Source organism: Leucoraja erinacea, chromosome 30 (genome assembly GCF_028641065.1).
Source record: "Leucoraja erinacea ecotype New England chromosome 30, Leri_hhj_1, whole genome shotgun sequence".
NCBI classification, from domain to species: Eukaryota; Metazoa; Chordata; class Chondrichthyes; order Rajiformes; family Rajidae; genus Leucoraja; species Leucoraja erinaceus.
The window spans coordinates 20,468,811-20,748,810 of NC_073406.1; the positions used below are offsets into that span (position 1 = coordinate 20,468,811).

The window sequence follows — 280,000 nt, forward strand, 5'->3', positions numbered from 1 at the left end:
AGGTAGTTATCATTAATGTGAGTTTGTTACTATTTTTGTAGTTATATAATGCCTGTGTAAATACTTTTAAGGGCCATGTGGTATTACTTTGGCTGCATTGGGCAGCGCAGCGGTAGAGCTGTTGCCTCACGGCAGGAGAGACCAGGTTTCGATTGTGACCTCGGGTGCTGCTGTACTGTCTATGACTGCGTGGGTTTTCTCCTGGTGCTCCGATTTCCTCCCATCGTGCAGGTTTGTAGGTTAATTGGCTGCTGTAAATTGTCCCTAGTGTGTAGGATAGTGCTAGCGTACAGGGGCGATTGCTGGTCGGCGTGGACTCGGTGGGCCGAAGGGCCTGTTACTGCGCCTCCAGTATCTCTAAACTAACCTAAACTAAATAGAGGATGTTTGCGTAAGAAGCTCCAGCTGTCTGGCTTGCCTTAGTGAAGAGCAGTGTAGAGGAACTTGGGAATGCTCCGAACTTTGATGACCCAGCATGTGAGGAGAACGTTGTCACATGATATTGACCCTCTGCAAAGCTTGAACGAAAGCAGAGTTATTTTTATAAGGCTACGTGCTCACAGCAACGTTTCTTCTCCTGACAGATCACCATAAAGATCACCAGCAGCTTGTTACGTAGATGTCAAATATGCTTGTCAACATGTAGCGCATTGCTCACATGCCAAAAGTTAACTGAATTGGAAATTGATGACGAGAAGCTGATACATCCAAACTGGCTGAAAATTCTGAAACATCGAAGAAGGTTTTCACACAAAGGGTGGTGGGTGCATGGAACAAGATACCAGAGGAGGAAGTTGAGGCTGGGATTATCTCAACATTTAATAAACAGTTAGACAGGTACATGGATAGGACAGGTTTGGAGGGTTATGAACCAAGCGCGGGCATAGCTGGGACATGTTGCCGGTGTGGGCAAGTTGGGCCTGTTTCCAAGCTGTAGCATTGTGACTCTATGACTAAGGTTGAGAAAGCAAGTTATGCAAAACAGACATCAATAATTACTTTGTCTCCCTGCATTTACCTAATCCATAGTGCGGCAAAGTGGTTCAGCTGGTAGAACCACTGCTTCATAGCACCGTGTTCACTCCTGACCTCGGGTGCTGTCTGTGTAGAGTTTGCACGTTCTCCCTGTGACCATGTGGCATTTCTCCGGGTGCTCTGGTTTCCTCTCATATCCCATAGATGTGCGAGTTTGTAGGTTAATTGGCCTCTGTAAATTGCTCCCAATGTGTGGCACGTGGATGGGAGAAAGTGGGATAACATGGAACTAGTGCGAACGGGAGATTGACAGTTGGCGTGGAATTGGCTGTATTCCATGCCGTATCTCCAAACTCAAAACATAGGAGCATTAATTAGGTACACTTATTCCAATGCAAATTAGACTCTTACTCGTGCTGTTCTGGTATTCAAAATACAGGTAAATACAGGTATGAAAATACAGTTTGATTATGAAGTAATTGCCCAGCGGCTGTTGATGCTAATCTCCACCTGAAGCCAAGATGAGTTTATTGCTGTACGTACAAGTACAGTGAAGGACAGGTACAATAAAGCTATGTTTGCAGCAGCACATCTTCAACATGGGGCGGCACGGTGACGCAGCGGTAGAGTTGCTGCCTTACAGCGCTTGAAGCGCTGGAGATTCAGGTACGATCCCGACTACGGGTGCTGTCTGCACTTGTATGTTCTCCCCGTGACCGCGTGGCTTTTCTCCGAGATCTTCGCTTTCCTCCCACACTCCAAAGATGTACAGATTTCTAAGTAGATTTGCTTGGTATAAGTGTAAATTGTCCCTAGTGTGCGTAGGATAGTGTTGATGTGCGGGCATCGCTGGTCGGTGTGTACGCGGTGGACTGAAGGGCCTGTTTCCACGCTGTATCTCTAAACAAAATAAACAAACATTTTCTTGGCTTCTTTTGGAAAAACTGTTTTTTTTTTTCACTAACAAAATAGGTTAATTGAGGACAATAATCAAACATTAATGAAAGGTCAATAACTTGAAATATTAGTTTAGTTTAGATTAGATGCACGAACCATACCACTCAGGTCCCCTCACAACCTCCAAAGCGCCAGAGAAAACATTCCAAGTTAATCCCTCTCCTTATAGCTAGTACCCTCTGATCCAAACAAGATTCTTCAAGCCTCTTCATACCCTCTCCAAAGCCTCCACATCCTTCCTTTAATGGGCGACCAGAAATGCACACTATGTTTCAAATTTGGTCTCACCAAAGTTATATAAAGCTGCATGATTTCCTGACTCGTACTCAAATCCCTGACTGATAAAGCATTTAAAATGGTGCCAAATTGGCGACTATGTATACTGTCTCAGTGGACTACTGCTATACACTTGTACTGTATCTGAGATGCTTATCTAATATGTATTGTGTATACTGATACTTGTACTGAACTGGATACAAAATGAATTTCACTGCACCTCGGTACATGTGACAAATAATATTTATACCATGCATGTCATATGCCTCTACCACTTTACCTCCTCAAAAAGGCTGAAACTATCGTCTAGTTTGTCCACCACCCTGGCCATTCCTTTTTTCCCTCTTCTACTTTCTGGGACAAAATGCAAGAGCTTAAAAACCCAAACGTCCAGACTTAAGAACAGTTTCTTGAACTAATCACCTATTTACCACTGTGTGTTTGTAGGAGGAATTACAGGAGCTGGTTTATACAGAAGATAGACACAAAATGATGGAGTATCTCTAGAGAAAAGGAATAGGTGACGTTTCGGATCAGAAGGCTGAAGAAGGGTTCCGACCCGAAACGTCATCTATTCCTTTTCTCCAGAGATGCTGCAGACCCACTGAGTTTAATTTAGTTTAGTTTAGTTTAGAGATGCAGCGCGGAAACCGGCCCATCGGCACGCTGACCAGCGATCCCTGCAGACTAACACTATCCTGCACACACTAGGGACAATTTACCAAGCCAATTAACCTACAAACCAGTACGTCTTTAAAGTGTGGGAGCTCCTGGAGAAAACCCACGTGGTTCACCATAGTCAAGATCGAACTCGGCTCTCTGGCGCTGTAAGCAGCATCTCTACTGCTGGAGTAACTCAGCAGGTCAGGCAGCATATGTGGAGGGAATGGATAGACGACCTTTCATATCGGAACCCATCCTCAATTCCTTGTGTCTCCAGCCTGAATCTACAGATGCTGTCTGACCTGTTAAATATATCCAGCTTTCTTATTGAGAACTTTGCTGATTGTGTTTACAAAACTGAATAAACACCAACCGCTGGAAATGGAAATGATGTATTATTTATTCTTCAACTTCACTCTTGGTTATCCAAATTCAAATTTAGCTTAGAACTTCTTTTCGTATTTATTACCCACCCGATGACTGTGTTACTCAGGAATGACAGAGCCTGTTCTATTTATAACATAAAAAGGTGTGTGTTTTCTCAATTTCTCTTATTCAAGTTCAGAGTCTAACTTCATAACACATGGTTTTATTTTTAAGGAAGCCGTTCTGACAATTTAAAATGTAGAAAAGCCAATCTTCCCTGTCCCGCCAACAATTGGTTCAAAACGCCGCAGCGAGACTTCTGATGGGTACCCGTAAAAGGGACCACATCATCCCGATTCTGGCCTCTCTCCACTGGCCCCCGGTACGTTACAGAATCAACTTCAAGCTCCTCTTATTTGTATACAAAGCCCTTAACGAGCTTGCCCCCCGCCACATCAAAAATCTTCTAACCCACCATTCTACCTCCAAGTCCCTCAGGTCGGCTGACTTGGGGCTACTGACTATCCCGCTGTCTAGGTTTAAGCTCAGGGGTGACCGCGCTTTTTGTGGTTGCAGCACCTAGACTGTGGAACAGCATCCCTCTCCTCATCAGAACTGCCCCCTCCATCGACTCCTTTAAATCGACGTTCAAAGCCTATTTCTAATCCCTAGCATTTTTTGAGGCCCTCAGAAGGGGCGCTGTAAACAGTTTATGTATGTATTGTTAGGTCTGCGTACCATTGTATGTAGCACATTAGTATCTGCTCTGATGTACAGCACTTTGCTCAACGTGAGTTGTTTTTAAATGTGCTATACAAATAAAATTGATTGATTGATTGATTGATTGATTGATTGATTGATTGATTGAACAAGGAACAGCAGATGCCGGTTCACTAAGGAAAGACACCAAATGCTGGAGTAACACGCGAGGCATCCCCGGAGAACATGAGTAGGTGATATTTTTGGGTCGAGCCCATTCTTCAGAATGATCTTCAGAAGGGTCACCATTCTGAAAAAAGCCATCTATCCATCTTCTCCAGGGATGTCTCCTGGCCTGCTGGGTTACTCCAGCACTTTGTGTCCTTCCATGATACTTTAAATGTTACTGGTATGTATTATTATCTTCCAAACAATAACTAGGCTTTTGGAAGGACATGAATTGAATTGAATTGAATTGAATTTCCTTTATTGTCATTCAGACCTTACGGTCTGAACGAAATTTCGTGCCTGCAGTCATACATACAATGATACAATAATAACAACAATAAACACAAATTAACTTCCACCACAGTGAGTCCTCCAAACACCTCCTCACTGTGGTGGAGGCAAAAATCTTAGGGTTGCAGTCTCTCCCTCTGCGCTGAGGCAATTCCCCACCGGGCGATGGTATAAACAGTCCCGCAGCTCAACGAACCCCGAGAACGGGCCGGTTCAAACACTGCGGCCCGGGGTGGTCGAAGCCGCCGCACCTCCAGTCCAGCACACGCAGCCGCCGGCCCGCGGCTGAACCCAGGACTCTGGACACCGCCGTCAGAACGTCATCCCAGCCACCGGAGAACCGTCCCAGCCCCTGGACCGGATCGCCCTCACGTGAGTACCGTTCCACCCTCGGGCTGGGCCACTCCAGCGGGAGTGCCGTTCCTCCCTCGGGCTGGGCCACTCCGACGGGAGTGCCGTTCCTCCCTCGGGCTGGGCCATTCCAGCGGGAGTGCTGTTCCTCCCTCGGGCTGGGCCACTCCAGCCCCTCACCAGGCCGCTCTCACGGGAGCACTGTTCCATCCCGGGCTGGGCCGGGAGCGAGCCCAGGACGAGTCCTGTCAGCTTCCTCCAGAGTCCCGAGGTCGCCGGCTCCGCTAGGCCTCAGCGTAGACGGAGGCAAAGAAGGGGGATACGACAAAAAGGTCGTATTCCCCCGAAGGGAGTGACAGCAGCCCCCGTTTCACCCCCCACCCCCTCCCCACATAAACACAGCCTAAAAACCCAAAACATAACATTGTGATGTATATGTAAATGGGGGGGGGGGGGGGTTGTAAGGTAATTTAAGGGAAGGGGGAGAATTGTAATTAAAGTAAAGGGGGAGATGTGATGTATATGTAAATGCCTGTGCCCCTTTAATATAAAGGGCTTTGCCTCGTGATCGAGAGCAGGTGACCTTGGAGAAGTGTCCCTGGGTGGGGCAGAATAAATCATACTTACAAGATGTCGGACGTGTTCTCCTTTTGCTTGTGCTAGTCACAACAGGGCCTTACGTGGTCTCAAACATTACAGACATGTTTCCATATCACAAATCCTGGCACTGAAGCAACTTGGATATAATGGGATGTAGGCATATGGATTATGTGTAAATAGATAAGAGTTGGTCTTGGCATCATGTTCAGCACAGACATTGCTGCCAAAGGATCTGTTCCTGTTCTGAACGCGATGAAATTGTAAATCAGTGCTAGGTTTTTAAAGCCACACTTTTAGTCCCTTTTTAAATCCAAATAAACTGCATTGATTTAATAACTATGTTAGCTCTGTACTTGTTTTTTTTTTCTGAATCAGTGTTTCCATCACCTTGAATGGGTTGCTTCACTTGCTGTTGCCTACGTCATTGGTGCTGCCTTTCACCAAATCCACATTGAAATTCTGCCAAAGATCACAAGAGTTCTGGATTCCAATCAACTGAGCCAACAGAATATATTGATACCTAGGAAAAAAGCAGACGATACAAACACCAAAGTTTATCCAGTGGCTTCTGACTTCCTGACGGCACAATAATAATCATTATTTAATTTAACCAACCTTGGAGAACTTCTCCTTTGCTCTCTGGTGATATTTCCACCTGTCGTTTTTAAGTTTATTCCTTTTATCCATCTGTCACATTTTATTTAGACTGGTAGAGGGATTTCGGCCAAACACAGGCAAATGGGTTTAGTTTAGGTAGGAAAATTGGTCGGCATGAAAGAGTTCAGCCTAAGGTTCCGTTTCCATGCTGTATAATGCATTATTCACCATCTTTGGAGCCTAAAACTAATTTCTTTTTCTTCCTTTCCCAGTTCAAAGGAAAGGTCTTTGACCTGAAATGCCAACTCGTTTTTTCTTTCCACAGTTGCTTCTGACCTGCGGAGTGTTTCCAGCATTTTCTGTTTTTGTTTCAGATTTCCTGCATCTGCTGAGTTTTTGGTTGTTGGTCATTCTTCCTCGCGGAGGCCAGTCAATGGAGGATTATCCATCGTTTGCAAATCATATTCATCCTCCCATATCATCACTCAAATGACTCATGTTCTGAAATAAGCATATTTCACGTCAATAATTTGGAATATTTCTTACCGATCAAGTTGCCGACCTAAACTAATCCCATTGGCCTGGTTGGCCCAAATCCACCTAAACCTTTTATCAGAAATAAAATATGAGAGATGGATGGAATAAAAGGAATAAATCTCTGAGGTGAATAAACCAGCTGCTCAGTATTATTTTCATTTCACCACCTCTGAATAATTTCCAGCCTCTTTGGATTAGTTTCCAACAAGCATGAGTGAGTTTTCATCGTCTCACCATGAATTTGCATGCTACGTGAGTGATCACTGTTTCTCTTTGCATTTACAACCGGTTTGAATGTGTGCACCCTCTCTGGGTGACGGCAAACTAACTGCGGGCAACTCCTTCAGTGTGTGCAGCTCCTCTGCTTGAGTGCAATCTCTCTGAGTGTGTGTTCTGCCTCTCGCTGATAGCAGCCTGAGTGTGTGCAACTCCCCTGAATGTGTTCGGCCTCCTCGGGTGATTGCGGCCAGAATGCACGCAACCCCTCTGCATGTTTGCTGCCTTTCTGAATCATTGCACCTGAACGCAAGCAGCCACTGTGCAATTGCAGCCTGAGTGGATGCAACTTCCCCCGTGCATGCAACTTCTCTGGGTGTTTGCAACCCCTCAGTGTGGATGCAGCTTTCCTGCGTGATTGCAGCAGGCGTTTGCAAACTCTGTGAGTGCATGCATCTTCTGCGGATGTTCACACCCCTCGTCTTACCTGGGCGATTGCCCACCTAATGCATGTATCTTCTCTGGGTGTCTGCAACTGCTCTCAGTGCAGTTTAGTTTAGTTCATCGTCACGTGTACCGAGGTACAGTGAAAAGCTTTTTGTTGCATGCCAACCAGTCAGCAGAAAGACAATACATGATTACAATCGATCCATTTACAGTGTATCGAAATCAAATCATAACGGATTAACGTTTAGTGCAAGATGAAGCGAGCAAGTCCGATCAAGGATAGTCCAAGGGTCTTCAATGAGGTAGATAGTAGCTCAGTGTAGCTCAGGACTGATTGTGGTAGGGTGATTTAGTTGCCTGATTACAGCTGGGAAGAAACTGACCCTGAATCTGGAAGTGTGCGTTTTCACACTTCTATACCTTTTGCCTGAAGGGAGTGGGGGGGAAGTGTGGTCAGGGTCATGCATCTTCTCTGCAAGTGTTGCAAACTCTGTGAGTGCGTGCATCTCCTCCGGGTGTTTACAATGTCTGTGAGTGCATGCATTCTCTATGAGACGCTACCGCCCCAGAACCTGGCCGCCTGCCCCTCCTGTGTGTGAGTGAGTGAGTCAGTCCCTGCAGCCGCAGCTCACGCCAGCTCGAGGCCCCGCCCCCGGCGGACGCCGCGCCAATGGGAGGCGCGCGAGGCGTGACGTCAGGCCACCGCCCCCGCGGCGCCCCTGCCCCGCCCACTGACGTCACAGGCCGGGCCAGCGCGCGTGCGCGACCTTGCTACCGGCGTGGAGAAGCGGGCCCGGGGTTGGTGCTGGCGCTGACGGTGGAGGTGGCGGTGGCGGCGGGGCTGGGGGAGAGAGGCAGCGGGCGGGAGCCCGGGCGGGCCATGTCAGAGTGACGATGTCGCAGCGGGAAACCATGTTGCACCTCTTCGCTGGAGGGTGAGTGAAGGAGGGAGCCGGCGTCTCGCCGAGCCGCCATCCTGCTGCCGGTTGCCGGGGTGATGAGGCCGGGGAAGGGAAATGGTTGGAGTGGATTATAAATGCCCCTAAAACCCGCTCCTGCTCCCTTTCTCTATCCCCCCCCCCCCCCCCCCCCCCGCGCTGGTTTCTCCCTCTGCTGCCCCCCCCTAAAACCCGCTGCTGGTTGTTCCCCCTCTCCCTCCCTTTCTCCCCCCCCTCCCCCCCCGCTGGCCCCCCCCCCCCCCCCCCCCCCTCCGCTGGTCCCCCCTCTCCCTCCGCTGGTTTCCCCCTCCCCTCTACCGCTGCTGGTCCCCTTTCCCCCCCCCCCCCTGGTTCCTCTCTCTGGTGGTTCCCCCTCTCCCTCCGCTGGTTCCCCCTCTCCCCCCCCGCTCCCCCCTCCCTCCGCTGGTTCCCCCTCTCCCCCCGCTGGTTTCCCCCTCTCCCTCCGCTGGGTTCCCCCCCTCTCCCTCCGCTGGTTCCCCCCCTCGCCCTCTGCTGTCCCCCCCCCCCCCCTTCCCTCCGCTGGTTGTCCCCCTATCCCTCCGCTGGTTTCCCCCTCTCCCTCCGCTGGTTTCCCCTCTCGCTCCACTGGTTTCCCCCTCTCCCTCTGCTGGACCCTTCTCTTCTTCCTACTGGTCCCCCTCTCTACCCCTTGCTGTTTTTTCCACCTACTGGTCCCCCTCCTCCCTTCTGCACCCTTCCCCTTGGTGGTCCCCTCCTCCTCTTTCCCCCACCTGATCCCACCCCTCTCCAATGATCAGGAATACTTGGAAGGTAGAGCCGTGTGAGGGATCTGGGATCAGGGGGGTATTGGCACAGAAGAGGGGTTGTGGGCAGTGTAGACCAGCGTCGATCAGAGTGAATGGCGGGGCAAGCACGAGGGGCCTGGTGCTGCTGACACATTCTTGTACTTCTCTCCCACATCACTCCTCACTCCACCCCTTTCTTTGTGGGTCGCAAGGCTCCAGCCTCCGTTGCCCCAGACTACCATTACAAGAGGATTTGACTGTAAGGATTTCTTGTTACAGTGATGTAAGGCCTTGGTGAGGCTGCACCTGGGCTGCTGTATGCACTCAGTCACCCCACTTAACTAAAAGATAAAGTTACTACAGAAAAAATGCAGTGAAAAATCAGCTGGCTGGTTCCTGTGGCGACAGACATGTCACGTGAGGAGAGACACAGTATTCTTTCGAGTTTAGTAGAATCAGTGACATGGTTTGAGATTAAGGGTGTTTTCCCCAGGCAGGAGAGTCTTGAACCAGGGGACATAATCTCTTTACAACTGAGGGAGGGGGGGGAGATCTTTGTTTCATGCTAAAGGGAAGCAAATCTTTGTGATTCTGATATTGATGTAGTGCAGGAACATAGATCTGGTGTAGAGCTGCTGCCTTACAGCATCAGAGACCCGGCCGGGTTCGATCCTGACCTCGGGTACAATCACTGAGTTATTCAATGGAGAAATTTGATATATTTCTGGATATTAAGGGAATCAAGTGATTTGAGGTAGCGCAGGAAAATTGATCTGATGTAGAAGATCAACCATGATCTTGAGGGATGGCAGAGCAAGCCAAATAGTCTACACTTGCTCCTATATCTTAGGTTCTTTAACCTCGCCCCTACTTTTACTGCACCACAATACGACTCCTTAGCATTGGATGCCCACAGAACCATTTGAGAAAGTAGAATACAATGTACCCCCATACAGTCAGATATTCCAGTATTAATCGCATTTTAATCTGGTCGGCAATAAAGGATGTTGAAGGTTTAATGTTTCTTTTGTTGTGCATATTTGCTGGCCTGACTGGATCAGCAAAGAGGCTGATGGTTAGATTACAGAGTCTCATCTGTTTGGTAATGTGGGCAGGATCCCCAGAATAGCAATCAGTCTTTGAACCTGTGCCAGCTATCTTGTCCAGTAATGTAAATGGGCTGTGATTGCAAGGCCAATACTTCATCCTGTATCAGTCAGCTGATTGCCATACACTTAATTTTACTTTTAAACTGTGTGACTCGATTCCATTGGTCTTAACCAGTGATTTGTAATGATCTGCTTTGATATTAATTAAATAGGTTATGTTTTTGTGTAAGCAGAATGTATTGTGTGTGTTCTGCGCTGCATGACTGGATATGCTGCAAATGGAATATACGATACGATACGAAATAACTTTATTTATCCCAGGAGGGAAATTGTTCTGGATTCCCCTGATAACTGGATTATCCTGATATTTATGTGACAGATAATTATTTTTCTTCGATGTTGTTTTTCTCTCTTAAGCTTCTCAAGCATGTTACTATTTTCAGTCTACCCTTTAGCTATGATTACGATGATGTCTTTATTGCGGTGTAATGAGATGACAAGAGAAATGATTCACTTGGAAGGCTCTTCACCTGGAAGCTGAGCTAAAGCAGCTGAAAGGTTCTGTGGTGAGTCTGTATTTGGACTGCGGCACATGCCTTGTGTCAGAAATAAAATTCTGAAAAACCTGGGAAGAAGGGGGTAAGGAAGGGCAGTTAGGTAAAGCTTTACTAGACAATAGGTGCAGGAGTAGGCCATTCGGCCCTTCGAGCCAATGTGATCATGGCTGATCATCCCTAATCAGTACCCCATTCCTGCCTTCTTCCCATATCCCCTGACTCCGCTATCTTTAAGTGCCCTATCTAGCTCTCTCTTGAAAGTGTGAAGAAGTGTTTCCTCGTCAACATTCTAAATGGCTTACCCCTTTTACTTAAACTGTGGCCCCTGGTTCTGGACTCCCCCAACATCGGGAACACGTTTCCTGCCTCTAGCGTGTCCAAACCCTTCATAATCTTATATGTTTCAATAAGATTCCCTCATCCTTCTAAACTCCAGAGTATACAAGCCCAGCCGCTCCATTCTCTCAGCATATGACAATCCCGCCATCCTGGGAATTAACCTTGTAAACCTTCGCTGCACTCCCTCAATAGCAAGAATGTCCTTCCTAAAATTAGGGGACCAAAACTGCACACAATACTCCAGGTGTGGTCTCACTAGGGCCCTATACAACTGCAGAAGGATCTCTTTGCTCCTATACTCAATTCCTCTTGTTATGAAGGCCAACCAACATGCCATTTGCTTTCTTCATGGCCTGCTGTATCTGCAAGCTTATTTTCATTGACTGATGAACAAGGACCCCCCATATATCGTTGTGCTCCACCTTTTCCCAACTTGACACCATTTAGATAATAATCTCCCTTCCTGTTTTTGCTACCAAAGTGGATAACCTCACATTTATTCACATTAAACTGCATCTGCCATGCATCTGCCCACTCACCCAACCTGATTCCTGAAATGACCCAACTAGACTAATTCCTGAAATGAAAAAGCTGTCTGTTGGTGGAAGATTCGGTAGAATGAGTTTGCAATGAAGATTTAAAAAAGAGGGGATGTCATTGAAACATATACTACTCCCAAGAGGCTTTGAGATGCTGGATCCTGAAATGGTGCATAAAGGTGGCACAGTGGAGTGGCGGTAAGGTTGCTGCCTTACAGTGCTAGGGACCCTGGTTCGATCCTGAACCTCGGGCACTGTGTGCATGGTGTTTTGACCGTGTGGGTTTTCTCCTAGTGCTCCGGTTTCCTCTCATATTCCAAAGAGGTACTGGTATGTAAGTTAATTGGCGTCTGTAAATTGGCCCTAGTGTGTGTACGGGTGTACAACTAGTGTACGAGTGATCGCTGGTCAGTGTGGACTCGGTGAGCTAAAGGGCCTGTTTCCATGTTGCATCTCTAAACTAAATGATCCTGATGCATCCTTTTTGATGGAGAGGCTGGGATAAGTGGGAATTGTTTTGGGATAACAAGTTGGCCATTATGTACTGTCTGGGAAGAATTTCCTGATTCGATGGCTGTGAATCGCTGCAAGTGTCCATTTCAGAGAGTTAGAAAAACTTAAGGGCCTGTCCCACTTAGGCGATTTTTCAGCGGACTGCCGGCGAGTGTCAAGGTCGCGGCACTCGCTGAAAAACAGGGAAGGGAACGGCGAGTGTCAAGAGTGGCACACACACACACACACACCAAAGGCGGGGGCCAGGGAAAGCGGGGGGAGCGCTGTCTGAAATTCACACGGAGCAAAGCCAAGGTGATACAGACACACACCACGATGAACAGACCTTTAAAACACAGAATGAGGTGGAGACACTTTTAAGAAGCCAGACAACTTTTAATATGCCAAAGATACACAGCTGTGAAGTTTGGTGGGCATTTAACATTGCCTTGGTTTTCCTTGGTTCTGAAAACTCGTGCTTATGTTTTTTTTTTCCCAATGACCCAATGAACATGCCCGGTCAGTAAAGGAGATTAACTAAAAATACCTACGACTACCTCAACTAACTACAATTACATGGCGACCCCACTACCACTGCATCTACGACTACAAAAGTATCGATTTTCTCCATGGCAACCAATTTTTGGCCACAGAAAAATTTTCAACATGTTGAAAAATTTGCTGTGACCATACTAAGGCCGCGACGAGTTCCCACAATGCGGGAACTCCTCGCGACCATGAAGGAGACTCACCAGAGACCACCAGCGAACATGTGGCGATCATGAGGCGAGCACAGAATCTCCTAAGTGGGGCAGGCCCTTTATTTGTCCAGTGCATGCAAGTGTGAGATTGATACATTTTTTCGCATCCAGCATAATTGATGGATAAAGGAATTGGGTGATAAAGTGGGGATTTAGTTGTGAACTTGAGAAGTGGTGAAACAAGCTGGAAGGGATGTATGCCCTTTATTTTTAATTAATCTTAACAATGCCTTTCACTTATGCAGTGCCATAAATGTACAAAAACTTCCCACGGTAAAGCGGCAACTTCAAATAATAGGTGGCAACTAACATTATATGAGCAGGAGCATCAATAACAAGACTGATTTCAAGATGTAGAGGCTAGTTGAGAAGTATAAGAGTGTAAGGAAACAGATGAATGGCCTGCCCAAGTAAATGCCCAGCCTAAGTGAATGGCAGTGCTCTTGGGACTGTCGTAGAACAGAGTGATCTAGGAGTGCAGGTATGTGTTCCCTTGAAAGTGGCGTCACAGGTAGATACGGTGATCAAGAGTCTTTCGGCACATTTGTCTTCGTCAGTCAGGATATTATAGAAGTCTGAAGAAGGGTTTCGGTCCGAAACGTTGCCTATTTCCTTCGCTCCATAGATGCTGCTGCACCCGCTGAGTTTCTCCAGCATTTTTGTGTACCTCCTATTAAGTATAGAAATTGGGATGTTATGTTACAGTTGTACGAGAGGTTAGTGGGGCCACATTTGGAGTATTATGTTCAGGTTTGGTAACCCTGCTATTGGAAAAATGTTGTTAAGCTTGAAAGATTACAAAGAAGATTTATATTGCCAGGATTTGAGGGCCTGAGCTATCGGGGGGAGGTTGGGCATAGTAGGACTTTATTCCTTGGAGAGCAGTAGATGAGGGGTGGTCTTATAGAGGTGTGTGTATAAGATCACAAGGGTAATAGATAAGGTACATGCACAGTCTATTACCCAGAGAAAGGAAATCAAGAACCAAAGGACATAGGATTAAGGTGAGAGGGGAAAGGTTTAATAGGAGCCTGAGGGGCAACGTTTTCCCTCGTAGATGGTGGGTATATGGAATGAGCTGCGAGAGGAAGTGGTTAAGGCAGGTACATTAACAGCATTTAAAAGACATTTTGGCAGGCACGTGGATAAGGAAAGTTCAGAGGGATATGGGCCAAATGTAAGCAGGTGGGACTAATGTAGATGGGGCATCTTAGTCAGCATGAGGAAGTTGGGTCAGGGGGTCTGTTTCCATGCTTTTTGACCATGACTGAGTGATTTCCAGAACATGGAGTTTTCACAGTTGAAGACACATCTACTAATGGTGTTTGTGATTACACCTAGAGATGAGCAATAGGCCAGAATGAATAGTTCACAGATATCTTCAAAGATCATAAGACTGAAGATTACAACTGCACATGAATAGTTTTGAAAACAGGGAAGAAAATATTAAAATTTGAATCACTAAGTATAAGTGTAAGTCTAAGTGATGGTGTATGTAAAGATATGGACTGTTTTGGTTGATGTGTTAGAGGAAATTGGCCGGGGCACAGTTGAAACTAATATGTAGAGGAAATGAAGTTATGGTTAGCATGCAACAAAAGGTTTTCACGGCATCTCGGTACACATGACAATAAACTAAATCAAGGCTGGCACAGGGTAGTGTTTTGGAGGTAGAAATAGATTCAGATTCAGATTCTGTTGCCATTGGGATTGATGTGTGACCTGCAGCTCATCCCGGCTTTCAAATTACCAGCAATCTTAAAGTTTGCAAACAATTTGCTGTGGTGTTCGGGCGAGGGGGGGGAGGGGGGGGGGGGGGGGGGGGGGGGGGGGAGATTGGGGTGGGAGGGCATTTGTTAAAGACAGTCAAAGGAAAAGTTTATTATGGGGATTCCAAGAAGATGGTTTTCATTTTCTGAAAATTTAGTTGGAGGAATTCTCTGCCAATCCACTACTGTATATTGCAAAGATTGACAGTTTCTAGACATTGTCAGAGTCAATAGAAGTGGCGATTATGTAGAGGAGGGTGTTGTCAGTGTACACGTGGGAAACAAGGCTATAATTCTGGGATAGACACAAAAAGCTGGAGTAACTCACTGGAGTAACCACTGGAGTAACCACTGGAGATTGGGGTGGGAGGGCATTTGTTAAAGACAGTCAAAGGAAAAGTTTATTATGGGGATTCCAAGAAGATGGTTTTCATTTTCTGAAAATTTAGTTGGAGGAATTCTCTGCCAATCCACTACTGTATATTGCAAAGATTGACAGTTTCTAGACATTGTCAGAGTCAATAGAAGTGGCGATTATGTAGAGGAGGGTGTTGTCAGTGTACACGTGGGAAACAAGGCTATAATTCTGGGATAGACACAAAAAGCTGGAGTAACTCAGTAGGACAGGCAGCATCTCTGGACAGAAGGAATGGGTGACGTTTCGGGTCGAGATCCTTCTTCTGACCAACATCTGCAGTTCCTTCTTACAACATAGATGGAAGATGTGCCAAGGAACAGGATATAAATAAGATCCTTCGGATGTAGATCCTTCGGATACATCAGAGGTAACAATGTGGGATACTGGATGAAAAGACGTGAATTTCCGACTAATTGGATTGATCAAAGCATGATAGCTGGTGTGTTCAGCTTCATACAGCTGACAAAGGTAGAGGGGTGTTGGAAGAAGATCAAGTTGTCAACTATATTATAAATCTGCAGGGATCAAGGCCATCTACTGCATTTAATTTTTCCAATTCCACATTTTAGATGTTGTGCAAAGTGCTGGAGGAACTCAGCAATAGACAATAGGTGCAGGAGTAGGCCATTCGGCCCTTCGAGCCAGCACCACCATTCAATGTGATCATGGCTGATCATCCTCAATCAGTAAACCATCCTCAACCAATTCCTGCCTTCTCCCCATATCACCTGACTGCTATTTTTAAGAGCCCTATCTAGCTTGCTCTTGAAAGCATCCAGAGAACCTGTCTCCACCACCCTCTGAGGCAGGGAATTCCACAGACTCACCACTCTTTGTGAGAAAAAGTGTTTCCTCGTCTCTGTTCTAAATTGCTTACTCCTTATTCTAAAACTGTGGCCCCTGGTTCTGGTCTTTCCCAACATCTGGACTATGTTTCCTGCCTTAACAATCTTATATGTTGCAGGTCGTGTAACACCTGTAGACAAAATGGACAGGTGACATTTTGGGTTGCGACTTCTTCAGACGACCCGAAACGTCGCCTGTCCATTTCCTCACATGTTACCTGACCCGTTGACTTCCTCTAGCACTTTGTGCTTTGCTCAAGATCCTAGTATCTGCAGTTCCTTGTGAATCTGTCGAAATGTCCTAAATGTTGTTTGCCAATTGTTACTTTGTGCTATTGGAGATTATTCTGCTGTGAGTATGATGAGTGAATGTGGATGTATTATCCGACCATTATCACTGCTGCACAGTTAGCTTGGAGTTAAAAGTTGCAGGGTATTGACCTATTGATCCTATTTCTGTCTTGAGCACAAAATCTAAGCTTCGGTGTGGAGGGTGAGCTGCACTAGTGGAGGTAGTCTTCTCCATGAGACATTTATCCTCATCCAATGCGTGTAAAATAGCCCATAGTTTTATTTTGAAAAAGTGCAGATTAATAATCCTAGTTTCAGCAAGTATCTCTGAGGATTTACTGTGCACAAATTGACGGACATGTTTCTTATAACAACTACATTTAGAGTGTACTTAATTTTAAAGTGCTTTGGGATGAAATAAATAGAACTATTTATAGTTGAGCTCAATCCATTATGTTATTTGCAATGTTCAAGAGCAGAGACTCATTAACTTCCTTCCCATTGCTGGGGACCATGGCTGCAATATCTAAAATCAGATTACCACAAGAGCAAAGATGAAACCTTGCACAATCACATTAATTGATTGAAATATAAAACCACCAATATTTGGTTTTTTGTCGTACTTGTTACTTTGCTGTTGCAAATGACAAATTTACTATGTAAATAGCCAAAAAGCTTTACCCCCAAAAAGCTGTGCAAAGTTAGAATTAATTTTAGCAATGTACCAAGGAATAATCTTTGAATCTTTCATATTTTTGACGTCTAACTAATTTCCAGCAATGTTTAGTTATTCATGGCAACATTGAGGCTCGACTCTACTGGCAGTGAGATTGTAACTATCACTTGGGCAATGTTTTATTGGTTTTGCATGATCCATTTGGATAATTCTGATGGTGCATGTCGCAGAACATCTAAAAAGAAGTACAGAACGCAGTGTTCTGTAGATTGTTCGGAATCTGATGTAGAACATGACAACTAAATCTGTTTTGCTCATGAACCATTGACATGACTTTCAATGCAGCAAATGTTGAATAGCTTCAATTGTATAAAAGTGCATTGTTTAGTTTAGAGATAGAGCGTGGAAACAGGCCCTTCGGCCCACCAAGTCCCCACCGACCTGCAATCCCCACACATTAACACTATCCCACACATAGAAACATAGAAAATAGGTGCAGGAGGAGGCCATTCGGCCCTTCCGAGCCAGCACCGCCATTCATTGTGATCATGGCTGATCATCCCCTATCAATAACCGGTGCCTGCCTTTTCCCCATATCCCTTGACTCCACTAGCCCCTAGAGCTCTATCTAACTCTCTCTAAAATCCATCCAGTGACTTGGCCTCCATTGCCCTTTGTGGCAGGGAATTCCATAAAATTCACAACTCTCTGGGCGAAAAAGTTTTTTCTCACCTCAGTCTTAAATGACCTCCCCTTTATTCTAAGACTGTGGCTCCTGGTTCTGGAACTCACCCAACATTGGGAACATTTTTCCTGCATCTAGCTTGTCCAGTCCTTTTATAATTTTATATGTTTCTATAAGCCTTCTAAACTCCAGTGAATACAAGCATAGTCTTTTCAATCTTTCCTCATATTGACAGTCCCGCCATCCCAGGGATCAATCTTATGAACCTACGCTCAATCTCGTGAACCTACATAGTGACAATTTGCATTTAAACCAAGCCAATTAACCTACAAACCTGTACATCTTTGTAGTGTGGGAGGAAACCGAAGTTCTTTGAGAAAACCTATGTAGGTCATGGGGAACGTACAAACTCCGTACAGACAGCACGTGGTCAGTATCGAACGTGGGTCTCTGTAAGGCAGCAACTCTACCGCAGCACCACCGTGCCACCCACAAGCGGTTTATACAGCTTGTCTAATAAGACAAATGGTGCTGGCAGTAAAAATTAATTACTCGGTGTTGGTTGGTCTAAAACTTGTTATTAAGGAGTGTATTTTTAACATTTCATCATGAAATAATGTGGTTTGGTATATTTCAGAGTTGCCATACAATATTGCAAAGCAACAAGTAAATGAATCATAGGACCTGTTTTCTGTGGTTAATATCTCATTGAGGATATTTGGCAGTAACCTAAATCATTTGCAGCCTTTACCACATGACAAGTTGTTTTTGCTTATATGCCTTCTTAACAGTAAAAAAAAAACTCAAGACCAGGTTTTAAAGGCCAATAGTCAAACAGAAAATTGATTAGAAAAGATAATCAAATACTTATTGGCAGGGATTACGGAGCATCAAATGAAGAATGGAGAGGCTTAAGAAGGGAATTCCAGATCTATGATTTTTGGTAGTTGAAGGCATTGTGGAGGAGCAACTTAAATGTCTCTCAATACAGGAGCTCATTCAGTCTATTAGGTCTATGGGCTTGTTCTCAGAGCATTCCCATGAGTCATATTTCTCCCAATTATTTTCTTGCAGTTTATTTTCCCTTTTGTGTCCATCAATTCCCCTGATTCTCCTGCTGCACAGCAGCACAGGGGTAATTTACAATAGCCAATTAACTGACCAGTATTCTTTGAGATGTAGAAAGAAAGTGGAGCACCCAGAGGGAAGTAATACAGTCACAGTAAAAACATGTGACAACATCTGCAGTTCCTTCTTGAACGCAAGAACCTGTTTGAGATCAGAATCAAAATGAGGCAAAAGATTTAACTATCAAATTGATGCTCATATGGGCAAGACATTGAAAAGGTCAGAAACTCTGGTTTGATGCAGACCGTAGTGCAATCAAGGCAGTTTGTAATCTCCACAACATTGTATGATCATCGGAAACAAGCCAGCAATGGCATTGGTGCTTGCACAGAAGGCTGCGTGCTGCAGTAAGTGTCCCAACGACGAGACAGAACTCAAGCCAGCAATGGCGGCGGTACTTACCTAGAAGCCCACGCATGGCAGAAAGTGCCACTGAGGCAGTTAATGTTCTCTGTGAGTTATTTTGGGCTGGGGGTGAAGATGGTGATTCCGACTGGTGTAAAATGTGACTTGCGTAAGTGTTCACGAAATATAACCCTTACAGAAGTCTGGGAGTGCCTGAACTCTAAGTACACTAGAAGAAAAGGGGAACTAATGTTGGCATCATCTCCAGAACCAACATCCCCAGTCTCTGGTCACACGTAACCAGCTTCAGCTGATGGACACCCCATCTGCATGCCTGACACAAGACTCTTGAAACACATTCTCTATTCTGAGTTCTGCATGTGATAGAGGATGGAAATCACATTTCAAAAACAACCAGGCCTTGGAAAAATGTTACCCGCAATCAACTAATTATAATCTCAGACTCCATGCGGCCCAGAATGAGACTTTACAGCATTCAGGTAGGCACTGCATATTCTGAGTCTCGCTCTATCCAAGAGTGCATGAATGCTGGGTGCAAGCTACAAAAGGAGTGAACAAGTAGTCATTTAATGTATTCACCTGCTCCATAAAGCTCCACCTGTCCATCCTGAGGCAGAGTCTGCAGCACCCGCCTGTAAAGCCCCTGTCCCACTTTCCCCAGTTACTCACGAACTCTCCCGAGTTTTCCCCTTGATTCGAACTCGGAGAATTACGGTATTTGTAGGCACTCGGGGCTATTTTTTTAACTCGTGGACATTTTTCAACATGTTGAAAAAATGTCCCGACTTACCTGATGCCCCGAGTTCCTACGGCTGGCATTACGAGCCGCTACGAAACATCTACGGACTACGAGCCCCAACATTCCCTGAATCAAGGGGAAAACTCGGGAGAGTTTGTGAGTAACTCGGGAAAGTGGGACAGGGCCTTTAATAATCAGTCACCTTTGACCTGACAGAACTGTCATGGAAGTCACCCTAACTCGGAGAGAATGTTGAAGAAACGAGTAGAAACCCGAGCACATAGTGGGCATGAATGTGTGAATTCTAGCTATTCCAACCGGGACTGGGGATAGGGACCCGGTGCTGTGGCGATTGCACTGGAAGTGATTGGAAACAAGGAGGTGAAACCTTGCAGGGATTACTGAATCACAAGAATTAGAAATATAAAAATGGGACTTTGAGCAGGTGCTATTATCTATCAGTAAACACAGGATTTGGTGCTCAAGGGGATATGTCATAGATGGAGCATATAGAGAGGAGGGCAGGTAGGGATATATTTAAATAGTTAAGAATGGAAGTAACAAGGCACATGTGAGAGCTGACGCAGCAGAAGCAAGCTTTGAGATGTTGAGCAAACACTATTGACCTTTATTTGTGAATAGTTGTAAATTTGTTAAAGGGGGTGATGGAAGTGGTACAAGTAGATTGAAGGTTAAAGAATGGCCTAACTGTGGTATCAACCATAGCTATGCTATTTATTGTTTTTGTGAACTATGCTAGGAATGTTAGGATATGTAATTGGCAGACGAGATGTTGCAAAACCTGTGTGTTATTTAATAAGATTGAGATCAAAGGTGAGTCGAATCGTTAAAGGGCACGAAGAATTGCTCAGAGCTTTGGAGATCTGCAAAAAGTTAGGTGGGATCTGTGTGTGAATGTGGCAGATGGAACAGAAATAACTGAATAGAAACAGGATTGCAGGGGGTGCTGTCAAGCGAACTGCAGACTATAGTTTGGTGATAGTGAAGAATCTTTAACAGGATGTATTTAGTAAGAAAGCAGAGCGTACAAAAGTACTATGTCCAAGTAATTCGGGAGCACGGGAACCAATGCCTTGCTCTGTTAATCAATGCCATAGTGAAATATTTTGTTTGCATGCTTTAAACTTAAAGTGAAACTCAAGTCTGTTGGATAAAGTTAAAGTTGAAAAGGCTTCACAGGCTTACAACTATAGCTTAGTTTAGTTTAGAGATACAGCGCAGAAACAGGCTCTTCAGCCCACTGAGTCCGCACCGACCAGCGATCCACGCACATTAACACCATCCTATACAGACTAGGGATAATTTACATTTATACCAAGCTAATTAACCTATAAACCTGTACGTCTTTGGAGTCTGGGAGGAAACCAAAGGTCTCGAAGAAAACCCACGCGGTCACAGGGAGAATGTACAAACTCCAGACAGCACTCGTAGTCGGGATCAAACCCGGGTCTCCAGCGCTGCAAGTGCTGGAAAGGCAACAACTCTACTGCTCTGTGTCAGGCTTCATGGAGGCTTTTAAAGCTTGGAGAGAGATGGGCTTTCTGAAGCCAGTGGCTGAAGTTGGGAGTGGAAAACAGAGGGATAAAGACAGTTGACAGTGAAGCCCAAGTAAATGCAATAATTTCTAGGGCAGATTGAGAGCAGGGTGAAAGAAGATTTGAAGATAAAGTATTTTGGTATTAATAGGGACAGACAGCCAATAGAGGGCAGCAAGAACAAGTTGAGAGGTGAGTGACACACAGACTAGATTTTAGGAAGTAGAATACTGGAAGAGTTGAAGCTTGTTATTTTGGATATGATGTTCTATCTAGTTGGCATAGGATCGAGGTGTAAAATCACTATTAGCATGAACATGTTGAGTATCAAGTGTACATTATTCCTGATTAATAATAATTGAACACTGTCGGAGTGCGTACGTGCAAATGTATGAGAAGTACAATGTCAGAATTGACAGTGATGCATCCCCTAGGAGTTCGCTGTGTAGAATGGGGACTGCTGAAGATTTGAGTTTGGCTGCCAGCATTAGAGGCGTTTTCACTGCAGAGTTAGAATAAGGACAGAAAAATAGTTGTATGCATTATGATTTAAAGGCGCAGCTATTGATGTATTATTTCAGATGCAAGACAGTGGACGTGCTACACCGTCCATTTCAGCCTTTTTGTTTCCTTTGATAATATCCAAGACAGCTCACTGCCATGAAAATCTCAAGTTCTTTACTTCAAGGTGGTCATATGTTAGGAAATCATTTGCGTGAGCTTATATTATTTTGCAAAATTCTTTCTCATTGTTTCCACTATCATTATAACAATTATGTATGGATTCAGATTAAATATTAAAACTAATGTAAGTGTGAATGTCGATATTTCCGCATAAAGTGGACATAATCTGAAGATGCCTTGAAGGCCATGCATCAGGCATCAGTACTCGGCAAAGTAAACATGTCCATATACAGAGTATAAATTTGCATGATAGTCTGGAGATGGGATCCATCTGGAAACGTCGCCTATTCCTTTTCAGCAGGGGTGCTGCCTGATTTACTGAGTTATTCTAGCATTGTGTCTCTATTTTCGGTACAAACCAGATCAGTCTGAAGAAGGGTCTTAACCAGAAACGTCACTCATTCCTTCTCTCCCGAGATGCTGCCAGTCCCGCTGAGTTACGCCAGCATTTAGTGTCTATCTTCGATTTAAACCAGCATCTGCAGTTCTTTCCTACACAATCTGCAGTTTCTTCCTACAGATACTAACTTTTCATGATTCTGCCTGGAAGTGTAACTTATTTATGTCTAATTTCAGGTTTTGACAGAGGTGTACACTTTTAAAATGCAAATTGACTCAGCAGTTTTTCACTTTTTGTTTTAAAACATTTACAGGCTTCCATGCTTTTAAGTAATTTTTAACTGGGCAATAATATCGCACTTTCCCCACAAGCTTCTATTCACCTGCTCCCAAAATAAAGCTTGCTCAAACATGGGTAGCATGGTGGCGCTACGGTCGAGTCACTGCCTTCTAGTGCCAGAGACGCAGGTTTGATCCTGACTACGGTGTTGTCTGTACGGAGTTTGTACATTTTACCTGTGACCTCGTGGGTTTCCTCCGGGTGCTCCGGTTTCCTCCCACACTCCAAAGACGTACAGGTTTGCAGGTTGATTGACTTCTGTAAATTGTTCCTAGTATGTAGGATAGTGCTAGTGTGATCCCTGGTTGGCACGGACTCAGTGGGCAGAATGGCCTGTTTCCTCGTTGTATGTCTAAAGTCTAAATAATCCTAATTTGAAACCATGGATTCATGCACAAGAGCAGTAAATTAAATTATTTTTTGATTCTTTGCACTATTCACAGGTGTGGAGGAACAGTGGGGGCAATTGTCACTTGCCCATTGGAAGTGATCAAGACTAGGCTCCAGTCCTCGGGCTTAACACTTCGATCAGTCTACATTCCACAAGTCAACCTTAATACAATCAACGGACCAGGAGTGGTTCGGCCAGCACGCGTAGTACCAGGACTTTTCCAAGTTCTAAAGTAAGTGGATTGTTTTTATGCTGGTTTTTTCTAATTTTTGTTTTATGCCTTTCTTTCTAAAAGTAGTAAATTAGCTTCCAGATTTTTAGTTGAGTACTACAAGGTTGTTGCATGTTGTTCCAAGCAGTATCCTAGATGGTTCAATGATTCCCTTGCCAGGCATCTCGTCAGAATCTTAGATATTGAAATAGTAGGCTGTGGAGTTCATCGAGGTTACTCTGCCATTCAGTAAGATCATTGCTGATGCTGTATCTCCCTCACTTTCTATCTGATCCCCATCACTTGTTTTCTTTTACTGTCTAATATTCTCTTTCACTTTCTCCAGACTTCAAATAATTTCATTTACTTCCTTTCATTTCCATCTCAACATTAAGTGTTCTTAGGAGAACAGCCCCATTTTCTCCAGCCTACCGCTTTCACTTAGAGGCAATTATATTAAATCTTGTCTGCACCGTCTCAGCCTTCATCATTCCAATAGTTTGTTAATCTTAAATCGATGTACTTCACAGACATTTTTAACATCTCACTCAGCCAGGCAGTAGTGCCCAACTGTCTTAAGAGTGCCACCATCGTCCCTGTCCCGAAGAAACCAAACCCAGCCTGCCATAATGACTTTCGACCAGTGGCTCTAACACCCATTGTAATGAAGTGTTTTGAGCGACTGGTTATGCAGCACATCAAAAATAGTCTACCTGCCGACCTAGACCCACTGCAGTTCGCCTACAGAGCCAACCGACCACAGAGGACGCAGTCTCAACAACACTGAACCTCGTACTGTCAAACCTCGATCGGAAAAATACCTATGCCAGGATCCTCTTCATAGACTTCAGCTCTGCTTTTAATACAATCATTCCGCAGCAGCTGGTGGAGAAGTTGGAGCTATTGGGGGTTGATGCTGGCACATGCAACTGGGTCCTGAACTTTCTGTCGCAACGGCAGCAGACAGTCAGGGTGGGCAGTAGGACATCAAAAACCATAGCCGTGAGCACTGGCTCACCCCAAGGCTGTGTCCTGAGCCCCCTGCTGTTTAGTCTGCTGACACACGACTGTACTGCTAGACTCAACAACAACTTCATCAACAAGTTCGCTGATGACACAACAGTGGTGGGTCTCATCAGTGACAATGATGAATCGGCGTACAGGATGGAGGTGGAGCTGCTCACAGGTTGGTGCAAATCCCACAACCTCATTCTTAACGTGGGAAAAACTAAGGAGATGGTGGTTGACTTCAGGAGGGCGGGGAAACAACACCATACACCTCTGCACATCGACGGAGCTGATGTGGAAAGGGTCAGCAGCGTGAAGTTCCTAGGACTACATCTGTCTGATGACCTGACGTCCACGGCCAACACCACAGCACTGGTCAAGAGAGCCCAGCAGCGACTACACCCTCTCCGAAGACTACGTAAAGCAGGTCTCCCCACTACACACCTACGGACTTTTTATAAGGGGACAATCGAGAGCACATTGACCTACGGCATCACTTCCTGGTTCGGGAGCTGCAAGGCGTACGAACGGCACCAACTAGACAGGATTGTGAAGACCGCCAGCAGGATTATTGGTGCTCCACACCCTTTCCTGCTGGACATATACAGGAAGAGATGTATCAGCAGAGCCATCTCCATCATCAAAGACCCCTACCACCCATCGCATGACATTTTCTCCATCCTGCCATCTGGGAAGAGGTACAGGAGCATTAGCTGCAAAACCAGCAGAATGCTCATCAGCTTCTTCCCACAGGCTATAAGACTGCTAAATGGACTTTGCCCCCTGCCAAGTATCGCGCACCAACCACCAACCTGGACACACTGCAGTAGAGCCACTGTTGTGCCACTGCCGATCGGAACGCCTGTTGAATGTTTAGTAGAGTGTTAAATTTGTTCATGATACATGTATTTTTATTTCTATTTATTTTTAATGCACACTGAATGGACACTGGTTGAGCAACGTTTTTTTGTTTCCTCTGGGTATGTGAATACTCAGGAAATGACAATAAAGATATACAATACAATACTCTTGTTCCAGCTAAGCCCAGTATATCATGTGCATGGCTGCCCAGCCAGCAGCTGTCCGTCTCTTCATCTTTTTTTTTCTTTAGTTAGTTTAAAGTGTTTTGTTCTGGAGGTCTAAACTTTTTTATGTGGGGGGGGAGGGGGAAGGGAGGGGAAAGGGAAGAGAAGGGAGGGGAAAACTATCTTTCAGGGTCCCTACCTGGTCGGAGAGGCAGCTTTTCTCCGGGCTGCAGTTTCGACCCGTCCCCGCGGCCTACCTGCGGGCCTGGAGCGGGGTTTCCTGTCGGGGACCGCCCAGTACCACGGCTTCGGCGGCGGCACAGCGCTGGAGCGCTGTCGCGGAGCGGGCGATGCCTTGCCCGGGTCGCCGCGCTGGAACTCCGGTATGCTGGGACCGGCGATAAAGAACATCGCGGAGCTGCGGGTCTGAGGAGCGGCCAGCTGCGGGCGACAGCGCTGACTTTACATCGGGAGCCTGGGATCTCTCATTGAGATCGCCAGTGGTGGCGCTCCACCCGGCGCGGCCTTCTCGGCTTCGGAAGCCGCGGTCTCCAGTACGGAAGCGGCCGTTCCAGGGTTCCCAGGCCGCTGTGAGGATTCTCCCGACGCCGGAGCACCGTCACCCGGTGAGAACGGCCTGGAACATCGGGCCTCCGTGGAGGCAACTGTGGAGGCCTCAATAGGCCCGTCTATGGGTGAACTAGGGATGGGGACTGGACTTTGTGCCTTCCCTCATAATGGGAACCATTGTGGTGGGATGTTTTTATGTTTAAATGTCTTTATTACTGTTATGTCTGTATTCTTTCTTTATGTGCTGCACGGAGAGGACACTGGCGCTGTTTGTTCGCCGCTTCTCCGTCTGCTATTGTCTGTTACTATTGCAAAGCGACTTTGAGTCTTAGAAAAGCGCTATAAAAATTAAATCTATTATTATCATAGTCGTTTGACTTGACTTTTGTTCGCTGTCACTGTTTATGAAGTCTAGGATGCTGAATACTTTTTAAAAAATATATTGCTTTCTCAACCTGTCCTATCTTCATGCAAATGTATAACCAGATTTCTCACTTCCTACACCATTTTTCAAAAGTATACCCTCAAATTACTCGTACGATGCAAAACACACTTGGCTAAAAAAGTAAAGTATGAGTATTTTATGCTACTTCCTTTTCAGTTATCTATCACAATAAAACAATTCACACTTCCCTGCCGTAAATTTGGTCTTGTTTGTCTTACACCAGTTTGTCAATACCTTATTGTAGCTATCCTTCACCTTTATCTCATTTAAAATCTTTACACCGTTGGTAGATTTAGAAATAATAATCCGTGTACCCAAGGCCAAATCAATTTATATATTGTGAAGGTTATGGTCCTAGTGCCAACCCAGAAATAGTCCCACTATACATCTGCTTCCAGCACAAAGCTGTCTTCGTGTTGCCACTGGGTTTGATTGGACCTTTTTCTGGTTGGCAAAATGTAAAGTAAATGGTGTCCCATGAGAGTCAGTGCTAAGGCCTTGCATTATTTTAATAATTCGCATGGGTGATGTGAATGAAGAGTCTGAAGACATTTTTGTAGAATTTGCCAATGACAAGTAAGAAAGTGAATGGGGAAGAACACACAAAAACGTTACAAAGGTATAAAAGGTAGACTAAATGAGGCGGGAAAAGATCTGGCAAATATGAATTTGTCAATTTCTGGCAAGTGAAAAGGAGAAGCATATCCCTTTTGGTGAGACATTGTAGAAGTGGGATGCAGAGGTGTCTGGGTGTCCACACATGATTCACTTCTAAGTTGTGTGGTGTCAGGGAAGATGCCAGATTGACAGTGACTACAAATATGCATAATTGCGGGTAAAGTACTTTGGGATGCTCTGATAATATGAATTGCTTTGGTATTCAGATATAAATACCGTTGTATTTAGGAAACTATTCAGATTGTTTAATCTTAAAAAAAACATGCATAGTCCCAGTATTTAAGAGTGCAAACTTAAAGGAGCAGCAACGATCCCTTGAAAAACATTGAATGGTTTTAGACAATGTTAAAGTGAACTTCCAGCCAGCTTTGCAGTTCTGCTTTTCAAGTGTGATAAAATTTTGCATTTTCTTGACAAATATAAAATTTATGTAAAACGGGGCAGTATAAATTAAAGGTAGACACAAAATGGAAGGAATGGGTGATATTTCGGGTCGGGACCCTTCAGACTGATATCAGGGGAGTGGGCAGGACAGATATAGAATGTGGTTGGAAACAGTAAGACTGGTGGGAGAACTAGGAAGGGGGAGGGGATGGAGAAAGAGGGAAAGCAAGGGCTATTTGAAGTTAGAGAAGTTAAAACTGGAAACTAAATCAATGTTGTCCTTGAGAAAACAAAAGTCCATATTGCTTTTTAGGTCAATTCTTTGAGGAACTATGAAGGGATGTTTATTGGAAAAACGAATGGCACAAAAATGCAGATGAGACAACTGAAAAAACCCCAGAAAATGCTGTAAATATTCAGCAGGCCAGGCAGCATCTGTGGAGAGAGAAACAATGTTAACATTGCAGATTGTTAACCTTTCTTCAGATCGTTGGCCACTAAAGTACATATAAATGTGAGATTATCCACTTTGGTAGCAAAAATAGGAGGGAAGATTATTATCTAAATGGCATCAAGTTGGGAAAATGGGAAGTACAACGGGATCTGGGGGTTACACAAAAAAGCTGGAGAAACTCAGCGGGTGCAGCAGCATCTATGGAGCGAAGGAAATAGGCAACGTTTTGGGCCGAAACCCTTCTTCAGACTCTTCAGGGGATCTGGGGGTCCTTGTTCATCAGTCAATTAAAATAAGCGTGCAGGTACAGCAGGCAGTGAAGAAAGCGAATGGCATGTTGGCCTTCATAACAAAAGGAGTTGAGTATAGGAGCAAAGAAGTCCTTCTGCAGTTGTACAGAGCCCTAGTGAGACCACGCTGGAGTATTGTGTGCAGTTTTGTTCTCCAAATTTGAGGAAGGACATTCTTGCTATTGAGGGAGTGCAGCGTAGGTCCGCAAGGTTAATTGCTGGGATGGCGGGACTTTCATATGCTGAGAGAATGGAGCGGCTGGGCTTGTATACTCTGGAATTTAGAAGGATGAGAGGGAATCTTATTGAAACATATAAGATTATTAACGGTTTGGACACGCTAGAGGCAGGAAACATGTTCCGGATGTTGGGTTAGTCCAGGACCAGGGGCCACAGTTTAAGAATAAGGGGTAAGCCATTTAGAACGGAGATGAGGAAACACTTTTACACACACAGAGTTGTGAGTCTGTGGAATTCTCTGCCTCAGAGGGCAGTGGAGGCTGGTTCTCTGGAAACGTTCAAGAGATAGCTAGATAGGGCTCTTGATGATAGTGGAGTCGGGGAGTCGGGATATGGGGAGAAGACAGGAACGGGGTACTGATTGTGGATGATTAGCCATGATCACATTGAATGATGGTGCTGGCTTGAAGGGCCGTATGGCCTACTCCTGCACCTATTGTCTATTGTCTAAAGGACTAGAAGTTTAGAGAAGGTGAAAGGAAGGGAGTTTACCTAGCTGGCCAAAGATCAGACAAGGAGAGAGAATTCAGTAGTTTTATTCAATCCTCTGAAATCAACAAGTGCACAAAGCCTTATCACTCGTTACCATTATAAAGTTGTATAAGTTCAGCTACATTGTTCTTTATTTCAAAAGTCTCAAAGTTCATGGTATCTTTTGCAGATCTATTCTAGAAAAAGAGGGACCGAGGTCACTTTTCAGAGGACTGGGACCTAACCTGATTGGCGTAATTCCATCCAGGTAAATTAAACTGGATTTGTATTGAAAGGAAAATATTTTTTGATCTCTATTTTGGTTAGTTGTCTCCTATCGCTATTGAATGGACATTCGTGGTACCATGTGGTCATCTGTTGGCTTGCGATAAATGATTTATGCTGTTCCTTAATGGTAATCAAATGCCCATATGTTCAAAAAATACAGATATGACCTTTGGGTTTTACACCAGCCACAAAAGAGAGAATTTTTATTCAGTTTGCAGAATTGTTTTTCTTTTGAGCAAGGTGTGCCTCCAAGCATTGGAATATTTTCCCCTTATTCGTATTATTGGAGTCAAGTTGCTCAACTACACGCTTGGGGACACTGTTGATGATACCTTGCTGATGATTCATTTAACTGATTGGCCTGTGATTGCCAAATTGGAGTTGTGCTGCTTTTGGTTTGCGTACACAATCTGAATTTCAAATTCTGTATTTTGAAGTATATTTAAAAAAATTGTTTAAGACTCATATACTGTGAGAAGAAATAACTGTACCCAATATATTATTGAATTGTTGAATTAATTTAAGATTCAATTATATGAAATTAACGTTTAATAAATCTTGTGTATATACAGAGCAATCTACTTTGCTGCCTACTCCAAAGCCAAGGAGAAATGTAATGCAGTCTTTGTACCACACTCTAATGTTGTCAACATGTGTTCTGCTGGCTTCGCAAGTAAGTTTTTTAATGTATACAAATTTTCTTCCAATAATGAATATACAAAGAAAAATAGGTTTATACCTCTTCCCAGGGCTTATCACTGTACTGTTTTTTTTTAAATTATAACATTATCAATGTTTTATCCATGCTCTCTATCAACATATATGGATAGAGTCAGTGACGCAGCATGGACACAGATCCCTCGGCATTACTTGCCCATGCCCACCACGATGCCCTATCTACACTACTGTCACCTGCCCATGTTTGGCCCATATCCCTCTAAACCTTTCCTATCCATGCATCTATCCAAATGTTTTTTAAGTGTTGTTATAGTACCTGAAGGTATTATAAGTACATTTTTAATTTAAAAATTGTTTTAAATAGCTCCACCACCCTGAGCAGTGGTCAGACCAAAATATGCTGCGTGATCTACGTCGTGCTGCTTTTGCAGATCTTTGGTAGATCACCCCATTCAAATACATTGGTTGGTGTTTGATCTGTCAGCTGTGCATGCAGGTGAAAAAGCATTCTAAATCATTCATGACCTTCCAAAAGGTTCCCCCCTAACCCCTGCCTCCCTGCCTTCACTGTGGCTACTAGAAGTTGACTGCAGTGTCAAGTTGGTTTACTTGACTGGACTATTTTTTTCAGGACTGGCAGTCGGGAAGGCTGCAAAGTAAGTGTTTTTCCTTTGACCCCCATTAATGTACTGTATTAAAATATTAATACTTGAAGCTGGTGGTGTATTTGCAGTTATGAATTATGATTCATGATTTTAGAAATTGTGAAAGTGAAATAATGTTACTTTTTAATACACTAGGCTTTATTACAAATACAATGATGAACCCTATTTGGTTGGTCAAAACAAGAATGCAACTGGAAAGCAGGTAAGTTGTACTCATGCTTTTGTTTTAAGATATGTTCGTCATAATTGTAACGACCATTAAAAATGTTTCCGTGCTTTATTTGTTCCCTGTTGTCTGTTTGAAGGAAACGAGGTGAGAAAGCAACAAATGCTTTCCAATGTGCAAGGCATGTCTATCAGACGGAAGGATTCAAAGGATTTTACAGAGGTTTGACTGCTTCATATGCTGGGATCTCGGAGACTGTGATTCATTTTGTTATTTATGAAGCTTTGAAGAAACATTTGGAGGAATGGAGGTTCACCGTGCGGGAGAACGACAAGAATGTTTCAGACTTCCTAGGATTGATGATTGCTGCTGGAATTTCAAAGACATGTGCATCTTGTACTGCTTACCCTCATGGTAAGTGTTCTTTCTTCTCCTTTAAAACTTTAGAGATACAGAACGGAAACAGGCCCTTCGGCCCACTGGGTCTGCGTCGACCAGAGATCATCTTACACTAGCTATATCCTACACAATAGGTCCAATTTACAATTATGCCAAAGCTAATTAACCTACAAGCCTGTACGTTTTTGGAGTGTGGGATGAAACTGGAGCAACCGGAGAAAACCCACAGGGTCACAGGGAGAACCTATAAACTGCGTACAGACAACACCCATAGTCGGGATCGAACCCGGGTCTTTGACACTGTAAGGCAGCAACTCTATCTCTGTGCCGCCCCGACCACTCCTGTGATTACTCCTTGGTCAGCATGAGGTGTGGACAGAAGGAATCTTTGACTGTGGTCATGGGGGAGCAGGAGGGTAAAAGTCAGGCAGTGATGAGTGGGTTGAAGAGGAGTAATAATATGGGATTGTCCAGGTTGTGGAAGGAAATGGGATGGGCGGTGATAATCTGAGTCAGGGAAGATGGTTCAAATTGAGATAACCAATCAAATTAAGCCCAAGATAGACACAAATTGCTGGAGTAACTCAGCAGGACAGGCAGCATCTCTGAAAAGAAGGAATGGGTGACGTTTCAGGTCGAGACCTTTCTTCAGACCAACAGCATTTGGTAGCTCCCGATCCCTATGAGCCAGGCCCAGCATTGGGTTGACCAGCCAGACAATGGGTGGAGTTGAGGCTTGCCTCAATTATTGAGCCACAGTGCTGCTTTTAGTCACTAACAACATTTGGTTTCAAGGAAAGGTGGATGATCACCTCAGCCTTTGATTCTTTGAGGATTCCATCTGCCTGGAAATTCCCTGCATCGATCCGTGACCTCTGATTTATGGGGAAGATGGACTCTCATATTAATGCCACCCAGGAAAGACCATCTTCCTGTGAAATCATGGAAAGTTCTGTAACATGTGGCATATTGGCAACTCTAACTTCTCCTTGAAAGACACAAAGTGCTGGAGTAACAGCAGATCAGGCAAAATTCCTGGAGAAAATGGCTAGATGACATTTTGTGTCGGGACCCTTCTTTAGACTTTGCCCACCTTAACTTTGATCTGGGTGGGCAGGGTTAAAAACAAGTTGATATATACCATTCAATTATTTTAATTAATAAATGTATGTGCAAGTATGTATTATTTTTTTGTGTGTGGTTAAAGACTCACTTTATGAGCTGATATCAGAGCGATTGGTACTTGTTTAAGGAACAGCATTACTCGTTCCTTGTGACCAATTTAATTACGATGCAAGGAGTAGTGAAGTAGAAAATGGAAAAGCAAAAAAAAAAACACAATTTTTTATTTACTTGCATTTATATTTCAGAAGTAATAAGGACAAGGTTACGGGAGGAAGGCACGAAGTACAAGGCTTTTTTGCAAACTGCACGTTTGGTGGCTATAGAGGAAGGCTATAGTGCCTTCTACAGAGGACTGCAAGCCCAGCTAATTCGCCAGATTCCAAACACTGCCATAATGATGACCACATACGAACTGATTGTACACGTCTTGGGATCGCGTCAGAAATAAACAGACACTCAACAATTGATGGATTCTGTTTAGTTGCAGTGCAATGTCATTATAATGACCCACAAAACTAGGGGGGGGGATGTAGGACGTCACTGACCAGATTAGATACTGTTCATGCAAAGCACAAGGCTGAGATTCTCCTCCTGGATCCGAGCTGGGTGTGGTTCAGGTGCCATTCCTGACGTTGACTTCCTTGGTTAACCACAGATAATGTAACCAGGGCACCTGCTGTGCAAAGTGTACATGTAATTTATAGGTGCCAGGACATCTCCAGACTGCATCTTCTGTCATCTGTTATTATTCACTTCATGTTTGAATGTTAAAATTAGCCACTTGGGCAATTTACCGGATGATTGTATTTGACTGAAGTTAAAACAGCAAGGTTCATTTCTGACAGAAAATGTACAGAAGCATTGTCAGACCGATTTTTGTTTTTCTCTCTGAAAATAATCTGTGCAGTGATAGCTTATGCATTGGCCTCTAGACATCACTATTTATTTTAAAGATGAACAAGTAAACTTGCAAATTTAATTTGTGTTTCCTTTCCCCTCTTAAAGCATAGGATATTTTTTGACCTTCAGGAAACTATTAGAAAGGAGTGTATGTATATATGTATGTGGATTCTGTAGTTCAGGCAGTAGAATGTGTTTATACTGAGTGCAGTATGAAATGCATGCTACACGCTGCAGACAAGAAAATTACAGCAAAATGTTAATTTATTTAGTTGTTTAATGTGTCTCAACAAAATGTGGAACTCACAAATGTGTTTGTTATTTTGAAGGGAAATCTACACCTTATTTGCTGCCAGGCAAACAGATAACATTGCTTTGCTATTTGATCCCTTTTAATTATCTTTGCTTACAACTGAGTCTCCCAAAATATTTAGATTGCCCAGATTTCAGTCTTAATCGAAAATCAAAATTTTTGGCATTTGTATGTATTTAAAATCACTAGCATCTGCAATATTGTTAATTCATTGAAACTTCAATTTCACAATTATATCAACAGAAAGTTAGAACCTGCAATAGCGATAGTTTGAAAAATATTCTACTATTAACTTCAATAAGTGTGCCTTATTACAGTTCACCAATGATCAAACTAACAACGGAGTGGAATAAAAATATCTTTGGTTGCAGGTTTTTATTTATAGTTATTACAGACTCATTCCTACCTCTCTCTTCCCCTCATGCTTAAAACATTTCATTTGGTGTCTGTAATAAGGGAGGGAAGGGAAGAAGAGAAGCGATGCTACTGTAATACATTAAAAAATAATTTAAAGGGATATCAGTGTACTAGATAAAGCCAGGATGAGACTTTAGTAGATGATAACCTTTTGAGGGACATAAATAATCAGTATAGCGTGTGTTCAGCATGTATTACTGTTAACTTTCTTTTCAAAATGTTCTGAATTATTTGAAAATTCCCATCTGAATAAAATATTTTCACCGTAAATTTCCTACCACGTACTCCATTTATTTTGATCTTTAACCTTAATTTGGGAGCAACCAAACTTAATATGCATTACAAAAAAAAAAACCCTTGGTTCTTTAACCATTTTGTCAATAAGCACTTTCTGTGTTTCACCGTATATGTATTGACTTAAGTTGTTTCACACTGTAATGAATGCTAGTAGCTGTAGTAGAAACATAAATCCAGATCGACAAAAACGAGTAACAATCTGACGTGAACCAGTGCACTGGAATCTAATACCTCAAAGATGCATTTTCTGATGCATCTTTGCATGTGCAAATGCAAAGATGCAGATGACTACAGGTGACATCTGTGCAAGTGACTTTTCAAAAGGTTGCTACTTTTGGCCATGTTATAAATGAGTAGATTTGTCCCAAATATTAGGAAACAGCAGCCTGACCTAGTCACTCAGACTCTTCTTTTACCAGCTGTGGATGTGTTGTTATCACACTGGCAGCATTGACTCACCAGAGATGTTGGTCCTGGAAGTGTTTGTGCCTGAATGTGGGAACAGGCCTAAAGTTCCTTAGTATTGATGCTGCATCTCATGAAGCCTCCTGGCAATTGGTCAAAGTCTGTTTGAAAAATCTGTATTCTCTCAGCTGGTGAATCTACTCCGCTAAATAGAACGTCTTTTAGAACAAACACTGAGGGTAGCAACCAGTCTGCTCCTGCTGACAAGTGTTCGTTGCCAATCAACAGGAATGGTTCAGAAACACGTGGCTGTTGAGACTTGGAGACACAATTTCTGTCACAATTCCAATCAAAACCTGGTTTGCTGATTAGAAAACCAACATGAGGGAGAATTGACCTCTCATACAATAAATCTGTTGCAGCTACGTCTGTCTTTAACTATAGTGCTAGAAGTAACCTTTTTGCTGGTAAAATCCCTAAGTGCATTCTCTGTTGTGTTTGATAGCACGACTGCTGTGCTTAATAACAGATGCAGACCACATCAGAAGATACAACAATAGCACAGACCTGTTATTTTCCTTAATTTGTGATATTGTGGCCTGGCATATGTCCCCATCTTTATCATCAAACTAGTGGACCAACTCTCATCTATACGAGAAGATGCCAGGAACAGGTATGAGCATGGCTATAAATGTAATGCTGACATTATGCATATTGTCCATTTCCTTCCACAGGTGCTGCCTGACCTGTTGAGTTTTTCCTGTAGTTTGGGGTTTTTTTTGTTCAAGACTCCAGTGGCTGCAGTCTCTTGCCTTCACTATGCATACATAATGGCAGAACAATCCACAGCCAAGACAAATGTAGTCCTAGTTATTTTGACAAACTGGTTTGGGAAGCCTTACCAGTGTGCAAGGCACACCACTGTATGATTCACCCTTCCCAGTTATCAGAGCAGTTTTTGTAAAGAAATCTAGTAGCTTCAAAGTTGGTGATGTTGATATTGTATTTTTAATTCCAGCCTTTTAAAAATAAAGGCATTTAAATGAACCAGGTGGGATTTGATCTTGTCCTGTCAATCCAAGTCTCTGAATGACTAACATTGTAACATAACCGTCGTACCACAGGACTACTGAAGCTGATGCACTTCCAAGAAATAAGGTTACAAGGAATCCAACTGATTTCTTTGTTTCCAGGCCTGTGAATTTGCTTTTGTCTTTGTTTTGTGTCTGAAAGTAAGGACCATTCCCCCATACACACAAAGCACCTCTCCCAACCTGCTGTGTACCATGCTGATAATAAACATTTACAGCATGGCACTGTAATATGTGGACCATTTCTCCCAGCTTAACAGCGGCCACTTTGCAAAGGTGAGCATTGATGAAATTCAACAGCACCTTCACGCACCAACGTAGTTTTAGTCAATTCAGGAAGATCACTTTTGAAGATTTAGATCAATCTCAAGGCGTCCTGCTCCACTAGATGTTTCTGGGACCTGAACCCTCTATGCAGAAGCCTCATGACACTGAAAAAATGCCACCAATGCTGCCTCTGCAAAATCCTTCTGATTAATTTGAGGTTAAACAAGTGAATGTCCTCACCCGTCAAAACATCCCTGATAGTGAGGCTCTAGTTACATTCAGTTGACTCATTAGTTAGTCTAAGTTTAGGTTTGTTATTGTGAGGTGTACCAAGGTATAGTGAAAAGCTTTTGTTTTTGCATTCCTTCCAAACAGATCAGATACAGTATCCCATACATAAAGTCAATCCAGTCAAATTCAAGTACAATAGGTGGAGCAAAGGGGAATAAACAGAGTGCAGAATAGAGCTCACAGCATTGCAGTGCATCAGTTCCGTAGACAAAGTCCAATGCCCGCAGTGGGGAATTGGACTGTACCCTGGCTTATGGAAGGACTGTTCAGAAGGCTGATAGCAGAGGGGATCAAGGGTGATGGTGCGCGCTTTCAAGCCTCTCTTCTGCCAGACGGAAGCGGGGAGGAGGAATTACCAAAATGGGATGTGTCCTTGATTATGGCAGCTTTTCTGAGGCATGGTGAAGTGTAGATGGAGTCAACGATGCGAAGTCTGGCCTGTGATGGACTGAGTAACAGACAGAGCTGTTCCGAAACCGAGCTTTGATGCAACCCGACGGTATGCTTTCTTCGCTGCATCTATTTACATGCCCAACACCAGACTCCCAAAAGTGAGACTCGAAGATGCTGGAGGTCTTTTTGCTCCAAATTTCAGCATCTGAAGAGCTTTGTGCCTCTGCTGAGGTATTGCAAGAATATTATCAGGCAGGTAAGAAAAGATTCAAGGATCTGTTCAGACCTTCCTTGATATACAACATTCCCACTCTCCTAGGAATCTTTGGACGCAAAATAGAGCAAGAGTATTTGGGATCATTGTTAGAACCTTGAGGCTGTGCGTTCTTCTTGCCTAGGGCGTGCACAAGCTAAAGTTGTAGGACACCTTGTTTTATATGATCTTATTGTGCACGCCGGGTTGATTGCATTCGTTGAAACAGGGCGGACCACGTGAAGGTTGCAATCTTCCACCCCTAGGCTGTGCATTGAGGGAATGCCTAGGACATACCGCAACAGATACAGAAACTAATTATAACACCTCTGCCGCTGAGGCAGAATTCCATTTAGTTTAGAAGGAATTGCAGATGCTGGTTTGTACTGAAGATAGACACAAAAAGCTGGAGTAACTCAGTGGGTCAGGCAGCATCTCTGAAGGAAAAGAAAAAGGTGATGTTTCGGGTTGGACTGCTTGTCTGAAGAAGGGTTCCGACCCGAAACGTCACCTATTCAGTTTAGTTCCGTTTATTATTGTCACGAGTACCAAGGTATATTGAGAAACCTTTGTTTGTATTTATTTATATTATGGTATATGGACACACTGATCTGTTTTGTAGTAAATGCCTACTATGTTCTGTGTGCTGAAGCGAAGCAAGAATTTCATTGTCCTATCAGGGACACATGACAATAAACTCACTTGAACTTGAACTTTGGCCTGCTATCCAGTCAAAAAATATTATACATGAATACAATCAAGCTGTCCACAGTGCACAGATATTTAAAAGAGCGGAGAGATTGTAATGAATGGTAGCAGATCCCCATCTGGTACCAGCACACAGTCTCCTGGTTTTGGCGTCATCTTGATAGAACAGCCCCATCTGTGGAACTGCCCGTGTTGGCTTCATGACTCACCTCAAAACAAAAGAAACCGGATTGTAAATCACCTACGATCTGTGTGCAACAATTAATGATGTTTTTTTCAATGCGTTCTGATTATACACAACCTCTACCAATTTATCCCCTGTGGCTCAGGCAAGGGCTAAAGTACAGCTCTTAGCAGACAAATGATAGGGGCTCAAATTTCAATCACTGCAAAGAATGAAGCAATAATTTTTTTGCAAATTAAACCGTCAGTTATTTGAATGGAACAGTTCCATGTTTGGAACATGGAAAAGTACAATACAGAAACAGTCTCTTCAACCCACATTGTCTACCAAACATGATGCCAAGATAAACAAACCTCTGCCTGGATGTGATCCATATCCCATTCCCTGCATATCCATGTGTCTAATTAAAAGTTTCCTAAACTGCACTATCGTCTGCCTTTACCACCACCACTGGCAGCGCGTTCCAGGTACTCACCAACCTTGCCCCGGACATTTTAAAACTTTACTCCTCTCACCTTAAAGCTATGCTCTATAGTCTTTGACATTTTCAACCTGGGAGAAAGATTCTAAATCTCTATCCTACCTACAGTGCCCTCCATAATGTTTGGGCCAAAGACTCATCATTTATTTATTTGCCTCTGTACTCCACAATTTGAGATTTGTAATAGAAAAAAAAATCACATGTGGTTAAAGTGCACGTTGTCAGATTTTAATTAAGGCCATTTTTATACATTTTGGTTTCACCATGTAGAAATTACAGCTGTGTTTATACATAGTCCCCCAATTTCAGGGCACTATAATGTTTGGGACGCAGCAATGTCATGTAAATGAAAGTAGTCATGTTTAGTATTTTGTTGCATATCCTTTGCATGCAATGACTGCTTTAAATCTGCGATTCATGGACATCACCAGTTGTTCGGTGTCTTCTCTGGTGATGCTCTGTCAGGCCTGTATTGCAGCCATCTTTAGCTTATGGTTGTTTTGGGGACTTGTTCCCTTCAGTTTTCCCTTTGATTTGCATCTTGCAGTGTATCCTCTGTATTTCTGTTCATGAAGTCTTCTGGAGACAGTGGTCATTGACAAATCCACACCTGACTCCTGAAGAATGTTTCCGACCTATCGGACAGGTGTTTGGGGATTTTTCTTTATTATAGAGAAAATTCTTCTGTCATCAGCTGTGGAGGTCTTCCTTGGCCTACCAATTCCTTTGCGATTAGTAATGATGTTCCTGTTTGGAAGGTTTGGCTGATGTCTCTAAAAATTGTATTTGTGTTTCTCAGTCTCATATTGGCTTCTTTGACTTTCATTGGCACAACTTTGGTCCTCGTGTTGATAAACAGAAATAATAATTTCTAACGGTGATGGAAGGCTGGAGGAAAGACTAGCTGCTGAGAGCTCTCTTATACCTGCTTTAAGGAGGCAATTAAACGCACCTGAGCAATTACAAACAACAGTGAAGCCATGTGTCCCAAACATTATAATGCCCTGAAATAGGTGGACTATGTATAAACACAGCTGTCATTTCTACATGGTGAAACCAAAATGTATGAAAAAAACCTGACAATGTGTACTTTAACCATGTGTGATTTTTTTCTATTACAAATCTCAAATTGTGGAATACAGAGGCAAATAAATGAATGATGGGTCTTTGTCCCAAACATTATAGAGGGCACTGTATGTCTCTCATAACCTTGTATATTTCTATCAGGTTTCCCCACAGCCTCTGATGATCCAGAGAAAACAAATTAAGTTTGTAGTTAATACCCTCTAAGTTTCCATGCTTTTGTTGCCGCCTTCTTTCATATAACTAGTAATGCATCGAGGAGAAGCTCATCGGAGTAGCCTGAGATGAAATTTTTGAGGGATCATCCAGTGAGGCTTTATGGGTGGGGCTGAGCAATAAGAAGGGGATGACCACTGGGTTGTGATTGTACTATAGACTCCAAACAATCAATGAGAATTAAAGCAACAAAGTGCAGAGAGATAGTGGAGAGTTGCAAGAATAGTAGGGTTGTCATTATAGGAGATTTTGACTTCCCCAATAAAGTCTGGGACTGCCATAATACTATGGTCTTAAATTGGATAGAATGTGTTAAGTACTGTATATTCAGGAAAGTTTCCTCAGTTAAAATATAGAGGGTCCTACGAGGGAGAGGGCAAAGCTTGCCCGACCTTTGGGAAATGGGGAAGAGCAAATGACTGAAATGTTGGTGGGGGAGCACTTTGAGACCAGTAACTATAGCGCTATTAGTTTTAAAATAGTTATGGAAAAGGATATAACTGTTCCATGTTAATTTTAAATTGGGGCAAAATGTATGTTGAAACATTGGACAGGAGCTTGCAAAAATTGATTGGCAGTTTTTATGCTGGCAAAGGTATGCGACGTGGGAGGCTTTTAAAAGTGACTAATGAAAGCAGAACATTTACATGTTTCTGTTAGAGTGAAGAGGGGGGCTGGCAGGAATAGCAGTAGGGGTAACAAGAGATGTTGAGACTCTAGTAAGAAAATGAGGTGTGGGTATGGTGCAAGCAGCTGGGATCAAGTATATCTCTGGGGGAGCATAGGGGATGCAGGAGTACACATAAGACACGACCCTGATTGGACTGATCCAGGATGGGAAGGAATCTGCCTACAGACAGGAAGTGACACAGCTGGCATCCTGGTGCCATCGCAACAACCTGGAGCACAATGTTCTTAAGACAGTGGAATTGATTGTAGATTGAATGAAGGAGAGTTCCCCCTTCCCTTCTCCCCACTCACCATCAATAACACTACAGTCATAACTGTGAAGTCATTTAAGTTCCTTGGAACCATCATCTCCAGGGACCTTAAATGAGGGGGCCACCATCGACTCCGCAGTCAAAAAGGCCCAACAGAGGATATACTTCCTGCGGCAGCTGAGAAAACACAATCTGCCACAGGCAATGATGGTCCAGTTTTATACTGCCATCATAGACTCTGTCCTCACCTTCTCCATCATGATCTGGTTTGGCTCAGCCACCAAGCATCGGGAGGCTGCAGTGCATCGATCAGTGCCAGGAAGGTTGTTGGCCGCAACCTTACTCCCATTGACAAACTGTACACTGCAAGGGCTAGGAAGCAAGCGGGCAAGATCATCTCTGACCCCTCTCACCCTGGCCACAAACTCTTTGAATCACTTCCCTCTGGGAGGCAAATCCGGACTATCAAAGTCACCACAGCCAGACATAAAAACAGCTTTTTTTCCACGAGCTGTAGCTCCACTCAACAGCCAAAAGTCTGTAGCCTCTTTTTGCTCAGGTATTTTATTTCCATATGTTTAAATTATCAAGATTCAAGATTCAAGATTCAATTTATAATGCTTTATTTTTAATTGTCTACTGTATATCATGTTTTTTATCCTTGCGAGTAAAGCACCAAGGCAAATTCCATGTATGTATACATACTTGGTAAATAAAATGTATTCAATTCAATTCAATTCAAGAAGAAAATCAGAAGGGCTAAAAGGCGGCAGGAGATAGCGAAGAACATTGAGGAGAATACATAGAGATTTTATAAGCATAAACATATAGTCCTAGTTTATTTTCCAACCCACAATTTGGGGAATCCTTACCAGTAAGCAAGGGAGACAAATGGCAGGGGGCTCAAATTTCAAATAATTGCAAAGATTAGAGCAGTGAATTGTAAATTAAACCATCTGTTATTTGAATGGGACAATCCCATGTTTAGAACATAGAAAAGTACAGTAACATGCTGTGTAACATGCTGCCAAGATGAATTAATCTCCTCTGCCTGGACGTGATCCATATTCCTCCATTCCCTGCATATCTATGTGTCTATCTAAAAGCCTCTTAAATGCCACTGTCGGATCGGCCTCCACCACCACCCCTGGCAGCGTGTTCCAGACATGCACCTCTCACTGTTAAAATCTCGGCCCGCGCATCTCCTTTGAACTTTGTCCATCTCACCTTCAAGCTCTGCTCTCTATAGTCTTTGGCATTTCTACCCTTGGAAAATGGTTCTGTCTATCCACCCTATCTATGCCTCTCATAAATATATACATTCCAATTAGGTCTCCCCGCAACCACTGGGATAGCAGAGAGAACAATCCAAATTTGCCTATCCTCTCATTATAGTTAATTCCACCTAATCCAGGTAATGAAAGTTCAGTTATTTTGTCTCACCTTCTGTCATTTCATCTATCTCCTTTGTCCAACCATCTGCCTCTCAAAAAACTCTGCTCACCTGTTTCCACCTATTACCTGCCAGGCTTTATCCTACCCCACCTCTTCCAGCTTTCACCCCATCCCTCCACACAATTTGTCTGCAGAAGGGTCGCAACCCAAAATGTAACTATCATATTCTCCAGAAGTGCTATCTGACCCTCTGAGTTACTTCAGCACTTTGTGTCTTTTTCTGTAAACCAGCATCTGCAGTTCCTTGTTTAGTTTAGATTAGTTTGTTGTCACATGTACTGAGATACAGTGAAAATCTTTTGTGATGTGCTTACAAGTCAGTGGTAAGACAAGACATGATTACAATTGAGCCATCCACAGTATACGTATACAGTATGATAAAGGGAATAACATGAATAATGTTTAGTGCCAGATAAAATCCAGTAAAGTCTGATCCAAGATAGTCCGAGGGTCTCTAATGAGGTAGGTAGTAGCTCTGGACTGCTCTCTATTTGTTGGTAGGATGGTTCAATTGCCTGCTAACAGCTGGAAAGAAACTGTCCCTGAAACTGGAGGTGTGCATTCTCACACTTCTATACCTCTTGCCTGATGGGAAAGAGGAGAAGAGGGAGTGGCTGAGGCGCAACTCGTCCTTGATTATACTGGTGGCCTTACTGAGGCAGCATGTCGTGTGGAGTCAATGGAAGGGAGGTTGGTTTGTGTGATGGTCTGGGCTGCATCCACAATTCTCTGCCATTTCTGGCGGTCTTAGATGGAGTTGTTTCAACAAATGTTCCTTTGCTTTGTTATTGCATTCTCCTATTGACAAGAAATGCAATGCATTTATCTGAGCTTTCTCACACCGTTTTTATGACACATTCATTCTGATTTTATCCTGTTTATTTGATCTGCTCTGATTGTTGGTAAATGTCTCATACTCATTGTGTCAGCTGTTGATCAGCAGGGAGCACATTTGCCCGGGAGTCAGAAGGTTTTTGGATCAAATTTCACTCCAGGGAAATCTAGCAGATGTGTCAGGACACTTGTGTAAGGAGGGATGAATGACACCTTTGATTGATTGAAAGATACAGCATGGAAACAGGCCTTTTGGCCCATTGATCACTTCCTGCACACAGGGTGATTTACAGAGGCCACTAACCTACCAACCCGCACGTCTTTGGGATGTGGAAGGAAACCAGAGCACATGGAGGAAACCCACACAGTCACAGGAAGTATCCGAGGTCAGGATCGACCCCAGGTCTCTGGCACTGTGATGCAGTGGCTCTACCAGCTGTGCCACTGTACCACCCTTGTCCCCAGCAATCTAATAAAATATGAGGTTATAAATCAATGTGCACATATTCAATGCACAATATTAAAGATTGCACATCTCATTCTAAAAGCCAGCAAATGTAAATTCCTTTGCAAGTCTTTATGTCAGTTTTGTGCTGCATCATGACATCCAATTATATAATGTGATGAATTGCACTTTCAAACGGAAGTGCCACAGTATTCACCTGAGGAAATAGATGGTACCTCAAGTTTAACATCTCATCAAAAGCACCAATGCCCTCGATTCTGCACTGGAGTATCTCAAGTCTTTGAAGTGGAAGTCACCATGGAAGATTTCTTTGTCTTAGAACTGGCCAGTTCTTCTGTATGTTATCCATCTGTAATATTGATTCAGTTTCTACCTCTCTAACATTGAGGCACAATGAACTGAAGATGCTGGAATCTTTATCAAAACACTAAGTGCTGGAGAAACTCAAGCATCTTCTGTGGAGGGAATGGTAGGCAATATTTTGGGTTGGGATTCTTTTTCAAACTCGAATAATATTGCCTGATCTGCTGGGCATTTCGAAAGCTCTGCATTTCATGACTTTTTCATGTTCTTTTGGTTATGTCCTCTCACTCTAACTTCCCCAATAAACGTATCCATCAAATAAAGTTGGGCATCTTGAGGAATTCAGCAAGTCAGGAAGTATGTGAAGGGAATATAACCATGCTGTTGGGTTTTAGATGATCCAGGTAGAATATGAGATGTTAGTCACTGAATTGTCCAATTTCAGGTATGTTTCATAAGCTTGTCCGCTTATCACCTCAACTGTGGGTTTGCATGCTCTCCCTGCGATTGTGTGGGATTCCTCCAGGTACTCTTGTTTCCTCCCACATTGCAAAGATGTGCATGTTTGTAGACTAACTGGCCTCTGTAAATTGCCCCCAGTGTGCAGGGAGTGGATGTGAAAGTGGGAATAACATAGAACGGGTGACCGATGGTGGGAGATAGACACAAGGAGCTGGAGAAACTCAGAGGTTCACGCGCCATCTCTGGAGAAAAGGAAATATGTGATGTTTCGGGTCGAGACTCTTCTTCAGACTCTAAAAGCCTCTTAAATGCCACTGATCTGCCTCCAACAAGTATTCCTGGCAGTGTGTAGGAAGGTTTACACTGAAGATAGACACAAAATGCTGGAGTAACTCGGTGAGTGTGGCAGCGTCTCTGGAGAGAAGGAATGGATGATGTTTCGGGTTGAGACCCTTCCTTAGACTAATGGTGGGCATAGGCCCGATGGGCCGAAGGGCCGGTTGCCATGGCGATGAGCCCCAGTCGCAGCCCCGGCAGCGACGCTGCGTGACGTGATGACGCAGGAGGGAAGCGGTGACGCGGGCCGCGGGTGCGCGGGGCCATTCTTGGCGGGCGATGGAGGCGCTGGTCGGAGTGTTGTCTGCCATCCCGCCCGGCTCCGCCGCCCTCACCGCCACCGCGGCCGGCGGCATCGGCCTCTGCGCCACCGGAGCGCTGCTCTACAGAGCCGTCACCAGGTGAGCCGGCCGGCCGGCCGGCGGGCAAGGCGGGGTAGTTGCTGCCGCCCCATTCAACCTCTGTCCTCGCCTCCCCCTCCTCTCCTTCCCTCAGTCTCCATATCCCCTTCCCCACTAAAGACCTTCCCTACTCACTCTTCCTTCCTCACTCACCCCCTTTCTCACAACCCCCCCCCCCCATCCTCACTCCCCCCCTTCCCCATTCAGCCCCCCTCTCACTCCCCCCCCCTTCTCACTCTTCCCCCCCCCCCCTCCTTCCCCCCCCCCCTCCCTCCCCACTCATCACCCCCCCCCCCCTTCCCCACTACCACTTGCCCACCTCTTCCTCGCCCTCTGTGCTCCAGCTCTCCCCATCCACCAATCCAGCCAACCCACCCCCACCCCCTGGTCTCCCTTGCTCTGCTTCCACCTCGTCCTGTAACCCACTTTCCTGGCCTTTTCAAGCATGATGGTTTTGCTCCGTATTTTACGTTTGATGAGCAATGCACACAACTATCTGAGTGATGTTCCAGATCATGGTAGCGGTCGTATTGATGAGATGTGAAGTTAGGTTCTTATTTGAGGTTCTGGAAAAAAAACCTTAAATGTATTCATTTTGAGAGGAGCAACTTCAATTGTTGTTTGTGGCATGTAGGAATTTATGCTATCGATTTAGGATGTCAGGAATTGGGTTCCATAATGGTCATGTTAAGGTCCATGTGTTGAGGGAGATGTATTTCCCAAGTTCAGAAATGTTAATTTCTGTTTTATGCATCAATTATTTGAGAATGAGAAATTCAACAAGGATCACATCTAGAACTGCCAATTCTGGAATCTTGAATAAAACACATCATACTGGAGGAACGCTGGGTCAGACAGCACGTATGGAGGGGCTAGGCAAGCACTTTGTGTTGTGACCCGTCTTCAGACTGACTAGTAGGGGGAGAGAAACTGGAAAAAAGATGGGGGTGAAACAAAGGCTAGAAATGAACAGGAGGCAAATGGGTTTCAGGTAAGGAGAGAAGAGGATTTAAGTCTAAAGACATAGGTCATATCTATCTAGTTATCCGACTGAGGTCAGATGTGGAGAGCTGGGAATTGAGTCTCAAGAGGGATCCTGACATGAAATGTCATCTGTCTATTCTCTCCTCATATGCTGCCTGACCCGCTGAGTTCCTCAATTGACTTGATTTTTTTTTGCTCAAGGTTCCAGTATCTGCAGTTTCTTGTCTTGTGAATTGAGACTGATGTTTGAATGTATAATGGTATAACATCAGCTGCAGTTACCATCTTTATCCGTTTAATATTACCTCTTGCCATGGGACAAAAGTGATAGATAAAGACAGGGTGACAGACTGTGACAGATGGAGACTGTGTCCAAAAATAACTACACTCAACTCGGAAAGTTGCCAAAATAATAAGCAGCATAAGAACCAGACAGCCAAAAGGATAACAGTCAACTGTTACTTCAATTTTGCAGAGCACTTCATTTTTTTTTTTAGTTTAGTTTGGAGATACAGCATGGAAACAAGCCCTTTGGCCCACTGAGTCCACACTGACCAGCAATCCCTGTACACCAGCACTATCCTTCACACTATGGACAATTTATAATTTACAGAAGACAGTTAACCTACAAGCCTGCTGTCTTTGGCGTGTAGGAAGAAACTGCAGCATCCGTGGAAAACGCACAAAATCATGGGGAGAATGTACATACTCCCTACAGACAGCACCCGTAGTCAGGGTAGAACCCGGGTCTCTTGCGCTGTAAGGCAGCAACTGCAGCTGAACCACCCAAATATATAATCATATATTCAATTGTACTTCCTGAGCATTTGACTTGTATGCGGGTTCCTTTCGGCATGCGTCACTTGTTCGCCAGTACTTAGCATAAGCTAGAGTAAATCTTTGTGTTTGCTGGTAGATGGTGTATTAACAGGCCACCTGGCTAAGGAATGTCATGTTGCTGGAATAATATAATTTAATGGGCACGGAGTCAGTGTTAAAAGGAATGATTAGGAAGAGGATTAAGCAGAAAGTGAAGTGATAGGTATATACAGATGAGGGGGTTTTGATTAGCAGATGGGTGGAGGTAGTGACAAAGCCACAAGGTGAAGAAGTGTGAAATGTAAAGCCAGAGTCAGTGATGTGAGTGGTGGAGGGGAGATGGGCAAGAAGAGCCAGGAGCATGGGAGAGATGGGTGCCCCTTGAGGTAAGGGGGCAGAGGATAGAGGTAAGGGATTGGGAAGTAAAATAAAATAGAATTTAGAGAATTCAGTGGTTATATCGTTTAGCCTGTAATTGAGCCATTGTAATTTCTGTTAGCAATCCAGTCAAAATTGTGAACACCTGAGCAATGGGAATGGAGAGTTAAGTGCAATATTTGTTGTTCCCAATTGAGTTTGCAGCCAACATTGAGAAAACTAATTTAAATTTATCACCTTTAATGAAATATTTGTTTGCTTTCCCCACCTCTCCAACCACCACCTCAACCAAAATTCAAGAATGCCGTGTTCTGTGTTTTGCAATAGGTAAAGTTTAGACCAAATAGATTTTGCCTTGCGATGGGCGTCTTTGGTGGATGCAAAGATTCATTCATGCACTTGGCAAAACTGTGAAATCTTTTGTCAGTTTCAGGTTGTAACTTCAGGTCATAACTTCCTGTGCCATTCACCTGGTTATGTGTAGTGCTGTGGTTTAAATGGACAGTTAAACCGAGGAAAGACACAATTCTAGAGTAACTCAATGGGTCAGGCAGCATCTCTGGAGATCATGGATAGGTGACGTAAGGTCCTTTGCATCTTTTTAGGTGGATGTCGAAGATTTCAAGATCCACTTTTATTTAGATAATTGCGAAGTTCTGAACAATATTCAGTCAGTGCTTTAACATGCTGTGGAAACATCTGAGTAGATTTACAGCAAAGTTTTCACTTGTATCAACAATGAGACTTCTTCAAAGTTTTCAGTCCCTGTCAGATGATTTCCATGCGTCAAATGGTAATAACTATTGTAAAAATATTGAGGCAGATTGTCTGTCGTTCAGTCCTGATACAGTGCTCTCCATAATGTTTGGGACAAAGACCCATCATTTATTTATTGGCCTCTGTACTCCACAATTTGAGATTTGTAAGAGAAACATCACATATGGTTAAAGTGCACATTGTCAGATTTTATTAAAGGCCATTTTTATACATTTTGGTTTCACTATGTAGAAATTACAGCTGTGTTTAAATATAGTCCTCCCCGGTGAAGAAGACGAAGTACGAAGGTAAGCTAGCCAAGAATATAAAGGAGGATAGCAAAAGCTTCTTTAGGTATGTGAAGAGGAAAAGTTTACTGGTTAAGACAAATATGGGTCCCTCGAAGACAGAAACAGGTGAATTTATTGTGGGGAACAAGGAAATGGCAGACAAGTTGAACAGGTATTTTATTTGAGTCTCTATTAGGGAAGACAGAAACATTCTCCCAGAAGTACCAGGGGACAGATCTAGGACATTCACATTAGTCAGGAAATGGTGTTGGAACTGAAGGAAATTCACATTAGTCAGGAAATGGTGTTGGGTAGACTGATGGGACTGAAGGCCGATAAAACCCTAGTCTGCATCCCAGAGTACTCAATGAGGTGGCTCTAGAAATCATGGACGCATTGGTGATCATTTTCCAATGTTCTATAGATTCTGGATCAGTTCCTGTGATTTGGAGGGTAGCTAATGTTATCCCACTTTTTAAGAAGGGAGGGAGAGAAAAAATAGGGAATTATAGACCAGTTAGCCTGACATCAGTGGTGGGGAAGATGCTGGAGTCAATTATTAAAGATGTTATAGCAGCATATTTGGAAAGCAGTAACAGGATTGGTCCAAGTCAGCATGGATTTATGAAGGGGAAATCTTGCTTGACTCATCTTCTGGATTTTTTTGAAGATGTAACAAGTAAAATATATAAGGGAGAGCCAGTGGATATAGTGTACCTGGACTTTCAGAAAGCCTTTGATAAGGTCCCACACAGGAGATTAGTGGGCAAAATTAGAACACACGGTATTGGGGGTAGAATATTAACATGGATAGAAAATTGGTTGGCAGACACGAAACAAAGAGAAAGAATTAACTGGTCCCTTTCAGAATGGCAGGCAGTGACTAGTGGGGTGCGCAAGGCTCGGTGCTAGGACCACAGCTATTTACAATTTATATTAATGATTTAGATGAAGGAATTAAAAGTAACATTAGCAAATTTGCAGATGACACAAAGCTGGATGGCAGTGTGAACTGTGAAGCGGATGCTATGAGGATGCAGGGTGACTTGGATAGTTTGGGTGAGTGGGCAGATGCATGGCAGATGTAGTATAATGTGGATAAATGTGAGGTTATCAACTTTGGTGGCAAGAGCAAGAAGGCAGATTATTATCTGAATGATGTCAGATTAGGAAAAGTGGAAGTACAACTTGTACATCAGTCACTGAGGATAAGCATGCAGGTACAGCAGGCAGTGAAGGAAGCTAATGGCATGCTGGCCTTCATAATGAAAGGATTTGAGTATAGGAGCAAAGTGGTCCTTTTGCAATTGTACAGGGCCCTGGTGAGACCACACCTGGAGTATTGTGTGCAGTTTTGGTCTCCTAATTTGAGGAAAGACATTCTTACTATTGAGGGAGTGCCGCGTAGGTTCACAGGGTTAATTCCCGGGATGGCACTACTCATATGATGAAAGAATGGAATGACTGGGCTTGTATTCATTGGAATTTAGAAGGATTGGAGGGGATCTTATAAAACATATAAAATTATTAAGGGATTGGACAAGCTAGATGCAGGAAACATGTTCCCGATGTTGGGGGAGTCCAGAACCAGGGGTCACAGTTTAAGAGTAAGAGGTAGGATTTTAGAATTGGAGATGAGGAAAAACTTTTTCACCCAGAGAGTGGGCAGTGGAGGCCGATTCACTGGATGCATTCAAAAGAGTTAGATAGAGCTGTTGGGGATAGCAGAATCAAGTGATATGGGAAGAAAGCAGGAATGGGGTACTGATTGTGGAAGATCAGCCATGATCACATTGAATGGCGGTGCTGGCTTGAAGAGCTGAATGGCCTACTCCTGCACCTATTTTCTACGTTTCTACCTCTCACTGCTGCTTCTGAACACAGGGAATCCAGTGTTTGGTGACAGCCTATAATCCCAGTGGATCAATGAGAAAGATGGAGGAATTAAACTCATTGCTGGTTGCCTGCTTCAATAGATGGGAAATTGTGTAATAAAGGCAGGAAAAATTACCGCGTCCTCTGCATTTGCTACAAATAATTTAATTCTATTTGTATTAACTTAAGATATCTACATTAAAAGAGGTTAATTATCACCTACATTTACATGTAGCAGCATCTCGTGTTTCGTTATTGAGGTGAAGAATGGTGATGTGTTGGTGTTTTCGGAGGAGCCATGTCAAGGGTGACCTGTAATGAAAAAGCCTTGGAATTGAATTGAATTGAATAGAATAGAATAGTTTCTTTATTGTCATTGTAACATGAGCCATGTACAACGAAATTTAAAAATGTCAGCCAGTCAGTGCACCATTCAAACATTTCTAAAAGCTAACGATACATACAAGGTAAAATATTAAATGATAAACAACTAAATAAATATCATGAAAATAGCACGCATAAACACCCAACCCTCCATCCTTCTGTCGATTTCACAGTGTACCACAGTCCCTTAGTTTGTCTCGCCCCTGCGTTCCTTGGCGGCTACATTTAGTGCTTTTATAGCAGTGGGGTAAAAACTGTTTTTTAGTCTGTTCGTCCTTGTCCTTGTAGATCTGTACCGTCTGCCTGATGGCAACAGTTCAAACAGGGAGTGTCCGGGGTGGGAAATGTCCTTTATGATGCTCTGGGATTTCCTTTATTGTCATTAAGACTTTACAGTCTGAACGAAATTTCGTGCCTGCAGTCATACATACAATAATACAATAATAGACAACAGAACAGACAGTAAACACAAATTAACATCCACCACAGTGAGTCCACCAAGCACCTCCTCACTGTGATGGAGGCAAAAATCTTAGGGCTGCAGTCTCTTCCCTCCTCTTCTCCCTCTGTGCTGAGGCGATACCCCACCGGGCGATGGTAAATCAGTCCCGCGGCTCACCGAGCTCCGCGAACGGGCCGGTTCAAACACCGCAGCCTGGGGCGGTCGAAGCTGCCGCCCTCCTGTCCAGTGGAAGCAGCTGTTGACGGAAGTGCACTGGCCTGCAGCCGAACCCCGGACTTAGGCCGCCGCCGCCAGAACGCCGTCTCAGCCACCGGAGCACCGTTCCAGCCCCGAGCCGGGTCGCCCTCACGTGAGCGTCTCAGCCCCGTGCCAGGCCGCCCTCACGGGAGCGCCTTTACCCTCGAGCTGGGCCCCCCCAACGGGAGCGCAGTTCCACCCTCGAGCTGGGCCGCCCCGACGGGAGCGCCGTTACCCTCGGGCTGGGCCGCCCTCACAGGAGCGCCGTTCCACCCTCGAGCTGGGCCGCCCCCACGGGAGCGCCGTTACCCTCGGGCTGGGCCGCCCACACGGGAGCGTCTCAGCCCCTCGCCAGGCCGCCCTCACGGGAGCGTCACAGCCCCTCACGGGAGCGCCGTTCCAGCCCCGAGCTGGGCCGCCCTCACGGGAGCAGGCCCAGGGCGAGTCCTGACAGGCTGCCTCCGGAGCCTCGAGGTCGCCAGCTCCGCCATTAGGCCTCAGCGCAGACGGAGGCAGAGAAGGGGGATACGACAAAAAAGTCGCATTCCCCCGAAGGGAGAGACAGCAAGCCCTGTTTCAACCCCCCCCCCCCCCCCCCCCCCCCCCCACACATAAACACAACCTAAAAAAACAAAAACTTAGCTAGACAAAACGAAAAAAACAACACAAAAAAGTAAAAACAAACGGACTGCAGGCGAGCCGCAGCCCGTTCACCAGCGCCGCCACTTCCGGAGAGCGGTATTTTTCGGATAATGTCAGTGTATAACCCATATTTCTATCTGGATTGATACTGCAGTGTCGGAGTTCAATAGTTCATGTTTGTGCGCCGGAGGCGGGTACAAATTAAAGTAATTGACGATGTTGAGTAAAATTGCATGGTATGTTGTTTTAAGAAGGATGGAGCTTCTGCATCAAAATTAATATTGTTGTCCAAATTTTCAGCAAACTTTAGATCAATGCTACTTAATAGAAAGGATCATTTAAAGCATATTATAGTATTTGAGAAAAATGCCAAGGTTACTGGAAAAGGGTATAAAATATTGCAATCAAGTTGAACAGCATCTGTGGTGAGAGATAAGCTTGGTATTTTAGATATGTCCTATCATCACTACACCACATTTCTTTTGCTTCATATCTTATGTTCCCACTGAATAACTCTGGTCATGGTGTTAACATTCTGAAAAAATGAGCAGGAGTGGTTTTCGTGGGTCTGAAGAAGGGTCTTCACCCGAAACGACACCCATTCCTTCTCTCCAGCGATGCTGCCTGTCCCGTTGAATAAGCGAGTTTGGTATTGCGACTGCGCATGCCCAGGTCATAGGTAACTAGCTATAAAACAGTCTTGGCAACGGTGGTGCTGCATTGTGTGCAGGCTTGCGTTTCATCCAGGCCTGGGTCGGCTCTCTGTCACTGCGGGTGCTGTTGAGTTGCTGTTGGGCTGTCCCCATCCCCTCCCCGGTGTCCCGTCCCTGTCCGAAGGGTCCGGGGTGGCCCTGGGCTGGCGGGATGGTGCCGGACTTGCAGCCGCTGGCTCCAGCTCGGCTCTGCCTGTCCCGCCGGGTTGGCCCCGGCAGCCCTCCGCCTCCACCCCCCTCCCCTCAGTCCGGCACTGAGATCCTGCTGAAGATGGGCAGCCGCCGGGGGACTCGCAGCCGTCCTGGTCGGAGAGAGTGTCTGCGGATGGACTCCTGCCGGCCAAAGAGCTGTGGGTACTGTTGGTGTGGTGGTGCTGGCGGCAGCAGCAAATTCCACCCTTTCCCTTGCCCAGCCCCAAGCCCAGAGTCCGGGCCAGCTCTAACTCCAGGTCGGGGCTGAAGGCCGCCCGCTGCGCAGCCCAGTCTAGCGCTGAGCCCAGTCTGGCGCAGGCGAGGCCAGGGCCCTCACTCCTCCTTGGGTTTGTGGATGAAGTGGCAGCGGGTACCATAGGGGCAGAAGCCGGTGGTGTGCAAGGTACCGCTTGTACTTGGGGTAGTGGCTGAGGCCGTGGGCGAACTGGCACTTGTCGCTGTAGCGGTCCATTGGTGAATGGGTTCCTCTGGAGTTAGAGCGTGGTTGGGCTGGAGTTGGTGCTGGCTGGGGGTTCTGTGGGTCTGGGGCCGTGGTGTTGGGGTTGGCGCTTCTTCTCCGTGCTGGGCCACGGGGCCGGTGTCTCGTTGGTCCGGACGTCGTGGGGAGGAGGGGCGGTGGTGGTTCAGCAGCGCTTTCGGGTCTTCTACTCTCTCCCCCCCCCCCATGCCCAGTATCTTCTACAGTAAACCCTCATTTGAATGGAGCTCTTTATACCTGATTTTGGTTATAGCGGATGGATCTATCAACGGCTGCCAATGCCACCCCCGGCTCGCGCTGCCTCCCTGGCTGCTTGCTGCTTTCTAACTCTAACCCAGATGCTTGCACCCCCGGCTCACATTGCTTCAAGGCCAGAGCTTCTGCTGCCACTGTCGGCTCACGCAGCTTCCTCAGCTGCTTATCTGCACTCTCACGGGCCGCGACCATTGACTCTGCGGATCATCGCTTCTCACCTGGCCACCAGCAGGCTGGAACCATCAACTCACTTGGATTCTAGGCCCAGTTCCAGAACGAGAATCTGAAGAAGGGTCTCGACACGAAAGGGTCTATTTCAATTCTAGCCTGCTTGTTTTTTAAAAGATGAGGAAAAATAAGTTTTAATGAGCCAATTCTGGGATTGCAGTTTGGGAGCACAGCTGCAGCAGTTTATAACCTTCAGTTAAACGAGTAGACAGCCTTCGTTTGTTATACCCTTCTAGCATATTATAAAAAGGCTTCACTGCTTGATTTCCACATTTGCTCCCAACTATTTGGGAACTTCAGTGTGAATTTGACGTTTGTGTTTGCATGTGTTGCCCCTTGAAATGGTTTGTACGGATGTCTCTGGCTCAATAGATTATTTTCTTAAGCAAATCGAGAGATTACATTTTAAAGTAGTGTGAAGTTAAGACTGATGGGAGACCCGAATTTTAAATTGATATAAGCTAGCAGCATTAATCTGAAGTGTAAAACTGGAGAATTATTAATGTATTGATAGAATTACACTAATTGCAGGTTGATTTTTTTTTTATCAAGCTAGTTTGGTGATGTAGTGTGCAAACAGGCCCATGTCCCCACCAGCTCCCTGCTATTGCCCTCCCACACCCTGTATGGCCACATAGCCCATGTTACTGTCCAAGTTACGATCGGCAACTCCCGACCTCGCTCGCACTTTAATAGATGGATTTGTTGCTTTGGTTCATTTTTCTAAGCCAGTTAGCAACTTGCATTCACAAATTCAGTCAATTCCATTCCTGAGGTAATTGACTATCTGTGTCAGCATTGACTATCTGAATGTATAGTTTGCTGCTTTCTTTCCTGCTTGTGGGTCTCAGCCAGAATGACAATGAAGACTGTAGGGAAGGGGACTGGTGACTTTGAGCCATTGAAGTAGATGCTGGTGTCCTGGCACGAAGAGTGAAATTAGCTCCCACCATTCTTTTCTCTAATGAATACAGTGTGGCGGCACCTGATGGCAACCCAAGGGCACAACAACCTGTCATCGTCCTCTGCGGAGTTGGTCTATGGTGCTCCGCTCACCGTTCCCGGGTAGTTTGTCTCTGGTGCTGAAGGGTCCCAGGAACCCCCATCATCAGTGCTAATCTGCTTGCGGGAGGAGTCGGTGCCCTGTCTCCCATCCCAATGTCGCGCCATGGGGTGGCCGATGGGCTGCCTGTACGTTTTTCTTCGCCGTGACTCCCACAGGTCACCCTTGCAGCGCCCATATGAAGGTCCCTTTCGCGTGCTGCGGCACGGGCCTACTACATTTGATTTGGACATGGGAGGCCGGCGTGAAACTGTTTCTGTGGCTCGTTTGAAACCAGCCCACTTGGACCTGAGCGAGCTAGTCCATGTGGCTCAACCACTCCGCCGTCCCAGGCTCCCGGAGATTCTGCCGAACCGAGCAAGCCCCCGGGGCGTGGGATTGTATCTACGCGTTCGGGTCGCCTTGTTCGACGTTCGGTTCGGTGCCTCTGGTTTGGGGGGGGGGGGGGTCATGTGGCGGCACCTGGTGGCAACCCAAGGGTACAATGAACCATCAGCTCTAGAGAGCGGCGTCTTGGTGTGGGAGGTGCTAGTCACGGGGCGAGTTGGTATTTAAGGCCGTGCAACGCCCGTGTCCTCCGAGGAGTAGGGCGCTGTATTGGAGAGAATAAACACGACTAGTGCACACAACTCGTGTCCGACTAGTTTCTGGTTGGAATCCTGCGAGTCCCCGCTACATGACATGTAACACTCTAATGGGGTCTGCCTACCAATGTACTACAAGCAGTGGAGTTTGTGGTAATTAAATTGTCAATTAACTTGGCCATTATGGTCAGGGTATATCAATGATAGCAACTGGCAATCTGCTGGAGGAATTCAGTGGGTCAAGCAGCATCTGTAGGGGAGGGAGTGGTTGACATTTTGGGCCAGAACTCGTTTTAACGATACTTTGGACCATTTTGTATCAAACCATGTCTGAATTAAATCTTTCCTCTTTTCCACTCTTGCTGGCTGCACATCTGCCAAACCGCAAAGCCTGTAGTCTCTAAATTAAACATTTGTGTAACAGTTGTGGTCCTGTCTTTTTACAATCCACTCCTGAAGCAGTGATGTATTTCTGATTGCAGCTGTCAATGCAAAGTGGCCTGGTGTCACCTCCTGCACCAGAAGTTCTGGACAGTTGCGTGCACCACTCTGTTGTGGGGATTAATGGATGACCAACTGTTTGCAATCTCCTCTATGCAGTGTTAGCACTTGACAACTGTCCTGGGAGAAATGGTTTGTGAAAGTGCATTTGTGTGTGTGTAGCAGTCAAGCGAATGCAAAAGACATTTCATTGCATGGTTACAATATGCCGTTTTTGTTTGGTTTGTGTAGTACCACATAAAGGAACCAGAACCCCATAGTTGCAGAATGTCTGTGGATATCCAGGCAGGTAGAATTGGGGAAACGAGTTTATAAGTCTGTGTAATATCGAGGTTAGACCTCATTTATAGGATGTGCAATTTTGTGAATCTAAAAATGGAAATCAGAAATGAATGACAGTGATGAATCCAATGGAACCTTCAGGGAAATGTTGTTCAGAGAGCAGAAGATGTGATATTTGCTACCAAATGTTGCAGTCTCCAGACAAAAGCAGGGCCATAATGCAGCAAAGTGCAGTAATAGTGAATAAATAAGCACGCGTAAAATCCATCCTAGTCATTTGCAGCAGTGTAGTCTTCTGGTGTTCTTTGCCTTCTCAATTTGGGTTGGGACTTGGATCACCATAACTAGTAATAAATATTTATCACCTTTGGTCTATAGATGCAGTAGTTACTGCTTCAGTTGTTCCCTTTAGCAGGCTATTCCATGCTCTGGAAATTCTCAATAATATGCCGGTCATGCTGGAGAACACTCAGTTCCCTGGAAGTATTAAAACAAAAATGTATTGCACGCAAAACAACTAAGATCTGAAAAGAATCCATGAAAAAGAATTCAAATCACAACCGTGGAACTACGGCTGTAGCACGGTGGAACCGTTGTAGTTCAAGAGGCCACTCTACCACCATCACAACCTCGGGGTGATTACGGATTGGTGTTGGTATGAATGGACTCTAGTCCTATGATCAATTTTGGCTGTTCAAACATCAACTCCCTTAGTTCAGGTTTCTTTGGAAAAGCAGTCAACATAATTAAGGACCACTCACATTTCACCATTTCCTTTACTCCCTTCTCCCGTCAGGCAGGAGGTATGAAAGCTTGGAAAGCATACACCGCCAGTTCCGAGAGGGGCTTCTTCTCCGCTGTTATCAGACTGCTGATGGAACTTTCATAAGCTAAGGGTGTAGTCCCAATCAATCTTCCATCTGACCTCATTGTGGCCCTTACACCTTTTCTCTGTACATGTGAAACTGTAATGCTGTAACTATATTCTGTACTCTGGTTATTTTCTTTTCTTTGCACTATCTGATGTACTTGTTTATGGCTTGATTGTACTTATATGGTTTGACTGGATGACATGCAAACAAAGCTGGTCACTGTATCTCGGTACAATATGTGACAATAAACCAATACCAACTATCTTGAAATTAATTGGGAAATGTGCTGTTTGGGTGAATTGAAGGATGAATTCAGATGTTCTTTCTCCTCTCTACTTGTTTGAATAAATCAATTTTATTCTATTCTTAAAGCTAGTGTTCAGATTTATTGTGTTAATTAGTGACAAAGCAAGTATGACCTTGGTATCCAATAATGAAAATGGAGCATAAAGAATAAAAGGTCAGAGGGAAATACTGGCCAATGTCTATTGGGATTGGTGATACTTCTATTTTTATCACAGTCTCAGCACTCCAGGGCAATTTCATCTTTCTTGGTTGTAGGATTTTAATCATTTGCCACACGTATCAATTTGTATGTTTTTTTTGCAGGAAGAAGCCAACCCACGTGAAGGTGAACTGCTGGTTCTGTAGCCAGGATACAACTGTACCATATGGGAACAGGAACTGCTGGGATTGTCCCAACTGTGAGCAGTACAATGGCTTCCAAGAGGTTAGGTTCCTGGCAAATTTTCATTATCACTATTGTGCATCATACAACTTGGAAATAATTGTTCTATTGTCCAAGCATTCTCATTGACAGCATAAGTTGCACACTCTGTATTGTTTTTTTTTATTGAGGGTGACATTGACCATCTTATTGCTTCATGCATTGGGTAGAGGATCAGAAACCTTTCCATGTAATCTGGCATGGAGATGGCTTCTTTTACCATGAATTTCTGATTATTTGTTTTACTGCCTGAGTTGTAGTTTGTCTAAATTGAGAATAAGCAAGTGGCCTAACCAGAAAATCAAGTGCAAAATCCAGCCATGTTTTAGCTTGGGAATCTTTTTCAGACGTGTGTTCGACCATGTTCTGACCCAGACTCTGTACTACAGCCATGTGTCCTTCCTCAGTACTTTAAACACCATCTTGTCCCACGTGGATTCCAATGAATCTCGAGAGAGGTCCTATCGCCTGTCCATTCACTCAAATGCTGCCTGATCCATGGAATTCCTCCAGTACATTGTGTTTTTGCTCAAGATTCAAGCATTGGCAGTTTCTTGTGTCTTATTCTGTTCTTTTTGCATAGATTTAAGGAAATTGGATATGTGTGGTGTGGATTTGAAATACCCTGTCCGATAAGGTGGCAGATGCATATTCAATGGAAGCTTTTAAAGCTCTGTTTGATCCGTCACCCAGTGAAAACTTTCTCCTTATTTACAGTATCTAAACCTTCGATTGATTTTAAACAATTTAACAAATCCCTTTAGTTCTAAGGAAAACTGTACAGTCATTATTTTATGGAAAAACTGTAATTTGGAGGTGGAGATATCACTGTACTCGAAGGAACAGAGGCTTGGATATGCCGGAGTAACTCAGCAGGTCAGGCAGCATCTCTGGAGGAAAGGAATAGGTGACCTTTCGGGTTGAGACCTTTCTTCTTACTGGCATAGACATATGCTCTCGGGTTTTAGGAGTCACTGCAGCATAGTTAAATGCCATAGAATTATCAATTGATTCATGTGGGATCTAAATCTACCTACTTGTGTTGTGTATGGAACAATCCCCTCAGCCAAATAGTTAGCAAATAATCAGTATATTTTTATGTAACTGTTGCATTGTGCGGCATCTGATAAATGATCCATCCAAACTCATGGACATTTAATGCTAATTTGCTAGAATCCGTTTAGCATTTTAATATAAAACAATGCTGTTTTTATTTCAGAATGGTGATTACAATAAGCCGATCCCTGCTCAGTATATGGAGCATTTGAATCACATGGTGACCAGCTGGGCAACTCCTTCTGAAGCCTCCAAACTCCAGCAATGGCCAAATGGACAAATCCTCTTCTGTAAGAAATGCAACAACAACCAGCCTCTCAAAATCAAGCAGTTGGCTTCCTTTGTGCCCAGAGATGAGGTAAGAATATAGAGTCCGCTATCTAAATATGACATTGTTTAAGCTAATAATTATAAATCTATTACAACTCGCTGATTCTCCCATTTGTACCAGTATGATTTTAAACAATGCTCGTAAAGTTAAATAATAATCTTTTCAGGTCACTAACATACTGTGCCTTTCAAAATTACACCATCAGGTAATAGGGTAGATAATCAAAAGCTTTGTCAAACTGGATTTTAAAAAAAATAAAGGAGGAGAAAGTTGAGAGGTTTATTTAGGCAATTCTAGAACTTGGCATGGCTGACAGCCAAGATCAATAAGCCTCAGCAAAATGCCTTGAGGGGGTTGGAAGGCTGGAAGAGATTAGAGATTGAGGCTAAGGTGTTTTAAAATAAACTATGAACATGTTACACTATAGGACACAGTGCTGGAGTAACTCAGTGGGTCTTCTCTGGAGAATGTGGACAGGTGGCATTGCAGGTTGGTCCCTTCTTCCAACCCGAAATGTCACCTCCCCATGTTCTCCAGAGATACTGCCTGACCTGCTGAGTTACACCAACACTGCCTTTTTTTGTGAACCAGCATCGGCCGTTTCTTGTGGCCACATGAACAATGAGACATTGCTTATTGAGTGTAAATGTATCTCATTGAGCACCAAAGATGGGACTTGCCATCATTTGGGCATGGGACAGCACAGGAACACCATGTCTGCGCCAACCATGATGCCAGCCTGCACATTGTCTGTATCCCACTATTCACTGCCTATTCATGTGCCTGCCCAAGTGCCTCTTTAAGGTTGCGATCATAAATGCTTCCACAGTGTTTCCTGGCAAAGTGTTCGAGGAACTTCGCACTTATTTTTTTTAAAGGCTTGCCTCGGATATCTCCTTTAAAAATGTTTGCCTGGTACCTTAAACATGTGCCCTCTATTATTTCGTACTTCCACCCTGGCTTCTAACCAATGTATTCCTCTTATGATATACTTCTTATCGGGTCACCCCTCGGCTTTTGAAGCTCCAGAGAAAACATGAAACTTTTACAACCTCACCTTACAGCAAATAAACTCTAATCCAGGCCATATCTTCTGTATCTTCTCCAAAGCCTGCATTTCTTCCTTCTCCTGTGACAACCAGATCTGGACACAAGACTCCAGATATTTTCTAACCAAAGTTTTGTATGCTGCAACACGACTTTGCAATGCCCTAACCTATGAATGGCCTATGGCACCTTTACCACTCTATCCACTTATGTTGATGCTTTCCGCACATCAATGCTTCTGACATTCCTGGCATTTACTGTATACTCTCTGCTTGCATTTAACTTCTCAAAATTGTATGTTTAATTCCATCTGCTATTTGTCTGCCAAATTTTCAACTGTTTTCGACAACTTTCCTTGCGATCCACAACATTTATCATCTGCAAACCTAAACAGTCTATCCACATTGCCATTCAAGTCATTAATTATATTAAACATTGATTCTTGCAGAACACTGTTACCAATTTGAAACAAATACCCCTCTTCCACTATCTCTTCTATGGCCGTCAGTTTTGGCTATAATGTACCAGTATTGACTGGTTCAGAACATTCATTTCTAATGCTTTACTGAGGTCTATATAGACAACATCCATTGCACCACCTTCTTATCTTTTGGGTGATAACGTATTTCAGGAGGGCTGTATAACAATCGTTTTTCAGGGCTGTACAGCAAAAGTCAAGGCAAGTTGTGGGAAACTTAGATGAGGGTTTTATTCGCAAAGCAGCTGCAGCAAGTTTGAGTTTAGTTTATTGTCACATGTGCCAAGGTACAGTGAAAAGCTTTTATTGCATGCTAACCAGTCAGCAGAAAGACAATCCAATCGAGCCATCCACAGTGTACAAATGCATGATAAGGGAATAACATTTAGTGCAAGATAAAGTCCAATCAAATATAGTCCCAGAGTTTACAATGAGGTAGATAGTAGCTCAGGACTGCTCTCTAGTTGTTGGTAGGATGGTTCAATTGCCTGAGGACATGTGATGGAGGTGGGAATTGGCTTTCTTAGTGGTGTAAATATGTGTCCTGAAGCTCAACCAGAGGCAAATAATAATGTCCAGCTGCAAATAATCGGCTTCATTTTTATGTCAGGAACTAAACACAGTAGATTTAGTTTTCCAGTATTAGAAATAAATTTCTGTCCATACATTGCTGGATGTTGAGCAAGTAATATCATAATTTAGATGTAGTGAAGAAGCATTACAAAGACAATCTTGTTTAAAAGTATTAAGGATTTCACCAGATTGCAGCCATCATTTGGATGAATCCAGAAATACACAAGGGCTTTGTCCTTGTGTAAAATAGTTATTTTTGATGAATTTCTTAAATTATGATGCAAACGTGAATTGCTGACTTAGAATCAAGTGCGATTTGGTAGCATTGTCCTCTTGCTAGGATGAAGGGTGAATTTTGTATCACGCAAAAATCCATTGCATAATATATAGACAAAGGAATATGTTATGCCTTTTCAATGACATTTCAAAGGTATATCATGTCTGTACATTGATGCATATTATGTTAAGGAGCTGACAGGTGCTGAATTTAAGGAGGGTGTTGGTATAAATGTTGTTGCTGTGAGCATTACATGAGTTGCTTACATGTTCTGTATTTTGTTTTGAACGTTGCTTGTATTTCTGACCTTTAAAAACTGGGAAATAAAGTCCATTAATCTTTTTGACCATTAGCAATGACATTTGCATTCCAGCAGAGGGTGCTGGAATGCAAATGTGTGGGCAAGTGCTCAGTTTTCACTGAAGGTTGTTAACAATGTTGCAGTGAATTTCTTTGCAGATTTGGTGACAATCTGCCTTCTGCTTTGTAATTTGTAATTGTTTGAAGCCTATTCTGTTTTACTGATCATCATGGAAGCAGATTGAATTGCAGATTAATCACCAGACTTGATGGAGCTGAAGATGGGCCTACCGCTTGCTACAGAATTTGCTTTTTGATTATTTCCAAAATGTTGTTGAAAATGTCCTTAAACACTTAAGTTTTGTTCGAAAATATCTCATTGTTTTGTTGTTATTTTCACAAAATAATACTCCAAGTACCCTTTTGTAGAAACATACAAACACGTCCCTTGGAAAATGCACAGTTTCAGTTAAATGTAAATGTTAATGGAACATGTAACATGATTAAAAAAAAAAAGACCTAAGTGTTGGATAGTATCTTTATCCACAGATTTGAGATCATTCTAGGTAAGAGGGACTAGGGCGATTACCCAAACACTGGTTGAAAGCGGTTGTTATTAAGGAGCATGTAAGAGGATAGAAAGATGTGAGAGTTCCAGAGTTTATTGCCTAGAGAACGTGTAAAGATGCCATAATTAGGGGAGCATGGATACTTGGATGTGTTATGATTTTGAAAAGGTTTTTTGTAAAGGTGGTAGTGGGGGGGGGGGGGTTAATATGTTGCTTGCTGTAGTAGGTCTGCAAGTACAGGACACGTGGGAGTGGGGAGAGAGATTAGAAGGACTAGGTGAATGTGAAGATACAGTTTGCAGAGTGTAGATGGCCGAAGAAGTTGAGCTATTTTTCGTGGTAGTAGTTGCCTTTGTTTGGGTTTATTTTCTTTTCAGTAATATAACACTCCAAGTGTTTTTAATAAGGATATGTTCACCCAAATGTTGGTAATGTTCAGAATTAAAGTATAAAAAGCTGACTGCTGTTTTCTTGCACCATAAATGTCCTGAGCCATTGTAAAATGTTTTTCAATCATTTAAGTAGTTTTAAAATAAAACCACAGATGTAATGTAGGAACGTGGTAGGCAAAGAGCACGCAAACAGCCCCGTCATAAATGTTGGAACTAGGAACTAATAAATGCTGGGTTTCTGACTAATCCTGACTAAGATGGATGAATCATTGTTAGATGTAAGTGACCTGCCAGTAGATTGGAGGATGGCTAATGTGCCTCTATTTAAGAAGGGGTGCAAAGAAAAACTTGGGAACTACTGACAGTAATCCTAGCTGTGGTAGGAAAGATACTTGAGAGGATTCTGAGGGATAAGATTGGAAAAACTTTGGAATGCATTTGGAAAAACTGGTTGATTCGTGATAGCATGATGTGTGTGGGATATTATTACTCACTAATTTATTTTAAAGAATTAACGAAGATTGATGAGAACTGAGCCATAGATGTATTCTATATGGACTTCCACAGAGCGTTGTTAAAATTCCGCATTGTATGCTGCTGTGGAAGGTTCGATTCACGTCGCAGCGGCCTCTGCAGTCCGTCTGTCTTTTTGTTATTTTTTGTCCCGTTTTAATGCAATTTTTATTTATTTTTTGATGGGGGATGGTGTGTGTGTGTGTGTGTGTGTGTGTGTGTGTGTGGGGGGGGGGGGGGGGAAACTTTTAAAATCTTTCCCCTGCACGGAGAACCCGACCTTTTCCCTGTCGGGTCTCCGTTGTCATTGGGGCTGCAACGTGGAGCGGCCTCCAGCAGGAATGACCTGGGGCTCCAGTCGCGGAGCTGCGGACCTACTTACCATCACGGAGCTGGCGGAGTTCGGAGCGGGTGGAGCGGTGGTGGCGCGCTGCTGCGACCCGACCCTGGGGATTCGGAGGCTCCAACCGCAGGTCTGGTGGGCAGTGACACCGGGAGCCCGCGGGTCCCTGCTGGGAGACCGCTTTTCGGGGCTTCCGCAACGGCGACTTCACCCACCCGAGTCGCGGGGTCGAGGAGTGCCTGGAGCGGGGAGCGGCTTCAACGGCTGTGGGACTTTGCTAGCGCCCGCCGGGGGCTCCAACAACAAGACCCGGAGCAGGGCCTTGCATCACCCGGCGCGGCGTTAATGGCCGCGGGACAATTGCCATCGCCCGCCGGGGGCTTTGAATCTGACATCGGGAGGGGAATGGGGAGTGCAGGGGAGAGATAAGTTTTTTTGCCTTCCATCACAGCGAGGAGGAGATGCGCTGTGATGGATGTCAGTGTAAATTGTGTTGTGTCTTGGCTTTTTTTTCTTGTGTGTATGACTGCAGAAACAACATTTCATTTGAACCTCTATGAGGTTCATGTGACAAATAAATTGTATTGTGTATTGTGATTACATGGGTTCCAGTGTGAGCTGGACAACTGGTTGAGAACTGGCTTCATGGGAGGAAGCAATTGATGGTGGGGGAAGGTTGTTTTTTGGACTGGACGCCTGTGACTAGTGGTGTGTCTCGGGGATCGGTGATGATGTCTGCAGATGATACTAAAACAGTAAACTTTTTTGCAGTGTTGTGGGTATATGAAGTAAAATGCCAGAAGTAAATGATGCCAGTACTGTAGTATTTAAAAGACTGGTACATGGATAGGAACAATGTAGGGGTATGAGCCAAATGCAGGCAAATGGGACTAGCTTAGATGGAGCATCTTGGTCGGCGCGGACGAGTTGGGCTGATGGGTTTGTTTCTGTGCTGCATTGCTCTGACTAAAAGAGACATTGCTTCAGGTATCTCTGAAATATCACCCATGTGAGATTAAATGCTTCTCTTTTTCATTTTTGCACCATTCATTCTAGTATTTTGCTTTTGGTTTACTATTTAAGGTGTTTTTTATTCTACTGTAACACACAATATATAAGTTCAGTGATAAACTAACAGCAAGGTGAATAATTTTGAACTTGACAAGCTGGAATGCATTTTATCCTTTATAGTTGAGATTTGTTGAGTATCTGAGTACCCACATGCATAACTGCTAGCGTCCGACTATGCTGGATTAATTGAACAAGTCACAGTCATGCTTCTGGAAGAGATTAACATTAAGATTCATGTCACAAAAAGTCCTCCATTGGAGAACTGATTCCGATGAGGTCTGGTCGTTGCAGGCCAGATAATTTGAGGGTGTTCTCTGGAATATTTCATTTGCAAGATACCATCAAATTGGAGTTTGCTATCTTATTGGAATTTGGCACTTGGCTGTAATGTTCGTTTTCCTGGAATAGACTGGTTGGCAATTGGCCAGGCAGTTGGCTATGTGCTATTATACAAAAAAATGTTATATAATATCAAACAACTCTATATTCTATTAATAATGGCACGTTGGACCAGTGTTAATTTTACTATCTTTAACTGTGCATTGTCCCATTCAGAATTTAAATTCCATAAACTCGTTTTTAAAACGGGATAAATTGTAAAGGTAGGATGAAGTATAATGTTTTCATGATATCTTTGTCATTTTCCCCCCTCTAAGTTATGATCTATGCATAGCCTGAAAGGAAATTAAAATAAAAAATAAAAAGTATAAATACTTGAAGACATGTGTGCTGTACCTCAGGGGAAATAAATGTATGTGTGTGAGGTGACACTGGCACGATGGACAGAATGGCCATCTGAACTGTATCATGATTTGATTCTTCTGGGGAATCACCCTACTTGATTCACGCTCTGTCCATTTCTAGCAGTAAATCAACTTGCCTTATTATTTTGGTGGTATTATGGACACACCTATGACATTTCAATAAAACGTGATTAGGAAAGATTTAGAAGGATATGGGTGAACCATAGTCAAACGGGACCAGCTCGGTAGACATCTTGGTTGGCATGGATGTGCTTGACCGAAGGGATTATTTCTGTGCTGTATAACTTTTGACAGATATGGATCTGCCATTCTCTCAGACATGGTGGTGATTATGAAGTAATTTAATTGAGCGTTTAGGGAAGCAGCTTTGATCTGGGGATGGAATAATCCAACATCTGCATTCTGTTGTCTCTATAGCAGCAATATACAGCAGCTATGGGTAGTCATGACTCATGGCTTTTTAATTTCAATTATGTCCCCACCAGTCCAACAGATTGATTGAAATATGTGGCAGTTGAGTTTTTAAAAGCTTCAATATCAAAATTTGATGGTACTAGCCTGATATTACAAATTTGTTTTGTACTACAGGTGCACAACCTTTTATCCGAAAGCCTTGGGACCAGACACTTTTCGTAATTCAGAATTTGTCGGTCTTCGGAATGGAAATTTTTTAGCGTAGATTTTAATGGCTGGCTCAGTGGTAGAGTGCTCGGCTCATATCCGCAAGGTCGCGAGTTTGCGCCTTGATCCCGGCAGTTACTCGGTCGTGAGTTTGAGTCTTCAATGTCGTTTTTTCTTGCAGAATAAATGTTTGTATGAAATGCAGTGTAGGAGAGGTGTACTGACTGTGTGGGCAGAACTTTGGAAGTGATTGCCCACCAGTCTAAAAAGCCGCTGTGTCTCCCTGTCCCTGGGATAGCAGGGGGCGATCAAACAGCACAATACCCAACTCCCCCTCCAACTCCAGAGGAATCCTCTCCCCGATGGGCCGCTATGGCGACAAGTGGCAGTTTGCCCACAGCCCGAGCTGCGCCACCCCAAGAACACCTTGCACACCATCAGCTTCTGCCCCTACGTGTTTCTCTGGAGTTGGAGCGGGGCTGGGCTGGAGTTGCTGCTGGCTGTGGGTCTCTGGGATCTCCGTGCTTGCAGTGGGCCTGGGGGTCACTGTCCCGTTGGTCCTGACGTCTCCGGCCACCCCCCTGGACTGGAGCTGAGACTGGGAACTGTACCGCCCTTGCCCCCTCCCTCTGCAACTGCAAACAACCCCACTCTCCTGCAAGGGCAGTACAGTTCCCGGAGGATAGCAGGTGGCCGGAGACGTCAGGACCAACAGGAACCCGCTCCCCGATGGGCCCCTACGACGCCCCGAGCTGTGCCCCGTCATCCGCAACCCAGGTTCCTCTGTAGTTGGAGCGGGGCTGGGCTGCTGCTGGCTGTGGGTCTCTGGGTTCTCCGTGCTTGCGGTGGTCGACGTCCAATTGGTCCTGACGTCTCCGGTGACTGCACTGACCTGCTGCCATCGCGACGTGAAGACAGTACAAAGCCCCCGCGCCGGTGCAATGAGCGGGGAGCTGGAGAGGGGAGGGATGGGGTCACACACATGGCCGGGAAGCAGAGGGGTGTAGGTGGGGTGAAACTGAAGGGAGCGACAATCTGCTGCTGCCTGCACGCTGAGTTAAAAAGTTCCCACGCAAGACTCACGATACACTGTGTATCGTGTCTACCGTGGGAACTTTTTAACTCAGCGGGCAGGTAGCAGCATATTGTCAATTATTAACCCTCCCGCGCAATATACCCTCACCTTCTCTTTTATGGATGGGGATTTAGTTCCCCTTTCTTCGAGGACCGACCGGAGGTTCCGCTGTCACCTCTGCGGGCCGCCCTCGGTGAACGTCCTGTCTCCCTGTCCCTGGGATAGCAGGGGGTGATCAAACAGCACAATACCCCTCTCCCCCTCCAACTCCAGAGGAATCCGCTCCCCGATGGGCCGCTACAGCGACAAGTGGCAGTTCGCCCACAGCCTGAGCTGCGCGACCCCAAGACCAAGACGTACCCCTTGCACACCATCAGCTTCTGCCCATACGGGGAGCGTGTTCCTCTGGAGTTGGAACGGGGCTGGGCTGGAGTTGCTGATCTGGGATCTCCGTGCTTGCAGTGGGCCTGGGGGTCGGTGTTCCGTTGGTCCTGACGTCTCCGGTGACTGGCACTGTGCTGCTAGCATCGCGACGTGAAGACAGTACAAAGCCCCCGCGCCGGTGCAATGAGCGGGGAGCTGGAGAGGGGAGGGAAGGGGTCACACACATGGCCGGGAAGCAGAGGGGTGTAGGTGGGGTGAAACTGAAGGGAGCGACAATCTACTGCTGCCTGCACGCTGAGTTAAAAAGTTCCCACGCAAGACTCACGATACACTGTGTATCGTGAGTCTACCGTGGGAACTTTTTAACTCAGCTGGCAGGTAGCAGCATATTGTCAATTATTAACCCTCCCGCGCAATATACCCTCACCTTCTCTTTTATGAATGGGAATTTAGTTCCCCTTTCTTCGAGGACCGACTGGAGGTTCCGCTGTCACCTCTGCGGGCCGCCCTCGGTGAACGTTTTCAAGGACCTTTCTTCAAGGACCGAAAAAATGTCGCTATTCGGAGGTTTTCGTTATTTGGATCTTCGGATAAAAGGTTGTGCACCTCTATATAGATCCCCTGGTCTCCATATGCAATAAGATTCTCTTGTCACAATTATAATATAAGCATGATATCCATTTTGCACACAGCAGGCTCCAATAATATGTTTTTGTGATGTTGGTGAGGGCTAAATATTGGCCTGGAATAACTTGGTCTTTGAAATAGTCCCATGGGACATTCAGTACACCTGCAATTGAGCAAGTGGGGCCATGGATTAAACATCTTGCTGTAGCAATGGCAGTTAGAGTAATGGAGAACTACTTCAGCAGTGTATACTGAGGTGGAGGTTTGATTTGTTATGACACGTTTGCTAAGATACACTGAATAGCTTACTATCCATAGTAAGTATAATAAAGCCATTAACAAGTACAGCAGGTAGTGCAAAAAGAAAAATACCAGCGTATATAGTGTTACAGTATAGTGAAAGTCCAAGGTCCACAATGAGGTAAGTTACAAGAGCACGACTACACCATAGCTTGTAGGAGATCGTTCACTGGTCTGATAAGTGGAGAAGCTGTTCCTGAATCTGTTTTTTTGTGCTTTCAAGTTTGTGTGTCTTCTGCCCAACCGGAAGGAGGAGAAGAGGGAATGACCGTGTAAAAATGGTCCTTAATTATGTTGGTTACTTTCCCAAGGCAATGTAAAGAGTTGATGGTGGGGAGCGTGGTCTGAGTGATCCACAGGGCTATATCCACAAGTCTGCAATTGCTGGCAGTTTTGGGCAGAATTGTTGCCAAATCAAGCTGGTGTTAATGTGGTGGATGTGATGAGCTATGTTTTCCTGATCTCTGAAGTAATGTTTGCACCCATGGCATTCTAACTCCATTATCTTTACTCGTGCACACCACCCGATACTGCATCATTTTACAGAAGAATGCAGAGAGAGTAATTATGTACATCAGTGAGTGGCTCTTTCCACAGCTAATACAATACCACAGCCTGCCTGCTGCTGAGTGATACCATGAGAGAATAGATGATGGGTGGGATTGGTCAGGCTTTGTCCTTGCTTAGTTGTGAGGCAATTGTTGTTCCTTGATGAGGCAACACAAGGTTATGCGCTGAGAGACCCAACACTCAGTACCCTCAGCAAAATATTAATATTAGAAATGGAAATTCCCGTGCACAAACCATCTTTTTTACTCCTGAAAGTGTTTATGAAAAGTTTAAACTATGTTTACATTGAAACAACTTCAGACATGGATGATATGTTTATTAACATTGCAGTTTAAATTCATGGCGCAATTTTCACAAAAGTAGGCAATCAATCACAATTTCAGATTGTTGAAAAGAAATGGTCCAAATGCCTTGGGGAGCTAAGCATTGTCAACCTGCTGAAAGATTTGTTGGTGGCATTGCTTCAGAAAGTTCCAAAACCCATGTTTTTTGACAGTAGTAATTAAGCTGAGGCCACTTCAGAGGCCACAAATAAAATGTTTACATTTTGAAACTGAGATGATTGAGTTTTCAAAATTGAGACAAACGCTGGTTATGCCAAGGCTTGCAGATGCTGTGCTGTGTGGCTGAAAGCCAACAGTTTTTTGACCTTCGTCACTGAATGGTGTGTTTTTGAAGAGACCGACTGTCTCCACAGGTATGGTGTAATAAGATCTTACCCAAGGATACAATGCAAGATTTAAAAGCTCATAACTTTATGTCAAATAACAATGTGGTTTTAAACATTGCTGGTTCTTTATATTTCCAAAATGGCTCATTGTGTTTCACAACACTGATGTGGGGAGAGATATCAGAGGTGGGTGGGAAAATGTGTTGTGCGGCCATTTACCTATGTACAATTGTGTCCAAACTTGCTCTCCTTCATAGTGTAGAGCTCTTTGGAATCTATGTGAAAAATCCAGGACCTGGGTATGACATATGTTGTGGATTCCTCTACGATGGATCCCTTCTTGATCAGCCTGTTCCCAAAGAAATAGAATGTGCATTACTGGACAGCATCTTACTTTGCATTGCCCATTAACTTGTCTAAAATTCTGTTGCTTGCATCTGAACATGTGACAGCTTTTGTTCACTATGTTCATTGAAACATAGAAACATAGGAACATAGGAACATAGAAAATAGGTGCAGGAGGACGCCATTCGGCCCTTAGAGCCAGCACCGCCATTCATTGTGATCATGGCTGATCGTCCCCTATCAATAACCCGTGCCTGCCTTCTCCCCATATCCCTTGACATCACTAGCCCCTAGAGCTCTATATAACTTTTTTAATTAAAAATTTTTTTTTTTTTAATAATAGTCCACGATCTTGCAGTTTAATTAAAATTGTTTGAGTTCTCCAAGTCTTTTAAAAATTGCCATCTTGAAGTACATCTCCACAACTAACCAAGAGGTTTGTTTCATGCATTATAAACTGCATTGGGAACCACATTGTCAACCGATACAAACTATAAAATAATTCTTCCAGCAAACCAGGGAGAACACTAATTGGTCCATTCTCTGTCAGGACAGTGCCCGAGTTCCAATTCCCCGTTATTGATAAATTAGGCTCACATTCAGAATTGCCCGAGTTCCAATTCCCCGTTATTGATAAATTAGGCTCACATTCAGAATTCAGTAATCGTCCTCTTCATCAGAATCCATTACTTTTCTTCTGTTAAACGTGACTATTGTTCGCTTTCCCAGCTGTTGGTTGACTTTCTCAAGGATTTCAATCAATCCCGATTCAGTAATCTTTCCACCAAGCTGCCCAAACTTTGCCATCTGTATCAAGTAATTTTCCACCGACTTGGCTTTTTCAGGCTTTACGAGTCTCAAATTGTTGATGAGCTGCTGCCTTGAATCACTGCAGTCCTTCTAGTGAAGAACCCACAGTGTTGTTGGGTAGGAAGTTCCAGGATTTAGATCAGCAATGAAGAGTGGATGGTGAAATATTTTCAAATCAGGATGGTCTGTTCCCTGGAGGGATGGATGCATGTGGTTGATACTCATGAACATACGAAGCTTTGTCCATGTTAGAAGTCTTAGGTTTAAGAAGTTCTCTTGGAGTAGCTAGGTCAGTAATTTAATTACACATTGTAAATAGTATGCAGTGGTAGCATGAATGAGCACATTAGGTAGCGGACAACCTGTTTCGCGTGCCAAAGCTTTGCTCATTCATGCAGGTGGAGAGCATTCCATGCCTTGTGGGTGGTAGAAATGCTTTTGGTACAAGGGACTGAGCTACTTGCCACCCAAGCCTGGGCTCTAATTTGGTCAGCAGCTCCTGTGTTCATATGTCCAGTTGCATTTCTGGTCATTCATGATCCTTGGGATGTTGAACGATGGGGCATCATGGTAATGGTAATATTATTGAATGCCAAGGGTAGATTCTGACTTGAAGATGCTCATTGCCTTGGGCTCCTATATTGCAAATGCTGCTTCCGACTTACCTGACCATACCTGAACGTTGTCTAGGGTTTGCTGTAGCACGCATGGACTGCTTAATTTGCTAAGAAGTTTCAATTGGAGTTGACTATTGTGCAATCATTAGTGAACATCCTCACTACTGATCACGTGATGAAAGTGAGGTCATAGATGAAGGAGCTGAAGGAGGTTGAGGTTAGGACACTACCTTGAGGCACAGTAGTGATATCCTGCAAAGTATTAAGTCAACCAGTGGTGTTTTCCACAACTCACATTGAGGAACTTCACGTTGGCTCCTGGCATCTGTGACATTCAGCTGTTTCCATCCAACAGTGATCCTAAAAGTACCGACATGAGCTTAGTGATAGTAATGCTGTTTAAAAATTAAGGGTAGCAGGTTATTATTGGAAATGGTGCTTGTAAATGATTAAAATGGTTACATTTTTAACCTGTAGCATTGTTAAAGTAGCCATGATGACATGAAAGGTCCGATAGAAACAAATTGATTTCATTTACATGAGAGGTATGTAGTTACTGGTTGAGTTACTCCAGCACTTTGTGTTCCAACTCCACTTCAAACTTTTTTAATTTTATCAAAATGAGTTTCTTGCCTGCCTTCTCTCCACAAGACATACTTGTTCAGTTGGCAATTTACCATTTTGGAATAAATTGTGTGAGTTTGGCTTCTGCCTACTAAATAAAGCAAAGCCAGCATCAGACTCTTCTCTTCATCTACCTCAAAGTATATATTTCCTGCAAAAAGTAGCAGGGACTGGCATGCATGACCCGTATCCTCGCAATGCTTTTCCAAGTTATTACTGTTTCACGGTAGTTTTGGCAATAAAGTTTCAGGTCTTTCTGTTGTCCTGCTTGGATATAAAGTTCTTATTTGCAACTGGATAAAAGTAATCTTGCATTCTAAATGAGTGATAATTTTGTAACATAATAGTTACAACATGTAAAAGTTAGAGGGCAGTGTAACTGAATTTCTACAGATTACTTGAAAATAAAATTAATGTAGAAACAAGGAACTGCAGATGCCAGTTAATACACAAAGATGCACAGTGCTGGAGTAACTCAGCGGGTCAGGCAGCATCTCTGGAGAACATGGATAGATGATGTCTGATGGAAACGCTGGTCGAGACCCTTCAGATTAATTAATGTTGCTGTAAGTACAGAGATCAATAAATTTTACAAACATGACATTGTATTGATCTTCCAGCTTCGCGGAAATAAGTTCATTATACGCTATATTCTAATAGTAAAAATGTTTTTTATTCAGATATTTTTGAACAATGAAAATGGGTGAACAATGAGGGTGAAATGCTTGTAAATATGGAGGTAAACTGATGTGTCTGATGGAAATGTAATCTTTTTTTGTGCCCTTAGGATAAGTATGAAGAGGAAATAGAGGTATATAAACACCATCTTGAACAGACTTACAAGCTGTGCCGTCCTTGCCAAGCAGCGGTGGAATATTATATCAAACACCAAGACCGGCAGATTCGTGCAATTCTCTTTGACCATCAGCTTCGTCGAAGAGAAGCTGACAAAACCTTTGTGCAGGTAAGGGCTAGATGTGAAGTTGGGAATTATCTTTTTCATTTTAAAAGCTAGCCTGACTTTTAGATTTTCTAGAAATGGAGCCTATTTGTTTCAAAGGGATAGTTTCTTCCCAGCCTTCATCAGGCAACTGAACTACCCTATCAATAACTAGAGAGCAGTCCTGAACTACCAACTACCTAATTGGAGATCCTCAGATTATCTTTAATCGGACTTTAATGGACTTTATCTTGCACTATACATTATTTCCTAATCGGGTATAGTCGTTCTCCCTGTGACCTGTGTGGATTTTCTCCAGGAGCTCCGGTTTCCTCCCACACTCCAAAAACGTGCAGGTGTGTAGATTATAGACTGGATAGCATGCAACAAAAAGCTTTTCACAGTACCTGTGATACATGATAAGCGCTTTTTTAAACTAAGCCCTTTTTTAAAACAAAACCTGGGTTTGTCACAGTAGGGGAATCTGACAAAAATAAATAAGAGTAATATATTATTTCTTAGTCCTATAGAAATAAGATAAAGGACTTCCCTTTATTGTGCGCTCATGTTTCTTTCAGCTATGGCAGGGCATTTATAAGTACTGTCCCTGTTTTGTATAAGGGAGTGTGGAAGCCATTTCAAGCACAATAAGCCCCCACTAAGTGATGCAAAATTGCCAATGTAATCTGTTCTTCAGGAATTCTGAGTGAGGGATAAATATTGTTCAGGACGCGAGTAACTTATCGGCTCTTTCGTCTGAAGTTTCGTCCACCTGAGATAAGAAACAGGGAATTGTGGCGGCTCTCAAGGGTTGTGCCATCATATCTGTCGAACCCCTCGGCACGGGAGTGGCTCAGTCCGGAGGCGGCCCTTAGCCAGAGGGTTTAAAGGCAGGGGATTGGGTGCCATCTTTCTCTTGTTTGGTCTTCCCTACAACCGGGAAGAACATAATTAAAGGTGCCTCTCAAAACACTGGACTTCGTGTTTCCTTTTGAGACCCACGCACTACATTGGTGACCCCGATGCTCCATTGGCGTCATGATGGAGAGAAGCCCTACCTGCTCACAGGCCGGCCCGGCCCTGTCTCTGGACGCAGTCTCGGTGAAACTGCCTACCTTCTGGACCACCCGGCCGCTCATCTGGTTCCAGCAGGCAGAGGCCCAGTTCAACCTGTGGGGCATCACGGTCGATGCCACCCGCTTCTATTACCTGGTGGGGGCCCTCGACCAGGACACGGTTGAGGAGGTCACGGACTTCCTCGCAGCCCCCCCGGACACTGATAAATATCTCGGCCTTAAGGAGCTCCTGCTCCAGATTTATGGACTAAGCAGGATGGAGCGTGCTGCTAGGATCCTGCATATGGAGGGCCTAGGCGACCGACGGCCATCAAGCCTCCTAAAGGAGATGGTGGCTCTACTGGATGGGCACACGCCGTGCCTGCTATTCAAATATACTTACCTGCATCTGCTGTCGGCCTACATTCGTCTGCAGCTCACAGACGTCTCCTTTGCAGACATCAGGGCCCTCGGGAGGCACGCCGACGCGCTGTGGATGGCGCGACCTGATGACGTCAGCGCGCTGGCCATCAGCAGAGACGGGGACGCGCTGAGGCCGACGAGCCCTGATGACTCAACGCGCTGGCCGTTGGCAGGCGCGCCGATGGGGTCACCCCGGCAGCTCCCGATTTTCTCCGGTGGGGCGGGGGAGCTGTGGAAGGCGTGACAGCTCCAGCCCGACGGCCCGTCAGATCGCCCCCTGCGGCCGTGAGGGGTACTGCACCTGCAGTCCAGCGCCAGCAAGCTGCAGGCACCACCAGCAGGAGCAGGCAAACTCCAAGTAACACCAACATGAGGCGCTGGTGCTACTACCACCAGCGCTGGGGTGCTGCATCACGACAATGCTGCCAGCCGTCCACGTTCCCAGGAAACGCCTGGGCTGGTTGCCAATAGTCCTCGCGGCGGCCGGCCGAATTCACCGCCTCTTCGCCTGGGGTCGGCACTCCGGGACCCGCTTCCTCGTTGATACCGGAGCGGAGCTCAGCGTCCTGCCCCCTTCGCTGGCCGACATTCGTTCCGGTAAGCGGGGGCCTGTCCTCACTGCGGCGAATGGCAGCCCCATCTGCACATATGGAGTGCGCATGGTTCCGATCGTGTTCGGATCCTGCCATTTCTCGTGGCGGTTCACCATTGCCGACGTCTCCCAGCCATTGCTCGGGGCCGATTTCCTCCGGGCGCATTCCCTCATGGTGGACGTCAGGCGTCAGCGCTTGGTCAACGCAGCTACGATGGAGCTGATCAAGTTGCGTTTGTATCAACCGGTGGGACGGCCCCTATCGTCCGTGGACTCCCGCTTCGCACGGATCTTGGCTGCGTTCCCAGACATTCTGACCCCGCAGTTTCGATCAACGACCCCCAGCCACGGAGTGGTACATTTTATCCAGACTACCGGCCCACCTCTCCACGCACAAGCACGCCGACTGCCGCCGGATAAACTGCGTCTGGCACAGCGGGAATTCCGCACAATGGAGACCTTGGGCATCGTCCGCCCTCCGAGCAGCCCTTGGGTGTCCCCACTCCACATGGTCCTTCAGTCAAGCGGGGGCTGGCGACCTTGCGGGGATTAACGACGGCTGAACGCCGCTACAACAGCGGATCGATACCCCGTGCCCAACATCCAGGACTTCACCGCCCATTTGGCTGGGGCCACAATATTTTCAAAAGTGGATCTGGTACGGGGTTATAACCAGATCCCGGTTCATCCGGATGACATACCCAAGACGGCGATCATCACGCCATTCGGACTTTATGAGTTCACGCGGATGCCGTTCGACCTCACGAACGCTGCGCAGGCCTTTCAACGCCTAATGGACGGGGTTTGTCGCGGATTGGCTCACTCATCAATCCGGGCGACAACGGCACTAGTGGCCGCTCGTTTCATGTGGCACGGTCTGCGCAAGCAGGTTGGCCATTGGGCTCGCACCTGCATTCCGTGCCAGTCGGCGAAAATCCAGCGCCATGTCCGTGCGCCTCTCCAGGAATTTGGTCTACCTCACCGGCGATTCGACCATCTCCACGTAGACTTTGTAGGGCCTCTCCCGCCGTCCCGGGGCATCACCCACCTCACAATGGTGGACCGCTTCACGCGGAGGCCGGATGTCATTCCGCTGGCCGATACTTCAACGGCTACGTGTGCTCGTGCGTTGTCCGCGCACTGGATTGCTCGCTTCGGGGTGCCGGCGCACATCTCCTCAGACCGGGCACCACCGAGCTGTGGTCAGCCATGGCTCGCTTGCTGGGGGTGTGGCTACACCACACCACGGCTTACCACCCGCAAGCTAACGGTCTGGTCGAGAGGTTCCACCGGCAGCTAAAGGCAGCACTGAAGGCGCGACTCTCCGGCCCGGACTGGATGGACGAGTTGCCGTGGGTCATGCTGGGCATCCGGACTGCTCCCAAAGAGGACTTGGCCTCATCATTGGCGGAGTTTGTGTACGGCTCGCCACTCAGTGCCCGGGGAGTTTGTGGCGTCGGGGCAGCAGGGAACGCCCTCATCCACCCTAAAGCGCCTTCGCGAGCGAGTTGGCAGGCTCGCACCTGTCCCGACGTCCCGCCATGGGACATTTCGCCCACACGTGCCATCAGCCCTCAGGGACTGCCCATACGTCTTCCTGCGCCGTGACCGGACGCCACTCCAGAGGCCGTACGAGGGCCCGTTCCGGGTGTTGGAACACGGGCAGTCGACCTTTGTCCTGGACATGGCGGGCCGGCCGGAGACAGTGTCGATTGACCGGTTGAAGCCGGCACACCTGGACATTGACCAGCCGGTGCTGGTTGCCCAATCTCGGCCTCGAGGGCGCGCCTCCTTCACGGCTCCCTCCGCCTGTCACTCCACCTGTCCTCCCGCCGGTCCCTCAACCTATCCCTCGACCTGCCCCTCCATCTATGCCTCCGCCAGCCCCACGATCTGCTGACTTCTGCTCGCGGGCCGGCCGGGTTGTGCGCCTGCCGGTGCGTTTCGTGCCTCGGGTTCTGGGGGGGGGGGGGGGGGGGGGGGTCCTGTGGCGGTTCCCAAGGGTCGTGCCATCATACCTGTCAAACCCCTCGGCACGGGAGTGGTTCAGTCCGGAGGCGGCCCTTAGCCAGAGGGTTTAAAGGCAGGGGTTTGGGTGCCATCTTTCTCTTGTTTGGTCTTCCTTACAACCGGGAGGAACATAATTAAAGATGCCTCTCAAAACACTGGACTTCGTGCTTCCTTTTGAGACCCACGTACTACAGAATCACATTTAATGTAATTTCAGTACAGGTGCACAACCTTTTATCCAAAAGCCATGGACAAGACACTTTTCGTAATTCGCAATTTTTCGGCTTTCGGAATAGAAGATTTTTAGCGTAGATTTTAACGGCTGGCTCAGTGGTGGAGTGCTCAGCTCATATCTGCAAGGTCGCGAGTTTGTGCCTCGATCCCAGGCAGTTACTCGATCGCGAGTTTGAGTCTTCAATGTAGTTTTTTCTTGCAGAATAGGAGAGAATAGGGAGAGTTAGGCTGGGATCATTCTCTGCGAGATGATCTTAGTGCGGGAGAAGTGTAGGAGAGGTGTACTGACTGTGTGGGCAGAACTTTGGAAGTGATTGCCCACCATTCTCAAAAGCCGCTGTCTCCCTGTCCCTGGGATAGCAGGGGGCGATCAAACAGCACAATACCCCCCTCCCCCTCCAACTCCAGAGGAATCCGCTCCCCGATGGGCCGCTACGGCGACAAGTGGCAGTTCGCCCACAGACCGAGCTGCGCCACCCCAAGAACAAGACATACCTTGCACACCATCAGCTTCTGCGTGTTCCTCTGGAGTTGGAGCGGGGCTGGGCTGGAGTTGCTGATCTGGGATCTCCGTGCTTGCAGTAGGCCTGGGGGTCGGTGTCCCGATGAGGGGGCGCAGCTCGGGCTGTGGGTGAACTGCCACTTGTCGCCGTAGCGGCCCATCGGGGAGCGGCATCTGGTGGTCCTGACGTCCCCGGCCAGTTTGCAGTTTTCCTCTGGAGTTGGGACGGGGCTGGGCTGCTGCTGGCTGTGGGTCTCTGGGATCTCCGTGCTTGCAGTGGGCCTGGGGGTCAGTGTCTCGTTGATCCTGACGTCTCCGGTGACTGGCACTGACCTGCTGGTATCGCCGACGTGAAGACAGTGCAAAGCCCCCGCGCCGGTGCAATGGGCGGGGAGCTGGAGAGGGGAGGGAAGGGGTCACACACATGGCCGGGAAGCAGAGGGGTGTAGGTGGGGTGAAACTGAAGGGAGCGACAATCTGCTGCTGCCTGCCCGCTGAGTTAAAAAGTTCCCACGCAAGACTCACGATACACTGTGTATCGTGTCTACCATGGGAACTTTTTAACTCGGCGGGCAGGCAGCAGCAGATTGTCAATTATTAACCCTCCTGCGCAATATACCCTCACCTTCTCTTTTATGAATGGGGATTTAGTTCCCCTTTCTTCGAGGACCGACCGGAGGTTCCGCTGTCACCTCTGCGGGCCGGCCTTGGTGAACGTCTTCAAGGACCTTTCTTCAAGGGCCGAAAAAATGTCTGCTATTCGGAGCTTTTCGTTATTTGGAATTTCAGATAAAAGGTTGTGCACCTGTATTATACTTGAGGATCGGTCTATATTTTTGTGCCAGAGTTTATGAATTGGGACTTGAATGTACAATGGCTAGCTCAGGTGATAGTGTTGTCAGACATGAATCATCTAAGTTTGATTAACTTGAATTGTATCTTTGCTATTGTGACCAAAGTGGAATGTGGAAATGTAACAATTCTTCACCAACCTCGGCACTGCTTTTTAATGTGGTTTTTGATTTATTAAATATTAATGATGACTGATTTGACTTCTGATCGACTTGTTATGTGTTTGCTTGAGGCACAATTTTGGTAGTACCTTTGAGAGGACCAATTTAGATAGAACCCTATTACATCATTTGGATGTGCATAAATCCAGAAACATTTTTCTTTTGATCTAGGACAGGGTGTGATGCAAACTATTTTTCTAAAGAATTCTAGCTGATGTGGCTAACTCGCACGATAGGGACGTTCCAAGTTTGAGACAGTAGATTTCTTCACTGCAGTGTTTTTGCAGCATATGTGGCTGAAATTAATTGTGAACACTATTCTTGCAAGGCTATTTATTAAACTCCCTATGCAGAAATTGTGCAGTGTATTCTTGGTGCTGGCAGTGCATTTGCAAATGCAAGAATACATTGCAAATGCAGCATATGTGGCTGAAATAAATTCTGAATATTATTCTTGCAAGGCTATTTATTGAATCGTCTGCAGAAATTGTGTAGTGAATTCTTGGTGTTGGCAGTTACAAATGCAATTGATCCATCAGGATGATGTGAAGCATTTGTGTGCAGCAAGTCCCACAATGGTGGGCAAGTCCGACAATGGAACGGAGGAACAGCAGTAGAGTTGCTGCCTAACAGCACCAGTGACTCTGGTTTGGTCCTGACCAAGGGTGCTGTCTGTATGGAGTTTGTACGTTCTCCAGGATCTTCGGTTTCCTCCCACACTCCAATGACTCATTGTAGATTCATTGGCTTGGTGAAATTGTAAATTATTCCTAATGTGTGTAGGAAAGTGTTAGTGTGCGGGGATCACTGGTTGGCATGGACTCGTTGGGCTAAAGGGCCTGTTTTCCGCGCTGTAACTCTAAACTAAACATTAATGACAAAATGAACTACCTATTGATTGAGAAATATTAGCTAGATTTGGGTTAGTTTATTGTCATATACACAAAGGTGCAATAAAATTCCGTGTTTTGCAAGAAATTCAGAGCAAATAGTATACATGGTAATGTTAAATACAATAATGAATACAACAGTGAATGCAAAACAGAATAGTGCAAACATTGTGGTGCAATCTGAAGTAGTGCAAAAACACCTGAAGTACAATAAAGAAATAATTGAATGAGGTACAACTAGGGATAAAGAGAACATGGCCTGACCTCTAAGAAGGGCATGTGTAAGAGCTTGCATGTTTGGTAGTCTGATAGCAGTGGAGAATTAGTTGGTAAGTCTAGACATCTGGGCTTTCAAGCTCCTGTACCTACTCCCAGTAGGTGGAAGAGAGAAAAGATGGCCTGGATAGCAGGTATCACTGACAATGTTTACAGATTTTCTGTTGCAACGCATCCTGAAGCTGGCTGGATGGAAATGGCTAGGCTGTGATGGACAGGCATGTGTTGACTACTCTCTCTAGGTTTAGGTCAAGAGCAGAGCACATCAGGCTGAGATGCATCCTGTTAGAATACTCTCTATAGCTCATCTGGAATAATGCCCATTTATTCTTAATAATATCATGGAAACTCGTGTATTCTTTCTCAACTAACCATAAACAGTAAGTTGGGGTCTCAATTTAATGTGTCATCAAAATGATGGTAGCTCTGATAGAGCACCTAATCAGTAGTGCACAATATGTCAGTATCTCATGCCTGTCTTTGGACTTGCACCCACAACCTGTAAACTTAGACAAGGGTGGCAGCAACACATCTGTAGCAGATGAGCTAGGAAACAATTATTCTACTCGTATAGAAACATTTAAAAGGACATGAAATGTTGATGAAAGAATTAGAGAGAGATAGACACACAAAGCTGGATTAACTCAGCAGGTCAGGCAGCATCTCTGGAGAAAAGGATAGGTGACGTTTTGGTTTGAACCCTTTTCTCCAGAGATGCTGCCTGACCCACTGAGTTACCTCAGTATTTTGTGTCTATCTTTGGTGGAAACCAACATCCGCAGTTCTTTTCTACATAAGGTTGATGAAGGTATGGGAACTTAACTGGGCACCCTGGGCTAGCACGGAGGAGTTTGGACAAAGCGCCTGTTTCTGTCCTACATACTCTGACTCCAAGTTGTGGTATGAGAACTATGCATTAAACGTGTACACTAGATTTTGTGAGCACAGTAAAAATTCACATTATAATGTAGAAATGAGGAACTGCAGATGCTGGTTTACAATAAAGGAGCAAAGTGAGTTGGGCAGCATCTCTGGAAAACATGGATAGGTGACATTCCGGGTTGGGACCCTTTTCAGACTAAAAGAGTGTAGATTCCTTTTGTACACTTTTTCTCATTGGTCCTGTTCTAAAATGCAACTCGATCTCATTATGTTTAATTCTGTAACAATGTTGCATCCAAATGTCATTTTCAGCACATTTCCATGGAACGATTTTAACCCTGAGAAAACTGGATGTTTTCTTCACACTATTTTTGGTTTTTATTCATCAGGTGATTGCCAAATGCATTCCTTCATCAGTTGATACCTAATGGACATTTCCAAGTTTGATGTAACTTTGTCTGCATAGTAAATGGGTGCACTCATTATTTTGCTTGTTTTTTTATTAATTTGGGGAACCCAGAATTGCATCCGCTATGTAGGCACAAACAACTGCAGATGTTAGTTTATATTTTATTTTAAAAGGCAGTGCTGGGGTAACTCAGCAGGTCAGGCAGCCTCTCTGGATAGATGACGTTTCGTACATTTGTCACCTAAATGTTTGTGTAAGAACTAAGGAATACAAATTCAATTTGTGTGTGTGCGCACATGTGTGTATATATATTCCAAATTTAATTTGTTCTGTGAAGTGGTTCCAAGCATTATTATTATTTCTAGTGCCGATATTCCATTTAATGTTCCCGTTACTAATTCACCAACCAGCAGAAAAAGTATTTTAATTAACCCTACAATGTAATTAATTTTGAGAACATCTGATTGGATGTCATTTTGGCCCCCTTTACTCTGTTAATTGTGGAGCTGGTGATCTAATTGTCTCATCCTATCTCGTCATAAACATATTCTCTAATGCTTTCTGTTATTCTGGTCAACTTATGTTGCACCTTGATTCTAATTCTGCTAATAACATGTTGCTTGTAAATTGGCCCAGGCATCGAAAATTGCATCCCAAGCGTCCAAAAATTTGATTGTATCAATGCTTTCATAAAAATTGCTTTTCATAAAAGCAGAATGTTGCAAAGCACTTTATAGTTAATGCAGTTCAAGTGTATTTTAAATTACCATATAGACGAATGCACAGCATCCAGTTTGAGAAGCCCCATGAATCAAAACGAGGGGTAAATGCAATGGATTTTTTTTTAGTTCATGGGATTTGGACATTGTAATAGGCAATGCTGATACTACTTGACCATCCCAAAGTACACTCAACAGAGGAGGCTGTTAAAAGTCAACCGTACTGATAAGTGAAAAGTTGCGTTTAAGCAAGATTTCACTTTTTTGAAGAGTCATCTTAAGTTTGGGGAGTGGTGTATGAGCCATAGGTTTTCTATGTAGATTTAAAATAAACAAGTGGAGGTTCTAATTGTGTTGGAAGGAACTGCAGATGCTGGTTTATACTGAAGATGTCACAAAATGCTGGAGTAACTCAGCGGGTCAGGCAGTATTTGGAGAAAAGGAATAGATGTTTCTTGTTGGAACCCTTCTTCAGACTGGAACCCTTCTGCAGTCTGAAGAAGGGTTTGGACCCAAAACGTCACCTATTAGTTTTCTCCACCGATGCTGCCTGACCCGCTGAGTTACTCCAGCATTTTGTCTATCAGATGTTCTAAATTGTTATTATAATTTAAACCATTCCTGATGGTGAAATTTCAAATATGGGATACATATCTGTTAATCTTCTGAAGAGCCAAATGTGAAATGATTCTGTTTCAGAAATGGATTCTATAAATGCCTGAGCTCTGGGAAAGGACGGGGAGTAGATAGACTTTTTCCAAGGAGCTGGCATTACATAATGGGGCTGCTGTTTGATTTTAAATGCGAATGTAGCAAATTTTGTTTAATTACGCTAATTCCATGCATTCACTTTATCTTGCAGAGTTCCCATTATTCCAGCCATTCTACCCCATTCAGAGTGTTGTTCCTTCGTTTTGTGGCCTTTGTCTGTTGTGCTGTCTTGGTTGCCATGGCGATTTATGGATCAGATGCTTCACGTGAAGTCTCAAACACCGCTACTGAAATGCCTGCACCTGATCAGCTACCACGTCCGTCCAATAGCAGCAACCGAACCAATTCTCCAGAGCACGATGCCGTCCTGAATGTCCCCGCCTGGCAAGAGCTGCTGGAGATGGTGCCAGAGGAAATGGTGATCAACCTGCAAGCTGCATGGGACTACGGGAAGAAGAACCAAATGGTCGTTGTTACCACTGGATTCGTTGCTTGCCTATTGGCTGTACTTCTGGCTGGACGTATAAGGCGAGTCAAATTCCTTTTTCGTCGTTCTTTTCTCTATCTCAGACACGTACATCAGCTATGATTATGATCAACTATAATGGCAGAATAGACTAATTGGGCTGAATAGCCTAATTCTGCTCCTATCACTTATGAACATTGAAAACCGCCCACATTTGTTGTCTTAAACAGAGTGGCTAGCTAAGCTATTTGGTTTTCATACAACATGAAAACGGGCCTTCAGCCTATCGTGTCAGCGCCGACCAGCAATCCCCTTACACCAACACTTTTCTACACATGGGACAATTTACGGTAGCCAATTAACCTACAAACCTGTACATCTTTGGAGTGTGGGAGGAAACCGGAGCACCCGAGGAAAACCCATGGGGTCACAGGGAGAACATACAAACTGTACAGACAGCACCCATTATCAGGATCTAACCTGGGTCTCTGGTGCTGTTAGGCAGCAACTTTACCACTGGACCACCATGTGCCCATTTTCCTATTCATCCACCCATTCACCTGTGAAGGTGTGGGCATGTGTGAAAAATCTATGCATTGATTTGTCAAAACCTGTTGAGGATAAGTTGAGGATAAGTTGAGGATAAAGTTGAGGATACTAGGTAACAAGGTAGCTATATCCTAAATTCCCTTGGGCTACAGCAAACATCCCATTTGATCAATCAGCAGATGTTTTGTCCCATTTGACGAGGGAAATCCGGTTTAGACGAAGGATGGATGAGGAAAAAGTGGTTATCTGAGGAGCACATTTTCCTGGAAAAACTATAAATAGGTCAGGGAGAGGTGATGAGTGTGGGGGGGAAGAGGTGACATGAGAAATAGTACATTGTGTTGGGGGAATTGAACACCTGATCAATAATTTTGTACAATTAATTTTATTCTGTTCCCTTACCATGAACAGCAGGATTTGTACAGGTGTTTTACTTGTACTTCAAATCTAGGCATTGTTGAAAAGCCCAGTATTAACTAATCCCTATTTTTCTTCAAGATGGTGGTATCACCGCCTTGTATCACTACACTCAACGTGGTGTAGAAGAGAATTTTGAAACTGCTTAGACAAAAATAATTTGCTGGCAAATGGAGAATATTTACATGCAGAACAATATATTGAAATTCGATGGATGATTATTCGGGGATGTCACCTTTAGTTGCTGTTTCACATTCTGCCAATTGGTCAAAATATGTGCTGCGACAGCAAGATGGCTCCTATTTGAGAAACAATTCAAGGACCAAGCCAGAGCCTTGCAAATCTTGATTCCTAATAATGGACACCAGAAAGGTCTCGACCCGAAACATCACACATTCCTTCTATCCTGAGATGCTGCCTGTCCCGCTGAGTTGCTCCAGCATTTTGAGTCTATAATGGGCACTCGTTGGCAGGAATTGAAGTGTGGAGGATAGAGCACTTAGTTGCCCAGCACACTTGATTTGACTATTGATAATTCCAGTGTCTTGGCGACCGTGGCTCATAATTCTGCTATAGCTCACTTGCAGCACTAAATTGCAAAGCACCATTATCTGTTATAACTTTTTGAAAGAGCCATTCTATTAATCTCATTCCTTTTGCTGCACAGATCTGGAAATTGCCCTATTATGCAACTAATTCTCTTTGGGAAAAATTGCAATTAAATTTGTTTTCATCATTACCTTTTCAATGATGCACCTCCAATCTTTTCCCCTTTAGATTTTATAGCAAATAGCAAATTTCCAGATATCGCTGGAGAGTGTACGGTGGTTGCTAAGACTGTTCTTTTTTTTGGCAAAAAAATGATGGGAGATTTAGCTGACATGCGAACATCTATGCTAATGAAGAGAGACTACTGAATAAAGTGGATTTCTATCCACAAGCCATAGATTTAAGGTAATAAGCAAATGGACCGTATGAAAGATGAGGCTTGGTTTTACACAAAAAACGATGACCTGGAATTACACCTAGAAAAACTGGTGAGAGCAGATACTGAGCTTAAAGTTGTTTTTTTAATGAAACTGGAAGGTCTCTCCCTGCCAGTTCTCATAAGTTCTTAAGCCATAGTACCAGAATCAGGCCATTCGGCCCATCGAGTCTACTCTGGTATTTAATAATGGCTGGTTTATCTTTCCCTTTCAACCCCTTTCTCCTGACGACTATTTGTCTGTTTTTTCTATCTGTTATGCTGCTGAAAGTAAGAGTTTCATTGTTCCGTTTTGGAACATGTGACAATAAAATACACTTGACTCCATTAACCTTTGACACCCTTATTAATCAAGTACCTGTCAATCTCCACTTTAAAAATAACCCAAGACTTGGCCTCCACAACCTTCTGTGGCAACAAATTCCACAGATTCACCACCCTTTGGCTTAAGAAATTCCTCCATCTCCATTCTAAAGGTACATCCTTTTATTCTGAGACTATGGCGTCTGGTCCTAGACTCTCCCACTAGTGGAAACATCCTCTCCACGTCCACTCTATCCAGATGTTTGATTATACGGCAAGTTTCTGTGAGATCCTCCGCCTCATCCTTCTAAACTCTAGCGAGTACAGGCTCCGAGCCATCATACGTTAACCCAATCATCCCTGGGATTATTTTCATGAACGTCCTCTGGACCCCTCCAATGCTGGTACATCCCTCCTCAGATAAGGGGCCCAACACTGTTTCACAATACTCCAAATACGGTCTGACCAATGCCTTATAGCCTAAGCATTACATCCCTGTGATTGCATCTGCCACTTCTGTGTCCATTCTCACAACCTGTCCAAGTCCTTCTACAGACTCCTTGGTTCCACTACCTGCATCTCCGGTTCCTCGCTCCCCTCCATTGAGTCTGTCCAAAGCAAGCGCTGTCTGCGGAGGGCGCTCAGCATCGCCAAGGACTGCTCTCACCCCAACCATGGACTGTTTACCCTCCTACCATCCGGGAGGCGCTACAGGTCTCTCCGTTGCCGAACCAGCAGGTCGAGGAACAGCTTCTTTCTGGAGGGCTGTCACTCTACTCAACAACGTACCTCGGTGACTGCCAATCACCATCCCCCCCCCCCCCCCCCCCCCCCCCCCCCCCCCCCGGACACTTATTATTATTTATTCAAATCGTTTGCTATGTCGCTCTTCAAGGGAGATGCTAAATGCATTTCGTTGTCTCTGTACTGTACACTGACAATGACAATTAAATTGAATCTGAATCTGAATCTGCATGATTATCATAATGCTATATGGTTTTGATTTGCTGGTACCAAAGTGGAGGGTGCAGAGTGATAGTCAACCTCCCAGCTAGCTTCATCTTTTGTGTTATGTTTAATTGTTATATGCACTGAGACTGAAACAACAAAACTCCTGCTGCAGCTTTGCCAGCACATTAAATGCGACAACAGAACAAATAAATATGCAATACGTTATCAGTTATATTAGATAAACCAAACTGTAATAGTGCAAAACAAAATATGCAGTGTAACCTCAGCTAACAAAGCCTAGAGCAGTTTGATACTGAAGCAAGGCTGTGGTTAGGGTTGTACAGGGTTGTTCAAGAAGCTGTTCTTGAAGCTGAAGGTAAGGCTCTTAGGCTTTCTCGGTTTCTTCCCGATGATAGCAGCTCGTTGAAAGTGTGACCAGGGAGGTGTGTGCTTTGATATTAGCTGCCTCTTTGAGGCCGAGCTTACTGTAGATCCCTTTGGTGGGGAGGTCAATGCACCATGATGGAACGGGCAATGCCACCACTTTCTGCAACTGCTTTTGTTACCAAACCATGCCATGATGTAAACAGTCAATGTGCTCTCCACCTAGATGTTTGCCTGTTACAGTATTTAGTGTCATGCTGAACCACTGACAGAGGTGCCAGTGAGCTTTCTTTGTGATTGTTGCATCGTACTGGGCCCAGGGCGGGTGAGGATGTGCAGGCCTGGGAACTTAAAGCTGTTGATTCTCTCCACTGTTGTCCTGCCAGTGAAGGCAAGTTCATGGCCCCTGAGCTTTCCCTTCATGAAGTCATCAATCAGCACCTTGGTTTTGCTAACAATGGGAGCAAGATTTTTCTCCCAATAATGTAGACAGGTACCTCACTGTGCTCATTTGGACACTTCAATTGCAACTTTCAGTTGATGCAAACTAGTTTGTGAAATGTTGTATCTCTTAACCCTTGTTTGGAATATTGTTTTAATGTATTTCATTTTCTTTCCCCCTCCCTCCCCACCCCCATCAAATTCCCTTAGGCTGCGGAGAATTGATGCAGTGGCTTCCATTCTCTGGCTGGTGGTGATCAGTGTGTATTTGGTGGAGAATTACCTGCAGACCGATGTTCCTGGCTGGCTTGACACTTTGAAATTCAGTACCACCTCCCTGTGTTGCGTAGTGGGATTCACTGCAACCGTCGCTACCCGGAAGTCAACTGCTCATCGGCAATACAGGGCACGAAGGTCAGAATCTGAACAGTGAACGGTGGCGGCATATGAACTCTTGTGTGAATGATTCTGTCCTTACACAGTGGAATGCTGTTTCTTATCTCGCTTTCCCAGCATTTGGTTGTCTCCTAAGGAATTTAAAGTTACAGCATCATTTTGTGACCTGTGTGAGCTGGACTTGCGCCAATGTGCTCTTTTCAGGCTAACTGTAATGAACACAAATTCGTAAAGCAGTAATTCAAATTTCATAATTTTTTAATTGGAATATTTAGCCTGGTTAATGGTCATCAATTTATTTGAGGGCCTTCAATTAATCTTTTAGCATGCATAATCAACACTCTAATTGGCATAATTGTTTAAATCGTTAATTGTGCACGTTGATAGCAAAAAGGAGGCATGGTTTTAAGAAAAAGTATAATGCTCTATTTGTTAGGTCAGGTAGACCTTCCAATGGTAGTTAGTGAGCCCTGATCCATCTTAGGATTCCTGCAGCCCTAAAGACCAACTGTTTAAGCACAAGCTTCCTTGTTAATGATCTAATCTCCTTAATCAAAATGAATTCAGTTGATGCTTTTTCATTATATGCTCCCATCAGAATTTGTTGAGTATTTTGTTTACTCTGGTTTGGATTCCCAACCCCCCCGCTTTAGAGTGGGACAGTTAATTGGCCCTTTACCATAATTTGGGAACTGCTCTATATATGTTTCAGCATGACCATTGGGACAAGCAGTTAAACTAACTGGTATTATCAATTTTGAGAACGCGGAAATTCCTTGCTAGTTGTCGGGAGGTGTCACTGAATTAAGGAATTAAGGAAAATTATGCCCAAGCTGTTGGTGAATGTAACTGAGCTATTTAATAATGTACCACACAATCACCATTGTAGGAGATGTAGGAAATGTGGTTTGTGGAAGTGGCCAGAATTAGAAGACTGCAGAGATGAGCTGTAGAGTCATAGAGTGATACAGTGTGAAAACAGGCCCTTCGGCTCAACTTGCCCACACAGCATGTCCCAACTACATTAGTCCCACCTGCTTGCGCTTAGTCCATATCCCTCCAAACCTGACCTATCCATGTACCTGTCTAACTTTATTTAAACGTTGGGTTAGTCCCAGCCTCAACTACCTCCTCTGAATTCTAGTGCAGGAGGAGGATTCAGATGGGGAACGGCATGTCCATTATGGGCACCTTGATCATATTAGTTAAAAACTTACCTTTGGAGTTCCTGAAGCTAAATGTTTTCTGTTAAATTATTCAAAGATGTTAGTTTAAACAGAGCAATTAAAACTGCATAGTTGGATAAACTGCATAAAACTGGATAGTTTTTAATTGATAAGTTGAGAAATTGTTATCACTTTCCAGCCTTAAGTAAGAATAAATCACTGCTCAAAAGGCACGGGTCAACACATTGGAATTATGACATCTTGTGGCCGTTATCTGCAAATGCATATTCTTTAAAGTTCTTTATTTAATTTCTATCAAATTGTCATAAGCATAAGAAAACAAGAGTGTGCTTAATGGTTCTGTATTTTACAAGTGTCTGCAACTGTTCCAGCTCTTCAAAGTTGTAACTCAGTCACGAATATTGCTGATTTATTATCTGCATTCATTTTTTGAAATGAAAATTAAAAGAGAGTTCTTTTGTTCTCTCCCATATAGAAACTCGCAATAATGATGGACCTCCTTTTTGAAAGGCTAGGAATACTAAAGTTCTCACTGAACATGTTCAACAGAGGCGCTAATCCCAATTTTAACCTCTTGTGCTACTTTGTGCTTGACTCTTCAGTTTCATGATATTGCCTCAGATCCAATCTACCCTTTTCCTGCCACACCTGTAGCACTAAAACCTTCCTGGCGAATGTGATTTGGCTTTGGTTCATTCTCCAGAATCATGTCATCTCCCCGACCCAGCCTCAGGATAAAAAGAAAGTATGTTGAAAGATAACATATTGAAGTTTGATTTTCTTAGAAGTACAATCAGCCTAATTTAGGTCTGGAAAAAATGATTGCTGTTTCTTTAAAAGAAAAACTTTGCATTCTTGGCTTTATACTAGTGAGTGGGTGATTTGATGGCTTTGTTTTACATACATTGTATTGTAAAATAAAATTACTATTTGTAAGCTGGTTGTATTGCAAATGACTGGGAAGACAATAGAATTAATCGTAAAAGTCACCTTTCGTGCATGAATTTGGAAGATGGTGTAATATTAAAGTGTTGCTATCGCTCAGGTGTCATCATATCACCTGTCACTAGTTCAAAATTCTTTATCTCTTGCAGATGCTACTTTCATAGAGTGGTTTCTTCCCTTTTTTGAATGCTGAATGGCTGGTATTTAAATAGCCAGTAATTATATCTTCTTGTGTAATATTGCACCCCACTAGCTACAATTTGGGTTGCATTTAAATTATGTAATGTCACTGGCTTTTTTCGTAACTTTGTCACATAATGTGTATTTCAATATTTAGACCAAGATGTATTTAAAAAATAATGTGTGCAATTTTTGTTACTCACTAATGGTGTCAATTTTAAATTTTCACATAATTTCTTTTAATGCACTAAAATCGTCTGATTCATTGTAAAGGTTTTCTAATTTTGAATTGTATTCATAGTCATAGAGTGATACAGTGTGGAAACGGGCCCTTCAGCAAACCGGCCGACAATGTCCCAGCTACACTCGTCCCATTTTGCCAGCGCCTGGTCCATATCCGTCCAAACCTGTCCTATCCATGTACCTGTCCGACTGTTTCTTAAACGATGGGATAGTCTCAGCCTCAACTACCTCCTCTGGCAGCTTGTTCCATATACCAACCACCGTTTGTGTAAAAAAGTTAAGCCTCGGATTCCTATTAAATCTTTTCCCCTTCACCTTGAACCAATGTCCTCTGGGAATATCTTTTATTCCAAGAAGGAGATTAAAATAATTCATCTTTTGAAATATTCTGAAATATTATCTTTATTTTATTTGAAACGTCTCAGCATTCAAAAGGGTATACACCTGTTTGACTTCATCTGTCTTTATTGCCATTTTTACATTTAATCATTTATAAATGATTTGCTTAAATTTGAAGGCCTTGTAGCCTTTTTCTTCAAATCTTATTCTCTTTCTTTGAACCATTACAACATTTAAAGTGAATATTTTGTTCCAGTTTAATCAGTACAAGTTTGGCTTGTTGGCAAGTAGTATTATGTAATATGTAGTAGAAGTGAAGCTTCTAGGTTTATATGTAGTGTGCTTTCAATAAATTGTCTTTTCAATCAATGAATATATTCCATTCTTATGTGCTGTTACCATTCATCTCCAAATTGCAACCATTCACACCATTACAGTAACTGCTCATTTAGAGAGATGCCATCGGCTTGTTGGCTAAGACATATTTCTCTATAGTTTTTCTAATTTATAAATGCTTTCAGGGTGGCTCTTTAGATCTTTGAGAATTGAAAGGCTTGAAGTGGATGTAGAATTGTAGAGGCTGGGAAGATCCAACTCCCTACAACATAATTTATCAAAATTAATTGCTGACCGGGTCCGACAATGTAAAACCAACTCTTCAGAACGCAGGTAGTAGTGTCGGATCAAAAGCTGTAACTTGGAATCTTAATTACAGAACAAGTTCCATATACCTTTAAGAGAAGAGTTGAAGTGCTTGATTCAAATATATTTACATATATCTTCAAATCTCCAATTTAGTTGCTGACAATTTTCCCGTTGCATTTTATTGGAGATTTAAAAGCTATTTAATATACCATTTATCATTTAACTACATTTAAATATAGTTGGAAAATGTATTGGCGCTGTTTGAAATTTAAAAAAATGTGTAAACATTGCAGTATAAAGCAGGAGTCAAGTCTAATGTAGTCTAAAGCAGGAGTCAAATGTATTTACAGTTTCTCTGGCAATTTGGCTGCAGTCAACTGCAGTATATAAAATACTAATACAGAATATAGCTACGAACTAACATATCAGATGGCAATGTTACTGCAGTACTATGTAATTTCAACCTGATAAGATGTTAAATGATAAGCTTACAGTCTATGCAATGTAAAAATATCACATTGCAATATTTAGCTTTGTGTTAATGTAAAATGGAACTGTTGCAGTGATTTGCTATTAATCTAATGTGATGAGCATTTTACTCGTGCTCTGAATTTAAAGTGTTCATCCAGGTTAATATCCTATTGCACCTCCAGAATCAAGTACATTTATTACACTGCTGTCATACAGACTTTGTTCATTACCAGCAGCACTCCTTGCCTATTGCAGTCCACTGCGATCACAGTCCACTGCGATCACAGTTGCACATTATTGAAAGATATAGGTACAGCAATCTGAGTTGCAGTTGAGCTGATGAATGCTGTAGATGACAGATTCAACCAGAATTCACTTGTATGTGGACGCATCTTTATCATATTGTCCAAGTTGTCGATTTAGAGTAAACTACAGTAACCCAGATGAATTTGTGGGTCAGTGCGAGATCTTAACATCCCTTGATAGCAATGAACTAATCTTGTTGATCAGGAGACCGTCGATAAGCTCCCAGAGAACATAGATGGTTTTTCGAAAGATGTTTGACAGATTAGATCCATTGTCATGTTTGATCTTTGAAAATTAAAAAAAATAATTGCACCACATATTGCTAGTTGGAATATAATTGTGGAGCAGCTTTCTGACTTCTGTTCTTGCGCTCGAGATTACTGAAGCTGTTAGCGAGTGCAAGGGTTTTAAAATCTATTACTTGGAACACAAAGTTTAGTGTCGATTGGCCTAGTTCCTGTGATATTCTTGAGGGAAGCTCAGTATGTGACTGATATTCTTTTAAAACCTCTTTAAATCCTTTGGATCTTGATCTGTCTTTTTAACCATTGATCTTTCTGTTTGTCGGCTCATTCAGTGCTTATGTGGTATTTTATTTCTTTGTACACACTGGTTCAGTAATTGCTTGCATCTGCTAACCTGATTTCTCCATAGGCAGTTAGCCCCCGGGACCATTCAGAAATTAGCAGGGAGCTGTCAAGATTTTAGCATGTGGAAGATGAATGGGCACCCAGTAAAGCACATGAACAGTCGAGTCCAGAGACATACAAGAAAAAGAATGGATGAGTAACTCGGCAGAGCTCTGGCATTCAGACGAGGTGGTAGATGGCAGCTTTTGCCAAGTGAAGGTGATGGGTTAGCAGCTCTGTTCAGGATCATATAGGGTATGACAACTGTATAGTTCAGAGATAGACACAAAGTGCTGGAATAACTCAGCAGGTCAGGCAGTATCTTTGGTGAAAATGGATGGGTGATGTTTCCCAGTCAGGACCCTTCAGGAATTTCGGTAGGAGATAGAACCAGGTTGTGTGGAGCTGGGGTACGATGAGATTGGAGGATGTGGAGGGCAGGTTGCCAGAAGTGATGAAATCAGGGATAATCCTGGAGATGATGAAGTTTGAAGATAATGGCGTTTGAAAAGGCTCTGGAACCAAGGGTGTTTTAGTTAATTGGTGGTGGACCTGTATTATCATTCCTTTAACATTAACCTTGCTCATCCATGTCAGCCATGCCAAGAAAAAAACATTGGATATAACTTAGAAATGGGAGTGTGGATTTTTCAAGAACATATGGTACCTGTGACCATATTCGGTGTCTGTTGGTCATCTAATAAAGCCATTTTCTAGTGGGCGTCAGACTATAAGTTGTACACTGCCATCAGGTATCAATAAAATTTCAATTTACGGCAAATTCAAGGGTAATTAATATTTGAAAATTCACCTTGCAACCCAACAGAATTACATTTCTATATTACTAAAACCCTCATCTTGTTTGTTCGTTTGTTTGCCCGGTTTGTATTTACGTTAAAACGGTACACGATAACACTACAATTTTTGGCCCACCTTATTCACCATTGTCCTGTGATGTACATTAAATGTTTTGTTCAGATTGATGGTATATTTTACAAGTTATTGACGTTTAAAACTTAAAAACATTAATAAAACAGCGCCCCAACTTGCCCTGCCCCCACTTGCCATCTTTACTTGACAGGCGTCACAAAGGACACCCCACGGGTCCTCAGCACGCGCGGCCTTTGCACAATTTCAGACCTCCATATTTTTTTTCCCATCACGAAATGCGACGCGACTGCTTCATGGGCAAGTTTCCTTCTATTTTAATTTCTGACCCCCTGGGCTGGGGTTTGAGCCAATGCGGGAACCGGGGGCGGGGAGAGGCCGCGCCAGGTACCCTTGGCCTCTCCATCCCCCTCCTCTGGCTCCAGGATGCTCGCTTCCCCCCCCCCCCCCCCCGATTAAGCTTACAATGAGGGAGGGGAGGGTGAATAAGGGGGAATGAGCAGTCCCTGTGCATTTGGGTGCTATGGAATATTGCGTCCGGGAACGGGTTGTATTTTGGTCATAATTTAAAACACTTGACTTTTATGACAGAAATTAAAATTTATGGTGATCTGTCGTGGAACAACCCCATTGAAGCAGATAACAGTGGTTACCCAGACTTTGTTGCTGGTTGTGAAGGGGCCCCCATAACAGTTCAAGTTTCAGTGCCCCAAAAATCTAGGTCTGCCACTGGCTGCTGGGGGTGGTGGTTGAGGCAGATACAATAGTGGTGCTAAAGAGAGTTTTGGGAAAAGCTTATGGATATGCAGGGAATGGAAGGATATGTGTTATATGCAGGTAGATAGGAGTTGGTATCATACTTGGATATTGTGAGCCAAAGGGCCTGTTCTGTGCTGCATAATTCTGTTTTACAACTTGCTGGCAGAGTCCTGGCAGCAAGTTCAAGACTTCAGCATTCATGCACGAGTCTCAAATTTGCAGATGATTGCTTACATGATTAAGTACCAGCTATTCACCTTGGGATTGCTGGCATTTCCCCGTAAACTCTGGTTCACTTCCAGTAGCTTGCTTAAAAGTTTGCATTAAGCCATGGTCTTGAGGTGGAGGGATAGTGGTGCCTCATTTATTTACATTCTGTGTTGTCATAAAAGCACCCTCTGTGACAGATATGAATACATGGAGCTCTGATCGTGGCTGCCTTCAGCAGAACATTACAGAACCAGAGATAATGTACAGTGCCTTTAAGTTCATAATTTAAGCATTGTATTTTGCCATTACTCTGACAATGGAGGAGGCCCAGGACAGAAAGGTCAGTGTGGGAGGGTGAAGTTAAAGTGTTTAGTAGCAGGGTCATCAGATAGGTTTAGGCATACTGAGCGGAGGTGTTCTGCGAAAAGATCTGCGCTTGGAAACGTCACACATTCCTTCTCTCCAGAGATGTTGCCTGTGCAACTTTTTGTGTCTATCTTCGGTTTAAACCAGCACCTGCAGTTTCTTCCCTCGCGTTGTATGTTACAGCTGTGCTGCGCAAGCATTCGGTAACCAACAAATACCAGCACTGTTGCACTGAAGAGAATTGTCTGCCTAAATCAACTTTTTAAAAAACAAAATGCATCAATACTTTGCCACCAATTCCATTTTCTTTAATCGATGAACAGATTCAGGCCAACCTTACATCTGATTTGAGACTCCAATTTATGCTGGAAGGATTATATCTTGAGGAACAGTACTTTGCCAAGATTTTAGTCGGTTTGTTGCGCTAATCTATTCAGGAATGAATCCTAGCTACAGATATACAATAGCAAAACACAAAGTGCTGGAGGAACTCAGCAAGTCAGGCAGCATCCGTGCGGGGAGCAGACAGATGAAGTTTCGGGATAGTGTAAGAAGGATCCTCGCCCAAAATGTCTGTCCACTCCCTCCACAGTTGCTGCCTGACCTGCTGAGTTTCACCAGCACTGTTTTGCTCAAGATTCCAGCATCTGCAGGTCCTTGTGTCTCCATATACAATCCTCACTTTAGGTAAATCAGAATAGATTGGAAGGAGCATAACATAATCTTGTTCTAATATATAAAAAAATAAAGTGTTGACTGGTTCAGAAAACGTATGTTAATCTCGAGCTCTTTTCAAAAACTGCATTGAGTAGCTTGACATGTTAAACCATCCCCTTGAGGGATTTGTGAAAGATTCAGGCAAGTCTGCATTATAAACCTGTAAATTGACGGACATAGAATTGACAGACATACTAGAATCTAGCAGTAGCTTCTATTTGAACGAGTGACAAATAAGGTTTTTCGCAACGAGTATCATCAGGCTGAAATCTACAACCCAAGGGAATAACGCAAATCTGACAATAATGATAAAGACATCAAATGCACATATGGATGAAAATTGTTCCATTCTTCCCACCGCTGCCCCCATCTTCCTTGTTCTTCTGGGAGGTAAACAGGCAGAGACATAGCTCTGGGTGCCAGAAGTGACAGCTTTAATCTTTCTAGGCTGGGCTTCAGGGCCTTGTTCTGGTTAAATCATTAACTGTGATTCTACACATGGACATCTATAAAACTATGTTCATACGTCCTTAAACATGGTTATGCCCATATATCGCACCTGATATTGGTGGCATGGTTGAAAAATGGTATTGCGTGTTGATTCAGTGGTCAGAAGTCTTGGGTTCGTTATCCCAATCCCGCTGCTTCATATCCAAATAGAAAATGTGTATACACACTTATGTAGTAAAACTTATGCAGTCGTCAGGCAAGATGTACAGAAGTGTGCAAATGCACACCTCCCGATTCGGGGACAGTTTCTTCCCAGCTGTGATCAGGCAACTGAAACATCCTATCAATATTTAGAGAGCAGTTCTGAGCTACCATCTACCTCAATGGAGACCCTCGGGCTATCTTTAATTGGACTTTACTCAAATTTATCTTGCACTAAACGTTTATTTAGCTTAGAGATACAATGCGGAAACAGGCCCTTTGGCCCACCAATTCCGTGCTGACCAGTGATGTCCGTACACCAGCACTATCCTACACACTCACGACAATTTACAATTCTTAACGAAGAAGCCAATTAACCGCAAACCCGTAACTTCTTGGTTTCTTGGTCCTCCAAAATATTCCAAATGGAATTTAAACTGGAGGTGGTGAAGGGAGGGCTTAAGCCAGAAAGGGTTATTGGGAAGAAAGAGCTACTTTAAATTTAGTTGCATCTGGTTGGGTAACTATAGTTGGGTGGAGATTATTCCATGCTTTAATTGTGCGGGGGAAGAACGAATTGCTGTACACATCTGTCTTTGTAGCTGGGATCACAAATTGGATCGAATGCCCTCATCTGCTCCTAATTGGTTTGGGTTTGGTGTAGGTCTTGTAGTCTATGTTGAGCTGACCATTTAACATTTTGTAAAAACAGGTCAAACGGTGAGCTTCACGTCTGTCTTGGAGAGGGTTCCACCCCAGAGAATTCAGAAGTTTGGTGACACTCGATTCTCTCTCATAGGTGTTAGTAACAAATCGAGCCGCCTGTCTTTGGACACGTTCGATGGAAGAAATGTTTTTATTTGTGTATGGGTCCCATGCTGCAACTGCGTAGTCCAAATGAGGTCTAACGAGGGTGAAGCATAGCTTCTCCTTGACAGAAGTTGAACAATGATGAAAGTTGCACACCTGTTGCTTTCATCGTACATCTGTACATTGGATGGCTCAATTGTAACCATGCATAGTCTTTCCACTGACTGGCTAGTACGCAACAAAAAGCTTTTCACTGTACCTCGGTACACATGACAAAAACGAAACTAATCGGACAATAGAACACTTGATTCCATTTTTGACCTTCTTGTGTATGGCGTGCACAGCCTAAAGTTGTAGGACAACTTGTTCTATTTGATCTTATTTGATTGTGCACGCCGGGTTGTTCGCATTCGTTGAAACAGGGCGGACCACGTGAAGGTTGCAATCTTCCACCCCATTCTATTTCTGACGAGTAATAAATCTGATGGATGCTTCAGAACATTACACTTTGTTATATTGTCTGAAGATCTTTGATGTGTTGATAATCCTCAACCTTGCTGATTGGTGTGCCAAGCTCAACACATACTTTGCATCCTTGCTTTGAAGCTAAAAAGCATTGTTGTTTATATTTGACTTTGTTTGCCAATTGTCCCTGCAGCTAGTTGCATTGGTTTTTGCATCTTCAAGATGTGTCTCGTGGGGGGAAATCTTCTGCAAACCACAAACCTCATTCTGCAGTGGTGGCACAGTTTCCACTGCTACTTAATGACTGTCCACGAACAAGTTGGTGTCCACTTGGCTGCCATTAAACAACCTGTCGCAAATGCTCTAATTCAATGGTACCATGGTACTTTATTGTCACATGTATCTAAGTACAGTGAAGGGAAAGAACTGCAGACGCTGGTTTAACTTGAAAGGTAGACACAAAAAGCTGGAGTAACTCAGCGGGATAGGCAGCATCTCTGGAGAGAAGGTATGGGTGACGTTTCGGGTTGAGACCCTTCTTCAGACTGATTGTTAAGATGTGGTCGTAGTCGGAGGGAAGGAGGAAACACCGAGGGGGAGCAGTGAGAGAGGATGTTGCTGAACTCTCGTCGGAGAAAGGTGGGGAACTACTTCAAAGTAGACATACCTTGAGATTTTGCAGTGGAGCGGACAAAATGTGTAGGCGTGAACTGCAGATACTAGTTTTAATCGAAGGTAGACACAAAATGTTGGCGTAACTCAACGGGACAGGCAGCATCTCCGGAGAGAAAGAATGTGTGGCGTTTCGGGTCGAGACCCTTCTTCAGACTAATGTTTGAAGAAGATCAGTCTGAAGAAGGGTCTCGACCCAAAACGTCACCCGTTCCCTCTCTCTAGAGATGCTGCCTGTCCCACTGAATTACTCCGGCATTTTGTGACTACCCAAGTACAGTGAAATTATTTTACTCACTTCATTGCCAATCCTACTATATACATTAGGGACAATAATACTAAGTACAAGAGTGTAAGACAGTAGACCACACTGAGTCTACACAAGAGTCGCCACATTTCATCCGCCATCTTGTACCCTCAATCCAAAGTTTATTAAAATACGTTAGTCTTAACTTGGCCGTAAAGGCCCGTTGTCCTGTCAGCGACACTGGGTCGGAGTTGCAGGGGTCGTCCTGGCCAGGTGATGTGTTGATGTCCTCCACAGCTCCGTGCCGCTGCAGATGCATGTAAAAATACTTCTTGATCCGAGCGCTAGAACAGTCTTCTTCCAAGTAGCTGGAGTAACTCAGCGGGGCAGGCAGCATGTTTGAGCTGTAGCAATTTGATTCTAATTTCAATTTGGTGGAATAAGTGGTAATTTAGTACTTGGAAACATTAAATTGGATAATTAGATTGAGAAGTTCTTTACCAGTTCACGGCGTGGTGATTTTGACACTTTTCATACGAGTGTTGTCTTTTTATTAATGTGCATGTTAGCGATCAGAGACGTAATCAATTAAATAATGTAACCTAAGCCATCGAGCACCTTAGGATGGCATTAACATAAAATTCCACACATCCTATTTCTTTTAAGTGGATACAATAGGTAAGTGTTTAGAAAAAATTGTGGTAAGCTTTAAGGCCTGTTCATACAGAAGCCATTTGGATGGGGCGGCAGATCTGTGACTCCCACTCTGTCATTTGAGTAACCTTGATAAGCTGTCAGGTTATGTATTATATATAATTAAACTTAAGTATTCTGGCAAATGTTCATAATACTTCGACTGAAATCCACCCCTCCAGCATTTGTGCTTTTTTTACATCCTTTAACTTTTGGATTTGATGTAGACAGCCTTTTGATTTTAATATTTTACTTCCTGTTTATTTACTTTTTGTATTTAAATTTCTACAGTGAGCGAGTGCATGTATTTTCAGCAATGTGATAGCTCCTGTTGGAAAGGTACCATCATTGAAGAACGATGTGGGTGGGCACTAGCAGAACTTAATTGTGTGCCCTGTAAGGGGGGGGGGGGGGGGGAGAGAGAGGGAGGAGGAGGAGAGGAGGGGGGGAGGGGGGGTGAGGGGGGAGGGAGGGGTTGGTTGATGGAACTTTGACAATATATCGCCACCCACCACATTAACAATTCCTTCCAGCGCTTGTTATTTTCCTTGCCATACTCACTGGGTGGCCCCTTATTGCCAGGCTTATTTTTTTAAGTCTTAAACTGACCACCAGAAGATCACCTTCACCCAGACTGCCACCGAGTCAGATAGTGATTGGATGGGAAGGGAACAAATGCTCACCTCGCTGCCGCAAAGCAATTTTACTTTAATGCACTAGACCATTTATAGCACCTTCTGATTCTAAATTAATTAGTCTCTCTATCCCTGGACCATATCATGATTTATTTTTTTATCAATTTGTACTTTTAAAATGGTCACGTTTAGTCCTCCTGCAAATGCACAAAGGCACTTGCTGCATTTGTGGTTAATTAAAATGAATATTATCAGAAGTGTAAACAGAAGAGTTTTTTGGTGCATTGATACTTGAAGCAATGGCTAATAATCTTTGTAGAAGGGTCCCAACCTGAAAGGCCCCCCATCCACGGTCTCCAGAAATGTTGCCTGACTCGTTGAGTTACTCCAGCACTTTGTCTTATTTTTACTAACAATCTAACACTTGGTATTGATAGAAAAGGCAAGAGATGTTTTTAAATTAATGCTAACAGTTTCTTTGTCATTCTATATTTGTGTGTTTTTCTCCCCCCCCCCCCCCCCCCCCCCCCCCCCCCGTCTCTCCCCCCCCCCCCCCCCCCCCCCCCTACTATTGGTTCTTTGTAGCAGGGACTACACTTAAACAAAACCCTATTCACCATCCTTGGCATCCTGTTTGGCAGAGCCACATTATGGGTTGAACTATTCTTGTACTGTTCAATGTTCTACCCTCCATTAAAAGGCATCAACGTTGCTTGTCACCTGAATCCATTTGATCCCCATCTTATCACAGCCATTCCTTTTGTCCTCTCCACCTCCTGTCTGCAACTTAACAGACTTGTTTGCTCACTTTTATTTCAGATGAAAGGTCATCCGCTCAGTGTTAACTGTTTATCTCAACAGAGATTTTGCCTGACTGCTGAGTATCTGCAGTATTTTCTGTCATTGTCATAGGGGCGGTCACAGTGGCGCAGCGGTAGAGTTGTCGCCTTACTGCAAATGCAACGCAGGAGACCTGGGTTCAATCCCGACTACGGGTGCTGACTGTACGGATTTATACGTACTCCCCGTGACCTGCGTGGGTTTCGTGGGTTTTCTCCGACATTCCAAAGACGTACAGGTTTGTAGGTGAATTGGCTTGGTAAATGTAAAAATTGTCCCTAGTGGGTGTAGGAAAGTGTTAATGTGCGAGGATCACTGGTCAGCGCGGACCCGGTGGGCTGAGGGGCCTGTTTCCGCGCTGTATCTCTAAATTAAATATTCAGAATTCCAGTATCTGCATTTGTTTGTGTTTCATTTTATTTCTATCCTTGGGTCCTTACTCTCGACTAAGGGTAATAGGCCTCGTTTACCCCACAACCCATCATCATTTTGAACAACTTTATTAAATCTCCTCTCAGCCCAATTATTTAAAAAAAAGGCTTTTTCTAATCTATCCTTGCATCCTAAAAGCCCTGTCCCACAGTAGGAGTTCATTCCAAGAGTTCTCCCAAGTTTGCCCTGATTCGAACTCGGAGATTTACAGTAATGGCCACTCGACGGTACTCGGGGCTCTCGTGGACATTTTTCATCATGTTGAACATTTTTTACGAATCTTACCTGCCATTAGCGAGTCTTCCCGAGTACCTGCCGTTAGCGCTAAGAGACGTCCCCGAGCTCCGACGTACCCGCTACGTTCATTCTCCATGCTTACCACGAGTTTGATTTTTTTTTTTAACTCGGGAGAGCTCCTGGAATGAACCCGTACCGTATGACAGGGCTTTAAGACGTTTATATCATAAATAAAGTACAGTGACCAGAGTTGATGCAGTACTCCAGTTGTGTCCTAGCTGGTGTTTTATAAAATTCAACATCGCCATCGTGCTGTTGTAATCTCGATCTTCATTTATGAAGCTCAGGGTTCCACATGCGTTGCCAAGATACCCTGAGATTTATGCTGATATAGACCATGGTTTCTGTTCCATGTAGACTAGCAAGTGGTAGCATTTAGTGTGTATTGTTTCATATTGTTTCACCAATCCAAACATTTCACTTTGTACTCCATTGTGTGAAATTGTATTTGCCAATCTGCCAGTGCAGCCGTACATGACGTTGACTGCTATCCTCCATGTTCAACTCGTTTAGAGCCTTATGCCTCTAACTCTAAAGATTTTGCTCTGCAGCCCCAGGTTTTTCGTATCTGAGCATTAAATGCCATTGCCTTCCTCTTTCCAACTCAAAATTAACATTTTAATCATAACTCCCTCTGTCCCCAAGCTAATTTATTATGCATGTTGCTCATGACCTTTTTATATTTCATTTGCTTCCTTTGTGTCAAACAACCATGTATGTGGGACTGCAAGTGCATTTTAAGAACCTATATGTTCAGCATTACTGTGTTATGCTCCTTCATTTTATTATCTAAAGCTTTTTACATTCAACTACATTATACCTTCAACTTAATGAATTTACTTTTATAATCTTCTTTTCCAAAACCATTCCATCATTGAACTTTAATGAATTGGTCTTTAGTTGCCAGTTTTGTCCTTGTACTTATTTATGAGCTGGGGTGTAATTTCTAACATACTGCAGGACTCTGTTTCACTTTACCAGCATCTGTGGAGGTTTGGAAGATTATGGCCAGTCCGTCTACAACTATCACCCCTACCTCTTGGCAGTTTAGGATGCATTCCTTCAAGATCAGATGATGCGCTTACTTGTAGCATTGTCTAACCTTTGTTAACATTATCTAACATCATTGCACCTCATCAATATTCACCTCATTTGTTATCTGTCTCTGCCTCACTTAAAGAGACTTTGGAAGCATACGCTCCTTTGATAAGGACAAAGTATTTACACTATAAGGAAGTGACAATAGACACAAAATGTTGGAATAACTCAGCGGGACAGGCAGCGGCTCTAGAGAGAATGAATGGGTGACGGGTTTCGGGTCAAGACCCTTCATCAGCCCAGCATCCACAGTTCTTTCCTACACATTTTATTGGATAGTGATCCAGTTTTGTTTACTGGGGCACTCCAAAGATTTAGCAGCACACCGTATTGATCGTGGGATTTTCAAAAGATATATTCCTTAACATGTGGTCAGTTCCAATGTACTCATTGTAAAACATTATGCCAAGTACTAGTCCACCCAAATGAATGGAGCTAAGAGCTGGCTTGATAGCCTGGACATTTAGGCTTAAGAACAGCTTCTTTGCCGTTACTTTCAGCTTCCTGAACCAGTAACCTCCCGCACGCCCTTCCCGAAGATGTTGTCGCACGCTCTTACTCTTAATCTCTTCCAGAATGGGGCAAAGATCGCCGTACCCTACCTGTCTAACCCTACTGCAACATTTGCACCAACTGCTCCTCTACATTTGTTGTGTTTCTAGTTGCATGTATCTTTCCCAATGATGATCAGAGACAAAGGTTTACGGGGCGCGGGGAGGAGAATTGAGTTGAGAGGGAAATGTAGATCTGCCATGATCGAATGGCAGACCAGGCTCCATGGGCTGAATGGCCTAATTTTGCTGCTATGTTTTATGATCATGTATACTGTTTGCTCTATAAGCTTCTTGCAAGCGATGAATTTTATTGCACCCTAGTGTGCATGGCAGTAAACTAATCTGAATATGGCAGACTTCAAGTCAAGTCGAGTTTAATGTCATGTGTACAAGTGCAATGATAATCTTGCAGCAGCATCAAAGGGACATGGAATTGGACAACATACAATACCATCAATTACAAATAAATTATTCAAGACAAAGGGGTAGTAGTAATTAGTAAAACAAGTCCATTGCTGAGGTAGTATTAACAAAGCTTTTCACTGTACATGTGACAATAATAAATTCAGTGGTACACAAAAATGCTGGGGAAACTCAGCGGGTGCAGCATCATCTATGGAGCGAAGGAAATAGGCAACGTTTCGGCCCGAAACGTTGCCTATTTCCTTCGCTCCATAGATGCTGCTGCACCCGCTGAGTTTCTCCAGCAGTTTTGTGTACCTTCGATTTTCCAGCATCTGCAGCTCCTTCTTAAACATAATAAACTAAGTGTTCTTGGTTCTTGGTTTCTTGGTCTTTCAAAATATTCCGAATGGAATTTAAACTGGGGGTGGTGAAGGGAGGGCTTAAGCCAGAAAGGGTTATTGGGAAGAAAGAGCTACTTTAAATTTAGTTGCATCTGGTTGGGTTACTATAGTAGGGTGGAGAGCATGTAAGGTTCAGAAAGCTGAGGCTTGTTGGAGAGTAGCTGTCCTCCGACCTGGTGGTGTAGCGTTTCGGCATTCCGTAACTCCCGCCTGATCAATCCTTAATTCTTTTTGGGGGGGATAATCTGTGGGAAGTGAGGCTTCCAGGGAGTGCTGTGCAGCCGTGCTGGTGCGGACTCACCTGGCGGTCTCCGCGCACAAGGACGAGCCCGGTGGCCAAAGTGACGGCTGAGGACGGGCTGGACACGGACCACCAAGCACATGGGACAAGGACGGGCCCGGCAAGAACGAAGACCCAACGGCCATGTGCGGGGGAAGCTCAGGCTTCCGAAGACCAGAGAGTCAAGGAGGGCGCCGCTGCGGCGACGAACACCCAGATTCAGATTCAGATTCAATTTTAATTGTCATTGTCAGTGTACAGTACAGAGACAACGAAATGCATTTAGCATCTCCCTTGAAGAGCGACATAGCAAACGATTTGAATTAAAAAAAATAATAAGTGTCCGGGGGGGGGTGGTGATTGGCAGTCACCGAGGTACGTTGTTTAGTAGAGTGACAGCCGCCGGAAAGAAGCTGTTCCTCGACCTGCTGGTTCGGCAACGGAGAGACCTGTAGCGCCTCCCGGATGGTAGGAGGGTAAACAGTCCATGGTTGGGGTGAGAGCAGTCCTTGGCGATGCTGAGCGCCCTCCGCAGACAGCGCTTGCTTTGGACAGACTCAATGGAGGGGAGCGTGGAACCGGTGATGCGTTGGGCAATTTTCACCACCCTCTGCAATGCCTTCTGGTCGGAGACAGAGCAGTTGCCATACCATACTGTGATGCAGTTGGTAAGGATGCTCTCGATGGTGCAGCGGTAGAAGTTCACCAGGATCTGAGGAGACAGATGGACCTTCTTCAGTCACCTCAGGAAGAAGAGACGCTGATGAGCCTTCTTGATCAGAGTAGAGGTATTGTGGGTCCAAGAGAGGTCATTGGAGATGTTGACTCCCAGGAACCTGAAGCTAGAAACACGTTCCACCTCCGTCCCGTTAATGTGGATGGGGGTGTGCGTGCCGCCTCTGGACTTCCTGAAGTCTACAATGAGCTCCTTGGAACACGAGGAACGGGCCAGTCGGAGAGGGACGGGGCATTGCATCCAGCGCCTTCAAGATCATCTACACGAGGCACCCCTCCCTCCCAGGGACGCACAGAGGACGACGGGTCGTGCTTGTCTGGATCGGGGCCGCTCTCGGGCTCCCAACACATGGACTGGACTTTGCACATTGGAGTTTTTTCCCCCCCCGTTTTTTTGTTTAAACAGCGGAAAAGTTGTAGTGACTGGATTTGTGCACAAGAAATTCACCGTGGTGTGCATACACAAGACCAAAGATCATTGAACTACTGTGTTAAACTGAAGTTGCATTCAAACTCTTCCGGCAAACCCTTCCCTTTGTACTTGGGCTAGTTTTTCGATGTGAAAGACATTTTTAACTAGACTTGCTGCTTGATTCTACATTCTGAGCATGGGCATGGATCAGTTGCCGGAAAACGAGGCTGCTGTTTTGATGTTTTATCATTTAATTTTCTGTTACAAGCTGGCATCTGTACTTCTTGTTATTATCAGTTCTTGCCTCTTTTTTTGGTAATTAATTTTTTTAAAGCTGATTGAAATGGTTCTTTGGCAGCTGTTCCATGCACTTGTGAAATGTGTCGTTTTGCTGCCAAGATAAACACCTTTGGAGACGGAACATTTTCTGATTGTTCAGGGAACTACCTTTGATTATCTATTAGAGGTTGGATTTAATCCTAGTTTTATGCTGTACCAATATTTTAACATTTCAATCTGAATGCAGTAATTAACTTTACTCATTCATTTGTTCATAAATGAAATGCATTAACTTTTTAACTTCTAACCTCTCCTATACTTTTCACACCTTGCATTGATACATTAACTCTTTCTGTAACTTTCATGACAAACCTTCATGTTGAGCACAGTAATTGGCAAACCATTAGAAACATAGAAAATAGGTGCAGGAGGAGGCCATTCGGCCCTTCAAGCCAGCACCACCATTCATTGTGATCATGGCTGATCGTCCCCAATCAATAGCCCGTGCCTGCCTTCTCCCCATATCCCTTGATTCCACTAGCCCCTAGAGCTCTATCTAACTCTCTCTTAAATCCATCCAGTGATTCAGCCTCCACTGCCTTCTGTGGTAGGGAATTCCACAAATTCACAACTCTGGGCGAAAAGGTTTTTTTCTCACCTCAGTCTTAAATGGCCCCGTTGTTCTAAGACTGTGGCCCCTGGTTCTGGACTCGCCCAACATTAAGTTGAAGCATTGGGTAGATGCACTAATAGCTCGGATGAGGTTTTAAGCAGCTCCTTAAAGGTTTGGGGAAACTTGAGTGAATTCTAGAAATTGGTGCTGAGACAGTGGAGGAGATGGAACTATTATTTTTGTTGGCAAAATGAACAAGGGACCAGGAATGAGTAAGTCTCAACAGTTTGCAAAGCTGCAGGGTGTCACAGATGAGGGGAGGTCAAAAGAATATATATTTGAATACAAAGTTGAGAGTTGGTAATGCTAGACAGGGAGTTAGCATGTGTTGCAAGACCAAGTATCGTAAATAAATTGAGTGTATGGAATAGGAGGCTGGAAGCGGAGTTTCTGAATGTGAGGCAGCAACACTGGGAGTGCGCCAGAGACCCATTATTGATCCTGACCTCGGTTGCTGTCTGTGTGGAGTTTGCCCGTTTTCCATGTGACTGCGTGAGTTTCCCGGGTCTTTGAGGCAGCAGTTCCACCTGCTGCGCCACTGCTTTTGCAGTGCCTTTTTTATACATAGAACTAAAGGGCATCGTTTTAGAATGATGGATTGTTTAGCTAAGTTGGAAGTGAAGATGATGGTAAGTCTTTGTAACTCTCCATCTCACTATTTTGGAAGTAAACCCGTCGGGTAAAGTCAAGGGTGAAATAAGCTTGCCGCTCTTGGTCTTTGAGGCTAATGAGAAGCAGGGAAAAGGCGCTGAGGCCAAGATCAGATCTGGCAAAGGCTACAAATTGCCATGGAGTTTACTCCTGCACCTGTTTCATTCCATTATAAACTTTAACCATTCAACGATTTCCACGGATTTTGAAATTCGGTTAAAAAAAAATCTTTCTAAATCTCCGCTATAAATGGCTTTCCGTGAGGCAGTGAGCCGCTGCACCGATGGTTGAGTGCGTGGAAATCCGCAGGGTCGATTTTAGCGGAAAGCGTGCATGCGGGTGCAGGCCGACCGTCTTTGCGGGCGCATCTCTACAGCTAGCGCTGATCTCCGCACATGTAGAGTAGCGGTTTTCCTTTGTCCCCTAGGCCTACCATACCGGGGTTGGGGTGGGGCGCACAGTCACATACACGTACACAACGCTCACTCTGTAACTGTACGGCCTTGGTACGTACATGCGCTCTCCAGCCATCCAGACTCTGCGGAGGATTATCACAAATTTTCTGTGTAAATTAAGAAGTGACAAGCAAGTAAAATGTATTATTTTAAGGTACAATTTAAAAAAATGACAGTATAAATTAAGGGTAAACTGGCAAGAAAACGGTGTCATTTCAAGGTAGAATTATCAAAAATGTTCTGCTTTGACGCTTGCACCCCCATCCTCTTTTTTTTTCAAGCATCGGCTGCTCTAGATGTCAGCTGATCTACATTGGTGAGACCAAGCATAGGCTTGGCGATCGTTTCGCCGAACACCTCTGCTCGGTTCGCAATAACCTATATGATCTCCCGGCGGCTCAGCACTTCCGTCCCCCTCCCATTCCAAATCTGACCTTTCTGTCCTGGGCCTCCTCCATGGCCAGAGTGAGGACCACCATAAATTGGAGGAGCAGCACCTCATATTTCGCGTGGGCAGTTTGCATCCCAGCGACAGAATGGGTTTGAGAGGGAATATAGATCAGTCAATGATTGAATGGTGGAGTAGACTTGATGGGTCGAATGGTCTAATAGTCGGGACGAAACGTTGCCTATTTCCTTCACTCCATAGATGCTGCTGCACCCACTGAGTTTCTCCAACACTTTTGTCTACCTTAGATACGTCAGCTCTAGTTTATGTGATCTCTCCCTTTTTTAACCCTGGAGGCCAGTTTCCATGCTGTATGACAAGGACTCTACAGATTCACTGCTGCTTTTTCCCCACACTAAACCAGCGAGTACACTTCAAATGTACTTCGCTATCAGTAAACTTCTCTGATACCTTCGAGGTAGAAGAAATAAGGAAGCCTGGCATTTATAATTACTAAAAAAACAATTAACTTTGAACATACATATCTTGCATGTCTAATTCACTTTCTCAGCGCAATCAATGTATACAAACTACCAGTCTCTAACTTGTGTTGCTTTACCCACAGCTCCCGTTATTCAATGGTGTTCTGTACATTATTAAGTTAATTGTAGGAAGTGTGTGGTCTGCCAACTAATAGTTAAAATTCCGCAGAATTTAATGTTCTACCTTGTTAGTTATCAGTTTTTGAAAAGTGTTGATTAATGAACGTACCTAACTGGAGTCTAAAAATTCTCTTCAAAGAGCTATTTGGGTCTTGCCTTATCGATGTTTTTCAGAGACGCTGCCTGATCTGCTGAGTAACTCCAGCATTTTGTTCTTTCATGTCTTTCAGGTACAGGTCTGGTGAATCGATCAACTCCTTCTGTGGTGATGGTGCACTCTCACCGCGCGCTTCCACGCCAGTCTCCATGTTCATCCCTGTACCTCCCAGTATTCCTCAACTAGCAAGGCAGCAACTCTACAAAACCGCCAGACGTAACTCCCCTGGCTCGCTCCCTGGTCGTCTGAACCGAGCACTGTCCCTGGGCACCATCCCACCTCTCACCCGGACAGGTACGGGTTGCCTCTGGGGACTGAAATTGGGAGAAGTTAGCGCTCGAGCCTGGTTAACGTGACGGGGTTAATCTCTTGGTCAATTCTACTTGTGTTGAGGTTCCTGCAGGCTGCTGTGGTGGTGCACGGAGGTGTACAGATGTACACATAGTCAGATGCAGCACAGAAGCATGTTTTTAGTTTAGTTTATTGCGACGAGTACAGAGATACAGTGAAAAGTTGGTTTTGGTTGCGTGTTATCTGGACACTACATGGTTGTTGGTGCATCTGCACGTGCATGATTCGCAGTCCCATTGGTTATTTTATAACATGAGCAGAGAAAGTGCATGATTTTGTTATAAACGGTGTAGAACTGAATGTTATACGTCCACATTTGACGTTTTACAAACGGAGAAACCAGAAACTGCAGATGCTGGAATCTTGAGAAAATTGCAAAGTGCTGAAGGAACTCAGCGGGTCAAGCAGCATTTGTGGACGAAATGGACAGGCGCCGTTTTGGTCAGTACACTTTTTCAATCAGAAACTCTGCTCCTCCATTCTCTCCAGAGATGCTGCCTGACCCGCTGAGTTCCTCCAGCACTTTGTGTTTTGCTGAAGTTTGGCATGTGCCTTCCTCAAGCCCGCAACTTAGCACATGTTCCGAGCAGCTAGCTGGTTATCTTTTTTTGAATGTTGTTTCCCCAAATGCTACCGTGAAATAGTTCTAGGAAATGTGACCCTGCAAATCGGGACCCAGTGTCCCGGGTTAGATTCTGACTACGGGTGCTGTCTGTACGAAGTTTGCAGGCAGAAAGATGGAGGTGGCAGCTTGGGGATTGAATCTGTGGGAGCTGACTGAAGGCAGTAGTGACTTCAATCTTCCTCTCTTTGTGACCTCTCTTTGGGCTTTAGAGATACAGTGCGGAAATGGGCCCTTCGGCCCACGGAGTCCGAGCGAACCATCGATCACCCTGTACACTAGTTCTCTCCTACACACCAGGTATAATTTACAATTTTACTGAAGTCAATTAGCCAACAAACTTGTACGTCTTTGGAGTGTGGGAGGAAACCGGAGCATCCCCGGAGAAAACCCACATGGTCACAGGGAGAACGTACATACTCTGTACAGACAGCACCCACTGTCAGGATCGAACCCGGGTGTCTGGCGCTGTAATGCCTCTGTCACACTTAGGAAACCTGAACGGAAACCTCTGGAGACTTTGCGCCCAACCCAAGGTTTCCGTGCGGTTCCCGGAGGTTGCAGGTGGTTGCTGGAGGTTGCAGGTAGTGGAAGCAGGTAGGGAGACTGACAAAACCTCCGGGAACCGCATGGAAACCTTGGGTGGGGCGCAAAGTCTCCAGAGGTTTCCGTTCAGGTTTCCTAAGTGGGACAGCGGCATTAGGCAGCAACTCGACCGCAGCCCCTCTCATAGAAATATAATTGCTGGATCAGAAGCCCAGTGTGCAAATTTTGCCCTACTTCTGAAATATTTTCATATTTGCTTTTCTGTTTTGCATGCAATTTAAAAGGGAATTATATTGAAAATTATTTTCAGTAATGCTTTATGCGTCCCTAGCCTATACTTCCTCATATAAGCTACTATTCCTGAGGTAGCTTTACACATTTTTTAAATGAGTACTCTGCTCATTCTATTTAGGAGAACACTATGAAATATGATCATTGTAAATTCTAATTGCCCTAAATTAAAGAGCTGCCTCTGAATGGATGCTAAAATAACGGCATGCAAGCATGTGTATCACTTAAGGACTATGAGCGAGATGAATTGGGTGTATTTATGGGCTGATTATATATTAATTATGCTATATTTCAACAAGCATATTGTTTTAATGTTTGAAACTCTAACATTTTAACAGTAAATTTCTCCATGGGTGTAGATGAGTGGTAGAATCCAGGGGGTGGGGTTGATGAGAATGTGGGGCAATTCAAAATATAAGAATAATCTAGCATTAGCTGTACTTATACCATGCTGCGGCATAATTACTTGCTCCTATCCTCATCTGCTCCCAAGTTTTTTTACTCCCTTTTCAAAGGTGGCACAGTGGCACAGCAGTCGAGTTGCTGCCTTTTAGAGCTAGAGACCAGAGTTATATTCTGACTGCGGGTGCTGTCTGTACGGAGTTTGCATGTTGCTTGACCGTGTGCGTTCACTCTGGGTGCTTCGATTTCCTCCCACATCCCAAAGACGTGCAGGTTTGTCGGTTAAATGGCTTCTGTAAATTGCCTCAAGCGTGGAGGATAGAACTAGTGTACGGGGTGATTGCTGGTCGTCACGGACTCTGTGGGCTGAAGGGACTGTTTCCACGTTGTATCTCTAAACTAAATTAAAATTCCCTGCAAGTGATCATGTTCCTCCATCCCTTATATATCCATATGCCTACCTATGTCCCCACGTCCCACTATCGTATCTGCCTCCACCTCCTCCCCTGGCAACCTGCACCCACTCTCTGTGGCCCCTCATCCCCTTCAGTGCCAAAGTTCAAAATGGTACTGAAAATCACGAGACCATGCACTGGGAGCGCACACAAGTCATGCAAGGCTAGAAGTGAACCTACTCAGTCATGGACCACCCATCGCCTCTTTCCACGCGATTCCCTACTTTGGCCTCAAAACTCAGCAACCCCGAGAACTGAAGTGAAAATTAATCTGCATCAATTCTAAACTTGTTTCTCCATCCCTCTCCAAAGTAGCGTTTGGTTTTTAGAGGAGGCTCTTTTGGGCCTGCACCCAGTGGAGCAGTCGTGCTCTCCTTCTGAATTTAGTTAAAGAAGCTCCTGTCGACACATGGCCATAAAATTAGTCGGCCTTTGTGCCTTGCACCCAGCTGCGCCTGTCAGTATGCAACGTACTATAAATCTTTCAAAGCAGACGTGCTTTAACAAGCAGCAGCGCCTGCCGCAGTGTTCGAGCTGTACTCCAGCACCTGTACAACATGAAATGGTTTAGGTGCAGTGTTTGTTTTTAAAAAAGCAATTGTATACTGAATGGGACCAGAACCATTGTGATGAACTTTATAATCACCAATTTTGAAGTACATTTTTTAAACTTTGAAGCTGCTGCTTATAAATTAATGGTTTGACTCCAAATGGGGCCATGGATTGCCGCAATTGTATTTTCATTTTAACGTTTAGGCTGGGAAACCACATTCTTGGTGAGTCTGTAGAAGGATCCCGACCTGAAACATCACCAACCCTCCCAGAGATGCTGCCTGACAGCTGAGCTACTCCAGTACTCTGTGTCCTCCTTTTTAAAGCATCATCGTCAGTTCCTTGTTTTCACAAACCACATTCTCTAGTTAGAATATGTTGATTGATGTTCATTTAACAATCCTTCTGATGTTTACTGGGATCTGGTTGCTTTGTGCAAATGTTATCATGTTTAAAGTTATTGACTTGCAACAATTTGGATGAGAATGTAACAGTGGATCTTGGCGTTTAGACACTTATGTAGAGCACATTTGACCAAAGAGCATTTCTTGATTTAAAGCCTGCATCAATATCGAGTCGATTCGAGTTTGACAGATGCACAAGTATGGTGAGGTGCAGGTAAAACGAAAATCTTGCTTGCGGCAACATCACTGGCACATCGCCACACGCACACACACCTCAACAACCATGTTTGATCTTTAATCTAACTATTTATTTTAATATATGTTGATATCGTTAGTTAACAAGAAACAATCAATCTTAGATTTAAGATTAATGATTAACATGGCAATAGTGTTCCAGGTTTTAGTTGCTCTCTGATTGTACAAGTGGTCCCAAGTTGAAAGTCTTGACGCAATGTTGTAACCAGTAGAAATCAGTTGCCTCTATCCACTCTATCAATTCCCCTCAGTGTTTTAGGGTGGTACATCGGCTGAGTTGCTGCCTTACAGCGCCAGAGACCTCTGGTGCTGCCTGTGCGGAGTTTGCACGGTCGCCCTGTGACCGCGTGGGTTTCCTCCGGCTGCTCCGGTTTCCTCGCACATCCCAAAGACGTGCGGGTTTGTAGGTTAATTGGCCCACGGTAAATTTACCTCGGTGTGTGGGGAGTGGATATAACATAGAATTAATGTGAACGGATGATCGATGGTTGGCATGTACTCGGTGGGCTGAAGGGTCTGTTTATGAAGCCTGCAGACTCATTAGTTCTTTATCATATTTGTGCAAAAAAAAAATGATAGCATGAAGGGAGGTTATTCAGCCCAGAATGTCTGCTGACAAAAGAATATTAATTATCACTTTTAAAAATTGTTAATGATCACAATACTCAGCATGTTTTCAAATTATCCATAATTGGTCAGGAAAGAGGCAGAGTTTGTTTCAGTGTTATAGTTATGACCACACTTTCCAATTATACTTGTTTAAGAAGGAACTGCAGATACTGGAAAATCGAAGGTAGACAAAAATGCTGGAGAAACTCAGCGGGTGAGGCAGCACCTATGGAGCGAAGGAAATAGGCAACGTAGGTTGAAACCCTACTTAACTGTTTGAAAGTTCTGGGCCCTCTGAAGTGGTGAAGACACTTGTTCTGAAAGAATCTTTCTTAAAGCATCTAAACCATCCCATTACTGTTGTAAGTTTTGATCCTTGGTAAATTGTGTTCAGTGTATTGTTTGTTGTTACAACCTTCTGCCACTGAGGGGCAGTGTTGAGATGCAGCCAGGATGGTTCTGAGCAGCCACATTATAGCATCTATTAAATTCTAACTGTGATATTTGTTAAATACCTGCTATTGTCTGTATCAAATATCACAACTCTCGCAAACAGTATCTGATATGTAGGCATAATGCAGAAAATAATTCAGAGACTTTGTGCTTTAATTTTAAAGTAGTTTGGACACTTTGTGCATTTATTTTTAACCCAAAGCTTAAAGGGCCTGTCCCACTGTACGAGGTAATTCAAGAGCTCTCCCGAGTTTAAAAAAAATCAAACTCGTGGTAAGCACGTAGAATGTGCGTAGCGGGTACGTCGGAGCTCGGGACGTATCTTAGCGGCTCGTAACGCTAACGGCAGGTACTCTGGAAACGCGGTAAGCTCGTGAAGACTCGTGAAAATGTTTCAGCATGTTGAAAAATGTCCACGCAAGCCTCGAGTACCTACGAGTGGCTATTACCATAATTCTCCGAGTTTGAATCACGGGAAACTCGGGAGAACTCTTGAATTACCTCGTACAGTGGGGCAGGCCCTTAAAACATCAGATAATTTGGGTATTAATTCGAGCAAGTTGGCATCCTGGGCCTGCCCTATTTGCCTGCATTTGGCCCACATCCCTTTAAACCCTCCCATGTATCTGTTCAAATGTACTTTGAAAGTTGTAATTGTATCCATTTCTCTGGCAACTCATTCCAGGTAAGAATTACATCACACAGAGTGGAAGAAGTTGCCCCTGAAATCCCCCTTGAACCTCTCACCTCAAGTGTATGCCCTCTGGTTATAGAATCATTTACCTGAGAAAAACGACAGTGAGTGTTCACTTTATTCATGCCTTTCATGATCTTGTTTCTCCCAGCAAGGTCACCCATTAACCTCATATGCTCCAATCAAAGAAAATCCCAACCTGTCCAGCCTGTCACTATAACTGAAGCGTGCAAGTCTAGGTAGCAGCCTAGTGAACCTTTTCATCAGGTAACATCTTCCTCTGAAGCAGGCAAGTTGTTCTTTAAGTGTAGATGTACTGGCTCACAGGCGTTCAGAGTATGGTCAATAACCTGAAGTTTCCATAGCTGGGAAACGCTGTTGGTTGAGATCACAGAAGTTATATTGGTAAGTTAATTAGCTACAACAGAGCTTTGTTAATTTTACATCATGTTTAGACCCGGTTAGGTCATTACTATAGATCTGTACTGCAGATTCAAAACATCCCTGTCCTCAGGAGTTTGGACCGCAGACGAAAGAGTTTCAACCTTTGAGCAGCAACACAGTGGCGCAGCAGGTAGAGCTGCTGCCTCAAAGCGCCAGTGACCTGCGTTTAATCCTGACCTCGGGTGCTGTCTGTGCGGAGTTTGCACGTTCTCCCTGTGATGATGTGAGTTTACTCCAGTGCTCTGGTTTCCTCCAACATCTCAAAGATGTGCGGGTTTGTTGGTTAATTGGCCTCTGTAAATTGCCCCTAGTATCGAGGGAGTTCATAAGGTTCATTTATTGTCACATACACCAATTGGTGTAGTGAAACTTCACTGGCCAGGTCATTCATACAATTTACAAGTGGATGAGAAAGTGGGATATCATAGAACAGGTGTGATTTTCAGTGTGGTCTTGGTGGGCCAAAGGGTCTGTTTCCATGCTGTATCTAAACCCGAAGCTAAACCTGAAGTTCCCGTTGATTTGAAGCACTGTAAACTGAGATTGCAGAAGTTGCACTGATATCTTAATCAGGTACAGATCAAGACAGAGCTTTGTTAATTTTCCATCTTAGGCTCATTTAATGAATTACTATAGATCTACACTGCAGATTCATAACATGCTGGACCACAGAATGGTTGACTAAAGATGTTCATCCTGTATAGGAAGGAACTGCAGATGCTGGTATATGCTGAAGATAGACACAATGTGCTGGAGTAACTCAGTGGGTCAGGTAACATCTCCAGAGAAAAAGGATGGGTGATGTTTCTGGTTGGGAACCTTCAGACCCGAAACGTCACCCACCCTTTTTCTCCAGAGATGCTGCCTGACCTGCTGAGTTACCCCAGCAGTTTGTGTCTATGTTCAACCTGTATGTAGATTCAGTCGGTCAGGTGCCAAGATGCTGTATTTAAGGGTGGAGGCGAGGGAGTGCGTGTTTGTGTGGACGTATGTGGTGAAGTAAAAGCAAACTTCCATTGTAGTGAAAAGCTGAGAAAATTGTCATTTAAGTTGAGCTGCTGCTCATGACATTAACACTCTGGCAGATTTTTTTTTCCCTGCCGCTTTATTTTCACCTTGCCTGGGATCCAAGCCAAGCTGACAGATGAGGATTGATAGATGCTGGAATGGGTGCATGCTGAGGCAGAGGCTTGATGTGGGTCAGGCTTTCAGCGAGTGTCACAACTCACTGCCGATGAATAATGCAGTGCAAGCTCAGCACTTGCTCAGAGAAGAATTTGCCCGTGTTACTGGCTGCACCCAGGCAGATCGGAAAAAATATTATGTCACTTTTTTTGCCCCCCCCCCTCCCTTCTTTGCTGAGGTTAAATGAACCAAAACATTTATTTTGAAGGCAGGTTTCTCATGACACTGATCCACATTCCCAGGCTGAATTGAAAGCTGAATTCTTGCAGAAGGTGACTAAAGATTCATGGTAAATTGATAGCTCGCCTCAGTTAATGACTCATCTGCTGAAGCATTGCATCAGCTGTATCTTCCAGGTCTGGCAAGTGGCTAGGTTTGATCTTGAGATTGTACAAGGTTGGCAGTACTTAGAATATAGAGCAGTACAGCCCCGGAGCAGGCCCTTCAGCCCACAATGGCTGTGCTGAACAGGATGGCAAGTTAAGCTACCAGTACATGATCCATTCCCTCACCCCATTGAGTTCCTCCAGCAATTTTGCTCAACTTTCCAGCAGTCTATAACAATTTATAAACACTGCATGGTATCAGGCCCTTCGGCCTATCAAATCCACACTGAATATCGATCGCCCGTTCACACTAGATCTATGTCATCCCAGCTTCTCATCCACTTCGTACACACTAGGGGCAATTTACAGAGGCCAATTAACCCCCAAACCAGCATCTTTGTGATGTGGAAGGAAACCGGAGCTCCCAGAGAAAACCGAACGTGGTCACAGGGAGAACGTGGAAACTCCACACAGACAGCACCCGAGGTCAGGATCGAACCCTGGTCTCTGGCGCTGTGAGGCAGCAGCTCTACCAACTATACCGGCCATGCTATCTGAGGTCGGTGCTTTAGGTTTGAATGGTGAGGAGATTTTGTTTTACTTTTAAATTAATCTATTTACTACTAAAGAACTCAACCAGGTATAAGGTAATTCCACTTGTATAGGAAAGAGTCCAAGCCTATTAAACTATGTCAAACCCCTCAATTCTGATTTCTAGCATCTGGTGGCGGTTACCTTCTCTCTAGGAGACAATTGGACTGTTGGTTCCAACAGGTAAACTGAGCTTGTGGAAAACAGACTGATAAGAGCTCGACTGAGTGGAAAGGTTTGTGCATCGATGCTATAAAATGCTGATAGAACGTGATGCACAAGAGTCATATGTATTAAAGGGGAGCACAGTGATGCAGTTGGTAGAGCCGCTGCCTCGCACCCAGGTCCGGATGCTGTCTGTGTGGAGTTTGCGCGTTCTCCCTGTGGGTTTCCTCTGGGTGCTCTGGTTTCCTCCCACATCCCCAAGACGTGGTGGTTTGTCGGTTAATTGGTCCTCTGTAAATTGTGAAAGTGGGATAACTAGTGTGAACGGGTGATTGATGGTCGGCGTGGGTTCGGCGGGCCCAGGATCCTGTTTCCATGCTGCATCTCCAAAACTAAATGACTCTAAGCCAGTAACCAAGGAGTGTTTCATGCAGAAATGTCCTGGGGTGATGGAATTGGACGACTTAAAAGAGAGTAGCTAATCAATCATGATACAGTGTGTCTGTTGTCACATGCCAATGACATTAGGGAAAGGGCTAAAAGAAGCACTAAATAGTCTGGTCAGACAAGATATTCCGGTTACAACACCGACTGCTTGGACCAGTTGAATGGCAGCAATATCAAAGCAAGATAGATGACTGCAAATATATTTAGATCCTAAAGATTTGAACAAGGCTTTTAAAATAAAGCATTGTCCATTGATAAAAGATATAGCCATATGCTTATATAGTGTTGAAATGTTTACAGTTTTAGGCCCTGTGTGGACATCTCCCTTCAGATGCTATCATACTTCACTACATCCATTTAGCATTTGGGAAGTACTGCTGTAAATATAAGACTTTTGGGATCACTTCTGATCCAGAAGGATCCAAAGGAAAGTGCATGAGTCGATGGAAGATTTTGAGGGAATAGAAGGCATGCTGATGAATTTGTGGGTGTAGGTTTGGGAGAAAAGGTGGAAGAAACTATTCCAGTTTATCATCAACAAGCAGATGCTTATCTTCCAAGGTGGTTCATAAGTTACAGGAGCAGAATTAGGCCATTTGGCCAGTCGAGTCTATTCCACCATTCTATCATGGCTGATCTATCTTCACCTCTCAACCCCATTCTCCTGCCTCTCCATAACCCCTGACAACCTTACTAAACAAGAATCTACCAATCTCCGCCTTTAAAATATCCATTGACTTGATCTCAACAGCAATCTGTGGCAATGAATTCCACAAATTCACCACCCTGTGACTAAAGAAATTCCTCCTCATTTTCTTTCTAAAGGTAAGGTGAAATGATGCCATAAAAGGTTAAAGAGAAAACTTTAGACAAGAGATTCTTTCCCTGGACACTGCTGTTAGACAAGGACTTTGTTGATCTAATTAAGAGTTAAATTGCTTTTTGATCCGCCAACATTGACATGTGCAGAGATCCAGCATTTGTTGGGACTAGTTCAGTTTCCAGCTAAGTTTCTTCCTCATCCATCAGCCACCTTGAAGCTGCCCACAGATTTAAAGAAAAGTTCAGAACAGTTCTGGGAACAATTCCACAAAGTGCACTGCAGAAGCACAAAGTAGCTGTCAGGGTAGATCGGGCCCATGCGGCGGGAGTGTCCCGGGGATCCGTGCGGGCCCCATCCACCTGGCGAACAACCGCGGCGTCGACGACCACAATGACGACCGGAACGCACCACGGTAGGCCCAACTCGCCCCACTGAGACGAAGCCGGGCGGCGAGGCCTGTCTGGGAGGCTCGAAGGAGCCTCAAACGTAGTGGCGATGGGAGCCTCGGCGGCAATGGGAGCCTCGGTGGCGGTGGGGCCTCGCGGTCGATGAGCGTGGGGGGGGGGGGGGGGGGGGAAGACAATGGGGACTCGGTTTGGGGGGACCGCTGTGGGGGACAGTGGGAGAGCAAGGGGGGACCTGGTGTGAGGGAGGGGGGGCCACTCTAGTTTAGAATCCACTGTCCAGGGGATGTCTGTGTTTGTTTGTTCATTCGTTCCGGTAAAGGTTCTGTGCACACGGACACGGCAGCCAGATAATAGCGGCTTGTCTTTCTTTTTGGTTTCACTTTTAATTTCAAGGTTTTGTGTACCTTCTGTGTTGTGACTGTCCGCAGACCAATTTCCCTCCGGGGATGAATAAGGTTTTATCGTATCGTAACACACCAGTTGGTGGTTTAAGGTGCTAGTGATTTTGCAAGGTGAATCTGGAGGCGAGAGATGGATAATGCAGAAAAAGATACAAAGTGCTGAAGTAACTCGGCAGATTCAGGCAGCATCTCTGGAGAACATAGATGGGTGACGTTTTGGGTCGGGACCAATGGCGGACTGGCCAGGGTGTTGGCTTACCCGAAGGCAAGTGGGCCCCTGATGAAGTGATAGCAAATGGGCCCCTGTTAAATGAGAGCATTGTAGTTGTGGGTGGGCCCCCTTTGTCTCCTGGCAACTAATATTTTTAGACCCAGTCCGCCACTGGTCGGAACCCTTCTTCAGACGCCATATATTGATAATTCAAAATGGTTAACAAATCATCTGTATATTAATTAAACCAGAGGTTAAATATACACTAATTAAAAAGGATTACTTGGAAATTGTTTGCTTTTGACAAGTTTGAACACTGTATCGTTGGATGGAATAGATCTGTTGGAGCAACTGCTCTCAAACTCTGACTGATGCATCTGAAAGACTTCAAAGAATGCTGCTGAGAACACAGAAGTTTTCTTTGAAAGTCACGCAGAGAAAATTTGTAAAGATGGTATTGGCAGATGCATTGAGCAGAGCATACCTGCCAGAGGTTAGTATCTGCGATTTTATCCATGAATTGTGTGTGTGTGTGTGTCTGTAACTTTCTTTGTTTCTCTTCACTATTTAATAATCTACTTTATCTACTTCCAGTTCTTCACTTTTGATCTTTCAGTTCTCTATTAATTAGTTTATACCTTATTTCTTGCCTTATACCCGTATCCCTATCTGGAAGTGGAATGAGAGCAGAACTACAGGAGACAGAGGAGACACAGGTAAGGGATCCATCTACGACAGCAGAGGGCCCCATCCTGTCTCTTGCAAATACGCTGTCCCCTAATCTCAATTTCGCTGTCTCTGCCACATCTGCTTCCAAGATGAGGCTTTCAATTCCAGGACATCTGAGATATCCTCTATTTAGTAAATGTGGATTTTTCCCCCCGCTGTCATTGATGGATACCTCACTATCGTTGTCTCTGTGTCCCGTGGTTCTGCCCACGACCCCCCGCCCCACATGGAATGAGGATAGAGTTCCCCTAATCCACCCCAGCAGCCCCCACACCCAATGCATCATCCTCCGACATCTCCAAAGTGATCCCACCACCAGTCAGGAGACCAAAACTGTACACAATACTCCAGGTGTGGTTTCACCAAGGCCCTGTTCAACTGCAGTAGAGTCTCCCTGCTCCTATACTCAAATCCTTTTGCTATGAATGCTAACATACCATTCGCTTTCTTCACTGCCTGCTGCACCTGCATGCCTACTTTCACTGACTGGTGTACCATGACACCCAGGTCTCGTTGCATCTCCCCTTTTCCTAATCGGCCACCATTCAGATAATAGTCTACTTTCCTGTTCTTGCCACCAAAGCGGATAACCTCACATTTTTCCACATTATACTGCATCTGCCATACATATACTGCATCTGCCATGCCACTAATTGGTGGAGATTTGAGGGTGAGGCCGAAGAAATTTGCAGTAAGGGGTAATTAAAAAAAAAAAAAAAAAGACTTTGACGTGAGTGGCAGGGAGACACAATGAACAGTCAGAAATGAGATATAGGTCACTTCTGGAGATTACTGCACGCGTATCAACTGTGTTTATGCAGCCTAACAGAGGGAGCTTGAAGCCAATAACCAAATAAACCCCTGTAACTGGAAAACAAAACATGAACACTCCAGCCAAACTAAACTGAAACTCTCCCGTCAGCAGTATTTGAGTCAATGTATTATAATGAAATGGAAGTGCAGTGCGGGGATGAGAATGCTTTTTGCTCCCCCATACCATGCGTTCCTTGAGGGTTTTAATTCAAGGTCACTGAAAAAGCCAAATACAATATTTGTTGCATGGTTTTATACTAGAGTTTGGGCGGATCACATTTCACCCATTTACAATTAGGCCCACTGGTTCATGGCGACCGAATGTCACATTCTGCTTTTATTAATATTTTCCAGAATGTTCTCCCGATGTTTTAGGGCATTGAACCCCATGATTCTGGACTTCTTCCAGTTATCAGCTGGTAGCACAAAGCTTACATTGTGTGACCCAGGTACAGAGTGGATTGATTCAGACGTATTCTCATGTTGTAAGCGCTCATGCCAGCCAAAGCTAGCACTGCTGATACTGGAGGGCATGGGGATTTAAGGTGAAGGGGGGGGGGCAATGTTTAAAGGAGGGCAAGTTTTCTACACAGAGGGTGGTGGGTGCCTGGAACGTGCTGCCTGTGGCAATTGTGGAGGTAGATACAATAGTGGCATGTAAGAGGCATTTAGATACGTACATGGATGTATATACAGGGAATGGAGGGATATTGATCATGTGCAGGCAGATGAGGTTTATTTATTGATCATGTTTGGCATAGACATTGTGGACCAAAGGGCCTGTTTCTGTGCTGTACTGTTCAATGTTGTCCAGTTCTTTGTTATCACACATACCGGGGTACAGTGATATAGTTTTTCTCATACTGCTCAGAAAATTATTACAATACATAAGTACCATCCTAGTTTAAGTTCTTCGAATAAAGGGGAAGCCATTTAAGACTGAGGTGAGTAAAAACTTTTTCACCCAGAGAGTTGTGAATTTGTGGAATTCCCTGCCACAGAGGGCAGCGAAGGCCAAATCACTGGATGGATTTAAGAGAGAGTTAGATAGAGCTCTAGGGGCTAATGGTGTCAAGGGATATGGGAAGAAGGCAGGCACAGGGTTATTGATTGGGGACTATCAGCCATGATCACAATGAATGGCGGTGCTGGCTCAAAGGGCCAAATGGCCCCCTCCTGCACCTATTTTCTATGTTTCTATGTAAGTGCAAAGTGTATAGAAATAGCTCACTGAGACCATGTACAAGAGCCGCAAGGTTTAGCGCCATGTTCAAAGCTGGCCATAAAGGCCCGTTGCAGCTGTTGCCTTGATCCGATCGTGCAGCGAACCATCGTCCCTCTCCTCGCCCAGCCACCATTCAGCTTTCCTGCCCCGGGGGCACCTCAGTCTAGCAACTTGCAGAAAGGATTGTAACAACGGCCAGATTGTTAGCAGTGGTTGAAGGACAATATTTTGCCATTGCCCCCTTTGCTTCCTTGGATTGTTACGATATGGTTTATTACGGCTACCTGTTGCCTTGGTTTATTAATAATAATAATAATAATAATAATAAATACTTTATTGATCGCCTCAAGGAAATTCAGATGTCCAGAAGCCCCCAACCAATGAATCCACACATTCAAAACGAACGCAGACAAAAAATACATAGAATACAAAAAGACCAATAATTAACAATTAAAAATTAAAAAATGCAAAAATGCATCCCCCTGCAGCCTAGCGGTCCGAATTACAAAATCTAATGGCTGCAGGGGTGAAGGATCTCCTGAACTGCTCCGTTCTACAGGGCAGGGAGAGGAGATGGTTGTTCCGAGTGCTCTTTTGACCCTCCAGAATTACATCACATACAGGAGGGTGTGAGTGTTCAGGTAAGAGGAAAGAGGAGTACGTTTTTATACAGAGGGTGGTTGATATCTGGAATGCACTGCCAGGGGAGGTAGTGGCATCAGATACATTTACATGACAAACACTTAAATAGTCACGGTATAAAAGGCTGTAGCCCATACACAGCCAAATTTAGATGTTCAAAAAGGTAAGCATAGATCTGATGGGCTGAAGGGCGTGCTTCTATGCTGTACCACTCTGTGACAAAGGATTGCATGTTAGACCGGCATTCCCTCCACTGAGCTGTTGGCTCAGAAGAAATTATACAAAAGTCTGAAATCTTTTCAAATCCAGATATTGTCGAGATTTTGTGAAGAGGGTTCTAAACCCACATGAGGCCAGAGAGCTGCCACCATTTCACAGATGACACCTGCAACAGACCACCGTTTGCCTCTGTAGCCTGAGTGTAGACCTCAGAAGAAGGTCGGTCGGTGGCTGGTGATGGACTGTCAACACTGCTCTGCTTCCTTCTAATAAGCCACAAGAAATCTAACACAACCATAATTAGCAAGTGGCAGCTGAAGTTTTTTATCATCAAGGCACTAATGGTCTATTATTTAGAAATATCTTGGGATTAGGCATGAGGCAGATGAAGGCTTTGTTTTTTCTTCCGCTCCACCAGTTTCTTTTCTCTCGCTGTTACAGCTGAGCTTTATCATCAGGCGTTAGCTGTTAATGTAATACCCTGGAATCCGTGGAAACATCTGCTTTGAGATCTGAAACCCAGGCACTGGCTGGTTCAGATTCTGAGAACTTTAGTATTCTCGTCGTTCACTTTGAGGGAAAGAATCTGTGCCCGTTTGTAGTATCTGCCAAAGTGGTCATATTTTGCTGCTGTTGAAATAATGTAATGAAACGAGCAGAGTGTAGGACATAAGTCAATTCTGAAAGCTCAAAGTTCACGAGGGATCCAGTTCATGAAAACACTTTCATCCTTTATTGATAAACTACTTTGATCTGTTAGTATGTTTAAGGAAGAACTGCAGATGCTGGAAAAATCGAAGGTGGACAAAAATGCTGGAGAAACGTCACCTATTCCTTCGCTCCATGCTGAGTTTCTCCAGCATTTTGTCTACCTTCGATCTGTTAGCATTATAATTTATAAATTATGATTCTCATTATTTAAGTAGTCACGTTATCGGTGAGCGTGAAACTATTAGCATGGAGGGAAACTACTGGATTGTCATTACCCATGCAATAAGACATAGGAGCAGAATTAGACCATTCGGCCCATCAAGTCTACTCCACCATTCAATCATGTCTGATCTATTTTCCCCTCTCAACCACATTCTCCAGCCTTCTCCCCATAACCGTTGACGCCATAACTGATCAAGAGTAACGAATTACTAATCCCCTTTAGTGAACAAAAACTCCCAGCCCATGCGTGAACCTATCATGCCATGTGTGAACCCAACCAACCAATGTAGTTAACTGTAAATGGAGTTAAACAATGAATGCTGGCATAGCCAGTAACATTCACTAATGAGACAAATTAAGTATCCCTTTGTTACAAGATAAAATCATATAACAGCTCCAGTTTTATTAATGAGACTTTAAATTATTTTCTACTCCAAGATGACTAATAGATTAAGAGGAATAGGAAACACTGACGAAATGCTGAAGTAACTCAGCGTGCCAGGCAGAATCTCTGGAGAAATATAAATAGGTGACGTGTCGGGATGAACCCCTTCACATCACCTATTATTTTTCTCCAGAGATGCTGCCTGGCCCGCTGAGTTACTATAGCAGTTTGTGTCTATCTTCGATGTAAAACAGCATCTGCAGTTCCTTGCTACACAAAGGGTAGTTGGAAGTTGGATGAATCATTGTGCAGTATCGATCTCCCCTGGATCTATAATAAGGATCTCTTCCTCTCTCTTCTTTAATCTGTACATTATGAGGAGCTGAGCATATTCTCGTGGCCAGACTATACAACCTCTTCCGACTTCACAACAATAGTCATACGTTACACATTACAAGGAACTTAACAATCCATGCAATGGCTGTCCCCATTTCACCCTATTACTGCCGTTCCTATTGCTCCATCCATTATCTTCCCCGACCCTCTCCGTTACTTAAACCAACTTGCTGCCTCCCTCAGTTCTGACTCGCAGGTTAAACATGGTTTCTCTTTCACTGCATGCTGCTGAACTGATTGAATTCATCCAGCATTCCTGTTTTTGGTTCTATGTTAAGGGTGTACTTTGAGTGCACAGAAAGTAAAGGGAAAAAAACACACAAAATGTTGGACAAACACAGCAGGTCAGGCAGCACCTCTGAAGGACATGAATAGGTGATGTTTCGGGTCAGGCCTTTTCTTCACACTGGACTCGGGTTCCTATTAAATCCCTTCCCGCTCACCTTAAAGCTATGTCCTCTTGGTTCTTGATTCCCCTACTCTGGGCAAGAGACTGTGGGTTCACCCCATCTATTCCTCTCATGGTTGCATTCCTCCGTAGGTAGCGTAGCTAAAACAGGTTGCTCATAGCTGGTCGCAGGAGCTTGCTGTATGGAAATTGGCTGCCATGTTTCCTACATTACAACAGTGACTGCACTTCAAAAGTACTACATTGGCTATTAAATTATTTGGGATATCCCGTGGCTGCAAAAGGTGCCTTATATGCCTGTCCCACTTAAGCTGTTTTTAGGCGACTGCTGGCGACTGTCATAGTCGGAGCAGGTCGCCGAAAAACCGGCGACTGTACCCCCCTCCAAAATAACATTTGAAATAGAATCATACCTTAACAACAAACAAAAAACAAAGTCAACACCGGTGACAACCTTCGTTAACCTGGCGACAACCTACAACAGCACCTACGTCAGGAGAATTCAAGCTACGCTTATTGGCGTCAAGCTGACTGTCGCCGAAAAGTTTGGAACATTTCAAAATCTAGCAGCGACCAGAAAAACGCTACGATTCTTTGGGCGACTGAGGAGACTACTCACCACCATACAGACGACACCCCGGCGACCATTTGACAACAGCCTAGTTGCCTGTAGTCGCCTAAAAAATCACCCAAGTGGGACAGGGACATTAATCCTACAAGTCTCATTATTCACATCAAAAAACATGAACCTTAAGGCGAAGATAGACACACAATGTTGGACGATCTCGGCAGGTCAGGCAGCATCTCTGGAGAAAAGAAGTAGGGGATGTTTCAGGTTGGAACCCTTCTTCAGTCTGAAAGATCGAGAAGGCCAGAACATAACGGGGCTGGCAACAGTTAATGTAAGGAAGGGTGGAGTCAACGTTCTTACTGGTGGGTTGTAAGTTGCCATTGGTTTGTAAGTTCCTTCCAACACAAGCTTTGAAGCATCAAGGGCCTGTCCCACTTTCATGACCTAATTCACGACCTTTTTTACTCGTGGACATTTTTCATCATGCTAGAAAAACGCCCCGACCTACTTGATGCCACAAGTACCTACGACTAGCATCACGACCTACCTACGACCTCATGACAACCATGCTGCGAGTCAAGGACAAACTCGGCAAAGGTCATGAATTGGGTTGTGAAAGTGGGACAGGCCCTTTAGCATTCAAAGAAAATAGACGTAGCACTATCACTGCAGGTTTAGGAGTAGCATATGAACTAGAGATTACATTTCAGTTACAATCTTCCAAATATTTAGCTTAAATCAGTTTAAATGTGAATGATTTATCCATTCTGATAGATTGAATTGGATTTTCCTTTGTGCACACTGCTATAATCAGAGCAGCACAGCTAGTAGAGCTGCTGTCCTCACAGCGACAGAGACCCGGGTTTGAACCTGACCTCGGATGTTGCCCATGTGTGTGGAGTTCAGATTCAGATTCAATTTTAATTGTCATTGTCAGTGTACAGTACAGAGACAACGAAATGCATTTAGCATCTCCCTTGAAGAGCGACATAGCAAACGATTTGAATTAAAAAAAAAAAATAAGTGTCCGGGGGGGGTGATTGGCAGTCACCGAGGTACGTTGTTTAGTAGAGTGACAGTTCTACATGTTTGCTGTTCTCTCTGTGACTGTGTGGGTTTCATCCGGGTGCTCCGATTTCCTCCCATATCCCAAAGACATGCAGGTTTGTAGGTTAAGTGGTCCCTGTAAATTACCCCATCGTGTGTGGCGATGAGAAAGCGGGATAACGTAGAACTACTGTGAATGGGTGATCAATGGTCGGCATGAACTCAGTGGGCCGAAGGGCCTGTTTCCATGCTGTATTTTTAAATCAATAATTTGTGATGTGGTTGTATTTGTGAAGAGGGAATCTGACTTTTCCTTCTGCTCCTCCTGTGCTGGACAATTGTAGTCACATCTGTTCCGCCCTTCATTCTCCAGGCACCAGCTATTGAATACTGGGGCTACCAACAACTATTTTGATTCGCACATAATGGCACTTCTAAACTAGAAAATCATGCTCGGGAAAGGGACGGATATTGGAACTCTGTGCCACAAAGTGGGGGGGGGGGGGGGGGGGGGGGGGGGGTTAGCAAAGATTAGGGAGTTTTTTAATTGGAAGAAGGTAGAGAATTGAACGAGGGGTTGGGTCAAGGTATGTGACGAAGGGCGCAGAGAATGGGAGAAGAGCAAGCTTAATCAATGGTAAGAATTGGGGTTTAAAGTGGGGCAATAGTGCTGGAGGATGATACAAGGAGATGGGGGAGATATCTCACCAGAGTAAGCACAGCTGAGTTGTTACATTGGGTAATTAGGTTAATATGCCAGTCCACATGGACATGGAAGGGGGGGGGTAGATGGTGGAGGTAGTTTCTCAGGAATATCTAATCAAGAACCTTTTACCCAGAGTAGGGGAATTAAGGACCTCTTATCCAGACTAGGGGAATCAAGAGGTTTAAGGTGAAAGTGGTAAAGGTGAGAGGGGAAATATGTAATAGGAACCAGAGGGGCAATTTTTTTTTTACACAAAGGGTGGTGGTGTATATGGAACGAGCTGCCAGAGGATGTAGTTGAGGCAGGTACTGTCACAATGTTTATTAAAAAAAAACGTTTGTGACAGGTACATGGATAGGAGAGGTTTAGAGGGATTTGGGCCAAATGCGGGCAGGCCAACAAGTGTAGATGGGCCATGTTGGCCGGTGTGGGCAAGTTGGGCCAAAGGGCCTGTTTCCACACTGCGTGACTCTACTATAGCCAAGTTGCTCGATTTTACAGTGGATCGTTAAATAATGGAGCAAAGTCAAACTTTCCATGTCTTTTGTCGGCTCGCAGCATTCAGAAAAAATGATAAATTCATTGGCACCAAATTTCTGCGCTGTGACTAATATTCCTTACAATGGTGGTGTTTCTCACTGTTTTAAACAATCCCATGAGGGGGCTGCTGTTTGGAGCCTTAATCCTAGAGGTAAATGAGAGAAACCACTTCAGAGTAAAGCATCCTGGTTTAATCTGTCATCACTGCACATTGACTGTAAGTGGGTGGAGAGGGGCCCAAGACAGAGCCAGGCTTGCTGGGGATTACATTTCTGCCATTCCAGACTTGTCCCACAGGCGTAGACAGTCGACACCTACTGTTTCTCGTGTTTTTGGTATCTGTGAATTACCCAGAGCAGCTCGCAGGCTGTTCTAACGAAACTAAGACCTAACACTGTCAAAACCAAAGAATAAAACTCCAATGTTGACTCTGTGCGACCGTACAATTTAATAATTGCGTTTTGAAGCGGTCCCTTTTAATTAATGGCCCATTTAGAGGTAAACCGTTTAGTTGATCTAGCAAATTACAAGACAATTTGAGACTTTGTTGTGCTATGATGGGGCATTACGTTGCACTGGCTGGTTCCCTGGATGATTCTCGGCAGGAGGATCGTATGTCTTTCACTTCTATTCACTCTGTCGCTGCACAGCGGATGCCTGCCCTGTATTGTGGAGGCAGGCGTGGAGTCCAGCTCCCTCTGATTGTCCTTGCCTTTTACAGGGTCTCTGATTCTTCCAGCCTTGCACCCGAACCCCTTCGCCTCCCCCTTGTATCCCGCTAACCCTGAGCCCCAGGATGGGAGTATTTAATCGAGCAATTTGACCATGAACTTGGAAAATACACTGCAGATCGTAACTTGAGTTCAAATGTCAACTGCAGCATGGATTCAAAGCTGGATCGCAGCATGAAAACTCAGCACACTGCAGGCTGCCAGCCAGCTCCTAAAATCAACGCAGTCCCCTTTCCACAGTAGAAATTTTATGCTCAGTCCCAGAAGCTATTAGTAGTTTTTCAGGTTATGCAGAGCTAACATAAGTAGACTATCATGCTGGTAGCTAATGTTGAATAAAGGATTCTCAGAGCATGGAGCTGTGCATTTGAATAAGTAGTTTTTGTTTTTATGGCATGATATTAAAATCTAGTCGGGTTATGGCAGTGTACGTTCGCTATGCATCAGCCGAGAATCACTCATGGCTCGCTCCAATTGATGCAATTTCTACATTTACCATCCTGTCAATTCCTCCACAGTAACTTTGTGTCAAGTGTAGATATTGCAAAGCTTCTTCACTCTATCCTCCAGTCCAGGGCATCATGTCGCAGTGGGAGATGCATCTCCAGGCATATTCCCAGTGAAGGACACAAAGCACTGGAGTAACTCAGCGGGTCAGGCAGCGTCTCTGGAGAACATGGATAGGTGACGTTTCCGGTCGGGTCACTTCTTCAGTGATTAGCATCTGTAAATTGGCCTCTGTAAATTGCCCCCAGTGTGTAGGGAGTGGATGTGTAAATGGGATAACATAGCACTAGTGTGAATGGGATGACCGATGGTCAGATGGTGGGCCAAAGGATCTGTTTCCATACTGAATCTCTAAACTAAACTAAACCAATGGAGGCCATTCAGCCCTCTGGACTGTTTTGCCAATTTATGAGCTTGTGACTGACCACTGAAATGCCCACCATTTCTTTGCCTGTGTTAATTTCTTTGGTTAATTATCATACAAATCCCTTGCTAAAAAGGTCTGTGTACTGGAGCCAACTTGTGCTTGGTGGCGCAGAGAATGAATGCTTGGTGGGATGGAGGGAATGGATGTTCAATGTGATGGAGGAATGAGTGTTTGGGATGGTGGATGGTGTATTGACCGAGCAGTCTCTCTTGCCTGGGATGCTGACAAGCCTGGGGTTGGGTGCCATGGTAGCTGCAGCCATCCAGACAAGCGAAGAGCATTCCCTTGCACTCCTGCACATGGTGGAGACGGTAGTTGCGTGCCGTTTGCAACCACATCTCCAGCCTCTGAACTGCGCAGCTGCAGTACTTGTGTGAAGGTGGAGTTGTGTTTCTGGTCAGTGGTGACCAAAGATCCTATAAATGAGCAAGATAGTCCACTCGACGAAAAAGACATAGTACGGTCATGAGCAGATTCATGGGTAATTTTCGGCCCCATTTCCGTAACCGGCTTCCGCCTCTGCACCAAAGATCCCGTAGGATACTAGTGCGGAGACGGAAACCGGTTACGGAAACATCCTCGTAAAAATAAAAGTTATTTGGTAAAAATCTTCTCCTCATTTTCAGAATTTAAATTTATTAACACAAACTGTTCCCCCACAACGTTGATTACACTGCGAGTCGGGTCGGGTCGGGTCGGGTCGGGTCCGGTTACGGAAATGGATGGAAAAAAAAGGCCTACGGTCCGCTCTGTTACGTACTACACGTCAGTCCATTGCATTAAGCAGGAGTGGTCTATCTTGCTCCGCTATAGGATCTTTGGTGGTGACCTCAGGGCAATGATGGTGGACAGAGGTGTTTCCCGATCTCACTCCTTGAAATAAAGATGGGGAGCGCTAGAAATACTGGGCAAGGTAATCAGCACCAGTGGTGAAAGAAGCAGAGTTAACAGTTGTACTCATTGATATTTTATCATCAATCTTACAACCCAGCGGTATGACTATTGATGTTTAAGAAGGAACTGCAGATGCTGGAAAATCGAAGGTAGACAAAAATGCTGGAGAAACTCAGCGGATGAGGCAGCATCTATGGAGCAAAGGAAATAGGCGACGTTTGAAGAAGGGTTTCGACCCGAAACGTTGCCTAATTCCTTCGCTCCATAGATGCTGCCTCACCCGCTGAGTTTCTCCAGCATTTTTGTCTACCTTCGGTATGTCTATTGACTTCTCTTATTCAAGTCACACTTGCTTTCCCTCTCTTTCCATCCCTCGCCCATCCTAGTTTTCCGACGAGTTTGACTGTCTTCCTGATTAAATTTTACTTTGTGTGCCTCGTTGTCACCTTACCCTGGATAACAATGATCTGTACATTTTCCTTGACTGTCAACCCCTTTGATGTCTTGTTTTCACACCAACCGTTCCATATCTCTCTCCCCTGACTCTCAGTCTCAAGGAGGGTCTTGACCCAAATCATCAGTCAGAGGTTCGATGCATATCCTGGCCCTACCCCAAGGCAATGTTTCCATGTTCCGCAGGGACTCCTTTACACTGATAGATGTCATTGCAGGACAGTGGAATATTTTGCTACATTTTGCGGCTAATTTGTTTCAACTGGTATTGACACAAGATCAAGACCACACAGCGTTTCGGCCAAAATCCCATTTTTGGTTATACAGGTATATGGTAATTCTCACAATCCCTGGACATCCCAAAATATTTATGGGATGTGTTCACACACAGCGGCTAGTTTGTGCACAGCACACAGTGCCACAGCGGTAGAGTTGGTGCCTTACAGCGCCAGAGACCTGGGGTTCGATCATGACTACTGTCTGTTTGGCGTTTGCACCTTCTCCTTGTGATCATGTGGGTTTGCTCTGGTTTCTTCCCGTATTAGAACAGAGACGAGGAAACACTTTTTCTCACAGAGAGTGGTGAGTCTGTGGAATTCTCTGCCTCAGAGGGCGGTGGAGGCAGGTTCACTGGATGCTTTCAAGAGGGAGCTGGATAAAAATAGCGGAGTAAGGGGATATGGGGAGAAGGCAGGAACGGGGTACTGATTGGGGATGACCAGCCATGGTCACATTGAATGGCGGTGCTGGCTCGAAGGGCCAAATGGCCTACTCCTACACCTATTTTCTATTGTCTATTCCAAAGACATGCAGGCTTGTAGGTTAATTGGCATTTGTAAATTGCTCCTAGTGTGTGGCATAGAACTATGACGGTTATCAATGGTCAGTGTGGACGCGGTGGGCTGAAGGGCCTGTTTCCACACGATCTCAAAACTAAAACTAAACTAAAGCCCCCACGGAGAGCAATGAGCCGATAACAATGAGCCGATAATTTTGTGCTGTGGGTTGGGAGATCAGTGGGGAAAACTCCTTAGCTCTTCTTTGAAATCATACCCAGTGCCTAGGATAAAATGGGGCTGTGGGTTTAATGTCTCATCAAAGGACAGCTTGTATAGAAGAAGCATATCATTGGAAAGGTAGAACAAGCTTGTATTTTGTATCACCTTTACCTCAGAGTGGAGTCCAGTACTCTGCAATCGGTAGAAAGCTTGAGCACTGTTATGTAGACAAATGTTACAGGATCTGCACACAAATGACCAGATCACCTCTAGTTATTGATCCGTGAGTTTGACAGCCAATTCCCCTGCTTTATTTTTTGTGTGTATTGTAGAAAATGAAATTAAACGCTCCAAAATAGGCAGTCTTCTCATATGCCACTATATTTATATCTAAATATTCCTTTTATTGTCAGCTTAACTCTTAAAAAGATTAACATCTCTTGGTGATGTTTGTTGATTGTTCGTCTGTTCTCTAAATTTCTAATGATACTTGAACTGAAACAAGACCGCACAGGTTGAAGCCACTTCTGAAAGCTCCTGCCTCCTATAGCTTCTGCCAGTGGGCAAACGCCACTGGGAAAACTGACTGCAAGGAATCTCATACTGTTTCTGGTCAGGGCTTTTATCCAGTCGGACATTGTCCACGTTCCCACAGCACTGATCTAATAAGCCAACGAATTCTCTTGCTGAAGGCTGGGGTCTGATCGTGCTGGATCTGGTGCAGAGACAGGTTGGACTAAAGATGCCGTCTCTCTCCGAGAGCTTAAGGGCCTGTCCCACTTGGGCGCCATTTGCGCGTCACGCAGGTGGCGTGCGAGGATTTTGTGAATTTGGGATTCACAAAATCTTCGCGCGTGCGTCGTGACGCGTAAACAATGTCACTTAAATCACGCGCAAATGACGCCCAAGTGGGACAGGCCCTTTAAGCTGCAAGGTCTTCTCTCATACTTCTGTGTGGTCCTGAGAGCATGCCTCACTGTATGAGATGTGATCTCCCGGATGGGCACTTGGTCATAGATTCTTGCAGCACGGAAACAGGCCCTTCGGCCCAACTCGTTCACGCTGACCAAGATGCCCCATGAAAGCTGATCGCATTTGCCCACGTTCGGCCCGTGAAACATTGAAGCATAGATGAGGGAGGTGATAAACGGAGACACAGATTCCTGCACTGGACCCTAGTTATCAATTTTACAGCGATCATTAAATACAGGTTATTCGTATTTGTTGCATTGCTGTGCCTCAGTGTGCTACATATGCACTGCATTACAGTAGAGACCACCCGAGAAAAGGAACTTCAATGTATGCTTGATGCACCCCCATATCTCAAAGGTGTGATGGACAGACACCATTTTTCCTCGGGACCCTTCAGTCTGAAAGAAGGAATGCTGGAATCTTGAACAAAACACAAACTGCTGGAGGAACTCTTCAGAATGAAATGCCGACCCAAACTGTTGCCTGTCCATTTCCCTCCACAGATGCCACCTGATCCATTGAGTTCCTCCAGCACTTTGTATTTTGCACCAGATTCCAGTATCTGCAGTCACTTGAGCCTCTATATACATGCAAGTTCACTGTTCCCTCCCCCCCTTTGTCTCTAGTGGGGGTTGTCTCCAGAAAAGCCACATACGTGGCCCCAATGGTGCACACTGTCTGCACTTGCACAAGGTGGATCAACAATTGGAGTGAGTTTCCCAGCACTTCACAGCAGAGTCTCAGCAAAACACAAAGTGCTGGAGTAACTCAGTGGGTCAGGCAGCATCTGTAGAAGGGGAATGGACAGGCGATGTCTTCGGACTGAAACGTCCTGACCTGAAACATCTCCCATCCATTTCCCTCCATAGATGCCGCCTGACCTGTTGAGTTCCTTTGTGTTTTGCTCAAGGTTCCAACATCTGAAGTCTCTCGAAAGTTGTATGTTGAAGGGGGGGAATGTTCGTGAGTTGTGGGTGTGGGGTGGGGGGGGGGTGTTGAATGGTGGCAGAGAGATGAAGACATGGAAAAAAATAGTGCTTGTATTGTGGAGCAAAAAGTGATTGAAGTGCATTGTGTTTCAGTAGCACTTGCTCCTCTGCGATCGGCCCTGGCACTGGGCATGTATATAATTTAATCGTTAGATATTCTAACACCCTACTGATTATACACTTGTGTTATGTCTTGTAATATTGTTACATCTGGTGTTGTTTGTCTTTATACTTAAAACTGTTGTTAGCATTCTAATTAATATTTGTTGTTCTATAGTTCAGTCATTACTGTGAGTTGTGATCATTTGAGGTGTGGATTATAATTACAGAATTAATCTTCAAATATGCTACGTTGAACATTCAGAAGATGTGAATTAAATACCAATAAGTGAATATGATAGATTGGCTGCAGGGGTCCTTGATGTCTGAATTCTGAGTCTTGTGAAGAAACAAATTTTAGTTCCAAACCACTTTTTCCTCAGATTTTATTTTCATGAGATCATCCATCAGCTGAGTGGGGCAGAAATTTCTCTTTCAGTTTTGGTGATTATTAATCAATATTGTGATATTGTTCTTACATTAACGGGCTGTGATGCTTATTGAAAAATCATGATGGAAAAGCTATTTGTATTCTTGGTAGTTTATCTGGACTCACATATCTGTTGCATTGTGCACATGCATTTTCGTGAAGCATTTGATCTGTTTCCGTAAAGCATTAGATCACTCAGAATGCCACAACTGGACCTTCCATTTCCACAGAAAAACAAGGAACTGCAGATGCTGGTATACAAAAGAAGACACAATGTACTGGAGTGACTCAGGGGGGTCAGGCAGAATCTCTGGAGGGGATGGATAGGCGACGTATCATGTTGGGGCCCCTCTTCAGTTTGGTTCACGAGAGTCTGAAGAGAGTTCCGACCCGAAACATCATCTTTGGAATTTTGAGAGAGCGCACGGAAACAGGCCCTTCGGCCCATTGAGTCCGTGCCGTACACTATCACTATCCTACAAAATAGAGACAATTAGGTATTGAGCTTATGCGACAAAGATGTGTCGTTGCAAGAGATGGTCACCTCAGCTTTGGATTGTTGTCCATGACAGTATTCTGGCCCTGCCACTGTCATTTGACATTTGCCTGTTTGTATTGAGCCTCTAGCTTGTTTTGGAATTCTGTTTTGATATTCACGATAGCCGTGCAGTGACCACACTTGGCTTTCTTGCAAAGTGCAGGGTTCTTCTTGTGGGTCCTCGAATCTGGAATTTAGCAGAGAGTGAATCTTCCAGTTTGTCCAAGCCTTCTGGCTAGGGTAGACCCTTGCTGCCTGTGAATGCAGTCATCAACACATTTCATGATGAAACCGAGGACGTCTGAGGTTTATTCATTCAGGCTGGACCACGTTCTACTCTCCCAACTCAAGGCAGTCCCAAAGTCCACCTCCCGCTCCCTCAATCCACTGCTGCATTTCTCTTTTAGTTGGTGCCTCGCTCTCTGGGAACTGGCAGATGATCATTGAAGCTCATTGCAACACCGCACAATGAAAGGCCTGGATAGAGTCGATGTGGAGACCATGTTTCCACTAGTGGGTGAGTCCTGGACCAGAGGCCATAACCTCAGAATTAAAGGACGTACCTTTGGAAAGGAGATGAGGTGGGCGTGGAGGCCTGGTCATTATCTTTAAGGCGGAGATTGACAGATTCTTGATTATAAGGTTGTCAGAGATTATGGGGAGAAGGTAGGAGAATGGGGTTGAGAGGGAAAGATAGATCACAAAAATTGAATGGTGGAGTAGACATTAGACAATAGGCGCAGGAGTAGGCCATTCAACCCTTCGAGCCAGCACCGCCATTCAATGTGATCATGGCTGATCATCCACAATCAGTACCCCCGTTCCTGTATGGCCTAATTCTGCCCCTATAACTTATGCACTTATGATGATCAGACTGGCTGAAATGAGGGCGACGGATGGAACAAAAGGCATACTTGATGGTGGTGTGATGTGGTCCCATGTGTTAATACCCCTGCTTGGGGCAGGAGACATTCTGAAGCTGCTTGGGCAGTATGTTCCTGACATTAGTCTCATTGATGTCACTAGTGATGATGAGCAGGGTGTCGGGGCTTGCTATTTGAAGAGAGTTCATGAATGAGTATAATGTGTCCAGAGCTTCCTCCGCATGATAGTACTAACAATATAATCCACCGACAAGTTAGTGCCGGTGAACCCCCTCGGTAGCTAACGGGATGGAGAGTTATTCCAGGCCAAAGGAACAGTATTGAACTAAGACAGGCTCCTTACTAGGAGAGCAGAGAGAAGGGGAAGCAGGAACGTTATCCATTTGAAACAGTGGAAGGTGTGTCTCTCTCAAACGGAGATCTAAACTAACACTGAACTAACAGGGTGACACAATGGGTCAACATAGTGTCGCAGCAGTAGAGTTGCTGCCTTACAGCGCTAGAGACCTGGGTTCATTCCTGACTGCTGGGTACTATCTGTTTAGAGTTTGCACATTCTGCCGGGACTGTGTGGGTTTTCTCCGGGTGCTCCGTTTTCCTCCCACACTCCGAAGGCATACAGTTTTGTAGGTTAATTGGTTTCTGTAAATTGTCCTTTGTGTTTACGGGTGAGCGCTGGTCGGCGCGGACTTGGTCAGTCAAAGGGCCTGTTTCTATGCTGCATCTCTAGAGTCTAAATTCTAAAGACATCTGCAAAGCACGCTGGTGCTTTATGTACAATGCAGGAATACTTTCTTTTTAGAAAAAAAAGCTTTGAAAGACTGGAAAAACATGGCAATAATGACCTTTTGTTAAAATTGTTTTAATTTCAAGTTTCCCGTCTTTGTCTGTTGGTATTAACTTGTGAAACACACAGGTGCAGTTATTGAAGGTATTCTTGTTTCCACACCTTAGTTCCGCAAAAGCCCCTAGAACCGGGCGTTCAGTTAGCAACGAAGGCACTTCTGCTTGATAAATGTTGTCATGGGGGTGAGCATTGAAAATGTGCAGGTGACCCGAGAGAGACTTATACGTTGGGACCGCCATCCGGCCTTGCATGAGTTAAAGCTCGGTTGGCAGACTGCCATCAGTCGTGGCCCTTATTTTCTTCAAGTCCCGTCAGGACAGAGTGATAGATGGAGCAGCGCGCTGGGGAACAAAAGCTGTTGATGTGGCTCTCATCATTACAGGACGCGGGCAGGTGAATCGTGGCCTGGGTTTCTCAGAGAGGGGTCAGCAGAACGAGCTCATCTTCTCCCATCGCTGTTGAAAGGAGGCGATGGTCTTGTAAAAAGGAATTGCCAAATAGCGCGTTCCTTTTGTATCCTGTTCCCCACACAGCTGGCGTTGTATGCTGGCGTTGAGCTGGGTGCAAGGGCTGGATTTTCAGTTGATTTTGACAAGGAAGGTGTTTAATCATGCTGTAGGTCTCATCCTATGTGGTCTGGCATTATTATGCTGTCATCAGGAGTCTGAGGTCGCTCAAATCAGTTAGCTCCAGTGCAAATGACTCTCATCATCCTCAATAGCATGTACACCTGGAGCTACCTCAGGAGGTTAATGTTGTTTAGTTTAGCATAGTGTAGTTTAGAGGTACAGCATGGAAGCAGGTCCTTCAGCCCACTGGGTCCTTGCCAACCAGCAATCGCCTGTTCACACTAGTTCACAACACTCTAGGGACAATTTACAAAGGCCAATTCGCCTACAAACCCGCACGTCTTTGGGATGTACAAGGAAACCGAGGAAGGAAAAAGAGTGTGAGCAGTCCATGATAAAACATGTCCATTTGTGAATGGAAGCCTATTTTGATCACAGTTCTGTGGTAAAGGTTGGTTAATGTGAAATGCAATTGTGTGGAAGTTTAATTCTTCAGGGTGACAATGAATGCCAGGCTTGCCTCCGGCACATAATTACCTAGGATGAAAATCCTTTTTTTTAGGGAATTTGCGAGACCCAAATTGCTTAATTTATTTTTAAAGGGTGGTGTTATTTTACAAAATATTTGATACATTTCCTTTCCAGCTAAGGTAAAATAAAGCATTGGGTCCATTATTGTGATGGCGTTTTGTCCCAGTGTATATTGTAACTAATTTTAAAATAGAGGACTAATGTTAAGTTTAAGTTAATGAATCGTTTAAAGGTCTTTTCACCTTTACTGCTTCAGAAAGTTACAATTTTCCTTCATTAGCAATGTATTTGCTGCCTCGAGCTATTTCCTATATGTTTGGAACAGCAGGGTCCGTTGACTGTGTGAGAGAAGGGATCAGTCTGTTTGAAGAGTTTTGGGAAAGGAGAGGCCAAAGGTCCCAGTGATACATTCAACAGAGAGCTTTGGCTCCCACCTGCACACGGGGGAACAGCGAGCGGATTGCAGGCAGTTTGACACATCCAGCCCTCTTGTTAGTTCCGACATACAACGCTGCATGCTTTAGGGATTGACTCCTTGGCCTCTGACCTTACAGGTGTTGGAGACGATTGTTTTCCCCCTGTTTGGTGACAGCATTGAGATTCCTGCAGATTACCAGCCGTATTCAGCTTTCCACCAACGCCTCCCGACATCTGAAAGGAAGCTGAGCAAAGTGATGGGCCGGGGTGTGTCTGAAATACTTGCCTTTAATTCCAGGGGAAATGTGGTGTTGCTGACAACAATGTGAAAGGTTCTATTGTTTCAAAAAAAAAGTTTGATGTGGACATCTTTGGAAATTCTCCTGTGCTTATCCTACAGTTACTTGCCACGTTGTAACAGCGCAATACATCAACACTAGCTTTTATCACCGCTGGATTGATTCACCTCCTTGGAAAGGAGGTGGCGAGGCAAAGCGCAGATCAAAGGGACATTGATTGCAGCTTATTACAATATGAAGTCTATTAGTATATAATATAATGCCTACAGAATATGAAATATTGTCCTACAACATGTGTGTATAGGGTGGTTTAGATGCTATGCTTTGGTTTACTTGGTTGAGCACTTATCCCGGTGTTATAGCATGTATTTTGCATTTTAATGGTAGTTCAGTCATTATTATGGCAGTTGGTAGGCAATGTTCTGAGTCTAGTTTTAAAAAAAAGACACAGTGCTGGAGTAATTCAGTGGGCCTGGATAGGGTGGATGTGGGAAGGATGTTTCCTGTTGTGGGAGAGTCTAGTACCAGAAGGCACAGCCTCAGAATAAAAGGATGTACCTTTAGAATGGAGATGAGGAGGAATTTTGCAGTAGAGGGCAAGTCATTGGGAATTTTTAAAACGGAGATTGATAAGTAAGGGCGTCAAAGGTTACGTGGAGAAGGCGGGAGAATGGGGTTGAGAGGGAAATAAATCAGTGCCGAGTGGCCTAGTTCTGTGTTATGGTCAGGCAGCATCTTTCGGAGAACATAAATAGGTGACTTTTCGGGTTGGGGCACCTATCCATGTTCTTCAGAGATTCTGCATGTCCTGCTGAGTTACTCCACCACTTTGTGTCTTTTCTTTTGTAAAACAACATCTGCACTTCCTTGTTTCTACATCCTCTTTTTCTAGTCATTTATGTTAGAGATACATGATGGAAACAGGCCCTTCGGCCCACCCGAGTCCAGGGCAACAATTGATATCCCGTTCACACTCGTTCTGCATTATCGCACTATCACATCCGCTTCCTACTCACAGGGGACAATTTACAGAAGGCCATTTAACGTACAGACCAGCACGTTTTTAGGAAAGGGGAGCACCCGGCGGAAACTCGCACGTCACAGGGAGAATGTACAAACTCCACACAGACAGCACCCAAGGTATCAAACCAGGGTCTCCGGCGCTGCAAGACAGCAGGTCTACCAGCTGCACCATTGTTGCCACTCTAGACAATGAGACGGATGTGCAATCTCTACACTGGACAGCACCCAACGTCAGGATGTAACCCGTGTCTCTGACGCTGTGAGGCAACGGCTCTGCCAACTGCGCCTCTGAGCCGCCCTTAACAACGTTCAGGGGCCATCTATTGGAGGGTGCTACTATTTATGTTTAACCTGTTCTCGTCAAAGATTCACTGAGCGTTTGTCAGCACTGGGCCTGTGCTCACTGGAGTTTAGAAGAACGAGGGGGGACCTCATTAAAACATACAGAATAGTTAAAAGGCTTGGATAGAGTGGATGTGGAGAGGATGTTTCCACTAGTGGGAGAGTCTTGGACTAGAGGTCATAGCCTCAGAATTAAAGGACGTTCCTTTAGGAAGGAGATGAGGAATTTCTTTAGTCGGAGGGTGGTGAATCTGTGGAATTCTTTGCCACACAAGGCTGTGTGGGCCTAGTCAATTAATATATTTACGGGTGTCAAGGGTTATGGGGAGAAGTCAGAAGAATAGGAGGGAGAGATAGATCAGCCATGATTGAATGGCGGAGTAGACTTGATGGGCCAAATGGCCTAATTCTTCTCCTATCACTTATGATCTTATGAGAATCCAGTTAATTGTTTTGACATTTCAAAAATAACATTTATCTCTTCAAAAATTTGAATTACTCATTTGACAGGGAAAGAACCAACTTTGAATTAAAACGTAGTTTTGTATTTTTGTAGCCCTGTTTCACAATTCTGGGATGGCCTGAAAAATGTAAGGCAGCCACTGTGCCAAACCTAAACATTCATCAACCATCCATCACCTAGCCTGCTAACTTTGCAGAATTTGATGATCAGCTTACCAACTGACCAACCTGTAATTATACTGTATCTTTCTATAAATTATATTGTATAAACAAATATATAATTGGTAGAAGCAAGGAACTGCAAGTACTAGATACAGAAAAAAGACACAAAGTGCCGAAACCCCCCCCCCCCATAAAATCTATTTTTCCCTCTCAACCCCATTATCCTGCCATCTCCCCGTAACCTTTGAAGCCCTTACTAATCAAGAATCTATCAATCTCCGCTTTAAAAACACCCAAAGACTTTGCCCGTCTGCCATCTGTGACAATATATTCTGCAGATTCACCACACTCTGACGAAAGAAATTCCTCCTCAAATCCATTCTAGAAATACGTCCTTGTATTCGGAGGCTGTGCCATCTTGTGTTAGATTCTCCTGCTGCTGGAAACGGTACATAAATACAACCAAGCCAATCTCAAGTACCAATAGTTAGAGCAAATGTGAAGTTAGAGCAGAAGATAGCTCTCAGCATTGTAACGCGTCAGTTCCATAGACAAAGACCAATGTCCACAATAGGGTAGAGGTGAATCAGACAGTAACCGAGTTTATGGAAGACTGATTGCAAGCTTGGAGATCACACATTTATTCCACATGTTGATTTTCTGTTCTGTCCTCAAAAATGTACCCATTGAGGGCTTGGGCACAAGTCCCAGGGGAGAATGAAGTGGGGAGAATTGGGTCACTCTTAATGGCTACTGCTGTGCTTTAACCATTCTGTTATTGGAGATAAGCTTCATTTTCATGTCCTTTCGACAGATTCGGGCTACTTGTTCAGCGGAAGTCGACCCCCATCACAAGCAGCGGCCTTCAAGGATTCGCCTCCTTCAGGTAGGCTTATCTGGAGCATAAAGTTAGTCTTGACATTGATGTATGCGTAGCTCCGGTTGGGTGAGTGTGCAGTTGAGAGACAGAGCTGCAGATGCTGGAATCTTGAGCAAAAGTCAAAGTGCTGGAGGAACTCAGTGTGTCAGGCAGCATCTGTGTAGGGAGTGGACAGCTGACGTTTTCGGTCTGCAAATGGATCCCTACCCGAAATGTTGTCAGTGCAGCATCTGAAGGGGAGGGGGGGTCCGCAACTTGAACCATTGTATGTCCGTTCTCTCCACAGATGCTGCCTGACCTGCTGAGTTCCTCTAGCACTTTGTGTTTTGAATGCAAAGACTGTGCTTGAATTGGAACATCATGGAAAGGGTTATATATCAGGGGCCGATTACAAACCTGATTAGGTGAGATGGGATCCGTGGTGAGTTGATAAATTGAATCCAAAATTGGCCTGATCACAGAAGATGGCATCCATGTTGCTCTATGTAGAAGGTTGCTGAGCTTAACGTGGCTGTTTGTTTCCCACACTACCAAACTGTAACCGCACTTCAAAAGTATTTCATTCATTTCAAAACAACAATGAGATACTCTGAATTCATGACTGGGGATTTGCAAATGTTCCTTTTGGTCCACCAGTAGCTTTGCGGTAGAGCAATGTTGGTGAGAATGTACAACTTTATGTCAACATTGGCTGTGGAACTGATAAATACATTTGAAAAACACTACAAGATTGTGATTGTCTTCTATAGAAAAATATTCATAAGGCCCCTGTAATTATTTTAGTTGTTTTTAGTTGTTATTTCAAACTTAAATTATAATTGAAAAATTAATCGTAGTAATTAGCTTCACTGTTTGCAACTCAAGCCCAAGAAAGTGCAGGTGTAGAGAAGCTTAGGCTTCAATATAATCTTTAATTAGCCCACACCTGGAGAGAGGCCGTCAATAAAGGAGTTGCATTCACTCCTGCAAGGATCCAGGCCCGAGCCACATGGCGGAAAATATTCGGTTATCCTGAAAGTGCCGGCTTTTAAAACAAAAGACTTTCTTATCTTATAATTATTGCATCACAAAAACAGTTATCATGTGAGATGTGCAAAAAAAAAAAAAAAAAAAAAGAGATTTATCAAAGTAGTTCATGCGCTTTCCCCTAAGACTGGGCACAAAGGCAGCCAGTGTCTCAGTTCACGGCACCACTTGAGCCACGGGCAAGGGATAGATACCGCCCAACAATGTTCCCACTTGTCTTTGAGGAGTTTGGTGTAATATACCAGGAAATTTAGTCGCGAGAAACTGCCTGACCTGAAACATCGCCTGTCCATTACCCTTCACGGATGCAGAAAACATGGCCTAGGTTCTCCAATATCAACAATAAAAAATTACTTCAGAAATTAAATCAGGAAACATAGGAGTTAAGAAATGTTTTATCAGACTTTTCTTACGCATGGTCATGGGCCATTGAGGTAAGAGGCTGATACAGCGTGGAAACAGTCTCTTTGGCCCACCGAGTACACGCCAACCAATGATCCCCATACACAAACACTATCCTACACGCACACGAGGGACAATTTACAATTTTTAACAAAGCAAATTAGCTTACAAACCTGTACGTCTTTTGAATATGGGAGGAAACCAGAGCACCCGGAGAAAACCCATGCAGTCAAACGGAGACTGGTTAACACGCAAAAAAAGCTTTTCACTGTACCTTGGTACATGTGACAATAAACTAAACTGAGAACGTACAAACTCCGTACAGATAGCACCCATGGTCAGGATCAAACCCGGGTCTCTGGTGCTGTAAGGCAGCAACTCTACCGCTGCGCCACCGTGCCACCACTAAATTCTTTTGCATTCTTTTGTTCTGTGCTTTCTGTAGATTATTTCTCCCTGAAGTCTGGAAGCCGACCTTCATCTCCCTCGATGTCTCCAGCTCCGTCACTAGCAGGGTCAGTGACATCCAGTTCTGGCTCCTGGTATCTCAGACGCCCCCTCATCAGCCCAGCCCGGCTCAACCTCACAGGACAACGACTCAAGTTGTTCGCAGAGCATCACGCAGTCCATCAAAGCCCGATAAAGTCGACTCATAAAGCCCGTCCCACTCCAAACCCATCACAGGATGCCAACGTGGGCAGTAGCAATCTGGTGCAGGATTCTTCTCACAGTCATGGTATGTACTTGCAGAAACAGGTTTGCAATGATTCAAATCACCAAACTGAACATGAGTGTGGTAAGGTTTCTTAGTGCTAAATTTGCTTGTCAACGGGTATCTAATTTGGTTGCAGAAGTATCTTTCGGCTATCAGTTGTAATTCTCAATTTTTCACTTTACTAGCTCCCCGCAAAACCTCCACATGCACGTCAAGAATAGTTTGCTGTTGTATGTCCTGACATGGAACAATGACATTCCTACATATAGCAGCACAACACATATAGTCTTTAAACACCATAGTAAACCTGAAATGGTCAGTATATATTCAAATTCACATTTATTGTCACATGCACCAATTATGGTACAGTGATATTTGAGTTACCATGCAGCCATACAATTAAACAAACACAACACAATTAAAGGAACGATAGAACTTAACATAAACATCCACCACGGTGATCACTGTGATGGAAGGCAATAAAGTTCAGTCAGTCTTCCTCCTTTTCTTCACCCGTGTTTGGGGCCTTGACCCTCCGCAGTCGCCGCTACGGACAGCCCGATGTACAGACCCTCTCGTCATAGTTCCCTTGCTCCGGGATGGTGAAGTCTGCTCCATGCCTGCTGCTAGAAGCTCCGCAGACCATGGCTTCACGATGTTAAAGTCAGCAGGCCGTCGGTCGGAGCCTTTCTTCTGGCTCCGCGATGGAAGTCCGCGCCGTGCCTGCCGCTGAAGCGCTGGGCCGTCTCCGGGAGAGGCCGCACCATTCCAAGTTGTTATGCCGCGGACTAGGAGAAAGTCGCATCTCCGCCGAGGTAAATGACTGGATAGATATGGAGGTGGAGGTTAAACAAACAAACAATAATAGTGCAAAGACAAGAAGACCAAGCCCCCATGTCTATGGAGTTTGGAGCTTATTAGGAAGTTGTAATGTTTAATAGTTTGATAGTTGTAGGGAAGAAGTTGTTCCTGAACCTGAATTTTACAGTTTTCAGGCTCCCGTACCTTCTTCCCGATGGCAGGAGTGAAATGAGTGAGTGGCCAGGGAGGTGGGCCTCTGCTGGCTGGCTTTTTGACGCAGTAACTCCTGTCCATCCCTTCGATGGGGGGGGGGGGGGGGGGGGGGGGGGGGGGGGGGGTCAGTACCCGTGATGGGACTGAGCAGTGTTCATTACCTTTCTGCAATCTTCTTTATTGGTGGCCGTTCGTGCGCTGAATCAGGCTGTGATGCAACCAGTCAATATGCTCTCTACTGTAAACCTGTAGATGCTCAGGACAGGGTAGACACAAAATGCTGGAGTAACTCAGCGGGACAGGCAGCATCTCTGGAGAGAAGCTCAAGAGAGTATTACTCCAGTGGATTACTCAGTTAGGTGGATACAAAGAACTGCAGGTGCTGGAATCTTAAACAACAAACGGTGCTGGAGTAACTCAGTGGGTCAGACAGCATATCCAGAGGAAATGGATAGGTGACGTTTTGGGATGGGACCCTTTTTCAGACCGATTGTAGTAGTGGGGAGAGAGGTGGTGCAAGACAAAGCCAGGTGAGTGATAGGTGGATACAGGTGAAGGGGATTGACTGGCAGATGTGTGGACAATGGCCAGAGATGACAAGGAGACAAAAGGCTATGAGATAAGGAAAGAAAAAGTATCTTCCGTCTCCTCTTCCTTTGAGGCATCCATTGGAGAAATCTTCAGACTATTCTCCACTACAAATAAGACATTTACAATCCAAAACAATAGTTGGAAATGATAGAATTTTGCTGAAAGGAATATTTATAAATGGAATAACTAGGTTAATAATTGTGTTTAATTTGTAATAGCTTAAAATATAATTAGTTGTTAATTAGTTTTAGTTTTAAACTAGTTTTTAGTTTTAGACATACAGTGCGGAAACAGGCCGCTCGGCCCACCGGGTCCGTGCCAACCAGCGATCCCCGGATATTAACACTATCCTACACACACTTGGGACAATTTTTACATTTACCAAGTCAATTAACCTACATATCTGTACGTCTTTGGAGTGTGGGAGGAAACCGAAGATCTCGGAGAAGACCCATGCTGGTCACGGGGAGAACGTACAAACTCCGTACAGACAGCACCCGTAGTCGGGATCGAACCCGGGTCTCCGACGCTCCATTCGCTGTAAGGCAGCAACTCTACTGCTGCACCACCATGCCGCACTTGTTATAACTTTTGAAAATTATGCAGGAATTAAGTATAGGGACAGGGAATTGCCTTCAGTGAAATCTGGAATCTTTCAGCTTTTTGGATGGTGTTTTAATGCTTTACCCCACATATTTGTGGTACCACACTGTAGGGTTAATGTGTGCTGTAGACTTGAGACTTCCAACCCACATCCATAACCATTCTAGAGAGAGAGAAATAATCTTATACTTGCTCCTTAAAAGTGGAATACCTCCAATAGACAGAAGTTGAGCCTGCCCATTCTCAAAAGCAACAACTGTAACTGGTCGAGTCAATGGCAACATTGAAACCCCATTCCAGAGGTAAATACTCTAGGCTAACTCCAGATTGTCAATATTCTGCTGCACTGATTGACAAAGAGGACACTCTTTTGCATGAAGTGTTGAAACCAGGCTTTAGGTTTCAGTTGTTTAAGGAGCTGCAAATGCTGGAAAATCGAAGGTAGACAAAAATGCTGGAGAAACTCAGCGGGTGAGGCAGCATCTATGGAACTGAAGAAGGGTTTCGACCCGAAACGTTGCCTATTTCCTTCGCTCCATAGATGCTGCCTCCCCTGCTGAGTTTCTCCAGCATTTTTGTCTACCTTTAGGTTTCAGTTTACTGTTGTCACGTGTAATTAGGTATAGTGTAAAGCTTTGATTTGCATGCTAATTAATAAAATCAGATAATACTGCACATAAATACAATCAAGTCAAGGTCAAGTACACTAGGTAGAGCAAAGGGGAAGATACAGAGTGCAGAATATAGTTCTCCAGCATTGTAGCTCATCAGTTCCAGAGACAAAGTCCAACATCCGCAATGGGGTAGAGGTGAATCGGACAGTGCCCTAGCTTTTGGAAGGGCCGTTCAGAATCCTGATAAACAGGAAGAAGATTTGAGGTATGAAATTTTGCTAAAGAAAATCATACAAAACACACAGAAATGTACAAAGTTCTAGATGTAAGGATGGCACTTGGACAGGCCTGGGTGCCTAGAACCATGGGCCACTGTCCCAAGGTATAGGATCAGCCATGTAGGACTGAGAGGCTGATTGTGGTGAATGTTTGCAACAGTCTGGAAGCTCGGCCTCAGAGTAGTTCATGATAGAAACCAGGAACTGCAGATGCTGGTTTACAAAAGAAGACAGGGTGCTGGAGTAGCTCAGCAGATCAGGCAGCATCTTAGGGGAACAGAATGCATGAGACAACTCTTCAATCCTTTTGTTTCACATATTTTTGTCTTTCCCCCCCTGGCCTTTGTCCAACCATCCACCAATCAAATAGCCCATTATGTCCATCTATTAGATGCCAGGCTTTTTCCTGAAGCCCCCTCTCTTTCATCTTTCTTTCCCCCATCCCCCTTACAACCAATCTGAAAAAGGGTCCCCACAGAAATGTTGCCTATCCATGTTCTTCTGAGATGATGCCTGACCTGCTGAGATACTCCAGCACTCTGTCTTCTGTTGAGGATAGAGATGGATAGATCATGTCGATGAGGGGTATAGGATTAGTACAGGAAGCGGCACTCGGGTATAAGATCATGATCCCATTCAATGGTGGAGTAGGCACAAGGGACAACGGGACTCCCCATGCTGCTGTACTTTGTGTTCCTGGAAATTTCTGCTGGGGGTGTTGGTGGAGGCATATATAATCGTGGTTTAAGTGGGTTCTATTTATATGGGCACAGGGAATGGAAGGCTATGTTGGGCGTGTTCCTTGTTGTACCTTTCAACGTTGTATGTTTTCGTGTTCTTGTCTGTCTAGGTTGTAATAACCGTGAATATGAGAAGCACTGTACACGAGTGTACAGCCAGGGGTAGGTTTACTGTTGTGGGGAGACAGACGGGGAATGATGAGTTTAGCCAGTCTTACAAGTGAGTCTTTGCTGCAGTCAACATAACACAAAAAACAATTCTCTGTGACTGACGATACCCTGATAATATTTGTTTTTTTGGGTTCGTCAAATATATATTCCAAAATCAACAGGATTAGACCAAAGAACTGACAGTTTTAACCTTGATTGCCAGATTTGTGTTTTATTTTGTCTTTTTCCTCACTAATTCCTTCCCTTTTAATACATACCTTCTCCTCAGTTCTGCAAGCAGCCCTTTAATTTCACTGGCTTCAGGAGGGAAGGCATAGTGCCCTCTCTATGTTTCAGCGACAGCACAGGAACAAGAGAAATCTTTTTGTTGCTAATTATGTGTTTCATTTTATATATTTTGTTGCTAATTCAATGGCGAGGCGGCGGATCAGTCCGCCAACGACAGACTTTGGATTTGCAAGGTCTACTCGAGGAGTCCTTGCACTGCCGAGACTTGCTTGCTGCACAACTTGTGGATGAACAAACAGTCTTTGGATAAACAAATCAAGAGTGTGGTGGATATAAAATGCTGGAGTAACTCAGCGGGGGCAGGCAGCATCTCTGGAGAGAAGGGTTGGTTGACGTTTCGGGTCAAGACCCTTCTTACTGAGAGTCGGGGGAGAGTGAAACTAGAGGTTTGGAAGGGTACAAAGAAAATGTACGGTGTGAAAACGATGGATCGAAGCAGACAACGGACCACCTTCGGCCCAACGAGTTGATGCCAATCACTGATCACACATACACATCAGGTCTACGTTATCCCACTTTCTCATCCACTATCTACACACTAGGAGGCCAATTAACCCACAGCTTTGCACATCATATGTTCATAGGTTAGGAAATGTAGAATGGTTCATTGTTGGCTGAGGGGAAGGTGACAACGAGGCGTACAAACAGTAAAATTAATCAGGAGGACAGTGGAGCTAGTCGGAGCAAAATGGTGGGGGAGGGACGGAGAGAGAGAGGGTAAGCAAGGGTTACGAGATTGTGGGTAGTTTTGTGGCATCTGTTGATCAAGGTACATTGTGAGAGAATCTCTCATTCCCCTTTCCCCAGTGATGTGGTTACAGGTTTCACGCCGTTGCTTGCAACACATTTTGATTGTTTAGTTTAGAGATAAAGCATTGAAACCAGGCCTTGAGCCCACCGAGTCCACGCCGACCAATCGATCGATCACCCACCAGTTCTATGTTAACCCACTTTCTCATCCACTCCCTACACACTGGGGTTATTTACAGAGACCAATTAACCTACAAACCCGCACGTCTTTGGGATGTGGGAGGAAACTGGGACACCCAGAGGAAATCCATGTCATCATGGTGAATACGCAAACTCCACACAGACTGCACGTGAGGTCAGGATTGAACCCAGGTCTCTGGTGCTGTGAGGCAGCAGCCTTGTCTCTGTGCTGCCCTAGTTTATGATTTTGGAAGCCCTGCAGATGTTTAGTATGTGTTTAGTATCTGCTGATCCCTTTTCTCAAGTTAACACAGGGTTTTATTTTAAAAACTGATTGACATTAATTTTATGGAAGGAAGTTAAGTGGAGTTGAGAGAAGACGTGTCTCCGAGATATTCCATGGTACCTTTGCAGAAACAGGTTGAAGAGATCAGATTTCCTCGTCCTTATCCTCAGATAACAAGGGATCTTGAATGCTATGCAACACCTGGAGCTGTCAGCAATACTCGAACAGGAAAGGAAGAGATTTACTTGATAGGAAGTGAAGTAAAGATTTCAGAGCATCTCCAGGGATTAATTGAACAATAGGTTTTCCCCCGCTTGCTGATCAGTTCAATCACACAGGTGACGGTGCAGATTAATCTACGGTTTGAAATAATGTGCTATTAACCCGGAGGCCTGGGATCTTTCGTCGAGGTCGACAGTGTGAATCTCTGCCCAGCTCGGCCTGTAGACTTTGGGAGCCGCAGTCTCCGGTAGGAAGCGGCCGATCGGAACTCCAAGCCACTGAGGGTGTTCTTTCCGAAGCGGGAGCTCCATCATCCGGCGAGAGGGCCTGAAACATCGGGACTCCGCTGCGGCCACTGCGGAGGCCTCAAATAGACCCCGACCATGGGTGAACATTGGGGAAGAGGACTGGACTTTTTATTGCCTTCACTCGCAGTAGAAAACGTTGATTCCACTGTGGGGGGACGTTCATGTTAAATTCTATAGTGGTTTTGCTTTTCTTTTTATTTGTATGGATGTATGGCAACCCAAATTCTTCTATATACAGCACTTTGGTTCAACATGAGTTGATTTTAAATGTGCTATATAAATAAAAATTGATTGATAAAATTGATTGATTCTTTCATCATTTGACAGTCCCGCCATCCCGGGAATTAACCTGGTGAACCTATGCTGCACTCCCTCAATAGCAAGAATGTCCTTCTTCAAATTAGGAGATCAAAACTGCACACAATACTCCAGGTGTGATCTCACCGGGGCCCTGTACAACTGCAGTAGGATTTCCTTGCTTCTATACTCAAATTATCTCGCTATGAAGGTCAACATGCCATTTGCTTTCTTCACTGCCTGCTGTACCTGCATGCTTACTTTCAGTGACTGCTGTACGAGGACACTCAGATCTTGTTGCGCCTCCCCTTTTCCTAGTCTGACACTTGTTCTTGCCACCAAAGTGGATAGCCTCACATTTTTCCACATTATACTGCATCTGCCCACTTACCCAACCTATCCAAGTCACTTCTACTGTTCTTGCCTCCACCACCATCTCTGGCAGATCATTTCAGATACTAGTTACATTTTGTGTGTAAAATAATCCCCTTTAATCCTCCTCCCTCTCATCTGAAACATTTTCTTTGGTTTTCTGCACCCCTACCATGGAAACAGACACTGGCAACCTATCCTATCTGTGCCTGGGCAGCACAGTGGTGCAGTGGCAGAGTTGCTGTCTGTATGGAGTTTGCATGTTGTCCCTGTGACCACGTGGGTTTTCTCCACGTGCGCTGGTTTCCTCCAAAAACGTGCAGGTTTGTGGGTTACTTGGCTTCTGTAAATTGTAAATTGTCCCTAGTGTGTACGATGATGCTAATGTATAGGGAGATCGCTGGTCAGCGGCAACTGTTTCCACGCTGCATAACTAAAATCCAAAGTTTATGCCTTTATCCTGTCATCTCTTGCCTCCTTGCTACAAAGACAGCTACAAATACAGCCCATTAAAGCCACAATGAGGCAATGGGGATTGAAATATCTTAATACATTTTAATTTGTTGCCTATATGATATGCCACAAAGATTAAAACTTGGGTGTCTGCCCAATGCGGTGACCGTCTATGGGCAGTGGTGGAGTTTGCTCGTTGGAGGTCCACAAGCTATCTTGACTGTTTCGGACTGTTTCGGACTGCAGTTATTCCAGTCTGAAGAAACGTCTCGACCCAGAATTTCACCTATCCATGTTCTCCAGAGATGCTGCCTGACCCACTGAATTACTCCAATGTTTTGTGTCTTTCCTTAGTTATTCCAGTTAGTTCTGCTTGGGGTGCAGTCTGATACAGAACATTGACTGCCGCTGAATAACATTTCCAAGCAAATGAGTTGTATCTGAGCGAATAGACTTAAACTAGACCTGATGGCTGTGTTAGTGCATATTTCTTAGTGAATGTTGTTGTCGGTTCTTCTTCTGTTAAACAGGGAATAGATCCAAATATGTTTCACAAAATGTCTTAAAGTTAGAATTAGTAGTCTTACTTCTGCACTTAGTATCAAGAAAAATTGAAGATTTCCCACAGTTGACTGAAAAATACACTGTCTGCCTAACTGGGTTTTAATAATTTAAACCAATTATTGCTTAATGTGGACAGGCATATATTTATTAACACTCAGCATTAATCATTTCCATTGATAACGAATAAGATATCTAATATTCCAGTATCGGTTATATCGGATTAGTTTTTCAGTTTTTTTTCCATCCCTTCAAGCCAAAATGATCTCCTCTCATCATTTTAGTTTAGAGATACAGTGTGGAAACTGGCCCTTCGGTCCACCAAGTCCACGCCGACCAGCAATCCCCATACTCATCCTACACACGTAACACCATCCTACACACAAGGAACAATTTTACAAGCTTTATCAAAGCCAAGTAACCTACAAACCTGTACATATTTGTAGTGTGGGAGGAAACCGGAGCACCTGGAAAAAAACCACACATTCACAGGGAAAACGTACAAGCTCCATTCAGACAGCACCCGTGGTCAGGATCGAACCCGGGTCTCTGGTGCTGTAAGGCAGCAACTCTACCGCTGCACCACCGTGCCACCCCTACTGCACCACAGTGCCGACCCTTAACATGTCTGGCAGAGTGTCCCCTGTGCCTGTCCAAATTCAGCCAACTGTTTGCTGAGTCGGCAAAGAAGGATCCCAATGACATGATTAGAAATGTTTTACACTTGATGTCTCCTTATTGAAAATACCTGAACAACACAATCGTGTTCTCTTGTTCACTTTAGAAGCCAAGTCTGTGGAAGGCGGCAGCATGTACAGTGAGGCAACTGACCAGAGGAAGGACAGCTCTTCGAGATCTTCCGCGTGCGTGGTGGATACCACAACCAATGTGGTCAGCCATCAGGAGATGGACGGTGGCGGAGGATGGAAAGGTATGAAGTTTCAAGCAAAATTACTTGACTTCCATCGGTCAATTGAACAACCTTCCGTCTAAAGACTACGTATTTTGTGTGATGTACCACTGGTTATGTGCAGTTAATGACTCTATGCACTTTGTGCTGACGTAAAGTTATTAACATTAGAACTTCTCTGATCATTTGTGTCGGAAGGAACTGCAGATGCTGGTTTATACCGAACATAAGCACAAAATGCTGTAGTAACTCAGCAGGTCAGTCAGCATCTCTGGAGAAAATGAATAGGTGACATTTTGTGTCGGTAGAATGGCTCCAACCCAAAATATCACATTCTTTTTCTCCAGAGATGTTGCCTGACCCACTGAGTTACTCCAGCCTTTTGGGTCTATACTATGATCATATGTTGTGTTGGGTTGAAATTTTGCGGTGGTGATCTTTTTTTTTAATTGAATCTGTAGTTACACAATCATCTTGTTTCATAAAGGTGGTTTTTACATTATTTACATTATTTTATAAGGAGGGGAGTTTTGGATCAACGTGTGCGCAATATAGACACAAGATGCTAGTTTACAACAGAACAAAGTGCTGGAGGAACTCGGTGGGCCAGACAGCATCTCTGGTGAACATAGCTCAATGGTACCATCAGTGATGTGCAGAAGGACAGCTTAATGTCACGGTGCTGCTTTCGAAAAGGAGAGCAAGGCAGGTTGTGCCAGCCATTTTCTTGACCAAAAGCAGTTGTAATATGGTTCAATGGTTCTTGACTTGCGTATGCACTGCATGTTGAAAGTTGCCATACTGTGGCGCCATTTACTAAAGAAAAAGTCCATCATGCTGGATGTACTGGAGCACCCCTGATCCAGGTAAGCCCCATGCTGCTGCAGGGCCTCCTCCGTCACCCTTGACCGGCTCGGCCCACCAACCAACGTCCCTCTCCTCTCCTCACCCAAACGACTCTGTGTCCCGAGGAGCACCTCCTGCTGCCGACCTGGCAGGCTGTGGATGCGGTACCCCAGTCCCTCTCCTTACCGGCCCACTCGTCACATTCATTGCTGCCAGTGGCTCCCCCCTCCTCAACACTCCAGCCTGGGGCCAAGCTCGGCGGCGTCTGAGCTTTCCCTGCAGGAAAGCGGCCCACTGGGTCTTCGTTCACAGCGGCCCGCCGGGTCCATCTTTGTTTGCGACTGCCGCTAGGTCTATTCTAATATGCACTGATATGTAACAGAGAACAATTTGTGGCTACGAGAGACTGCCGATGCTGTAATCTGAAGCAAAAATCAAACTGTTGAAGGAACTGAATAGGGTCGAGCAACATCATTGGCGGGATTGGAATTGAGTCAAGGTTAAATCAATTATTACAGAAAGGGATGGGCAAAATGTACAATTTCAAAATTGGATGAGGATGTGGGGTTACAAGGCTGGTCCCTGTAGGCTCCATCACAAGACTATTTAGCTTCCCTCTCGGTTTGCCCCATACGGCTAGGTGGCTCCCTCATCTATTTTAATAATCAGCAGAAGCTTAGTTTAGATTAGACTTTAGAGGAACAGCATGGAAACAGGCCCTTTGGCCCATCAAGTCCGTGCCGACCATCAATCACCAATTCTCCATAATTCCATGTTATCACACTTTCGCATCCATTCCCTATCCACAGGGGGCAGTTTACAGAGGGCCAATTAATCTACAGACCCACACACTCTTAGGATGCAGGAAACCGGAGCACCCAGAGGAACCCCACTCAGTCACGGAGAATGTGCAAACAGATAGCAGGATGGAACCCGGGTCTCTGACGCTGTGAGACAGCAGCTCCATTTGCAGTGCCGGCCCTTATTTAAAGGACCTAGATGTTAAAGATGGAGCATTTACCTTTGTCCGAATGACTCAATGATTTTTCAAGGAGCTACTTTATTCCAGAGAAGTGTCATTTTATTTATCCCGGTTTTATGTTGGTGATCCAGCACTAACCTCCATGATCATTTACTGAGGGTGTCCAAGACTGAACTGCCGGTCACTAGAAGTTTGGACTGTAATGGAATGAAGGGATGTAGGGAATAGGCCAGAAAATGGGCAGTGGATCACCTGTGATCTTATTAAGTGGCAGAGCATGCAAGCGACTTGCTTTTGCTTTGTATGAAAGTGCTGGCTTCTGATGAGTTAATGGATGCCACGATATGAGGCAATGACCTCGATCATTGCCGGGCCAGAGAGCGCAGACAGAATTGGCCAGTTTGTGTAATGGCTGGGCTTTGACTCAAGATGGAAGAACCGTGAGGGGTAACAAACTAAAGAAGACACAATGTGCTGGAGTAACTCAGCGGGTCACGCAGCAGTTCTGGAGAACATGGACAGGTGACATTTTGGGTTGGGTCCCTTCGATTCCATCCTGTCCCTTCTCACCTACATCCGAGACACCTCACACACCCGTCAATATTTCTGTTTATGGAGTATAAAACGAGACTCGGTGGCTCACTGGGGACTGGGTTGGGAGACTTTTGTGGACACACAGCCCATCCCATACACCCGCAGTCGCCACTAGGCCAGGTCTAGCTCGCACTCAAACCTGCAACACAAAAAATGCATTGCAGTACAAAAAATGGTTAAGAGTAAATATGCTCTGTTTCCTGTGCAGTTAGACTGTTCAACTCAATAATACAGATTGTAAGTAGAAGAAGCATTTAAGCAAGAAACCCGAGTCCTGTTTGACCCAATCAGCGAGAATGCTCAGGGTGGGTTGTGATCTGTGCAGTTTGAAACTTTCCCATTTAAAAAAAAAGCACTTTAATAGTCAAATATGTACGGAAAACCGAACAATGAAATTCAAACTCGCAGCTGTATAACAGGTCTATAAACTCATAGATAACTCAATAAACAAAGGAGAGTTTAATAACATTTAAAAAAATCAATATTCGTGCAAATCTAAAGCCCGAAGTCCCTAGTGCAACAAACAAGCTTGTCACTGTACCTCGATACACATGACAAAAAACAAAATGAAGTCAGTTCACAGTTTAATTGAGACAATGAGATAAAATGGTGGTAATTTAGTGCTGTGGCCACGTATCCGTCTGAAGAAAGGTCCCGACCCGAAACATCACCTATCCATGTTCTCTACAGGTGCTGCCTGACCACTCACTGAGTTACTGCAGCAGTTTGGGCCTTTTTTTGTAAACCAGCTCCTGCATTTCCTTGTGCCTACACTCTGCTTGTAGGAATGCAAACTACAGCAGGACCGTAGTGTCTTCCAGAGCGGTTTCCGTCCTGCACTAACAGTTTGTGGCTTTCACCAGACGCTTCGTGTTTAACAAACTGCAGAAAAGTCGGGACCTTCCCCGAGGCCAAACAGGCTCAGCTAGTGTGACATTTTGACCTTAACCCTGCCCTTTGTTGGATTAGGCTGCACCTGTTTGAAGAGAAATACTTTGTTTTGTAGCAGCTTGGGGGTCAAGACTTAAGGGACCTTTTCAACTGCAAGAGCGACAGGACATGTTAGTGCGCTGCTCAAGTGCTGGAGTATGTAAATAGCAAAACATTTGTTAAAGAAGCAATAATCCTTCCAACACAAGATTTTACTAAAATATCCAATAAAGTAATCCCTATAATTAGTTTTAAGATATTGTGCAAATTAGTGGAATACCAGTTAATAGCGATAAATATAAATTAGATGTGTTTCTTGCTTTTATAGATTTACACATTTATTTACTGAGTGAGCAATTTAAATTATGTTTTCTCTTCTGAATTTTAATTTTAATTCTGGAGGTCCTGATCCAAAACGACTCCTATAAATGTTCTCCAGAGATGCTGCATGACCTGCTGAGTTACTCCAGCATTTTATGTCTGTCTGTAATTTTAATTAAGCCTCTGTTTTAATGGGTAGAGATGGGATTCAGGATTAGAGAACCAGAGGACATGGTTTGAGGTAGGAGAGGAAAGATTTAATAGGAACCCGAGGGCTAAATTTTTCGCAGAGGGTGGTGGGTATATGGAACGAGCTGCCAGAGGAGGTAGTTGAAGCAGGTACTATTACAACCTTTTTAAAGACACTGGGACAGGCACATGGATAGGAAAGGTTTAGAGGGATTTGGGCCAAACGCGGGCAGGTGGGCCTAGTGTAGATGGGGCTTCTTGGTCAGCGTGGAAAAGTTGCTCATAAGACCTAGAGCACAGACTGGATATTGAAAATGGCGCCAAAACATGACGTCTCTTGCTGCGTGCTCAGTGAACTATTTCTGCACACTGCTAATCGGGGATTGTGCTTCGGTATGCCAATACTTTGCTCGTCTATTTGTAAGAAGATCATTTCACTGTGCCCCTGCACATGTGACCATAAAAGCACCATTGAATTTAGGCCGAAAGGCCTGTTTTCCTGCTGTATGAATCTATAACCATGTGCACTGCAGAATTCTTCCCGCTGAACCATTGGTGCTAAATAATGAAGCGGTCAATGCTTTCCCTGGACCAAGCTCTGCTTCAGACCATTTGGCAGTGCTGTCACATACATGTTGGACAAGCTGGCTGTTGTGCTGCATCATTGCAAAGGGTGAATAACCTGTAGCATTCAAAGATCCACGGCTGTGTGATCAGTGACGATTTCCAGCTTTCCCCTGTAAAGGCGAGATGGCGATGTGAAGGGTTCTTCAAATTAGATGATTAAAGGTAATGAACGTTGTGTTTTTCCCTCCACGTTCTGCTTCAGTTTTCCAGCAAAGCTTTGTGCAATCTCCCCTGCAAATGAGACAGTACTGATTTATGAATGGATTAAACTGAGGGGTGACAGAGTGGCGCAGCAGTCGAGCTGCTGCCTCACAACACCAGAGACCTGGGTTCAATCCTGACCACGGGTGCTGTCTCGTCAGGACGGAGTTTGCACGTTCTTCCTGTGACCACGTGGGTTTTCTCTGGGTCCTCCGGCTTCATCCCACACTCCAAAGAAGTGTAGGTTTGTAGATTTATTGGCTTCAGTAAAGATTGTAAAATTATCCTTAGTGTATAGATAGTGTTAGTGTACGAGGTGATCACTGGTCAACGAGGACTTGGTGGGCCAAAGGGCCTGTTTCCATGCTGTATCTCTAAAGTCTAAAGATTGACATTAAATTTAAAATCAGTTGGAAGTGAATTAGATTGAGTTAGACTCTGAAGAATCTGTGATTCTTAAATTGCCGCCTTGATTGTTTTAAACTGTGAGCCTTTTCTACCACATGTTGTACGATTTCACATAGAAAATACGGCCCTGAAGCTTCACAGCGCAGGAAATCATAAACCCTATGACGAGAATTGGGAGAGAAAAACAAAAGATGGACCAAAGTAAATCACAAACTGCTGGCAGGACTTGGTGGTTCAGACAACATCAGTCCTGTTCATTCCCTCCACAGATGCTGCCTGACCCTCTGAATTCCTTCAGCTAAGTGTGGGATCGCAAGCCCGAGAGGACTCGATGGTATCTGAGGAGCTGTCACACTAGAGCAGTTGCAGGGCTGGGTTAGAACCAAACAACAAAATGCACTGCAAAATGGATGCCAAATTCATGACTAAAGCAGCGATACAGGAAACTCAGCCCTTCAGCAAAAATACAGAGTGCTCGAGTAGCACAGCGGGTCAGGCAGCATCCTCGGAGAACAAGGATAGTTGGCGTTTCGGGTTGATGCCCTTCGTAAGTCTCAAATAAGCCCCCGATCCGTAACGTCACCTGTCCTTGTTCTCCAGAGATGCTGCCTGACCCGCTGAGTTACTCCAGCACTTTGTGTCTTAATTTGAAATCCGGCATCTGCAGTTCCTTGTTTCTACAGCAAAAATACCAAACTCGAAACTGAGGCTCAAATTGTCGATGCCTAGCCCATCTTTCCAAAGCATTCAAACTAATTGGAGAAACCACCAACCAACTGGCTTTCAAATTGTTCACCACCATGCAGCTACAGAATTATTTAAACAATATTGTTGTGTTTCTCACAGAGCAATATTCATGTATACCCTCATTAGTCTGAAGAAGGGTCTCAACCCAGAACATCACCCATTCCTTCTCTCCAGAGATGCTGCCTGTCCCGCTGAGTTAATCCAGGATTTTGTGTCTGTCTCATGCACAGTATGATCTGCGTAGAAAACGACACATTTGTCACTGTACCTCGGTATACATAACAATAAACTAATACAAATATTTTTTATTTTATGTACTTTGATCTTTAATACTTAGAAGCTTTAATCACAGTAGTATTGAAAGAGCAGTCAGATATTGGAAAATAGTGCAAGCTTGTTAGTGTAATGTTTTAATAATTGGTTGTTTTCCAATTTAAAAACACGAGAAAAATAACTTTTAAAAAAAATGTTTAAAAAAATGCCTCTTTATATATAGTGAAAGCAATCTTAAGTTTACCAATACGAAGAGTTTCTTTAACTCAGCAGGTCAGACAGCATCTATGGAGAAAAGTAATAGGTGACGTTTCAGGTGGGGACCCTTCTTCAGACCTCAATCCAAAACGTCACCTATTCCTTCTCCCCAGAGATGCTGTCTGATCTGCTGAGTTACTCTAGCTTTTTGTGTCTATCTTTGGTTTAAACCAGCATCTGCAGTTCATTCCTACACAAAGAGTTTCTTTATTGCATTATACTCCTGAAATAAGTATTATTGTTGATTGTGAGGTTTTCTTTAAAATATTGGCATGGTTAAACTTGCACCTCTGCTCAAGATGCTAATCTAAAAAATAGTTTGGCAGAGTGATCCTTTAAAATAAGGACTGATTCAAGGAAGGGAAGTAAAGAGTTAACTGCGCAGTTAAACATCTTAAATGATTGACCTTTTCAGGGAAGGTGCCACATTAGAAAACATTGTATCTATGTCATCTCCCAGAATATCTCAAACAAAGGCAGGTGAGACATCCAGGTGTTCAGCTTCCAACAGCGTGCTGGGAGTACAAACAATCTGGGTCACACACAGTATCTACCCCGTGGGATAGCACGGGACACTTTCAATTGAAAGCAGTTGTATTCAAGTGTAAGTGAAGGTTAATTCGTTGGAACTTCACTTACGTTAGACTGCAGAGCTGAACACTTGCAAATATCTGAAGAAGGGTTTCTACCCGAAACGTTGCCTATTTCCTTCGCTCCATAGATGCTGCCTCACCCGCTGAGTTTCTCCAGCATTTTTGCCCACTTGCAAATATAACATGTTTTGAAAATAGAAGGAACTGCAGATGCCGGTTTACGAAAAAAGACAAAGTGCCGGAGTTGTTCAGTGGGTCCGGCAGCATCTCTGGAGAACATGATCAGAGTCTGAGGGACAGTCCTGTCATCTGTCCATGTTCTCCAGAGATGCTGCCTGGCCCGCTGAGTTACTTCGGCACTTTGTGCCTTTTGTTCATTGTTTGGCGAGGAGCTTCTCTTGGTCACTGTTCCTACTGCTGAAATATTCTGTCGACATCGTCCTGCCAGGGACAGGGATGCATTATTTGTACCTACGAGCAAAGGAGAACAGAGGTTCAGATGTAAAAGAAATTGAAGTCACAGAGTATCTCTCCCTATCTGAACTGAAACATGAAATGCAGTTTTCCAGTGCACGGAATTGAGTGTTATTCCCGCAGGATGATAGATCTTAAAAATATATTGAACATAGAATAGTACTGCACAGGAACAGGCCCTTCAGCCCACAGTGTCTGTGCCAGACATGATGCCAACTTAAATTGATCACACCTGCCTGAAGGTGATCCATATCCCTCTATTCCCTGCACTTCCACACACTGCTCCTCCAGAGAAAACAATCAACCTCTGTCCAAACTTTCCCAATGCCTGAAAGCCTCCAATCCAAGAAGAATTCTGCTAACAACTCTGGAGAAAAGTAATAGGTGACGTTTCGGGACCTGTTCCTTGAAGAAGGGGCTCAACCCAAAACGTCGCCTATTCCTTTTCTCCAGAGATGCTAGTTGACCCGCTGAGTTACTCCACTTTTTTGTCTATCTTCAGGGTAAACCAGCATCTGTCTAAGCATTCTGATAAACATTCTTCCACACCCTCCACCAAAGCTGCCACATCCTTCCTGCAATAGGGCTAACAGAATTGCATGCAAGTCTCTAGATGTGGCCTAACCAAAGTCTGATGGAGCTGCATCATAGAGGCTGAGGTCAGGAGGTTCAGTGATATTATTGAGTGCTCTGGTCCTCCCCAGCTTGGTTTCTGTGCAGCCCGCACATACTGACAAGTGTTTGGGGGGCTGGCGGGACTGATTTGTCGGCTGCTGCGGGTGTGCTGGCATCTTCTGCCGGGCGGGAACTCGGTTCACGGTTGCATATGCGACCTGCAAACTGTTGGCGTTACGGACAGCTCTCGTGAACGTGACCGTACTGTATCCCGGGGGCGACATGAGCAATAGTGAGGACCAGATGAGACCTTTACCATTGCGAGGAGGTCAGTAACTCCTCGTGGAGAATACTGTTGCAAGGTTCAGTCGGTGGAGAATAACTGTTGCAAGGTTTAGAGGGCAGAAGGCAGTGCTGAACTACTATCTACCTCTTTGATGACCCTTGGACTATCCTGGATCGGACTTTGTTGGCTTTACCTTGCACTAAACGTTATTCCCTTATCATGAATCTATACACTGTAAATGGATCAATTGTAATCCTGTAATGTCTTACTGCTGACTAGTTAACATGCAACAAAAAGCTTTTCACTGTACCTCGGTACACAAGACAATAAACTGAACTGAATTGGGAAATATTTTTCCTGGGACTTATCAGGGATCTGCCTGAAGTGATAATAGAGGTAGAGTGGCTGATGACATTTAAATTGGCCGCTGATGAGTTTTGGAAGAGTTGGCTTGTGTACTGGGAACTGAGGAGACAAATTATTCGAAATAGATCTTCGGTAGACAAAAAAGCTGGAGAAACCAAGCGGGTGAGGCAGCATCTATGGAGCGAAGGAATAGGTGACGTTTCGGGTTGAGACCCTTCTTCAGACTAATGTCGGGGGGTTGGGGGAGGGGGGGTGCGGCGGGAAAAAGAAAGGAAGAGGCAGAGACAGGCTGTGGGAGAGCTTGAAAGGGGAGGGGAAGGAAGGAGAAAGCAAGGACTACCTGAAATTGGAGAGGTCAATGTTCAAATAGATCTTCGATTGCTGCCAGAAGATGGACACAAAATGCTGGAGTAACTCAGTGGGTCAGGCAGCATGGACATGGACAGGTGCCTGCACCAATGACCAAGGAAAGGTTGAGTCCACATACACAAAAGTGTGAATGTCGTTGTTTTGATAGAATCGAGAGGTACAGCACAAAACTGGCCCAAGTCTGCATCAAACATCAACCCCTCATTGACACTAATCCTTCTTTAATCCATCATTTATTATCCACAAATTCTCATCATTGGTTCAATGGTTCTTTATTATCACCTGATAATAAAAGGTAGAGGGAAAATGCATACAGTTCAATAAATGATTGCTATACATGTTATTGCTATGCCAAGCTAAGAACAATGTCTGTAGTAGTAGCCCACTGAGACGGTATACGAGAATCGCCAGGTTTTGGTGCCATTTTCAGAGTCCAAGCGGCAGCTGGCCACAATGGCCCGTTGTCCTGGCTGCAGGGCCTCCGACCCTTGCCTCGACCTGGATTGTCCATCGAACCATCGTCCCTTGCCTCGCATGGCCACCTTCAGCCATTGTGCCCCAGGGGTGCCTGCTGCAGGGGTGTCAACCCCCCCCCCCCCACATTCTACACACTGTGGGCAATTTACAGTGGTCAATTAACCTACCAACCCGCATGTCTTTAGAAATTTCTGTGATTCATTAAATTAAATACCCTAGAAGCTGTAGGATTCTTAAATCATATGATATTTATTTCAGGTGAAACCATTCATTTTAAACAGCAAGAAGAAAGAAACTTGTAAATGAATGCATGTTACATCCTGATTATTAATCGGGTCTAGCTCTACTCTTCCACCGACTCAGTAGTAGATGTAAATAATCAATCTCAGACCAGTGTTTGGTGCATCCTGTGGTGATTAAAGTGTACGACTGGACGAAACAAACGCACTACCAAAGAAGAGACAACGTGTTGGAGTAACTCAGTGGGACAGGCAGTATCTCTGGAGACCCTGGAAAGTCCGCGCACCTTGTTTCTTCATGTTGTCTACCCATTCCCTCCTCAGATGCTGCTGAGTTACTCCAGCACTTTCTGTCTTCTTCTGTAAACCAGCATCTGCAGTTCCTTGTTTTCACATTAAACAGACCACCAATGTTAATTTACTTAGGAAAAAATACCACACATTTTAAAACAACCTCTCCAACAAAAATCTGAAGGGTCCCAACCCGAATCATCACCTATCCATTCCCCCCACAGATGCTGCCTGACCCCTAATAAAGAGTTACTTCAGCGCTTGCATTTTATTTTGTAAACCAGCATCTGCAGTTCCTTGTTTCTACTCACTGTTTTTTGATGATGTGTTCTTGTTAAGTACCCGAGACCACAACCTCTGGCCGTTGAAGTAGAGATATTTTTAAGCAAACAATGTAATTTAAACATCTCCTGTATTTTTGCTGATGCTATGTGTTTCTCTCCAACAAAAGCAGTTGATTTCTCCAGAACATACAGTCAATGGAGGATAGTTCCAATCCAAACTATGCATCTAAAATTTAGTCTCAGTCACCTTGCTGCAGCAGTGTACACACCAGCCTGGTTGACAGGAATGCGTTCAATCATCTCTACTGTATACTGGGAATAGAATCTTAACTGTATAAATGCAATCAACCCAATGGGTAGAGAAGAGCATTTTTTTATGATGCTCGATCACATTTTGTTCTATTGCTAAATTTCCTGAACCACGAGCCTATGACCAAAGGCCATAGCCTCAGAATAAAAGACGCACCTTTAGAAAGGAGAAGAGGAGGAATTTCTTTAATCAGGGGTGGTGAATATGTGGATTTCATTGCCATAGACGGCTGTTGAGGCCATGTCATTGGGTATTTTTAGGGTGGTGGTTGATAGATACTTGATTAGTAAAAGTGTCAGGAGTTATGGGGAGAAGGAGAATGGGTTGAGAGGAAAAGATAGATGAGCCATGATTGAATGACGGAGTAAATTTGTTGGGCCGAGTGTCCTAATTCTGCTCCTATAACCTATGAACGTTAATTAGATCTATTTGTGAATCGTGTTGTTCTTTTAGTCTATTCATTTATCCATTCTGTCTTTTTGTTTCCTTATCTCCAACCAAGGGTTTTGCGGAAACATCCTGTGGAAGACTCTTCTGGGATTAAGCCTGACAGCAAACGTGGTCTTTGTATCGGTCTACATCTATCAAAGCCTGTACTGATCAGTGGAAAAAAAAAACTCAAGCACAAATTCGGAAGAAATTGTCAAGAGGTTTCACAATGCAATGGACCGCTCCCAGACGCCGCTCCATACTGCAGGCGAACACTGCATTTGCGAGTCCGCCATCTCATCGCCAACGTTAGTAGGTGCAGACAGGTTAGAGAAAAGATGAGAGAGGGAGACTCAGGCTCTTGGGTCCTCCACGGTGACTGGGGTCATTGTAGAGACTAAAAGTATTAACGCGGCTTACTACTGCAACAAGTCGACAAAAAGAAATGCGGCCTGCCTATTTGTGACAGTTAAATTGAGCTTTTTATTACATGTATTTTAAGGCTGCAGCAGTCAAATTTAGCTTCAAGATTCATAGAAGACAATTTTCAATCAGTGTACTTATATTTTGTTACGTTGCTGTTCATACCTTTGGTTGGCAAAATGGACTTAACATCGAAGAATTGTTCAACATTCACTAATTGGGGAAGACATTATCTGTGGTGGTAGCACTGGGTAGAATGTAGGGGAATCTAACATGTCCAGATTGTATCTATTAATAGACTTTCTCAACTATTTATATGGTCTTGAATCAGTTTCATATTTTATGGGCAACTGGGTGAAGTACTTGAATGGAAAAAAATGTTTTGTAATAATATTGGCGGGAAAGTTTAAAAATGTTCTTTTCAACTTTGACAAGATGCTTACTTTGTCATCAGGGTGATGATGCTGGCTGAGTTCAGCACATCACCCATGTTTGCACAGTCTTCAATTTACTTTGTGAGTGGGAAAGGCGTGAATAATTCTCTCAGTTGGCGGCGAATTGGGGACAAGCAGCAAAAGTTACTAAAGAGACTCATTTCGCTTCCAAGATGTTGGATCTTTTTTCTTCATTTTACTCTTGGCAAGTACGGATTTTATCCATTTCATTGGTTATTAACTCTTCCCCACCAGTGGAAGTTTCAAGCGGAGTAACGAGTTCCATTTGGAGAAAAAAGTGGTTAAAAACTAGCAGGGGTTAAAGGTATTTATGCACATTATGTACTTTAACGGTATTTATGTGAATTATGCAAATCAGGGTGACCTTGTACAGCTCAACGTACCTGCCAAGTCGGATTGACCAGAGCAAATAACACCCTGTGCAGTGATCTACGGGGTTGTAACAAATCCTTTCTCCCCTCTCTTCATTCAATTGGCTTAATATAGTGGAGCATTTGAAGTGAAGATGCGTGTACATATACCTACTTCTGATGGGGAGAGGAATGGGAAGCTGGGGGTGTAGCTGCCATCTCAACATTGCTTTGGCTTCCACATCACAAACCATGCCTCTGTCATCTGCTGCACGTCAGATGAATACTTCCAGAGTGTATCTAAGTGTAGAATTGTTTTAACCTTAATTGTGAGAATTGTGTCGCTTTTTACTGACCAAGATCCCATCAATCTCCACTTTAAAAATACCCAATGGCTTGGCCTCCACTGCCGCCTGTGGCCATGAATTCCACCGATTCACCACCCTCTGGCTAAAGAAATTCCACCTCCACTCCATTCTAAAGGCATGTCCTTTTATCTTGAACCTGTGCCCTCTGGTCCTAGACACTCTACTGGAAACATCCACTCCACATCCACTCTATCCGGTGCGAGTGTGTGAGTGTATGGTGGTCATGGCAAACCAGCTACCTCAGAGTCTTGGCTGCTGAGTTCTTGATTAAATGGCAAGGATGTCCAAGACGACTGGAGACCATGTTCTCCTGCACTGATATAAACAAGCACTTGGACGCACACGCACTTACGAACACACTAACCCCATCCAAGTGCAGGGGATTGAATGTGGGGGGGTGGGAGGGTTGGCTTCGTGGAAGAAAGTTGTGTATAGTTAGAGGGCATGAAGAGGGAAAGAAAAAGGTGGAGGCAGTGGGAATGGAGTGGAGAATAAAGACAGAGCAGAGGTATGGAGAGAAATGAGGAGAGGTGACAGAAGATGGGGTGTAGCGGTAAACTGGTGATGTCTACAGTTACTAGCGTGTGGGAAAGAGGAGTCCGAGGAGAAATCTTTAGAATGTGGAATATTGTCCCTTGCGATGGCTGCAAATGACCAGTGCTGAGTTTACCAGCAACTCATGAATCAACAGCCCCATTCTATTGCCCCGATCTGGTTTACTGATTAGTGGAGGGGTACTGCCCACATACAGCATCAAAACCTGACTCCAAAGTCCATTATTTGTTAAGACCCACAGGTCTGACTCAAGGCTGCTTCCCATCAATGCTTTGATTACAACGTACACTTCCTACATCATTAAACATTGCATGCAAGAGCAATCTGTGTTCTGTTTACAGATGACAGGTGCTATTTTTGGAGAAGGTGGTGATGGAATAAATTCCACTCTTGGGTTTTTATTGGTGAACAAAACACTGCCTTGGGCTTGACTGAGCAATGAATTCTCAAATTGAAACAGTATTATGTACTTTACTAAATGGGCAAAATTGCTGCATAAGTTATATTTGTAATTTGAGTAATAGAGAGAGCCTGGTTTTGAGGAAGAAATGAAAATTAATCTGGTTGGATAAGACTTTACAAGTCATTGCTCCTTATCTCAAAAAGCTAGCAGAACTGTATCCCAAATGATGGAGTAATCCACACCCTGAGCTGTCCTGTGGGATTTGAACAATGAATGAAGTTCCGATCACTTCAGGCCATGTTCAGCTGTGGATCACTCCCTCCTGTTCTGCTATTAATGTGTCCACGGGTTCCTTGCACGTGATGCCTCACAAGTGCAACTTCATCAACAAGTGGATTGCAACTTTCGTCGGCCTGGTAGTGTCCTGTCTTCATCTCACTTGGCTGCTTATTGCATTTTTTGCTAACCCTTCCTCAAAGTGTTCAGTTTCCTCCGACGTCAATAACATTTTGTTGCTATTCGTTGTTGCTTGGACATGGAGGAAGATTGAGCATCAGAGGTCCCACAGGTCAGACTTAGATGTGGGAACTCCTGGTGAGAATAACGAGCGAGTTATCAGTCCCTCTAGAACAAGTCGGCTCCATGAGAGATCATTAAGAGATCCAGTTGATCAAATGCAACACTTTCATGGTGTGACTTCTACCATAAGTGGATCCATCGAGGAGAAGGTTTGACACCATCATGATTGGATGCAATGGGCGTAAACATAAAGTTTCTGAAGAAGGGTCCCGACCCGAACCGTCACCTATCCATGTTCTCCGTAGATGCTGTCTGAGCTACTGAGTTACTCTAGCACTTTGTCTTTTTTTTAAAATTTACAATGGAAATGGATTTTCTTTAGATTGATAGTGGACTGGCATGTGTGTGGCGTGAACCTTCCCACACATCGGGAAACATTACTAACCTGAATCCAAAAACTGCAATTGAATGTGGGTCCGTTCAGGCAAGTACACATTGTCATGTCAGCCTGGTTATCACCATCTGCCATGCAGATGCTCACGGTACCAGCAAGCTCACGTTATTTTCACTGAATATTTGCAAAGTAACAAATTCAACTCGGGAAATGGGAATAGCGACACTGCAAAAAAACAAATACTAAGAGGAATCAGATCTGCCATTAACCCTGTGTTCTGGTAGAAGTTACTCATTGGATTTGTACAGGGTATTCTATTCCTGTACTTGTTCTCTGGATAAAAAAACAACCACCAATTTATTTTCCAATTTTAAATTTTCTTTTGAAAGGAAGTATGTAAATGTTTGGTTAAGGATTCTGGTTTTTGAGAGAATTTCTTATTCAAAATAACATTACACACAAATAAATTATTTCTCAAGACTTTCCCCAAGTTGGTTTTTGAGTTAATGCCTTGTCAAGGGCCTGTCCCACTGTATGAGGTAATTCAAGAGTTCTCCCGAGTTTCCCCCGATTCGAACTCAAGAGAATTACGGTAATGGCCGCTCGTAGGTACTCGGGGCTCTCGTGGACATTTTTCAATATGTTGAAAAAACCTCATGAGCTTACTGCGTTTCCCGAGTACCTGCAATTAGCGTTACGAGCCGCTAAGAGACGTCCCGAGCTCCGACGTACTCGCTACATACATTCTACGTACTTACCACTAGTTTGATTTTGTTTTAAACTCGGGAGAGCTCTTGGATAAACTCATATAGTGGGACAGGCCCTTAAGTAGCGACAGGATTTGAGGGTGAAATATATTTTCTTAAATTAGTGTCATACAGCGTGGAAACAGGCCCTTAGGGTGCAGGTTTATAGCAAGGTGCCTAATGGAAGGCCAACTAATGAACCAGGAGGTCATCGGTGGTGGAAATCGTACCCCATCTAATGGAGAGAACCCTACAAGATGAAAGTAAGGATGATGAGGTTACAGAAGTGGGACGGTAAGAAAAAAAATAAGATCGTTAATGTTAGAATCCAGAGTCTTGGATGGAATTAGACTTTGAGTTTGATATTGGGTAAAGAGCAAGATGGAGTTATCAATGACTCACTGTGATGGGTACACAAGGTTTACTGGGGGTGGCTGGGGCCAACACATGATCTGGGTCTGCTGCATGAGAAAGCACTTCACTGGCTATAAAGTGCTGTGGGATGCCATGAAAAGGACTTTGTAATAGACAATAGGTGCAGGAATAGGCCATTCGGTCCTTCGAGCCAACATCGCCATTCACTGTGATCATGGCTGATCATCCACATTCAGTACCCCATTCCTGCCTTCTCCCCATATCTCTTGACTCTGCTATCTTTAAGAGCTCCATCTAACTCTCTCTTGAAAGCCTCCAGAGAATTGGCCTTCACTTCCTTCCGAGGCAGAGTATTCGACAGATTCATAACTGTGAGGAAGATTCCTTATCTCCGTTCGAAATGGCTTACCCCTTATTCTTAAACTGTGCCCCCTGGTTCTGGACTCTCCCAACATCAGGAATATGTTTCCTGCCTCTAACGTGTCCAAACCCTTAATAATCTTATATGATTCAATAAGATCCCTTCTCATCGAAATTCCACAGTACACAAGCCCAGCCGCTCCATTCTATCAACATATGACAGTCCGTCCGGGAATTAACCTGGCGAACCTACACTGCACTCCCTAGGTTGTCTAACTACTTGGTTGGCTGAATTCTCTTGCTGCCTAAGGTTGCTTGTTCCTGCAGATGGCAGGAGTCATCTGAGTCTTGGGGTTTGAAACCACTCGGGGATGATACAGTATGCCTGGATTTTGCCTAGATTGACCTAATTACAAACACGAAAATGGCCTTTGGATGCTTTCTTCAAGGATATCTTGTACTTAGTTTGTTTAGACATAAAATGCTGGAGTAACTCAGCGGGTCAGGCAGCATCTCCCAAAGTGTCTCGAGCCGAAATGTCACCTACCCATTTTCTCCAGAGATGCTGCCTGACCCGCTGAGTTACCCCAGCATTTTGTGTCCATCTTCGATATAAACTAGCATCTGCCGTTCCTTTTTGTAACATAACTCATTTTGTTTAGTTTAAAGATACAACTCTGAAATGCCTTTCAACCCACCAAGTCGACACTGACCATGTGCTCATTCACACTAGTTCTATGTTATCCCACGTTTTCATCCGCTCCCTCTACACGCGGGACAATTTACAGAGGCCAATTAACCTACAAACCCGCACATCTGTGGAATGTGGGAGGAAACTGGAGCACCCAGAGGAAACCTATGCGGTCACAGGAAGAACGTGCAAACTCCACACAGATAGCGCCCGAGGTCAGGATTGAACCCGTGTCTCTAGTGCAGTGAGCCAGCAGCTCTACCAGCTGCGCCACTGTGCCACCCTACCAAATGCTTTGTTAGGTCCCAACTGAAAGCATGTTGTTGCTATGGTTTATGGATTCAGACCCCTATCCAAGGGCTAGGCCCAAAAATGTAATGCCTCGTATGCCAGTCGTATGCAATAATGCTGAGTATTGGGCCGACAAGTTTCCAAAGCAAGGACAACCCGGAGAGAGTTATCTAATGTCTTGGTTAACATTGCAAAACAATCGGGGGCTGAGTTCTGTAGTTATTTGGGCAGGACAAGTTTCCAAAGCAATATTCACATGACAATTAATGATAGAGTGCATTAATTTGGCCAAAGTTATCTTAATGTCTTAATTTTGGTTGTACATTTTTGACAACAAATTTTAGGGGAAATCGCTTTTAAATTTTATCCTAATTTTCGACATCTCGGCCAGATTCTCACCAAAAGCTTTCATCCTAAACGCTGTTCGATGAGGGAGATTTTTAGTCAAGAGAGGGAATCAGTGTTCATGAGGCCCACAAGTGAAAGGATGGTATGTTGAATTCAACACTGCCGCATAGGAGTAATTTATAATGATTATTTAAATTTCTAAACAAAGTTTACGTTCTGTATCATTGTCAGCATAGTAGCTACAATAGTAAGTAGCATTCTTAAAGTTGTTATCAGGCAACTGTGCGATCCTACTACAACTAGAGAGCAACACTAAACTCATTGGACTATCTTTGATCGGACTTTACTAACTTTATCTTGCACAAAACGTTATTCCCTTTCTCATGTATCTGTACCCTGTGGATGGCTCGATTGTAATCACGTATTGTCTTTTCGCTGACTGGTTAGCACACAAAAGCTTTTCACTGGCAATAAACTAAACTCAAACTAAATGAGAATCTATTCTGATTTGATTCCCAGCTTGGATGCTCACTTATTGTCACACCAGCGATATGAATCGTGGGCACAGAGTCAGCTGTGCATGAGGGGACCTATGTGGCGTTGAGCATATGGGCTGCGGGGTCCGAGGCAACAGTAAACCAAACATTTATAAAAAGGGAAATAATAATTGTAGGGGGGAGAGGGAACTTCTGTGCAGTGGGGAAAGACAATAATTATCTCACATCCTTTGTGTTCTGAAAGGAATTTGAGTAATCAGACATAGTTTAGTTTATTATTGCCATTTGCACTGAGGTACTGTGAAAAGCTTTTGTTTGTGTGTCATCCAGACAGCAAACAGGTTCATCATGATCCCAATCAAGCCGCCCACAGTGTACAGATAAAAGGTACAATATTCAGTGCAAGATATAGAGGGAGTGCAGCGTAGGTTTACAAAGTTAATTCCCGGGATGGCGGGACGAATGGAGCGGCTGGGCTTGTACACTCTGGTGTTTAGAAGGATGAGAGGGTATCTTATTGAAACATATAAGATTATTAAGGGTTTGGACACGCTAGAGGCAGGAAACATGTTCCCGATGTTGGGGGAGTCCAGAACCAGGGGCCACAGTTTAAGAAAAAGGGGTAAGCTATTTAGAAAGGAGACGAGGAAACACTTTTTCACACAGAGAGTTGTGAGTCTGTGGAATTCTCTGCCTCAGAGGGCAGTGGAGGCTGGTTCTCTAGATACTTTCAAGAGAGAGCTAGATAGGGCTCTTAAAGATAGCGGAGTCAGGGGATATGGGGAGAAGGCAGGAATAAGGTACTGATTGGGGATTAAAGTCTATTGTCTTTAACAATGAAGAATGGTAAAGTCCAATTAAAGATTGTGCAGTGGTCTCCAATGAGGTGGATGGGAGGTCAGGACCACACTCTAGCTGATGAGAAGACCATTCACTTGTCTGATAACAGCTGGGAAAAAATTCTCCCTGAAAATTGTCCTTGAGGAAACCGGAGCACTCGGAGAAGACCAACACGGTCACTGGGAGAGCGTACAAACTCTGTACAGACAGCACGCTTGGTCAGGATTGAACCCAGATCTCTGGTGCTGTAAGGCACCAACTCTACCACATTGCTGGCCTGGGAGCGGACACTGCAAGGAGGGATTAGTTCCTTTTCAACCAGTTTAGATGCGATGGGCAGAATGGCCTTCGGTGTCATACATTTTTTTCCAATGGAAATTGCTCTGTAATTACAATAACCTGTGGAATAAACTATTGCAAGATGCTGAGCAATTTTCTAATTGGTGAAAAGCTTGGTCTAAAGTTTGCGTGCGTCTCCCCCACCCCTCTTTACCTGCCCCCTGAGTGCCTTCCTTTGAACGGCAGGCGCCAAACTTCTAAGAAGTTCCAAGTGAATGGTTTTGACACATACAGTTTTACAGCTTTGAGTGGGTAATGGTTCCAAATCCAGATTCTGCGCTAATCAGGTCTCTGGTGTAACTGTGGGTGTTACAAATATCTACTGTAAATACCTCAGCCAAGCTGCAGAGAACTAAACCACTAGGTGTGTGTTTTGTGCTGACAGAAACATCTTGCCTTGAGAGGTTTGAATTAGTATAGCACCTTTCACCTCATGATGCAGCACACAGCCAAGTTATGGTAGAAGTTCTGTTATTCAGCCTATGTCAGTTAATCAAGGGACATGATTAATGATATAAACATAGCAAAAAGGACAAAGGACATGTATTGTCACATACACCAACCAATTGGTGCAGTCAAATTTGAGTTACCATGCAGCACACAAATAAGATAAACACAACACTATAGAATTTAACATAAAAAACATCCCCCTCCCCACAGCATAATCAATGTTTCCCACTGTGAGGGAAGGCAACAAAGTTCAGTCCTCTTCCTCATTGTTCACCCATTGGTCGGGGACTATTGAAGCCTCCGCAGTCGCCGCAATGGCGGCCCCATGTTTCAGGCCCTCTCGCCGTGATGATCGGAGCTCCGGCGTCGGAAGAACACTCTCAGCGGCCTGGAGTTCCGAATCGGCCGCTTCCTACTGGAGACCGCGGCTCCTGAACTCCACAGGCCGAGCTGGGCGGAACTCCAACACTGGCGATCCTCGGTCAAAGATCCCAGGCCTCCGCGATGTTTAAAGTCAGCACCGCCCGCGGCTGGAAGCTCCGCAGACCACAGCTCCACGGAAATCAAGTCGGCAGGCCCAGCACTGTGGAGCTCCAACACGGCGATTCCCGGTAAGGCATCGTCCCGCTCCGCGATGGAATTCAGCGCTGCGCCACTGCTGAGGCTGAAGCTCTGGCCAGTCTCCGGCAGGAAAGGCCGCGCCAATCCAGATGGTAAGCCGCGAGGAGGGGCAAAGATGGGGCTCGCAGGAAAGACGCATCTTCGACCAGGTAGTAACTGGGAAAAGCGGTTTTCCCCCCCTTTCTCCCCCCCCCCCCCCCCCCCCCCCCCCCCACATAAAAAAAGACTTTTAGACTGACTAAAAATAACAAAAAGGATGAAAGGACAGACAGCTGCTGGCGAGGCTGCCTCACTCGATGTCGCCACCACTCGTAAACGCTCCTCACTCCTGTAGTGAGTGATTAAAAACATTATATAGCAGGAACAGTGGGACGTCAAGCCTTGTGGAAACTGGACCACCAGTTGTGCTACTGGGAACAAGGTGGCTGCAATGTTATACTCACGACAGGGTAGAAAAGTTGCTTGCCAGCGAGCCCTGATGAAGAACCAGTCACTGAAGGATGGCACACTGTTGTAAGGTTTCGGAACCTGCCAGATTAGAAGTTTGGAAAAAGGTCCCAACCTGAAACGTCGCCTGTCCGTTCCCTCCACAGATGCCTTCTGACCGATTGAGGTCTTCCAGCACTTGTTGTCTATTTGTTGTCTATTTACAACATCTGCAGTCCCTCATGTCTCCAGATTATAAACTATTGGATAATCAAGCTTTATTCATGTAGTCATTGTTATAATGTAGGAAACTCGACAAGCAATTTTTGTCCAGCAAGTTCCCATTGGCATCTGTGGCCCATAATGGCCCATAGTTGGCTGGGGGAAGAGGTGATAAGAAAGCAATACAAGGATGCGAACAGTGAAATAGTGGATCCATTTGTTATGGGCTCCACCCTTCCTTGGTCATCTGTTGCTGGTCTGTCTTTGTTCTGGCCTTTTCCTACCTCCAATTCCCTCCCCCTCTACTTCCAGTCTGAAGATGGGTCCCGACCCAAAACGTCAACCATCCTTTTTCTCCGGAGCTGCCGCCTGACCCGCAGAATTACTCCAGAACATTGTGTCTATCTTTGGTATAAACCAGCATCTGCTGCTCCATTCTACCCTCTAATCATTTCGTTGTCTAATGCATTTCGTTGTCTCTGTACTGTACACTGACAATGACAATTAAAATTGAATCTGAATCTGAATCTAATCCAATACCCAACACGGCCTCACCAAACATCTATAAACCTGAATCATGTCTTTCTGATTCTTATACTCAATGCTCTGGCTGATGAACACAATCAATGTGATGGTACACAAAAATGCTGGAGAAACGCAGCGGGTGCAGCAGCATCTATGGAGCGAAGGAAATAGGCAACGTTTCGGCCCGAAACGTTGCCTATTTCCTTCGCTCCATAGATGCTGCTGCACCCGCTGAGTTTCTCCAGCATTTTTGTGTTCCTTCGATTTTCCAGCATCTGCAGTTCCTTCTTAAACAATCAATGAGATGTCCGGCAGTCGTTCCACCCTTGGAGTTGGATTTCAAGTAGTGGTTATCCATATTCAGTGGGTGGTTATATAGTTTTTGTGAAGATCGGCATGGAAGTTCGGATTTAAAAGAACTGGGAACGAGATGGGCTTTGTTGTTCAGGCAACTGGTGTCCTGTACTGGTTACATCTCATTTGTCTGATCTCCTTTGACAACTTACTGTTATAGCTGACAATCAGTCAGGATGTGGGAACTCGACGGGAAGCCATTAAATCGCGTTACCCCTTGGGCAAGGATTTCTTCCTCTCGGATGACTGACAGAATCTCGCTGGAGCCTGGGGCTTATCAGACACTAATTTGCTCTTACACTCTGTCCATTGCTTTCGTTGCCGGCTGATGCAGAGAGAAGTGACTTCTCTCAAAGGATAGAAACCCACATATTGAATCGTAGATTTAAGTCGTTGAGTCTGAGGAAGGGTCTCGACCCGAGATGTCACCTATTCCTATTCTCCAGAGATGCTGTCCGACCGGCTGAGTTACTCCAGCTTTTTTGTGTCTATCTTCAGTATAAACCAGCATCTGCAGTTCCTTCCTACATATTAAATCGTAGAGGTGGGAAAAGGTGAAGGGGCAAGGAAAGCTACAAGGATTTCCAAGGTACTTTGAATATTCCAGGTAAACAGTTTAACGTGCCTTTGGAGTTTGTGATGAAGTGCAGCTGCAGTCCGACTAATTACAGCATTGGCCTAGCACAGGATCATGGCACCTTACCTGAGTGATTCACCAGATTGAAAAGACACTTTAAAAGAAAATTAAGACATTTAACATGGATATGATTCTGAAGCACAAAAGCTTTTCCCATAATGTCTCGGTGGTCCAATTATCACTGTAACCATATAATTTCCTGTTTGGCTTAACATATGTCATTATTTTACTCGAAAAGGTGCGGTTCGCCTGAATCCTTAATCAGAGTCCTGCCCGTGCTTGCCTTGCATTTTCGTCTTATCTGTGTCTCAGCCACAGAAAGTGTGCGTGTAGTTGGGGGGGTAATATCAGGTCAAGAAGCTGCCTCGCCAGGTTGATAACAAGTCACCGTCAGTGCAAGGCTGCCAAATGCATCTGTATGCAGGTAACGCTGCAGGGCCATAGAGCACTGATAGTGGCCATTCAAGTCTTTGTTCCTGAGCCGCCTTTAGTTGTATTGTCTAGTTCCTGAAAACTGCACGAAGTCCCCTTTTTAAAGCTGATACCTAGGCTGATCAATATGTAAGGTGACCTCAGCTTCTGGTCATGCAACACGTTTAACATAGCAAAACCATATCAAAAAGTCACAAAGTGATGGAGTAACTCGCAACGTCACTGAGAACATGGGCAGGTGACGTTTCGGGTCGGGACCCTTCTTCAGATTGATTGTAAGGGGCGGGAAGAAAGCTGGAAGAAGCTTGACCAGAGGCAGGGCAAAGTGTGCAAGTTATAGGTCGACAAGGGCGAGGCGGGGTTTTGATGGTCGGAACAAAGGCTAGAGATAGAAGCAGAAGGTGCGAGGCAGACAGTGTGAAAAGCTGTGAATCGTGAAGCCAGAGGAACGAATGGCGGGGGGGGGGGGGGGGGGGGGGGGGGGGGGGGGGTGTTGGTTGTACGTCGCAAGGCATGTAACAGGCGTGCTATTTGGATTAGGCTGAGCAAGGAGACTGTGGTGAGAATGACCGGCAGCTTCAGAATGTCCTGAACTATTTAACCTGTTCAGTGCCTCACCCGAGTCATGGCCAATAGTGAAAATAAACTTGGCAGTGAACAGGTTAACTAAAGAGGTATAGTCACTGTATTAATCGTATCCTAGTTACACACAGCCATCCTCCCCGAACAGCATTGTGCCATTGACCAGATAGTGATGCCAATTATGAAGAAATGATTTGCCAGGATGCTGGAGAGAGCGGTGGTGGATTCTGTGAAGTAATGCTGTGAGGCCTTCCACATTCATCGCTAAAAGAGACGCAAGCCTAATGATGTTGCATGTATTTGTTACTTAGTTTAGAGTTTAGTTTAGCGATGTAGCGTGGAAGCAGGCCGTTTGGCCCACCAAGTCTGTGCGGACCAACGATCGCCCATGCCCTATCCTACATAGTCAAGTCAAGTCGCATTTATTTATATAGCACATTTAAAAAACAACTCTCGTTGGCCAAAGTGCTTTACATTGGTATAAGATTAATATAACAAACAAACTACATACATATAGCCCTCGCTCAGAGGACGTCAAGAAAGACTTGGGAATACAGATGAGGTTTTATAACCATATAACCATATAACAATTACAGCACGGAAACAGGCCATCTCGGCCCTACAAGTCCATGCCGAACAAATTTTTTTCCCCTTAGTCCCACCTGCCTGCACTCGTACCATAACCCTCCATTCCCTTCTCATCCATATGCCTATCCAATTTATTTTTAAATGATACCAATGAACCTGCCTCCACCACTTCCACTGGGAGCTCATTCCACACCGCCACCACTCTCTGCGTAAAGAAGTTCCCCCTCATATTACCCCTAAACTTCTGTCCCTTAATTCTGAAGTCATGTCCTCTTGTTTGATCTTTTTAGTCTCGACTTAAAGGAGTTGATGGGGATGACAGTTCTGATGGGAAGAGGGATGCTGTTCCACAGTAGGGGCAATTAACAGAAGTTATTTAACCTACAAACCTGCATGTCTTTGGAATGTGGGGGGAAACCAGAGCATCCGGAGAAAACCCACGCAGTCACCTGGAAAAGGTACAAACATTACAGACAGCACCTGTGGTCAGGGTTGAACCCAGGTTTAGTTTAGAGATACAGTGCAGAAACACGTCCAGCGAGTCCGCACTAACCAGCGATCTCCATATACTAGTGGTACCTAAACACTAGGGATAATTTACAATCTTTACCGAAGCCAATTAACCTGCAACTCTGTACGTCTTTGGAGTGTGGAAGGAAACCAGACCACCTGGAGAAAACCCAGGGAGAATGTACAAACTCTGTACAGACAGCACCCGTTGTCAGGATCGAACCCGGTCTCTGGCGCTGTAAGGCAGCAACTCTACCGCTGCTCCACCGTGGACCCTTCTGTAAAGTGAAAATAAACCAATCTCTTGAAATCGCCTCGGGGTTTTGCAATCGTGGGCAGCAGACATCGCCACTCTTGTCTTTTCCAGGCCTATCTGAATACGATGTGAAGCTGCCACATTCCTCTGGAAGCGGTTTGTGAATAAAATAAAAATTTGCTTTTTAAATATGCATGTTGCTTGAACTTTGGGTAGCCTGAGATGCAAATAAAAGATGTTGCAATGGGAATCTGCTTTAAGCCCAAGCCATGCATGTCCCTTTGTGTGATATGTAAAATGTTCTTGGTTTCAACCTTTGCTCCCTCCTATCTATCACTACTATGTTGATGACTGGATCGACTCTCACCCTGAACTCAAATGTTTTCAACTTCCTTACAGTCTTCAACCTGTTTCATCAGTTCATAAATGATATGAGTAGAATTAGGCCATTTGGCCCATCAAATCTACTCTGCCATTCAACCATGGCTGATCTGTCTCTCCCTCCTAACCCCATTCTCCTGCCTTCTCCCCATAACCTTTGACACCTGTACTAATCAAGAATCTATCTATCTCTGCCTTAAAACATATCCACAACTTGGCCTCATCAGCCTTCTGTGGCAATGAATTCCACAGATTCAGGAATGAATTCCACAGGAAGGAACTGCAGATGCTGGTTTACACCGAAGATAGACACAAAATGCAGGAGTAACTCAGTAGGACAGGCAACACCTGTCTGAAGAAGGGTTTAGACCCGAAACGACATCCATTCCTTCTATCCAGAGACTGCCTGTCCCGCTGAGTTACTCCAGCATTTTGTGTCTATTTTCCATTGAGTACAATTGTTGGGATGTCAAGTTACAGTTTTGTAAGATGCTGGTAAGGCCATGTTTGGATTACTGAGTCCACTTGTGGTCAAAGCTGGGAACTATAGACCAGGAAGCCTAACATCTACAGTAGGAAAGATATCCAACTTTCTCTGAGGAGTAAGATATACATTTAATTGAAGGGACAAGTTGATTAGGGATTGTCAGTCAATATGGTTTTGCGCAAGGGAGATTGTGCCTCACAAACTTGATTAAAGAATTAACCGAGATGATTGGTGAAGCCAGGGCTGTAGACGTGGTCCACATGGAAACACAAGAGATGCTGGAATCTGCAGCAAAACACCAAAATACTGGAGTAGCTCAACGGGGCAGGAAATATCTGCAGAGGCAATAGGCAAGTAACATTAAAAGGCTAGGTCGTTATTTCTTGGAACATGTTGATCTAATAGAGGCGTATAAAACCATGAGAGGAATAGGTTGATTTTTTTCCATGCGAGGGGTTTCAAGAACTATAGGTTATAGATGTATAGTGAGTGGGGGAAGATTTAATAGATACCAGAGGGGCAACTTTTTTGCACATATAACGATGGGTATGTGGTACATGGAGTTAACTGAGGCAGGTGCAGTGACCACCTTTAAAAGGTATTTGGACAGGTTTAGAAGGATGCACTTGATCTGCTCAATGTAAAGGTGGAACATCAGGGACACCAAATGCAGTGTGAGGTTGGAAGAGGTGCACGTGAACGAGGTGCGATTAATTGTCAACTATTTACGTTGAGACTTTAAGGTGACAGACTTTATGACGTTGTTGCATGGTTAAGAAACATAGAAAATAGGTGCAGGAGTAGGCCATTTAGCCCTTCGAGCCAGCACCACCAATCAATATGATCATGGCTGATCTCCAGAATCAGTGCCCCGTTCCTGATTTTTCCCCATATCCTAGAATGTTGCCTGGGTTTCAGCAACTAAATTACAGAGAAAGGTTGAACAAGTTAGGGCTTTATTCTTTGGAGCGCAGAAGGTTAAGGGGGGACTTGATAGAGGTTTTTTAAAATGATGAGAGGGATAGACAGAGTTGACGTGGAAAAGCTTTTCCCACTGAGAATAGGGAAGATTCAAATAAGGGGACATGACTTGAGAATTAAGGGACTGAAGTTTAGGGGTAACATGAGGGGGAACTTCTTTACTCAGAGAGTGGTAGCTGTGTGGAATGAGCTTCCAGTGAAGGTGGTGGAGGCAGGTTCGTTTTTATCATTTAAAAATAAATTGGATAGTTATATGGATGGATGGGAAGGGAATGGAGGGTTATGGTCTGAGCGCAGGTATATGGGACTAGGGGAGATTATGTGTTCGGCACGGACTAGAAGGGTCGAGATGGCCTGTTTCCGTGCTGTAATTGTTATATGGTTATATGATTCCTTTAGCCCAAAGAGCTAAATCTAACTCTCTCTTGATAACATCCCGTGAATTAGCCTCCGTTGCCTTCTGTGGCAGAGAATTTCACAGATTCACAACTTTCTGGGTGAAAAAGTTTTTCCTCATCTCAGTCCTAAATGGCCTGCCCGTTATTCTTAAACTGTGACCCCTGGTTCGGGGCTCCCCCAACATCAAAAACAGTTTTCCTGCATCTAGCTTGTCCAATCCCTTAAGAGTTTAATATGTTTCTATATAAGATCCCCTCTTATCCTTCAGACTTTACCACTGTTACATGGTTAAGATAGGCACAGCATTGATTCTCCTGTCCAGTCTGGAGCTGAGCAGGAACACCTGTGAATACAGAGAATATGTGCATGCTTCAAAATGCAGTATATTACGCAGAATAGCAGATGAAATGCAAAGTCAGGCAAACAAATGCAAAATATTGTAACAGGGAACTGGCAAGATAAATATATCATGAAAGGTGTTGATGTGGAGAAGTTGTAACTGAGTATTTAACTCCTCTGGTAATCCAAAATAGTTTTCAACAAACTGCATGCTAAAGGCAGGCATGTTAAAGATAGATTTATCTCTCTGTTGTTGTGTTCATTATCTCAGGATAGCCCTCAGCATGTTGAAGCACTTTAGTAAAGTTATGACTCTAAACACAGGAATCTATCAGTCAAATTTAGTTTAGAGATACAGCACGGAAACAGGCCCTTTGACCCACCGAGTCCGCACCGACCAGCGATCCCCGCACACTAACACTATCTACACACACTAAGGACAATTTACATTTACACCAAGAATGGACCTGCAAACCTGTTCGTCTTCGGAGTGTGGGAGGTAACCGAAGATCTCGGAGAAAACCCAGGGAGGAACGTAGAAACTCAGTACAGGCAAGCACCCTTAGTCAGGATCGAACCCAGGACCTGGGGCTTTGGCACTGTAAAGGCAGCAACTCTACCGCTGCGCCACCCTGCTGCCCAAATTGGGTGCAGTAAAATGCCACATTAACAGCAATGTGACAATGACCAGGTAGTTAGTCTTAAGTGATATTAATCAAGTTATATAATCAATCATCAAACTGGTGAGGACACCCTTTGCTCTTCAAAGTCAAGCAAAATAATCCTTGATATTCACCTGAGGCTCGGGAATGGTTCAATGGTTCCTTTATTGTCATGTGCACCACGGTACAGCGAGATCTTTTTGCATACAGAACAGTAGGATTATTAGTACCATACATACGTACATACCCCAGTTAAGTACATAATGCATAGAGACAGCCCACTGAGTCTATATGCAATAGTTGGCAGGTTTGTGGCGCAGCAGTTGGGTGGCTGTCGTACAGCGCCAGAGACCCGGGTTCGATCCCGACTACGGGTGCCGTTTGTACGGAGTTTGTATGTTCTCACTGACCGAGTGGGTTTTCTCCGGGATCTTAGGTTTCCTCCCACACTCCAAAGACGTACAGGTTTGTAGGTTAATTGGCTTGGTATAAATGTAAATTGTCCCTGGTGTGTGTAGGGTAGTGTTAATGTGTGGAGATCGATGGTCAGTGCGGACTCGAAAGGATCAGTTTCCGTGCTGTGTCTCTAAAGTAAACTAAACTAAAGTGACTGGGAGAGTTGCAGCCCGTCCCGCTGAGTTACTCCAGCATTTTGTGACCATCTTAAGAGTAGACTGCTCTACGGTCCACGATATGGTTGCAAGGGAGCTCCGAAATCTTGCATGAATTACCCGCATGCTTATAATGCGGCACGCTTGGAGCCAAGCAGTTTGTTAAACTGTCGGGAGCCAACAGTAAGTGCCAACTTACGAAGCACGAATCAAATCCAGCTATGTTATTCCTGAATTTTATGAGCGGGTGGATCTTTAAAATTGGTCATTAATTTTACTTCGGAGTCACGTGAGTGATTCCGTGAAGAACCCGCTCAGTGCGCAGGCGCGGCATTAACGCCAGCAGTGCAACAGCGGCCAGGCGGGAGTCGGGCGCTCCCGCTACTAGCCTGAAAGAAAGGAACGTTAGGTAAGTACTTACCTTCATCGGTCTTTGCCTTGTGTTTTTTGCTCCAGGGGGAGCAAAGCAGCAGAGGGAAGCGGCCCCCGTTCGACTCCAGGGAAGGGGCCGACAGTGGAGGGGGGAGAGGCGGCAACGGGACCGCACACGCTGCGGTCCACAGACACGGGTGCTGCGCTGATGCCCGGTCCGCTAAACAGCTGTCTGACCAACAGCAGCGGACTGGAGGGAAATTTAAAAACCGGCCGGCAACCCCTGCAGACATGCGACAAGGTGACTCGCCGCCCGAGAACCGCTGAAATGCCGTCCGAAAACGGCAGACTGCCTCTATCAACAAGGTCAGGACCAAACCTCAGGCTGGAGACAGACACGGAAGATGGGATCAGCACTTCAAACAAAAAACAAGTATGTCTGTTTCCCCAAGCCAGAGGAAGGTCATGGAGCTTAAAAACTCCAGCAAGACTGCCTCAGGAGCAGGGGCAAGTCCGCCAAGGGAGCTAACACTCCCACTCCAGTGCTATTGCACTGGCCATCTCCCTTGTCGAGGGATTGATGGGACCAGAGCTGGGCTGGTCAAGAAGAGGGGTCACTGGCTGAACAACATCGGGAGTATGCTTGAGGTACAGGATCAGGAACAGCTGCTGGGTGTGGCCGCTATGTGGCTTCACCACTAGCGAGATGATTTCAGTCTTGACTGACGGACCAGCTTACTACCTGTTCTTTTCAAAGAACCTCTCCAAGACAGGTAGTCGTGAGGTGTTGGATTCATCATGCCTCCCCTAAATTCCATTACTCAAAGTGCCCACCATTATTGGGGGATACATTGAGCATCGCTCTCAAAAAACCCAATATTTAAAAATGAATTTGATATGCCTGATGTCGGCTATCATTCGCATGCTCTTCCAGAGGTCAGGGTAGTATGGCAAAACACCTGACCCTACTGTTCGCAGTGCTCCGCAACTTCTCAAGAAGTTATAAAACCTGCCCTCAACTAAAAATTCACAGGACTGGGAGAACGCCGACCTCACAACAACTTAGCCAGACAGCAGGATCTGTGATCAAGCCAAGTTTTAAAAAACTGGACGACGTGTCAAAAATATCGGCGTAAGGGGGCAGGGTCTGGAATGAGCACCACACGTAAACCAGTCAGCAGTACCTCTAACGCATCCACCAGCTGGGTATACCTCATGGTACTGGTGAAAGCTCGGGGCCTGCATGCCAATCCTGTAAGCCTTTCAGGCCAGGGCCCAGAGCAGGCCCCAGGGAAAATGCGCCACCCCCACCACGTCATACGACGTGTAAGACTCGTTGGACCGGGAGGAAACAGAAGAATACCCATAACCATGGAGGTAGGTGGGTCTGGTTCCTGCCAGCATATAGAGAACAAGGGTGCTCTACTAACAGGGGGCGATTACACTTGTTTAAAGAAGCATGGGGTACTGTCACGAGTAACAAGTATATACTCAACAGCATTAGTGGATACAAAATTCAGTTTATATCAGAGATATTGCCGCCAGTTCAACATTGGCCCCTAAGTGAACTTACTCCCTCCGAGGAAGAAAAGCGTGAGGGACAAGCTGAACTGGTGATGCTTATCGCAAAGGGGGTCATCAAAAAGACCAAACATGAACCTTTCGAATTTGTATCGAGAATATTCACTAAAACCAAAAAAGATGGTGGATGTCGCATCATCATTGACTTAACATCACTAAATAAGTTTGTTGAGTATATACATCTCAAGATGGAGACGTTTGTTACTGCCAGACAACTGATCTCCAAAGGATACTTTATGGCAAGCATTGATATTAAAGATGCTTACTATCTAATACCCATACACAAGGATCATTGCAGATACCTAAAATTTATCTGGTTGGGGCAGCTGTGGCAGTATAGAGCATTGCCCAATGGTCTAACTTCAGCCCCTAGACTATTCACTAAAATATTAAAAGTAGCCATGGGAATACTAAGGAAACAAAAGCATATTGTCATAGCATATCTGGATGATATTCTCATAGTAGGGAAACGAAGGAATTGGCTGTGGCAGCAGTATTAGCTACAAAACAGCTCCTTGAAACGCGGGGGTTTGTCCTACTCTAGATAAATCTAGGTTGAAGCCACCATGGACAAATCGGACCTTTACACTATGAACCTCAGCACTAAAACAGGGCATTGTTGGCCAGGGACTATGTGAATGTGCGGTTACGGATTGATAATACTACACAGTGATGGCTTATATTACTAACCCTACTTTATATAAATCAGGCCAGCATGGCTGGGGGGGCAACTAACTCCAAAATCATTATCAGGTGGCAGATGGACTAATTGGTCACACATGGGCAGATTTCTGGCTAATGATTTTAAAAGGCATCTAAAATGCAGTGCATGTGCGGTAAGACATATTTTACTATCGGTGGCTGCCTATATTAACCAGCATAAAATCATTATCGTGCTAAATCAATCAGATCTGGCAATGGTGTGTCGAAAGACATATTTTACTATCGGCTGCCTATCTACCAGGTAAGCTAAATACAGTGGCAGACACCAGGTCACCAGAAAAATTTAATGATAAACATCGAATGGATGTTAAACCCAAAATATTTGCTAAAGTTATTAACCAATATGGAACGCCAGATATCGATTTGTTTGCATCAAGACTGAATCACCAGTTACCTATGTATGTGACTTGGGAACCAGACCAGAGGCAGCAGCGGTAGATGCCTTCACGCTGGATTGGGGAAATTTCTGCTTTTGCTTTCCCTCCCTTCTGCCTCATCAGTCGGGTACTTCGCAATACAGATGGACTCTGCCTCTGGGATATTGATGGTGCCCGACTGGCCTACACAGCCATGGTTCCCAGTTCATCACGACATGGTGGTCGAGTCACCTATGGATTTCCCTAGTGGACCACGGTTGTTGACTCACCCAGTATCAGGCATAAGCCACCCATGCCATGAAAACAGCAAACTCCTGGGTTGTAGGTTTTGAATAGACCTTACCAGGGACTGGGATTATCCGAATGAACTATCACCACCATGTCGGCATCCCTGCGAACATCCACCAGGAGGCAGTATTTAACCTGTATCAAAAATGGGAGAAGTACTGCCAGAAAACAGGGACAACATATGCAACTGCCACAAGAAACCACCGACGTGCTGGAGTTTCTGGCCCATCTACACCATGACGAAGGGATCAGTTACAGTGCCATCAATACAGCACGAAGCGGCCTGTCTGCTTACCTAAAACCAGCAGGACAGCAGGCCATGGGATCCCATCCTCTGGTGGTAAAACTCATGAAGGGCATTTTTAATATTAAGCCCCTAAACCCAGGTATACCCATGTTTGGGATATCAGTGTGGTATTGACATACCTCAGGGAATGGCCACGAGCTAGATCCCTCAGCCTCGAGCAATCTACATTAAAGACGCTCATGTTAATGGCGATCGCATCCGCGCAGAGGGTCCAGTCGCTGCACAAATTAAGACTGGACAACATGGTGGTCGCCCCAGACCAGATTACGTTCATCATTCTAGGTCTGGTGAAACAAAGCAGGCCAGGAACGCCCAATCCACTGGTGGTTTTCCGGGCCTACCCACCAGAGCCAAGGTTGTGTGTGGTGACCCATCTACAACAATATATAGACACAACCCACAATCTCAGAGGGAGTGAAAAAGCCTTATGGGTCAGCCACAAGAAACCTCATGGCCGGGTAACGAGCCAAACCATTTCACGGTGGCTCAAACAGGTACTGAAAGCTGCCGGAATAGACACTAATACATTTAAATCCCATTCCACTAGGGCAGCATCGACATCAGCGGCTGAACGAATGGACGTCCCGGTTGACCACATTCTCAATACGGCAGGATGGTCGAGGGAAACGACGTTCAGAACGTTTTATAATAAACCGTTGATAAAGCCTGACTTATTTGCAGACAGAATATTACAAACTGCAAATATTTAATTTAAGCTTGGGGGAGCTATTTATTTTTGTTATTGTTAATAAATACCTTTCTGTTTCTTGAAAAAACAGATCCATTGGTTGATTACGATAACACTTCCTCCCTCAAGAACTTCGGCAGTGAGTGAAATAAAAACTGTTACACGGTTTGAAATCACAGACCTTTGAAGTCTTCACGGAATCACTCACGTGACTCCGAAGTAAAATAGTAAGATTAAACGAGAACTTACCAGTTCGAAGTTTGATCTGTATTTTATGAGGAGTTACGATGAGGGATTACGTGCCCTCCGCTCCCACCCTCATTATATAGATCAAACTAGTAAACTGATGTCTCCTTATCTTTACTATGTTTACTTCAAATAACTGTGTCTATCTGTGATTCCACACCGCTGCTTGGAAGTATGCCGCGCCTGCGCACTGAGCGGGTTCTTCACGTAATCCCTCATCGTAACTCCTCATAAAATACAGATCAAACTTCGAACTGGTAAGTTCTCGTTTAATCTTACTATTTATGCTCATGATTTACACAGTAATATATTCAGTGGGGAAAAAAAGCTTACAATGGAAAGTGCGGGGCTAAGCCAAACACAGACGTAACACTAACAGAGGCTGAAATAATTTTAACAGTACAATTGTTATACACCCTGGGGGTCTGTAATGCAAAGGATGATATCAAAGACCCAGACAGCACGCTTATAAAAAAAGATTTGTTTTCTGTTTATTCAGTTTGCTATTTTAAAATTCAATATGCTTTTGATGTATGTATAATGAAACTGTTAATGTGCACTCTAACATTTGCAGACTGCGGTTGGTTCTCCCTTCTCCCCAAGTGTCAATGATAAACAGAATGCAATTGTTGCCTCAATGATTTGACAACATTGGATAAAATACCGCAGATCCTGAAAATGCTGAAATAAAAGCAAGCAACACTGCAAATATTCCGCAGGTCAGGCGGCATCTGTGGGGAGAGTAATGAGGGTAACGTTCTGGGTCATAGAATCACACAGCGTGGAAATAAGCCCTTCAGCCCAACTTGGCCACACTGAGCAAGATGCCCCATCTACACTAATCCCACCTTTCAGCTTTGGCCCCATATCCTTCTAAAACTATCCTATCCACCTCCCTGTTCGAATGTCTTTTAAATGTTATGATAGTACCTGCCTCAACAACCTCCTCTGGCAGCTCGTTCCATACACCCGCCAATTGGAGAGGACAAGGCCAGTTGTCTTTGAGTGCATTTGGCATTTGAGTGCAGTTTGAGGAGGACAAAGAACCTGTGATTCCTCACTCAGTTAATTAACCAACGAGATACTTGGAGGAGCCTGTTAAACGACTCATGGTCAGACTGACACCTTGATGGAAGATGGACACAAAAAGCTAGAGTAACTCAGCGGAACAGGCAGCATCTCTGGAGAGAAGGCATGGGTGATGTTTTTGGTCGAGACCCTTCCTCAGACCCAAAAGTGTCTGTTTATCATTGACTCTCCGGTTACGCTGCCTGTTCCGCTGAGTTACTCCACCATTTTGTGCCTATCTTCGGTTTAAACCAGCATCTGCAGTTTCTTCCTGAAACACAAAGAGTGCTGGAATAACTCTGCGAGTCAGGCAGTATCTGTGGAAGACATGGATAGATGGACCCGAAACGATGCCTGTCCATATCATGTTCATAGGAGCAGAATTAGGCCATTCGGTCATGGCTGGTCTATTTTTCCCTCTCAGACCCATTCTCTCTCTCCTGCCTTCGCCCCATAACCCCTGACACCCGTTCTAATCAAGACTCTGCCTTAAAAATTCACCACGGATTCACCACCCTCTGACTAAAGATATTCCTCCTCATCTCCTTTCTAAAAGTATGTCCTTCTATTCTGAGGCTGTGGCCTCTGGCCCTAGACTAGTGGAAACATCCTCTCCACATCCACTCTATCCAGGCCTTTCACTATTCGGTAAGTTTCTATGACGTCCCCTTAATTCTTCTAAACTCTTCTGTGAGTACAGGCCAAGTGCCGTCGGACATGCATCATATGTTAACCCACTCATTCCTGGGTCCTCCAGATATGCTGCCTGACATGCTGAGATACTCCAGCACTTTGTGTTCGACTGCTCGATGAGGGAGTACAAAAGTACAAAGTAAACGCATTCAAAACTAACAATCCCAGGTGTTGGTGGACGGGCGTCAAATTTGGAAGCAACTATATCTGTAAAAAAGTCAATCACAGGGAAGTCCAGAGACAAGAGATATGTTAGAAACAAGGAACTGAACTGCAGATGCAGGTTTGCAGGAAAAAAAAGACACAAAGTGCTGGAGTAACTCAACGGCTCAGGCAGCATCCCTAGAGAACGGAGAGGTGACATTTTGGGTTGGGACCCTTCCTCAGACTGATTTTTGGGTGGGGGAGAAGAGACAGAAAACTAGAAGAGAGGAGATGCATGATGAACCCTGGCAGGTAGTAGGTGAATGCAGGCAATGTTTTTTTTTTTAAATAGATAGATGGTTGGACAGATACTGGAGATGAAAAAAGCACAAGATGTGAGACAAAAGAAGGAAAGCTTCTAATTGTGAAGCCAGAGGAAGGAATGTGTAGGTGGGGGGGGGGGGGGGGAAATAGGTGTAAATCCAGGAACGGCACAGGGGAATGAGGTGTGGGGGTAGAAAGGAAAATGGCGGGGAAAAGGGGAGGGGGTGGGGGATTGGTAGAGGTTTGCTAAAATTGGAGATTTCAATATTCATACCGTTGGGTTGTGAGCAAAGATCCTACAGGATCTTTGGTTGTGAGCTACCCAAGTGGAATATGAGGTGCTGTTCCTCCAGTTTGTGTGTGGCCTCACTCTGGCAATGGAGGAGGCCCAGGACAGAAAGGTCAGTGTGGGAATGAGAAGAGAAGTTAAAATGGTTGGTAACCGGGAGATTCAGCAGGCCTTTGCGGACCGAGAGCAAATGTTTGATGAAACAGTCGCTGAACATGGAGATATGATCAGAGTAGCCACGCTGGTTAGGGAGTAAGGATGGTGTTTGTCGGCGTCTGTTGGTTTAGTTTGTGCTGCATTGGTACGTTTGCAGGGAATATTTCAGAACACTGCACACAAAGGCATTTATTGGAAAACATCAAAAACGATTCTTACGGTTGAAGCAAGGAAGCTAAAGTTCTCCGGAAAAAAAAAAGCTTTTAGGCTGTTGGTCGAAGCTTTGTGCACCAGAACTGAGGGCTGATTGTTGATTGCTGGCGCCTAATGCTTTCTACACAACCGGCCGGGCACAATCAGGGGCTTTTAAAACTCTTATCCTACACAAGAGACTAAAACACGAACAGAAATACTTGGCGTAAAACCTGCCAATTCGCAATCCAAGTGCTCACCCAGTGTATTCGAGCGCTGGATTGTGGAGACATTTGGTGCCAACTTCAGTCCCGGGATTATGCAGGGTGGAATTAACTCTCTCCCACCCGCTCCACAATTCTGCACGATGTCCACAAAGCTTACTTTAATACCTCTAAAACTTTAAAACTTACTTTAATGGGCGGCACGGTGGCGCAGCGGTAGAGTTGCTACCTTACAGCGGTAGAGACCACGGTTTGATGCTGACTGCGGGTGCTGTCGGTAGGGGGTTTGCACGTTCTCCCCGTGACCTGCGTGGGTTTTCTCCGGGTGCTCCAGTTTCGTCCCACACTCGGGAGACGTACAGGTTTGTAGGTCAATTGCCTTTGTACAATTGTAAACTGTTCCTGGTGTGTACAGTGGGATAGTGTGGGTGTGCGGACTTGGCGGACAGCTGGGCCTGATTCCACGTTGTATCTCTAAGCCAAACTAAACTAAGAGAAAAGTAATTTCACCGTACAAAGGGAATTTCTCAGTGTGAATGCCTCAAAGGGTTACATGAAAAGTTGACGACAATTTATGGAATCTTCAAGCATGATCACGTGGTATAATATCTAATCATTTCTCAATAAGATGTGGATGTTAAAGCTGTAAGAGGCAATGTATAATATTTGACATATTTCCAATTGACACTAGAATTCCTTGTCATAAATGGCAGTCCTTACTTTTGGAGAAGAAAGAAGGGATTCCCACAGAAAATAGATAGGAATTCCATTACAATGGCCTGTACCTGTAGGTTCCTGACCATACATATTTCATACAGACAGATCAAACGCTGCAGTCAGCTTCATCAGTCGTTGAGGTTACCTTGTGTTGGGCTTTGTGGTTCAGTAATGACTATGTGCTAACCCATGAACTTGTGATGGGAGTTCCCGATTCTCTTGTCACTAGGCATCGGCAACCCAACAACTTGGTTTAGTTTTGCTCGGAGAAACAGCACGGAAACAGGCCCTTCGGCCCACTGCATCCATGCCGACCATCAATCAATTGTTCACACCAGATCTGTGTCATCCCACTTTCCCATTCACTTCTTACACAACTTATGGAGGGCCAATTAACCTGTAAACCCGCAACGTCTTCTGGATGTGGGTGGAAACCGGAGCACCCGGGAGGAAACCCACGAGGTCGCAGGGAGAACATGCAAACTCCACACAGACAGCACACCCGCGCGGTCAGGATCGGACCCGGGTCTCGGGCGCGGCGAGGTAGCAGCTGCACCACCGTGCCTGCCGTAAGTTGCAGGATGAGCGATGATGGAATGTTGGTGACCCAGTTGTGCCTCTGCTTGTATCTCAGACATCCGGCACTCCTCCAAGCTGAGCGTGAAGAGCTTCCAGGAACAAAAAAGCAAGGGATAGGAATCGGCCATTAGTTCCGTGATGCCTGTTCCACCCTTTCACGGCGGTGAGCTTCATTTCAGCACCACCACCCTTCACTCAACAATGTGATTTTACAAATCCCTTCATTCCCTGGAAATCCCACAGTCTGTCAGTCTGCACTGAGTGTCACCTCAACTGCCAATGGTCGGGACTGCGAGAGACCGCCATTCTCACTCACTCGCCTGGAGTAAGGGGCAAGGGGGGCGAGAGAGGGAGGAGGGTCAGGGAACAGGGAACAGGGCAAAGAGCAACTAAACTCCCCTCCATACTCCCCTTTGCCCCCTTCCTCCACCCTAGTCATTTTACCAGTTCCACAGTTCTCCACATTGTTTCTCTTGATTCATATCGTCCCTGGCCAACAATGCCCTGCCTGAGGTCATTTGTGGCTGGCCTTGATCAGTCCTGCTCTTTTCTTCACCAACATCCCACCACCTCCTACCTTCACTGAAGAAAGGTTTCGACCCGAAATGTCACCCATCCATTTTCTCCAGAGATGCTGCCTGACCTGCTGAGTTACTCCAGCACTTTGTGTCTATCGTATTTAACTGCATCTGTAGTTTCTTGTTACAACCTTATACAGTTTAATGTTGATATATCCTAGAATAACAACCATTAGCTGGATTTCCTGCTGGTGTTTTGCTGTTGCTGCTTCATATAACCTGATATATGATTGCCTAAATCGTAGCATGAATGTAATTCATCTTGTAGAATATTTGTAATCCTGCCGTTATTCTGCGGTATAATTCGCAGCCATGAGTTTTGGGGCCGGTTCCAGTGTTTTAGGGCTGGTTTCTAATGACCTAACCTTCACAAGGTCATGTCATAGGACAGAATTAGATCTTTTGGAAGTTGTCTACTACATCCCTCTCAATCCCATTCTCCTGCCTTCTCTCCATAAACCCTGACACCCATACTAATCAATAATCTGTCAACCTCCGCGTTACAGATACCCAATGACTTGACCTCCACAGCCGTCTATGGCAATGAATTCCACAGTTTCACCACCCTCTGACTAAAGAAATTCCTCCTCATCTCCTTTCTAAAGCTTTGTCCTTTGTTTCCGAGTACGAGACTCTCCCACGAGTGGAAACATCCTCTCCACATTCACTCTGTCCAGGCTTTTCACTATTGGGTAAGTTGCACATTGGCTCCAATGATGTAGAATTGGAGGTCTCAATGCCCTTGATGCAGCCCATCTATTCGGCCTGTAGTACAGGGATGTATGCAGTGACACACAGTAGTGACAGGTGACACACAGTAGTGACAGGTGACACACAGTAATGACAGGCGTGACACACAGTAGTGACAGACGTGACACACAGTAGTGACGTAGACGTGACACACAGTAGTGACGTAGGTGACACACAGTAGTGATGGAGGTGACACAGTAGTGACAGGTGACACACAGAGGTGAGGGAGTTGACACACGATAGTGAGGGAGGTGACAAGCGGTGGTGATGGACGTGACACACTCACTGGTCCCTTCACTTTGGAGTTGCACGATTTCCAGCGCTCGCCATAGACTCCGGGCTCCATCCAGCAGTGGATTTTCATCTGCAGTTGCAGCAAGGAGAGCAATCTCAGGGCAACTATTCACCCTCAGTCTTTAACTCAGTGCCCAGTTGGCTCAAAGACAAATTCTCCATTTGTTTTCATTAGTAAAGCCTAGAAAATAATATTCTTTCTCCGAAATAATTCTACAATACAAGTTTATTTTGACATGTACAAGAGATGTTTTAATAAATGCAAATATAGTTCTTGTTAAACACCTGAATGAGGCCCAAAAGGCAAATTATCCCATCATTGATCATATCTAGTGTTTGAACAACCTACTACCTAGATTACATTTGTACAGTGGTTATATTAATCAAGTAGTAATCCCGGGGCATACACTAACGTCAAATCCTATTGTGGTACCTGGAGAATTTGAACTGAAGTGAGTAGGCTGTGGAGGCCAAGTCAATGGATATTTTTAAGGCAGAGATAGATAGATTGGTAATTTGTATGGGTGTCAGGGGTTCTGGGGAGAAGGCAGGAGAATGGGGTTAGGAGGGAGAGATAGATCAGCCATGACTGAATGGCGGAGTAGACTTGATGGGCCGAATGGCCTACTTCTGCTCCTATCACTTATGAACTGATCAACTGGAATTTAAAAAAAAAAGCTTCAAGTAACTTTATAATTCCAGGCTTATTGTCAATTAATTCTGTGTCGCTAATGTCTTCCAACTGAGGAAGTGTGCTGCATTTTCCTGGTCTGCCCGGCGGCATTGTGTGGGAAGGAACTACAGATGCTGGTGTAAACCGAAGATAGACAGAAAATGCTGGAGAAATCAGTGGGTCGAGACCCTTCTTCAGACCGATATCAGTCTAATTCATTAGTCTGAAGAAGGGTCTCAACCCGAAACATCACCCATTCCCTCTCTCCAGAGATGCTGCCTGACCCTCCGAGTTACTCCAGCATTTTGTGTCTATTTCCAGGAAATAAAATGTTGTTTTATTCACACTATGCAGGCCAGGGTGATATATTGCCTGTCCCACACAGCCCCTGAACGGAGGAGGCAGTTAATAGCCTCGCTGCAATAAGTCTGAGAGCACATGAGCTTGCTAGGGTAAAGACGATAGATCTCTTCCTGAAGGACATAAGCATAGACTTTTTTAAATTTTATTTTTTTAATATTTTATTTATTAGAAGTAATGTACATTACAGTGATATAAGCCAAAAATAACATAATACATTTCCTGTACCACTTCTTGTTTTAAACTTTATAAAGAAGGAAAGTCGAGAGAGTTAGATAGGATAGTAAGTGCATGAAAGAGTGATCAAGAAAGACCCGTAGAAACGTAAAACAAGAAAAAGAGATAAAATGAAAACCAAAGAAAAAGAAAGGGAAAAATAGAGAACAGAAGATATAAGAAAGTAAAATAAGATAAAAGGGATATACCGACTTCGTATCTTTACACACCCTTCACCAGGTCCTGAAAATAAGCATAGATTTTAATGATAACTCCAAAGCTTTGTGTTACCAATAACGATACTAATGTGTTATTATTTCCAGTTTTATGCAATTGCTTGAAATTATATGTCTCACGTTTACCGACAACCAATTCACATTGCAAAATATTACAGCCTGGGGCAGCACGGTGGTGCAGCGGTACAGTTGCTGCCTCGCAGTGCCAGCGACCCGGGTTCGATCCTGACTCCCGGTGCTGTCTGTACGGAGTTTGTACATGTTCCCTGTGACTGCGTGGGTTTTCTCCGGGTGCTCCAGTTTCCACCCACATTCCAAAGACGTAAAGATTTGTAGGTTAATTGGCTTTGGTAAAAAAAATTAACATTGTCCCAAGTGTGTAGGATAGGTGTTAAGTGTATGGAGTGATCACTGGTCCGTGTGGTCTTGGTGGACCGAGTAGCCTGTTTCCACGCTGTACCTCTGTGGTTCACTAATGACTAGTCTGTTAACCCATGAACTTGTGATGGTAGTTCCTGAATCTCTTGTAACCAGGCATCAGCAACCCAACAGCTGTGAGTAAGATGGCCAAAAATCATAGCGACATATGGTAGCGTTTTTTCTAAAGTCAATATACAGCGCAGACAGAAAGTGGTCAAGATGAGACTTTTAATTATATAGATGAGTGATTCTTCAGTAAGTGTCTACTTTGGTGTCCCGATACTTTGATGCCGTTTAGACGGAAAATCCGTAATTTTACTTCGGAGTCACGTGAGTGACTTCGTGAAGAAGCCCGCTCAGGGCGCAGGCGCGGCATTACGCCCAGCAGTGCAACAGCGGCGGCAGCTGGAGTCAGGCTCTCCAGCTGCACTTTAAAACGGACCGTCAGGTAAGTGGACGGTGCGTTGGGACTAACCGGAGGAGAGTTGGTGTTAGTGTTTTTGCAGAGCAAAATGTCCCAACGCAGAAAGCTCTCTCAGAAAACTGCCCGTGCTCTAACTCCACCGGAGGAGCCTATTCCAGCGGGGCAGCAACTGGCGGTAGTACCGCTCGAGGAGCGGTTTGCAATCCCTGAGACCGAGCCGGTCCCAGTCACGCCAGAGCCTACACGGCGGGCTGGGAAAGCCACCCGGAAAACTAATCGGCCGGTCGACTCCGACTCGTCGGAGGGGGAAATGTCCTCCACAAAACGGAGGAGAGACAACCGCCTGAGTTGCATTCAGCAGCTCTTGGAGGGGATGGTCTACCGAGAACAGCAGCGCTCTCGGGCAGACAGGACAGGCGCCTCCTCCATAGTGTCGAGTCCGGCACTTCCCTTTGCAACCTCAGACCTAGAACTGGAGGCTAGCATTGGTGACCAGGGCAGGGCTGGTCTGGAAAAGGGGCAGGCGGGAGGAATCGGGAGTGTGCAGGGTGTGCAGGAAGAACAGCTGCTGGGTGTTGTGGATCGTTTTGTTGCTACCCCACGGGTTGGAGCACCTTTGGAGCCGAGGATGGCGGCTAGTATAAATCACCTGTCGAACAAACCTCTACAGGAGAAGGTGCTCGCCCAAGTGCTGGAGGAGCACACAGCACCAGACAACTGCGAGGCTCTTAAGGTTAAGAGTCTCAACAGTCAAATCTGGGGAAATGTGGGGGGACCAATACGGGCACAAGAGGTAAAACTCCAGCGGATACTTCGCCTCCTCACGTCGGCCATCACAGCCTATGCTCGTTGCGTGCAGACTGAGGAGATGAGTACACACCAGCAGGATGTGCTCGCATTAATGTGTACAACTCAGTTTGAGTTGAACAACCTTCGGAGGGAAAACATCAGACCTGCCCTCAACCCAAAGTTTGCCGGCTTGTGCAAAACTCCATCTATGGAATCGGATTCGTTATTATTTGGAAACGACCTCAACAAACAGCTCAAGGATATGGAGGAGGCATCCAAAACCTTCAGCCTCATGAGGGCAGGCCCAGCGACAAGCAAACCTAGAACATTTCTCACACCCAGGCGGCAGCACACCACTGCATCCACCAGTCGGCGTCCGGAACATGGGACTGGTGAAAGCTTGGGGCCGCACTATCCCCAAAGACCTTTTTTAGGTCAGGGCCCGCCGCGGACCCCCTGGAAAATGCGCCTCCCCCCAACATCGCCAGCACGTCGACAAGGCAAAGCACTACGGAAAAAGAAATCACAAAGCCGTCAATAACCATGGAGGTAGGTGGATCTGGTTCCTACCAGCATACAGAGAATAAGGGTGCCTTACTAACAGGGGGAAGGTTACACTTGTTTAAAGAAGCATGGGCATTGATCACTAATGATAAATATATACTCAATAGCATTGGAGGGTATAAAATTGAATTTATTTCAAAAATACCGCCAGTTCAACACCGGCCCGAAAGGGTATTTTTTCTCTCCAAAAAAGAACAACAGGAGGGACAAGCTGAACTGGTGAGACTTATAAACAAAGGGGTCATAGAAAAAACTAAACATGAGCCCTTGGAATTTGTTTCCAACATATTTACAAAAACTAAAAAAGATGGTGGATGTCGCATCATCATTGACTTAACATCCCTGAATGATTTTGTTAAGTATATACATTTCAAAATGGAAACATTTGTGACTGCTAGACAACTGATTTCCAAAGGATACTATATGGCAAGCATTGATCTCAAAGATGCTTACTATCTGGTACCTATACATAAGGATTATAGCAGATACCTTAAATTTATCTGGATGGGGGAGTTGTGGCAGTATAAAGCACTGCCTAATGGGCTTACTTCAGCCCCAAGACTGTTCACTAAAATATTAAAACCAGCCATGGCAACGTTAAGGAAACTTAATCATATAGTCATGGCATATTTGGACGACATCCTCATAGTTGGGAAAACTATGGAATTGGCTGTAGCAGCAGTATCAGCTACTAAACAGCTCCTAGAAGCTCTAGGGTTCGTCTTACATCCAGATAAATCCAAGTTAAATCCATCCACGATAATGGACTACCTGGGTTTCACAATTAACTCAGTCCAAATGACTATTACCCTGCCAAGGGAAAAGATGATTGCATTAGTACAATCATGCAATAACTTAAAGATTAACAAAAAACCAACTATTCGACAAGTGGCAGCAGTAATTGGGAAAATGGTAGCAGCATTTCCAGCTATCCAACTTGGACCTTTGCACTATCAAAATTTACAAAGAGCAAAGGTAAAGGCACTAAAACAACATAAAGGTCATTATGACCGAGTCATGATTTTACCCCCTGAAGCAATATCAGAGCTACAGTGGTGGATACAAAACATTTGGCATAGTTGTAGTCCTATTATTATTACTAATGCTACTTTAGTACTCCAAACAGATGCCAGTGCTAAAGGCTGGGGAGCAACTAACTCCATATCCAGCACAGGTGGTAGATGGACTAACTTAGAATCATCATTACTATCTACACTGGGCATTAATTATTTGGAAATGTTGGGCGCCTTTTATGGTTTGAAAGCATATGTATCCAATATGCATCACTTGCATGTTAGATTACAAATAGACAATACTACGGTGGTGGCTTACATTAACCATATGGGCGGCATAAAATCTTTATCATGCGACAAATTGGTCAATACGATTTGGCAATGGTGTGTCGAAAGACATATTTGGCTTTCAGCTACCTATCTACCAGGTAAGCTAAATACAGTGGCGGACACCAGGTCACGCAAATTCAATGACAACATCGAATGGATGTTAAATCCTAAAGCATTTGCTAAAATTGTAAAGCAATATGGGAAGCCAGATATCGATTTATTTGCATCAAGACTGAATCACCAATTAACTACGTATGTCGCGTGGGAACCAGATCCAGAGGCAGCAGCGGTAGATGCATTCACGCTGGATTGGGGAAAGTTCTTTTTCTATGCCTTTCCTCCCTTCTGCCTCATCAGTCGGGTACTTCGCAAAATCCAGATGGATTCAGCATCTGGAATTTTGGTGGTGCCCGACTGGCCTACACAGCCATGGTTCCCAGTACTCCATGACATGGTGGTGGAATCACCAATGGTGTTTCCCAGTCATCCAGGGTTATTGACTCACCCAGTGTCAGGCATAAGCCATCCATGCCATCAAGACATGAAACTCCTGGGTTGCAGATTTTAAACCGACCCTATCTGGACCTGGGATTATCGCAACAAACCATCACCACCATGTCAGCATCCCTGAGAACATCTACAAAGAGGCAGTACCTAACCAACATCAAGAAATGGGAGAGGTACTGCCAAGAAACGGGGACTGCTTACGAAACAGCCACAGTAGCCAATGTTCTCGAGTTCCTGGCCTACTTACATCATCATGAGGATATGAGCTACAGTGCCATCAACACGGCACGTAGTGCCCTCTCCAACTACCTCAAACCTGCAGGACATCAGCCCATGGGGTCCCATCCGCTGGTGGTCAAACTGATGAGGGGCATATATAACATTAAGCCCCCCAAGCCTAGATATACTCAAATTTGGGACATCAGTGTTGTGCTCACATACCTTCGGGACAGACCACCAGCAAGATCCCTCAGCCTTGAGCAATTGACATTAAAAACGCTCATGCTTATGGCACTAGTATCTGCACAGAGGGTCCAGTCATTGCATAAACTTCGACTGGACAGCATGGAAACAACGTCAGACCAGGTAACCTTCACTATACAAGGTCTGATAAAACAAAGCAGGCCAGGAACATCCAACACGCTAGTGGTATTCCGGGCCTACCCACCAGAGCCACGATTGTGTGTGGTGACCCACATCAAACTTTATATTGACACAACCCATAATATCCGAGGAAGTGAAAGAGCCTTATGGGTCAGCCACAAAAAAACACATGGCAGGGTAACGAGCCAGACCATTTCAAGATGGTTAAAACAGGTATTGGAAGCTGCTGGAATAGACATTAATGTATATAAATCTCATTCCACCAGGGCAGCATCCACATCAACGGCAGCAAGGATGAATGTGCCTATTGACCTTATCCTAAACAAAGCAGGATGGTCGAGGGAATCCACATTCCGGACGTTCTATGACAAGCCTTTGGTGAAGCCTGATTTATTTGCAGCAAGAATATTAGAAACTGCAAATATTTAATTTAATGCCCGGGGGAGCTATTTGTTTTTGTTATTGTTAATAAATACCGTTTTGTTTTGAAAACAGATTCATTGGTTGATTACAATAACACTTCCTTCCTCAAGAGCTTTCGGCAGTGAGTGAGTAAAACTGTTACACGGTTTGAAATCACAGAGCTTTGAAATCTTCACAAAGTCACTCACGTGACTCCGAAGTAAAATAGTAAGATTAAACGAGAACTTACCAGTTTGAAGTTCCCACCCTCATTACATGGATCAAACTGATAATTGATGTCACTTTATTCTTTACTATGTTACTTCAAATACGTGTGTCTGTCTGTGATTCCACACCGCTGCTTGGAAGCATGCCGCGCCTGCGCCCTGAGCGGGCTTCTTCACGTAATCCCTCATCGTAACTCCTCATAAAATACAGATCAAACTTCAAACTGGTAAGTTCTCGTTTAATCTTACTATTCTATACCATTTCTTCTTTTTCTATATTGTTAATAAACATAATCCTGATAAATAAAGACGAAACCCTAGAGGAATGAATTGTTATATTGTAATTTTTTTCACGATGTTCGATGCCTACCCCCGGAAAACCACATGTACCGCTGGTTACTGGTAAAAATTCTAGACGTCATATTTATTTGATGAGGGATCTATCTTAATTGAAAATACCCTTAAACGGTAGGTATTAATCACTTCAATCTTTTTCACCCTTCAAAATATTCCTTTATTCTTGATAAAATTATAAATCTTACAGTTTTTTTCGGAAATTTCTTGTCCCGACGATTGTAGGCAGATGCCATCACGCACTTGTGTTGCGCCATCCCTCGTGGATATAAATGGAATGGACGCGCACGTCCGGTCTTCAAAGACCCGGGTATTTGAAAGTCACCTACCGCGTGAGTTTCTCCTGATTTGCGGGGCAAGGAGTGTGCCAAAACTCCGCTTTTTGCAGCATAACGGGTGAGTAACTTGAATCAGCATCATATCCGAACTCTATAGAACCCATAGAAAATCAAACATTTTAGTTCGTTTTTGATTTGTAATGCAGATAGGTTTGTGCCATGTGCCATACAATCAAACAATATCGCCAGGCATTGCCTTCCGGCAAGGCCATGCTGGGCTAAAGGTTTGGACCATCATATAACCATATAACAATTACAGCACGGAAACAGGCCATCTCGGCCCTACAAGTCCGTGCCGAACAATTATTTTCCCTTAGTCCCACCTGCCTGCACTCATACCATAACCCTCCATTCCCTTCTCATCCATATGCCTATCCAATTTATTTTTAAATGATACCACCGAACCTGCCTCCACCACTTCCACTGGAAGCTCATTCCACACCGCTACCACTCTCTGAGTAAAGAAGCTCCCCCTCATATTACCCCTAAACATCTGTCCCTTAATTCTGAAGTCATGTCCTCTTGTTTGAATCTTCCCTATTCTTAAAGGGAAAAGCTTGTCCACATCAACTCTGTCTATCCCTCTCATCATTTTAAAGACCTCTATCAAGTCCCCCCTTAACGTTCTGCGCTCCAGAGAATAAAGACCTAACTTATTCAACCTTTCTCTGTAACTTAGTTGTTGAAACCCAGGCAACATTCTAGTAAATCTCCTCTGTACTCTCTCTATTTTGTTGACATCCTTCCTATCATATCCGTAACACTCATCTCCATCACTTAACCCCCGATCTCCCGGGTGACGGTCCGTTAAAATTTGGTCAGAAGCAGACCAGGGATATCTTTTTGTTTTGTTTCCTTGTTTTATAGCTCCTCCATCTCCATCTCCAGCTCCAGCCCCATCTCCAGCTCCATCTCCAGCTCCATCTCCATCTCTAGCCCCAGCTCCAGCTCCATCTCCATCTCCAGCTCCATCTCCATCTCCATCTCTAGCCCCATCTCCAGCTCCATCTCCAGCTCCATCTCCATCTCCAGCTCCATCTCCATCTCTCCAGCTCCAGCTCCATCTCCATCTCCAGCTCCATCTCCATCTCCAGCTCCATCTCCATCTCCAGCTCCATCTCCATCTCCAGCTCCAGCTCCATCTCCAGCTCCATCTCCAGCTCCATCTCCATCTCCATCTCCAGCTCCAGCTCCATCTCCAGCTCCATCTCCATCTCTAGCTCCTCCAGCTCCAGCTCCATCTCCATCTCCAGCTCCATCTCCATCTCCATCTCCATCTCCATCTCCAGCTCCATCTCCATCTCCAGCTCCAGCTCCATCTCCAGCTCCATCTCCAGCTCCATCTCCATCTCCAGCTCCAGCTCCAGCTCCAGCTCCATCTCCATCTCCAGCTCCATCTCCAGCTCCATCTCCATCTCCAGCTCCATCTCCAGCTCCAGCTCCATCTCCATCTCCATCTCCATCTCCATCTCCAGCTCCAGCTCCAGCTCCATCTCCATCTCCATCTCCATCTCCATCTCCATCTCCAGCTCCATCTCCATCTCCAGCTCCAGCTCCAGCTCCAGCTCCATCTCCATCTCCATCTCCAGCTCCAGCTCCATCTCCATCTCCATCTCCATCTCCATCTCCATCTCCAGCTCCAGCTCCACATCCAGCTCTAAGCTCCATCTCCAGCTCTATCTCTATCTATCTCTAGCTGTAGCTCTATCTCCATCTCCCGAACTTGATCATCTCCATCACGCTGTCATATCCGCCACATGTATTTTATGCTCATAAATGTGTAAAATAATACAACATTGACCATAATTATCAATTGTAATAGAAAAATCAACAGTATGATTTTTCCTATTCACGTGAAGTTAATATTGTTTTAGAGTAAGTTGGTGAAAGGTTATGTGATGGTTACCATTTTTGCTGAAAATCACAATTTTTTTCGGCAGTAAACTGTTACGAAGGTTTAAAATCAATGCGTTAGACTGAAAAAGTACTTTTTTGGTGGTTTATTTGAGGAAGATACTCTATAATTTGAAAGACTGGGACAAAAATTTGATTTTATATTCTTAAATCAGTTATATTTTCGTGTTGTTCATCATAAAAATGTGACGGGTATGACTGAATGCAATGGCCAACTTGGAAAAAGAAGAGGAAAAAATAAATTAAATTCTCTAAAAAAAAGCGCCAAACATATTTTTCCCATAGTAGAGATTTTAATCTACGTGAAACAACATTCAAAGTTGTTAAAATGTAAGTTTTATAATTGGTTTTCCAGAAACTTAAAAGTAGAGACTTACTGATGAATCACCCATATATATATGTTGGTTATTTACCGAAATAACATCCAATAGACCCCAATCTGACAATCTGGCCTCACCAAACCCCTGAAGATGCCGGACTGTTGAAGTTTTAGTATATGTATTGAAAGTTGTGTTCATTGTCAGTCATCGTACATCATCAGTCAGCACCGTGAGGTACTGGTACATTACCTTTCTTCCTTTGCATCTACCTTTCTCAGAATTGCTTGGTTATCATTTTAAGCTTCACTTGCTAAAAGTATTCGAGAAATTGTTCCTTTAATTAACACGGATAGAATTAGCAGAAGCATCCAGAGAAATATTTAGATTAACTTCATTAAGCTATCCAAAGGTGTGAATCATTCAATGCATGTCATAAATGTGCAGTAAAAGAAGCGGTTATAATGTAATTAATTATTTGCAACATGCCTTTGTTGTTTTAGAGTTGGTAGAGGGAGACAGCCTGACTCCAAGCTTTGATGATTATCTCAGCGTTAGGAGCTGCCAAAGGTTTGGTTTCTTTCTCAGTATGTGGGTGGTGGAACTTGGTTAACGATATATGAATACTTAACCATTTTAGTATCGAATGTTGTTGAAATCCCAATTTTTCTCCTATTTTACAAAACATTAACCATTTCCGCAGCCAGTCCCCATCTAATGTCCACTATATTTTAGTTTCCTTTAGTTTATATATACAGCGCAAAAACAGGCCCTTCAGCCCACCGAGTCCGCGACGACCGTCAATCCCTGCACACTAACACTATCCTACACACACCAGGGACAATGTTGGTTCCTCTCACACTACAAAGATGTCTGGATTTGTTGGCTAATTGCCTTGATATCATTGTAAATTGCCCCTGGTTTGTTTTTGCACTATATTGTTTTTTAATCTATTTAACTTTATTTTGGTTTGTTATATTAACTATTTAGTACTGTGTATACAAACATGTAATCCTCTTGATTCTTGACTTTATATTTTTTCGTTTAGTTTAGTTTGGAAATACGGCGCAGAAACAGGCCCTTTGCCCCACCAAGTGCGCACCAACCAGCTATCACTGTACACTAACACTTATCCTACACACTAGGGACAATTTACAATCTTTACTGTAGTCAATCAACCCTCAAACCTGTGTCTTTGGAGTGTGGGAGGAAACCGGAGCACCCGGAGAAAACCCACGCTGTTCACAGGGAGAACGTACAAACTCGGTACTGACGGCATCTGGAGTGAGGATTGAACCCGGGTCCCTGGCACTGTATGGCAGCAACTCTACCACTGCGCCACTGTGCCGCCCCTTTTTGACCCGCTCACAAGGAGGTGCACAGCAGCGATCAGGAGTTCACCTGCCTGTCTCCTCTGAAGAATGGTCTCGATATGAAATGTCACCTATTCCCTTTCTCCAGAGATGCTGCCTGTCCCGCTGAGTTACTCCAGCATTTTGTGTCTATCTTCCTGGTAAACCAGCATCTGTAGATCCTTCCTGCACCTTTGCTGTGAAGTGGATCCCAATTGCAATGAACCACTTCTGGAACCATCAATGAGGAGAGGATCTCAGCTGGGAATCCACACACTATAGCTTGCACTTCAGGCTTGGACACTGACACACCAGGCCATTACTCTGAACGTTTTTCTCACCAACACAAAGGATTTTTTATAAAATAACCAGTGTTGAAAATGTTAAAAATAAAAAGTATTGAAATCTTCAGGGGACTTGAGAGCAGAGTTGCACAGCGGTAGAGTTGCTGCCTTACAGCACCAGAGACTTGGGTTTGATCATGACTACAGGTGCTCTCTGTACGGAGTTTGCAAGTTCTCCCCGTGACCCCGTGGGTTTTCTCATGGATGCTCCGGTTTCCTCCCACACTCCAAAGACGTGCGGGTTTGTAGGTTAATTGGCTTGGTGTAATTGTAGAAGTCCATAGTCTGTGTAGGATAGTGCTGGTGTATGGGCTGATCGCTGGTCAGCGCGGACTCGGTGGGCCGAAGGGCCTGTTTCCGCACTGTATCTCTAAACTAAACTAAAGCAGTGTTGCTTGCCGTCATCTTTTAGGTATTCCCAAAGCACTCTCGCATTCCACATTTAATAGACGTTTACTGTGGATGCATTTTGTTTCAGTCTTGCAGTTACGATATCGATATGGACCTTCTTTATGAGAAAAGCAATGGATATAAATAATGTCAGAGCTTCAGGATTACATTTCTGAACCAAATTGAAGATGTATTTTGACGATTCTACAAGTGAAGGTGGGGGAATGAATGAACAGTATAAGAAGGGAGGGGGCCACACTCAGGCCTGAACCACAGTGTTACTTCAGGCCATGGACTCTTCATGCGTATGGCGTGCACAACCTAAAGTAGGCCATGGAGTGAAGCACTTAGTCGCACCACGGGATCTGGGACCCTGCAGATGAACCGCTGAATGCTGGCAATATAATATCAGATGCAACAACAGGGATTTGAAGAGAGTTTCTGGAAAGATAAATTTAAGCCACTTTATGTCGACAGTGGTGAATGTATGTTGAAAGAAATCGCTAAAGGGCGCAGTGGAGGCTGATCCTATCGAAAACACTCATGGGACGAGTTGGACAGGTTCCCAGCAAAATATGCCAGTGGAGAGATGAGGGAGATTTCAGACTGTCTGGACCTGATTTCTTTGCATGTATGTTTTTGGGAGACAATACGAGCACAGTAGTTGGTTATGCCACCATATCTCACAGCGAGCCAGACTCCACCATCACAATCCCTCACTACATCTGGCCCTGTGGGCAGACAGACCCACCAGGAAAGGTGATACCTGGTACACGGGTGGGGAAGAGACGAGCCACTGATGTCCCCAACACTGACTCCAGAGCAGAGGGCAGCACAGTGGCACAGCAGTGGAGTTGCTGCCTCACAGCGCCAGAGACCCGGGTTCGATCCTGACTACGGGTGCTGTCTGTGCGGAGTTTGTACGTTCTCCTTGTGACCTGCGTGGGTTTTCTCCAGGTGCTCCGGTTTCCGCCACATTGTAAAGACATACAGGTTTGTAGGCTATTTGGCTTGGTATAATTGCAAATTGTCCCTAGTGTGGGCAGGATAGAGTTAGTGTGCGGGGATTGCTGGTCGGCGCGGACTCAGTGGGCCTGTTTCCGCGCTGTATCTCTAAACTAAACCTGTGATCTAATGGCTTCAGGTCGAGCATGGACAAGGAAACCGCCTCCTGATTCTCTCTACTGTTCCCCCCTCCCCCTCAGCAGATGAATCGACACAGCTCCCTGGAGAAGCATTGCGATTAGCAAGAGCATAGAATGGTAACTGAATGGGGTGTCCAATATCCGAGTTGGGCATGGTGGACTCAGCATCAACCACGGTGGAGTGGAACCAGGCGGATTACCACCGGCATCCAGCACTGACCATGTTGGTTGTTGCCGGATGCATCGAGCCAGCTTGATGATGGATACCGACTCCGGTTCATATCGGGCAGCTTGGGTCTGCGGCAAGTAGTGAGTGATCCAGCCACGAGGGGTAGACTTCACAGACAGCCTTGGTCAAAGTGGCCACTACACAGCCCTTGGGGAGACAGCCTCCCATCTTCACACTGAGGAACCTTACATCATGTGACATTACCAATGCACTAAATGGGGTAGACCCAGGCCAGATCTAGTTGCAAAGCTGGTAGAGCCACTCCCTCACAGCTCCACTGACCCAGGTTCAATTCTCACCTCAGGTGCTCATAGGTCATAGGAGCAGAATTAGTCTATTTAGCCCATCGAGTCTACTCTGCCATTCAATCATGGCTGATCTATCGTTCAGTCTCAATCCCATTCTCTTGCCTTCTCCCCATGACCTTTGACACCCTTACTAATCAAGAATCTGTCAATCTCCACTTTAAGAATACCCATTGAATTGGCCTCCACAGCCTTCTGTGGCAGAACTCCACAGATTCACCACCCTCTGATGAAATAAATTCCTTCTCATCTCCTTTCTAAATGTACGTCCTTTTATTCTGAGTCTATGGCCTATGATCCTAGACTCTCCCACTAGTGGAAACAACCTCTCCACATTCACTCTGTCCAGATCTTTCACTAAGCTTCAAGGAGGGGCCCCCTCATCCTTCTAAAATCCAGTGAGTACAGGCCCAGAACCATCACATGCTCATCATTTGTTAACGCAATCATCCCTGGGATCATTCCGGTAAACTTCCTATTGACCCTCTCCAATGCCAGCATATCCCTCCTCAGATATGGGGTCCAAAACTGCTCATGTGGAGTTTGCATGTTCTCCTTGTAACTACGTGGAGTTTCAGCTCGATGCCCTGGTTTTCTCCTGCATCCCATAAAGATGTGTAGGTTTGTACGTTAACTGGCCACTAAGTTGCCTCTGGTCTGCGGGTGAGTTGTAGAATTAGGTCGAGTTGCTGGGAATTAGAGGAATTACATGGTATTAGTGTAAATGGTTGCTTAATTGTTGGCATGGACTCGGTGGGTCAAAGAGCCTGCGTCTGAGCTGTTTGCCTCTATGACTCAATATCAGGCCTGTCTTTAGCTGAGTAATTTGCTGACCAGATACGGGAAGATTTTCCAAGCAGTACAATCTGCATCCATTTATCTCTCCGTTTATCTCCAAGACCCAGACTGCAATTAAATCTGGAACAAAAAGCTAATTTCAATAATGGTGACTTTGAAACTACGAAATTGTTTTTAAAATCCCATCTGCTTCACTACTGTCTTCTCTGGCCTGGCCTAAACGTGATTGCGGATCAGAGCACAGTGGTTGATTCTTAGTCTGTTCGCTGAAATCACCCAACGTGATAGTGTTCAGGGACATGGAGGCTCGTTGGGCGGCATGGTGGCGTAGCGGTAGAGTTGCAGCCATACAACGGCAGAGACCCGGGTTCCATCCTGACTGCGGGTGCTGTCTGTACGGAGTTTGTACATTCTCCCCATGACCACGTGGGTTTTCTCCGGGTGCTCCAGTTTCCTCCCACACTACAAAGACGTGCAGTTTTGCAGGTTAATTTGCTTTGGTAGTTTTAAAATCTTCCTTTGTGTGTTAGATTAGTGTATGGGGTGATCGCTGGTCGGTGCGGACTCAGTTGGCATTAGGGTCTGTTTCCACTCTGTACCTCTAAAGTTTAAGGTCTAACATGGTAAAAGACACACTGGGACTGCCTGAAACTTGTTGGCCTGCGCAAGGAGATGTCTGCTAGTGAACACAGTGGACTGGCACATTTCTAGGTGGTGGAGTATAAGATGGGAGATGCATTCCATCACAGTGCAGCCACTGCAGAGGCTCTGTCTTTGCAGTGGCAAAGGTTCAAGCCACTATCGAGGGTTCCAGCATTGATGGTCTGCCTCTGTGTAGTAGCACCTCAAACACTTCATGAGATAATGTATGTGGTTTGCTGGTACAGTGAGCAGAGTCCAGAAGCATGTGTTTAATTCTCATATGTACCAAACACAGAACAATGAAATTCATACTTGCAGCAGCTTAACAGGCCAATAAATGCTGCAATTACATCAGTGAGGCAACCTGGAATATTTCAACATAATCCTTATCGAGAAGAGGAAACCTGCCACAAACATCACCCACCAAGCCCTGAAACGGAACCCCCAAGGAAAAAGGAAGAGAGGTCACCCCAGGAACAGCTGGAGAAGTGGAGTCCAGACAGAAATGTCTGAGAGTGGGCTCAACTGGCGAGATCTCGAAAGAATTGCCAACAACCAGGTGAGGTGGAGGACATTTGTCAATGGCCTATGCTCCCTAAAGGAGAGAAGAAGAGAAGAAAAAGGAGATGGTTATACATGACACAGTGGAAGGCCACTGAATATAAAATACACCCTAATGAAATACACACAGATAATATAGAATTTTCTTTCAAATTCAATACATCTTCTTTTCATGTCCATCTTGTTACAAATGTTGACCTTGCTCACTGTCATCGTCCGTCCTGAAAAGGACGCAAGCTTCCGGCGACAATCAGTGGGAGCCATCACTTGTCGCAATAGATGATGGTGGTAGCAGAATTAGCTCAGGATACTGTGTTAAAGAGGGAACTGCAGATGCTGGAGAATCGAAGGTTACACAGAAAAGCTGGAGAAACTCAGCGGGTGCAGCAGCATCTATGGAGCGAAGGAAATAGGCAACGTTGGAGGAACAGCACCTCATATTCCGTTTGGGGAGTCTGCACCCCGGGGGCATGAACATCGACTTCTCCCAATTCTGTTAGTCCTTGCTGTCTCCTCCCCTTCCTCAGCTCCCCTGCTGTCTCCTCCCACCCTCCAGCCTTCCGGATACTCCTCCTTTTCCCTTTCTTGTCCCCACCCACCCCCACCCCTGATCAGTCTGAAGAAGGGTTTCGGCCCGAAACGTTGCCTATTTCCTTCGCTCCATAGATGCTGCTGCACCCGCTGAGTTTCTCCAGCTTTTCTGTGTAACCTAGCTCAGGATACTTCCAGTTTCCAGCCCCACGACGTGGACGCTTCTGCTATGGTGCCATTCAATACATTAAAAACCATAATACTGTTGCATAACACCAAAAGAAAATAGGAAAAGACAATTCCCAGTTGCGTTTATATTATTTATCATGAATATAGTATAGTTTTGGAAAACAATTAGGTTGGGGACGTCATCAACTCGGTGAAAGATACCTGCTGCTCTGTCCAAACATTTTTGGTCTGGAACGGTCTGGCCAAATATTGCTGGGCGGCATGGTGGCACCGTTTCTTTACTCAGAGAGTGGTAGCTGTGTGGAATGAGCTTCCAGTGAAGGTGGTGGAGGCAGGTTCGATTTTATCATTTAAAAATAAATTGGATAGTTATATGGATGGGAAGGGAATGGAGGGTTATGGTCTGAGCGCAGGTATATGGGACTAGGGGAGATTATGTGTTCGGCACGGACTAGAAGGGTCGAGATGGCCTGTTTCCGTGCTGTAATTGTTATATGGTTATATGCTGCCTCACAGCGCCAGGGACCTGGGTTCTTGGTTCTTGGTTTCTTGGTCCTCCAAAATATTCCAAATTTAAACTGGAGGTGGTTCGATCCTGACTACAGGTGCTGTCTGTACGGAGTTTGTACATTCTCCCTGTGACCGCGTGGGTTTTTGTCTGGATCCTCCGGTTTCCTCCCACACTGCAAAGACACACACATTTGTAGGTTAAAGGCCCTGTCCCACTTTCCCGAGTTACTCATGAATTCTCCCGAGTTTCCCCCTTGATTCAAACTCGGAGAATGTCCGTAGCGAGTTCGTAGATATTTTGTAGTGGCTCGTTATGCCAGCCGTAGGTACTCGGGGCATCAGGTAAGTCGGGATGTTTTTTCAGCATGATGAAAACTGTCCAAAAGTAATAAAAATAGCCCCGAGTACCTACGGCTGGCATCTCCGAGTTTGAATCAAGGGGAAAACTCGGGAGAATTCGTGAGTAACTCGGGTAAGTGGGACAGGGGCTTAATTGTCTTTGGTAAGTTGTAAAATGAATGGTTAGTGTGCGTGGTGATCGCTGGTCGGCGTGGACTCGGTTGCCCGAGGGCCCGTTTCTGCTCTGCATCTCGAAAGACTAAAGGCACATTCCAAGATCCAAGACTCCACCTGTCGGACACACTGAGGTTCGGTGTATGAGAGTGTGTGAGGAAAGGGTGCAGTTTACCAGCCAGTTGACAATGCATGCTGAGGGGCTGGAACCCGTGCAAAGACCCCTTGGACATTTTGCGCTTGTGATGCATAAGAAAGAGACGTTACTGTAATGAAATAATGTTAATCTTCTCTGCCACGGAAATGCTCCACCTTTTGCAGATGCAGTATTATGTGGAAGAATGGGAAATTATCTGCTTTTGTGCCCAAAACTGAACCGCAGAATCTCCTTCAAATGGTGAGTGATTGGATCATGTTGATGTTTGAAGAGCCGCAGGTCAGTGAAGGGAGACAGGCAGGTGCAGCGAAGGATTAGGAAGCTACATGGCATCATGGCTTTTATGATGAGAGGATCTGAGTGCAGGCGTCAAGATGTGTTGTTGCAATTACACTAGTGAGACAACATCTGGAATATTTGAACGTAATCCCTGGTGAGAAGAGGATATACGTGACACAGTGGGGGGACAGTGAAAACACACGAGACTGGTTCCAGAGATTGTGTGCCTGCAGAGATTGAGAAGATCAGGTACATTCTCCAGAGTTTAAAAAGATGAGCACTGGTCAGACCGCATTTGGAGTCTTACGTAGGAAGCAACTACAAATGCTGGTTTACATCAAAGATAGAGGGCGGCATGTTGGCATAGCAATAAAGGTACTGCCTTATAGCGCCAGAGACTTGGGTTCAACCCTGACTACAGGTTTTGTCTGTTCGGAGTTTTACGTTGGCATGCGGGGGTTTTCTTCAGATCTTCGGTTTCCTCCCACGCTCCAAAAGACGCACAGGTTTGTAAATTAATTGGCTTGGTATAAATGCAAATTGTCCCCAGTGTTAGTATGCGGGGATCGCTGGTCGGTACACACTTGGTGGGCCAAGGGCCTGTTTCTGCACTTAATCTATAAACCAAACCAAACTAAGACTAATAGATACAGAATGCTGGAGTAATTCCGTGGGACTGGCAGCATCTCTGGAGAGAAGGAATGGGTGACATTTCGGGTTAAGTCCCTTCTTCAGACCTAATATCAGAGCAAAATGTCCAAGGGGCCAAAACCGTCACCCAATCCTTGTCTCCAGAGATCCTGCCTGTCCCGCTGAGTTACTCCAGCATTTTGTGACAATCTTCGGAGTATTGGGTGAGGTTTTGGGCCACATATCTAAGGAGGGATGTGCTGGCGTTGGAGAGGGTCCAGAGGAGGTTTACGAAAATGATCCCGGGGATGATTGGGTTACATATGATGGGTGTGTGTCGGCACTGGGCCTGGACTCGCTGGGGTTTAGAAGGATGATGGGGACCTCATTGAAACTTAGCGAATTGTGAAACGCCTGGATAGAGTGGATGTTAAAAGGATTTTTGAAAGAAAAATCACAATCCATGATTTGGATGAGAACATACATGGTAAGATTAGCAAGTTTGCAGATGATACAAAATTGGGTGGTTTTGCAGATAGTGAAGATGGTTGTGAAAAATGGCAACTTATGTGATCTTGATCGATTGGCCCAGTGGGCTGAGGAATGGTTGATGAAATGTGAGGAGTTGCATTTTGGGGAAGTCTATCATGGGCAATACCTACACGGTGAATGGTAGGGCTCTGGGTAGTGTTGTAGAGCAGAGCGATCCAGGAGTGCAGGTTTATAGTTCCCTGAAGGTGGAGTTGCAGGTAGATAGGGTGGTCCAATTTGGCACATTGGCCTTCATCAGTCAGTGTATTGAGTATAGAAGATGGGAGGTTGTGATGCAGTTGCCGTGTATAAGACATTGGTGAGGCCACATTTAGAGTACTGTGTTCACTTCTGGGCACCGTGTTTCACGGAAAGATGTTGTCAAGCTGGAAAGGGTGCAGAGAAGATTTACGAGGATATTGCCAGGACGAGAGGGTCTGAGCTATAGGCAGAGGTTGAGTAGGCAGGGTCTCTATTCCCTGGAGCGCTGGAGGATGAGGGCTGATCTTATAGTTCTGTATAAGATCATGAGAGGAATAGATCAGGTAGATGCACAGAGTCTCGTGCCCAGATTAAGTGAAGTGAGGACCAGAGGGCATAGGTTCAAGGTGAAGGGGAAAAGATTTAATAGGAATCTGACGGGTAACTTTTTCACACAAAGGGTGGTGGATGTATGGAACAAGCTGCCAGAGTGGGTAGTTGAGGCAGGGGCTATCTCAACGTTTAAGAAGCCGTTAGAGAAGTACATGGATAGGACAGGTTTGCATTGTATGGACCAAATACTGGCAGGTGGGACTGGAGTACCTGCGATGTGTGGGCAAGTTGGGCCAAAGGGCCTGTTTCCATACTGTATCACTCTACGATAACAAGGTTTGAGCATTAAAAGTTGGCCTGGGCAGTAATACCGACATTCCACAGAAACACAAAATAGTGGAAATACAGTTAGTCAGCAGAAAGTGGAACGGTTAATATTTTGGTTCAGATCTGACACTATTTCTGGAGCAGAGTAAAGTTTGAGTGACCATAGTAAAATGTGGAATTGGATTCAATAAATCTTTCAGTCGATGGGCCAGCATGAATCGTTAACCTGTTCACTGCCGGGTTTTATGTTCATTATTGAATATTGGCCACGACCCGAGAATACTCGGGGGTGGCACTGAACAGGTTAAAGACTTCCAGGAAAGTGAATCCGTTCCCTCCTGGACTGCGGTGACTCACTGTGAGATCCCCCTTCAATGTTCACAGAGCACGTTAGCACTGCCTATAAATACTGAAAGAGTCAATGAAAAAGTGAAAGTGAAAAGCAATTTTCAAACGTGTCGAATGAACGAGGAAGCACCAGCAATAAAATTGATAAACGGGGGTGATTAATTCAAGTATGAATAAATATTAATGTAAGTTTAGTTTACTTTAGAAATACAGTGTGGAAACAGGGCCTTCGGTGACCATCGATCACCCGTACACTAGTTCTATGTTATCCCATTTTCTCACCCACTCGCTACATACTAGGGGCAATTTACAGAAGCCAATTAATCTATCAACCTGCATGTCTTTGGCATGTGGGAGGAATCCGGAGCACCCCGGTGGAAACCCACAGGGTCATAGGGAGAACGGGCAAACTCCACACAGACAGCACCCGAGGTCAGGAGCTCTACCAGTGCTGCCTCTGACATACATTGACACTTAACCCCCTCCCTCCATTAACTTTGCAATGAAGTCTTAAACCACTTAGATTTCATGCCGTGGTGGGATTTTTCTACAGCTCAAATTATGTGTCGGAAGGAACTGCAGATGCCGGTTTATGCCAGAGATAGACGCTAAATGCTAGAGTAACTCAGCAGGTCAGGCAGCATCTCTGGAAGAAAGGAATAGATGACGTTTTCAGGTCGGGATCTTTCTTCAGACTGAAAGTGGAGGGGTGGGGGAGGAGAAACTGGAGGAAAAAAATGTCCAGAACAAATGACCTCTGGATGAGTGGAGCCCACAATGGTTCATTGTTGGCTGGGTAGGTGTGAGAACAACAGGGATACAAGGATGTAAACAGTGTAAATTATGTTATACACTCATTGCAATTTCGTAGATGTGTGTTTCATGCTGCTTTTTGGAGGATTAGCCATTCATTTATCTTGAACGTTCTTATTTATCTAAATTCTTTAGTTCATCCATCACTGCTGCTGAACAACAAACAAAAAGAGGAGAAGCTGGAACTGTGAAAGCAAAGCTGAAATTACTAGAAAACTCAGAAGGTCATGCAGCATCTGTGGAGTGAGATGCAGATCTGTATTGGAGATGTTTCTCGGCTCACAGATGTTGCCCGACCACATGATTACCTCCAGCATCTTTATTTGCTCTTTGTATTCCTGTTAATTATCAAAAAGCAAAGAAAGAAATCTGTAGATACTGTAAATCTGAAACAAAGCATAAAATTGGCAGAAATACTCAGCGGGTCGGGCAGCATCTGCAGAGGGAGAAACAATTGACACCCTCAGTTCGGTTTCCATGGGAAATGCACAGAGACTTTTAACCAGAATAGAGGAATCAAGCACAATGGGACATAGGCTTAAGGTGAAAGGAGAAAGATTTAATAGGAACCTATGAGGGGCAACTTTCTCACACGGTCGGGCATATGGAACAAACTGCCAGAGGAGGTGGTTGAGGCAGGTACTATAACAACATTTAAAAAATACTTGGACAAGTACATGGATAGGGAAGGTTTAGAGGGAAATGGGACAAATGTGGGCAGGTGGATCTACTGTAGATGGGGCGTGTTGGGCGACATGGCCAAGTTGGGCCGAAGGGCCTGTTTCAACGCTGTGTGATTCCATGACTGTGAGATGTTGCCTTGCGCATTTGAGGATTCCTAACATCTTCTGTATATTCTTTGTGTTCCTAGTTTCCTGACTTGCCAACCTAACTTGCCTTGTTATTCCCGATAACCTACGATAGGAATATGTGAAATTCAGTGCAGTGCAGTGAATGGACGATGTATATCTAACCCCGGCCTCTACAGTTAAAGCGTTGCTTGTCTGTTCCAAAAGACGTTGGCTGTCTTGTGAAGGGTTACATTTAATTCAATGCCCTTTAATTTAACATTACTGCTCATCGCCTGTTCAAAGAGAGAAGTTGTCAGTGCAAAGTTTACATTTTGGAATGCGAGCATTAAGGCTTTAACTGCTTTTAATTTGTGATTATGGCTGTTGTAAGGTGCACTCAGATTACTTCATTTTGATTTTAGATGTGGGTTACTAAAGAACGCACACTCTGAGACAGCTTGGTTCTTTATTTCTTTGATCATACTGTCTAATTAGCGGGTTGCACTCTTATGAAAAAAGGTTAGGTTGTTTAAAACAAGGGGGTAAAATAACAAGGCCTTTCCTTCACCTTTCATAATTCTACCAAACAAAGGACAGAAAGTATATGTTGAACCTGCCCCCGCCTCCACCCTGGCCATCCTGCTAGTTCCACTGTTCGCATCCTTATAGCAATTCATTATCACCTCTTCCACAACCAACAATGGACCATTGTGGGCTCCGCTGTTCCTTGGTCATTGGTCAGGGTGCCAGCTCTGGTTTGTTCTGTACCTTTTCATACCTCTAGTTTCCGCCCTCCCCCGCACTACCACCCACATCAATCTGTATTCTGACAGCAACAATTCCTCTTCACTGGCACTTTGCACTAAATGTTATTCCCTTATCATGTATCATTTAAATGGAGTGATTGTAATCATGTATTTCTGCTGACTGGTTACCACGCAACAAAAGCTTTTCACAGTACCCGTGATAATAAGCTGAACTGAAACTGCATTCCCAGTCTCCAATCATTCAATAGAGAATAGACAATAGGTGGAGGAGTAGGCCATTCGGCCCTTTGAGCCAGCACTGCCATTAAATGTGATCATGCCTGATCATCCCCAATCAGTACCCCGTTCATGCCTTCTCCCCATATCCCCTGACTCCGCTATTTTTAAGAGCCCTATCTAGCTTTCTCTCCAGAGTGTACAAGCCCAGCTGCTCCATTCTCTCAGCATATGACAGCCCGCCATCCCGGGAATGTCCTTCCTCAAATTAGGGGACCAAAACTGTACACAATACTCCAGGTGTGGTCTCACTAGGGCTCAGTACAATTGCAGAAGGACCTCTTTGTTCCTATATTCGACTCCTCTTGTTATAAAGGCCAACATGCCATTCGCTTTCGCCACTGCCTGCTGTACCTGCATACTTACTTTTATAGTCTGATGTACAAGGACCCCCCAGATCCCGTTGTACTTCCCCTTTTCCCAACTTGACGCCATTTAGATAGTAATCTGCCTTCCTGTTTTTGCTACCAAAGTAGATAACTTCACATTTATCCGCATTAAACTTCATTTGCCATGCATCTGCCCACTCCCCCAACCTGTCCAAATCACCCTGCACTCTCATAGCATCCTCCTCACAGTTCACACTGCCACCCACCTTTGTGTCATCTGCAAATTTGCTAATGTTACTTTGAATCCCTTCATACAAATCATTGATGTACCGTGGCTTGTAAAAGTTTTCATACCCCTTGAACTTTTCCACATTTTGTCACGTTACAACCACAAACGTAAATGCATTTTATTGGGATTTTATGTGATAGACCAATACAAAGTGGTGCATAATTGTGAAGTGGAAGGAAAATGATACATGGTTTTCAAATTTTTTTACAAATAAAAAACTGAAAAGTGTGGCATGCAAAAGTATTCAGCCCCCCTGAGTCAATACTTTGTAGAACCACCTTTCGCTGCTATTACAGCTGCAAGTCTTTTGGGGTATGTCTCTACCAGCTTTGCACATCTAGAGACTGAAATTTTTGCCCATTCTTCTTTGCAAAATAGCTCAAGCTCAGTCAGATTGGATGGAGAGCGTCTGTGAACAACAATTTTCAAGTCTTGCCAAAGATTCTCAATTAGATTTAGGTCTGGACTTTGACTGGGCCATTCAAACACATGAATATGCTTTGATCTAAACCATTCCATTGTAGCTCTGGCTGTATGTTTAGGGTGTTGTCCTGCTGGAAGGTGAACCTCCGCCCCAGTCTCAAGTCTTTTGCAGACTCTAACAGGTTTTCTTCCAAGATTGCCCTGTATTTGGCTCCATCCATCTTCCCATCAACTCTGACCAGCTTCCCTGTCCCTGCTGAAGAAAAGCATCCCCACAGCATGATGCTGCCACCACCATGTATCACAGTGGGGATGGTGTGTTCAGGGTGATGTGCAGTGTTAGTTTTCCGCCACACATAGCGTTTTGCATTTAGGCCAAAAACTTCAATTTTGGTCTCATCTGACCAGAGCACCTTCCTCCACATGTTTGCTGTGTCCCCCACATGACTTGTGGCAAACTGCAAATGGGACTTCTTATGGCTTTTTTTCAACAATGGCTTTCTTCTTGCCACTCTTCCATAAAGGCCCGATTTGTGGAGTGCACGACTAATAGTTGTCCTGTGGACAGATTCTCCCACCTGAGCTGTGGATCTCTGCAGCTCCTCCAGAGTTACCATGGCTGCTTCTCTGATCAATGCTCTCCTTGCCCGGCCTGTCAGTTTAGGTGGACGGCCATGTCTTGGTAGGTTTGCAGTTGTGCCATAATCTTTCCATTTTCGGATGATGGATTGAACAGTGCTCCGTGAGATGTTCAAAGCTTGGGATATTTTTTTATAACCTAACCCTGCTTTAAACTTCTCCACAACTTTATCCCTGACCTGTCTGGTGTGTTCCTTGGGCTTCATGATGCTGTTTGTTCACTAATGTTCTCTAACAAACCTCTGAGGCCTTCACAGAACAGCTGTATTTATACTGAGATTAGATTACACACAAGTGGACTCTATTTACTAATTAGGTGACTTCTGAAGGCAATTGGTTGCACTGGATTTTATTTAGGGGTATCAGAGTAAAGGGGGCTGAATACTTTTGCACGCCACACTTTTCAGTTTTTTATTTGTAAAAAAATTTGAAAACCATGTATCATTTTCCTTCCACTTCACAATTATGCGCCACTTTGTGTTGGTCTATCACATAAAATCCCAATAAAATACATTTACGTTTGTGGTTGTAACGTGACAAAATGTGGAAAAGTTCAAGGGGTATGAAAACTTTTGCAAGCCACTGTATATTGTAAATAGCTGCAGTCCCAGCACCGAGCCTTGAGGTACCCCACTAGTCACTGCCTGCCATTCTGAAAGGGACCCGTTAATCCCTACTCTTTGTTTCATGTCTGCCAACCACTTCTCTATCCATGTCAGCACTCTACCCCCAAATCCATGTGCCCTAATTTTGCCCTCTAATCTCCTATATGGGACCTTATCAAATGCTTCCTGAAAGTCCAGGCACACTACACCCACTGGCTCTCCCTTGTCCATTTTCCTAGTTACATCTTCAAAAAATTCCAGAAGATTAGTCAAGCATAATTTCCCCTTTGTAAATCCATGCTGACTCGGACCGATCCTGTTACTGCTATCCAAATGTTTGGCTATCTCATCTTTTATAATTGACTCCAGCATCTTCCCCACCACCGATGTCAGGTTAACTGGTCTATAATTCCCTATTTTCTCTCTCCTGCCTTTCTTAAAAAGATATGATAACATTAGCTACCCTCCAATCCTCAGGAACTGATCCTGTGACAATAGAACATTGGAAAATTATCACCAATGCATCCACGATTTCTAGAGTCACTTCCTTAAGTGCCCTGGGATGCAGACCATCAGCCCCTAGGGATTTATCAACCTTCTATCCCGTCAATCTATCCAACACCATTTCCTGCCTAATGTGGATTTCCTTCAGTTCCTCCGTCACCCCAGATCCTCTGGCCACTACTAAATCAGGAAGATTGTTTGGGTCCTCCTTAGTGAAGACAGATCCAAAGTACCTGTTCAACTCATCTGCCATTTCCTTGTACCCCATAATAAATTCTCCTTTTTCAGTCTTCAAGGGTCCAACTTTGGTATTAACTAATTTTTTCCTCTTCACAAACCTAAAGAAGCTTTTACTATCGTACTTTATATTCTTGGCTAGCTTACCTTTGTACCTCATCTTTTCCCCCCCGTATAGTCTTTTTGGTTATCTTCTGTTGTTCTTTAAACATCACCCAATCCTCTTCCTTCCCGCTCATCTTTGCTACGTTGTACTTCTTCAATTTAATTTTTATACTGACCCTGACATCCCTTGTCAGCCTTGGTCGTCCCTTTCTCCCCTTGGAATCTTTCTTTCTCCTAGGAATAAACTGATCCTGCACCTTCTGTATTATCCCTAGAAACACCTGCCATTGTTGTTCCAGCGAGCGTATCTTTCCAGTCAACTTTGGCCAGCTCCTCCCTCATGGCCCCATAATCCTCTTTATTCAACGGCAACACTGAGATCCCCGATCTACCCTTCTCCCTCTCCAATTGTAGATGAAACCTGATGTAAATGGAGTGATTGTAATCACTCCTCCTAATGGCTCATTAACCTCGCAGTCCTTTATCAAATCCGATTCATTATATAACATTAAATCCAGAATTACCTTCTCCCTGTATAAAGTATAAAGTATAAATCATACATTATTGTCACATGTACCTTGGCACAGTGAGATTCCTTATTTTTTTGGCATACAATCGAACACAGACCTCACCTAGGCAGTGCACAAATGAGTTGCCACGCGTCTGGTGCCGGCAAAGGTACAAAGGTTCACGGAACAGTCTTATCTTCTTGCAGTGGCGATTCAGGCCTGCCAGTGCACGTGGCCACAAGCAGCCCCCCCCCCCCCCACACACATGCCGGGTCCCGCTTCGTTCTCGGTGGGGCCCCCCTCACTCTTGGCCAAAGATTATAGAGGATCTTTGCTCTAGGATCTTTGCTCTTGGCAGCCAGCCTGCCTGCCTCCTGGGTTTTCCGGCTCTGCAGCACATCACAAGAGCATCCCAGGAGCTCCGACCGAGAGTAAACCCAAATATCCTGTCTGCTCTTTTCCATAACCACCTTCTCAACTTGTTCTTCCACTTTAAACAACCCGTGTGGAACGCAAGAGTCTGCAGCCTTCAACGTTGTCCCCATTGCTGGGACCAAAAGCAAAAACAGAACTCTTTGCACTGTTAGAAGGAAAGAGAGAATTGCACCATGTGCATTGTGAACCAAACCAACCAGGTTTGTATCCTTCGCGCCATTTGAGTAAATGATGCTATTTTTGATATTTATTTTATAACAGTTAACTTTTTTCCAGATCAGATACTTGAATTTTGTGAATGATAATTATTTTGTAAAACAGGATTCTTATTCTACAGGGTTAAAATTACACCTCATTATTTTTCGTTTGCAGATAGTTTGATCTTGTCTTAACCTCAGCTTGTTCGTAGTGCTGAATGGAACTAAATCCAACAGAATTGTGTTAAGTATTAGCTGCCACTGTTTTTTTTAAAGTGGACAGCAAACCCTTGTTATAACAGACCATGTGGGGGGGGGGGGGGGGGGGGGGGGGGGGGATGATGGTGGCTGTTGTAGCCGATTGTCGGCTATAACCGAGGAAGTATAAGTTGTATATTGTATACGTAGTAGAAACAAACAACTGCAGTTGCTGGTTAATACACAAACAGAAACAAAGTGCTGGAGTAACTCAGCAGGTCAGGCAGCATCTGTAGAGAACATGGAGAGGTGATGTTTCGGGTCGAGACCCTTCTTCAGACTGAAAGTCTGGAACTGGGCCTGCTGACGGCTGGGCGTGGGGGCGACAATCGGCGGAGTCAATGACCGCGGCCCGCGTGCGGCCGATGAGCAGGTGAGGGTTGGCGGTGCTGGCAGAAGGTCTGGCTTGTAAACGGCATGAGCCGTGGGTGTCACGGGTAGTGGTTGGTGGGTCAGTCCACTCTAACCGATATCCGTTATAAGGAGGTCCATCAAAACGAGGGGTTACTCTATTAATTTTTCCAGGTATTGGAATCTTTCGCAAGGCCACTATTTGTTGCCCATCCTTAACTCTCACTGAGCTTCCAAGAAGGCGCCCAACCCTGGCGACTATTGCGTGCTAACCACAGAAGCAGATCTACATTTTACAATCGCTCCACGGTTCTCACTGTAAATGGCTCGATTGTAATCATGTATTGTCTTTTCACTAGGTAGACACAAAATGCCGGACTAACTCAGCGGGACAGGCAGCATCTCTGGAGATAAGGAATGGGTGACGTTTCGGGTCGAGACGCTTCTTCGATTGTCAGGTTAACATGCAACAAAAGATTTAACTGTACCTCGGTACGCCTGACAATAAACTATTGAAACTGAAACTGAAGGAGATTCTGGGGCCCCAGGGTGCTGGTTGGAGATTCTGGAGCCCCAGGGTGCTGGTCGGTTGGCATCCGTTCATCTGTGAGAGATGATGGTGTGACTTTGACATTGCCCTGTTTGGCAAGGGGAACGTTTCATGTGTGGTTACATTTCCCGCTGTGGGTGACCAGGTCTAACCTCGACAGGCAGATCTTCCCACAGGTAAAGTTGTCTCTGGCCATTGGATTGGGGAGTGTGTTGTTCTTGCCGTTGACTGTTTTGTGGTGTTGGCGCATGCCCTCCAGGGTCTTGAACCACATTCTGTCCTTGTGCTTCACACCCACCTGGAGGTCCTTTGTCTCCCTCCCCCAGTCCTCAGCAGCTGCTTCCCAGTAGTCAGTGCCAATGTTAACATTTGTCATATCTCTTTTAATGGTATCCATGTAGCAATGTTTGATCTTCCTCTTAGCCTCTGTGCATTAGTGCCCTCTCCACATACAGCACATCTTTGGGGATGCATAGGAATGAACTGCAGATGCTGGTTTACACCCAAGATAGACACAAAATGCTGGAGTAACTCAGCGGGCCAGGCAGCATCTCCGAATAGAAGGTATGGGAGGTGTTTCAAGTCGAGACCCAGCCTGAAGAAGGGTCTTGACCTGAAACGTCACCCATTCCTCGTCTCCTGAGGTGCTGCCAGTCCTGCTGAGTTACTCCAGCATTTTGTGTCTGTCTGTCTACGTTTGGGGATGCATCTATTTTCCATCCTGTGTCCATGTCCAAGCCAGTGAAGGTGCTTCTGCTTGAGGATCGCATAGATACTAGACACATTGGTCAGGGAGAGGGCAGATTCATTGGTGAAGTTGCCCTGCCAAGAAACTCCCAGGATGCGACATAGACAGCGGTAATGAACATGATCTGATTTCCCTTCCTGATGGCGGTAAGTTTCACTGCTGTACAGTAACGTGCTCAAAGTGCATTCTTTGTAGACAGTTATCTTGTTCTAGATTGTGAGTTCACTGTTCTTCCATGGTTAGCCCCTTGAAGGTGGTTGCTGCCTTTCCTCCAGGTGAAATTATTTACTCGTTCAGACTGAAGAAAGGTCCCGACCCAAAACGTCACCCATCCATGGTCTCCAGTCTGACCTGTTGAGTTACTCCAGCATTTTGTGTCCATCAATGTTATTATCAGTCTCCTGGTTTGTACCTTGCAGATAACAAAATGCTTTATGTCTAGGAAGGAAGTGCAGATGTTGGTTTAAATCGAAGATGGACACAAAATGCTGGAGTAACTCAGCGGGACAGGCAGCATTTCTGGAGAGAAGGAATGGGTGATGTTTCGGGTCGAGATCCTTCTTCACACTGATGTGAAGAGGGAGGTACATTGATAAGGAGGAAGGGAAGAACTCTGAAGAAGGGTCTCGACCTGAAATGTCACCCATTCCTTCTCTCCAGAGATGCTGCCTGTTCCGCTGAGTTACTCCAGCATGTTATGTCTACATTTGATTTAAACCAGCATCTGCAGTTATTTCCTACACATAGATAAGGAAATGTAAGGTGTGAAAACAGGACAAAGGGAATGAAGTTTAAAGATCATTAGTTGGGAGAAGGTGACAACAAAGCAAACAGATAAAATGTTTAAGAAGGAACTGCAGATGCTGGAAAATCGAAGGTAGTCAAAAGTGCTGGAGAAACTCAGCAGGTGAGGCAGCATCAATGGAGCAATGGAAATAGGCAATGTTTCGGGCCGAAATCCTTCTTCATAAATGTAGTCAGATGTAGTCTGAGACAGTAAGACTGGTGGAAGAACTGAGAAGGATGGGGAGAGAGGGAAAGCAGGAATTACTTGAAGTTTGGGAAGTCAATGTTCACACCGCTGGGGTGTAAGCTACCCAAGCAAAATATGAGGTGTTCTTCCAATTTGCGTTGGGCTTCACTCTGACAATAGAGGAGGCCCAGGACAGAAAGGTCAGTGTGGGAATGGGAGGGGGAGTTAAAGATGCTTTGTTGTGTGCAGTGAGATAGGTAACGTTTCAGGTTTGGACCCTTTGTCAGACTGTTTGTGGGGGAGAGAAAGCTGGAAGAGAGGAGGGGCAGGACAGAGCCTATAAAACTGACTCCCCCTCACATGTATCACCCTCTCTCCATCCCCTACCCCCCCCCCCCCCCCCATACTACAATCAGTCTGAAGAAGGGTTCCAACCTGAAACGTCACCTCTCCGTGTTCTCCACAGGTGCTGCCTGTCCCGCTGAGTTACTCCAGCACTCTGTGTCTTCGCTAAATGGAAGAGTCTGCTCGACTTCCTCTACACATTATGCGTAGGAAGGAACTACAGATGCTGGTTTACACCGAAGATGGAAGCGAAAATGTTGGAGTAACTCAGCGGGTCAGGCAGCACCTCTGGAGAAAAGGAGTAGGTGACGTTTATATTTAGTAGATGTCTACACATTGACATGGCACATTTTGGATCACATTCATTACAAGTCTCTCTCTCATCTCAGCTGTAAACATTCATGTTTGTTATTCAGAATGATGTCAAGAGTGCAGTACGTATTAGCACTTTGCGGTTTCATTATTCAGTGCTGAAGTAGTTTGCTGGTAACTGCACTGGAAACTGATTGAGGATTCAGACTATTTAACACCCCGACACAATTTATTTGTTGCTTTAGCTGCAGCTCAAATTATATGTTTGTGTACATGTGTGCGTCTGCGCGCATGAAGGTATGTGAGTATTATGTATACTTTGTAATTTGGTTCTGGAGTTGACAGCTTGGGAATTTAAAAGTGATATTATTCTATATATGTTAATCATCGGGGATTCCAGGAAGTTCATATCAAGCACTGAAGCCAAGATTAGTGAGGGCGGAGAGAGAAAGCCTATTCATTAGATTCTATCGCGCTGTAATTAAGTGCAGGTGCAGTCGCGCCTTCTGGAGACATGCGACTATTTACTCAATAAAAGTAGCAATAAATTTTGCTGAATTTCCAAACGTCCACCGAGCAATGGACGGGATACAAGTCTCGTCCTAATATCCGGCAGGGAGAGCGTTAACGCCCGCGAGTCCTTGGTTGTGATGCCACCTCCACGTCCACCACAATTAGAGGCTTAACGCCTGAACTAGCATCTCACCAGCTCGCCTCTGCGGGGAGTTCTTCTGTAGAAATGGCTGTGAATTTACACGCAAACTGCTGTCCCTCAAAACAACACTCCCATCCCGACGTCGTTTGCTCTTTAAAGGAATTCAAAGTTCACTGCAAACCGCTGTGAAATTTTCACCCAGGGTCCCATGTATCCGAATATGCGGATCCGACGACTTCTCGCCACCACGACCACCAGCACCACCCATTCTCCACATGAACAGCATGGGGGCATCATAGAGAGGGCCGGACCTTCCAATTTAAGCACAAATAGCAAAAGGATTTGAGTATAGGAGCAGGGAGGTTCTACCGCAGTTGTACAGGGTCTTGGTGAGACCACACCTGGAGTATTGCGTACAGTTTTGGTCTCCAAATCTGAGGAAAGAAATTCTTGCCATAGAGGGAGTACAGAGAGAAGGTTCACCAGACTGATTCCTGGGATGTCAGGACTTTCATATGAAGAAAGACTGGATAGATTAGGCTTGTACTCGCTGGAATTTAGAAGATTGAGGGGGATCTTATAGAAACTTACAAAATTCTTAAGGGGTTGGACAGGCTAGATGCAGGAAGATTGTTCCCGATGTTGGGGAATTCCAGGACAAGGGGTCACAGTTTAAGGATGAAGGGGAAATCCTTTAGGACCGAGATGAGAAAAACATTTTTCATACGGAGAGTGGTGAATCTCTGGAACTCTCTGCCACAGAAGGTAGTTGAGGCCAGTTCATTGGCTATATTTAAGAGGGGGTTAGATGTAGCTAAAGGGATCAGGGGGTATGGAGAGAAGGCAGGTACATGATACTGAGTTGAATGATCAGCCATGATCATATTGAATGGCGGTGCAGGCTCGAAGGGCTGAATGGCCTACTCCTGCACCTATTTTCTATGTTTCTATCAATCCAATGTCCTTGGTGATGGAGTGACTGGAGATGGATGCAATAGTTCATGCTCAGTGGCTTTCTTTATTCCACACGTGGCGCCCATTGCACACCAACAACTCCATGGTCTGGCCCTGTGGCAAGGTGGCCAATGGTCATGGGGGTTTTAATGTCCTATGTCCCAAACAGAACAATGACATTCTTACTTGCAGCAGCTTGCAGGGGGGCTCTGTGCCCTACACCTGGGTCACCTCAAGCGAAACAGTGTCCACAGTAATGTGGGAGAGTTGGACGGTGGTGTAGACCCCCCCCGGCCACACGTCAACATTACAGTGAAAAAGGTAACAGTAAATAAACCATACACACACACATACATACACACACACATACGTGCCCTGTACATACATACAAACACACATACATACAAACACACATACATACATACACACATACGTACCCTGTACATACATACACACACACATACATACACACACACATACATACACACACACATACATACACACACACATACATACACACACACATACATACACACACACACATACATACACACACACACATACATACACACACACATACATACACACACACATACATACATACACACATACATACATACACACATACATACACACACACATACATACATACATACATACGTACATACATACATACATACATACATACACACATACGTACCCTGTACATACATACAAACACACATACATGCAAACACACATATACACACATATATACATATGTGGCGCCTTCACGGCCACGTTGGTTTTGCATACAGCCCGTCACCGCTGGCGACTCGCCAACAGCCTCACGACAAGGTCAAGCCACAAGAGCTCCATAACAACTCCAAGGTCAGATGCACTAATTGCCCTTATCTGCACACGGGTTATGATTGGTGAGGATATAGGTAAAAGGGGCTTCTGGAATAAACGTGACACAAGTTGTCTGGCTCAGCTAAATGTCGTTTGGTCTTTGCTTTCTGTCGTGGGATTCAGTAGATCCTACACATACATACACACATACATAAATACATACACACATACAAACACACACACATACAAACACACATTCATATGCACATTACATACATATATACATGCAAACACACAATTACATACATATACACATACATATATACACACGTACATACATACACACACATACATACACAAACATACAAACACACATACATACATACATACATACATACATACATACATACATACACACACATAATGCAAACACACAAACATACATACAAACACACACACATGCAAACACACAAACATACATACATACACACATACATACACAACGTACATACATACATACATACATACATACATACATACATACATACATACATACATACATACACATAAAACAAACAAACAAATCACAATAGTGCAAAAAGACAAACGTAATGCCTATGTAGTTCAGAGCCTATGTGGAGGTTGTGATGTGTAATGGCCAAAGTGAAGGGAGGTAAACTTTCCCCAAACTCTCACTCAGTCTGATGAAGGGTCTCGTCCCGCAACGTCACTTATTCCTTTTCTCTAGAGCTGCTGCCTGACCCGCTGAGTTACTCCAGCACTTTGCAGTCTGCCTTTAATTTATTGCGTTCAGTGAGCGTGTGTAATCAGCCCCGGGCTGATTTGGGACTTAAAATGTAACATTGTGGTGTGTTTCTTATTAATTGTGTTAAAGTTGGCGCCTCGAGGAGGTTTGCAACCCAGCAAGGCGCTGACAGATAGTAAAATTGCTTCTCTTTCACTCTACCCCGTTTAACTGGTCCCACACCAGTCTTCTTTACTGTGTAAGTGCTGGAGGTGGAGGTGGAGGTGGAGGTGGGGTGTAAACGACGTTTCGATATCTCAACTGTGGGTTAATTTGACCTCAGAGTCACCCTAAGGGAATATTACAATTAGTCATATTCAAATACGTTCTCCGCCACTGAGGGAGAAGGGGGGAGGAGAGAAGGCGCCGGCTGGGGTCGGGAGATCTCAGAACAGCGCTGGGTTGGTTGTGTGGGGATTGAGAAGGGAACGTTGTTGCTCTAGATTCTTGCCCCCTCAAGCATGGAGAAGTTTCACGAGAAGGTCACCTACGATCCGGAAAGCATGGGCGACGCGTCGAGCGCTCGGGACGAGTCGGTTTTGGCGAAGGTTGGGAACAAGGAGACCATGGAGAAAGTTGACCCAACGCAAAAGCCACCGTACTCTTACGTGGCTCTCATCGCCATGGCTATCAAGGAGAGCCAAGAGAAGAGGCTGACTCTGAATGGCATCTACCAGTACATAGTGGCCAAGTTCCCTTACTATGAAAGAAACAAGAAAGGCTGGCAAAATAGCATCAGGCACAACCTTAGTCTGAACGAGTGTTTTGTAAAAGTTCCCAGAGAGGGTGGAGGAGAGAGGAAGGGGAACTATTGGACTTTGGATCCAGCTTTCGAAGATATGTTTGACAAGGGGAATTACCGGAGGAGAAGGCGGGTTAAGCGGCCGTATAGACCATCGTCGTCGCCCTTTCTGCCCGGAAAACACTGCGTGAATTACTCGGACCCGTTTTATTACCAGACTCCCAAGTACCTACAGTCTCCCTTCGGGGCAGGTTCGTGGCCGATGGGACAAGGCGGGTCAAACGCATCCGTAAGCTATCGGCAGCCCTGCCAGGCGGCCAACGGCAACATCAGCCCGGTGCAGATGAATGGACTCGCCTCGACCTACAGCGCATACCCCCGCATGCAGAGCTTGCCTCTAGTGCCGGCTGCCACCACCACCTACAACGGCATGAACCAGCAGATGAGCCCGGGAGCTCACCCAGCGAGCGGCGGCTACCAGCTATCATGCGCCCGGCAAACCGAGATGCCCGTTATGCACTGTTCCTATTGGGAATATGGACCAATGGCCAGCAGAATGGATATATAACCTCCCAAGGCTGTAAAATTACTGGCGGTGGTAAGACACTTTCCTTGAGTGCCAAAAAAAACTTGAATTATTTTCCTGGTTTTCAAGCATTGTTGCAAATATTGGGGGGAAAATGTTCTCAATGGACCCAACATCCCAACCAAGACTATTATTTAAGCCGAGGCAAACACTTGAGCTGGGTTGTAACAGATTTTGGGACCAAATGGAAGCCGAAATCGTGTCCCGGACAATTAAAACTTTGTTCTTTGAAATTGTTACAGGGTTTATTTGTTGTAGCAGTGCCTATAATGGTTGGTGTTTTAATGTTCTTTAATTTGCGATTCAACACGTTCTATGTTTAGTAAATCCAAATGTTGTACAAAAAAAATGTTTTTTTTTGTTTGTTTGAAGAAAATGATCCAATGTTTAAAATAGTTATCGAAGTTGGAACGAATGAAGGTTTTGGACCAATCTCAAGTGTCGTCAAGGGTAGCACTTTTGTATATATTTTTGTTAAAATAAATGTTCTCTGCGAATCCTAGTGTCAATAAATGTCATATTTACGCTGTTGAAAGTAGCAGCTAACGATCTAGAATCCTAGCATTAGTTAACAGACAACCCGCGTTTCCGCGAGAACTCGATAGATTTGACTGAACCTTCTCCGTCCAAAAATATCAGACAACAAACGTTTTGTGACAATTTATACTCAAAAACGTGCGAGGCAATTTATTCACAAGACAAAAATATTCAATATCAATAAATTGTAAACAGATTTCTGATGCACATTCACAATCAATATATATATTTGTTGTGCCAACAATAATTATTTGTATTATAATTCCAACTTATTGTGCATAACATATTTCTGATAATTCGGGGTAGGTGGACGGGCTATGAATTTCTGACACTGATTTTAAAACCTTTCGTTGTTTACTTTGAATGGTTTGGGTATTGGGTAGAAAGGAAGTCTTCACAGCGTAAATGTGTAATAGATAGTTCATTAATAAGACTTATTCTTATCGAGTGCACATCACACGATTAGAACTTGTTCGGCCGGCCAGAGCTGAACACACTTCTCTGCATCTACATCTTGTGCGTCTTGTCCCTCTTGTAATAGATAGTTCATTAAGGGAAGTCACATTACTATGTATTCTTATCGAGTGCACATCACACGATTAGAACCTTCGCTCCATAGATGCTGCTGCACCCGCTGAGTTTCTCCAGCATTTTTGTCTACCTTCGATTTTCCAGCATCTGCAGTTCCTTCTTAAACACCATATATTTATTCTTCGACGTTTCAGTAAATGTTAGCAAAGTCAGGATCATATCTTGTGAGCGACTTTAGCCAAGTTGTCAGTTTTTCTTTGAAGGGGATGGATGCCTGTGAAATATTAGGAGGCTCGTCGCATTTTTTGTTCGCAGGTGTCACCGTTTAAACCTATTCCTTCTTACTTCAATCGACTACGTGGAAAAACAGCTGAATACTTTAGCCAGCAATCATTCAGTGGGCCCATCAAGAGCAGCGAGCTAGATTGTCGATGCGAGATTTTAGCGTTGATGGAATTCGCTCGGAATTAAAGCATTTTCAAAAACAAAATACCGACGGCACTTTGTAAACTTGGAGAATGAACGCATAAGGCTGGTTTCAGGATCTTATGGTACAAAAAAATGGTTGACGATGCACTTTCTGTAATTCGATAGTTTAGTTACAAAATTATGCAGCCTAACAAGGCACATTATGTCCATCAATAATGTCATTGTTGTTCTCCATATACGGAAAGACGGGTCTTTGAACAAAGAAAACAATCTCATGGAGGAACTCAGCAGGTCCGGCAGCATCTGTGGAGGGATATGGACAGTCAACGTTGTGTGTCGAGACTCTTCCACTGACCCAATACGCTCAATATTCTGCAGTCAGCCCCATGTGTCTCCAGACCAACTCCAGTATCGGCATTGTCGTATAATCAAAAGGAAAACACTATGGGTGCTGTAACAAGTCGCTGGCGATATTTAGAAAACTAGGCGACATCAGTGGAGAGAGAAATAGAGTTAATGTTTTGGAGTGATGCTAGAAACGAAAAATAAAATATTCCCCCGGCAATATTTGTGGTGAGGGTTTATGTTTAGAGTCTACTGTCTTCTAGTCGAATGCTGTGTCGTTCTCCTGTGCTGATTTCAATCCGCTTTCAAAACGGGATGAGTTAAAGTTTCGCATTTATTTCCATGCGCCTTTCAGAAGCAAAACAAAAATCAGGATTTCATAACGGCCGGCCGCAAAGGAAGATTAATGTAAGATTGGGGAATGGTAAGTCAACGATTTGGTTTTTTTTAAAAAGGAGAACCGTTTAAGTGCAAGCGCACCACGAATTGAAAAAAAGGTGTCAAGATGGGATAAAGAAAAAAATGTACTTAAAAATAAACCTCCAATAAATATCATTACTGATTTGGAGCCGCGAGAAGATGCGACTTTCCAGGTAATGCGCGCCTGTCATTTCTACACTTATTTATTTCAACTATATGTGTTAATATTAAGATTGGGTTGTTTGACGCGACGGGGGGTGGATTTGTACAGCAGATTTATTTTGTTTTCCTTCTTTTACTTGTTGGCCCGATCGTGATATCTCTCCACCAGTTGTAAAGGACCTAAATTGTCTTCCCTGTTCCCCGGTGCACACGTTAGTCAAAAAAAATCCGTTTCACTTGGATCACAAGCTCCTGCGTTTACTTTTTATTTAATGTCTTGTAATTATAAAATCACACAGTTAAACACATTGCCAGACTAATGAATGGAAAACAAACTGTGATCCCGCATAACTATGAATGTGAATCTCACGGCGTGTAATCGGGGTATGTTTCACACACGGAACCGCGCAATGAGAAATATTTGGATTTGAAGCTCGCTCGGTTATTCCTAACCTCTATATGAATCACGAAACTATCTTTGTGCTAAATATTGTCTGTATTGTCGCGCCGTTGACATGCTGTCTTGGTTAGTTCACAGTGTAGGTACAGGACTAATAGAATGTCAGGAACAGTCTCCAGAGTATAAACACAAAATGCTGGAGTAACTCAGCGGGTCAGGCAGCATCTCTGGAGAGAAGGAATGGGTAGCCCTTCTTCAGACCTATTCCTATTCCTTCTCTTCAGAGATGTTGGCTGGTCCCGCTGAATTACTCTAGCAATTTGTGTCTATCTTCGGTGTAAACCAGCATCTGCAGTTCCTTCCTACACATTCTCCACAGGCTCGTCGCTCCTCCCGCGCCCACAATCTCGTGTCTGCCTCGCTGCTTCTGTTGTGTCTGAAAACTGTTCACTGCCCAGGTGCGAGGGGGTCAGATGGTCACAACAAACCATTTGATTAGGTATGATGACGGCAACACTTTTACCCCGGCATTTTGACATGTATATGAAGCCGCGCTTCCTCCACCCGGCCGAAGATAAGACACAAAATGCTGGAGTAACTCAGCGGGACAGGCAACATCTCCATGGGTGACGTTTCTTGTCGAGACCCTCCTTCAGACTGGACCATCTGACTTACTGGCACCTGTACATTAAATTGCCCCCAACACCAAACGCACGCATAAAGACCCGAGTACAGTAACTTGCACCAGAAACGTGTGTGCAGTTTGCGATTCATGTTTTAAATATAAACATATTTTATTTATTCAAGGGCGGCAGAATGGTGCAGTTGGTAGAGTTGCTGTCTCACAGCGTCAGAGACCCAGCTTTGATCCTGATCTCGGGTGCTGTCTGCGTGGAGTTTGTACGTTATCCCAGTGACCGCGTGTGTTTCCTCCGGATGCTCCGGGTTCCTCCCACATCCCAGACTTGTGGGTTTGTAGCTGGTCTCTGTAAATTTGTTCCTAATGTGTATAGATGCGAAAGTAGAATAACATAGAACTAGTATAAACGGGTGATCGGTGGTCGGCGTGGACTCGGTGAAGCCAAGATGCATCTTCCAATCAATCAATTCAGCACCATTGTCGGCTGAACGACACGTTGTATAAATCATGTCAAAGTCAACTGATATTTATTCTAATCCAAGTGCGAAACCACTTCCAATCGCAATGTAAATATAGGCATGAAAAATGAAACATGGATCATCATTCATTTAATGCCACCAATTGTATAAATAATGAGCAATTAAACACGGAACAAGTTTTTTTTTTATACGAACAGTGAACTTTTTGCAATTAAGTGTATTTATTGGTGTTGTCGGGCATGTGTTAGATGGTGTGTTTCTGAAAGCGGACTGGCGCACCAGTTAAACACCAAGAAAGGGGTTATTTAAATCCCATTACAAAATGATACAATGTGAATGTTTCACACTCCCAACGTCTATTTCGCTTATTGCTCAGATCAAGAGGTGACCTCCCGCGGCAGCTGGCCGCAGGTTTACAAACACTGCAGTGCAAAGCTCCCCTAGTATCTTTGCTGCAGTGTGTGTATTTCAAGTTAGCTGTGGGAAAATATATCTTAAAGCGCCATCAATCAAAACTACGTCGCCGTTTTATGTTCTCTAGCCCAGTTTTTCTCCCTCAGTAAACATTTAAACGTTAAACAATTACGCGGATAATTTTAGTTCATCCTGCGCATCCGTCAGGCTGATTTTAAAATCTGCTGTGTTACAGTAACGTTAGTTTGGGTAATAATTTTAGCTAACAATTCAGCACAAGCTATCTTAATTTCTATCTATGCAGCTCAATCGAATTTACTTTATTGTAATCTGGGTTACATCTTTCCGCAGAAGGTACACACAAATAGCTGGCGTAACTCAGCAGGTCGGACAGCATCTCTGGAGAAAAGGAATGAAGACTGAATAAGGTTCTCGATTCACAACGTCACCCATTCCTTCTCTCCGGAGATGCTGCCTCGCCCGCTGAGTTACTCCAGCTTTTTGTGTCTGTCTTCGGTTTAAACCAGCATCTGAAGGTCCTTCTTACACATTACAAATGTTCACAACCGGGTTCTCAAAGCCCCACATGTGGCCAGTGGGGTAGTGTGCTGCATCGCGGGCCGGGAGTTGTCTTCATCTCCCCAGCTCTCAGTACAGCATTAATCAAATCAGTCTGAATGTTGGACGTCTCATACCCAAACACATTATTTTTATTCCAGATTTTCTTCAAACATAGGGGACAAATACTCAGACGCCACCTCCCATTTAATTAAAAATAAGTGTGGCGCAGCGGTAGAGTTGCTGCCTTACAGCGCCAGAGCCCCGGGTTCAATCCCGACTCTAGTTTGTACGATCTCTCTGTGGGATTTCTCCAAGGTCTCCGGTTTCCTCCCACCCTCCAAAGACGTACAGGTTTGCAGGTTAATTGACATGGTATAAATGTAACTTGTCCCTAGTGTGTGTAAGGTTGTGTTATTGTGCGGGGATATTATTATCAGATACTATTAGATACATCTGAAAAAGGGTCTCGAAAAACCGCCTATTACTTTTCTCCAGAGACGCTGCCTGACCCGCTGAGTTACTCCAGCTTTCTGTGTCTATCTTCCATGTAAACCAGCATCTGCAGTTTCTTCCTACACATATTAGATATCGTTGTTGTGATTACAGCAATCACAACACCTTTCTGGACAGTAGCGGTTGAACTCGATATTTTGTTTAGTCGCAGTTTTATATAAATGTTGCCATCTAAATGTCGATCACGGCGAGGTGAGTCGTTGTAAGTTAAACAGGTGGAGAAACACGGAGTTTCCACCAGCTTGGCGATTGAATAAAATAGGATACATGTTATCTCTCTGTTATTGCGTTAACGCGGCTGTTAAGCTGCTACAAGAATTTCATTGCCCCGTTCTCGGCATATATGACAATCAAACACGTGTAGGAAAGAACTGCAGATGCTGGTTTAAATCGAAGATAGACATTAACATTCTGGATTCTGGGGGGGGGGGACACTTGATTGGATTTGAGATACCCCAGTTTCGGAATGGTGAGTTTCTTCTGTAACATGAGTGTTCCACTAAACAGCGTCGTGCAGGATTGCTTCGTTCCAGGGAGCAAGTAGTGAAGTTCTTGTTCCTTGTGACCATAAACAAAGGAACAGAACCAGGCCCCTTCGGCCCATCGAGTCCATTCGATCATGGCTGGTAATATTTGAACCTACTACGTTTTCTCCTGATCAATACAAAGTGGATTCCTTTTATTGATTTATTTTCAGCAACTAATTCAGGAAGTGTTATGTATTTTAGTTGACGAGGTTGGATGTTGATTTTTAATGAGTAGCAGTCCGCCCGCCACAACTATTAAACACCCCAGAGAGAGAGAGAGAGAGAGAGAGAGAGAGAGAGAGAGTGTGTGTGCCTGGTTTGTTGCGGTGCTTTTTCTATGATGTGTTGAAACTAGTCTGCGTTTGATGTTGAAATTGTGTTGAGTGTCGGTATAGAATTCTACAATGTAAACGCCTCTGTTTAGTTTTACCAGCGAGTTTACTTATTCCGGGACTAGTGTGATATTTTGGAGCACAGCACATCTCCTTGTCAAACCCTAGTACGAATCTTGGCTTCGATTCAAACCCAGGCTTTGAATTTTGTTCAGAGTTAGTAAATTTATAAAGCTACGTAATTAGCCATCTTTGAAATGTGTTTAAAGTTGCAGGCACAAAAACATGATGACAACACGATTCGCATGATCAGGATTTTTTTTTAAGGTTGGTCTTGTCTCTTCACTCTCAATATAAAATGTACTCACACCTAAATTGGTAAAGACGTTATCGTCCTGAATAACGAACATTTAAAGCAAAAAACAAGTGCTGGAGGAACTCAGCAGGCCAGGCAGCATCTGTGGAGGGAATGGACAGAGGTCGTTTCGGGTCAGGACCCCAATGAAATGAGAAGTGAGAATATAAAGACGATCCTTTTTCGAACTTTTTTTGTTTGCCTAATTATGGACACAAAAATACTGGAGTACATCAGCGGGACAGGCAGCATCTCTGGAGAGAAGGGATTTGTGACGTTTCGGGTCTGAAGAGGGATGTCGACCCCTTCCTACCTTCCTACACATTGTTGCTTAATTATATTCTGCTTCATTCTTGAGTCGGAAGCGGCTATATTTGACAAGTAGAACATTTGATAAAGTGTTTAAATGACAACCGATATCACAATCAGCGAACTGTTCAGTACAAACGACTTCCAAACGAAGATGTCCCCTTTTTAATTCAACAATTATTCATTTTAGGATTGATACGATTTCAGAAAAAGAAACCATCAGGCAGTCCAATCATCACCATTTAATATGCCCGTTAAATCGAAACTCAGCTCGTTTAAAGAGTTCTAACGAAAGGAAGATCACACAAGTGGGAATATTTTTGTAACTGTAATTGTAACTGAATACATTTTCTCTATAAGGTTGACATTCTCAAATAATCAGATGTGGTTTAAAAAAAAAGTTAATTATTACACGGGCAAACTAAAAATAATGAAGAAACGAGGAACTGCAGATGTTGAAATCTTAAGCAAAATACAAAGTGCTGAACTAAGCGGACCAGGCAGCATCTGTGGAGGGGAATGCACAGACACTGTTTCGGTCGGAACTTTTCTTCGGATTTATTAAATTAAATTAGAGCCGTTTTAGAACGGGCACCGAGGTTGTTGAAAGTAATGTCACCGAAAATAGTCACCATTTGTGGAGGGATATTTGAAAAAAGTGCAGCTCGTTTTTAAACTAATAAAATGCCACGTTGTAAATACATTGATGTACGGGTCTGTGACTGATTTGGAGTCGTGTTGGTTGGGGTGCATTGTTAGACAAGACCCACACATACCCTGATAGGGCAACTGTTCATTCATTCCCGCAACCCAACCCAGGGTCTTGTGGAGAGCGAAGCTGGGTTAGTATTATCCGAACATGGAGTTTACATATAGAATATTGACTCCGTGTGTATGTGTGTATGTGTGTGTGTGTGTGTGTGTGTGTGTGTGTGTGTGTGTGTGTGTGTGTGTGTGTGTGTGTGTGTGTGTGTGTGTATGTGTGTGTGTGTGTGTGTGTGTGTGTGTGTGTGTGTGTGTGTGTGTGTGTGTGTGTGTGTGTGTGTGTGTGTGTGTGTGTGTGTGTGTGTGTGTGTGTGTGTGTGTGTGTGTGTGTGTGTGTGTGGGTGTGTGTGTGTGGGTGTGTGTGTGTGTGTGGGAGTGTGTGTGTGTGTGTGTGTGTGTGTGTGTGTGTGTGTGGGTGTGTGTGTGTGTGTGTGTGTGTGTGTGTGTGGGAGTGTGTGTGTGTGTGGGAGTGTGTGTGTGTGTGTATGGGTGTGTGTGTGTGTGTGTGTGTGTGTGTGTGTGTGTGTGTGTGTGTGTGTGTGTGTGTGTGTGTGTGTGTGTGTGTGTGTGTGTGTGGGAGTGTGTGTGTGTTTGTGTGTGTGTGTGTGTGTGTGTGTGGGTGTGTGTGTGTGTGTGTGTGTGTGTATGGGAGTGTGTGTGTGTGTGTGTGTTTGTGTGTGTGTGAGTGTGTGTGTGTGTGTGTGTGTGTGTGTGTGTGTGTGTGTGTGTGTGTGTGTGTGTGGAGCGTGTGTGTGTGACAGTGTGTGTGTGTGTGTGTGTGTGGAGTGTGTGTGTGAGTGTGTGTGTGTGTATGTGTGTGTGTGTGTGTGGGTGTGTGTGTGTGTGTGTGTGTGTGTGTGTGTGTGTGTGTGTGGGAGTGTGTGTGTGTGGGTGTGTGTGTGTGTGTGTGTGTGTGTGTGTGTGTGTGTGTGTGTGAGTGTGTGTGTGAGTGTGTGGGTGTGTGGGAGTGTGTGTGTGGGAATGAATACACTAGCGGAGCAGCTACTTAATACTGAGACATCTGGGACTGTAGATGCTGGAATCTTGAATCTTGAACTAAAGAAGTGATGAAGTAACTCAGTGGGTCAGACAGCATGTCTGGAGCACAAGAATAGGCGACGTTTCGATTCTTCGCACCGTCTGAAACAGGGGCGAGGAAGCTGGACGGGTGATAAGTGAAAATATTAAAAGCCTTCGATTCATAGCAACATAAAATGAGAAACGGGAGAAGGCCATTTGGCCCCAGGTGCCTGCTCAAAGGAATCATAACCTTTCACCGTAGTCCCGCATACCCGGACTAACTTCATATCGACCGAGAGCCCAACACGATACTGCATTGTGCTGGTTTGGTGCCTAACGAGAGATCATCTTGCAGATACACATGGACGTGGAATTAGGTGGAGCCGTGTGGGTGATTTATATTCACACGGAGAAAGAAAGGTTCTTGTTATTTTTATTCCCAGCTGCATGTCATTCTCGTGTTACAAGGAATTCGTTTAGTTTTAACTCCAAGTCTGTAATGTATGCGTTCACTGCCCTCCCAGAGTAGCCTGACATGAATCGATGATCATGTTTTAAATGATTTGGTATTAAACCCAATTCTCTGTAATAATACGGGGACCGATTCGCGGAACCCCCAACTCGCTGGAAGAGGGAAAAAAACAAAAAGGCAGGAAATACCCAGTAGGTCAGCCAGCGTCAATGGAGAGAGAAACGGGGATCAGTCTCCTCTTGACTTATGTAGGGAATGGGGAGAGGTATGAATCACATGTTATCGGGCTTCTGAACAGTCCTTCCATAAGCTAGGGTGATGTCCTATTCACCTCTATCCCATTGCGGATATTCGACTGTGTATCTGGAAGAAGGATGTTTAAGGAAGAACTGTAGATGCTGGAAAGGTAGACAAAAATGCTGGAGAAACTCAGTTGGTGAGGCAACATCTATGGAGCTATGGAGCTCCTTCGCTCCATAGATGCTGCCTCACTCGCTGACTTTCTCCAGCATTCGCGTCTCTGGAACTGATGCGCTTACACAATGCCGAGAACTATATTCTACACTCTGTATCTCCCTCTTTGTTCGACCTATTGTACCTGAGTTTCTCTCGATTGAATTTATGTATAGTATGTAGGTCTGAAGAAGGGTTTCGGCCTTAAACGTTGCCTATTTCCTTCGCTCCATAGATGCTGCTGCACCCGCTGAGTTTCTCCAGCATATTTGTGTACCTTATGTATAGCATTATTTGATTTGATTGGATAGCAAGTAAGACAAAGCTTTCCAATTCAACGCAGTATACGTGACAATAATTAACTTAAATTCAAAGGAGATTCGTTTTAATTTGGCATCATGTCCAGCACAGGCGTTGTGGGCCGAAGGGCCTGTTCCTCTGCTGTTCCATGTTCTCTGACCGCGTAGTTAGACACAAACAGCTAGAGTAACACAGTGGGTCAGGCAGCACCTTTGGAGAAAAGGAATAGGTGACGTTTCGTGTCGAGACCCCTGAAGAAGGGTTCCGATCCGAAACGTCATCTATCCATTTTCTCCAGAGATGCTGCCGGACCCGCTGCGTAGAAACTCCAGCTTTTTGTGTCTGTATCTTTGGTATAAACCAGCACCTGCAGTTCCTTCCTACACATTCTATAAACGCGTATCGGATTTCACTGCACAAAGCTGGACAGAGAGAATCCTTATTACAACACAGCCACAGTTTACAGATACCACCGCGCTGAAAGATGTCGGTAGAAATGTGTGGGTGGCGATGATACGCTGGAAACATAGTCCCATCGCAAGGGACGGGGTATGTGTAGACACACACGCTCGTTGCTCTCTCAGACACGATCGACTTCATCAGCGTCCCCCTCTGTGCAACAGGAGTACGCAACCCTTATAGACGATTTGGAAGTACCTTCTGCAAAACTTGAGAGTACATTTAGGCATCTTAACCCCTCTCTAGACCCCGGGGCTGGAGAATCACAAAATAATATCAACATTGTTGGCACATTGTGTTCAAGAAGGAACTGCAGATGCTGGAAAATTGAAGGTACACAAAAATGCTGGAGAAACTCAGCGGGTGCAGCAGCATCTATGGAGCGAAGGAAATAGGTAACGTTTCAGGCCGAAACCCTTCTTCAGACTGATAGGGGGTGGCGGGGAGATGGAAAGAAAAAAGGAGGAGGAGGAGCTCGAGGGCTGAGGAAGGGGAGGAGACAGCAAGGGCTAACAAAATTGGGAGAATTCAATGTTTATACCCGCTGAATGCAGGCTCCCCAAGTGGAATATGAGGTGCTGTTCCTCCAATTTCCGGTGTTGCTCACTCTGGCAATGGAGGAGACCCAGGACAGAGAGGTCGGATTGGGAATGGGAGGGGGAGTTGAAGTGCTGAGCCACCGGGAGGTCAGGTAGGTTCTTGCGGACTGAGCGGAGGTGTTCGGCGAAACGATCGCCCAACCTCCGCTTAGTCTCACCGATGTAGATCAGCTGACATCTAGAGCAGCGGATGCAATAGATGAGGTTGGAGGAGATACAGGTGAACCTCTGTCGCACCTGGAACGACTGCTTGGGTCCTTGAATGGAGTCGAGGGGGGAGGTAAAGGGACAGGTGTTGCATTTCTTGCGTTTGCAACGGAAAGTGCCTGGGGAGGGGGTGGTACGGGAGGGAAGGGAAGAATTGACAAGGGAGTTATGGAGGGAGTGGTCTTTGCAGAAGGCAGATATGGGGGGAGATGGGAAGATGTGGCGAGTGGTGGGGTCACGTTGGAGGTGGCGAAACTGACGGAGGATTACTTGTTGTATGTGACGGCTGGTGGGGTGAAAGGTGAGGACTAGGGGGACTCTGCCCTTGTTGCGAGTGCGGGGATGGGGTGAGAGAGCAGTGTTGCGGGGTATGGAAGAGACCCTGGTGCGAGCCTCATCTATGATGGAGGAGGGGAATCCCCGCTCCCTGAAGAATGAGGACATTTCAGATGCCCTGGTGTGGAACGCCTCATCCTGGGAGCAGATGCTGTGTAGACGGAGGAATTGGGAGTGGGGGGGTGGAGTTCTTACAGGAGGCAGGGTGGGAAGAAGTGTAGTCCAGATAGCCATGGGAGTCAGTAGGTTTATAGTAGATGTCGGTCAGAAGTCTGTCCCCTGCGATGGAGATGGTGAGGTCAAGGAATGGTAGGGAAATGTCGGAAATAGTCCAGGTGTATTTGAGTGCCGGATGGAAGTTAGTGGTGAAGTGGATGAAGTCAGTTAGTTGTGTGTGGGTGCAGGAGGTGGCCCCAAAGCAGTCGTCGATGTAATGGAGGTAGAGGTCGGGGATGGGGCCCTGGTAAGTATTGAACAAGGATTGTTCGACGTACCCAACAAAGAGGCAGGCAGAACTGGGGGTACACAAAATTGCTGGAGAAACTCAGCGGGTGCAGCAGCATCTATGGAGCGAAGGAAATAGGCAACGTTTCGGGCCGAAACCCTTCTTCAGACTGATGAGGGGTGGGGGGGGGAAGAAGGAAGGAAAAGGGGAGGAGGAGGAGCCCGAGAGCGGGCGGATAGGAGGGTGGGAGGAGACAGCTCAAGGGTTAAGGCAGGGAAGGAGACAGTAAGGGCTAGCAAAATTGGGAGAATTCAATGTTAATGCCATCGCAAGGTTCCCAGGCGGAATATGAGGTGCTGTTCCTCCAATTTCCGCTGTTGCTCACTCTGGCAGTGGAGGAGACCCAGGACAGAGAGGTCGGATTGGGAATGGGAGGGGGAGTTGAAGTGCTGAGCCACCGGGAGGTCAGGTTGGTTATTGCGGACTGAGCGGAGGTGTTCGGCGAAATGATCGCCCAACCTACGCTTAGTCTCCCCGATGTAAATCAGCTGACACCTAGAGCAGAGGATGCAGTAGATGAGGTTGGAGGAGATGCAGGTACATACATCAGTGTTCACTAAACGCAAGACACTCTCTAATACAATTTAAAGTAATACATAGGTTACATTACGCCAAAACAAAATTACATAAAATTTTTCAACATATCTCACCTATATGTGATAAATGTCAACATTTAGAAGCTACGTTATCGCACATGTTTACAAACTGTACAAAAATTAAAAAATTTTGGGTAAATATTTTTAGTATAATATCCAAAGTAACCAACACACAACTGGAACCAAACTCAAAATTAATAATACTCGGAATATTAGAATTAAATCAAACACTTAGAATAACACAAAGAAACTTTATCGATTACAGTTTAATAACAGGAAAAAAATTAATCCTAAAATTTTGGAAAGGCCCTACGGCCCCCACAATCAAAATGTGGATTATAGAAATGACGGAGACCTTAAACGTGGAAAGAATCAGATTTTCCCTGTTGGACAAACAGGAATTATTCGTTGGAACATGGTCTCCTTTTATTGATTACTTAAAGGGTCAGAATAGTTCAGCACAGGAACCTGACTAGCACCCGGACTAAAGATTGGATGAAATGCTATACTTCGAAATGTACGAACATATCTCGAATGATGTTTTTAAACTCTAACAAATTTTTCCATTCTTCTTCAATTACCTCTTTCACTCCTCTTCCTTTTTTTTTTATTTTAGTTTTCTTTTTCCTTCTTCCCTCTCTCTATTTCATCTATCCCTTTAGCTCTATCTAGTTAAAAAAAAAAACGAAGAAAAATGCAAAAAGTATTGGAGACAATGTAATAATAACTGACAATATTATCAATTTAAAAATGTAAGACAGTAATGATGTAATAGATTATGTACCTATCTCCAATAATAAAAAATAAAAAAAATTAAAAAAAAAAAAAAAGGAGATGCAGGTAAACCTTTGTCGCACCTGGAACAATTGCTTGGGTCCTTGAATGGAGTCGAGGGGGGAGGTGAAGGGACAGGTGTTGCATTTCTTACGGTTGCAAAGGAAAGTACCCGGGGAGGGGGTGGTACGGGAGGGAAGGGAAGAATTGACAAGGGAGTTACAGAGGGAGCGGTCTTTGCGGAAGGCAGACATGGGGGGAGATGGGAAGATGTGGCGAGTGGTGGGGTCACGTTGGAGGTGGTGGAAATGGCGGAGGACAAAGGTTCACCTGCATCTCCTCCAACCTCATCTACTGCATCCTCTGCTCTAGGTGTCAGCTGATTTACATCGGGGAGACTAAGCGTAGGTTGGGCGATCGTTTTGCCGAACACATCCGCTCAGTCCGCAATAACCAACCTGACCTCCCGGTGGCTCAGCACTTCAACACCCCCTCCCATTCCCAATCCGACCTCTCTGTCCTGGGTCTCCTCCATTGCCAGAGTGAGCAACAGCGGAAATTGGAGGAACAGCACCTCATATTCCCCCTGGGGACCTTGCGTCTTGATGGCATTAACATTGAATTCTCCCAATTTTGCTAGCCCTTACTGTCTCCTCCCCTGCCTTAACCCTCTAGCTGTCTCCTCCCACCCTCCTATCCGCCCGCCCTCGGGCTCCTCCTCCTCCCCTTTTCCTTCCGTCTTCTCCCCCCCACCCCCCATCAGTCTGAATAAGGGTTTCGGCCCGAAACGTTGCCTATTTCCTTTGCTCCATAGATGCTGCTGCACCCGCTGAGTTTCTCCAGCAATTTTGTGTACCTTCGATTTTCCAGCATCTGCAGTTCCTTCTTGAAGGCATAACTGGGGCCCATGCGTGTGCCCATAGCTACGCCTTGTGTTTGGAGGAAATGGGAGCAGTCAAACGTGAAGTTATTGAGGGTAAGGACCAGCTCCGCTAGGCGGAGGAGAGTGTCAGTGGCCGGGTATAGGTTGCTCCTCTGGTCGAGGAAGAACCGGAGGGCTTTGAGGTCATCCTGGTGGGGGATGGAGGTGTAGAGTGACTGGACGTCCATGGTGAAGATGAGGGGGTGAGGGCCTAGAGAATGGAATGTGCGGAGGCGGCGGAGAGTGTCTGAGGTGTCTAGAACATAGGTAGGGAGGGATTTGACCAAGGGGGATAGTATGGAGTCAAGGTATTTGGAAATGAGTTCGGTGGGGCACGAGCAGGCAGAGACAATGGGTCTACCGGGACAGTCAGGTTTGTGGATTTTAGGGAGAAGGTAAAAACGGGCTGTGCGGGGCTGGGGAACGATGAGGTTGGAGGTTCGGTCGGGCAGGGCGTGGAAGTTGATGAAGTCGGTGATGGTGCTAGAGATGGTGGCCTGGTGCTCGTCAGTGGGGTCATGGTCCAGGGGTAAGTAGGAGGAGGTGTCCGAGAGTTGGCGCGTGGCCTCAGCTTTGTAGAGATCGGCGCGCCAGACTACCACGGCACCTCCCTTGTCGGCTGGTTTGATAACCCAATCTGGGTTGTTGCGGAGTGAGTCGATGGCAGTGCATTCAGGGGGGGAGAGATTGGAGTGAGACAGGGGAGTGGAGAAGTTGAGGCGGTTGACGTCGCGACGGCAGTTTTGGATAAAGAGGTCCAAAGCCGGGAGGTCACGAGGGGGTTCCACGAGGAGGGGGTGCGTTGAAGACAGGAAAAGGGGTCATCAATGGGGGGCGAGGACTCCTTCCCGTGGAAGTGCGCTGTGAGGCGCATGGTTCGATGGCACATAGTTCGTTGTGCAGCGGTAGAGTTGCCGCCTCACTGCGCCAGAGACCCGGGTTCGATCCCCACTACGGCTGCTTGTCTGTACGGAGTTTGTACATTCTCCCCGTGACCTGCGTGGGGTTTCTCCGAGATCTTCGGTTTCGCCCCACATTCCAAAGACGTGCAGGTTTGTAGGTTAATTAGCCTCTGCAAATTGTAAATGTCCCTAGTGTGTGTAGGATAGTGTTAGTGTACGGGTGATAGCTGGTCGGCGTGGACTCGGTGGGACGAAGGGCCTGTTTCCTAAATGCATCTCTAAACTAAATAATCAGTCTGAAGAAGGGATTCGGCCTGAAACGTTACCTATTCCCTTCGCTCCATAGATGCTGCTGCACCCGCTGAGTTTCTCCAGCATTTTTGTGTACCAACAACAACAAAATGTTTGTGGAAACACAAAGTATTGGAGGCGCTGGAATCTTGAGCAAAACACAAAATGCTACAGGAACTCAGTGGGTCGGACGGTATCTGTTGAGGCTACGATTCACGTCAGGATTCTTCTTCGGACTGATGATATAGCGGGGTGGGGGGGGGGGGGGGGGGGGGGGGGGGGGGGGGGGGGGGGGAGAAGAGAGATGGGGAGGGACAAAGCTGGCAAGTGATAAGTGGAAGATAGACACAGAGTGCTGGAGTAACTCAGCGGGACAGGCAGCATCTCAACAGACTGAGTCAGGGGAACGAGGGACATAGAGATGTTGAAGGGTAAGGTGTGAAAACACAGATCAAAGGGGCCAGTGATCTAGGAAAATGTAGAACGGTCGCTTTTCTCTCACACTGAAGAAGGGTCTCGACCCGAAACGTCCCCCATTCTTTCTCTCCAGAGACGCTGCCTGTCCCACTGAGCTATCCTAGCACAGTGTTAAATTAAAACTATCCACTGCAACGAACGCAAAACATGAACTGTGAACGGTGAACATCTTTTAAACGAAACTTAAATAAACTAAATATCTGAAATATGAGGAAAACTATCTAAATTGTCGAAGAAGGGTCTCGACCCGAAACGTCGCCTATCCATGTTCTCCAGCGACGCTGCCTGACCCGCTGAGCTGTAGCACAGTGTCCTTTTGAGTAAACCACATCCTTGTTTCCACGTTCAGTTATTGCCAGGAAGGCCGATATACGGACATAGGGTGACGAGGTGGGGGTGTGTGTGACCCGATACTTTTTCATACAACCCACATCTACCCATCTTATTCCACAGCTGGTGTTAAACCACCCACTGTACAGCGGCGCGCATTCATTTTACCTCCTCTGTTCCCTTTTGATTAATTAGTTCGATTTTACCAAATACAATCTGATATCATGTGGTTTGATATCGAATGGCAGCGCTGACGTTAGTCCATGTCTCTGGGGAAAGTGGGTTCCCTGCCTCCACATTCAAACTATGTATAAATGTCCAAGTTATCCCCATAACCTGCGCGCCCGCAGAACTCTGCGGAGTGGGACTCATATCAGCGCAAGGAATCGCACACAAAAGGTCTGGACACAAAGGGCACAGTCCCCTCTTGTTCGGGAAAGACGGACGTTTAGTGAGCCGGATAAGACCTACGTAAATGTATCCTTGTTTATCGTGGATTCATTGAATATATGTTGGTTTAAAACATCCCATGCTAAACATTCCAAATGCACATGGCCAAATTGTGCCACCCCCCCCCCCTCCCCTTCCCCACTCCCCTGTTAAGCCCACGGTAAAAGTGATTTCCCCACGGGCTGGCTCCGGGAACGACAGTGTCCCGTTCGATCAAAACACGAGGAATACATCTCCCCCGACATGTACAAGGTTTCTTGTCTAGAGTGTTTACGTGTCATTTATACCAGGACCCGGACAATGGACGTCTTACTTGCTGCAACGTTACAGGCACTTTACGCAATGACACAACTACATGTACACACAACCATATACAGGGCATCACATACTCACACACATATATGTGGGTGTGTGTATTTGTGTATGTATTTGTGTGTATGTGTGTATATGAGGCTGTATTTGTGGATGTGTGCATATGTGGGTGTGTGTATATGTGGCTGTGTGTATATGTGGGTGTGTGTATATGTGGCTGTGTGTATATGTGGGTGTGTTTATATGTAGATGTGTGTATATGTGTGTGTGTGTGCATTTCTGTCTGTGTGTATATGTGGGTGTGTGTATATGTGTGTGTGTATTTCTGGCTGTGTGTATATATGTGGGTGTGTGTATGTGTGTGTGTGTGTGTGTATTTCTGGCTGTATGTATATGTGGGTGTGTGTATATGTGTGTGTGTATTTCTGGCTGTGTGTATATGTGGGTGTGTGTATGTGGGTGTGTGTATATGTGTGTGTGTATATATGTGGGTGTGTGTGTGCATGTATTTCTGGCTGTGTGTATATGTGGGTGTGTAAACCCATTTTCGCATCCACTCCCTACACATTAGGGGAATTTTAAAATTATATAGAGACCAATTAACCTCCAAACCGCCAAGATTTCGGGATTTGAGAGATGCCGGAGCACTCGGAGGAAACCCACACGGTCACAGGGAGAACGTGCAAACTCCACACAGACACATACAGGATGAGGTTAATGGTAGCACAGCCGTAGTGGGGTGAATGACCCTCTAGCAAGCTGTCATGTTTGCTGATTCCAATTCCAACATTGCCCTCAGTACATCAAAAATGACGCAATGAGCCAAGGCAGTCAGGGGAGTGCAGTATCAACAATAAATAGGGCACATGACGAAAAACGTAGCCCAGGAGAGAACGAGTGTCTCAGTGGTTCTGAAGACAGTGGACAGGTGTAACTTGAGTGTCTCAGTTGACGAAACCTTCAATCAAATGATCCAGTCTTCTACACGAGTGTGGCACAGTGGAGCAGCGGTAGAGTTGCTGCTTGCCAGCAGGTATTTGTTGATAAAACTTTATAGACTTTAGATTTTACCGATACAGCGCAGAAATAGGTCCGTTGGCCAAATGAGTCCACGCCGACCAGTGATCAGCCTGTACACTGACACTATCCTACACACTAGGGACAATTTACAATCTGCAGAAGTCAATGAAACCTACAAACCCACACCTCTTTGGAATGTAGGAGGAAGCCGGTGCACCCGGAGACAACCCGCGGGGTCACAGGGGAGGACATGCAAACTCCATACAGGCAGCACCCGTGCTCAGGGTTGAACCTGGGTCGCTGCCGCTGTGAGACAACAGCCCTATCAGCTGCATCACTGTGCCATCCCTGTTATTGGATTAGTGATTTTTGTATATTTATTTATTGTGTTGTTGCGTTAATCGGCCTGCTAAACTAAAGCAAGTAAGAAGTTCAATGTTCCGTTCTTGGTACACACACAATTAAACACTGGGCCGGATTCAAAAACAAAGCAGCGAGTTTTTAAACGTTGGATTACATATATCACACGCAAGAGTAAATCTGGAAGCACAGAGACCTGGCGAGAAACACAAGCGACTGCAGATACTGTATTGCAAAAGAAAAAAGACACAAAGTGCTGGAGTGGGTCAGGAAAATCTCTATAGAGGTCAGGACTCTTCTTCAGACTGATTGTGGTGTGGAAGGAGAAAGCTGGAGGAGAGGAGGGCAGAACAAAGCTTGGCAAGTGATAGGTGGATACAGGTGTGAGGAGAGTTTAAATGTTTGGACAAAGGCCAGAGTTTAAAGACAAAAGGTGTGAGATAGAAGAGGTGTGAATTGTGAAGGAATACAGGGGAAAGGGGAAATGGGTACGAGTCCAGGTCACCTATTCATGGAGCACAGATTTGTTCAGACTCAATCAGTCTAAAGAATGCTGCAGGCCTGTAATGCCAACTATTTAGAGTTCAAGTTGCAGGAAGATTGTTCCCGATGTTAGGGAAGTCCAGGACAAGGGGTCACAGCTTAAGGATAAGGGGGGAAATCCTTTAAAACCGAGATGAGGAGAACGTTTTTCACACAGAGAGTGGTGAATCTCTGGAACTCTCTGCCACAGAGGGTAGTTGAGGCCAGTTCATTGGCTATATTTAAGAGGGAGTTAGATGTGGCCCTTGTGGCCAAGGGGATCAGAGGGTATGGAGAGAAGGCAGGTACGGGATACTGAGTTGGATGATCAGCCATGGTCATATTGAATGGCGGTACAGGCTCGAAGGGCCGAATGGCCTACTCCTGCACCTAATTTCTATGTTTCTAAGTTAACTATGTCAGATTGAGCTTCGGGGCTAATGGAATCAAGGGATATGGGGAAAAAGCAGGAGCAGGGTACTGATTTTGGATGATCAGCGATGATCATATTGAATGGCGGTGCTGGCTCGAATTTCTATGTCTCTGTTCCCCATAGATGCTGCCTGACATTGAGTTACTACTCCTGTGCCTTGTGCCTTTTTTGTTTCAACCTCACAGGTTGTAGCCTTGCCTGGGAAGACCACACTGCTGTGATGCTTGGGATGCTCAATGTTTTTTATAACATGATCTATTTGCAAGGTACAAATGAGTGCAGCTACCGGAGGCTGCAGGCCTCACAGGGATGAAGGGCAGATGTGGAAGCGTTACGCAGACGCAGTGTAATCTCCGAGGCACCGCGATTTGTCAGCCTGCAGGGAGATAATGAACAGTTCCCTCTCCTCTTGCTGCTTGCCCACATGAAAAGGTGCCAAACAAAAACAAAACCAATCCCAAACCAGTACAAAGCATTTTACACAGCTCTGGGCAAATCTTCAGCTTGCCTTTGTCGATCCAATCGGGAAACCAATTGATGTTGAGCCAATGGCTAATTTTGAACAAATAACTTTGGACATACAACATGGAACTATACAGCACAAGAAGAGGCCCTTCGGCCCACAATGTCTCTGCTGGACAGGATGCCAAGGCCAACTCTTACCCACCTGGAGGTAATCCATATCCCTCCGTTCCCTGAATATGCATATGCCTATCCTGCAGTCTTTTAAATATCACTATCATATCTGCCTTAACCTCCACCATGTTCCAGGCACTTACCTCCATCTGTGTGAAAAAAAACCATGCCCCGCACATTCCCTTTATACTTTGCCCCTTTGGGATTGGTAACATTCTGTAAACTAAGCGATGTGGGCAGATGCTGGAAAAATCGAAGGTAGACAAAAATGCTGGAGAAACGCAGCGGGTGAGGCAGCATCTATAGAGCGAAGGAAATAGGCAACGTCATCTATGCCTTCGCTCCATAAATGCTGGCTCACCTGTTTCTCCAGCATTTTTGTCTACCTTGGGCAAAAGACTGGTATGATCTTATTGATCATATTCATTAAGAGGGTCAGGAGGCAGGGTGGGGGGAGGTGATAACTGTGGGAGTCAATGGGTTTATAGTAGATTGTTTGCATCCCCTCTCTCTCCATCCGTCCCCCACCCAAGTCGCACCAGCTTCTCGTTTTCACCCAACAAACAGCTAACAATGGCTTGTTTCCTTTATCATCGTTACGTTTTTGCATATATTTCATTCTTTGTTCTTTATCTCTCTACATCATCGTCTATATCTCTTGTTTCCCTTATCCCTACCCAGGCTGAAGAAGGGTCTCGAACCGGAACGTCACCCATTCCTTCTCTCAGAGATGCTGCCTGTCCCGCTGAGTTACACCACATTTTTGTGCCTACATTCAAGGAACTGCAGAGGCTGGTTTACCAAAAAAGACACAAAGTGGTGGAGTAACACAGCGGGTCAAGCAGCACTCCGGAGAACATGGATGGGTGACATTTCGGGTCAGGATCCTTCTTCAGAGTGAATGTCCCCATTTCATACAGTCTGAAGAAAAACCCGACCCGAAACATCACCTATCCATGTTCTCCAGAGATGCTGCGTCACCTTTTAGTGTTCACTTAGCACTGACTAGTGGACACACTGCTCACTGCAGGCTCAGTGATTCCTCAGCACTTCTCATTTGAATCATGGTGAGGTGGTCGTGTGTACAACTGGTAAAGTTCATATGTTCATGTCATAGTAGCAGAAGTAGGCCATTCGGCCCATCGTCCACTCTGCCATTCAATCATGGCTGATCTATCTTTCCCTCTCAACCCCATTCTCCAGCCTTCTCCCCATGACCCTTGACACCCGTAGTAATCAAGTATGTGCCACCTTGCACCTTGAAATACCCAATGACTAGGCCTCCACTGCCGTCCGTGTCTCCTGTCATGGTACTGATATCACGTTTTTATTATCAAGTGTACTGAGATATATTTGCATGCTTATCATTGACATCATACTATTCACGAGTGTAATGAAGGTAGACACAAAAAGCTGGAGGAACACAGCGGGTCAGGCAGCATTTGACAGGGTGTGAAGAAGTGTCTCGACCCGAAACGTCACCTATTCCTTTTCTCCAAAGATGCTGCCTGGCCCGCTGAGACTCAATCTTTTTGTGTCTATCTAGGGTTTAAATCAGCATCTGCAGCCCCTTCCTGTAAATGAACCATAATGAAGTCTTACACAAGTTCAACAGGTGGTGCAAAGAGAACAAAATGCAGAATGTCGCAGTGTTACAGTTGCAGAGAAAAAGTGTAAAGTCAGCATTGAGGTGGGTTGGAAGATCAGATGACACCCGAGATTATAAGTGGACTGTCAGTAGTCTGAATATGGACAATGGTAATGTTGATGAACAGTTGCAATGATGGATGATGGAGACAGGACTGGGTGCATGGGAATCACGGTAAGCTCAAATCATTGTTTAAAGTAGAAAGGACAGCAGTTTGGATGTCTCCATTCTCCAGGCAAACCTCCCGCTGTCTTTCATTTTCATCCCCCCTCCATCCTACCTCACCTCCCCCACCTTCCCACTCCCACTTGACCTACTGGAACCCTCAGACACAATGGCAAAAGTCTGAAGAAGGGTTTCGACCCAAAACGTCACCCGTCCCTTCTCTCCTCAGATGCTGCCTGTTACTCCAGCTCTTTGTGTCTATCTTTGTGGCAATTTCTAAGTTCTACACTCGGAGAGCAGAAAAGGGGAGTTCAGTGAAAGGGTGACGGTATGATGTGAAATAGAATGGTAGTGGGCAGAGAAAGTGCGGCACAGTGGTGCAGCTGGTAGAGCCGCTGTCTTACAGCGACAGAGACCCAGGTTCAATCCTGATATCGGGCGATGTCTGTATGGAGTTTGCATGTTCTCCCTGTGACCACGTGGGTTTCCTCCAGGTGCTCCGGTTTCCTCCTAGATCCCAAAGACGTGCGGGTTTATACGTTGATTGGCCGTTGTAAATTGCCGCTGGTGTGTCGTGAGTGCATGGGAAAGTGGGATAATGTATAACTAATGTGGACGGATGAGTGATAGCTGGCCCAGACCCAGCGGGCCGAATGGTCTGTTTCCATGTTGTATCGCTAAACTCAAAACTTGAAACAAAAGGGGATACTCGACAGTTACAAGGAGACACGAGAGAGAGGGTGGCAAGATGATAATTGATGTCGAACAATGGTGGTAGACACAAAACGCTGGAGTAGCTCAGCGGGACAGGCGGCATCTCTGGAGTATTTTGTGTCTATCTTCGGTGTCAACCTCCATCTGCAGTTCCTTCCCACACGTGAAGTCCAATGGGAATGGGTGAAGAGTAAAAACACTGACAATTACAATGGTATCAAATGGATCCAGCGGCTCCAAACTGGGCAGCTGGGAGGTATGTGGACCACATTGGCAGCACCTGGTGTCTGGTGTCAATGGTCTGGCCTGTCCCTCATTGTTCCATTACCATTGACCCAGTCAGTCTATGAGGTGGGGGGAACAAGGCACCTGAAGGCAATGAGGCCCCAGGCTGGGGGAGGTGCAACAGAGGACACTACAAATGTACCTCACCACACCTGTACCTAGGGGAGGCAGGGTGGCGCAGCAGTAGAGTTGCAGCTTTACAGCGCCAGAGAGCCAGGTTCGATCCTGACGACGGGTGCTGTCTGCACAAAGTTTGTACTACCTCCCTGTGACCACGTGGGTTTTTTCCGGGTGCTCCGGATTCCTCCCACACTCCAAAGACGTACAGGTATTTTAGATTAATTGGCTTCTGTAAATTCTCCTTAGAATGTAGGATCCAACTTGTGTCTCCATCACATTGTCTCTTTTTTTTGTAAACCAGAATCTGCAGTTCTTTGTTTCTGAATAGATTAGTACGGGTGTCAGAGGTTATGGGGAGAAGGCAGGAGAATGGGGTTAGGAGGGAGAGATGGATCCACCATGATTGAATGGCGGAGTGGACTTGATGGGCCGAATGGTCTAGATAGAAACATAGAAACATAGAAATTAGATGCAGGAGTAGGCCATTCGGCCCTTCGAGCCTGCACTGCCATTCAATATGATCATGGCTGATCATCCAACTCAGTATCCCGTACCTGCCTTCTCTCCCTGATCCCCTTAGCCACAAGGGCCACATCTAACTCCCTCTTAAATATAGCCAATGAACTGGCCTCAACTACCCTCTGTGGCAGAGAGTTCCAGAGATTCACCACTCTCTGTGTGAAAAAAAGTTCTTCTCATCTCGGTTTTAAAGGATTTCCCCCTTATCCTTAAGCTGTGACCCCTTCTAATTCTGCTCCTATCACTTATGAACGTATGAATTAACATGAATTAATTTTGAGGTTTGACACTTGCACAGACACACAGTCTCACTAGATGGCAGCAAAGGCCCAGAGATGGCAGGATTTGTATGAGGCTGTGGATTAGACTGCGGACTGCTACTGCTACGTGGGGTTTGAAGATCAGTACTTTTAACATAAAGCTCATGGTTAGTGTAGTTTAGAGATATAGCATAGAAACAGGCCCTTCAGCCAACTGAAGCTTATGTGACTAATCTGTCGTGCAGTAACTCAACGGGTCAGGCAGCATCTCTGGAGAACATGGACAGGTGACGTTTCAGGTTGGAACCCTTCTTCAGACTGTAGAGAGGGGGGGGGGGGGGGGGGGGGGGGGGGAAGAAGGAAGGCTGGAAGAGAGGAGAGGAAGGACAAAGCCTGATAGGTAATAGGTGGATACAGGTGAAGGGGGGGGTGATGGGCAAATGGTGGACAAAAGCCAGAGATGAAAAGACGTAAGGTGTGAAAATTGAAGAGTTGTGAATTGCGAAGCAACCCTCGCAATCCCCTTCCACCACTCATTCTCACCCCACAACCAGAGCTCATTTCCATTGATTGAATGAAAGATACAGTGTGGAAACAGGCCTTTCGACCCAGCAAGTCCACGCCGACCATCGATCACGCGTTCACACTAGTTCTATGTCATCCCATTTTTACATCCACTCCCAACACTCTAGGGTCAATTTTCCAAAGGCCAATTAACCTACAAATCTGCACGTCTTTGGGGTGTGGGAAGAAGCTGGAGCACCCGGAGGGAACCCACAAGGTCACAAGGACAACGTGCAAACTCCACACAGACAGCACCCGAGTTCAGTATGTAGCACCAGAGTTCAGCAACTGCTCTACCACTGTGCCGTCTGTGGCATTGAGTGCTGGAATGGAATAAAATCTAGATTTTTAACAGTATGTTTATTTTATAATGAGCTGGCTTTTATCATATTTTTAGTTACTAGTTTATTAAATTAGAACCTGAATCAAAACAGAAAAAGAGGCATATTGATGGGAAAAAATTGTCGATAAATGTAGATTAATTCTTAACTGGCACCTTTTGTGTATTACAAAATGCATTGACTACAACCCTGCAGATTTATTTACTTGCAATGTCTTGCCCTTTTCCTTTCGATGTCCTATCACCTAACAAGCAGTGAGTTCTGTGTCATGACCACTCTCTATTCCAGTTTCTGCTCACATTCCACCTTCATATCTTTCTCCCAAGACTTTATACAACGTTGCTGGTCCATTACACTACCCCAGTAATGGGGAAAACTTATCTCCATTTACCTGTTTGGAGGTTGAGCGAGTTCCCCACAACCCTCACCAACTTCTACAGATGCGCCGTTGAAGTCATTTTATCGGGTTGAATCACAGCCTGGTTTGAGAACAGCTAAATCCAAGACCGCAAGAAATTGCAGAGAATTGTGGACGCAGCCCAGCCCATCACACGAACCAACCTCCCTTCCATTGATTCTATCTACACTTCACGCTGCCTCGGCAAGGCCACCAGTTTAATCAAGGAACAGTCGCAACCCGGACACTCCCTCTTCTCCCCTCTTCCATCAGGTAAGAGGTACAGAAGTGTGAAAACGCACACCTCCAGATTCAGGGACAGCTACATATCAGGCAACTGAACCAACCTATCAACAACTGGAGAGCGGTCCTGAGCTACTGTATACCGCATAGGAGACTCGCAGACTTTAATCAAAATGTATTGGGCTTCAGCTTGTACTATAAGTTATTCCCTTTATCCTGTATCTGTACACTGTGAACGGCTTGGTTGTAATCATGTATTGCCTTTCTACTGACTGGATAGTACATGACAAAAAGCTTTTCACTGTACCTTGGTACACGTGACAATAAACTAAACTACACTAAACCAAATTAAACTAAACTCTGTTAAATCTCTTCTTAACTTCATTGACACAAGGAACTGCAGATGCTGGAATCTGAAAAGTGCTGGAGGAACTCGGCAGGTCAGGCAGCATCTGCGGAGGGAATGGTCAGGCAACATTTCAAGTCAGAACACTTCCTCACACTTTAGTTTTGCTCAAAGGCGAACAACCCCAATTTCTCCAGGCAAACTTTACCGCTGAAATAAAGGTACTAACACCTGTGGAGTCAAAGAGGAACTGTGACATTTTATAGTGTGCAGGAGTAACTGAGCTGAACATTTAAACAACGTGCCACAAAATGTCGGAATCCGACAAATTTTTTCATCAAGTTTACAACAGTTCCACTCCCCATCTACCCTCGTCCTCCCTTCCCTATCTCTCTCCCCTCCTCTCCTGTTCGTTACCTGGACCTGCATCTATTTCTCCCTCTCCCCTTCCACCTATATTCCTTCCTCCAGCTTCACAATTTGCAACTCTTTAATCCTTTTGTCTCACACCTTCTGTCTTGTCATCTCTGGCCTTTGTCCACCACCTGCCTATCAAACGTCCCCCCCCCCCCCCCCCACCTATATCAACCAGTCGTCCTGCCTCATCTATTTTAGTTTAGAGATACAGCACGGAATCAGGCCCCTTCGGCCACCGAGTCTGCACCGACCAGCGATCCCCGCACATTAACACTATCCTACACACACTAGGGCCAATTTACACATGCACCAAGCCGATTAACCTACATATCTATATGTCTTTGGAGTGTGGGAGGAAACCGAAGATCTCGGAGAAAACCCATGCAGGTCACGGGGAGAACGTACAAACTCCGTACAGCAGCACTCGTAGTCGATGTCAAACCCGGGTCTCTGGCGCTGCAAGCACTGTAAGGCAGCAACTCTACCGCTGCGCCATCATGACGCCCCTCTCTTCCAGCTTTCTTTCCTTCCCCCCATACAATCATTCTGAAGAAGGATCCCAACCTGAAACATCACCTCCCCATGTTCTCCAGTGATGCTGCCTGACCTGCTGAGTTACCCTGACACATTGAGTCTTTTTTCACAAGTGTTCAGATGGTACCAGAAATCACGAGCATCAAAAATGTGTAGCAGCAGGAATAAACTTAACAAGCCATCAAATGTTATAAATTTTAATTAAATTATGAATTAAATCGTGTGTTGTCATTTTGTAATACAGAGATGGTTACAAGCATACAGCTGAGCTCCTGCAAGATTGCTGGTGCATTTACCAAGTATTTAAAGGGCATCATAGTTAATGAACTGTGAAATTGTGAAATTTTCAACATTTTGGAATTAATTGATCTTTGCTGAACTGGAAAGGTGTTAAATGCTTCTCACGGAAGTTGAGAACAAAATCAGGCTCTGAGAGGGAACTGGCATGCTGGAGTGCTGGAGAAACTCAGCGGGTCGGGCAGCATCTCTGGAGGGAATGGGCAGATGATGTTTCTGGTGGGGACTTTGCAAAGACTACATGCACTCCCTCAGTGTCTCAGGTGGCGAATCCACATCTACAATGTGGAGAGATTGACACAAAGTCCCGTAGTAACTCAGTAGGTCAGGCAGCATGCAACACAACCTTAGAAATTAACTGTTTCAGAACCGGGTTAGGGGTGGGTAAAGATACGAAGTAGGTATATCCCTTTCAATTTCTCTTTTTTTTCTCTTTTTTTCTTCTTTTTTTTCTTATTTCACCTCTCCTTTTTGTTTTCTCTTTTGTATGGTGTCGCCTCAGCGCAGAGGGAGAAGAGGAGGGAAGAGACTGCAGACCTAAAACTTTTGCCTCCATCACAGTGAGGAGATGCTGGGTGGACTCAATATGTGTTTATTGTTGTTTTATTGTATTGTATTATATGTATGACTGCTGCAATTTTGTTCAGACTTCGGTCTGAATGACAATAAAAGGCTATTTTGTTCAGACTTCGGTCTGAATGACAATAAAAGGCTATCTATCTATCTATCTATCTATCTATCTATCTATCTATCTATCTATCTATCTATCTATCTATCTTTCAGGCTATACAGCTTTATGGGCTCTTTTTCTCTATTTTTTCACGAACTAACAATATCTCTACTTTATATAATATTCTCTTGCTCTCTACTTCTTGCTTTTCTTACTTTTTTTTACTATTAAATGTAAAATAAGAAGTTTAAAATAAAATATTTAAAAAATATGTTTTTAAATCTGCAGGCGCTGGAAGTTCAAAATAAAGCAAAAAAGGGAAGGTACAGTGGTGCAGCGGTAGAGTTGCAGCCTTTCAGTACCAACACCTGGGTTCGATCCTGCCTCCGGGTGTTGTCTTGCACGTTCTCCCTGTGACCGCGTGGGTTTTTTTCCCGGGTGCTCCGGTTTCATCCCAGTCCATTTCCAAAGACGTGGGCGGTATAGATTATATCAGAGACTGGGTGGTTGATTATATCCGAGGCTGGGATGGAGTATTGATTATATCAGATACTGGGTGATTATTGATGACGCCAGAGGCCGTGCGAGAGTATTGATTATATCAGAGACTGGGTGAGATGCGATGAATATATCAGACATGATATTGACAAAGGGTGAGCTGCAGTGATGATGAGACACTGGGTGAGATGTAATGACTCTCTCAGACACAGGGTGAGTGAGCTGCATTGATGATGGCTAGCCTGGGCCACCCGCGGCTGTTGATTGCTGGAGGGGGTGCCGCGGGTGAGGGGCGGTGATCGGCCAATGCTCCACACTACGCTCCGTGGCCCCACATCCCCGGCTCCCGTTCCGGACCAGCCGCACACTTCTGCGCTTCCGCTTTGTCAAAGGCACTGGCCACCATTTTTCTCTCTCTGTCTCTGTCTCTGTCTCTGCACTATTTTGTGTTGTTGATATTGGAAGCGGCGGCGATGGTGCGGGGAGCGGGCGGGGGGTGAATGGGGACGGGGTGAGGGTGAGGGTGAGGGTGAGGGTGAGGGCGGCGGCGGTGCCTTACAGCGGGCCGGGAGCCGGCGCATCACATCCCCTCTCCACACAACGGCTGATGTACGGGCGCCTATAAACATTCTCCTTATTGTTACACTGCAATATTACATTGTAAATCAAGGAAGGCATTGCGTCTGCTGTATCCGACACTGTGTCACAGCTCCAGCTCTTTCCGCTCGCCTTCCACATAACTAGGACTTTTGTGTCTTTTTGTGTGTCTAGTCTTCCTATATTAATTCAATATTATTTATTTTTTTGCTTCTATAGGGTTGAGCACACTTCCTGCTTGAATCCGGCATGGATTTGGCCCGGACGTTGATGTGACTGAATCATCGCCCATCCAGTTCGCGGTTCTATCAACCTTGTGAACAGTAAGTATATTATTGTTATAGTAACAGCCGCTACTCCGAGCTTGATATGTACACTTGGCCCAGTAAACCAAGGAATCTGTCATCGAGGACCACTGTCCAACTTATTCCCAATGTCACCAGGTAAATAGTCTACAAATTAAAAGTCCATTTCACCTTTACCCCCATTGTGGACAATTTATCCATCTTATTCCCAATGTCAAATTCTTAAACCATATGCTCACTAATTAATTTGTCTACAACATAACTGTCCATTTCTCCTCTACTCCAATATGGGCAACTCATCATAGTCTGAAGATGGGTCTCGACCCAAAACGTCACCCATTCCTTCTCCCCAGAGATGCTGCCTGTCCCGTTGAGTTACTCCAGCTTTTTGTGTCTATCCTGGGCAAGTTATCCATCTTATTTCTAATGTCAAATTCTAAACAATTTGGTCACTAGATAATTTATCTACAAATTAACTGTCCATTTAACCTCTACCCCAATATGGGCAACTTCTGAAGAAGGGTTTCAACCCGAAACATTGCCTATTTCCTTCGCTCCATAGGTGCTGCCGCACCCGCTGAGTTTCTCCAGCATTTTTATCTACCTGGGCACCGTATGCCTAATGTCAAATTCTAAACACTAGATAATTAGTCTACAAATTGACACTCAAATTCACCTCTACCCTATAGAGGACATTGGACTTTGTCTTTGGAACTGATGGTCTAGAACGTGGAGAATTAAATTCAGCACTCTGTATCAATCCCTTTGTTCTATCTATAGTACTTGAGTTTGAGTAGGAAAGAACTGCAGATGCTGGTTTAACTCGAAGGTGGACACAAAATGCTGGAGTAACTCAGCGGGCTAGGCAGCATCACTGGAGAGATGAAATGCGTGACGTTTTGGGTCGACACCCTTCTTCAGACTGAACTAAATTGATAATAAACCTAAACCGTCCATGGCAAAATAAATGCTCTAAACCTCAACAACTGTCACTTCACCACAAGACTTGAGTTTCAGAAAACGACCCAATGTGCCGGAGTAACTCAGCCTGAAGAAAGGTTCCAACTTGAAATGTCACCTATCCATGTTCTCCAGGGATGCTGTCTGACTCAGTTACTCCAGCACTTTGTATGGGTTTTTTTTTTGTAAACCAGCATCCCTGCGTTTCAGAAATATTTGTTCTATATTATTCAGTATTAACTGCATTTTGACATGAAGTGAGGGAGATGGTTTTTTTTGGTGTGGCTAATCCAGGTTTATGTGCCATTCGAGTACTAACTCTCCAAGAACTGAAGGGAGCTCCTGATGTGTAGTCTGATGTCTCCTGCATGGTTTTCTGAAAGAGCACCAACAGTAATGAGTTGCAGCCATTATAGAAGTTATACCAGAGTAAAGTACCTGACCTGCTCAGAAACGAGCTCCAGTCTGCTGAAAATCAGTTGTTATCCTTGTTTTATGGTATTTGATGACATCAATACCAATGTGCGATGAATTGAGGCAGTGCATGGATACAGAGTGAAAGTATTGTGAGACAGTCTAGGGCATTATATTTTATATACTTAGAATATTAGAATTCAAATTATAGATTCTATTGCATATAAGTTGGTGTTTATTCTCTATAGAGTTTGTGTTCATTACTTCTTCGCTTAAATTATGCAGACAAAGTTTACCAGCATGCTGTGTGGTTCCTAGGTAATTAGCTATAAGGAGGTTTAGAAACATAGAAATTTAGAAACATAGAAAATAGCTGCAGGAGTAGGCCATTCGACCCTTTGAGCCAGCACTGCCATTCAATATGATCATATGGCTGATCATCCTAAATCAGTACCCCATTCCTGCTTTCTCCCCGTATCCCTTGATTCCGTTAGCCCTAAGAGCTATATCTAACTCTCTCTTGAAAACATCTAGTGAATTGGCCTTCACTGTCTTCCGTGGCAGAGAATTCCACAGATTCTCAACTCTTTGGGTGAAAAAGTTTTTCCTCATCTCAGTGCTAAATGGCCTACCCTTATTCTTAAACTGTGAGCCTTGTTTCTGGACTCCCCCAACATCGGGAACATTTTTCCTGCGTCTAACCTGTCCTTAATAATTTTATGTGTTTCTATAAGATCCCCTCTCATCTTTCTAAACGCATTGTTTTCTCTCGAGCATCAGAGGTTGAGGGGCCATCTTATTGAAGTTTATATAATTACGAGAGGCATCGAAAAGATAGACAGTTTCATTTTTATTTTCCCCCAGGGTGCAAATGTCAAGGACTAGAGGGCATAGGTGAGAGGGGCAAAGTTTAAAGATGAGCAGGGCAAGTTTTTGACATGGAGAGTGGTAGGTGCCTGCAAGGTACTGCCAACCAGAGTTATCATGAGGGCGGGTATAGTTGTGGCGTTTCAGATGTTTTTGGAAGCGCATGTGGATAGAGGGATATAGACGATAGACACAAAATGCTGGAGCAACTCAGTGGAACAGGCAGCATCTCTGGATAGAAGGAATAGGTAAGCGCTTCAATAGATGCAGGAGTAGGCCATTCGGTCCTTCGAGCCAGCACCGCCATTCAATGTGATCATGGCTGATCATCCACAATCAGTACCCCGTTCCTGCCTTCTGCCATATCCCTTGACTCCGCTTCAGGTCGAGAGCCTTCTTCAGACGTGACCCATTCCCTTTATCCAGAGATGCTGCCTTTCCTGCTGAGTTACCCCAGCATTTTTTGTCTATGTTTGGTGTAAACCAGCATCTGCCGTTCCTTCCTACACAGAAGGGATATGTGTAGGCTGAGATGTGTGTGATTTAACATCATATTCGGACCTGTTCCTGCACTGATACCAAGTGAAAGCGCGTGTCACCTGTTTTTCTATTTGTGCAGTATTATAATCCCAGCACTTCATTACAGGTGCCCAAGGGGTGGAAGTGTGCTGTGTTCCCCAACCAGAATGAAAAACTAAACCGTTACAACATTTCCAGCTTAATTTTAGTTCTGTTGTATCCCAATGATACAATTAATTGTCGCCTTCAAGGAATAAGATAAACATTTGCTTGCCAAGACATTTGTTACATGATTGCAGGCTGCAATCTTTATTTCTCTGAGCTTGGAATTTTTGCGTGTTTAACAGTGAGTGACATGGGCCGCGTATATTGTAGCCAATTTTACTGCTGATTTGAAAGCTGGACGTGGAACCAAGTAGAGATGCTCCTCTGGGATCTGATATGTTATCCACGTGGGCAAGAGGTTGGCAAACGGAGTTTAATGTGGGTAAACGCAAGTTTTCCATTTAGAACGCTAAATGTTCTTTAACTGAAACAGATAGGACGGCACGTAGCTGCTGCCTCACTGCGCCAGAGACCCAGGTTCGATCCTGACTATGGGTGCTGTCTGTCTGGAGTTTGTGTGTTCTCCATGTGATCGTGTGGGTTTCCTCCAGGTGCTCCGGTTTCCTCCCACAACCCAAAGACGTACAGGTTTGTGGGCTGATTGTTATTGCCCCTAGTGTGGTGTGAACGGGTGATCGATGGTCGGCGTGGAATTGCTGGGCGTAAGGGTCTGTTTTCACGCTGTATCTCTAAAACTGATCGAAACACAGATTGTTGCTGTGCAGTGCAGTCTAGTACATTAAACAGAAAGTAAGTATGCAGACATAAATAGTTAGGAAGGCAAGTGGCATGTTGGCCTTTATCGCATGGTGGGTGGAGATTAAAGGTTGCAAAGTTAATGATGTCACTGTTAATTATGGACTTCTTGGGTAGATCACTCAGTATTTTTAGAACATTAGACTTTAGAGATACAGTGGAAACAGGCCCTTCGGCCCACTGAGTCCGTGCCGACCAACAATCACCCTGTATACTGGCACCATCCTACACACTTGGGACAATTTACAATTTCCAGAAGATAATTAGCCTCCAAAAAAACGCATGTCTTTGGAGTGTGGGAGGAAACCGAAGAACCAGGAGGAAAAACCACACAGGTTATACAGAGAACGTGCAAACTCCGTATAGACAGCACCCGTAGTCAGGCTCGATCCCAGGTGTCTGGTGCTGTAAGGCAGCAACTCTACCGCTGCGACACTGGGCTGCCCTACAGGACTGAGGGCACATATTTTTTGGCACTAAGGGATCAAGAGGTCGGGGAATTCAGGCAGTAAAGCGGATGGGCTGGAATATCAGTCATGGTCTTACCGAATAACTGAGAAAGATATGGGATGGCTTGCTTCCAATTCTGCTTCTCATGTTAAGTTTAAATATTAACTTGTGTGCCTAATTTGGTGGTGAGTGTGTGGAAGGTGCTGCCAGAGGTGGTGGTGGAGGCAGCTGGGATAGTGGCGTTTAAGAAGCTTTTAGATAGTCACATGGAGGAGGTGGAGGGACTTGGATCATGGGCATGCTAATGAGATTAGTTTAACTGTTTGGCACAGACATTGTGGCAGATGGGCCTGTTCTTGTGCTGTATGTGTTCTGTGTTCAATGCATTTTGTTATTCACTGATTCTAGTTCAAATGAGGTTGTAAACAGTGGTAGTGATAGTTAGGGTTAGGTAATAGGTGATCATTTTTGCAGTCGCTAAATGAATCAGCTGGCCAGAATCGTATATGAAGCATGGTCATCGGGTATGTTAATTAAAAGCTCCAATTTGAGGGGGAAAGGAGCTATTTTAATAATCTGTCTGTAACATTCACCTCAAATGTAAAAAATAATTCATCTCGTTTGTCAATAGACATTTTAAACGGATAGAATCCTTTATAATGATTCCATCAATTAACACACAAAGGGAGATATATTTAAACTGTACACCTCTTTCTGGAATTAAGTTACTATATTTCATTTCTCATTAAAATGACAGGTTTTGTTTGTTAAATTGGTTGCTTTAAGATAATTTGATTCTGAATAAGTTAATTGGAAAAAATATTTCTGCTCCATTGGAAGAATGAATTTAGGTTAAGTCAGGTATTCATATTTGGAGGCTGAGCATCTATTTCGGGCAATATTATTTTTGATTAGTTCAAAGTATGATTTGCGTTCTTTTTTGGATTCAATAGTGCCTGACACTCAAAAACCATTGATATTGTGGCATCTCCTAGCGTTCACTCCGTACAATATAGTTCATTGCACCTAGAATCACCAGTGAGTATAAAGGATTCACATTGAAGATGTGTTGTTGACCAAACGTGTAGGAAGGAACTGTAGATGCTGACACAAAAAGCTGCAGTAACTCAGCGGGACAGGCAGCATCTCTGGAGAAAAGGGACAGGTGACTTTTCGGGTCGAGACCCTTCTGGTCTCGCTGAGTCACTCCACTTTTTGTTGACTATATTGACCTATGATGGTCTTGGAATGATCAAGGCTGACTGACTGTGCTTTGAAATAAGAAGCTGATGAGTGAAAAGGGAGAATTGAACTGACTTTGTGTGTTAAACTATTTATTCTGTTTACAAGAAATGCAGCATTTTACTTTGTTCTTTTCGATTAAAAAGAAGCATTTGTTCAACGTGATTTCAAATACGTCACAGCCAGTAATAGTCACATTAGTCATATATTTTTCAGCTAAACTTTGTGAACTGATTTTTTGATTCTTATATTTTATTTATTTGTTTGTAATTTTGTTTACCGATCCTTGAGATATAATAGCAAACTGGTTTTATTCTTGCCCATTATAATGTTACATGTTCGCCTGTAACATTGAATTTTGTCGTTGAAGCTGTTTGAGATATTGATAATACTTACAAACCTCACATATCTCTGCACTAGCTTCCATCAGCAATGTCTGATCACTCTTTAAACTTTAGAGATACAACGTGGAAACAGGCCCTTCGGCCCACTCAGTCCGCGTCGACCAGCGATCATCCCGTACACTAGCACAATCCAACACACTAGGGACAATTTACAATTTTTACCGAGCCCAATTTTGGAGTGTGGGAGGAAACCGGAACACCTGAAGAAAAGCCACCAGTCATCGGGAGAATGTACAAACTCTGTTCAGACAGCACCCGTAGTCAGGATCGAACCTGGGTCTCAGGCACTGTGAGGCAGCAACTCTACCACAGCACCACTGTGCTGCTCTTTCTACGCCTTTCTATGCCTTGTCGTAGTCAATTGGTATTGTCCTCACTGTCCGCAACACAGCTGTGTTGATGGTATCATCAAATTTTCAAGCTTTTCTTTCTCCAAATCCAACTCACTTATGGCAACCCAGATAACCACAGGTGCTATCAATGACACTTGGTCAATGCTACTCTCCATTTGGAAAAGCTATCAGTTCCCACACACTTGCTACATTCTGTGCTTTAGTCAGTGGTTTTATTCATGCCTATGCTGAGTCCTCTATTCCAAGAGCCTCAGTTTTGTAACCAACTTTTTACATGGTATTTTATCAAATGCTTTCTTAAAATCCATGTGAGCAGCATTTATCACATTCAATTTATTGGCCTTCAATGTTTCTTTATCAAGCACCTCAGATAGAGGGCAGCACAGCAGTAGAACTGTTGCCTCACAGCGCCAGAGATCGGGTTTGATCCTGACCATGGGTGCTGTCTGTGCAGAGTTTGTACCTTCTCCCTGTGACCCTGCTGTTTCCTCGCACAATGCAAAGACTTGCGGGTTTTTAGGTTAATTGGCTTTGTAAATTGCCCCCAATGTTTCGGATGTGATAATATAGAACCAGGGCTGAAGTGACTTTAGACTTTATGGATACAGCGTGGAAACGGGCCCTTTGGCCCGCCGGGTTCACGCTGACTAATGATCAGCCCGAACATTAAAACTATCTTGCACACTAGGGACAATTTTACCGGAGCCAATTAACCTACAACCTTGTGGTCTTTGGACTGTGGGAGGAAACCACAACAACCGGTGAAAACCAACACAGTCACGGGGAGGATGTATAAACTCCGTACAGACAGCACTCGTAGTCAGGATCAAATCAGAGTCTCTGGCACTGTACGGCCGCAACTCTACCGCTGCACCACTGTGCTGTCTGTTTCCATGCTGTATCTCTGAACTAAACCAAACTAAATATAGGCCAGAGGGAGCACCACCAGAAATTGGAGGAACAGCATCTCATATTCCGCTTGGGCAGTCTGCACCCTACTGGTATAAACATTGAATTCTTCCAATTCCGTTAGCCCTTGCTGTCTCCTCCCCTTCCTAGCTCTCCCTCAGCCCTCGGGCTCCTCCTCCTCCTCCTCCTTTTTCCTTTCTTCTCTCCGCCCCCCCCCCCCCCCCCCCCCTCCCCCCCATCAGTCTCAAGAAGGGTTTTGGCCCGAAACGTTGCCTATTTCCTTCGCTCCATAGATGCTGCTGCACCCGCTGAGTTTCTCCAGCATTTTTGTCTACCTTCGACTTTCCAGCATCTGCAGTTCCTTCTTAAACAAACTAAATATAGGTAATTTAAAACAACAACACCAACAAAAGCTTCACACTGTACCTCTGTACACATGACAATAATGATAAACTGGATTTTCCTTAATTGAATCTAAACTCACCAAGTGCTGGTTAACACTTTTCCCATGCTATTGTTCTCAAATCCTTGCCGACCATTGAAGTAACTCATCTGCATTAATGTGAGCTCTAAACTGCAGGTCTGAAACACAAATTGAGTGCAGGAAGCACTCAGTAAGCCACGCAGCGTCCAGGGAGGGAGAAACAGAGTCCATGTTTCATCCAAACAGGAAAAGCGGCAAAACAACTGTGTGTAAGTTGCAGGGAATGGAATGGCGATGAGAACAGAAGGAATGCGTGATAGGTCACAGACCAAAGTGACAATTACTTTAAAAAAGCAGCAATTAGAAATTTAAAGAAACAAAAGAACAATTAGAACTGAAATATTGAGCAGTGATGGTGGAAAGATTAACACAGAAAGCTGGATTAACTCAGCGAGTCAGCCAGCATCTCTGGAGGTAGACAAAATTGCTGGAGACCTTGCCCGAAACGTTGCCTATTTCCTTCGCTCCATAGATGCTGCCGCACCCGCTGAGTTTCTCCGGCAATTTTGTCCACCTTCGATTCTCCAGCATCTGCAGTTTCTTCTTGAACACAGCATCTCTGGAGAAAAGGAATAGGTGACGTTTCGTGGTCGAGTCTGAAGATGGGTCTCAACCTGAAACTTCACCTGTTCCTTTTCTCCAGAGATGCTGCCTGTCCCGCTGAGGTACTCCAGCATTTTGTGTCTATCTTCGGTGTAAACCAGCATCTGCATTTCCTGCCCACATGTGGAGAGGTGAAACTGGTTACCAGAAATGATGACGTTAGTATTGCGTCTCAAGGGCTGCAGCGTCCCAGGCAGAGGGCGAGGGGCTGTTCCCTGAGTTGATGTTGTAGGAAGCCAAAGACAGGGAGAAAGCTGGAAAAGAGGTGGGGGCAGGACAAACTCTGGTGAGTGATAGGTGCATGCAGATGAGGAGGGATGTGTTCGGCAGGTGGGTGGAGTAAGTGACAAAGGCTTAAGGTGAAATGAAGACAAAAGGATGAAAGATGAGAAGCACAAAATGTATAGCTGGAGGGAGGGAGATAGGTTGAAGGGGGGGGGGGGGGGGGCAAAGAGTGGAGATGGGAGATGATTGGTACTGGTGTCAAAGGAAGAGTGCAGGAGAATGGGGTTGAGAAGGAATAAATAAATCGGCTATGATCAAATGGTGAAGCAGACCCGATGGGCCGAATGGTCTAATCCTGCTCCTATGCCTTATGGAGTATACAGAGAGCAAAAGGAAATTGGAAGACGTGCAAGTGAATTGTTGCCTCACCTGGAAAGATTCCTTTGGTCGTTGGAGGGTGGGAAAGGAAGAGGTGTTGTACCTGCTTTGTTTGCATGGGAAAGTAATCACTTGGATTAATATGTGTAGGTGGGAACTGCAGATAGATGCTGGTTTACACTGTTAAGGGCTGGGACACGCTAGAGGCAGGAAACATGTGCCCGATGTTGGGGGAGTCCAGAACCAGGGTCACAGTTTAAGAATAAGGAGTAAACCATTTAGAACGGAGATGAGGAAACACTTTTTCTCACAGAGAGTGGTGAATCTGTGGAATTCTCTGCCTCGGAGGGCAGTGGAGGCAGGTTCTCTGGATGCCTTCAAGAGAGAGCTAGATAGGGCTCTTAAAAATAGCGCAGTCGGGGGATATTGGGGAGAAGGCAGGAACGGGGTACTGATTGGGGATGATCAGCCATGATCATGTTGAATGGCGGTGCTGGCTCGAAGGGCCGAATGGCCTACTCCTGCACCTATTGTCTATTGGCTAAACTGAAGATAGACACAAAAAGCTGGAGTAATTCAACGGGTCAGGCAGCATCTCTGGAGAAAGGAATAGGTGACGCTTCGTGTCGAGACTCTTCTTCAGATTGAAGAAGGGCCTTGATCCGAAACTTCACCTATTCCTTTTCTCCGGAGATGCTCTCTGACCCACTGAGTTACTCCAGCTCTTTGTGTCACATCATCCCTTTCCTTTCAAAGCGTTTCTTCCTGAGTTAACATTTTCTACCCTCTGGTGCAGATTTCACTCTGCACCAAGCCAAGGGCAGCACGGTTGCGCAGCGGTAGAGTTGCTGCCTCAGGGCGCCAGAGACCCGGGTTCAATCCTGACCGCGGGTGCTGTCTGTGCGGAGTTTGTACGCTCTGCCCGTGACCTGCGTGGGTTTTCGCCGGGTGCTCTGTAAACTAAGCTAAACTCTACTAGAGTGTGATAATACTTCAACAAACCTTGCTGCTTTAATCTCCATAAGGATCCCCATTACACGGATAAACATTTTTAAAAGGCTGTCTGCCTATTCCCTGCAGCACACTGACAAAGTCTAGCTAGCTGATGAATAATGGACTAAAACCCTGAAAGATGTAATCCATTCACAGTGCGCTCTAAAACAATCCACACACACACACACACACACACTCTCCTAGCACAAGTATCTCCTGCTGAGTGTCTTGACATATGGAGAATACATTCAGGAAACAATGACTCAACATATTCTGCAGTTTATTAAGTTATGAGTTGGAGAATTTTTCCTTAAAAGGGTAATAAATCGGATTCTCTGTTTCTCATTTGTGTGTTCTGTTTTTGCAACAGAGTTTGACATCAGGAAATAAATTAAGCTTTATTCTATTATAAAATACAGGGTGCTTCTAGACTTCCGTCCCAGTTCTGACCCTTTCCAGATTTTAAAATTCACGGAGCCTAAGCTTCAGGCAGAGATTTCATTATCTCTCACAATGGCTTTCAGTGGTAAACTAGACCTCCCTGGGATTTGGACACAAAGAGCTGGAGTAACTCAGCGGGTCAGGCAGCATCTCCGGAGAAAAAGAATAGGTGACGTTTTGAGTCGGGACCCTTCTTCAGTCAAGTCATGTCACTTATATTTCTAAAGCACATTTAAAAAACAACTCTCATTGACCAAAGTGGTTTACATTGGTGGAGGTACTAACATTATACAACATTGGTTCATGGATTAAGTACATATATAAATACGCACATATAGCCCTCCATCAGAGGACGTCAAGAAAGGCTTGAGAGTAAAGATGAGTTTTAAGTCTCGACTTAAAAAAGTCGATGGAGGGGGCAGTTCTGATGGGAAGAGGGATGCTGTTCCACAGTCTAGGGGCTGCAACCGCAAAGGTGCGGTCGCCCCTGAGCTTATGCCTAGACCGCGGGATGTTCAGTAACCCCAAGTCGGCCGATCTGAGGGACCTGGAGGTGGTGTGGTGGGTAAGCAGACTTTTGATGTAGGTGGGGGCAAGCCCGTTAAGGGCTTTGTAGACATAAAGAAGGATCTTGAAGTTTATACGGAACCGCACAGGGAGCCAGTGGAGAGAGGCCAGGATCGGGGTGATGTGGTCCCTTTTTCGGGTGCCCGTCAGGAGTCTCGCTGCGGCGTTTTGGGCCAGTTGCAGGCGGGACAGGGAAGATTGGCTGATGCCAGTGGAAAGGGAGTTGCAGTAATCGAGGCGGGAGGAGATAAATGTGTGGATGATCATTTCGAGGTCATCAAACTGGAGGAATTGTTTTATTTTAGCTATCGTCCGAAGCTGGAAGAAGCTAGCGTTTACCGCAGCATTGACTTGTTTGTCTAATTTAAATGCTGCGTCAAATATCACGCCAAGGTTTTTGACGTGAGGTTTGAGTAATGGGGTAAAGCTTCCAAGGCTGCCTGCTATCATTTTGATTGAGTCCGAGGGGCCGAGAAGGATGACCTCAGACTTACTCTCGTTTAGTTGGAGGAAGTTCTGGGCCATCCAGCACTTTATATCCTCGAGGAAGCGGGTAAGGTTAAGCAGATTTGATTGGTTTTTGGGCTTCAGGGGGAGACAGAGTTGTGTATCGTCTGTGTAGCAATGGAAGAAAATGCCGTGTCTTTCAATGACTTGGCCTAAGGGGAGCATAAACAGGGAGAAGAGAATGGGGCCAAGGATGGAACCTTGTGGAACCCCACAGCAGAGATTAGCTGGGGAGGAGAAAGAGTTGCCTATGTTAGTCGAGAAACCCCTACCTTTGAGGTAAGAGATGAACCATCTCAGGGCAGTGCCATCAATGCCAACCCCATACCTTGTTGGGAGGAGGGATAGGGGGGGGGAGGGGAGGGGGAGCTAATGCAGGTTAATTTAAAATTAAATAAATAAGTTTTGGGTGAGGAGCGTGGTGGGGGAGGATGGGATGGGGGGGGAAGGGGTATGGGGGGGGGGTGAGGAGCGCTGGGGGGGGGTTGTAGGGGGAGCTGCCCATTTAAAATTAAATATGAGTTTTCTATCATTTGTAACCCCTGCGTTACCGCTGGGTTGTAAGCTGCCCAAGTGAAATATGAGGTGTTGTTACACCAGTTTGTATGTGTGGTATCTCTATCTGCTGGGCTTCGGAGACATGTCCATTCTTAAACTGGACGTTGTTTTCAGCTCAACGTTGGCTGTGCCTTCCCATCCCTTGCCTTGTCCCCCCAAAGACTTTCCTTTCCAACCAGAGTTGAGTTTTATTGGAACAAGAATTAAAATACAACTGCTTCAAGAGCGTTTTATTGTCATATGTCCTGAAACGGATCACCAACATTCTTACCTCCAGCAGCACAGCCGATATGTAAACAGAGTACCCGCTAGGCTCCATCATAAACAACAAAAAGAAACGTTAAATGTACAAAAACTAACAATATAGACTTTGGAGATACATGGTGGAAACAGGCCCTTCAGCCCACCGAGTCTGCATCTACACCAGCACTTTCTTACACGTTAAGGCCAACTTACAATTTTAACAAAGCCAATTAACCTACAAACCTGGACATCTTTGGAGTGTGGGGTTAAACCAGAACCCCCCGGGGAAAACTCACGTAGTCACAAGGAGAACGTCCAAACTCCGTACAGACAGCACCGATACTCAGGATTGAACCCGGGTCCCTGGCACTGTAAGGCCGCAACTTTACCACTGTGCTGCCCTAAGTGGAAAAGGCAAAACGATGCTTCCAAGTCCCTAGTGCGATCAATGTAGTTCAGAGCTTAGCCAGAGGTTGTAGTGTTTAATAACTTGATGGTTGTTGGGAAGAAGCTGCTCATGACCTTGGACATTACAGTTTTCAGGCTCCTGTACCTTCTCCCGATGGCAGGAGTGAAATGAGAGCGGGGCCAGGGTGCTGTGGGTCTCTGGTGATGCTGGCTGCCTTTTTGAGACTTGTTCTTTTAAGTAATGGAATGGCGAAAGGGATATTATTAAGTAATTGTGCTGTGCCTACAATCTGCTCTGGGATCTACAGCATGCAGTATTACATTTTAATAGCCATATTACTTGGGTTTTGAATTTCGATAAGTTCTAATTGACTTCCTAATTTGGACACGAGTTGTTTCCACAAAATGATATTGAATAGCAAAGTGGTTGAGTAACTGATTAATAATCATGGCTGGACCAGTGGCGCAGAAATACTTTCAAGTCCTGCCAGGGATTAGAAAAGTTGACTTTTGTCAACAACATGTCTGGGGGGGGGGAAATAAAGACATGAAGTGCTCACTCATTGAGTCAGGCAGCACAGTCTGAAGAAGTGTCCCGACCCCAAACATCACCCATGCATGTTCTCAGGGGTGCTGTCAGACCCGCTTAGTTACTCCAATACTTTGCATCTTTTTTCCCGTAAACTAGCACTTGCAGTTCCTTGTTTCTACATATATCTGGGAGAGAATACGGGGGGGCACGATGGTGTTGCGGTGGAGTTGTTGCCTCACAGCGCAAGTGACCATGGTTCGATCCTGACCACGGGTGCTTTCTGTACGGAGTTTTACGTTCTACCCGTGCCCTGCGTGAGTTTTCTCTGGGAACTCCGGTTTCCTCCCACACTCCAAAGACATGCAGGTTTGTAGGTTAATTGGGCTTCAGTAAAATTGTAAATTGTCCCTAATGTGTAGCATAGTGCAAGCATGGGGGATCGCTGGTCGGCACGGACTCGGTGGGCCGAAGGGCCTGTTTCCGCGCTGTATCTCTAAACTAAATTTGAATGCTTGGAAATTCAACTTGGGTCAGAGGTGTTAAATGCATGCAGGCTTACACAGACGAGGTCAGGAAGCAGACCATTTGGCCCACTAACTCCGTACTGACCTGTAACCACGAATCCCGTGTTAATTCTCTTAATTCTCCCCACATTCCCATCCACCCCCCCAGATCTTATCATTCCCCTACATACTAGTGTTGTTTTACCGTGGCCAGTTAACCTCACAACCCACATGTCCTCGGGACATGGGAGGAAACCGGAGCGCCCGGAGGAAACCCACGTGGTCCCTGGAGGCCAATGCAAACTCCACACAGGCAGCACCCACGATCAGGATTGAACCGGGGTCTCCGATGCTGTGAATCTGTGGCTTCACTCGAGGTGGAGAGCCACAGCAGAAAGTAATTATGGAACACAGCGCGCGCCAACAGACAAGGGTGACTTTCTAGGGACGTAGCTGTAATGATCTGGGAAGCTGCCAGATTGTCCTGAAAGCTCAGCTGATTCACTAATATCTTTTCGGGAAGGAAATGAGTGTAATTTGGCCTCTACGGGAGTGCAGAACCATAGTGTTGTGATTTACTCTCTGCTGTCTGCTGAATAATTGAAGGGAAATTAGAAATAGCCAAACGTACGTTGAAACATAGATGCTGGTTAATACACAAAAGGACACAATGTGCTGGAGTAACTCAGCAGGTCAGGCAGCATCTCTGGAGAACTTGGATAGGTGACGTTTCGGATCTGAAGAAGGCTCTCGATCTGAAACATCACCTGTCCATGTTCTCCAGAGAGACTGCCTGACCTGCTGAGTTACTCCAGCACCTCGTTCCCCATGAATGAATGTTGGTTTTGTTGAAGATGCCCTCATATCTTAAATGATTTATTTAAATTTAACTTTGTGTGTTATATTGTCTATTGAGCACTGTGTTTACAAACCTGTGTTGCTGCCACTGGAAGCAAAGATCCTATAGCTCTATAGCTCTGCTATAGGATCTTTGGCTGGAAGTAAGAGTTTTATTGTTCCATTTTGCCACCTCTGATAGTAAAACTCTCTTGACTCCCTTGAATATAAACTAAATTATGCGCATGCTGCTTATCGAACACACATGAACAACAATGAAATCATGACCACAGGGACAATACAATAATGAAAAACATCCTGTATAATATCCTGGTGTGGCACAGTGGCACGGTTGCCCAGCGGGTAGAGTTGCTGCCTTACAGTGCAAGAGACTTGGGTTCGACCCTGACCACGGGGTGCTGTCTGTACGGAGTCTGCACGTTCTCCCTGTGACCCGCGTAGGTTTTCTCCGGGTCCTCCGGTTTCCTCCCACACTCCAAAGACGCATGGGTTTGTAGGTTAATTGGCTTCGGTAAAAATTGTAAATTGTCCCTAGTGTGTAGGATAGTGCTAGTATTGGCCTGCACTGAGTGGACTGAGGGGCCTGTTTCCACGCTGTATCTCTAAACAAAACTCGTAATGTATAAGAAAGACACAATATGCTGGAGTAAACTCATCAGGTCAGACAGCATCACAGGAGAACATGGCTTGATGATATTTTTATTACTGTATAATGTATAACTTATTTTTCAAACAAGGATGAAACATAAAAGGAAGTCTGTCACAGATTACTTAAATGGTTTTCACCCGATTCTGGTCTGCAGTTCTGCAGTACATTTGGATAATATGTTCTTCTTCTTCTTCTTGCCTATGGCGTGCACAGCATAAGGTTGTAGGACAACTTGTTCTATTTGATCTTACTTGATTGTGCACGCCGGGTTGATTGCATTCGTCGAAACAGGTTGCAATCTCCCACCCCAGATCTCCCACCACGTGAAGGTTGCAATCTCCCACCCCGGATAAGATGTTAAACAGAATATCTCTGTAGTCCCTTCAATGGATACATAAGTCCCATGGCAGTATTTGCAGATACAGGAAGTTCTCCTGGTGAATCTTCAACCATCAGTCAAATAAACACATTAACTGGTCGTCATTCAATGTTGTTTTTGAGAACTTGCAGTGTGTGTGTTGCCAGCTATTTCTTGCTTCATTTGGCATTGAAGTTAATGGAGCTGAATTTCTGATGCGTTTCACATGCAGCATTTTTTCCCAATACATCATAAAACACTGCAGATTTTCTCCTTATTTTTCAAAGAATTGCTTTTTCCCCCATATTTGAACACCAGGGCCCTCCTAGAATTATAAACCTTCAACTATTTTGCTTTAAGTTCTATTTAAATGAAATTTTAAGGCCAATTCAAGGGATGAAACACAAATCGGGAGGCACAGTGGCGCAGCGGTAGAATTGCTGCCTTACAGCGCCAAAGACCCGGGTTCGATCCTGACTATGGGTGCTGTCTGTACGGAGTTTGTACGTTCTCCCCGTGACCTGTGTGGGTTTTCTCCAGGATATCCAGTTTCCTCCCACACTCTAAAGACGTACAGATTTGAAAGTTAATTGGCCTTCGGTAAAATTGTAAATTGTCCCCCGCGTGTGTTGGATAGTGTAAATGTGTGGGGATCTCTGGTTGGCGTGGACTCGATGGGCCGAAGGGCCTGTTTCCGTGCTGTATCTCTAAACTAAACTAAATGTGTTTTAATTCTTATTTTAGAACATTTTGCTCGGTTTAAGTTCCTGTCTGTGTTTACTTCCTTTAACTGTCTCAAGTATTTTTTTTTCAATTTATCTGTACCGTCTTGTTTTGCTGAGAATTTTCTACAGTCACTTCCCTGTGGAAGCATTGGTAATGAATTTGCAAGTCAAATATATCGTTCAATAGAAATAATAAGCATTAAAACTATAAGCAGCAAAGTGTCCAGTTGCTATGATTAACAATACTGTTGTAGATATGAACATCCATTTGTATTTTGTTTCATTTAGTTATGATGATCACATCATTGCTAATGTCTCCACTGTGTTACTTTAGAGTCATAGAAACAGAAACAGAAACAGGAGGAGACCATTCATTTTGATCATGGCTGATCATTCACAATCAGTAACCCATGCCTGTTTACTTCCCATATCCCTTGATTCCGCTTGCCCCTAGAGCCAATGGCGTACTGGGTCTAAAAATATTGGTTGCCAGGAGACAAAGGGGGCCCACTTCATCAGGGGCCCACTTGCCATCGGGCAAGCTGACACCCTGGCCAGTCCGCCACTGTCTAGAGCTCTATCTAACTCTCTTTTAAATCCATCCAGTGAATTGGCCTCCACCGCCTTCTGTGGCAGAGAATTCCACAAATTCACAACTCTGGGTGAAAATGTTTTTTCTCATCTCAGTTTTAAATGGCCTCCCATTTAATCTTAGACTGTAGCCCCTGGTTTAGTAGTATAGTCATATAGCAAGGAAACTGGCCCTTCGCCCCATCTGGCCCATGCTGACCAACATGCCCCATGTACACTAGTCCCACCTGCTTGTGTTTGGCCCATATCCCTCCTGCCCATGTACCTGTCCGAATGCCTTTCAAATGTTGTTATGGTACCTGACTCTGAAGAAGGGTCTTGACCCGAAACGTCACCCATTCCACAAACTCTGTACAGACAGCACCAGTGGTCGGGATTGAATCTGGGTCTCTGACGCTGTAAGACAGCAACTCTACCACTGTGCAGGAAAGAACTGCAGATGCTGGTTTAAATCGAAGGTAGACACAAAATGCTGGAGTAACTCAGCGGGACAGGCAGCAGCATCTCTGGAGAGAAGGAATGGGTGACGTTTCGGGTCGAGACCCTTCTTCAGAACTTTACCACTGTGCCGCACCATTATTCCAGAATTTAATTACTCCAAATTCCAGCTTCCAAAACTGGGATTCAATCTTATGTCTTCACATCATCAGTCCGGATTTCTGGTTGCCTGGGATGTAATTAAACCAGCATATACCCTCGCTGTGTGTTAAAATGCTTCACAGAGAATGAATACTGCATCAACTATTGTAACGCAAGCAATGTACTGAAGTGTCAAATGATTTGCAAGTTTCACACTGTGACATCTTCCATAAGTGGAAGCAGAATAATGACAACTCAGAGTCCAAAGTCACAATCAAATAAGATCAAATAGAACAAGTCGTCTGAAGAAGGGTTTCAACCCGAAATATTGTCTATTCCTTCGCTCCATAGATGCTGCCTCACCCGCTGAGTTTCTCCAGCATTTTTGTCTACCTTCGATTATAACGGTATATGATACCAAATTAAATTACTATAATTAAAAATCCATTGAGGACCCTGCCTCTTTCTAAGCCATACGTTCATTTTGCTTCACTTATTCTTTTTAAGATTACATAGTTAATGGCGATAAAAGTAATTGGTTAATGTTCCAGAGTTAGCTTGCGTTGCTATTCGCTCTGCTCCTGAAATGTCAGCACTTGCTCAGCTGGGGTCTTTGGGATTAGTGGTCACAAAGGAGGATTTTACAATTAAGATAATAACGTACTTTGGGTCCTCCGGAAGTAAAATCCAGATAAAATCACTGGGCTTTTCTTTTTAGTCAATAAATCTGTTATACCTATCAATTCAGTTTTTTAAGTGAGACAAGCTTTTGATTTACGTTACCCGACAGTTATTTTCTTTGGCGATACAAGAATCTGCAGATGTTGGCATCTTGAGCAAGTGCTGGAGGAACTCAGTGGGTCAGGCAGCACCTGTGGAGGGCTTTGGGTCTGGACCCTTCTTCAGACGTGAAGAAGAGTCACGCGGTCACCGTGAGAACGTGAGAACGTGCAAACTCTATACAGGCAGCACCCGTAGTCAGGATTGAACCCGGGTTTCTAAGGCAGCAACTCTACCACTGCACCACCATGCCGAACATTTAGATCTGGAGCACTTCCCAACCTCTCATTCAAACCAAAGCGTATTTTGACAGCAGAACGGAAGAGTTCCATTGCACTTAAAAGGCAACTTGCACAAATTAATTAGTAATAAGACGCTGAGAACAACTGGGCTGTAGGAAGTGAGAGTAATTCCTGCTTTGTTGAGGGTCTGTCCCACTGTACGAGGTAATTCAGGAGTTGCCCCGAGTTTTCCCCTGGTTCGGACTCCGAGAATGTCCATAGCGGGTCCGTCGGAGTTCGTGGATGTCTCGTAGCGGCTCGTACGAGTAAAAAGTAACAATTTTTTTCATCACTAGTATTTTTTTACTCGTGGACATTTTTCACAGTGTTGAAAAAATGCCAAGAGTTTACCAGATTTCCCGAGTACCTACCGTTACTCGTACGAGCCGCTACGAGACATCCACGGACTCCTAAGTCCTGCTATGGACATTCTCCGAGTTCGAATCGGGGGAAAAACTCGGGAGAACTCTTGAATTACCTTGTGCAGTGGGACAGGCCCTTTATGTGCCAAACATGAACTACAAGCCTGACTTGTTGTGATTTGAGCAATTATTTCATCATCCTTGCTTGGGTTGTGAGAATGCAGCTTATTTAGGAGACAGAGCCATGCACTTGTGTCACTTCTGTACACACTGTTTTCCACTCTGTTATCACTGCCATCTGATTGTAATCTCCTGAGGTAATTTGATATCAACTCTATCACTTTGTTAATGTATTTTGCAAAGCAGTAGTGAAGATTGTGTAGGAAGGAACTGCAGATGCTGGTTTCGACCGACGATAGAGAGAAAATGCTGGAGTTACCCAGCGGGACAGGCAGCATCTCTGGAGAGAAGAGTCTGAAGACCAGTCTCGACCCAAAACGTCACGCATCCCTTCTGTCCAGAGATGCTGCGTGTCCCGCTGGGTCACTCCAGCTTTTTGTGTCTAGTAGAGGAGAATTACGGGCTGCACTGCTTGCACTGCATGCAAAGCTCTCGTTAAGGGCCTGTTCCATTTGGCGATTTTTTTGGCGACTGTTGGCATCATTGACTGATATATCAGGTCACCAACAAAGTCGCAGCGTGATATGGCGTGACGACGGATTGACGCGCGGCGTCTCCTCAAGTGTCGGCAACATTTTTTGTCGCCGCTGGATTTTGAAATGTTCTAAACCTTTCGCCAACCTGATTCGTCAGTCAATGACGCCGGCAGTCGTTGAAAGAATCACCAAGTGCAACAGACCTTTTAGTCTCCGGCAGGAATTTAAAAAATGTTTTAAGCAATATAGCACATAATTCACTGGCATCCTTCGGTTGACTATCTCTTCAGATTCGGTTTCATTTCCTGATCAATAAATAGCTTGGCAACTGGACCAGAATAACGGTTCATATCTCTGGGTTTAAATCTCACTCCCGAGGTGTGGACACAAGAATCTAGGCTGATAGCTCTTGGTATAACTGAGGGTGTGCGTTGTAAGCTCATATGGTCATACTGTCTTGTGACTTTTGGATGAAATATTAAACCAAAAGTTTGTCCGTTCTTGAAGTTTGTTGGAGGATCTCTCTAATGTTCCCAGTACTTTCGAGATACAGCACGGAAACAGGCCCTTCGGCCCACCAAGTCCCTGCAGGTACCTGCACGTCTATTAGCCTGCATACCTGTACGTCTTTGGAATGTGGGAGGAAACTAGAGCACCCGGAGAAAACGCACGAGGTCAGAGGAAAAACGTGCAAACTCCACACAGACAGACAGCAGCCAAAGTCAGGATCGAACATGGGACCCTGGCACTGTAAGGCAGCAGCAACTCTACCAGCTGTGCCATTTTGCACATTGTAAGCTTCCACAAACAGTAATGATTGCCAGTTCTAGGATTGTAAGTTGATGGATATAAACATTGTACCCAATCATCAGGACAACTTTACCTCACAAAATCTCAATTGTTTGAGTTGTGTACTGATCAGCACTGTTGCAACCACTGAAACTCCACAGACCAGATTTCCAATATACGGTACATTACGGACTACAGAAATACCTGGAGTACAGTTTATATCACCATGTGAAAGGAAAGATATTATCAAGCTGGAAAGGGTGCAGAGAGGATTTACGAGGAGTTATAGGAGTTGAATTAGATAATTTGGCCCATCAAGTCTACTCCGCCATTCAATCATGGCTGATCTATCTCCCCCTCCTCATCCCATTCTCCTGCCATCTTCCCATAACCTCTGACACCTGTACACATCAAAAAGCAATCTATCTCTGTCTTAGAAATATCCACTGACTTGGCCTCTACAGCCTTCTGTAGAGAATGTTGCCAGGACTCGAGGGCCTGAGAAACAGGGAGGGGTTTTGCAGGTGAGGACTTTATTCCTTGGCGAACTGAAGGATGAGGGGGGATCTTATAGAGGTGTACAAAATCATGAGAGGAATCGATCGGGTCGATGCTCAAATTCCTTTGTCCAGAGTAGGGCAATCGAGAACCAGAAGACATGGGTTTAACCTGAGGGTAGAAAGATTTATTAGGAAACTGAGGGGCACCTTTTTTTTTTCACACAAAGGGTAGTTGGTGTATGGAACAAGATGCCTGAGAAAGTACTTGTGGCAGAGATTTAAAAGGCACTTGGACCTGTACGTGGATAGGGGAGGTTTAGAGGGATATGGGTCAAATGCAGGCAAATGGGACTAGCCTAGGCAGAGCATCTTGTTGGCATGGAGGAGTTGGGTCGAAGGGCCTGTTTTCGTGCTGTGTGACTCAATAGCTCCAAACATTTAAGAGACATTTGGACAGGTACATGGATAGGATAGGGTTAGAGGGATATGGGCCAAGAGTAAGCAGGTGGGACTAGTGTAGATGGGGCATGTTGGTCGGTGTGGGCAAGTTGTGCTGAAGGGCCTTTCCAGCTATTTCCACGCTGCGTGACTCCAGGACCTCCCCTTTCCCCTGGGATCCTTTATTTCCACCGGGTTTAATGTTTTATGGAAAGGGTGGTGTAGCCAGCAGCATCCCACTTCGTCCTTTCCATGCTGATGCATCAGATGGGATTTTACACTCCAGTCCCCCGGAGTGGATCTTAAACCTGGAACATTCAGACTTGACGACAAAAGTGCTGGTGGCACGGTGGCGCATTGCTAGAGTCGCAGCCTTACAGCGCCGGAGACCCGTGTTCGATTCTTACTATGGGCGCTGTCTGCATGGAGTCTGTACGTTCTCCCCATGACTTGCGTGGGTTTTCTCCGGGTGCTCCGGTTTCCTCCCACACTCCAAAGACGTACAGATTTGTAGACCAATCAGCTTGGTATAATTGTAAAATTGTTCCTGCTGTGTGCAGAATATGGGGATCGCTGGACGGTGTGGACTCGATGGGCCGAAGGGCCTGTTTCTGCTAAACTAAACTAACTGTGTTGCTGTCCAGACACATACTGCCGATCTTTGATTTTGATTCGATAACCAGCACTGAGCCATTCTGACTATTAGTCACCTTTCTCATAAATGACAGAGAGACTGCAGTATTGGTTAAATGTGTCAAAACCACATCTGTAGCCCCAAAGTTAATTGGGGGAAAGCAAACTTGTAATAGATCCAAATAACATAGCAGGGAAGCAACAGGCCCTTCAGCCCAACTTGACAATGCTGACCACGATGTCTCTTTGCTAATCTCATTTGACTGCGTTTGGCCCGTATCCATTTAAACATTGTGGTTGTATCGGCCTTTACTCCCTCCTCTGGTAGCTTGTTCCATGTGCCCAACACCCTCTGTAGGGGGAAAAAAAACGGTCCGTCAGATACCCTTTAAATCTTTCCACTTTCCAATGTGTATTGTTCCAAGGAGCGGTTGTTGCCCCTCCCCTGCCCTGTGGGTCATAGAAGGTGCACAATAATGGGGTCAAACATGGACAATGAAGATGTTGCAGTCCAACCAATCTAACACTTAGAGGGGAGGGGGGGGGGGGGGAGTGAAGGGGGGGGGGGGGGGGAGGAGGGGGGGGGGGGGGGGAGGAGGGGGGGGGGGAGGGGGGGGGGGTGTTGGAGAAAGAGAAAGGTGGGAGGGAAGAGGGAAGGGGTGAAATAGGGGTGGCCCCTCCCTTTTCCACCCCTCTCTTCCCTGTACCCTACCTGGATGCGCACCCATTCCCCCCCCCCCCCCCGTCCCCCCCCCCCCTGTCTCCCCCCCCCCCCCCCCCCCCCCCCCCCCCTTCCATCCAAATCCCTTCCTCTGGCTTCATATTTCACTCCTCCTTTTCTTACACCCTTGAGTCTCCTTTTGACCGTCAGCCTCTGACCACCCATCTACCATTTAATCTCCTTCCCCCCGCAACCCCCCCCGTATTTATATCCACCTATCACTTCCCAGGCTTTGTCCTGTCCCCACCTCCCTTTTCCCGGCTTTCCTTCCACTCCGTCAGCCTGAAGAAGGGTCCCGACCAGAAACCTCGCCTATCCGTGTTTTCCAGACTTGCTGCCTGACCCGCTGAGTTACTCCAGCACTTTGTGTTTGCTTTCAGTAAGCCAACATCTGCAGTTCCTCCGGCCTTCCTTTGTGTTTTGTTCCCCGTCATTTATCATGTGTTCAGTTTCCCACTTGCCCGCTATCAACGTGAACTCTTTCTAGGAATCCCTGTAAATTATCAACAAGGTCGGCTGATATGATTCCGTGTAATTTTGTAACCAGAGTGAGTGGAGCAAATGTTGGGAAGTTGTTTGTCTTGAAATGATTGGAGGGGAGCCAGATGTGAATTTAGTGACACCAGATGTGAATTTATACATGAACCGCAATCCGCAGAATTTCCATGGCCTGTCCAACCATGCACCATTCCAGCAGCCATGCTCAACTCAATGGCTGCAATGTTCCCAGGTAGACATTTACTGCAGGGCGGCACGGTGGCGCAGCAGTATAGTCGCTCCCTTAGTGCACCAGAGACCCCGGTTCGATCCTGACAACAGGGGGTTTGCACGTTCACCTGGACTCGGCAGGCCAAAGGGCCTGGTTCCATGTTGCATCTCCAAAACCCCTCATCCCTTTCACTACTCGCCTCACCAAGAGCACCATGGTGATATTCCCCACCCAATAGGATGGTTGAATATTGACTTCTCTAACTTCAAGTAACCCTTGCCTTCCCTCTCTCTCCATCCCTCCCCCTTCCCAGTTCTCCGACCAGTCTGACTAGCCTCGTTTACGTTTGCTGTCTGAAGAAGGATTTCGGCCTGAAACGTTGCCTATTTCCTTTGCTCCATAGATGCTGCCTCACTCACTAAGTTTCTCCAGCATTTTTGTCTACCTTACATTTCATCTCTGTTTGCTTTGTTGTTACCTTCTCCTCTCTAACAATGATCTATTCTACATTTCCCTTGATCTCTATCCCCATTGTCTCATTTTCACACCTTACACTTCCTTATCTCTGTATCTCCCTCTTCCCTGATTCGGTCTGAAGAAGGGTCTCGACCCGAAACACCACCCATTCCTTCTCTCCAGAGTTGCTGCCTGCCCCGCTGAGTTACTCCAGCATTTTGTGTCTATCTTTGGTTGTATATTTGAGGTTGGTTTAGTTTAGAGATCCAGCATGGAAACAGACCCTTCGGCCCATCGAATCCGCACATTGACCAATGATCACCCTGTACACTAGTTATACGTTATCTCAGTTTCACATCCTACACACTAGGGGTAATTTACAGACGGCAATTAACCTACAAACCTGCACGTCTGTGGAATGTGGGGGTGACCTCTCCTCCTATGAGAAGCTAACTGAGGTAGGACAACAAATGCTGGTCTTTTCAATAATGGCACAGTGGCGCAGCGGTAGAGTTGCTGCCTCAAGCATCAAAGACCCCGGTTCAATCCTGACTACAGGTGCCGTCGGTGCGGGGTTTGTACGCTCTCCCTGCGACCACATCCCAAAGACGTGCAGATTTGTAGGTTCATTGGCTTCTGTAAATTATCCCTAGGTTAGAACAAGTCTATGGGTGGTCCGCGTAGACTCGGTGGGCTGAAGGGCATGTTTCCATGCTGTATTGCTAAACTATGTGAAAAATGATTGTTAGTGGGAGTTTTCTGCGTACACTTTGGCCAACATGTTTCCGGTGATGGCTGCACTTCCAAAGAACTTTGGGATGTTCCAGTGAGCCTTACGAAGCTGTTGGAGAGGATTCTTCACCCTAGGATTTCCTCCCATTTGGAAGAGAATGGGATAACTAGGGATGGATATTGGGGGCCAAAGGAGGAGCAGTTATCAATCCTTTGACCTGCACAATACATGTGTTTCATCAGAAGCATTTGAGGGTTGAATCAATCTGCAGACTGCTTGCCTGAAGTGTGATTATTGTTGACCACTATGCCTGAGCCACTGTCTCTGTATTCTGTGCATTTACTGTACCCGATTCCAATTTTGTTTTTCAAATGGGTGAACTTTAGTCTCATCAGCCTTTTGATCTCGGATGAAAACAATTAAACTGGACTACAATTGTGTTCCAGATGAAACCATGAGAGTTGTGAGAGGCTGCTCATTAGGGTTAGGCTGTGGCTTGTGCTCTTAAACTGTTGCCAACTGCTCCAAGGTGCTTAGAAGCTAACACAACCCTGGCTCTGGTGGAGGTTAAGATGGTCAAGAAGGAACTGCAGATGCTGGAAAATCGAAGGTAGACAAAAGTGCTGGAGAAACTCAGCGGGTGCGGCAGCATCTATGGAGGGAAGGAAATAGGCAACATTTCGGGCCGAAAACCCTTCTTCAGACGAGGTTAAGATGGTTGCAGATCTTGTGGAAGTAAGTACAGTTGGAGATCAGGTGGAAGTTTAAAAGTTTTAGTTTAGTGAGGCAGCGCTGACCAGCGATCCCCGTACACTAGTACTATCCTACACACACTAGCGACAGCTTACAATCTTTACCCAAGCCAATGGACCTGCAAACCCGTACGTCTTTGGAGTGTGGGTGGAAACCGGAGCACCCGGAGAAAACCCACGCGGCCACGAGGAGAACATGCAAACTCCGTACAGACAGAACTCGTGATCAGGATCGAACCCGGGTCTCTGATGCTGCAAGGCAGCAACTCTACTGTTGCGCCAGCGTGCCGCTGTAGAAGTTAAGACACCCATGTCTCGAGGAACCAGATACTGGAAGCTATCTAAAGATAGTGGAAGATCTTGTGATGGTTGAGACAACCTAGACCCTGTGGAACTGAAGACGGCCATGAC

The 280,000-nt window shown here is 44.8% G+C and overlaps 4 protein-coding genes across 6 annotated transcripts in view; all 4 read left to right on the forward strand.

Annotated features, from left to right (window-relative positions):
* The first annotated feature begins 8,016 nt into the window (after positions 1–8,016).
* slc25a33 (solute carrier family 25 member 33) lies at positions 8,017–33,929 on the forward strand. Its single transcript, XM_055659622.1, has 7 exons — positions 8,017–8,138; positions 22,985–23,164; positions 28,899–28,976; positions 29,569–29,669; positions 30,475–30,541; positions 30,645–30,919; positions 32,275–33,929. The coding sequence occupies exons 1-7, from the start codon at positions 8,098–8,100 to the stop codon at positions 32,475–32,477; spliced, it is 945 nt and encodes a 314-aa protein (XP_055515597.1). The 5' UTR covers positions 8,017–8,097; the 3' UTR covers positions 32,478–33,929.
* A 10,431-nt stretch (positions 33,930–44,360) lies between these two features.
* tmem201 (transmembrane protein 201) lies at positions 44,361–163,574 on the forward strand. 3 transcript variants are annotated; one of them, XM_055659623.1, is made up of 11 exons: positions 44,361–44,526; positions 57,153–57,273; positions 58,490–58,684; positions 72,415–72,591; positions 82,435–82,811; positions 86,990–87,193; positions 108,026–108,246; positions 140,590–140,661; positions 142,529–142,819; positions 151,311–151,457; positions 162,619–163,574. In XM_055659623.1, exons 1-11 carry the CDS (start codon positions 44,405–44,407, stop codon positions 162,714–162,716), a joined length of 2,025 nt encoding a protein of 674 aa, XP_055515598.1. In that variant the 5' UTR covers positions 44,361–44,404; the 3' UTR covers positions 162,717–163,574. The 3 variants fall into 3 exon arrangements, with proteins under 3 accessions (XP_055515598.1, XP_055515600.1, XP_055515601.1); XM_055659625.1 differs by lacking the exon at positions 142,529–142,819; XM_055659626.1 differs by lacking the exons at positions 108,026–108,246; positions 140,590–140,661; positions 142,529–142,819; positions 151,311–151,457; positions 162,619–163,574 and adding an exon at positions 88,838–90,438 and having other exon boundaries at positions 44,362–44,526.
* A 61,013-nt stretch (positions 163,575–224,587) lies between these two features.
* foxl2l (forkhead box L2-like) lies at positions 224,588–226,080 on the forward strand. The gene has a single exon (XM_055659627.1). It carries the CDS (start codon positions 224,717–224,719, stop codon positions 225,563–225,565), a length of 849 nt encoding a protein of 282 aa, XP_055515602.1. The 5' UTR covers positions 224,588–224,716; the 3' UTR covers positions 225,566–226,080.
* A 27,191-nt stretch (positions 226,081–253,271) lies between these two features.
* The window catches only part of pik3cd (phosphatidylinositol-4,5-bisphosphate 3-kinase, catalytic subunit delta), a 153,514-nt gene continuing 126,785 nt past the window's right edge, over positions 253,272–280,000 (forward strand). Inside the window, exons 1-2 of the mRNA XM_055659628.1 lie at positions 253,272–253,909; positions 254,513–254,616. The gene's annotated coding sequence lies outside the window, so the exon portion shown is untranslated. The remainder of the gene's footprint in view (positions 253,910–254,512; positions 254,617–280,000) is intronic.

Bases quoted from the DNA above. Each gene is read 5' to 3' on its own strand.
- slc25a33 (XM_055659622.1), top strand. From the start codon at position 8,098: ATGTCGCAGCGGGAAACCATGTTGCACCTCTTCGCTGGAGG. The intron at 28,977-29,568 runs GTAAATTAAACT...GTGTATATACAG, and splicing joins ATTGGCGTAATTCCATCCAG to AGCAATCTACTTTGCTGCCT. The intron at 30,920-32,274 runs GTAAGTGTTCTT...TTTATATTTCAG, and splicing joins TTGTACTGCTTACCCTCATG to AAGTAATAAGGACAAGGTTA.
- foxl2l (XM_055659627.1), top strand. From the start codon at position 224,717: ATGGAGAAGTTTCACGAGAAGGTCACCTACGATCCGGAAAGCATGGGC.
- tmem201 (XM_055659623.1), top strand. From the start codon at position 44,405: ATGGAGGCGCTGGTCGGAGTGTTGTCTGCCATCCCGCCCGGCTCCGCC. The intron at 58,685-72,414 runs GTAAGAATATAG...TTGTGCCCTTAG, and splicing joins CCTTTGTGCCCAGAGATGAG to GATAAGTATGAAGAGGAAAT. The intron at 140,662-142,528 runs GTAGGCTTATCT...TGCTTTCTGTAG, and splicing joins CAAGGATTCGCCTCCTTCAG to ATTATTTCTCCCTGAAGTCT.